The sequence below is a fragment of the Tursiops truncatus genome, chromosome 15, assembly GCF_011762595.2.
Source record: "Tursiops truncatus isolate mTurTru1 chromosome 15, mTurTru1.mat.Y, whole genome shotgun sequence".
In the NCBI taxonomy this organism is placed as follows: domain Eukaryota; kingdom Metazoa; phylum Chordata; class Mammalia; order Artiodactyla; family Delphinidae; genus Tursiops; species Tursiops truncatus.
In genome coordinates this window covers 34910465-35197639 of record NC_047048.1, presented here as the reverse complement: position 1 = coordinate 35197639, position 287175 = coordinate 34910465, and the positions used below count along the sequence as shown (strand labels likewise).

Genomic DNA, 287175 nt, shown 5'->3' with positions numbered 1-287175 from the left:
AGGATGCATATTTATTTTTCTGATTTATGATTTGTGCTTATATTTTAATGCCCTTTTCCTCTTTTTCAAAGTGGAAATGCAGAAAATCTATTACTATCACAGTTCTGATTAGCTGGATGCTACTTAAGTCAGTTTTTTGTTTTTATTTTTTTTAAGTATTTATTTACTTGTTTTATGTATTTGGCTGTGCCGGGTCTTAGTTGCAGCACGTGGGATCATCGTTGCCTCGTATGGGATCTTTATTTGTGGCATGCAGGATCTTTAGTTTTGGCATGCATGTGGGATCTAGTTCCCTGACCAGGGATTGAACCCAGGCCCCCTGCACTGGGAGCGTGGAACCTTAACCACTGGACCACCAGGAAAGTACCTACTTAAGTCCGTTTTTTTTTTTTTTTTCTTAAGTCAGTTTTTTAATGTGATTCTTCTTTTTCCCAGTTTTCTAAAGGAAAGCAAATCTTGAAGGCCGTTTCCTGTCCTGTATCCTACAAGGTTTTCATACTCTCTTCATGCTTTTGTTCTCCTCAGGCCGACCCAGCAAACGCGTTGTGGGCACAATGCAAGGTGGAGACTCGGACGACGATGTGAGTCCCGACCAGCTCCCTGAGCTGTCCTGGTCTTGGCCGTCTTGGGCCAGCCTCGTAGGCTAGTTTGGCCGAGAATCTAAGTGTATCTGACCAGTTTAGCGCGAGGTGCTGCTTCTCAGCCCGGCCCTTTGTTGGGTTTGTGGCAGAGTTCGACCTCCCAAGGAGCTAGACTCTCTTCTTTGCTAGTTGTTGGCTCATTTCTTTTCTTTTCAAATGAACGTGCTTGCCCTACTTTTTTTTTTTCTTCTCATTGTTCTTTCCATTCTTGCTTTCCAAAGATGGAAGCAGCACCAGCTCTCTTAGGTAAATGCAAGACTTCCAGCTCCAAGAAACAGGTTGGTTTTCTTTTTCACCTCCATTTGTGTGTGTGTGAGCCACTTACGGTCAGCAGAGAGCCTTCCCCAAGAGTGATGCCTTGTGTCTGGGGCAAGAAGCCACTCACATGGGTTCCACAGTGAGTGGTGAAGTTACCTAGAGGTCCCTGTGCTAATGAGGAGGCGGGGTGAACACTGAGCCAAGAGACAAGGAAGGTTATCAGGCCCCTGAACTGTAACCTAGAAGAGAAGGGATTCTGCTGAGGGCTGGGATCAAGACCAGGCTTTTCTTCAGCTCCATTCTGGGGAGGGAACCTGAAAGGCAGGCTCTCTTGAGACCAGGGCCCGGAGTGTGACATCACGTTGCTGATGCCTTGAGCACTGTTGAGTGGATAAGTAACTGGGAAACCAATGGAATGGGGAACCAAGGCATCCTTGCTGGGGTCCAGTTATTGGGGCCGCACTGTCCATCGATCTGGGCTTGCCTTCTTTGTTGAGTCCCTGGCAGGGCTGTGAGGCCCAAGAGGCAAAGGTGACTGGACTGATGGAGATCACAGACTTCCCATCAGGCTGAATGCCATGTGTGTTTGGAGCACGGCACTAGTGCATGCACATAGCGTGGGCTGATATTCTTGTACAAACAGTTCCATTTATTAGGTACCAATGGTGAATACTTTTAGAGAAATTCACAGGAGGGGAGAGGTCACTCAGATTTGCTGGGCAAGATGCACAGAGAAGATAGGGCCTTGAATTCATAGAAGACAGTCTGTAGAGAAGCAGAGAGACTACCTCCAAAATTTTTTTAACAAAGTAGGGGATGGATGGCTAAATAGCTTCTATCCATCCATCTTACCCATCTGAGACAGAATTAGGGAAAGTCTGGTGTGGAAACTCATGACACTGGCCTCTTTTCTTATGATTTGCTTGATCATTTGTATAGCTTTCTACTTTTCTGAGTAAATGCCTTATTTGTAGCTTAAAATCTCCTCTGTGCCTGTTGCCCCTTATTTATCTCAAGGAGGCTGTTTCCACACATCCCCCTGGGCTTGTCCTTCACCTGTTCACTCATTCACTTGCCAGGTCCTTGTTGAGTGCCTGTTACGTACCAAGCACTGTTAGGGGTTAGGGGAATACAGCAGTGAACAGAACAAAGCCCCTGCCTTCTTGAGGCTTACATTCCAACGGTCATCAAGCAGATACATCAGGGGTCATGGTGATAAGAAAAATAAAGCAGGTTTAGGGGACAGAGTGACAGGGATGAGGGAGGAGGTCGATGTCTTCTGATTGGTCAGGGGAGGTCTCTGATTAGGTGACATTGGGCAGGGGGCTGAGTGGCAGGAGGAAGGTGATGCTGCAGTAGGGCAGTGAGGCCTAGGAAACATGGTTCCTGAATTCGAGGGCCGGAGGCGACAGCGTGACTGGGAGTGAGTGAACTGGGGCAGGAGCAGCAGGAGAGGCAGCAGGAGCAGCAGGAGAGGCAGCAGGGGCCACGCACAGCTTTGCAGTATGTGAGGAGGGCTTGTGCTCTCTGAGTGCAGCGGGGAGGTGCTGGAGACCCAGGAGAGCTGACCTGAGTTTCAGAGGAACCAGGTTGGGGGCATTTGCAGGGGTCTAGTTCAGAGTGAGGGTGGCGGTAGCAGCAGACTGGTGAGAAGTGGTCAGGTTTTGGATGTTTCTAAGGTGAGAACCATTAGGTTTTGTTAATTGGACATGAGGTGTTAGAGAAAGAGAGAAATGCCCTGGTTGTGGCTTAATTGGCTGAAAGCATAGTTTTCATTTCCTGAGGGGGGCAGACCTGAGGCAGGGACTTGAGAGCAGATCAAGAGTCTGGTTTTGGACATTCTCAGTGCGAGCTGCCTGCTAGATGTCCACATCCTGGTGTTGAGGACTTCAAGGGTCAGGTCTGAGCTGGAGGTTGAATTTGGGGGAGCCACCCAAAGACCACCATGAGGATAGATGTGATTGCTTGGGGAGAGAGAGTAGAAAGGGAAGAGAGGAGGCCCAAGGCCGACCCTGTATTGCAGAGGTCAGGGCGAGGAAGCAGGTCAGGCAAGCTCTGCGGAGAAGACAAGGAAGTGAGGTGGGGCGAGCACCTGAGAGGAGGGGGCCTGGAGCACAGGAAGGGGGTTCCGGGGGAGGAGGAGCAGTCCTGTGTCAGATGCAGCCATGGGTCAAACAGGAGGACGGAGAATTACCCATAGGATCTGAGTCCATTGAACGTTTCAGTCTTGGGGGACTTGGGGGGAGGGGTGAGAGCCTGGCTAGTGGGTGCTTAGAGGGCAGCGAGAGGGGAGCCAGCAGGGATAGCGTGAGTGCAAGCTCGTTCTGGGGGTTTGCTGTGAGGCCACAGGAGAACAGGGCAGAGTAGCTGCAGAGGAAGGTGGGGTTACATTTTAGGGTTTTTTATTTTGTGTTTTTAAGAAGAAGGAGATTGCAGCATGTATGTGTGCAGGTGGGAATGGTCTATATAGAGTGACTGACCATCCTGGTTTACTGGGGATACAGGACTTGAAGTATGAAAAAGCTGGTTGAGTTGGTCACCCTCATCTAGATGATGAAAGAGAGAATGTCTTTTATTTTGCTCCTTACACCCATTTCCTGAGTGGCTTTCCATCCAAAAGCCCAAATAAGCAACCCCCACCAAGCCCCTGCCCTTCTTGCTGTCCACAGGTGGGTCTCTGGGCCTCCAGTGAGCTTCCGTGCACATCCAGTGGTGCTCCTGAGACGGCGGCGGGAAAGCCACCTTGCAGCTCCAGCCTTGGCTTGCCCGTTGGTGTTTGAGGGTTACTGGTTGGAAGACACATTTATATATGTATTTCAGCCGGCAATATATAGACACTGGCCCCATTCTTATGCCCCCACAGCCTGACTGCTACTCTGGCAAGCTCTTCCTTCATGTGGGTGTTGCTGGTTATTGAGCAACTAGTAAAAAAGCAAGGTAGGGTCTCTGCTGACATGATATCAGTAGCAGGATGGGACTCTCAGCTGTATTTGCTGTCTTTTCCTGTAGGAAGACTCAGAGGACAGTGAGATTGACATGGAGGATGATGAAGACGATGACGATTTGGAGGACGAGAGCATTGCTCTCTCACCAGCTAAGCCCAGTCAAAGAGTCCGGAAACCTGAGCCCCTGGATGAGAGTGACAATGACTTCTGACCTTCTTGCCAAGGGACCCAGGCAGGCTAAAACCCTCAGATTTGTAGGTAAAGGGGAAATTAAAGGGTCAGAAGGAAATAGGCATTTTGTTGGATAAGCCAGCAGGACTCATTGTTAATGAAGTAAAACCTGTTTCCGCTTTAGCCTCCTGTGTGTTACTCTACACACTCCAAAGCTTAAGAACCGGAGCAAACCCCAAAGATGATTTTTTTTCCCTTATCTATCTCCTAAAACTTGGGAAATGCATGTGTTCTTAGTGATTCACATCCACAGGACAAAACCTTGAGAAATAACAGCCAACGCTGTGTAAGTCTTGCCCGTTATTTTTGTCATACTTTTCCTCTAAAAGTCAGCCGGACCTTCGAGTCCAGACCTGGGGCTAGAACTGGGCACAGGACTCATTTCAGGAGTTGTGGGGGAGTGTCTGACTATTCATCGCATACAGTTTAGAATGTTTATTTTAGATCAGCTTTTGATTCTAGCCTTTATTTTCTTTCTTCTGCATGCTCACGATACCAAGCTTTAAATGTATTTTACTAAAATTGTCTGAAGGAAAGTCAGCTGACTCAGACGAAAACTAGCTTTCCTTGAAAATCAGGCAACAGATCGATGCTCCAGATCATACACACTCCATTTTCTCTCAGAAGGCTGACATTCCTCCTTAGGAAGGAGCAAATTAAGGACAAAGTTTTGGTACGGATTCATGTTTCTGACCTAAAAAAATAAACCAGAATTAAATTTGATAGAATAGCACTAGAATTTCCCTTCTGTGAAAGGAGAAGTGACAGGTGAAGTTTGGTTTTGTCTTGTTAATATGGAAAGCACAGAGGAGTTTTCATTGATTTCACTTATAAAGTCAGACGACTTCTGAAGTTCTCGCTTAATAAATTTATTTAATACCATATTTTTATATTATTGTTTTATTTGAAAGTATAATTATTTATTTGTACCATAACATATAGATACTTATTTAAGAAGAGTTCATGGGTTATTATATTACATGTGAATTTCAGGAGACTATGTGACAGTTATTTCTATGTTTGCTTTTTTCTCTGTCTTTCCCTCAATTTTACATAAGAGATTACCCCCTTTTTATAAAAAAACATTCAGCATTCAGTTAATTCACCAGTAATTTGAGATGTGCCATCTTTGAAACGATAAGCTAACGGGGAAGAGGTGTATCGGGTGCCACATTACCTCCTCAGATGCCGTGGCTTTTAAGGCACAAGAGAGTCATTGCATCTCCTTGGATGACATAGCTTTGGTTTACCTGAGTCTGACCTGACTTTTATTTTAAAAAACAAAAATTGTATTTCTGTTTCCCTTATGTGATGCTTTCTTCTAATGGGCATTAACATGGGAGCCCAACCCAAACCACAGATAACACGTCCACAGGTGGAGGCAAGAGCTGCAGCGGCTAGTCATTGTCTCACCTGCTTCTTGTCATCCCTCATCCCTTGATTAACTGACTTTGTGCAGAGTCTTGCGTGGTCTGATGTTTCCTTACTTGAGCAGCATCTTTCAACAAAGGAGCTTCAAGTATGGATCCTAATTATTAATGTACTTCTGTTGCTCTGACAGATCCGGGAGTCAGATGTGTGCAGGGGCCTTACGATTTGGTGTCATTTGGTTTTGGTCAAGCAGCAGAGCAGACTCAGGCCCCAGAGAAGATTGTGTGATTAGGTCAATGAAAAACTAGCTTTTAGATCATTGCTGACGGCTTTTTTTGTTTTTTTGCTGTGTAATCAAAGGACCTCTTAAAATGCTTTAAAATACATGTATTGGCAGAAAATGTAAAGGAACTTTTTAAGTCCTCAGTTTTTATTGGTGGGGATAACCATCGAGGATGTCCATTGGGAATTCTGAAGAACTGTTTCCCTTTTATCTGGGGCAGGAAGAAGAAATACAAGATCTCTCACTAGCATTTTAAACTGTAACATCAGTGTCAAATGTCTGAAAGGAAGGTGTGTCCCTTTAGGTTAGCAGCATACTGTGTAAATATCACAACTGTTAGATTGGCCCAGGGGACTCATGTGTGCTAGAACACAGGACTGGCTGAATTGGAAGTGAACTAAAAGCTTCTGCCTCCTACCCAGAACAGAAGTCCTTTCTATAAGGATGCGACTGGAGCAGGAAGACAAAGGGCTCAAGAAGTAATGTCATTAGGGGAAAATGGAACTGACAGGATAACCGATATGTCTGTAGGAAACAGTATTCAGATTTTACTTTTCTATTAGATCGTTTGGAAAAATTAAGCAGTAGTGACATAGAAAGTTTAAAATGATGCAACTTTTAATTCTAGAAAGAACAATAAATTATATAGGAAGAAAATGGCTCAGCAGTGATCATCAGTACTAATAAAATCATAAAATAAACACTAAATAATGATTTACCGAAGAATCATGCTGTAACTGTATTGGAAGGATGGAGAAGCAAAGTGGGGACATACGGTGATATACGTACAAGTGCCATTTCCCATAATAGAAAGTTAATAGATAATCTCTAAAATGATGAAACAAGAACTAGTGTATGTATGACATTTAGCTTTGGGGTGGAGAGGTATTCGGGAAGGGGAGGAATAGGACAGGAGATTGTTCTTTCCCATTATAAGCCTAGTACTCTAACTTTTTAAACTGTGTATTACTACACATTTTGTCCTGATGAAAATGAATTTTTTAAAAAGATAAATGTACAGGCAGGAAAGGGGTAGGGCTGGAGATTCAGGTTTGAGAATCATTTGTGTATAAGATTCCTCAGGGGAGAACACGTGGGATGAGAAGAGAGCTAAGGGTGGAAGCCTGTGTCTAAGGGGAGAGTCCACGAGGAGCCAGGAGAGACTGGGAAAGTATTTTCTAGATTTTCTAAAGTGAATGTATTTTTCCTTTAATAATCAGGAGAAATATGTTTAGTTTTTCAAAGAGTGGTAATGAGAAGGTGGAAGGATTGGAAGATGGTAATGTTATGGAATCCAGGGCAGGGGAGAATTTCCCAAGAAGGGAGAGGTGAACAATGTGAGGTCCTTGCTGTAAGTGAGCTTGAGTCAGAGAAGTCACTGAAATGGACAGTTAGGAAATCTCTGGTGACCTCAACAAGGAAAAGCAAGATAGCAGGTGAGGGTTGAAGAGAGGTTGGGATTTGAAGTGAGTATTGATGACTATTTGGAAAGTGGTTGGTCATAAGTGAAAATGGAAGGCAGAGCCAGGGAAGAGTGGGATCAAAGAACATTTTGGAGGGGCAGAGGGCCTTTTTTTTTTTTTTTTTTAAGAGGAACATGAACATGGCTTTTTAACTGAAGGGAACTAGCTTGTGGAATGAGAGGGGTTGAGTCTGTGGGAGAGAGAGAGGGAGGGAGTGACTGTGTGTGTAATGATGAAGCAAAGTTTGCATTAGGAGCCATTCTGCTTAAATATGTGTTGTATATTGAAAACATACACACCAGATAACCATTTGGGTTGATGCTGCTATTTGGGGTAAGAAGGCTAAGGCTGATTTCATGGTCTTTTACACCTGGATTTCTATAGTGTCTATTGTAGATACGGCCCAAAACAGTTCTCTTGACTTGGGCATCAGGTAGAGTACCCAGAACACTGAGACATTGCCTTAGAAGTTGAGTCAAAGTAGCCCTAGACTAAAGGATGGCTGATCCTGACTAGCAAATCTTCAAAGCAAGTTTTGAAAGGATCCAACTGTTTCTAGGTAATTGTGTCCCAGAATAAAGCTCAAGAATATTTTAAGGAATATGAAAATAGTCAATACCCAACAAGATAAAATTTTCAATGTCTGGGATCAAATCAAAAATTACCAGGTATAATAAGAAAAGTCAAGAAACAGACCAAGAAATGACGCAAAAATGACAGTTGATAGAATTAGTAGAAAGGGACATTCAGACAGTTATAACTATATTCCATATATTCAGACGGTAGAGGAACGCATGAGCAGGTTGTGAGATACGGAAGATGGAAGGAAAGTCTCACACAGTACTGCTAGAGATTTGAAAAAATGAGAGGACAACTGTGCAAGCTGAGATTAAGATCAGATTAGACACTGCAGAAGAAAACATTACTGATCCTGAAGACACAGGGCATGTTTGTCTAAAATGGAATACAAAAAAGACCCCCAAAATCCCATTGTGCTGATTATCAATTTATTGCCTCAGCTCCAAATTCACCTTTTGGCCTGCTCTGTGATAGTGGAGCTATTCGTTGTAAATATCTCTCCTTTGCTAGCCAGCAAGATGTTAAGCCTCATCAGTAGGGTGCTAGAGAGACTTTGAAGGAGAGAAGAGGGGCCTTTACTTCCAATTCCCAGTGTGGCTGCTTTCGAAGTTCCTGGAGAGCACACTTTTTTCTCCACTGCTTTGGCCCCTGAGTTTTCTCCAGTGCTAGGTTCCTGCAAAGGCACAGCTTTCTCTAGCATTTGACTACTGCAACTACTGTCTGTCACATTCTCAACTTAGCCAGAAACAGTGCAAACCAGAAGACAGTATAGCAACATCTTGAAAGTGCTGAAAGAAAAAACTGTCACCCTGGAATTCTATACCCAGCAAAAATATCTTTCAAAACCAGTAATCCAGTAAAGACTATAACTAGACCTATGTTCAAATGTCCCCAACTTCCAAATAATGTTCTTTATAGCTGATTTTTTCCCTCTAGTCTAGGATCCAATCAAAGATCTTAAGTTGTTATGACTCTTTAATAATATCCTTTCGTTTAAAATAGTCCCCAGCCTTTTGTATTTTTCATGATGTTGACGTTTTTTAAGAGGTCAGGCTAGTTTTTCCTTTTTTTTCCCCAGAATGCCCCTCCATTTGGATTTTGTCTGACTGTTCATTCATGATTAGATTCAAGTAGACATTTTTGGCAAGAATAAAATACATCAGTGATGTGTCCTTTTTTATGAATTTATTTATTTTTGGCTGTGTTGGGTCTTCATTGCTGCGTGCAGGCTTTCTCTAGTTATGGCGAGCAGGGGCTACTCTTTGTTGCGGTGCACGGGCTTCTCATTGCAGTGGCTTCTCTTGTTGCGGAGCACAGGCTCTAGGCATGTGGGCTTTAGTAGTTGTGGCACGTGGGCTCAGTAGTTGTGGCTCGCGGGCTCTAGAGCTCAGGCTCAGTAGTTGTGGCACACGGGCTTAGTTGCTCCGTGGCATGTGGGATCTTCCCCGGCCAGGGGAAGGGACACAGGGGAACCTGTGTCCCTTGCATTGGCAGGCAGATTCTTAACCACTGTGCCACCAGGGAAGTCCCAAAATGTCTCCATTTTTAAGGAACCTTTATAAATACCCCTCTGTGGGGTGATACTTTGAGACTGTGTGATTTTCTTCCCTAATAGGCTTTCATCCATGGTTTTATCATCCAATGATGATTCTTGCCCAAATACTTTTTTTTTTGTTGTTGTTTTTTGCAGTACACGGGCCTCTCACCGTTGTGGCCTCTCCCGTTGTGGAGCACAGGCTCTGGACGCGCAGGCTCAGCGGCCATGGCTCACGGGCCTAGCCACTCCACAGCATGTGGGATCTTCCCGGACCGGGGCACGAACCCCTGTCCCCTGCATCGGCAGGTGGACTCTCAACCACTGCGCCACCAGGGAAGCCCCCAAATATTCATTTTTAAAGGAACATTTGGAACATAGTTCCGATTCAAATTTAAAAGTGATAATTACTTTATAATTTTCATAAGCATTTTCCTTGGTTATTTAGTTGATGAGAGCTGTGATGTCCGTTTGGAATATTTTTCCTTTCAACATGGACAGATGTCTGAGGGAATTTATGCCACATGGAAACTCGCCTTTCTTGCCCTTACAGGGAAGCTGTAGCCACAGTAGTGCTTTGGGAAGCCAAATATATATTATGGCATTGACATTTAATGTACCATTGATAACCACTATGCCAGATTCCAAATGACATATAGCAGACAAAATCAGAGATTTTGTAATGGATAAAAGATGGCAAAAACCTTGGAGAACTTTTTTTGTCTGTCTCCAGAATCCTATAATTGAAGGCTTCATTTCTCTTTAAAATTTTTTCATAATTTTTCCGTATGACTCTAAGGATCATACTCCTAAATCCTGTTTTTCATCTTGAGAAAAGAAAGAGAGGTCCCCTCTGTCACGGATGCCAAATTGATACTCTTCATGGGCTTGAAGATGGCAACTCATTTCAGAGTGAGGGGGATGATTTTAGCCAGGTCAGTGGAAAAGGGCAGTAATGATAAGAAAAAGTAGGGGCGCATGAAGACCTCAGGATATAAATGGCTCCAACTGGCTTCTTACTTGCTGAGTTCTGAGGCCTGTCCCTGATCCCCTTGGAGGAAGACCCTCCTTTCCTTGTGCTGTAGCACAGTGTTCATCACTCCCCTGCCTGGACTGACCCTGGACCAGGAGAGGTGCTTGTGTCCTCCTTTGGCAGCACCACTCCTGCCTCCTAGTAGAAGACCAGCTCTCCTGCAGGTCAGCATCATTCCCAGAGCACAGGAAGGCACCTTGGAAAGTGGTCTTTTTGTTGGAAAGCTTCCAGCTGTGTCTCTGCTGTTCTTCTGCCTGGTCCACCAAGAACTTGTTTTGCTCACATTTCAACAGTGCATGAGGAGGCATTTGTCTTGATAGCCTCTGAGATCATCCTGGCACCAGATTCTCCAATGTGATTTCCCTGGAGACTAGAAGAGAAGGATTAGGACAGGGCTTGAGAAATTGACTGAAGGGCTGGAGGCCTGAAGATTCTCATTAGTAAAGCACAGATGGTCACTACATAAAATGCAGAACCCAGTGTGAAACCTTTGTGCTTCCAGGATTCCTCCTGTGGACAAGGCTCAGCATGGCTCCTTCTTATACTGAGTTCCCTTGCAGAGCTGCTAAGGGGCCTGGGAGTCAGCTGGCTCCGAGACTCAGGCGGAAGGTAGGGTCTGCCCTGGGAGCAGTTCTAAGGGTGAGCAAGGATGGCAGGAACGGGCAGATGCTGCCGAGCCCCACTCACTTGATGTGCCGTAGCCCATGGTTTCCAGACAGTGCGGTGGCAACACATATCGCCCCGTCCATTCCCAAGGAATTCTCTTGGAGACTAGGCAGAGAAAAGATGGAGACACCACAGTGAGCCATTCAGGACAGAAGAACACTCCCCAGGAAGCAGCACTGCACTATCTTGGGACAAGTCTGAGACTGATTTATCCACAGGCGCCATAGCAACAGCGAAGTGGCATTTAACCCTGAGACCTGTGTCTGCAGGCCGCCAGTTGTCTCGTCCAGGTGCCGTGGAGGACATAAGACCAAAAATGCAGAAGTGAACAAACCCATCCACAATATGGACTATAGTAATCAGAATAGTGTCAGCTATTTGTACTCGGAAGGAAGCAGCTACAGAGGAAATCAAGTGTGTCTTATGCCACAGGAGAGGTTCCAGAAGAGAAGTCTGCTGTTTTAAGGCGCAGGTAGGTCTATACAACCACTCACTTGAGTCTTCGGAGACTTGAGTTGACCCTCAGAGCATTCGCGAGGGCTTTGGCTCCGGCCACCCCAATGGCATTTCCTCTTAAGCTGTTGGGAAAGATGGGAACCCTAAGGCACAGTGACAGCTGAGAGGTGAACATGGTACCTCTTCAGGTGAGCATGAGTTACTTAGGAACCACGGGCGGGTGGCGGTACAGTAAGGTTGCTCCTTCCTCACTCCTGGGCACAGAACAGAAATTGGCTCTGGGGAGCAGGATGCAGGGAGGGGTGAGGCCAACCCAACCTGGTGGTTTGTTGGAACTCTTATCCTCCGTTTTCATTCCAAAGAAAGAACTGGGCCCAGACCAGAGCAGCAACCCTCCATCCAGAGGGGTCCATGTGCTCGGAGCCACAGAACTGCAGGAGCAGGGATGACCCAGACATCCTGAGAGCCCCACAGAGGTTGGGGCCCCAGGTTTGATCTTCTCACAGACCGGGTCAGTGGCCACTGGCCACCCCAGGCCTGGGGACATGTTTAGCCTGGGCAAGGCCAAGGAGAGGACCAACAAGTGACTCCCAGGAAAAGGGGTGACATGGGGTTGGGGAAGCTGGGGCCTGCCCAATCTACGTGAGGATATTTAAATGATTTGGGAGTTTCCGTGTACATTTCCCCCTTCCATATCTGTTCATTTTGAGTCAACATCTTGGTTTCTTTGGGCAAGAGGCTGTAGCCAGAGGCTGGAATACTTACTCAAGAATCTCCAAGGTTCTGTTCACAGCCAGGGCCTCCCCGAGTGCCTGGGCCCCAGGGGCAGCAATGGAGGCCACCTGGAGACTGTAAAAGGAGATGCAGTCAACACAGACAGGCAGCCTCTCTGGCCCTCACACCCACCCGGGTCCAACTGCATCCATACTCGCCCTTTATTTCCACTACCTCTTGACTTAGGGCTGAAAGTGGTGAAATAGCACTGAAAGTTGTTGGCCCTGGTCTGTCCAAAGAACGCTGCATCTCCTGTCTGCACTGATGCTAGACAGAGATCTGGATGCTATGGAGATAGGAAGTAGAGGTGGTCTCCCGGAGAGTTTGGGGGGTAATACTCCCTGCACCCCTAGTTCTTTCTAGATGTCCGGTGACCCAGTTGCTAATATTAGGAAAATCAAACCCACCTTCCTTGACTAGGAAACAAAAATGACAGTTAATGTGAAAGGATGGTTAAAGGCCAGCTTCCTGGGCTGCTGTGCATATCAGGACTTACTAGAGAGCAGTGAGGGCTGTGTTCGCCTTTAGCGCACTGGCCACTGCAGAAGCGCCTTCGTCCCCGATGGCGTTTTCCTGTAAACTGAACATAGAGCCTGAACTCTGGGTGCACGGAACAGAGGCCAACGCTGTGGCAGGACATGCTGAGCATGGACCTTCTAGATTTAAATCAGACCACACACACCATAGCAGACCATCTTCCCAGGGTCACCCTGGGGATCACTGTACCTCCTGTGTGGCCACTGCAGCCCCGTGGCCACCTAATGCATGTGCTCAGGGGTCTGGGGTCTGCATGAGTCTGGACCGTCAGAGCCAAACCAGAAAAGGGACACGTGGACATACTGTCAATGAGAGCTTGGTGTGCTTTGCAAAGCCATCCAGAAAATCAAAGCGTTCAATCCTCGGGCCATTCTTGCTGGTCAGTGTTTTACATCTTTTTTCCCCCCTTTCCTTCCACATTGGAGGAAAGTGGCAGGCCCTGGAGCAATAAATGTTTAAGAGTTTAGTTCAAGTGGACGTTGGTATGTTTGAGGGAGCAATTTGCAGTGATAATTTTAACAGACATTTGAGTATATTGGGTGCCAGCAAGCCCAGTTCCAGCTTCTTGGAACTCAGGTGGGGAGACAGATGAGAGTTACCAACTGCAGGGTGCTAGAAGGGCCCTGTGGAGTCTCCTTCCCCAGTGTGGTCACAGAGGCTGCCCAGCAGAAATAGGTCTAAACCAAACCTGCAGGTGAGAGAGGGGGGAGGGCTTGGCACATCTAAGGAAACCAAAGAAATCGAGTTGAGTTGTTGGAGTGTGTAATGAGGCTGAGGGGGTGCAAAAGAAGCAGATCTTTAGGGGCCTTGGAAGCCACGCTAAGGGTTGGACTTCACTCTGCAGGCACCAGGCAGCCATTTAAACATCTTGTCTAGGATGGGAACAGATTTACGTTTGGGAAAGATCTTTGGCCAGCAGTATGAAGATGGACGGATGTGGAGGCTGTGACAGTGATGCAGGTGAGTGCTGCTGGCGGCCTGGACAGCGGCCGTGAGGGTAGAGGGTGGGTGGGTGGAACATTGGGGCAAGAATTGACAGGATTTGGAGATGGGGTGCAGGTGGGAAGTGAGAAGGCAATGTTTCTAGCTTGCACAGTTGGTTGCTGGATCCCCTCACAAGGTGAGGAGCCAAGAAGCAGACTTGTGGGGGAGATAAGTCAGTGGGAAGTGGAGTGGGCAGTGGACACGTGGGTCTGGAGCTCAGGAGAGAGGTCTGAGCTGTAGATGTGGGGGCCACCAGGACTTTGAAGGGAATTGGAGCCCTGGGTTAGGAGGAGCTTCTAGAAAGAGACATCATTCAAGGGAAGATGACCCAGGACAGAACCTTGAGGAGTACCGTATTTAGAGTCAAACGGAAGGACCAGCCAGACAAGGAATATCTTGGAAGTTGAGGGAGAAGTATTCGGCATGAAAAGCAGATGAGGCTCAAAGGTTAAACACGGAGTGACCATCTGACCCAGCAGTTCTGCTCCCAGGTGTACACACGAGAGAATTAAAAGCATGTGTCCACACGGAAACTTCTGTATGAATGCTCACGGCAGCATTATTCATAATAGCCAAAAAGTGGAAACAACCCAAGTGTCCATCAGTGGGTGAGTGGATAAACATGTCTATCCATGCAGTGGAATATTATTTACTCATAAAAAGGAATGAAGTACTGATACATGCTGCAATGCAGATGAACCTTGAAAACATACTAAATGAAAGACGTGAGTCACGAAAGACTTCATTTACATGAAATGTCCAAAACAGGTAAATCCATAGAGACAGTAGATTAGGGAACTGGGGGACTTGGTTGGGGGCAGGGGAATGGGGAGTGACTGCTAATGAGTATGAAGTTTCTTTTGGGGGGATTGAAAGGTCCTAAAATTGATTGCAGTGATATTGCACAACTCTGTGAATATACTAGAAACCAGCGACATATACACCTTAAATGGGTGTATTATATCTCAACAAAGCTGTTGTTTTTTGGGTTTTTTTGCAGTTTGCGGGCCTCTCACTGTTGCGGCCCCTCCCGCTGTGGAGCACAGGCTCCAGACACGCAGGCTCAGCGGCCATGGCTCACGGGCCCAGCCGCTCCGCGGCATGTGGGATCCTCCCAGACCGGGGCACAAACCCATGTCCCCTGCATCGGCAGGCGGACTCTCAACCACTGCACCACCAGGGAAGCCCTCAACAAAGCTGCTTTTTTTTAAATAGCAGATGAGATGGAAACCTGCCCGCTAGCCTTAGAGCAGAGGAGGCTGTGTGCTGAGGGTGTGAGCTCTGCACCTGGTGGGCACCGAGGTTGCAGATTTCCCTGCCCCCTCTCCCCCCCTGCGGAGGCCCCACTTACTCAAGGCTGGTGAGGCTCGTGTTGAGCTGTAGTGCTTGTCCCAGGGCCTTGGCGGCGCCGGCCTGGATAAAGTTCCACTGCAGGCTGGGCAGACACACACACATGACTGCGTGGCCCATGGCAGAGCCCAGGAGGTCCTAGGGGCTCCAGAAAGAAGGGGCTTCTCCTGGGAGAGTGACCACAGGGAATGGGGTCCCTGAAGGACGAGGTCCTGACCAAGGTGGGCAGAATGCCTGCAGCCCCCCTCAGGCTAGTCCCAAGGGGCCTACGTGCACTCTGGTTAGTGGAGGGCACAGGGACAGGCTCAAATAGACTCCAGGTGGCCCTGCATGAAGCATGTGACAGAAGCACAGCGTGGGCACACACCTCCCACCATTGGCCTCTCTCCGGTGAACGGCCCCAGGGAGCAGAGCAGGGGGCAGGGCACAGCCTAAAGGCCCTGAGGCCATGTTGCTGGCGGGGGTGGGGCTGGGGCCCTAAGCCGAACTTGGCCTTCTGCCTCCCCTGGTTTGAGTGGTCCTGCAGCTCTGTGAGCGGACAAATGGACAGGGCAGGGAGGGTGCGTCGAAGACTCACTGAAGGGATGTGAGGGCACAGTTTTCTCTCACTGCCACTGCGATGGCCTGGGCGCCCTGGTCGTGGAGCAGGTTGGCTGTCAGGCTGGGAGGAGGGGAACAGGGGCAAGTGAGTGGGAGCTGGCAGTGCAGCCCCCGTTCTTGCTCACTGGGGGATCCAGACCTCTGCTGTGTTGTCCCCAACCCCCCCACCCCAGGACTTCATCATGTCTCCTGGGATTGCCTGGCTCACGCTCTTGGGGTACTTGAATGTACCAGGTGCTGTGTCCAGCATGTGTCCTGGACCATTGAACTGCATCCTGGCAAGCCCATGGGGGGTGGGGGGCAGGGGGCAGGCTCTGTTCAGTGAGCTTCCACGACAGGTCACCTGCCAGGAGGTGGCCAGAGCCGCCTGGGGACTCACTCATTCCTGATCCCTGTTCTGGGAGCCCCTCCCACTTGCTCATATATTGTTGCCAGGGAGTGGGGGTCGGGGGGTCAGGGCAGGGAGAGTGTTGCCACTCACTTCATCCTCCTGTAATTTACGACATAGAGCGGGGGACTTGTGTCAGGGTTGCCACCGGGCAGCAGGTCTCCCAGTCCCCCCACCAACCAGGTCCTTCTCGCACAATGGCGGGGGCGCCAAGGGTCTGCCATCGACTCCCAGCTCTGGGTGAGTGAGGCCCTAGGTGGCATAAAGAGCCTTAGGAAGCACAGCCTGCCCCCCTCACGTACTCCAGGCTCTTCAGGGTGCTGTTGGTGCGGAGAGCGCGAGCCAGATCCTGGGCTCCCTCCGGGCTGATGGAGTTTTCTCGCAGGCTGAGGAAAGAGAGGACCGTGAACTGCTGACTGACAGGGGAGGCCTGCCACGTGCTCAGGCTGTGAGAAGTTGAGAGCCCCAGGTGGAACCTGGGCCAAGGTGGGAAGAGCCTGCTCTAGGAAGTCCCCCTCCGACTGCTCACCAGCCAGATGTCCCCACACCCCCCCAGGACTGTCAGCAGTAGGACAGACAGTCAAGGAGGAAGAGGATAAGATGACAGGACCTCAGAGGTGTGAAGGGAGGGGAAAGCCAGCATGCTTGGGGGCCTGCAGGCTTGCCCGTAGGAAGGGAGCTGCAGATACGGCCAGCTGAGGGCCAGAGCTGCCCCTGCCTCCCCAGTGAACAGGGGGAGCGCAGGCTGCCAGGCTCCAGAACCAAGCTGCCCAACCATAGATCTTCCCCATCACAGGCCCCTGGCGGTGTGGGTGTGGGCTTCTCAGCACCAGCCTTTCCTTCCATGCCCCAAAGTCCCTTCAGACACCCTGGCCAAAGGGACGCCCTCAGATGGAGAGGGAGGCAGGGACTTACTTGAGGCTGAGGAGCATCTGGTTGGTGCAGAGGGCTTCCATCAGCGCTGCCACTCCCAGGTCACTGATGGAATTGCTTTGCAGGCTGCAGACAGAGGACAGGGCGCACTTTGACGTGGCTGTCTCAGGATGCGGAGGGAGTCCAGCCTGGGGCTGCAGGCACTGAGTTCAGCAGGGAGTTGGGGGAACCCTGTGCTGCCCCCACGGCCCTTCTCATCCCGTTCCCCGCATTCCAGCTCCTGCTAGGTCAGGGCAGGTGGGTCTAGCACAACCAGTGCCTTGATTTGAGTGGCTCCACAAGGCTTCTGGGGGGGGGGGAATGTGTCTGCAGCCCCCAGAGAAAGTGGTGCAGCTGAGTGTCCCCATTATGGGGATAGCACTGAACTCCCCAATCCCCACCAAGGCCCTTGGAGCCAGCCCCCTCTGCAACCACCTGTGCCAGCTTCTAAAGTACACTCAGTGCTTGTTACTGAAAATTCCAGAACCAGCGCCGACCCTGACTGTCCACTGGGGTGGGCTGGAGGGAGACACTAAGATCACAGTATGCCCAGGGTTGGTGGTTGATTGGGTTCTGACAAGGAACTGGTCCTGACTGACAGCCCTCCTCCAGGACCCACCCACCTGCTGGATGGGGAACCCAGGTGGGGAGTCACCCTCTGCCCACAGCCACCCCTGGAGACTCACTCCAGGCTCTTCAGGCCCTGGTTCACCTTCAGGGTCTCCGCCAGGGCCTTGGCACCTCCATCGCCAATGCTGTTACTGGAGAACCTGCAAGAGATGGGACATGGGTGGAGCAGCCTGGTAGGGCGAAGCTGGGGGATCAGAGTCCAGGAAGCCCTCCAGGGAAGGGCTGTCTCTGTTGTCTCAAGGGTGCCCAGGGCACAGTTTCTTCTGCCTGAGGCTGGTTGGTGGGTAGCCTCCGTAAGAGATCAAGGTAGCAAAGTCTTTCTTGACTCCTTGACAGGGTTGGCAGGGCCAACTCTTTAGTGAGGGGTATTTGTGATAACTTTATGTGAAGGTGGCTGGGATGGTATTTTCTTCTACCAGCTGGGAAGGCAGTAAATGTGAGTCTGAGACAGTTGGGGCTCACTCATTCCTGGGAATCTGGATCTCCATTCTCCTGGTCCAGGGCTTTGGAGTCCAAAGCCAGCTATCTTGTGCCCACACATTCATTCATCCATCCACTCACCCACTCACTCACTCACTCATCCATTCATCCATCCATGCACTCACCCACCCACTCATCTGCCCACTCATCCATCCATCCACCCATCCATCCAACCCCTTGTTCACAAATATTTGTGATGGGCTGGGCATTGTGCCAGGCATGGAGGATACCAGTTTGGCCCTTCTGCATTTCTCACATGAGCTCCTTCAGACTCCTGTTCTGCTTCAGGGCATCTGCCATCTGCTGGGTTCCCGCTGGCCCGATGCTGTTCTTCTGCAGGCTGTAGGAGAGGGGTCCTTCAACAAAGCTGGTCACAGCCATTCCCAGGCTAAGGACAGTCTGGTTCAAGGTGAGAGGTCAGAGACTACTCAAGTGCCTCTCTGTTTACCACAGCATGGGGGGAGGGGTCTCCAGGAAAGGTCTGTGGATTGTTGCCAAAGTGTTGCTAATAGACTGATGTGAAGAGTTGAGGCAAGAACCGTTGGGCCTTCCCTTCAGGGGCCAGAAAGCAGTGACCAGCGGACACTGTTAATATCCAGCAACCTCCAAACTGGAGATTTCCATGTAGAAGTCCCACTGGCCCCTCACCTGACCAGCCTTCTCAACACTCAGCAGTCTGCCTCCAACCAGACCAGCCAGCAGCCTGCCCTGCAACCCTACAGTCCTCCCAAGGGCAGACCCTCCCTTAGGCGCCTCGCCTTCAAAAGCTTCTTCCTTTTATACTAAATGTGGAGGAGGGAGATGTTACAGGAGAACCCCTGTGCTCATCCTAGAAGGAGAGGCAGGGCAGGACCTCTTCTGTGTGAGGCTAAATACACTCTATAAACAAAATGGAATTTTCCCTGGTTACAAAGGGAAAAAACCCCTCCCCTCCCCTCCCTTAGGGTATTTCCTTGAGCAAATTTGGGATTGTAAATCCTTTCCCTGTCCCTTTGAGAGTGTGTAAATCTTTTTAAGAGCTAGAAGTAAACCTCTTGGCAAGTTTATAGCCTCGGAATATCTTTTGTAAGGGCCTTGGAGCCATCTCTTTGAACTGTGCACATCAAGTAAGAGCACCTGCTCCAAGCTGTAAGTACCTGCTGGTCATAAAGATGTGAGAAGTTTTCTTTTCCTTGTGATAAATGCAGTTAGCAAACACAGATGGCTTCCCCCAAATAACAGGCAAATTTAGTATAAGGTAAGTGTGACAAATGGTTCTGTCCAGTCCTCTTATTTGAGGGCAAGTTGTGGTTTTTCTTGAAGACACTTATGTAATGGGTTGTATCTGCTCGACTGTAGGAAAGGGTGAGATTCTTTTCTGTCTTTGCCATCCCATTGGTGGATTGCCTTTGATGCTCATTGCAGGCTAGCTGAATGCTTATTCAAGTAATTAAGCTGTTTCATACTTTTCTACATTTGTGGAGAGGATTTTCTGGGTTGGCAGGAGGCTTTGTTTTTAATTATTTCCCCCACACCTGTTCTCTGGAAAAGCAGTGGACATCAGATTTTCCAGGGGCCATCCAGATGGATCAGAAAGCCTCAGGGCTTTGTCCCATCCATCCCTCCATGCAGAAAACAGACAGGCCCTTGGAGGAGAAGGGAGAAGAGAGAAGAGAAAACGTTCTCTGCCAGCCAGCATGCCCACTCACTGTAGCACGGAGAGGGTCCGGTTGGCAGCCAAGGCCTCAGCCATGGACCTGGCACCGTCATCCCTGATCTTGTTGCTCTGGAGGCTGTGGAAGCAAAGAGGTGCATCACTGATGGAACATAGGACGGTGCCTGGCATGCCCTCACCCCCACTACCCAGGAAGTGGGAAAACAACTGGCCCTTCCCACTGCTGCTTTGGCCTTAGGTTTTCCTCTGGATCTCTAAGTACTTGCCTGCTGACTGGGGACAAGGTGCCCATGGTATGTGGATCACAATGACAAGGTCATTGATAGTCCCAATTACAGCTAAAAGCCACAGCACCCAGGTGTTGGTGAGGATGTGGAGAAATTGGAACCCTCATCCGCTGCTGGTGGGAATGTCAAATGGTATGGCCTTTGAGGAAAGCAGTCTGACAGTTACTCAAAAGGTTAAATATAGGGTTACCGTGTGACCCAGCAAATTCCACTCCTACGTATATCTACCCAAAAGGATTGAAAAAAAGTCCTCAAATACTTGTACAGAGATGTGTACAGCACAATAGCCACAAGGTGGAAACAACCCAAGTGTCCATCAGCTGATGAATGGATAAACAAATTGTGGTCTGTTCATGTAATGGAATATTATTCAGCCATGAAATGGAATGAAATACTGGCGCATGCTACAACGTGGATGAACCTTGAAAATATTATACTAAGTGAAAGAAGAAAGACACAAAAAGTCTTATTTTTTGATTCCATGTATATGAAATATCCAGAATAGGTAAACATACAGAAAGCAGATTGGTGGTTGCCAGGGGCTGAGGGGAAGGGAGAATGGGAAGTGATTGCTAATGGGTATAGTGTCTCCCTTTAGGGTGATGCAAATATTTTGGAACTAGATAGAGGTGTTGGTTGCACAACTGTGAATATACTAAATGCCATTGAATTGTACACTTTAAAATGATGAATTTTATGTGAATTTCGCTTCAATAAAAATAAATATATAAATGAACAAGACAAAACAAAATGACAGGACACACTCCGCTAAGGATGGATACAACCGCTGACCCCTAAAAGGAGCCCAGCAAACCACACCACACCATAGGAACCATCTGGAAGATGGGATTTCAGTGTCTTGGAAAACACCGCAGGGGATCATTCTGATACCATGGCCTTGGGGATTTCCTACTCAATGTAGGACAAGAGCTTTCCCTCGTAGATTATTTTGTCCTTCAAACCTCCATATACCTCCACCCCTCTTCTCCTCCATCCCCTGTTCAGGCCATAAGCACAGGCATAATGACTAGGGAAGAGCTGAACTTAGAAACTTGCTTAGGATACAAGATCCCCTGGCATCCACTGGGTGGGAGCCACTATCTCATGGTCGCCGTTTTGAATTACCTCCCACTCCATGGGTGGCACCTGATGAGAGGGTTCTCTGGGCCACCTCCTGGGGGCAGAGAGACAGGGAGCGGGTGACACGTACCACAGAGAGGCCAGAGTGCGGTTGATCTTCAGAGCATCTGCCAGTGCCTTGGCCCCTAGAGGTCCAATGGAGTTACTGCGGAGGCTGGCAGAGGAAGAGAGAGGAAGAACCATTCTCTTTTAGCCAATTCCCAGGGAGGGAAGGAGGAACAGAAGTTACATGGACCTTTAAATCCATGCTCCTCGAAAAGAATGCATCAGGGTTTAGGATTTCACGTTCTGTAGAACTGGGGCAGAGATCCTTATTTAGGCAATCGAGGAAGGAGTTCCCCAAGATGGCCCCATGTGATGGGGAGAAGAAAGCAGGATCTGATGGACTAGTGGGCTTGGGCCAAGTGTGAAGAAGAGATGATAACACCAGATTCAAGGCCAAAATTCTGGCGCTTCACTGGGTGAGTCCCAGCAGCTGAGCAGGAGTCAAGACTTTGCTTGCTCAGCTGTCCTTCCAACCCATCCTGGGAAGAGTGTGGTCTAGGGGACTTCACAAGATGGCTCAACACTCTCTCCCTGTCCCAGGGGTGAAGGGTCCTACTTACTCCAGAGTGGTCAAACTTCTGTTGACGAGGAGGGATCTGGCCAGAGCTTTCGCCCCTTTGTTACTGATCTGGTTCTCAGCCAAGCTGCCCAAAGAGAGGGAGAGGAGTGGTTAATGAAGGTCTGTAAATCTTGCCGCCTATCCTGCAACGCGAGGCCTGGGATCCAAACCCGTCAGCCACCATAACATCATCAGGGCCTGGACTCAGGTGGAGATCAGGTAAGTCAGGCCCAGGAAAGCCTCTGAGATGGGCAAGGTAGGGCCAGAGTGGGTGGACAGACCCTCACACCAGCAGAGGGTCCCAGTATGACCAGAATCCAGCACAACACCTTCTACCCCAACAGCGCAGCAGAGGGTACGGGCAATTACTGAAGACTACCATGGGATTCCCAGCCAGGGGTGTGCTGGAAAACCAGCTGTCAGGAAGAAACAAAATACAAAAATCATGATTTGTTGGGTTGGCTAATTTCCATGGTGTAAATACTCCCATCATGGCCAATTTCAAGCACTCTCAGCTTGTAAAAATTCCGAAAATGTAACAATCAGCTCTCATGAACTTGTGGCTGAAGTCGGTTCCAGCACACCCCTGACCCCCAGCCCTTTCTCTAATCCAAGAAAGGAAAATGGTAGAGTTATTATAAAATTAACTTTGAAGTAACAAAATGTACGTCTGTATCTGCCTTGAAAGGGCATTCCAGGGAATTCCCCAGTGGTCCAGTGGTTAAGACTCTGTGCTTTCATTGACAAGGGCATGGGTTTGATCCCTGGTCAAGGAACTAAGATCCCACAAGACACGTGGTGTGGCCAAAAAAAGGCATTCCAGGAACACAATGGGGATCCACTTAATGTTCCTCATACACCCAGTTTCAGAAATGATATCTGTTGAGGTTCTTTACAGTTTCTTAGGCATTTTAAAATGTGAGACAGCCCCATGGGATGCAATTGGAATCCCCAGTGCTTTTCAAGCTATGTTTCAACGGACCCTAAGTTTCTTCAGAAAAGCTTCAGGAGGCTGAGGGGAAACCAAGTGCCTAGGCTCTGCCTCCCACTTCTTTGAATCCCAGCAGCCCCCCTTTTGTTTGCCTGTCTAATTGGGATTCTGCCTCATATGCCACTTATTTATTTATTTATTTATATTTGACGGCGTTGGGTCTTCGTTGCTGCGCATGGGCTTTCTCTAGTTGAAGCGAGTGGGGGCTACTCTTCGTTGCAGTGCACGGGTTTCTCATTGCAGTGGCTTCTCATTGTGGAGCAGGGGCTCTAGGCATGCAGGCTTCAGTAGTTGTGGCACGTGGGCTCAGTAGTTGTGGCTTGTGGGCTCTAGAGGGCAGGCCCAGTAGTTGTGGTGCCTGGACTTAGCTTCTCCGCGGCATGTGAGATCTTCCTAGACCAGGGCTTGAACCCGTGTCCCCTGCATTGGCAGGAGGATTCTTAACCACTGTGCCACCAGGGAAGTCCCTCATATGCCACTTTTAAAAAGCGTTCTATCACTTAAAAAAAGTTTGAAGACTGTTCATCCAGACCACCACCTTCTATATAACTGTTCTCAGCTTCTAGAGAGCCTCTGTCCCCATCCCCTACCCCCAGGACTTTTGTAACATTTTATAAACAATATTTCATGAAGGATACCTTGGATGTTTCAAACAGGGTTGTGGCACTGAGGACCAACTATAGGGAGGTGAAGGAGAGAGTGTGGCCAGAGAAGGAGTTTTTGGCTTTGTTCAGAAAAATCTCTGAGTACTATCTAGATTCCTTTAAGCAAAACACTGAAAGTTGGCTATTTTGCTGAAGGTTCTCATGAAGGAAACTATATTCATAATGAGAAATTGTCATTATTTTGCTTCCTTCAAAGAGATTGCATTTAAATTTCTGGCTAACAAGAGGATCCTGCTAGTTAACAGCTGGCTCTTACACGGTGCTTCCTCTGTGGCTGTCCTGTCCTGAGCACTTTCCGTGAATGAACTCATGTAGCCTCGTGGCAACCCTAAGAGGCAGTGTGCAGTAAAGGATTAACCTTGGCCCCTGCTCCTGAGAGGTGACCTCTAAGCCCTTGGAATGTCCTGCCTGGTAGGAATGTCTCTGTTTACCTGGGGGCCTTGGGCCTTGATGGATAGTCTATCTCACAATGGGATTTATGGTCATGCAGTGTCAGCTTGACCTCTGGAGGGGCTGGAGACTAAGGTCAGCATGCAGTGGGCAGGTGTGTCTTCACGACCAACCCCCAGTAATAACCCTGGACACCAAGGCTTGGGTGAGCTTCCCTGGTTGGAATGCTCTGTGTGTGTTGTCACACATGGTCTCTGGGAGTAGGAAGCGCTCTCTGTTCAGCTCCGCTGGGAGAGAGCGGCTGGAAGCTTGGCCTGGTCTCTGGGACCCTGCCCCAAGGGCTGTTCCCTTTGCAGATTTTAATGTGTATCCTTTCAGTGTAATGAACCGTAATTGTGGGTATAATTGGTTTTCTGAGTTCTGTGAGTTCACTGAACCTGAGAGTGGTCATGGGGACCCTTGAACCCATACCGTTTACCCTTCTTAGGCACAGAGGTGTCTGTTCAAGGTCACATGGAGATCACCACTACTCTAACCACTATCCTCAAAGACTTACTTTTGCTCTGGACTCATTCTATATTCTTGTCTCCTCAGAAAAAGATTATTTCAAAAGCTGGAGGCTTGTGTGAGGATGAAAAATTACTCTCTGGGTCCTGTTCTCTAAACTCACCTCCCTAGTTCTCCTAAAGCCACCCTCAGGTCATCACATCGATTCAACTACAAATCAGGGTGTTAACTCACACTTGGATGTTATTGGGTTGGCCAAAAAGTTTGTTCGGGTTCTCATAAGATGATGTAGAAAAACACAAACGAATTTTTTGGCCAACCCAATGTAGGAGTGATTTCATTAGCACATAGATCAGTTCTGCAATCAGCATATAAACTCTCATCTAATTATGTCATTAAAGATGCAATGTTTAAATTTAAAATTGTTTTAATTGATCTTAATTTAAAAATTTGTGTGTTATTTAAAGATGCAGTCCTGTGCTCAAAATACCATTTGAGGGCAAACTTTGTGAGGCATTTAGAGTAAATCAGACTTGGCGGTATGTCTGCACAGACAGCATCTGGAGAAATGGTTCTGTATCCACGATAGTATCTGACCCATACCGTATCCTTTCCCTCTTCTTACAGATGAGGTACCTGAGCCTCTGGAACTTTCTGGAATGAGCAGAAACAAGCAGCCTGCATCCTGAGCCACACGCCTCAATGACAGTTCACTTTGAAAGCACCCCTGGCCATTTGAGCAGAGAGGAGGATGTGAAAAGAGCCCCGGACACCTAGACAGGTAGGCAGCCTGGGCAGGGTCTCCTGGGTCGGCGTTACCTGATCCTCTGAATGCGACAGTCCTTCCCACTCAGCACACTGCCCAGCAGTTCCATCATGGGGTCCTGGAACTGGTTGGTGTCCAGCCTGGTCAGGAGGAACAGCAATAATGAACAGTCTCACTGCCCATGGGCAGGTGGGATGAGGCCCCTGGCAGAGGGCTGGCATTAGGCAGCGGAGGGGGCGCTACACAGACACCCAGGCTGAGATCCTTTCCCTCCCCCTCCTCTCCATCCCAGTGCAGCCCCCACTGTGAGGTTCAGAGATCCGTGCCAGCACACCCACATGCTCAGAGTTTTCCTACAAGAGTGACTTGGGAGGCTCAGTGGTGTAAACCCTAGGCTTCCTACCCACAGGGATGTCTTCCCAGCAGCCCCGCAGTCTGTATGCGTGTGCAGGACACCAGTTGCTAGCTCTCCTCCTTCTGAGGATGTAGAAGCTACTCTGAGGTCCTGAATGACCCTTGTCCTAAGCCTTCCCTTCCCCCCACCAGGGTCCAGAGAATGGACAGAGGGTGATGGGCTGAGAGTGGAGTGAATGGGTATGGCCTGTCAGCATTGGGATGGTTTACAGGGTGTTGTAGGTTGAATTGTATACCCCTATAAGATATGTTGGTGTCATAACCCCCCAGTGCCTCAAGAATGTGACCTTATTTGGAAATAGGGTCATTGCAGGGTAATGAGTTAAGATGGGGTGGGGTGGCCTGTAACACAGTGTGACTGGTGTCCTCACAAGAGAGGAGAGCTCTACATGAAGACAGACACGGAGAAGGTGGCCGTGTGACCTCGGAGGGCAGAGACTGTGGTGATGCGTCTACAAGCCAAGTATTGCCAGCAAACACTGAAGGCTGGAGAGGCCAAGAATGACCCAAGGATCCTCCCCTACAGGTTTCAGAGGGAACACAGCCCTGCTGACACCTTGATCTTAGACTCTAGCCTCCAGAACTGGGAGAAAATAACATGTCATTTTAAGCTACCCAGGCTGTGGTCCTTTGTTACAGCAGCCCTAGGACATGGACACAGAGGGGCGTGGTGGAGGGGAGGAGCCCTCCAGGTCCCCGCTCTCTCCTCTGCCCACACGCCCCACACAGCCCCACCCTGGCGCCCACCTCAGACTCCGGCAGTAGAGCAGCTGGGGCAGCAGGCTCTGGAGGACCCCCTGGCTGAGGTACAGGGGCAGGTTGGCCTCCTGGGTGCAGACATCGGACACCTGCAGGAGGTAGGCCAGGGCAGCGCGGTGTTGGGGGCTGGTCAGCCCGGCCAGGCCCCCGCTTGCCATGGCCTCTTCCACGCTGTGGGCCAGCTCCGTGTGCTGCAACTCGCGCAGGCAGTGCAGGATGTTGATGGCCCGGGCGCAGACCACCGTGTTGGGGCGCAGGCAGCTCTTCAGGAGCTCGGCCACCTGGGCCCGGTAGCCCTGGTGCTCGCCCTGGGTCAGCAGGGAGCCGGCCAGCAGCGCGTTGACCCTCGGAGACAAGAGGCCTGAGAGGAAGCGCAGGAAGACGTCGAGCCGCCCATCCTCGGCCTGCATGGCCCTCTGGGCCGCACTCCTGAAGTGCGTGAGGAAGCCAAGCTGGGGCCAGGACATGCCACCCTCGGTGAAGAGATCGAAGATGGCCCTCTTGGATGCACTGTAGTAGTAGGCAGCTGCCACAAACTCCTGCAGGGACAGGTGGGTGAAGTAGTAGGCTGCTGAGGAGGCCAGGGTCTCCTCCCGCTGCAGGAAGCAGCTGCATGGGGCGGTCTGCAGCAGAGCAAGGTCCACGCCGAACACCTTGAGGTCTGGCTCGTAGAACACGTACTTCTTCCTGACCAGCCCGTGGAAGGCCAGCCGGCCCAGTGTCCCCACCATCTTGCGGCAGCCGTGGGCCAGCTGCTCAATGCGGGGGCTCACCTTGCCCTTCTCCTGCCCCTCCCTGCTGAGGGCCATTCTGAAGTACCATGAATAGAGTTCACACAGGGTCCTTGGAGGCCACGGCTCTGCATCCTGGAGCCCTGGCCTGTTGCGGTGCAGGTGGCCCAGCACCGACCCCACCAGCTGGCAGAAGGCTGGGACGGCGCACATCAGATACAGGGGTCTGTCAGCCTGCATCTGGCTCAGGACCCAACCCGAGAGGACCTGGTCCTCAGGGAACATCTGCCCCAGACACATCTTGATCTCCTCCTCGTTGAAGCCCCGGATCTCGGTCATCCGGTCCACCAGGCCTCCCGGGATCTGGCCAGCCGCGCTGGGGCGGGAGGTGACCCAGACAGAAACACCTGGGAAGAGGTTGCCCCGGATGATGTTGGTGATCAGATGGTCCACTTGGATCTCCTTCTTGGGGTCTCTGCAGGCCACAGTGTTGGAGAAGTCCAGGGGCATCTTACACTCATCCAGGCCGTCCAGGACGAGGAGGACTTTGGTTAGGGCTGCTGACGCCAGGCCAGTCTCCCCCGCGTGTGGGAAGACAGAGCGGACAAGTCTGTCTGCAGACAGCTTCTCATGGGTGTTGAGATCCCGGAAGGTCAAAGGCAGCACCAGCGAGAAGTCCTTGCCCATCTGCCCCCGGGCCCAGAGGTAGACAAAGTTCCTCACCAGGGTGGTCTTGCCCACGCCAGCCACCCCAATGGTGATGGAGATGCGGGGCGGGATGGACACCCGCGACAGAGGCAGGAAAAGCCTGTCCAGGGCGATGGTCCTGTCGGAGCACCAGCCCCCACGTGTGGCCTCCACCTGCGTGAAGTCGTGTTCCCTCAGCTGCAGGTCCATCAGGTCCTCCACCAGCAGGAGGCTGGTCAACCTGGAGGAGGGGCTTCCCAGCTCAGGGCTGCCTCCCATCCTGTTCAGAAGGGCCTCTCGGTGCCTCTGTATCCTCAAATCTGGACAGAAGCCAGAGGGGAGGGATGGGGGAGGGTGGAGGAAGAGGGCCCTCCCTCCGGTGGGTGAGGGGAAGAGGGCCCAGGGATCCCTATCTGTCTGCTTACCATTGCCATGGGGCCTCAGCAGGGACTCTGGTGTCCTGTCAGGGGGCTGCAGGATCTGGGAGCCCTGACTGCCCTTCCCAGCCAGCAGGTCCACTAGGGCTTTCACCTGCTCGGCTGGGGAGCCAGCACCGTGGCCCTGGCCAGCCTCCCTGCCCGTGTGCACCTCTTGCTTCCTCATGGAGTCTGGGATTGCTGCCAGGAGCTGTGGAGAGAGGACCTGAATCTGCTTTCTTCTGTCGCCCCATCAGTGGCCTGGGGACAGGTTAAACAAGCCTCAAGGGATGGGTGGATGGGGACCCACCCTTTCTCCTGCCCTGAACTACGGGTGGCTCTTGATCTGGCCTCTGGGACAGGGTTGGAAGGACTGTTTGTTGCTGGATGGTGACAGTAGTCCCTGCTGCCAGGAGCATTGCTCAGGTGCAGGGGCCCTGGGCTCGAATCTGAGCTCTGTCACTTACTGGCTCTGCAACACTGGACAGGCCACCTGAGTGCTCTGTGCCGTGGTATCCTCATTTGTAACCTGAAAATGGGGATGAGATTGTGAACAGTTCCACTCATGAGAGGGGAAGGATGAAAGAGACCAATCTGGAAAAGCTGCGTGTGGTATGATTCCAATCCTATGGCCTCCTGGAAAAGGCAAAGCTATGGAGACAGTAAAAGGATCAGTGTTCGTCTGGGGTTTGGGGCGAGGAGGGAGGATGAACTGGCAGAGCACAGAGGATTTTTAGGGCACTGAAACTACTCTGTATGATACTGCAGTGGTAGATTCATGTCATTGTACATTTGTTCAAACCCATAGAATGTATGGCACCACGAGTGACACTAATGTCAGCTCTGGACTCTGGGTGATAGTGACGTGTCAGTGTAAGTCAACCGATTGTAACCAATGTGCCCCTCTGGTTGGGGAAGGGTGCGTGTAGGTGTGCTGGGGGTAGAGGGAAATCTCTATATTTCCCACTTGATTTTTCTGTGAACCTAAAACTGCTCTAAAAACTAACGTCTATTAACTTAAGAAGAAAAAAAAGAAAGAAAGGAGGAGCCAAAAGGGAAGAGAGAGCTGGTTCAGCTACTCAGCTACTTTTCTTTTGTGTTCCTGGGGCCTCTGGGAAGCGCAGAGGCTCCTGACCCTCAGGCAGCACTGTTTTCTGCTGGGAACAGTGATGCCAAGGCGCTGAGAGGCAGAGCCCCACCTGCTCACGTTCCTCTCCCTCCCTGGGGACTGGAGTGGATCCTGTTGCCAAGGCTGGCCGCCCCCATGTGTCCCTCCATCAGCTAAGGTGGACACTTGAGGACCCTGAGCCCGCCCCCAGCTGCTCCTCACCTGCAGCAGGCATGATGTCCAGCCCTAGGCAACCCCTCCAGCAGGGCCCCAGGAACTCAGGGGGCGGGGGTCAGCCATCCTTTGTCCACGGGTCTAGGAGAAAACAGGACGTGGGGCTGGGCAGAGGTCATGCCTGCTGCTTCAGATGGCAGCAGCTCATTGAAACAGATCGACCCGCACCCTCCAGCCCTAAAGCTCTCTGGGTCCCAATGTGATTCATTTACGAGGGGGCCACTGAATACAGCCCCCAGGATCCAACACACTCGCTGACCTTGGATTTGAATTGGGCTTCCCAGGCATTTTAACTTGAGATGAACCTTTCTACGTGGAAAATGCTAAAAGAAGCTTGGCAACAAGTAAAATAGCATTTTCTAACCATTCAGTTCACGGTGATATTGAAGAGTTAGTGCAATGAATTTGAGGTAGGTGGTGCCCAACCGAGCTGACTAAACTATTCTGGGAACTTCAGAAATAGGCCGGGGTGAGGCCATGCTCCTTACACTTTTTCAGGACCCTTCTGGCTGTTTTATTTTATTTTTCTGAATGTCAAAACCAAGGGGGAAAAAACTGGATGGGGTGTTGGTTTAAGTCATATTAATGTGCACAGATTAATGGAGGCATTATTGAGGGTTTTCTTTAGATCCTTTGCTAAAACTATATTTTTCCTTATCTAGATCTTGCCAATTTCTTCTTTGTGTCTAAGTATTTTTAAGTAGTTCTTGTTGTTATTATGAATTTTGTTGGTGTCAAAGAAGGCAATTTTTGTGTATTTTATCTTGTATCCCACCAACATGTTAAGTAGTCACAGTAGTTCTCATTTTTCAGTTAACTCTCTTCAGGCTTTTGAATTACTGCAATGCAAATAATTTCATCTCTTATTTTGAACAATTTCTCTGCATGGTCCAGCCCCACCGCTGCCCCCAGCAATGTTGAAGGACAGTGGTTGTAACAGCCATCGTTTTCTTACTCCTGACTCTCCCAGGAGTGGTTCTAGCCCAAACCATTAGACCTGATGTTTGTGACCGGTATATAATTAGTTCTCTTCTCCTCTTGGAAAATTCCTCCTTTCTTATTGCCATTCAAGTAACATTATATAATCCTTGTTGAAGGCTTACTGTGTTTCAGACATTCTGTTAAGCACTGTACTTACATCATTTCATTTACGCCTTGTAACAACTCTCATTACCATTCCTTCTCGCATTTTATAGATGAGGACACTGAGGCTCAGAGAGTTTAAATGACTTTCTCAAGGATACGCGAGTGGGAAGCAGTTGTGTTGGAATAGAAACCAAGGCTTCACTGACAGCAGTACTTGTGCTGTATAATCTACCTGCCTCTTAAGGTATGTTGACACATTTTATAAAAGTTTTAGGCATGTCTGTTAAATGAGCAAATAACTTTTTAGCAATATTGATATAATCGCATGATTTACTTCCAATCATTCATCCAGCTAGCAGATATTTATAGGGGGCTGCTGTGTGTTCCAGGCACTGGTGATGTAAAGGTGAACAATTAGACAAAGTCCTTACCTTGTGAGTGTGGTGGGGGTGGAGGATAATGATAGTAAAGAAGAAAACAAGTGAATAAACAAGGCAGTTCTGATGGTGATTAGTGCCTGAATAAAATAAACCGTGTGAGTGATGGAGAGGGTCAGGGTCCGGGGGAGGGGGTCCTTTAGTCTCAGTGTCCAGGGAAGGACTCTGTGAGAAAGCTACATATGAGCAGAGATCTGAAAGGTGAGAAGGAGAGAGTCATGCAGAGAGCCAGGGGAACAGCAAGTGTAAATACCCTGCGTGTTAGAGAAGGAGGAAAAGGCCAGAGTTGCTGGAATGCAGTGAATGAGCACGTGGGCTCACAAAGGGGGTTGGGAGGCCACCTCAGAGGGGCTTGAGACCTGGTCACTCCCCTAAGGAGTTTGGATGCGTTTGAGTGTGGTGCGAAGCCACTGGAGGGAGCAACGGGACTGATGTATATCAGATCTTTATTTTATTTTATTCTGTTTTTATTAATTAATTTATTTTGGCTGCGCCGGGTCTTAGTTGCGGCATGTGGGCTTCTTAGTTGAGGCATGCATGCAGGATCTAGTTCCCCAGCCAGAGATCGAACCCAGGTCCCGTGCATTGGGAGCGTGGAGTCCTACCCACTGGACCACCAGGGCAGTCCCTCAGATCTCTCCTTTAAACCGTGAACTACACTGGCACTTCCCTGGCAGTCCAGTGGTTAAGACTCTGTGCTTCCACTGCAAGGAGCACGGGCCTAATCCCTGGTCAGGGAATTTTATGCTGTGTGGCACAGCCAAAAACAAAAAAACAAAACAAAACAAAAACTGTGAGCTATGCTAATAGATTTTCTAACATCAAACCAAACTTGCATTCTTGAATATAATCTTCCATTAGTATTAAGCTATGTATAACAGGGTGGGATAGCACAAAAATAGAAATATAAGTCAATAGAACATAATAAAGGGTCCAGGAACAAATATATATTTATATTATTTACATATGAAGGAATTTGGTAATATGACAAAAATAACATTTCAAGTCAGTGGTATTGGCCAGCCTATGAAAACAAATTTTTTTGAACTTTACTTCACATTAAGTGCAAAATTTAACTTCAGTTCGGATTAAATACAAAACCATAAAAGCACAATAAGAAAATACGAGAGAATATTTTAAAATATTCTTTCGGTAAGGGAGGCTTTTTTTTTAAGCAAGACATAAAATCCAGGAGTCATAAAAGGGAAGACTAACAGATTTGCCTTAATTGAATATTTCTCAATAATAATAGTGCCACAAATAAAATTGGAGGAAAACCTCAAGCCAAGAGTCAACATTTGCAAATATATGAAAGAGCATTAATATCTTTAATGTATAAGGAACTCTTAAAATCAATAAGAAAGAAATAGAAATGAATAGAAATAGAAATGAATAGAAATAGAATGATGGACACAGACAGGTAATTGTGGACCCAGACAGAAATAGAAAAAAGGACATAGATAATTCATAGAAGTATAAGTGACCATGATGTTGAAAAGATGCTCAATCCTACTAATGATCAAGAAAAAACAAAACAAGGAGCTATCATAATGACATAACAGGCTGCATTGGTGAGAACGTGGGATTAATAGGAATCTTAGCTGGTGGGAGGGTAAATTAGTATGATTCTGGATCATAATGTATCATTATCTATTGTCATTAAATATCTTTGATCCAGAAGTTCCACTTCTGGGAATTTATGCTAAAGAAATAATTGGGTAAGTGCACAGAGATGTGACTATAAGGATGATCCTGAAACATTGTTTACAACAACAAGAAATTGAAGGGGAAAAAAACTAAATTTCTATCCAGAGAGAATTGGTAAAATTATTTTGGCGCAGTTAAACAGTGGAAACCTACGTGGCCATAAAAAATAATAAGGTCAAACTGGAAATGTCCACAGTGTATTTTTTTTGTCTCTTAATGTTATAAAGGTTTTTTTTAAAAATTCATTTATTTATTATTTATTTATTTTTGGCTGCGTTGGGTCTTTGTTGCTGCGCATGGGCTTTCTCTAGTTGTGGTGAGCAAGGGCTACTCTTCGTTGCGGTGCATGGGCTTCTCTTGTTGTGGAGCACGGGCTCTAGGCGCGCGGGCTTCAGTAGTTGTGGCGCACGGGCTCAGTAGTTGTGGCGCATGGGCTTAGTTACTCCGCAGCATGTGGGATCTTCCTGGACCATGGCTCGAACCCGTGTCTCCTGCATTGGCAGGCGGATTCTTAAGCACTGCGCCACCAGGGAAGCCCTGGTATAAAGGTTTTAATCACTTTTCTGAGGTATAATTTTTTTTAAAATGAGAATCCTATATATATATATTTTTTTAAATTATTTATTTATTTTATCATTTATTTGGTTGCACCAGGTCTTAGTTGCGGCCGGCAGGTTCCTTAGTTGTGGCATGCGAACTTTTAGTTGCGGCATGCATGTGAGATCTAGTTCCCTGACCAGGGATCGAACCCGGGCTCCCTGCATTGGGAGCATGGAGTCTTAACCACTGTGCCACCAGGGAAGTCCTGAATTATAATTTATATAAAATAAAATGCACGCATTTCAAATAGAGTTATATGAGTTCTGACAAATGTATACACCTCTGTAACATCTACCACAATCAAGTCACTGAACATTTCTTTCTCCCAAAAAGTGATCCCTCATGCCCCTTTGCTGTCTACCCCAACCACACCCCTCTGGCCCTGAGCCATCCATCTGCTTTTTTCACTATAGTTTTACCTTTTCTAGAATTCCAATGTTTTTTTTTCCACTTTTTAAAAATTGTGGTAAAATTCATATAACATAATTACTATCTTAACCATTTTTAAGTGTACAGGTCAGTGGTATTAAATGTATTCACACTGTTGTGCAACCATCACCACGATCATCCCCTTAACTCTCTTTATCTTGTAAAACTGAAACTCTATACCCATTAAACAACAACTCCCTATGCTCCCCTCCTCCCTAGCCCCGGGCAACCACCCCTGTACTTTCTGTCTTTATGATTTTGATGACTCTAAGTGCCTCATATAAGTAGAATCATACAATATTGGTCTTTTTGCATCTGGCCTCTTTCACTGAGCATAATGTTTTCCAGGTTCATCCATATTGCAACATGTATCAGAATTTTGTTCCCTTTTATGATTGAATAATATTCCATTGTATGTAGGTACCGTATTTTTCTTATCCATTCACCTGTCAGTGAGTACTTGGGCTGCTTTTATGTTTTAACTTCGGTAAATAATGCTGCTACAAACATGGATGTACAAAGGTGAACTCTTTAAGACCGCGCTTGCAATTCTTTAGGGTTTATACCCAGAAGTGGAATTGCTGGATCATATGGTAACTCTATTTTTAATTTTTTGAGGAGCTGCCACACTGTTTTCCAAAGCAGCTTTAACATCTTACTTTCCCACCAACAGTGAGTGCACAGGGTTCCAATTTCTCCACATTCTCACCAGTACTTGTTGTTTTCTGGTTTTTTGATAGCAGCCATCCTAATGGGTGTGAGGTGGTATTTCATTGTAGTCTTGATTTGTGTTTCCCCAATGATTAGTAATGTTGAGCATCTTTTCGTGTGCTTATCGGCCATTTATATGTCTTCTTTGGAGAAATATCTATTCAAATCCTTTGCCCATTTTTCAATCAGGTTGTTTGGGTTTTTTGTTGTTGTTGAGTTTTAGGAGTTCTCTATATATTCTGGATATTAAATCCTTATCAGATACATGATTTGCAAATATTTTCTTCCATCCTGTTTTTTGTACTCTGGATAGTGTCTTTTGATATACAAAATTGTTTAATTTTCATGAAGTCCAATTTGTCTAATTTTTCTTTTGTTACCTGTGCTTTTGGTGTCATATCCAAGAAATAATTGACAAATCCAATGTTGTGAAGCTTTGTCCTCTGTTTTCTTCTAAGAGTTTTATTGGTTTAGGTCTTACATTTATCCATTGTGAGTTAATTTTTGTGTATGGTATTAGGTAAGGATCCAACTTTATTCTTTTGTATGTGGATATCCAGTTTTCATAGCACCATTTGTTGAAAAGACTGTCCTTTTCTCATTGAATGGTCATGGCACCCTTGTCAAAAATCATTTTACCACATACATGAGGGTTTATTTCTGGGCTCTCTATTCTATTCCATTGGTTTACATGTCTGTCTTTATGCTAATACCATACTCTTTTGATTACTGCCACTTTGTGGTAAATTTTGAAATTAAGAAGTGTGGGTCCTTAGGGCTTCCCTGGTGGTGCAGTGGTTGAGAATCCGCCTGCCGATGCAGGGGACACGGGTTCGTGCCCCGGTCCAGGAAGATCCCACATGCCGCGGAGCGGCTAGTCCCGTGAGCCATGGCCACTGAGCCTGCATGTCCGGAGCCTGTGCTCCACAACGGGAGAGGCCACAACAGTGAGAGGCCTGCGTACCGCAAAAAAAAAAAAAAAAAAAAAAAGGAGTGTGGGTCCTCTAGTTTTGTTCTTTTTTTTTTTTTTTTTTTTTAATACGGCAGGTTCTTATTTAGTTTTGTTCTTTTTCAAGATTGTTTTGGCTATTTGAGGTGCCTTGAAATTCCATGTGAATTTTAAGTTGGGTTTTTATATTTCTGCAAAAAAAAAATGTTATTGAGATTTTGATAGGGATTGCACTGAGTCTGTAGCTAGCTTTCAGTAGTATTGACATTTTAACAATATTAAGTCTTCAAGTTCATGAACATGGGATGTGTTTCCATTAATTTATGTCTTCTTTAATTCAGCAGTGTTTTGTAGCTTTCATTGTACAGGTCTTTTACCTCCTTGGTTAAGTTAATTCCTAAGCATTTTATTCTTTTTGATGTTATTGTGAATGGAATCGTTTTTGTGATGTCCTTTTCAGGTTGTTCATTGTTCATGTATAGAAATGAAGGTGAATTTTGTGTGTTGACTTTGTATCCTGCTACTTTGATGAATTCACTTATTAGTTCTAACAATTGTTTTGTGGAACCTTTAGGATTTTCTGCATAAAAAATCATATCTGCAAACAGATGATTTTACTTCTTCCTTTCCAATTTGGATGACTTTTCTGTGTGGCCTTTTATGGCCACATAATTTTCCACTGTATAACTTGGCCATAATAATTTTACCAATCTTCTTTGGATAGAAATTTCATTTTTTCCCCTTCAGTTTCTTTTTCTTACCTAATTGCTCTGGCTAGAACTTCCAGTACTATATTGAATAGAAGTGGTGAAAGCAGGCATCCTTACCTGGTTCCCAATGTTAGAGGAATCACTATCAGTCTTTCATCATTGAGTATGATGTTTGCTGCAGGTTTTTATTATGTGGAGATAAATTCCTTCTATTCCTAGCTTACTGTTTTTTTGTTTGTTTGTTTGTTTTGTGGTACGCGGGCCTCTCACTGTTGTGGCCCCTCCCGTTGTGGAGCACAGGCCCCGGATGCGCAGGCTCAGCAGCCACGGCTCACGGGCCCAGCCGCTCCACGGCATGTGGGATCTTCCTGGACCGGGGCACGAACCCGTGTCCCCTGCATCGGCAGGCGGACTCTCAACCACTGCGCCACCAGAGAAGCCCACTGAGTGTTTTTATAATGAAGGGATGTTCAATTTTGTCAAATGCTTTTTCTGTGTCAGTTGAGATGTTCATGTGGGTTTTTTCCTTCCTTTTGTTTACGTGGCATATTACATTGGTTGATTTTCCTATGTCGAACCATCCTTGTATTCCGTGAATAAATTCCATTTGGTTTTTGTTGAAGATTTTTGCATCAGTGCTCATAAGGGACATCTATATTTTTCTTTTCTTATAGTGTCTTTGTTTGGCTCTGGTATCAGGGTAATGCTGGCCTCATAGAATGGGTTGGGAAATGTTCTCTCCTTTTCAACTTTTCAGAAAATTTTGAGAAGGATTGGTATTACTTCTTTAAATGTTTGGTAGAATTCACTAGTGAATATATATATATATATTTTTGGCTGCACCACATGACATGTGGAATCTTAGGTCCTTGACCAGGGATCAAACCCACGCTCCCTGCATTGGAAGCACAGAGTCTTAATCACTGGACTGCCAGAGAAGTCCCTCTTTTCTAGTTTTAGTAATTTAAGTCGTCTCTCTTTTTCCTTAGTCCATCTAGCAAAAGATTTGTCAATTTTATTAATCTTTTTGAAGAACCAGCTTTTGGTGTCATTGATTTTTCTCTATCATTTTTCTATTTTCTGTTTTATTTTTATTATTTCCTTCCTTATGCTAGTTTTGGGTTTAGTTTGTTCTTTTTTTTCTAGTTTTCTTAAGTTGTAAAGTTAGGTTGTTGATTTGAGATCTTTCCCATTTTTTAATATAAATACTTATAGCTATCAGTTTCCTCCCTTAGCACCACTTTCACTGTGTCCCATAAGTTTGGCATGTTATGTTTTCATTTTTATTCATCTCTGAGTATTTTTAAATTTTCCTTGTGAATTCTCCCTTAATACATTAGTGATTTAAAAGTGTGTTGTTTGGGCTTCCCTGGTGGCACAGTGGTTGGGAGTACGCCTGCCAATGCGGGGGACCTGGGTTTGGGCCCTGGTCTGGGAGGCTCCCACGTGCCACGGAGTGACTGGACCTGTGTGCCACAGCTGCTAAGCCTATGCTCTGGGGCCTGTGAACCATGGCTGCTGAGCCCACGCGCTGCAATTATTGAAGCCCGAGTGCCTGGAGCCTGTGTTCTGTGACAGGAGAGGCCACTGTGGTGAGAGGCCCGTGCACTTCAGTGAAGAGTGGCCCCCGCTTGCCGGAACTGGAGGGAGCCTGCGCTCTGCAGCAAGGACCCAACGCAGCCAAAAATAAATAAAAATAAAATAAATTTTAAAAAAATAGTCTGTTGTTTAATTTCTGCAATTTCATGCATTTTCCAGGTTTTCTTCTGTTATTTATTTCTAACTTCATCCCACTGTGGTTAGAGAAGATACTTTGTATAATATCTATATTTTAAAATCTCTAAAGACTTAACTTGTAGCCTAACATATGGTCAGCTCTGTTAAAATCCCATGTGCATTTGAAAAGAATATTCTCTTGTTGGGTAGTGTATTCTGTATGTGTCTGTTAGATCTAATTGTGTTAAGACTTCTATTTCATTATTTGTCTTCTGTCTGGTTGTTCTATGCATTATTGTGAGTGGGTTATTAAAGTATCCAACTATTATTGTGGAACTATTTCTCCCTTCAGTCCTGTCAGTTTTTGCTTCATATGTTTTAATGGTCTTTCATTAGGTATATAATGTTTATAATTGTTATATCTTCTTGCTGTTTCAAATCTTTTATTAATATAAAGTGTCCTTCTTTGTCTCTTGTAACCTTTTTTGATTTAAAGCCTTTTTTGTCTGATATCAGTATAGCTTCCCCTGCTCTCTTTTGGTTACTATTGTCATGGAATGTAGTTTTTAGGTTTTTTGGGTGGGGCCATGCTGCACGGCTTGTGGGATCTCAGTTCCCCAACTAGGGATTGAACCCGAGCCACAGCAGTGAAAGCCCGGAATCCTAACCACTAGGCAACCAGGGAACTCCCCATGGAATATCTTTTTTTGTCCTTTCATTTTCAACCTATTTGTGTCTTTGGATCTAAAGTTAGTCTCTCATAGACATCCTGTAGTTGGATCACGCAGTTTTCTCCATTCTGCCAATCTCTGTCTTTTGATTAGAGAGTTTAACCCATTTACGTTTAAAGTAATTGCTGATAAGAAGGGCCTTACTTCTGTCATTGTGCTATTTGTTTTTATTCTGCCTTTTCCCCCCCTCATTTCTTGCATTACCGTCTTCTTTTGTATTTAGTTGATTTTTTGTACTGAAATGTTAAAATTCCTTTTTCATTTCCTTTTGTGTATATATTTTAGTTATTTTCTTTGTGGTTACCATGGGTTACATTTAATATCCTAAAGTTATAATACTCTAATTTAAATTTATACCAGCTTAACTTCAATAACAAACAAAAACTTTGCTCCTTTACAGCTCTGTCCCCACCCCTTTTGGTTGTTGATGTCACAGTATTACACCTTTATACATTGTGTGCCCCCCAAACATAAACTAATAATTAAAAAAATTCTTTAGTCTCATATTATGTAGAAAACAAAATTTGAAGTTACAAACCAAAGATATAGTAATATTAGCTTGTACACTAATAATTGGTTTTTTTCTTTAAATATAATAGTATCTTAAATCATGTAGAAAACAAAAAGTGCAGTTATAAACCATTGTTACTAGCGTTTATAATTGCCCATGTGTTGACTTTTGTTGAGATCTTTATTTCTCCATATGACTTTGAGTTACTACTGTCTAGTGCTCAGGACTCCCCTGAGCATTCTTGCAGGGAAGGTCATGGTCATGAACTCCCTCAGCTTTTGTTTATCTGGGAATGTCTTAATTTCTCCCTTAATTTTTTAAAAATAAATTTATTAATTTTATTATTTTATTTTATTTATTGTTTCTGACTGCATTGGGTCTTTGTTGCTGTGCGTGGGCTTTTCTCTTGTTGTGGCGAGTGGGGGCTACTCTTCTTTGCAGTTTGCAGGCTTCTCATTGTGGTGGCTTCTCTAGTTGAGGAGCATGAGCTCTAGATGCACGGGCTTCAGTAGTTGTGGCTCATGGGCTCTAGAGCGCAGGCTCAGTAGTTGTGGCTCACGGGCCTAGCTGCTCCGTGGCATGTGGGATCTTCCTGGACCAGGGATCAAACCCGTGTCCCCTGCACTGGCAGGCGGATTCTCAACCACTGTGCTACCAGGGAAGCCCCTCCCTTAATTTTGAAGGGCAGTTTTGCTGGATGTAAGACTCCTGGTTGATAGGTTTTTTTCTTTGAGCAATTTGAATATGTCAGCCTACTCTTTCCTGGCCTCCAAAGTTTCTGATGAGAAGTCTGTTGATAATCTTATTGAGGATCCCTTGTGTGTGATGATTTTCTTCCTCTCTTGCTGATTTCAAGATTGTTTTTTGAAGGTTTGATTATAATGTGTGTCTTAGTTGCTCTGCAGCCTGTGGGATCTTCCCAGACCAGGGCTCGAACCCGTGTCCCCTGCATTGGCAGGCAGATTCTTAACCACTATGCCACCAGGGAAGCCCTACAATGTATTTTTGTGTGGGGAAAAAACTCAATGTGCAGAGGAGAATTATGATGGGATACCTTTATGTTTTAAAAAGAAAATAGGATACTGTTTTTGTCTGGCTAGAGATTAGCTGGAAATATTTGACAGTGGGATTGAGGAATTATTTCTTATTTTGTGAATTTTGATTGCTTAGATTTTGGTAACTAATGTGTATTGCTTCCCCTCATTTAAATAGATTACTTATAGAATTATAAAAGTAAAACATTAAAATCATTTAAATAATACAAAAGTAAGTAAAGTATATACCTCATTTCCACTCCCCAGGGGTGACCTCTTCTAGTTGATGGTTTTGTTTTTTTTTTAAGTAGGTGCTAGTGCAATAGGGCAAATAAAAGAAATAAAAGACATCAAGATTGGAAAAGGAAAGAATAAAACTGTCACTATTCACAGTTGACATGACTGTATACTTTGAAAATCCAAAAGAATCTACAATAGAACTATTAGAACTAATACATGAACTTAACAAGGTTTCTGGACACAAGATCAACACACAAAAAGATCAGTTATATTTCTACGTACTAGCAACACTCAAGTCAAAAGTAAAAATTTTAAATACCATTTAAAAAATCAAATATATAAGAATAAATCTAGGGACTTCCCTGGTGGTCCAGTGGCTAAGACTCCACGCTCCCAATGCAGGGGGCCTGGGTTTGATCCCTGGTCAGGGAACTAGATCCCACGTGCTGCAACTAAGAGTTCACATGCCGCAAATAAAGATCCCACGTGCTGCAACAAAGATTCTGCGTGCTGCACCTACGACCCAGCATAGCCAAATAAATAAATAAATATTAAAAAAAGAATAAATCTAGCAAAAAAATTTGCATGACCTCCACATTGAAAACTATGAAACAATACTAAGAGAAATTAAAGAAGACCTAAAGTAGGGATTTGCCATATTCGTGGATTGAAAGACTCAGTATTATTAAGATGATCTATAGATTGACATACCAATCAAAATCCCAGCAGGCTTTTTGGAGGGCAGTGGGGAGGGTGGAAATTGGTAAGCTGATTCTAAAACATAAACAAAAGACCCTGAAATAGACAAAATAATCTTGAAGAAGAAGAACAAAGCCTGAGGACTTACACTACACAATATCAAGACTTAGTATAGAGCTATAGGTATTGGTACAAGGGCAGACAAATAGACCAGTGCACTAGAATAGACGGTCCAGAAACAGACCCACACATATATGGGCACCTGATTTATAACAAGGCCTCCAATGCAATTCAGTGGGCATTAAATTGTGCTGGCTAATGGGATATTCATATGGGAAAAGTGAACCCTGACCTCTACTTCACACCATACACAAAACATTAATTCAAGCTGGATCATAGATCTATCTAAATGTGAATGCTAACACAGTCAAGCCTTAGAAAAAATACAGGATAAAATATCTTTTTAGGGCTTCCCTGGTGGCGCAGTGATTGAGAGTCCGCCTGCTGATGCAGGGGACACGGGTTCGTGCCCTGGTCCGGGAAGATCCCACATGCCGCAGAGTGGCTGGGCCCATGAGCCATGGCCGCTGGGCCTGCACATCCAGAGCCTGTGCTCCGCAACAGGAGAGGCCACAACAGTGAGAGGCCCACATACCGCAAAAAAAAATATATATATATATCTTTTTGAACTTGGTCTACGTAAAGATTAAACAGAACACAAAAAGCACTAACCATGAAAGAAAAGAACAATATATTGAGATTCATTAAAATTAGGAATATCTGTTCATTAGAAGACAGCATTAAAAGGTGAAAAAGCAAACCATTGACTAGGAGACAACATCCCCAACACCTTAATCAGTAAGAAACAGACATCTGATGATAAACTGAGCCAAAACTTGAAAGAATGTCACTGCAGAGAATATCATTAGTAATCAGAAAATGAAAATTAAGATCACTCTGGAAAAATGTTTGGTAATGATAAGACTAAATATGCATATTTCTGTGACCCAGTAATTTCCCTCCTGGGTATATACCCAACAGAAACGAGTGTTTATGTCCACCAAAACCCAGATCAGAATATTTATAGCAGCTTTATTCATAAACTCCAGAAGAGTGGAAACAACCAATGTCCATCAACAAAAGATTGAGATTTTTTTTGGAATGTTCATACAATCAAATCCTACATTATAAAGAAACAGAATAAGCTACTGATATCCTCGACACTATGGCTGAGTCTCGCAGACATTGTGAGTGAAAGAAGTCTGATGCAAAAGAGATACACTCTTGTGATTCCATTTGTAGGAAGTTTAAAGTCAGGCCAAACCAATCTGAAAAGATAGAAGTCAAAGTAGTAGTTACACTTGGAGGCGGTTCTGACTGGACGGGGCATGAGGGAGCCTTCTAGGGTGCTGTAAACTTCTATCTAATTTAATCTGGATGGTGTACACACAGGCATACACATATATAAAAATCCATTGAGCTCACTTTACTGTCTAAGTTATACCTCAATTTAGAGAACGTTATGCTAGCAGCTATCTAAAAGTTCAAATGTATGTAAACCAAAATGAAGCACTGTTACTGCAGCCTCTTAGTGCATGAGCTGGGACACTCAGGCCTCTGTCCTGCTCTCAGGGCAATGTCAGGGTGTGGCCCAGGGCTGGACACAGCCTCCTGCATAGGATGTCCAGGTACACCCACCAAGTAACAGACTATGCTTTGGTGGGGGTGGGGTGGTGGCCAGGAGTATGCAGGACCATGTTGAAGAAGGGCCAGGCTCAGTGCCTCTCAGCTCTGGCAGGACATTGTCTGGAGCACTAAATATTTTTTTAATTTAAAATTTTTATTGTGGTAAAATATACCTAACAAAATTTACTATTTTAACTATTTTTTAAGCATTCAATTCAGTGACATTAAGTACATTTACAATGTTGTGCAACCATCACCACCATCCACCTCTAGAACTTTTTCATCCTCCCAAATGGAAACTCTGTACTCATTAAGCACTGACTCCCCAGCCCCTGGTAACCACTTTCTGTTTATATGAATCTGACAACTCTAGGTACCTCATGTAAGTGGGATCACACAGTATTTGTCCCTTTGCATCTGGCCTCTTTGAGCATAATGTTTTCCAGGCTCATCCAAGTTGTAACAGGTACTAGAATTTCATTCCTTTTTAAGGCTGAATCATATTCCAGTTTATGGATGGACCACATTTTGTTTATTCATCCATTCGTCAATAGATATTGTACTTAGGTTGTTTCCACCTTTTGGCTCTTGTGAATAATGCTGCTGTGAACGTGGGAGTACAAATAGCAGTTCAAGGTTCTGCTTTCAACTCTTTTGGGTGTATACCCAGAAGTGGAATTGCTGGATTTTATGGTCATTCTATGGAGCGCTATTTTAAAAAAGCCACCGCTTAGCCCAACTGCGCAGAGATTTCACTGGTCTGGGGTAGAGCCCCTACATGGATGCATTTTAAAGCTACCCAGGTGATTCTAATGAGCAGCCAGAGTTGAGAACCACTGGGCCAGAGAGAGGCTAGGAAAGTGACAAAGAAGCGACTGCAGAAGGCGAGAGTGAGCAGGAGGAAGAGGCCGGCCTGAGTGTGCCTGGGAAGGTGGGAGGGCGAGCTCCTTGCCTCTGGGTCCTAGCAGCCACTCAGCAGTGGGGCCAACATTCCCTCCTGATCAGACACCCATCTTTCTTGCCCCACTGACCTCGCCTAGGGTTGCCAGATTTAGCAAATTAAGATACAGGACAGCCAGTGAAATTTGAATTTCAGACAAACAACAAATAATTCTTCTAGTATATCTTATGTACTACTTGGGACATACTTATACTTAAAAAAAACAAAACTCATTCTTTATCTGAGATTAAATATTAACAGGGTGTTCTGTTATCTGGCACCCCTACTCAGGCCCCACTCAGATAAGAGCCCCCCCAGCCTGGCCTTCACCTTTGGACACCTTGTCCCAACAAGAACAGAAGAGGAGACCCCAGCAGTTGGCCCAGGAGCCACACCATTCCCATGACCTCCCAGGGCCAGCAGTGGCTGAGGGTGGCTACCTGGCCACCTGTGTGGACAGCCCTGCTTACAGCCCCAGATGCCACCCTCACAGGGTGGAACCTACCACAGACTTCTGAGCAGGATGACATCCGGTGGCCACACATGCCACCAGGGACAGCCAGGTAGACCCTGCCCAGTGTAGACAGTCTCCGGTGAGCAGCAGGAAGCCTGAGAGCCCAGCTTAAAGGGAAGAAGACTGAGAGCGGGTGGGCCTTGGATTGCCTTGGGGGCTTTTAGGGCCAGAGGGCGGTCAGTCTGCAGAGGGTCTGTGCTGTAGCGGGCAGGGCAAGGCCAGACACAGGACCGGGGTTCCACGGCCACCTCCCTGGAGTAGGGCTTCCCCGCTCCCATGCATCCTCCAGTGCTTCATCCATGGGGCAGGACACAGCTAAGGACCTGCGTGCCCTTGTGCTGGAATCACTCAGACCCTGTCCCTCAGGCTCCACAGCTGGGCTTCTGTCTCATCCCTGAGGCCCAGGCCCCGATTTCCTCATTGTCTCTGCCAACAAGGTCCAGCTTGTCCTATGCTATCCTTCCAGGGGCCCCAGTCCCGTCTGCCAGGCCTGTGTGAGAGCAACCGGCCTCTGCTCTGCCCACCTGCACTTGGTGACTGTGGGGCCTGCAGTGCTGCCCTCCCTCCTGGGCTGCCCGTGTCCCAGGCCACAGCTTCTCAGATGTTCCTGTCTCCTGACTCCCACCCCTGCCCCCCAGGGCCCGAGACTTCAGTTCTCAGCCCTTTTAGGTGGCCCCCCCAACCATGACCGCTGACCACCTGAGACCAAACAGCCTTTCCCAGAGGGAGGAAGCAGTGCCTTCACCGTGAGACACAGCTCTCCTAACTTCACTGCCCTGGAACCCTCTTGGGGACCGGGACAGGCTCAACCCTGGGGATCCTGGCACACCTGGGACAGAGGAGGAGGTGCCCAGCCTGCACCCCCACCTGGGAGCCAGCTGCAGGTTTCCCTGTAATGGCCAAGGGTGAGCCCTAGGGCTCAGGGAAAGCATGTGCGTCCTTTGAGGGGACAGGGAAAAACCCTGGGACCCAGGAGCCTGGCCACAGGGGAGGGCCCTATGACCAATAGCCACCCTGAACCAGCTCTATGGTGCCTCTTCTGAGAAAGCCTCTGTGATTACCGTCCCTCTCAGAATGATGAACCTCACCTCCATCCGAGGGTGCAGCTGGGAGAGGACCCTGGGGACTGCTCACCCAACATGAGGGTGACATTTATGGAGCAGGCACTGGGTGATAGACCCAACCCCACCTGCACCACCTCCCTTGGTCCTCAGGACCCTGGGCAGGTCTGGTATTGTCCCCTCCATCTTAAGGGAGGAAAGGGGATGCTAGGATAGTGCCCAGGTCTGCTGATTCCAAGTTTAACCACTGGGCTGCACTGCTCAACCTCACCTCTGCCTGCCTGCAGCACTTTCCAGCTACTTCCTGCTCCTCCTGTCCCATCATTGGTACCTGGGGTGCTGGGCTTTGTCGCCTTAGCCCATTGTGGGCTGTCCTTAGGCACCTGTTTGCTTATTTCACACCGTTATCTAGTCCTTCCCAGCAGCTCCTGGCACCCATGGGGACACCTTCCTGGAGTTGCCCCAGCCACCACTCCACAGAGTGGCTCAGGCCTTCAAAGTCATGGTCCTTTCTGCCAGCTGTCTCCTCTTTCTCCCCCATCCTGTACTGAGACAGTCTGGACTCAACTTACCTCCCGGGCCTCATTGCTCCAGGGATGCCAATGCTGGGGGGCCGAGGGCGTCCATCCCAGCGCTCCTGGGCTCAGCCCTGCTCCAGTGGACAGAGGCAGCTGGGTGGGTGTGAGGATGTCCTGGGAATCTCTGTGGCTGGTCAGCTGGTCCCCGAGCCGTCAGGATCTGTCCAGGGCAGGAGTGAAGCCCTGTCTGGAGGGATCAGGAGGTGATTACCGTGCAGGGCAGCAGGGCCGCGGCCTGCCAGCTCCCGCACTCCCCCGAGCCCACCGGCTGTCACGGCAGCCGGGGCTCCTCACCTCTTCCTGTGCTGGGCTCCACCTCAACCCTCCTTCCTGTCTGATTTCAAAAGCCAACAGCCTTACAGACAAATCAGTGAGCTGTAGCTGCCTCGGGCCAGCTCTCTGGCTTTGTCACCACCCTGTAAGTCAGAGGCAAGGGTGATGCCAGGGTCTTGTTTCAAGGACTGAGTGCCCCTGCAGACCTGATGCTCAGGGGAAAGTGGTCCAACCGAGGCCACAAAGGAAAACAGACTCACCATCAGCAGACCTTTGCTTTTTGGGGGGTGGTAGGGAAACCAGGCAAGCGTGGGGGCATTCAGTGACTTCCTTAAGGCCACACAGCAGGCAGCTGACCTCGCTGGGGCTGGAACTGCGTCCTGCCACTCTAGGCTGGCATGCTCTGATACGGTGTGTGGCCCTCCTCACCCCTTCTTCTAACCGCCCTTGCTTTCCTTCTCTCTAGCACCCAACAGGCACCTTTGCCCCAGCTGTACTCCACAGTGTCTTCCCAACTCAAGGGCCCCCAAGGCAGGTCAGCTGCACCTGAAACAGCAGAATGTGGCAGTTCACTCAGGCCCCTGGAGGTGGACCTCAGCACATGCGCTGCATTGATGGGGAAGGACACAGCCCAGAGTGAACAACATGAGAAAAGTTACAATAGAGGAAAAATACAGGACAGACTCTGGTGACAGGGAGCAAACCACCTCATGTGAAGCCACTGAGAGAAGCAGATGACGAGGTGGGAGCAAAGTGATGGGGCCTCAGATTTTCTCAGTGAGCAGGTGGGAGCCAGCAATGGTTGTAGAGCAGGAGAGTAGTAGGTTCAAGTGCATGTAGCAGCTTGTGTGTGAGGGGAGTTGGGAGGGGGCGGGGCATGTGCTTGTATTAGCCTGTCCTCAAGAGCCGCATGGGTGATGGAGGGGAGGGTACCAAGGCGGCAGATCAGAAGTGCTTCATAGAATGCCATGCTCCCATTCCCCCCTCACTCCCTCTGTCCTTCCATCAGCGCTCGCCAGGTGCTGGGGGGACACACGGTGGCTACCCTGGAGAAGCCTGCTGAGGCTTCAGGCCGGCAGAGTGCAGACTGGCGGCTGCAGCCCTGGCCAGAGGTGCAGCGAAGGCATTTGAGAGCAGGCCGCCCACAGGATGTTGGAAACCACAGGGGCCAGGTGGGTATCTGTCACATGACAGAGGCCAGGAGGCCCCTCTGCTCCTCCCTCCACGGCTCAGGGTCGATGGATCCTGAGCACAAAAGGAAACAGCATCCTCTGTGGGGAATCTCAGGGCACCCCTGAGTCAGCACTGCCCCCCACCTTTCCTCCCCACCTAGAAGGGATGTCCCATGGCTGGGTAGGGCTGGGCCCCAGGCTCCCTCTGCTGGCTCCTCTAAGAAGTTCGGGGCCTTCTCCTGACTCTCCCGGGGGTTTTCATACGTTTGGGGTGAGGTCTCCCATGCTCGTTCTCACTCTGGGGCTTTCTATCCACCCAGAGTTGTGGTCAGCTGGGCAGGCCCTTCCCAGCTCAGCGAAAACCTGAGGCTTCCTGCCTGCATGGGCCTCTCTGGGGTTGTGCAGACTGCAAGGCCCCCTTGCTGGGGCCCTGCTCAAGCTGGGCTGTGGCTGTCCTTTGATTGCCTTGAGTGACCATGTCCAGGCCGAGGCCAAGCCACAGGAAGCGGGACCGGCCCAGGAGGTCACATCACAGTGAAGCGTGGGTGTCTCTTCGTTTTCGCTGATGGGTGAATGTTCCGCTGCCCTGGAGCTCAGCGCATGTTCTTCCTATGCTGAGTCCCTGTGGCGACTGTCAGAGCTTCTGCACAGGAACGCCTGTGCCTGCTGCCCACCACGAGGCCATGGCCGCTGGCTCCTCCAGGCTCCCTGTGGGTGCTGGGAGAGGGCAGCTCATCATTAGCTCCTTTTCAACCAGTTAGCTGGACCTAATTCTCTAGTTCCTGAGTCAGGTTTAAACCCTCTGTAAAGGTCATGCTTTCCCGGGTGCCGCCTTCTCTGGCTGTGGTGGTTTCTTTTCTTAGTGGCTGGTTTAACCCTCTTTCCTTGCTTTTGCACTGGCCGAGCCATGGCCAAGCCAACTGCTGACCCCTGCTGGCCTCTGGGGACACGCTGCACAGACCTGACGGGCCAAGGTCTTCAGTCCCCAGGCCCACCTTCCCTCCCTTTACCTGCTGGTGGCTTTTTATCAACTTTAACCCCTCCCCCAAAACCTCCTTTTCCACCTGGAGTTGGTAGCGTTCTCCGAGTCAGGACACTGTCCGAGGAGTGAGGCTCCCAGGCCTCCCCCGAGGGAGTGCACCCGAAGCTGCATGGTCTCCCCTGCGAGCCAGTGAGCAGGGTAAGGACCCTGGGTCGGCTCCCTCCTTCCTAACTCCACTTCATTTCCCTGACACAGCCCATACTCAGGAGGGGGCATCAAGCCCTTCATACAAGAAATGCATGGTAGCTTCTAGAACAGGCCAGGCTCCATCTTCAGTCTGATCAAAGTGGTGTGATCTGAGCCGAGCTTCCCTCTAGCCGTCTGCCCTTGGGCAGCAGACACGGGGAAGGCTGGGTCCCCTCCGCCTGGTCACAAATCAGGAAACACAGTATGTGTTCAAGAAGCCCCATTTCGCCTCCCTGAATGCTGCACGCTGCTGAGGCCCAGTTCACAAACCCCCTCTTCCAGGAAGCTGTCCCTTTGGGCCATCTGAGCACTGACCCTCGCAGCTGGCACAGAGGAGAGGCCAGTCTGTCTTCTCCACTAGATGACCGGAAGTGCCGGCCTGTTCCCTTTTCTCCACAGGGCCCAGCACACAGGCCAGAGCAGGCTTCATAAACTCATCCTGTTAAAATGCAGATTCTGACTCAGTGGGTATGGGCGGCCCAAGCCTGCATGTAACAAACCCCGGGCAATGCTGCTGGGCCTCGGCCTCTCCTGGATCATCGAGGGTGGGAGCTCAGCGCCTGCTGAGGGCTCTTAACTGTAGGCGTGTGGGGTTTGGGGTGGGGGCGCAAATGTGTAGATGAATGAGTACCTAAGAACCAGAGGAATGAGCAGCAGCAGGCCTGGGCTCCGCCTTGAGATGGAGAACAGGCACAGGCCTTCGGCAGACACGGGTGTGGGGGCAGCAGGGGCACTGTGGGTCCCCTCCCCACGGCCCGTTTCCCTCGTTATTTTCTAGAGTACAGTATCCAGAAGGTTTCTATAAAGGCTTTTTGTTTTTATTGCACGATATAAAACGAACTGCACTGTATTTAAAACAGACAAGACGTTCACAAGGACATAGAGACCCAAACTTTTCTTCTTTTCCAGCCCTCACCTGCACTCCACAGGCGGCTACAACACATACTGGTGGAACCAGTTAACAAAGAACATGCTTATTTGGGGGGCTTCAGAGCTGTACTGGGCCTTCTGTACTGTCCAATTCAAAGACTGCTGGTGACAATGACAGGTGTCTGGGCAGGACAGCTGGGCCAGCAGAGCACCTGGGGCCTGGCAGTTTAGGGCCTGTGGACAGCTGGTCTGCTGGTGGAGGCTGGGATTACAGCCCAAGTGCTGAGAAGGAAGACATGGGCAGGGGCAGCCTGGACCCAGACATCCACCTCAGGACACGGACACCTGTGACTGGTGGGCAAAGAGAGTGGAAAACGCAGCTGAATCAGGCCTTGCCCTGGCCAGCTGGCAGTGGCCCACCCCCTTCTGAAACACATGGGGCCCAAGGGGGTTAAAGGGAGACAAACTGTGGGCACCAATGGAGGGAGGGGCCAGGGCCCCTAAATCTAGCAGATGACACACTCCAAAGGCCACTCTAGGATATGAGGTCAAGAGGAAGCCGATCTGGGTTGGTGCTGCCGTTATTCACAGGGGGAGCGGTGTGGTCAGAAAGCTCAGAAACACTGTGGGGGCCTGGCTGGCTGACGGGGGCTGCAGACCCTCACAGGCTGCTGATGGCCTGGGGTTGGGGGCGGGGGACAGGCCCGCGGGTTCTGACCCCCGTCTTCTTGCTCATGGGCTGCCGTCTCTTCCTCACAGGCTTCGCCTTGCGGGCGGCAGCTGTGGTGAAGGTGATGCACTGGGTGTCCAGGAAGTCCAGCAGCTTCCCCGTGGCCACATGGATGCCTTGATGTTTCAGCTCGGCCTGTAGCTCTGCCAGCTCCAAGGGCTGGTACAGCAGGACCTTGCGGTAGAGGGCTGGCTTGGAGCAGATATAATGCCTCACGGCCTCCTCTGTGGCCGCTACCTGGATGGCCGCCTGTGAAGCACTGACACCCTCCTCGTCCTCCTCATCTTCTCCTGCAGACTCCAAGGCTGCTCCAAAGTCACAGGAAGAACTGAAAAGAACCAGACAGTAACACCTAGCAACACCCCTTCTTTCTGGCCTCCACCCCGAGACCAGGAGCCTCTTTGAGGGAAGGAGTGTGTTTCTTTGTCCCCTGCGGAGCCCGGCACATGGACGACCCCCAGGGCAGTAGGAAGCCCCAGGCTGCTGTGTCCCTGGCACTCTAGCTGCAGGCCTGAGCGGGATCGCACCCTCAGCCAGAATCTAATGCCGAGGGCAGCTGTGCTAGGCTGGCCCTGCTTGTGAGAGAGGATGTGGCCCTGTCCTTCCATCTGGTTACCTTTGTGAGCTGCAGGAGCTGTCACTGCTGTCTACAGAGGTGGCCATGGATTCCTGGGAGGCTGGTAGCTGGGTGTCACCATCAGGGCCTGGAGGGCCCTCCTTGGCTGGTGACGTGCTCAGGGCAGGGACCCTTCCACCAGGCTGTGTCTTTTGATGTTGGGGGCCCTTGGTCTTAGCAGGTCCCTTGGACCTTTGGGGAACGGAGCCAGAAGTGGCCTCCAGCTGGGTGCGGCCAGCTGCCCTTGAAGCCTTAGAGGTCTTGGTGGTGTAAGTCTGGCTGCAAGGAGCCTCCAAGGGCACCTGTGAGGACTGGCTCTCTTCCTCAGAGTCTGACTCCAGTATCTGGTGAGTGTACTGGAATATCTCCTTCAGTTTCAGGACCATTTGGCGTTTGGGCAGAGGGCGGACCCCAAACCTGAATGGGAAAACAGATGAACGTCAGCGAAGAGCAAACAGGTATTAACTAATTAAACTAGTGGCTTTATGTAACTGAATCTTAAATGCCTGACTTAAGAGCATTCAGAGGTCGGTATCTATCCCGCATACCCACTGAGCTGACTCAGGAATATTCCAGAAAGGCCATTCCCCCTGAGTTCTGAGTGGTGGTGGTAGCAGTGACCTCCCCAGTGTCCAAGGCAAACAGCAGAATTCATTGGAGTGTGAGTTTTGATGTTCTTTTAAAAAATCAGCTCTCCCTCCTCAAACTGTTAAGGCAAGGGTACCATTCCCATCCACATGGCACATGGAGACCTGCCACCTGATGGGTGACCTGGAGGAGTGTCATTTCTTGGCCCTAAGTCACCTGGGGAACAGTATGTGGAGAGCTGGGAGTCACGCACGCCCCCCCACCAGCCAGAGGCTCTTGCCACCAGAGCCCAGGGTGCTGTTCTGCTCCCCACTTCACTAAGCCTGGACATAGGTGCAGGAGGGAGGGTCTGCTCAGAGCAAGCTTTCCAGAACAACACCAACCTGTCCAGTTCTTTCTTCAGCACCGGGGTCTCCATGATGGAATACCTTGGCATTGGGGTTATGGGCACTTTGGGGGGCAAGTTCTTCTTCCGGTTAGCACCTTCTGGGTAGAACAAAAGAAACATACGTTTCAGCACGAGGGCCCTGGATTTGCCTCTTCTGACCCTGATAGTGTCACTTAGAGAAGTGCTGCCCTCGCTCCAGGACAGCAGGGATGTCCACCCTTCACTGTTTGACTCTGGAGTCACATCTTCCCATTGGAAAGCATCACACAGCACGCGGTGAGGGCCACGGGCTTATGTGGTGCTGATGCTGTGAAGAGCTCGAAAGCAGGTAGGCAGTTGCCAGGGGCTGGGGTGAAGGGGCAGTGGGGCGACTGCTAATGGGATGGGATTTATTTTGGGGTGATGAAAACCTCCTGGAATTAGACAGTTGTAGAATACTGTACTAAAAAGCCATTGAATAGTACATTTGAAAGGGTGAATTTTATGATATGTGAATAACATCTCAATAATGCTGTTATTAAAAAAAATCAGTATTTTAAAGACAACTTAGGGACAACTTAAGTACATCTGGACTTTGGTTCTTATCCTGTTTATGAGCATGGAGTCCTTTGAGATGCCAATGAAAACAACAGGATCTGTCTTGTGAAAAATGCACAAGATTCTTTATATCATTTCAGAGAGTTTGTGACCCTCATGAATCTCCCCTCAGATTCTGACTAAGGTCCCCTGGTCTCAGGTCTCCTGCAGCGGTTCTCACGCACCACCTCGGAACCTGTTAGAAATGCAAAATCTTGGTTACACAGCAGACCTCCTGAAGCAGCAGCTCTGGGGTAGAGACCGGCCACGTGTGTTTTAAGAAGCTCTGCAGGCAATTCTGACGCCCACTCAAGGCTGAAAGCACTGGTTAGTGATGCCCAGCTGGTCTAAGATTTTAGGGGGACATGAAATGGCAGGACACAGGCAGATGCTCTGCCCATAGGCTCTGCTTCCCTGTCACCAGTCACGGCTCAGTGTCGCCTGGTCCCTTCCCAGACTCTCCCTGGATCAGTCCAGCTGGAGGGGATAGCGGTGGGGCAGCAGCACCTCAAGGGGCCGACACCAACACCGGGGGCCTTGATTTTCCCCTGTGACTGAAATGAGCTGGGAAGTGGGGTCCCTCCACCAGTGGGGCCGATAAGGCTCACAGCAGACCTCCCACACTCACCCCATCTGGTCTTTTAATTGAGATGAAATTCACGTAACAAAATTTTAAAGTGAACAGTAGCACTTAGCACATTCAGTGTTGTGCAACCACCACATCTTTCTAGTTCTAAAACATTTCATCCCCCAAAGAAAGTTCCATGCTCGTCACTCCCTGTTCTCCTCCCCCCAAGCCCCTGGTGATCACTCATCTACTTTCTGTCTCTATGGCTTTGTCCATCTGAATGTTTCATATAAAAGGAATCATATAATACGTGGTGGCCTTTTGTGTCTGGCTTCTTTCACTGAGCAGCATGTTTTCAAGGTTTATTCTGCTGTATCTGTGTCAGTGCTTTATTCCTTCATATGGCTGAATAATATTCCACTGTATGTATGTATGGACCACATTTCTTTATCCACTTATCAGCTGATGGACATTTGGGTTGTTTCCACCTTTTGGCTGTTGTGAATATTGCTGCTGTGAACATTTGTGTACAGGAGTCCTGACCTCAAATCCTTTGAATGTATACGTAGGAGTGGAATTGCCTGGTGGTAATGGCAATTCTGTGTTTGACTACTTGAGGAACCACACGTTTGCTCTTAAGGTGCACCTGAGGTGCCTATCACAGCCTCTCGGGAGGTGCTGGTCCACTATTCTGGAGCGGAGCCACAGACAGGGATCTTGAACAAGTACCCAGGCGAGCCACAGGATCCAGGCAGGTTTAGGAAGCCCTGACTTACTGGCTAAGGAGTATATGTTTGACAGCAGGCCGATCCTCCCCAACCGTGGAGTGGGGTCAGGCAGGCAAGGGGAGGGCTGGCCACGGGTCAGCAGGCCCTTTAGCATCACTGCCCCGCGCTGTCGTTACGACCCTCCACGCCCCTTAGTGTAAAACAGTGTAAAAGACAACACCCTCCCATTACTCACTTGGCGTCTGTAACTCTTGCAGTTTCTGGGCTCCATCCGCGCTCGGTGTCTGGGGCAGAGGAGGAGCCTCTGGGGGCTTCTGTTCTTCTCCATCCCAATCCTCCCACAGAGCTGAGTTCAGAAAGCTCAGCCTGCTGCTCCCAGGGGAGCTGGCCCCAGGGGATTTCTCTTGAGGCTTCCTCTGGCCAGTGCAGCTTCCTCGGATGGGGGTGGTGCCCAGCAGTGCTGGGGAGCGGCAGTCACCGCTGTCCGGGGCTCCCTCCACCCTACTGCCAGGGCTACTGGTGCTCAGGGGGCCGGTCCACTCGAGGTTCAGGTGGTCGATCGGAATTGGTGAGAGGGGCTCCACGTGCCAACACCAATTGTCGGCTGGAATCGGGGGGTCACTATCCGGCAGGGGGATGTTGCTCGCCTTCCGGGAGGCTACCTCCTGCTCCTCCTCACTGTCCTCAACCTCCACCACTTCACTCGCAGTGGCCTGAACCCCTGGGCTCGGCGCAGGCGGCGGGTGCCTCTGGAACTGCCCAGTGAGGTCAGCGAGGCCTCCTGAGCCGGGACGGGGAGCCAGAGGAGAAAAGTACTGGTGGCATCTGGGGTGGGGACTGGACGGGCTTCTGCAGACCTGCCTTCTGCTGTTAGGGCTTCCGGGAGCGATGGGGCCCAGGAGTGAGGATGATGTCTGAGGCACGATGACCGAAAACTTACTCATGGCTTCCAGTTCACCCCTGTTCTCTAACAGGGCCCTGGGCTTGGGCTGAGCCAGTGGGTCTGCTGAAGGCCTGGACCTGAGGCCTGTGATTTGGGTCTGCGATGAACAGTCGCGGCTTCTGCTAGCCAGTGGGGTGGCAGGCACCAGCCACGAGGTATCTGTTGTGCTGTCCTCGTCGCCACTGATCTTGGGGTCGCAGAACAGTTGGGGGGTCCCTCTGCCCCCGACAGAGCCCCGGTTCCCCAGCGGTCCCTCCACCTCCTGCTGTAGCGTGGGCTCTCTTCCTGGTGGGCTTTGGGAAGGTTCCTGCTCTGCATCGAGGTCGATGATGGAAAACAGCTCAGAGGACTTGGTGCTAACTTCAAGAACTTTCCTTTCTTCCGAGGGACCATTCAAACCTGACTTTATTTTGATTTGTTCCAGCTCCAGCTCTTCATCTGAATCCAATAAAAGGATAACCTCATCTTCTCTGTTCACGCTGGATGGAGAGTTCTGAGACCTGGCACTCAAGCAGCCAGGTTCTGACTGGGTTAGATCCATGGGTGGTGACTTTTCTGGGGAGATCAGGACCCCTTTATCTCTGTGTTCCAGCACAGAACTACACTCCTTGTCTTTCTGGCCTGGATCCTTATGTGACATGGGAAGGCTTCTGGCCCTCTTTGGCTTCAGTGATGAGTTCTGGGAGGCCACCCTGGAAGCTGTGCCCTGCAACTGGGGTGTTGGCAGGGACAGGTCACTGGTGTGACGAGAACGAAGATGTGGCCCGCAGGGACTCCTGCCTTGATGGGGCTGTGATGGGAAGAAGGGTGAGTGTGAGGGAGGTGCCTGCTGGCGAGCAGGGGGATGGGAACTCTCTATCTCCCTTTCCCATACGGTGCAGTTTCCTTCCTTGCGATCACTTGTCATCTGGGAGGGTTCAGGGTATCCGGCTTGAGGCGATGAAAAGGACTGTTCATCATCATCAACATCAACTGAGCACAAAAAGGTGCTTTCCTGCTTCTCTCCCTGACCCCGGGCAGGGCTGGAAGAGTAGGGAAGAGCCAGTGCTTCCTCTGGGGACTCTGCGTTCTCCTCCCTGTCCAAACCCCGGTCCCCGGGGGACAGGAGCGTGGACTGTCTCATGTTTTTCCATTTGTCTGGGGCCTCATCTCTTCCTTGCCCAGATGATTCCATCTGCTCTGCATTTTCTGACTGTTCTTTATTGTGAACGCTTGTGAGGATTCCCTCAGAAACTGGACCGTCCTCCCTGAGCTGGTCAGCTTCTTCCTCCATCGCTGGAGCTTTCTCCCACTGGAGCAGCTTTCGCTGAGTAGCTGCAAATTCATAAATTTCTTCCATCTCTGCCTCATTCACCTTTTCTCTGTCTTCTTCTCGGCCCTCGGATTTCAGCAGAGCCTCTGCTTCCTCCTCCTCACCCCGCCACACCGACCGCAGGAGTTCTTGGAAAGTCTCCACTCTGCTTTCACAATCCTCGTCTTCCTGCTCCTTCTGCTGTCCACCCTCTGCATCCATCAGGACGGGCACCTGTTCGCACAGGTGAACAAGCTCAGTCACGCCAAACCTGCAATGGGAAAGCCATGCGTCACCCCACCCTGCGCAGAGGCGGCAGCTGGGTGTCCAGGTGCGGGAGGCTTGGGGCAGGAGCCCTCACGGGGAGGACGACCATGACTCACCCTGGCCTTTCCCCTGCTCCCCTACGGAGACGGTTCCCGTGCTCATGCCCAGCTATGCCCCAGGCTGCTCAGTTCTAGAAACAGAGCCTTCAAGGAGGGCCACTAACCCTGCTGTGCAGGCCCAAGTGCAGGCTGAGGGGCGATGGCAGGGATGGGTGGTGCTGTGACCGGGAGAGCACCCAAAGCGCTGTGACTGATGCAAACCGGGACACCCAAACCTGTCACGGGTCAGCCAGGCCTAGGGCCACACCAGCCTGCCACCTGCTTGACGGCTCTGTGGTCTAATTGGTACCTTTGAAACTCCAGAGGCTGAGCCCATCCTTCCCAATAATGCACCTGAGAAATGAACAAGGTTTCATCCCAGAGGCCGTCGAGGCTTATCAGGAAGTAAAACACCTATTTTTGCTGAGCTACCTGCCACCTCTCCTGAGATACTGGTGTGGACAAACCAGGTAGGTGCAAATTCATGGGAGTTAGATCAAGCATCCTACTCACTTCCATTTTCTGGGACTTGGGAAAGGACAGCTGTTGTTCAGCTTTGGTGGCAGAACCACCAAGGAGTGGCAGTGTTTGGGGGCTGAGGTTGGGACCACCCTCTCATCACGCCCAGGGATCGAAAGCCACGAGGCCCTCCTCAGCCGGCACTTGGCTCTCCTGCAAGTGTTCATTCTGGCCAGACTTCCAGTCAATACACCCTGTTCAAGGTCACCACCGGGTATAAACGGGGGATTAAAAGGTACAGGAAGGACTCAGCCCTGACCTTCCCACGGGCCACCAACCAGATAATCCTTGTCAGTTAATGTCAAAAGCTGTGAAGTAAATGGGAAGAACAATCCGGACCTGTGGGCCAGAGAGCTCAGGTCAGGGGCCAGGTGGGGAGTAAGGGCAGTGTCCGCAGCATAGAGGTAACGCAGGAACACCCGGGTGGCCTCAGCGCTGACGTCACTCAGCAGAACGCGCTGGGTCCTCATGTCACCATCTTCTATTGCAAAGAAGCCTTCACTGTTTACCTGAGGGAGAAACGCATGCAGAAGAGTTACCGATCGGACAGTCGTGACTTGGGGCAAAACAGACCTCAGGGAGGTTCTGGGAGCCTCTGAGCTTGTCCCAGGACAGGTATTAGCCAGTGTCGCTCCATTTAGTTGGCCAGGAATTCTGCAGGTTAGGCCACAAAACTTGTCTGTTTCCAAAATCAAGTCAGTGATAGATGCTCAAGAACCCAGTCAGTCCCCTCTTGACAGGCATATCAAAGGCACTAGAACTTTCTGACGAGACTGACAGCAGTTTCTGGGATTCCTGCAATGCGATGTTCAAGTCAAATGCACAATGGCACAGAAATGTCGCAGTAGCTCGAGCTTAACAAGGTTGATTATAACACTTTACAATTATGCAAATAGAGGAAAAGGAAACAATTCTGGGGAGAAAAGGATATTTATTCAACAGAACAAGAAATCTGATATTTCCCAAAGCTCATCTCCTCATAGAGCTTCCTGACCTCAAACCTGTCTTCTCCATGGAAGCATAACCTTGATGGCAACAGAGGAAGAACATTCCAGGGCAGTGGGAGGAGAGCCGGGGTTGGGGGAGGAAAGGGGGCAGGAAGACAGAGGGAGAGGCAGGGCACAGAGGGAAGAAGAGGGGAGGAGGGAGAGGAGGGGGAGGGAAGGGGGTGGGGAGGCAGCTTGACCGCACACTTACGTGCTGCATGAGAAGTGGGCATCGGGCATAGAGCACAAACTTGTGGGCATAAAGCACCTCCCCACCGTCCATCTGAAACTGGACGTCGCTGAGGTGTGGGTTGTTGACCATGGCACCGAAGTCGGCCACCAGCAAACCGAGGGCGAGCTGAAATGAGAGGGGGAGAGCGGCCACTGCCACCTGTCACCCACCTAACTGTGCAGGCCCAACTGACGGGGTGCAGGTGGCCAGTCAGGGCCTCGTGCTGCTCCCCACAAGGTCCAATGTTGGGCTCCACCTTTAAGTTACCTTTAGGCCCTCAGGGACACAGAACAGCAAAACCCAGTCCTTTCTAAAAATCTCCATCACACCTAATTCCCTGGCCTAAATGGGAGCCCCAGCCCATGGAGAGGTGTGCTTGACGGCAGCATCAGCACCTGCTGAGGGCTCCATGGGCCAGGCGGTGTGCGGCCCCACAGGAAGCTACCAGCCTAGCCTGCCGTGACAGATGGGACCTGAGCCCAAGCAGTTACAGGGCAGGCCGAGGAGCTCTGTGTCCCTCTCTGACACGTGCCACGTCTCTAGGGAGACCTTGGTGAGAAGTGCTTGGCTGATACCAATGCACTCACGGGATGACACCCACCCTAAGGAAAACCCAGCTTCTAACCCAATTCGTCACCAACACAGAACACAAACTATTAGCTGGAGGCCTCCAGGACTCACACATGAGGGCACAGCAAGTCCTGAACGAGTGAATGGAACTTTGAGAGATGGATGCACAGAGCCGTCGGCTGAAGTGAGGCACCCTCACCGAGCAGGGGTGCTCCCCAGGCCCCAGGACAGAGCAGGCTCCCAGGGCCAGGCTACTGAGGTGCCCCAGGGTTCAGCAACAAAAGGGACAACTGCCTCATGGCAAAGACCCGCTCAGTTCAAAGCCCGTCAAGGGGATCAGTGGACTCAAGCAGGGGCCTGGAGGCTGGCAGTGAGCTGGCAGCACTGAACACACAACAAGCCCTTCGGCCAAGACCATGGATGGAGCCGGGACAGGGCCAGACATTCTTACCGAAGCCTGGCTGCTCCTCTCCGGGCACTTCTCCTTGTCTGGCAGGACAAACCCAGTCAGTGGAAGGCTGCTGGGCGACAAGTCCATTCCTGAGAGGAGGATTCGCAGGTTAAAAGAACAGCACCTCCTGGCAACATCAACCACCAGGGAAAGAGCATCACCTGGGCTGACCCGAGGACGTCTTTATGGAAAACGAACTGCCCACAGACCACCTGCACCACCACCCCCTCCCAACAGAGAGGGACTCGGGAGAGAAAGAGCTGAAATCAGCCCTCATGACCACTCGTTCTGGCAAAAGGCTCTGTCCTTGGTCAAAGTTGAAGGAAGACTGTGACAAACTCACCTAAATCACATTTACCTTTGAGGAAAAATGAAAGCACCTAGTGAGACTACATTCTCCCTGTCACATGGGGATAAGCCTGGCAACATCGGATCTGAGCAGCTCTCACTGCCCTGGTCCCAGGGAGAATAGGCCCCAGTGGCCAGTGTCTCACCTGTGGCCCCTCCTGAGCCGGCCGGGCCCCCACTGCAGGGCCACGGGCTGGCGCTCAGCCCCTCTCCTGCCAAGTCCAGGAGGTCCTGCAGGGCCTGATGCTCCCTCTGGCTGGCGGAGGGCGCTGGGCTCAGGGGGCTATGGCCCACAGGGCAGGTGCCATGGACGGCAAGGGGTGTTTGCATGCCAGGCTCTGGCTTCTCAGGCAGCTCCAGTGGCAGTGTGGGCTCCTGTGTGAGGCCCTGAAAGAAGTGGGAGAGCCAGAGTGAGCGTGCGGCCACCACAGCAGGCTCCCCAAGGGTGTGAGCCCCAGCCCAGAGCGACCCTGGGAAGCTTGTCACCATTGCCACCTGTCAGCAGGCTCATCTGTCACGGCAGAGGCCATGCCCGTGGCCTCCACATCTGCAGAAGGGTTCCCAGGGCCCCCGCCCTCCTAGTATCGTCTGAATTGCTTCAAGCGGGTGAGTACCAATTCCAGACACCTGCATAGGCCAGTCTGGTTCCTGCCCCCCATCACAAGCAGGTCATACGCGGTCCGGGAGAAGGCCCTGGGACTCTGCATTTTAAACTCTCCAGGAACATAACACACTTGGGAGCCAGTGGTCTCCCTGTTCCTACCAGGGGAACCATCTGGTTGCTGCAAAGAAAACACGCTAGACCACACACGATGCTCCTTGGCTTCCCCCCCCCATCTTCCTCCAACTTTCTGCCGCCACCCTCTCTCCTGAGCCCACCCGTGCCAGCTCGGAAGGGAGCACACCTCGGCGGGCCACTGGGGCACCAGGGGAGGGACCAGGCTGGCCGTGTAGAAGGATTCCAGAGCCCAGGCCCCGGTCAGGGCGCTGCCCTCCCACAGAAAGTTCTGCTTTCCTCCAGGTGATCGAAGACCCCGCCTGCTCTTTTCCAGCTCTTCCTTAAAAATTCTGCTCGCAGGAAGCGGTGGCGTGCCAGACAGCTCCAGCTCCTCTGCCAAGAGCTGGGCCACGCGATCCTCCATCTGTCTCCCTGTGGTCTCCACGTCCTGGACTAACAACTGCGGGGGCGTAACGGGGGCTTTCTTCTTGCGACTTTTCTTCTTTAGAGCTAAACAGAAGCAACACGGAGTCATCCTCCCCCCCCCCCGAGACCTCCAGCTGCTCCTTTAGCGGCTGCCGTGCCGCGAGGCTCCCCCGGCACCACCCTTGACCACACGTACCTGCTCCTGGTCTCGTCCTCTCAGAAAAAGCGTTTCCCAGCCTGAGTGCCGCCGGCACAGCTTTCTGCTCCATCTCGGACCGGGACAGAGCCATGGCCACCAGCAGGTCCTCGGACGGCGCCTCGGGCTTGGCGACCTTCCGCCTCTTCTGCGGCTCCTTCTTGGCAGTGGCTCCCTTCCGCTTCAGACCTCCAGCGTGATCCCTGAGGCTTAAAAGGCAGCCACACCGAAAGGTTAGTGAGGCTAGAGATGCGAGCACTTCCTGTTCTGAGGTGGTCCCCACTGGACCCGAGAAGGCTCACCCTTTCTCCTTGGTAGGGGGCGCGAGAGAAAAGGGATAAATGTGCAAACAGAAGCATCAACGGCTTCTGTACTCAGTCACTGCGCTCACTCTGTGCCTCACGTGAGCTCGCCTGATCCTGGGCCATGAGTTCAGCACAGTCCAGACACGGGAGGGTCTGGGTCCTTCCAGGTGATGCTGCCCAGCAGGGTTCTTGGCAGACACACAAAGCCGACAGCAGCACCCGCATACCCCAGCCATGGCCAAACCCTTCTGGTGGAGTCAGCTCCCCGGATTCCACCCACTTCTACCCATCCATACCTCAGATGCCCTGAGGCGGACCCGGCCACATTGGCCGTGAAAAGATTCCTTCCCTCCTGCAGGGGCCCTAGGGTGGCACCTCTGCCCAAGACCTGAAAGGCCTCCCAGGTTAGGCCACCAATGTGGTCAGCTGACTCAGAGGTCAACGTGCAACATGTCATTTGGGTTGGAGGATATTTATTTAAAGGACTTTCTGGCTGGAGAGAACCTACACTGCCTGGTGAATTCCAACAGTCTGGGCGAGAGGTGGGAGGTAAAGGTGAGACAGATGGAGATTACAGACCCAGGACCACCTTCCCTGCACCTCAGGGCAGTGTGCAGGAAGCACCTCTGATTTGGGTAAAAGCTCGTGCTCTCCGCCGGGCCAGGGATGGCTCCGGAATCGCAGGTATCACCTCAGAGATCTCAGCGAGCCCTAATTCAGTTCCAAACTCCTGGGAACCCTGCACGATAACCACAGCCTCCAAGAGGGGAAGAAGCCACCCTAACCTCCAGGCCCTGCTGGCAGCTGCTGCAGACTGTACCTCGGCCCAGCGGGCAGGGCCTGGGCTGAGGTGAAAGCACGCGAGGGGTGCAGGAGCAAGTGGGGTGCTCTCACCAGCATGTGTGCCCTGGCTGGGGAGCTCTGACTACCCCAGAGTCAAAACGCTCTGGGCTGGGCCGTATGGCAGGCAAGGCTCTTCATTTGCTGTGGTTTTCTACTCTAACAACCTTCCAGAAGGACCCACACACTTCTTGGAGGTATTTAAAAAGCAGATATATTTTATCTGAGTAGGTAGCTTCAGTCTAGTCCTGCCAAAAGGCAAGCAATAGCTTAGATGACATCTATTCTAAGGACTTAAGGCTTCTGAATCTGTGATGCTAGTGTTGATGTGCTAAAATATGGACAGGCTTGCAGCTAAGAATAGACCACCCAGTCTCAGCACTGGCCCCCTTCAGAGGCCCATCACCTGCGTGCAAGGCAATGGCTGGAACAAACAGAGCCACTGCCCTCAGCCTTCCCTTTGCCCTCAAGAGCTGCCGAGAGAAAGAAGTCCCGAACCTATAGAAGTCCAGGGCCCGTGCTACTCTGTTCCCTATAACACTGGGACCTACCCAGGCATCCACAGCGGCAGAGGCGATGTGGAGGGAAGCAACCCTCTGCCACTTGTTTGCCTGTGGTTTGCATGCCAAGCACTTGTTTCTGGGTATCAGCAAGGCCTCCTATTCAAACACTTAAGCATTTAATTCATGCAAAAAAATCGGCCTATGGTTCTGTCTTATCAACTTGTTGAGCTATGCTGAGTAATCTTACATTAATAGTATGAAAATCGGACTACACTGAGCTGGAAGCCATGCTGTACCCCACACGAAATGGATGAGGTGAAGAGAATTATTGAATTCTTAGCTGCTCAGGATGGTGGGGATGGGAAAATCTCAGGAAGGCCCTCGTGGAAACCAGTCCAATCCAACTGGTCCATTTCAAAGCCTCCGACGATAGAGATCTGTCCCCTCCTCAGTCCCTGTGGAGACTATGCCCAATTTCCTCCCAAAATATTTAATCTCCAGAATCAGAGAGGGCTCTGTTGTCCTCCAACACTACAAAAGGCCTTTTCTCTTTTTTTTTTTAAACAAATCAGAGTACTTTGATTTTTCTTCCTTTTCATCTGACTCACCTTGATGCCAGTTTGCCAGAGGCCCCCTCGGGCTGAGCTGTCTGCAGCCGCACGGCCTGGAGCAGGAGCTGCGGGCCAACCTCCATCTTCACTGCACACTGTTTCAAGTGACTGATTCTGCTCTTTGGGGTGAGAAATGGCTTGCCGCAAATTGGGCATTCAGGGATCTGAGGCACAGAAGGTCTCAGTGCCTTTTCAGCCTCGTCCAAGCACCTGGAGGAAGACAGCAAAGGTAGAAGAACCACCCTCCCTGGTAATATGATCGTAGATAGGGATTCATGTCAGCGTGGACGTGCTGTGGGACAAAGCCTGTTCCCCCTGAGCTGATCCCTCCACACAGCCTACAGTCAGCCTCCAGACATTGAATTCAGGTTTCTGTTAGCAAAGGTGTCTGAAGAAAGCAAGGATACACTAAACATAGAGTCATGGGAGTAACCATATGGCACAGTGATTCTACTCCTAAGTATATGCCCCAAAGAGCTGAAAGCAGATACTCAAGGGACTTCCCTGGTGGTCCCAATGCAGGGGGCCTGGGTTCCATCCCTGGCTGGGGAACTAAGATCCCACATGCCGCAACTAGGCCCACGTGCTGCAACTAGAGAAGCCCAAGTGCCACAACGAAGAGCCCACACAGCCAAAATAAATAAATACATTAAAAAAAACAAAAAAACAACAGATACTTAAGCAAATACATGGAAAGCATGTTCACAGCAGCTCTATTCATAAAACCCAAAAGGTGGAGACAGATGTCCACCAATGGATGAATGAATAAACGAGATGTGGTCCATCCATACAGTGGAATATTATCTAACCTTAAAAAGGAGAAAAGCACTGACACAGCTACAACATGGATGACCCTTGCCAACACTCTGCTGAGTGAAGGAAGCCAGACACAAAAGGCCATATATTGTGTGAGTCCACTAATGTCCTGAACGGGCAAATCCACAGAGACATAAGGCAGATCAGTGGTTGCCAGGGGCTGAAGAAAAGAGGGAAATGGGGGTGCCTGCTTAATGGGTCTGGGGTTTCTTTTGGGGGTGACGAGATATTATAAAATTGACTGTGGGGACTTCCCTGGTGGCACAGTGGTTAAGAATCCGCCTGCCAATGCAGGGGACACGGGTTCGAGCCCTGGTCTGGGAAGATCCCACATGCCGCGGAGCAACTAAGCCCGTGTGCCGCAACTACTGAGCCTGCACTCTAGAGCCCGCAAGCCACAACTACTGAGCCCATGTGCCACAACCACTGAAGCCCGCATGTCCAGAGCTCATGCTCTGCAACGAGAAGCCACCGCAATGAGAAGCCCGTGCACCACAACGAAGAGTAGCCCCTGCTCACTGCAACTGGAGAAAGCCCGTGCACAGCAACAATGACCCAACGCAGCCAAAAATAAATAAATAAATAAATCTACAGGAAAAAAAAATTGTGGTGATGGCTGCACAACTCTGTCAATATATTAAGTAAACACGATTTTATTGTTCACTTTAAATGGGTGAATTGTATGGTATACGAATTATATCTCAATAAAGCTGTTTAAAAAGAAAAGCAAGGACAGATTGACACTGATACTGAGGTACTATCTCAAGATTCCCACCATGGCCACAGGAGCCCCGGAGCTGGTCACACCCATGGGAGAGGTGACCGCAGACAGGTGACGGCCGAGCTGCTCCTACCGGTTCACGTGCTGCTCCCTCCGTGTCACGGTCATAGCCGAGAGGTTCTTTTGACAGATCTGGCAAAAGAACAACCCCTTCTCCTCCAGGCTGTCGTTGTGTGCGGATGCCCGTTCTAGCCCAAACTCATGCTGGAGGGCCAAGGCCACTGCAGCGTCGCTTTCTGTGGCAGGGAGCCTGGGCCCAGACCCTGTGGAGGCACAAGGACCCATGAGGACCAGCTTATCCTCAGATGTCGAGGAGCACGGACACTGGGCGTATCGTGAGGAATCCAGACCTGGGCACCACTTGGCTCATGCGTGGCCCCATCCAGGGAGACTGGACACCTAGTGGGTCCCTGAGAAGGGTACTCCTTAAACTTTAACAGGTACAGGGACCCCCAGAAAGCTGGTTAAAATGCAGGTCCGGAGGCTGGCACTCTGGGGGCCCAGGTGGAGCCTGAGATTCTGCATTTCTGACAACTCCAAGGCGAGGCTGATGCTGCTGGTCCAGGACCATTCTCTGAGCATCAAGGTACTAAAGAACTTGCCTTTCTTTTCCCATCTCTGCTAAAGTCAGCAACCCTGGGCATTCCAGGTTTATAAGGCTTCTATTCCAAAAAATCTAAGTTTTCTCTTCAAAGCTCAACCTTTCCTACTACTCTGACTTTTTCTTGCCCATCCCAGAAGAACCAGGTCAGAGTGAAATGCCATTCTCGGTTTTTGTCTGCATCAGACCAGAGGATGGACTGACTCTAATCTTGAGATGGCTCTCAAGGTGGTCATGCCCACTGCTGTGGCCCTCTGTCACATCTGACGTTGCTGGAGCAGACCCTCGGCACTCATGAGGGATATGCCCTGAGAACAAAGCCAGAAAAGCATCATACTTCATTTTGGTCCTATGTTTTTTTTAAACAAAGAAATGGTTTATCTCTCCTGAGTATTCCTGGGTATGATGTGATGATTTATGGAAACAACTGAGTCGCATGTACGGCAGGTGCTGGGCTTACGCACTGGCTGAGTGACTCCTCTGCACCCCTTGGTGCCACGTGGACCAAGGACCAACGCCACAGCAGATGTCACATCGCTATGTCACCTGCATGGACCTTTGGGGTAGCCTGAGAATCCTCAGTAATCCTGAGGTGAAATCTGCAGGTACAGTACCAGGAGACTATGTATTCACTAGCCGTAAGTCTGTTAATACAGTTTCTTTCTATTTCTTTTCCTTTTGTATATTTTCACCAGGGATGAAAATTCCTATTGTTTAGGGGATAAAGTGTAGTACCACCTGACATTACAAGCCTCAAGAGGTGGTGTAACATGCAGTGCATGGCACTTCCCTGCAGGAAAAGGTTAAATGACAGCAGGAGGAAACAAGCAAATCCAGAAAAGGGGGAATTTTCAAAGACAATTGTCCTGGACTTTTCAAGAAGTTAGTATTGTGAAAAAACAAGGACAAGACAAGGGGACTGGTCTACAGTCTAGACCAGAGAGACTACTGAGCCACAGCCACATGTGTGTGACAAATCCTCATTCAGAAAGAGAAGGAGTCCAGCTACAGAAGCTATCCTTGGGACAACCAGGGAAATCTGAATGTGAACTGATACCAGGCAGTGTTATGGAATCACTTGTGTTTATGGTATTGTGATTATATAGGAGAATCTAGGAGTGAAGCGTCATGATGTCTATAACTTGCTTTCATATGGTACAGAAGAAACGTATATTTATAGAGACATAAAAAAATGTATGGCAAAATGTTGACAATTGTTAAATATAGGTTGAGGGCATAGGGACTTCATTGTAATATATTTTTCTGACTTTTATGAATGGGAAAATTTTGTAATAAAAAGTCAAAATAAAAAAAAGAGGAAGTGGTACCTTGTCAAAGAAGCTAAGTGAGAAATGACCCAAGGGACCCTCTGTTCTCTGGCGAGACAGAGTGGCAAAGGTAGAGCGCCACCCCCAGCAGAGACGCAATGAACACGGGCTCCTTCCTGACTCCCCTCCCCGAAAGTCAACCCTGTTGGGAAGACAGAGGACTCCCATCATACCGTTCCCTGCCATCATCTCTTGAGGGCCCTTTGGGACGTTTTCTTCAAGTGCAGCCTCTAGGGAGCACCCTTCTGAACCATGTTTCAAACGCTCAGGGTCTGCTCTCTTGAACTGCTGCATTCGCTGTAGCACCAGCTCTGCCGCCCGGGGTTTGGAGGGACTGGGCACCATCGCAGTCAGACAGGAAGGAGGAGGCTGGGAGCGGCTGTCAGGAGCGGCCTCTGGCAAGGAGGAAAACATTCATATGCATCAGTTCTAGCCGGAGGAACCAAAGACTCTTCCAAAGTTTCAAACACCTCAAGTTTCAAAGGGGTGCTTTACTGACTAGTTTAGGTTTAAGTCTTTTTTTTTTTTTTTCCCCCGGTATGCGGGCCTCTTACTGTTGTGGCCTCTCCCGTTGCGGAGCACAGGCTCCGGATGCGCAGGCTCAGTGGCCATGGCTCACAGGCCCAGCCGCTAGACCGAGGCACGAACCCGTGTCCCCTGCATCAGCAGGCGGACTCTCAACCACTGCGCCACCAGGGAAGCCCTAGGTTTAACTCTTAAGTGTGAATAGTACTGATTGTTTTTTGGTAACCTCACTGTTTGTGGTAATATAAATACCCCTGTCATAAATATCTATGACAGGAGGAGGCATGGGGAGTGACTGCTATTGAACATGGGGTTTATTTCTGAGGTGGTGAACATGTTCTAAAATTAAGTAGGGGGGATGGTTGCACAACTCTGTGAATATACTAAAATCACTGAGCCGTACACTTTAAAAGGGTAAATTTTATAGAATGTGAATTGTATCCCTATAAATCTGTTATTAAAGAAATATTAATGACAAACACTTATATCTTTCTAGGTCAGAAGTTTTCCTTTAACTTGGTGTCTGTAGATGACCTCCGGGGGGGATCCACGAAGCCCCTGAAGTTATATGTCAATTTTGCAGGTGTGTTCGGGGGTGCAGTGTTCTGGGGGAAATCAAGCATAGCTTTAACTAGACTCTCAAAGGGAGCATGAAGGACCAGTAATGTTTCAGCAACATTAACGAAGCCTTACAACAGTTTCTTTACCACCACTGCACTGGGAGGTCATGCTGACCACATATTATTTAAGATCAGGAAGTGAAGGTGAGAAAAATTTAGAAACAGAACTCAGGAGCCCAAAGATCTTGTGCTGTATTATATATGCAAGGCTGGTTTTCAGTTCTGCATGAAGAATGTATGCTAAGCATATGGTTTAGTACACCAAGGGCAGCAGGATAAGACAGCTGCTTTAAACCAACAAACCAAAAAAAAAGAAGAAGAAAAAGCAAAGAACAAAAGGTGCTTGGAGGAGAAAGGAAGGACGAGAATATTCTCCTGGGACTCAAACCCACACGGCACCCTCGTTCTACCTTTCAGCAGCCTAACCAAACTGGCTGGCCCACTGCAACTTAACCACTTTGGAATGAACTCAAGAAAGTGAGAGAAAAAAAAAAAAAAGGAAGTGAGAGAAGCAGCATTATTTTCATGTTCATGTAACTCATGTCAACTGCGTGATGTAAACATTAATAGGAAACTGAAAGAGAAGAGGGTCCCAAATATATCATGTAGAAAATTCACACGGGTTATATTTTTTATGACTATTGTTTAAAACAGGAGTTGGCAAACTACAGTCCTCGGGCTGGCTGCCTGTTTTTGTTAAGTGAAGTTTTGCTGGAACACAGCCCATTCTATTACATACTGTCATAGGGAGTTGAGTAGTTTGCGACAGAGACTGTACAGCCTGCAAAGCCAAAAAAATTTACTAGCTGGCCCTTTTCAGAAAGTTTTCCGACCCCTGGTTTAAAATAGTACAAATCACCTCTGGTTTCCTCTCTGGAAAAGTTTTGGCAGCTGTTTCAGCTGGTTACCTGTCTGGGTGCTCCATGCACTGTCCTGGAGCACAGCAGAAGCATGCACGCCTCCCTCCCCATTTTCAGGGGGAGCCGGTTCACTCTCTGGCCACTTGGGTGCCCCTTGCTTTTGAGTCCGCAGGACCTGGCTGCCAGAGCGAGTTTTCCTCTCAGCGGGGCCTTGAAGGGTTTTGCTCTTGGAAGCAGGTGGTTTGGCCCTTTTCAGTTTGCTTCTTATCTGGATGCGGTCTGAGGCCTTTTGTGTCTTCCTTTCCCCCGACACTTCCTTGGGGCCATTCTTTTTCACCCTTTGGAAAAAGCTGGCACAGAGTTCCTTAAAGTCATCGTCTGACTCATCCATCATCTGACGGGTTTGAAGGCTTTCAGGCTGGTCTTCGGAGGAGTGAGGGTCAATCTGGGGGCATGTGGACAGATGAGAAAGTGAACCCGAGTGTGAGCCTAGCCAGGCCTCGTTCGTACTCGCAGCTTCATTATGGCTCCTCTCTACTTCTCACTGAGGTACCTGGAGAGTCTGCACAATTGAGCAGGAAGTACTGCTCCCCACTGCCATAATGATTTAAAATGTCTTTCTTCAAATTGAACCTATGTTAAACAGCACGTTTAAAGCTTACCTTTATTAAAGTTCACAGCTGAGAGCTTCTGTTGTCCAGTAGATGCCTCTGAGAGAGAGTACATGTGACCTTGGTGCTCAGGTGATTCTCCAAGATCTCCATGGTGATAAAGCACATTTGATTCATTTAATTTTTCACTCGTGGAAAACCAAAAGCATCCAAGTGTAACTAGACAGATATTGTCATTTTATGCCATTTCTTCCAGGACGGTACAAGAGCATGTGGGGTATGAGAAAAGTCTCCAGAGGAACAATACCCCTGTCAAATAATCAGCTATAGCCTGGTTAGCACAAACTAACTGTCCTACAGGCTACCACAATACAACAGGGGAGAGGGATCTAAAAACCTGTCAAAGCATGTTCTTCCACAGGCAGAAAAATGTGTGCATCTTGGAAGAGTATAGTTTTATTGAAGCCTAGGGAATAAATCCCATGAAGAGCAGTCACCACAGAAACAAGATGGCCCCGGAATCCAGAAAAACTATCTCTTAGGCCTGTGCTGGTCCAAGGCCTCCAGCTCTCAGAGGCTCTATCAGCAAGCAATGTAATGAGAGAGAAAAAGAGAGAATATGCACTTGAACGCTCACGAAGAAACAAAAGATAGGAACATAGCAGGCTCTCTTTCACTGATACAACCAATTTTTCTAAATCAGAAATAGGTCACTTTTCATCCATTCTCGCACCCCAGCAACTCTTCTAACCCAGGTGACTAGAATGCTCCTCATATGCAAAGGTTGGGCCTTATGGGCATGATTATTTATATTGGTGCAGTTTAGTGGAGTTCAGAAATCAAAACTGAATAACCCAGTGGTAGAAAGTTCATTTCAAATACCATAATGAAATCTCCACTGTCCAAGTAATCCAATTAATCACCTGGTTTTCCAAAGCTGGGCAGACATACATACCTAAAATCTACTTTTCATGGCTGGCTCATTCTCATCTTACATCTCCTTAGAGAAGCTTGCTCTCTGTCTTTATCTAAGCGAACCCTCTCCACTCCCATTATTTTCTGTCATTACACACTGTTTTCACAATGGTACTTATCACAAGTTATAATCACATGTAATAGATTTATTGAATGCTTACTGTATGCAGGCAGTGGTCCCAAGTGCTTTACAAGTCTAACTCGTTTGATACTTACAACTTTACTGGGTACAATCTATTGATGCCCTTTCTTTACAGCAAGGAACCAGGCACAAGAATGAGGAACTGACTCAAGTTGACACAGCTTTTCAAGTGGCAGGGCTGGGATCAAATCCAGGCAGTGTGGTTCCAGGGCATCAGCTCTTATATTTTTATTCATTTACTTGTTATCTGTTCCCTACTAAGCTCAAAACTTCAGGAGGGCACACACTCATCTCTATTTTGTATTCTCTTTGGCTGACAAGGTGCATGACTTGTAATAAGTGCTCGATAGTTATCTGTTGAATTAATTAACTGCAAATAGTTTGGTACAATAGGGAGCGAAGAGGAAAGTGGTGAGAGAGAAGACTGCAGGGAGAATCCGTGTCCGAGCGCCTGGGACGTTAGGCCAAGCAAACTGTTGGATGTCGGAGCTAGAACAAACTCCACTCTCCACACTGCCCTGAGTCGCCACATCTCTGCCAATACTACTTTAAAACGGTGCATCTCCTATAGGTGCTCAATCAGTATCTGCTGAAGGAAGTAATGGATCCTACGAGACGGCAAGTTTCCAGAGGGCTGGGGACTGTGTACCTACCGCGGCCGGGCTCACCGCAGACGCTGAAAAAAAGAATGGGCAGGTGCGGGGCTGACCCCCCGCCTCGCCCAACACACGGGTTGTCACCTGGGGAAGGGCTGCCAAGGACTCTGGCAGCTATAAAGACAGACGGCGAATTCCGATCGCTAGTCAGACCCCCGGGCTATGCCCCGTAGGTATCCGGACCCCCCCAAACCCCTCTTCCGTTCAGACAGCCCTGGGCTCCTCCACCCAAGCCCGGGTCCTGCCTCTAACCGCGGCTGGCGGCGGGCGAGAAAGCCTCTTTGCCCTCAGAACAGCGAGAAAGGCCCGAGGTGGCTGTACCGCCTCTCCCGGGTGCAGACTCCCGGCCCCAAAGCCCGGCTCCTCCTACCTCCGGCACCGCCGCAGCACCTTCTCAACGGAGACCAATGCGCCTGCGCATGCGCCGCTTGGCGCCCCGGCGGCGAATTGCGTCTGCGCAGGCGCAGAGCGATCTACAAGGCTCGTTTCCCATACTCCTCCGGGGCCGGGGCGAGCGGCAGGGCGGGACTAGGCGGAGCGCTACGCCCGTGGGCCAAGTGGCTGCGTTTCTAGACGGCGCCCGGCAAAGTCTACTAAGTGTTGAGGAAGAGTTGGGGTGAGTTTAGGGCTCCGCCGCAGTTTTAAGTTGAAATTTGGGTGCACCACGGTTCACACAGGAAATGTATGCGGATTCATTGGCGGCCCCTCAGAGCGTACCGGTCTGAGGAGCCGACGGGTAAACGGAGGCGCCAGAGCTGGGGGCGGGGGGTGGCGGGTGAGGGAAAATCTTCCTTCCCGAGACGCTTGCGAGCAGGTTGAGGCCTGGAGGGCGGGTCGCCCAATGCGGGCCGGGGCCTAGGCGATACCCACCCTCTCCAGGCTGCCAGGTGCAGGCTGTCCGGGCGTGAGGGGAACGTGAAGCCGGAGAGGTTCGCCGCGGGCTGAAGTCTGAGACACTTTATAAATCTACTAAAGGTTCTAACTTCAACCTGGGGTCATTGGGAGCCGGTAAAGATTTTGTTTGTAAAGGAGGTTCTAGTTGCAATGTAAAAATTGATCTGGAGAGGCAAGCCCGGAGGCCGGGAGGCCCATTAGGAAGCTGCTGTAATGAAGGCGAGAAATGAGCGCGGCCTGAATTAGGAGTTGGAGTGGGGGAAGGGAGAGATATTAAGACGTTTGAATTGCCGTGACCTAATTAGTTGTTAACATTTGTAGGTTTTTGGGAAAAAAAAGTTATAGGTTTCTGGCCCGAGCATCTGAGTAGAACGTGGTCCTAGTTACTGAAATAATGAACATAGGAGAGAGAGTAGTTTTGGAAGGGAGATAATACATTTAGTTTTTTTTCCTTAAGATAAAATTTACATATTTTAAAATTCACTCTCTTAAAGTGTTGGTTATTAGTATATTCACAAGGTTTTGCAACCATCATCACAATCTAATTCCAGAACATTTTATAACCCCAAATAGAAATCTCTGTACCCCTGAGCAGTTACTCCTCATTCCCCCTTACTCCCTCTGGCAACCACCAATCTACTTTCTGTTTCTATGGATTTGCCTATTCTGTATATTTTATATAAATGGTATCGTGTAAGGTCGGATCTTAACAAACGGCACCGCGAAACAGAGGAAAGCTTCAAGGGAGCTTTATTAGGGAGCGCTCTGGGGCGAGGTTCACTGGTCCGAGAGAAAGGGGCCAGAGAAGTCGCGCCCAGTCCTGGGCGTGGGAGATTTTTATTGGGGTGTAAGGGAAGGGTGGTTTGCGGGTGGGGGGGTTACTATACAGGGTAATTCCTTATTTGGTGAGAATACAGCAGGGCCAGGTGTTGGTTGGTCTGTTGTGGGGCGTAAGCCCATTTTCCCTTACCGTCAGCCCCATTGTTTTCTGGGCAGAAAGTTATAGAGTCTCTTGTTGATTCCCAGAACAGGTGAGGTCGTTATGTCCCAATGCCTCTCCTTCCTCATACTGGTCGATGTTTTCTCTTACCCCCCGGGCCTCCTTTCACCCGGGCCAACGGACCTTACAGTATCGTACAATATATGTCGCCTTCTGTCTGGCTTTTACTTAATGTAATGTTTTTATGTAACGTAATGTTTTTAAATGTCATCCATGTAGCATGAATCAATTCTTCAGTTCTATTAATGATAGGATAATATTCCCCTTTATGGATATACAACATTTTATTTATCCATTTATCAGTTGATGGACATTTGGACTGTTTCCGCGTTTTGACTATCACAGCTAATGGTCATGTGAACATTCGTGTATGAGTGTTTGTGTTTTTGTTCTCTTGGGTATATACCTAAGACTGATTGCTGGGTCATACAGCATTTAGTTCTGAGTGTTGAGTTTCAAATGCTAATAGGACTTCGAAGAACTTTCTGTGTATGAAGGTGCTAAGAGGTGTTACTTGCTCTCTGGTTTTGGAAACCTAAGTTAGTTTGTAATATGGTTTCCAACTGGATTAGCTAAGTAGGCAGCAGAAGAGTGGTAGCGGTGGAGTGTCTCATCGGTACCAGTGGGATATTAATTTATAAGAAGTGACTGGGTGAGAACACGGAGAAGCCAGTGCCATTGAAAGAAAAATGTATTACATTTCCAGAGAGAAGAGGGCATGCCATGCCACACAGGGAAGGTTTTGGTCAGGAGGCAGAAGCAGGAATGAGGGGAAAGCCTAGGTTGGAGTCTTATTCACTGAAAAAGGCAAGGCAGGGCAAGGTAAACAGTTTAGAACTAGCTAGTTTGAGTAATTAGGGTGGGCTTTGGGCTACAGGGATGGTCCCTAGATGCCTGGTACCTGGCCTGGGGTGATTCAGGGCAGGGGCAATATTGACTTCATCTGTGGGAGATAAAGGAATTGATGAGTGTGCATGTGAGAGGCTGCTCCCAAGTAAATTGATTACTATCTTTGGGAATTAGTTAGTCCTGGGAAGGTTAGTCTCTCCACACCAGCGAGATTTTTAAGATGTCAAAACATCATACAGTACAGTACAAAAAATTGATTAATGCATGGGGACATGGCTGCGATGATGTGAAGGACAGTTGTGAAGGTGATGCATATTTTTCTCTAATTTAGGATTTAAATCTCTTAGAAGCCTGGGGAAGAAAACTGCTCCCTTTCTCCCCTCTGTCACCTGCTCAATCTGGCCATTTTAAGCAAAATGAGTTATTGAAGTGTAGTTTAGAGAGGGGAGTGTTCCTTAAACCTTAGCTTCTCAACTGATTTACCTGTGGAACATTTTAAACTGGAATACTTGGACACCACCCTTAGACCTGCTAAATAAATCTTGGGTAGGGTTCCCAGCCTGTGTCTTTTGAAAGTTTCACAGATGATTCTGATGGTCTCTAAGTTAGAGACTGATGGTCACTACATTTAGCCAATACCTACTGAGCAAATCCTATAGGCTAAATGTAAAAGAGATGCCAAAAGCTGAGTGAGGGCTGATTGGAATTTAGAGTTAGACATGATTCCTCCCTTCAAGGAACAAAGTTCTGGGGCAGCTTTCTCTTTGACCCAAGGTGAACCATGGGAGCCCCCTTGACCTGGACCCAATTGTGACTTAGCTCCAGCAGAAGCTCTGAGGTTCACACTCTTCCACTGGAATTACAGGAGTCACCCAGTGTGACTAAGCTGAGGGACAATATCCAAAAACAATGTTATCGAGTCCATGTTATTTCAGTGGGAATACTGCATGTTTGCTCCCCGCCGGCATTTGTGGCAGAACTTCCCTGCCAAAACACTAAAGCCAGGGACATGAAGGAACATTTAATATATTAAAAGGTCAGAATTGTCCTTATGTTTGATAAACTTTACATAGTTTTTCAGAAAGAGAATAGATGCAGAAGTGTGTGGAAAAATTTAGACACAATGTAAAGAGTGTTATTCCAAGTGGAGGCTCTGATTTTCAAGCCCATAGAAGCCCACAGGAGTAGATTTGGGGTCCAGGGGAAACAGGCAAAGGTTGAATATGCTATGATTATCACTTCATTACCCTCCTGGAATATTTCCTTTTTGGAAACTTCTGGCATCTTCCACAGAGTTAATGTTTTAAACAGTTCTGTGGAAGAAGTGAAAGGCCCTTTTCCCAGGTCTGTGGTTTGGTTATAAATTACAAAACCAAAACCTGCCCAGCTGCCTCTCATTTATCTTGGCAGGGGCTAGGGAGAGGGCAGATTGAACAAGGGAAGAGTTGTCTATATTCTCAGTTCTTTGGTCATATAAGCTTTTATTTACTGTTGTGTAATCCTGTTTCCTACACTGCCAAAATTGTTGAAATCCAGAGGGGAAATGACTGCTTCACATGTCAAAGTGTACAAAAGTCATTCTAGGTTATGCTGCATTTCTGTCTACCACTGCTGCCATTGTGGGATATATACTTCTGTTAATTTTGCTAGGTGAGTTTGAGGGGAGGTTGCATGCAGACGTACTGACCTCAACTGCAGAACAGCATTCTCCTTAATAAAGTTGATAATGCCACTCATAATTTTGATGTTAAAATTAAGTCATCTTCCACTTAATATTGTTAAGATAGCAATACTCCCCCCAAGCAATCTACAGATCAGTGTAATACCTGCCAAAATCCCAATAGACTTTTTGCAGAAATGGAAAAACTTGAAGTTCATATGAAATTGCAGGGGGTCCTAAATAGCCAATCTTGAAAAAGAACAAAGTTGGAGGATGCACACTTCTGATTTCAAAACTTACTTACAGAGCTACAGTAATCTAGACTGTGCTACTGGCATAAGAATAGACATTCAAATCAGTGGAATAGAATTAAGTGCCCAGAAATAAACCCATACATTCATGGGCAATTGATTTTTCACAAGAATGCCAAGACCATTCGATGGGGAAACAGTAATTTCTTGAACGAATGATGCTGGGACAACAGAATATACACATGCAAAAGAATGAAGTTGGATTCTTACCTCATACCATACATATAGAAAAATTAACTCAAAATGGATCAAAGACCTAAATGTAAGAGTAAAACCATAAAACTCATAGAAGAAAACAGGTAAATCTTCATGACCTTGGATTTGACAATGGTTTCTAGATAGAGCACCAGAAGCACAAGCAAGCAACAAAAGAATTCAGTAGATAAACTGGACTTCATCAAAATTTAAAGCTTTGGTGCATCAAAGAGGACTATCAAGAGAGGGGAAAGAAAACCCACAGAATGGGAGGAAACATTTTAAAATCATATATCTTATAAGGGTCTGTTATCCACAGTATACAAAGAGCTCTTACCACTTAACGACAGAAAGGAAAAACCCAATTAGAAAATGGGCAAAGGGACTTCCCTGGTGGTGCAGTGGTTAAGAATCTGCCTACCGATGCAGGGGACACGGGTTCGATCCCTGGCCCAGGAAGATCCCACATGCCGTGGAGCAACTAAGCCCATGCACCACAACTACTGAGCCTGTGCTCTAGAGCCCATGAGCCCTAGAGCCTGTGCGCCACAACTGCCGAAGTCCGCACGCCTAGAGCCTGTGCTCTGCAACGAGAAGCCACCTCAATGAGAAGCCCACCCACCACAACAAAGAGTAGCCCCCGCTCGCAGCAACTAGAGAAAGCCCGTGTGCAGCAGTGAAGACCCAACATAGCCAAAAAATAAAATTTTTAAAAATGATAATCTTAAAAAAAAAAAAGAAAATGGGCAAAGAACTTGAATAGACATTTCTCCAAAGAAGATATATAAATGGCTAACAAGCGCGTAAAAAGATGCTTAACATCATTAGTCATTAGAGAAATACAAATCAAAACCACCATGAGATACCATCTCTCACCCATTAGGACAGCCATTAAAAAAGAAGCCAAAACCCCCAAAACAGCAAATAAGTGTTGGTGAGGATGTGGAGAAATTGGAACCCTCATACATTCCTAGAGGTGCAAAATGGTGCAGCTGCTGTGGAAACCAGTTTGGTGGTTCCTTAACAGGATAAACATAGAATTACCATATGACCCAGTAATTCTCTTCCTAGGTATTTGCTCAGAAGAGTTGAAAAAAAGGTGTTCAGGACAGAGTGGTGACTTCCAGCCTCCTCACATGTGGAACTAGAAACCAGAAGTCCTGTTGCTGGTAGATAAGAAAGCAACTGACCCTTGTATATTAATCTTTTTTTAAATAAATTTATTTATTTATTTATTTTTGGCTGCGTTGGGTCTTCGTTGCTGCGTGCGGGCTTTCTCTAGTTGTGGCAAGTGGGAGCTACTCTGTTGCGATGCACGGGCATCTCATTGCAGTGGCTTCTCTTGTTGCGGAGCACAGGCTCTAGGTGCGCAGGCTTCAGTAGTTGTGGCTTGTGGGCTCTAGAGTGCAGGCTCAGTAGTTGTGGCGCATGGGTTCCAGAGTGCAGGCTCAGTAGTTACTCCGCGGCATGTGGGATCTTCCCGGATCAGGGCTTGAACCTGTGTCCCCTGCATTGGCAGGTGGATTCTTAACCACTGTGCCACCAGGGAAGCCCCTTGTGTATAAATCTTGTATTGTCCAACTTTGACATAGTCATTTATTAGTCCTAGGAGGGTTTTTTTTAATTGATTTGTTGGGATTTTCTACATAGAGAATCATGTCATCTATGTACAAAGACTATTTTATTTCTTCCCTCTCAGTCTGTATAACTGTTATCTCCTTTTCTTGTCGTATTACCTAGGACGTCCAGTAATGGGAGTGATAAAAATAAGGCATTCTTAGTAAGAAAGCATTCTGATCTTAGTAAGAAAGCATCTAATTTCTCAGTGTTAAGTGTGCTGTTAGCTGAATGGTGTTTCATCGTGATAAAATCTATGTAACATAAAATTTACAATTTTAACTATTTTTAAGTATACAACTCAGTGGCATTAAATGCTTTCACACTGTTGTACAACCATCACCACTATCCACACACTATCCATCTCCAGAACTTTTTCATCATTCCATTCTTTTGGATACCTAGAAGTGAAGTTGCTAGATCATGGTAATTCTATGTTTAATTTTTTGAGGAATCTCATACTGTTTTCCGCTGTGGCTGCACCATTTTACATCCCTATCAGCAGTGCACAAGGATTCCAATTTCTCCATATACTCATAAAAACTTGTAATTTTTTTTTAATGATAGCCATTCTAATGGGTGGATAGTGATAGTTCATCACGGTTTTGATTTGCATTTCCCTGCTAATTAATGATAATGAGCATTTTTCATGTGCTTATTGGCCATTTGCATATCTTCTTTGGAGAAATGTCTATTCAAGTCCTTTATCCATTTTTTTTTTCTTTGCTCATTTTTAAATTTGGTTGTTTGGTTTTTGTTTAGTTGTTGGAGTTCTCTATATATTCTCAATACGAGACTGTAATAAGATAAATGATTTCCAGATATTTTCTCCCACTTCATGGTTGTCTTTTCACTTTCCTGGTAGTGTCCTTTGATGCACAAAAGTTTTTAATTTTAACGAAGTCCAGTTTACCTATATTTTCTTTTGTTGGTGATTTTGGTGTAATATCCAAGAAATCACTGCCAAATCCAATATTGTGCAGTTTTACACTATGTTTGCTTCTAAGAGTTTTATAGTTTTAGCTCTTACATTTAGGCCTTTGTCCATTTTGAGTTATTTTTTGTTATAAAATGAGGCACGGGGCTAAGTTCGTTCTTTTGTATGTGGACATCCAGTTTTCCCAGTACCATTTGTTGAAAAGACTGTTCTTTCCCTGTTGAATAGTCTTGGCACTGTTGTTGAAAAATCACTTGACCTTATGCAAGTGTTTATTTTGGGCTCTTTATTATATTGGTTTATATGTCATTATGCTAGTATCACACTGTTTTGATTACTGTAGCTTTGTACTAAGTTTCGAAATCAGGAAGTTAGACACACCTCCAACTTTGTCCTACTTTTTCAAGGTAGTTTTGGACATTTGGGGGTCCCTTGAGATTCCATATGAATTTTAAGACAGGTTTTTCTATTTCTGTGAAAAAAAAAGTCATTGAGGTTTTGATAGGGATTGCTTAAATAGGTAGATAATTTCAGGTAGTACTAACATCTTATTAACAATATTAAGGACTTCCCTGGTGGTGCAGTGGTTAAGAATCTGCCTGCCAATGCAGGGGACACGGGTTCGAGCCCTGGTCCGGGAAGATCCCACATGCCACGGAGCAACTAATCCCATGCGCCACAACTACTGAGCCTGTGCTCTAGAGCCCACAAGCCACAACTACTGAGCCCATGCACCTACAGCCTGTGCTCCACAAGAGAAGCCACCACAATGAGAAGCCTGCGCACTACAACAAAGGGTAGCCCCTGCTTGCCGCAACTAGAGAAAGCCTGTGCACAGCAATGAAGACCCAATGCAGCCAAAATAAATAAATAAATTTATTTTTTAAAAAAAATTAAGTCTTCCAATCTGTGAATATGAGATGTCTTTCCATGTATTTATATCTTTTTTAAATTCCTTTCAGCAATGATTTGTATTTTTCAGTTTATAAGTCTTTTACCTCCTTGATTAAGTTTATTCCCAAGTATTTTTTAAAAATTATTTATTTTATTTACTTGTTTTTGGCTGCGTTGGGTCTTCGTTGCTGTGTGTGGGCTTTCTCTAGTTGTGGCGAGTGGGGGCTACTCTTCGTTGTGGTGCGTGGGCTTCTCATTGTGGTGGCTTCTCTTGTTGCGGAACACAGGCTCTAGGTGCGTGGGCTTCAGTAGTTGTGGCACGTGTGCTCAGTAGTTGTGGCTTGTGGGCTCTAGAGCATGGGCTCAGTAGTTGTGGCGCACGGGCTCAGTTGCTCCGCGGCATGTGGAATCTTCCTGGACCAGGGACCGAACCCATATCTCCTGCATCAGCAGGCAGATTCTTAACCACTGTGCCATCAGGGAAGTCCCCATATTCCCAAGTATTTTAAATCTTTTTGATGCTATTGTAAATGGGATTGTTTTCTTAATTTCATTTTAGGATTGTTCATTGTTAGTGTATAGAAGTGCAACTGGTCTCTGTTGTTTTGTTTTTCTCTATTACCACTGTATTCTTTATTTCCTTCCTCCAGCTAGCTTTGGGTTTAGTTTGCCTTTCTCATTTCCTTAAGGTGTAAAGTTAGTCTATTGCTTTGATATCTTTCTTTTTTTTAATGAACTTATTTATTTTGGGCTGCGTTGGGTTTTCATTGCTGCGCACGGGCTTTCTCTAGTTGTGGCGAGCAAGGGACACTCTGTTGCAGTGCATGGGATTCTCATTGCAGTGGCTTCTCTTGTTGCAGAGCACGGGCTCTAGGCGCATGGGCTTCAGTAGTTGCGGCATGCGGGCCCTAGAGTGCGTGGGGCTTCAGTAGTTGCAAGCATGGGCTCAGCAGTTGCAGTGCGCAGTCTCTAGCGTGCTCGGGCGTCAGTAGTTGTGGTTCACAGGCTGTAGAGCGCGGGCTCAGTAGTTGTGGTGCACGGGCTTAGTTGCTCCGTGGCATGTGGGATCTTCCCAGACTAGGGATCGAACCCATGTCCCCTTCATTGGCAGGCGGATTCTTAACCACTGCACCACTAGGGAAGTCCATCTGTTCACTTTCCTTCATTCTTTTTTCTTTCTGATCCTCAGACTCAATAATTTCATGTGTCTTCAAGTTCTCTGATTCTTTCGTCAGCCTGCTCAAATCTGCTGTTGAACCTCTCTATGAATTTTCTCATTCATTTATTATATTTTTCAGCTCCAGAATTTTGTTTGATTCTTCCTTATAATTTCTCTCTTTGTAGATATTCTCATTTTGTTCATAATATCATTTTCCAGATTTGCTTTCCCTCTTTGTGTTTTCCTTTAGCTCTTTGAGCATATTTAAGACAGCTGTTAGAAAGTCTTTATCTGGTAAATCTGATGTTTGTGCTTCCTCAGGGATAGTTTTTGCCAGTTTATATTGTTCTTTGGATGAACCATGTTATCCTATTTCTTTGTTTGCCTTTTATTGTTTTTGTTGAAAATTAGGTATTTGAAAAAAAACAACCACCTTTCCCTGTCCTTGCAGACTGGCTCTGTTGTGCCTGGGCACTCCTTCACTGATTGACTGGACTTGCTTTGAGCGTAGGGATCAGCCCAGGTGAAAGCTTAAGGTCATCTCTGAGGATTTGTTTTGCCTGGGTCTGTGTGTGGCTTTTTTCATTTCCTCTTTATACACAGCTGTTTTTGAATGTCTTATCTTCCCAAGAGTCTCATCTCCAGCTTCCGTTTGTGGCCTTAGGTTATCTATTATATGTCTTCACTCATAATGCTCAAGGTATCTCAGAGTCTGAAATCCTTGTAGCCTTCATGATTAGTGCCTGTTGATTTTCTCTGCCTGAGATTCAAGTTAGGTGGACAGAGATCAGTCCTTCAATAGTCCCAAGACTGGTTAGATCATTGCAAATAAGGTCAGCTCTGCTCCCTCTGATTTGAGGGAGGGAACTGGGAACTGGTCTGCTGCCTCCTCTAGACCAAGACACTGCCATGCCAAGGCGGGTAGGCATTGATTGCACATTCATTTGGCTGCTATAGACGTTTGACTGTTCTCCAGATCTCCTGTAAAGTTAGTTCAGCCAATTTTGGATTGTTTTTTGTTGTCTCTGTGGGAACAAGGGCTTAGAGCTTCCTAGTCCTCCATTTTGCTGATGTCACTCCTTACCTGTACGTTTTTTGTTTTTGTTTGTTTTTGCAGTGCGCAGGCCGCTCACCATTGTGGCCTCTCCCGCTGCAGAGCACAGGCTCCGGACGCGCAGACTCAGCGGCCATTGCTCACAGGCCCAGCCGCTCTGCGGGATGTGGGATCTTCTCAGACCGGGCCACGATCCCATGTCCTCTGCATTGGCAGGCGGACTCTCAACCACTGAGCCACCAGGGAAGCCCCTGTTTCTGTTTTTTTAATATTTATTTATTTGGCTGCTCCGGGTCTTCGTTGTGGCATGCAGGATCTTTAGTTGCGGCATGCAAACTCTTGGTTGTGGCATGTGGGATCTAGTTCCCTGACCAGGGATCGAACCCGGGCCCCCTGCATTGGGAGCACGGAGTCTTAGCCCCTGGACCACCAGGGAAGTCCCAACCTGTAGGTTTTTTTGTGCATAATCTTTATCATATTAAGGAAGTTCCTCTCTATTCTTAGTTTGCTGAGTTTTTATGGTTTTTTAAAAAGTATAGAATTTTGTGAAATGCTTTTTTTTAATGTGTGTTGTTATGATCATGTGATTTTTCTTCTTTGGCCTGTCAGTGTGAGAATTTATCTTACTTGATTATTGAATGTTGAGCGAGCCTTTCATACCTGGAGTAAATTCCACTTGGTCATGATATGTAATTCTTTTTATACAGTGTTTGGATTTTATTTTATTTTACTTTTTAAAATTTATTTTTGGCTGCGTTGGGTCTTTGTTGCTGCGCGTGGTCTTTTCTCTAGTTGTGGCGAGTGGGGGCTATTCTTCGTTGCGGTGTGCAGGCTTCTCATTGAGGTGGCTTCTCTTGTTGTGGAGCACAGGCTCTAGGTGCACGGGCTTCGGTAGTTGTGGCACGCAGGCTCTAGAGCGCAAGCTCAGTAGTTGTGGTGCACGGGCTTAGTTGCTCCGTGGCATGTGGGATCTTCCCTGACCAGGGATTGAACACGTGTCCCCTGCATTGGCAGGTGGATTTTTAACTACTGTGCCACCAAGAAAGTCCCTGGATTTTAATTGTTTATATTTTGTTGAACGTTTTTGTATCTATGTTCATGAGAGAGATTAATTTGTACTTTCTTTTCTTGTAATATGTTTTGGTATTAGAGTGATGCTGATGTCACAGAATAAGTTAGCAAGTATTCCCTCTGCTTCTACCTTCTGAAAGAGACGAAAATTGGTGTAATTTCTTGTTAAATATTTGGTAGAATTTACCAGTGAACGCATCTGGGACTGATGCTTTCTGTTTTGGAAGGTTATTTGTTCATTTCTTCGGTAGATCTAGGCCTACTCAGATTGTCTCTTTCTGTTTGTGTGAGTTTTGGCAGATTGTGCTTTCAAGGATTGGTTCATTTCCTGTTAAGTCAGCGGTCCCCAACCTTTTTGGCACCAGGGACCAGTTTCGTGGAAGACAGTTTTTCCACGGATGGGGTGGGGAGGGAGGGTTGGTTCAGGTGGTAATGCTAGCGATGGGGAGCGATGCAGAGCGGCAGATGAAGCTTCGCTTGCTCGCTAGCCCACCCGCCTGCCTGCCCACCTGCCTGCCCGCCGCTCACCTCCTACTGTGCAGCCCGGTTCCTAACAGGCTGCAGACTGGTACCGGTCCGTGGCCTGGGGGTTGGGGACCCCTGCTCTAAGTTATTACATTTGTGGGCATAGAGTTGTTCATAGTATTCCTTTATTATCTTTTTAATGCCCATGGGATCCGCAGTCATGTCCCCTTTTCATTTTGGATATTAGTAATAATGTGTCCTCTCTCTTTTTTTTCTTAGCTCGGCTAGTGGTTTACTGATGATCTTTTCAAAGAACTATCTTTTGGTTCCTTGATTTTCTCTATTTCTTGTTTTCAACTTCATTGATTTCTCCTCTAATTTTCATTATTTCTTTTCTTCTGCTTACTTTGGAACTAATATGCTCTTCTTTTTTTAGTTTCCTGAAGTGAATGCTTAGATTATTGAGTTCAGATATTTTTTCTTTTCTAATACATGCATTCAATGCCATTAATTTCCTTCTAAGCACTGTTTTCGCTGCATCTCACAAATTTTGATAAATTGTATTTTCATTTTCATTTAGTTCAAAACATTTCTTAATTTCTCCTTTGATCTATGTGTTATTTGGGAATGTGTTATGTAATCTCCAGGTGTTTGGGGATTTTCCAGCTCCTTTTCTGTTACTGATTTCTTATTTAATTCTGTTGTGGACTGAGAGCATACATTGTATGATGTCTGTTCTTTTAAATGTGTTAACGTATGTTTTATCGCCCAGAATGTTGTCTGTCTTGGTGAATATTCCATGTGAACTTGAGAAGAGTGAATATTCTTCTGCATGAAGTAGTCTATAGATGTCTATTATATCCGGTTGATTGATGGTTTTGTTGAGTTCAGCTATGTCCTTTTCTGCCTTTTGGATGTGTCCATTTCTGTCATAGGGGTGTTGAAGTCTGCAGCTATAATAGTGGATTCATCTGTCTCTTTTTGCAGTTCTATCAGTTTTTCCTTCATGTATTTTGAAGCTCTGTTATTAGGTACATACACATTAAGGATTATTATGTCTTCTTGAAGAGTTGGCCCATTTATTATTATGTAATGCCCCTCTTTTTTAAAAAATAAATTTATTTATTTATTTTTGGCTGTTAGGTCTTCTTCGTTGCTGTGTGCAGGCTTTCTCTAGTTGCGGCAAGCGGGGGCTACTCTTCGTTGCGGTGCACAGGCTTCTCACTGCAGTGGCTTCTCTTGTTGCGGAGCACGGGCTCTAGGCACGTGGGCTTCAGTAGTTGTGGCACATGGGCTTAGTTGCTCCACGGCATGTGGCATCTTCCCAGACCCGGGCTTGAACCTGTATTCCCTCCATTGGTAGGCGGATTCTTAACCACTGCACCACCATGGAAGTCCTGAGTTGTGTGATCTTTTTCAGTGTTGATCTGATGTTCATCCCATACTGTGTGTTTTTGCATTTCAGATATTTATACCATCTCTAGAGGTTCCATTTAGGTCTTTTCATAGCTTCCATTTCTCATTATGCTCACGTTTCCCTCTACTTTCCTGAATTTATGAAGCATGTTTATAATATCTGTTTTATTGTCCTTGTCCGATAATTCCTTTATATCTGTCACTTCTAGGTCAGTTGCTATTGATTGCTTTTTCTTATGGTCATAAGTCATATTTTCTTCTGTTTTCACATGCCTGGTATAGCAGTTGTCAATCCACCCTTCATTGCCGGCTTGTGATGCTGGAACATTCCTCCCTTGCCAGCTAGCCTGATACTAACCTTTGTCAGTGGAGGGCGCTGGAGGAGAAAGGGCCTGTCATTCTGGTTCTTTGTGCTTTGCTCATTCCTGTTTTGTGACATTAGCTCACCCCCGGTGAATTTCTGTGGCACCTTCTCAGGCAGCTTCCTAGCTGCAAATTCAGCAGCACTGGCCTGGGTGCCAGCGATGAGGCTCTTTATATATTTGGAAGGGGGTAGGCACTTGCATGGAACCCAGGCAAGTTCCATGGGTACCCCAGCTGGCCTCCTGGCAGCTCTCTAGTGAGTTCATCAGCACCTCCACCCTGGTGACTTCCTAGCACTCTCTGCAGACAGCTTCCCAGCTAATTCTGTTGGCACCCTCTCAGATGGCTTTCAGTTCCCAGCCTTGGCCTGGGACAGCCCAGTAAACTTCACCATCCAGTGAGCTGTGATCTCGCAGCTCTGAGTCGTTCTCTTGTATACTTCCCTTCACCCTAGGGTATTCTGTAGGGTTCTCTTTTGGTTCCTTTTAGTTAATTCCCTCTAAATAGTTAATTCTTTATAATAAACTTCCCTTGTTTAAAATACCATGTGGTATCTGTCCCCTGGCTGTACCCTGATCGATAGACCTGGCAATTTCCTTATTGGCTACTAGACATTGTAAATTTATGTTGTTGGTTGCTGGGTTTTGTTGTATTCCTTCAAATAGTATTAATCTTGGTATGGCACCCAGTTAAGTTCCTTGGCATCAGTTGATCCTTTAGAGGATTGCTCCCGAGCTGAGTTAGGGTAGTCCAGAGCTGCCTTTGGTCTACAGCTAATTTAGCCTCATTACTAGGGGTGATGCCCGTCTGAGGATTCTACCCAATACCCTGTGAATGAGGAAGTCTTTCCATGGTGGCTTGTGGGAACACAGTTTATTCCCTTCCTGTGTGAGCTCTGGGGATTGTTCTGTCTGCTCCTTTCCAGGGGTTCTTGCCCCAGCCTCCTCACATAGTTTTTCTTACACAGGTACAGACTTGTCCTTAGCTGAAGACATGAGGGAATCCTCTTTGGATCCTGGAGCTCTGCTTTCTGTACAGCCCCCTGCTCCCCAACATTTTGCTGTACACATTCTAGCCACCTGGGCCTCCCTGGCCTCCTCAGTGTCTCGTGCACTCAGGAGACAGCCAGGTCTGAGTTTCCCTTCCCTGCACTGTAGCCTAGAAACTGCTTCAGCTATGGCTGGTCAGTCATAGGGCCCAGAGTTCCCTGGCGGTCCAGTGGTTAGGACTTGGCGCTGTCATTGCTGTGGGCCCAGGTTCAGTCCTGGTCGGGGAACTAAGATCCCACAAGCTGCACGATACAACACCGCCCCCCTCCCCCCTGCCACAAACACACAAAAATCATAGGGCCTAGTGTGTTGGTGTCCCTTCTCCCTGGGATCACTGTCCTGTACTTATCCAGTGACTGAAAACCATCACATCATCTCTTGTCCAGCTTTCTTGTTGTTTAGGGCCCCTGTTACTCCATCTTGAATGAGTGAATAAACACACAAACAAATGAAACAGCCTGATGAAATTTCAGGACAAGTTGGTGCCCTGTAGCTAAGTTGACTGACATTATTAACGCTCCCTTTTTTCTTCTTTTTAAACCAGTCACGTGTGAATGGGAGCAGCAAGATGGCACAGGCTGTGAGGGAATGACATGGTGGCAGTCTGGAGTTGGCTCCCCAGCAAATTTGCATTTTACCAGCTTTCCGCACTGTGTCATTTGTGGGCTGAGGCACCTGCGAAGATCACTGCCTCCTCACAGGAGCCCAAGTGAGGAAACAGCCAATCACCAATGCATTTGTGTAGGCCTCCTCTATGGCCTGCTACAACTTCAGCAGTCTTTGGACGATGGGGAGCCAGACCGACAAGGCACCTGCCTCAGGCCACTCTGGCCTTGGCCAGAGGACCAGGTGGGAGGGCGCTGGACTGGGCTCATTCCTGGCATCCTGAGGTCATCGCTGCTCCTGCCTGAGGCCCTGTCCCTTGACTGGTGGCTGTGCTTTTATGCAGGCCCTGGGGAAGAGAATCTGGAAAGCCAGCCTCACAGGTAAGTGGACATGTTTTCTAAGCTGGTATAGAAGTGGGGTGAGATCCAGTGCCATTCCCCAGAGCCCAACGATTCCTGAGGAGGCAGAGGTCTCTGCAGCTGCCTTTCCTATTCTCCTGGGGGCACATTCTCTTTTAGTAGCTGGGAATCTACATGCCTCAGGCCCCCTCACTGGGGCAGTGTCTGGACCTTTGGGTAGAGAAGTGGGGGCAGGGCCCTATGTCTGCCCACATTTGGCAGGCCCTTTGGGGAGCCCTCACTCTTGGGGGGGGGGGCCTGGGCAGGACAAGCACAGCACCCTTCCCTCACAGCAGGCCCGATGAGGTGACTGCCCTGGAGGCTGGGTAGGGGGAAGCTGAGGTGTGGGGGAAGAATGGTTCAGTGGGAGCCTTTCTCCTCACATGACTGAGCCCCCCCCACAGGCTCTCACTGCACGTGTCCCCACCCCCAAGAGAAACTGAGTTATAGGAACATTACAGCTCACAGCTTCCCATGGTAGTGGGGGGCAGGGAGAAGTACCCAGGGGAGCTCAGGGACTGTGGTCTTCTCCTCACTGGTGGGGCCACATTGCACAATGTCCTATACTCTGAGGTCCAGAGATGCTTAGATAATGGAGGGTGAGCAGAGGCTGATGACTAGTAGGCACGGTGACCAGGGGAGGTGGGGAAGACATGGTACCAGCCTTCCCTAGCTACTCATCCAGGAAGGAGTAGGCAGAGTTGGAAAGACACACTGCACTTGGGACTCAGGTCTGAGGGTCTGTGGTGAGAGCTGTGGTGGCTACTGCATCATGGGGCTGTACCACACACGGGCATCGGCCCCTGGGGCCATAGATCCTTGTGAGAGTCCTGCTGGGCTCCGGCTCAGGCATGGGCAGCCCCCTCCTCTCCATGGAGATGGGCCCGTACCACTTCCTCTCTAGAGTCAATCCTCAGCCTTTGCCTGGGACTTCCATGACAGGGCAGAGTTGTTCTGAGCTCTCTGCTATCTGGCTGCGCTTTACCTGAGTATCGTTCTGACGGCCACTTACCCCACGGGAAGCCTCCTTCCCTTTGCTCCCCTCCTGTTAGGAGCTGTAACTTTGGTGCTCCCTTATCACTCTTGGTTACGTGTCTCCATCCCACCAGGATTTGGGATGTGGAGGCTGAGGAGCCTGGGCCAGTGGCAGAAGCCTGTTCCTTTACTTAGTCATCAGGGAGGACCAAGTCGGGCTCCTCTTGTGTGAGATGCTCACACTTAAATGGGCACAACCAGAGCAGCTGAAGAGGTTGGAGCATCTAAAGACATTGTTCTGCCAAGAAAGTCCCTGCCTGACATTCATCTTTTCATTCAGCAAGTAGTTGGTGAGCACCTGCTATGGGTCAGGCCTTGTTTAGGTGCTGCTACATAAGCCCCAGCTCTTGTGGGACTTAACGTCCAGTGGGATGAGACTGACCATACATTGTATGTTAGATGTGATTGTTGGGCAAGAAAAAATAAGCAGGGTAAAGGAGATAGAACAGTGGGACAAAACCTGCTACTAAGTAGGATGCTATGGTAGGGTGACATCTGGGCAGAGGCTCAAGTCAAGGGAGGGACAAACCATGTAGCCATCTGGAGGCAGAGTGCTCAGGTAGAACAGTGCAAAGGCCCTGAGGCAGGATCCCCTTTGGGAAACATTGTTGAAACTGTCAATGTGAAATAAACTATAGTGTCTATAGATAAGCCACGTGGCGGGTCCTGGGCAGGAAGCACAGCAGGTACTTACAGTTCTCAGAAACCAGCATTGCCCATCTGGCTAAGGGTGCAGAGTCCCCAGAAAGGAAACAGGCCTGGAGCTGGCAGTCTGCAGGCCCCAAGGCTTCTTCTCTAGGATTGAGATAGTAAACCTGAGCTGAGGACAGATGCTCCATTCTCTGAGGAGCTGTAGAACAATTTGTGGAATATAGAATTGCTATGTCCTGGCACTACGCCATCTTCACTTTTAGGAGTGGGCTGATGAGAACAAATGCTGTGGGTTTCAGACAGGATATGGAGATCTTCAGTCCCAGAGACTCTTGGTCGGGCAGGAAGGGATTGTCTGTTTCCCTTCTGGCCGCCTCTTATTGGGTGGAATACCTCTGCACAGGACATTTATAGCTCAGAGATGTCCACACGGCCTGCTAGTTGGACCAGCTTGCCTAGTTATCAACCATATCCTCTCCAGCGTTCTGCTTCAGTGACTCATTCCAGGTAATGAAAACAGACTGCTTCTGGCAATGGAGTAGCTTACAGCAGACCAGTGCCTGATGAGGACTCAAGGAACTGACCATAATTCAGAAAGCATCTGCTTGTAGGACTGGAGCACTACCCCAGCACCTGCAACTCAGAGGGGAGCTTGAAGAGGTGAGTCCTATTTCCTCCACTGGCTTCTCCCTTTGGGGCTGGGCAGGAGCAGCTGCTCAGAGGCAGAGAAGCCAGAGGAGCTCTGCGTAACCTTGCGGGACTGGGGAGACTGAGCTGGGGGTTTGGGCCTGCTGAGGCAGTGGAACCTGAGGGCCAAGATCCCTGAGAGGAAGGAGGCCAGAGAAGCAGAAAGTGGCTAAAAAAGCACAGCTGGCTTTTTGGCAGTTTCATGATGCTAGGGAAGAGTTCAGAGCCTGCCAAGGAGGAATGGCCCTAAGAAATACCAGGCTCTCAGCTTGGACCTTTGGGGACCACAGGTAGATTGGACTTTACAAGGACTGTGGAATGAGTTTAGCGTTAGCTGAGCCCTGGAGTGGCTTGAGGTGGCCTTCCCCTCTGCTGCCCACCCTGGAGGGAGACACCATCCTGATCCTCAACCATCTGTCACACACAGTGCCTGACACTCTGTCAAGTTACTAGGTACACTGAGAAACAGGATGGGGGGAGTGGGGGGGAAGAGTGACAGACCCACAGGAGATAAGATATTGGAGTTAGCAGACATGGACTTTAAAATAACTGACTAACATATTGAAATAGGTGAGGTGGGGAGTTTCACAGAGAATTAGAATTCATAAAAGATTAAATGAAAATTCAAAGTGCAATAACTGAAATTTAAAATTCAGTAGGTGGATTTAAAAGTAGATGAGAGACAGCTGAAGAAAGGACTAGTGAACTGGAAGATAGATCAATAGAAAATATCTCTGCAAACCCCACCATGACCAGCTCGCACTATCCTGTGAGCTTCCTTGTCCTGGGCCCTCTGAGCCCTTCTGTAAACCCGTTGGGCAGTGGCGGGGGGGCCTGCTGAGGAGGCTCTTTGTACTTGGGAGAGACTGAGGGGGCTTGGGAATTTGGGGATCGCTCTCCATTGCAGCCTTGTTGGAAACATTACCAGCACATTGACAGTCTAGTCATTGAGCTCCATGACTCTAGTGAAATCTTCAAGGGTCTCAGGCAACAGGAACTTTGTGCTCATGGGCTCAGGCTAAAGGTATGCTAATCTCTCCAACATAAACCTTAGAAAATGCCTTTGGTGGGACGGGGAACCAAGGGAGGCTTGCCTGTGATTTGCAAGGGGCGTGCACATTGCTGCTCAGGCTCGTGGACCATGGAACCCGAGTGCTGCCTGTTTCACTGACATGATGGGCACTGGCGTAACTGGGGGTGAGGGAGCAGGGTCGGGGCTGTGCTGAGCTTGACCTTGAAACTGTTGTGGATTGTAGCAGTTCACAGGCATGTTCTGAGAAATTTTCCATCCTGGGTTAATGAGTTCCTTATAATGAACAGAAATAAATTCAAGAGGGATGGTGAGCTAAGGTGGGGTCATGGGCCAAGGCCAGTGGCTGTGCTGAGAGATGACTGCTGACCTGCACAGGCTGTCTAACATGGATTAAAGCAATGTCACAGCAAAGACATTGGCCTTTTATCTCAAGTAAAAGATGGAAGCCCCTTTGTCCTCTAAAATGCTCTGTTTTGGGGCCAGCAAAAACCGCTTTTGAGGGGAGAGGAGGAATCCAGGTCAAATCTGGGTGAGGGAGGACACAACAGCCACTGGCTCCTGGGAGCTTCTGGTCAGCTCAGGCCAAGTGTCCAGAAGCAACTTGGACACCCTGCAGTGTCTCCTGTGCTTCAGGAGAGGAAACCATGCTGGGTTCTCTCTGGAGGGTCCATGAGGAAGGGACGTTCTCTCACATGGGAGGTTGCAGGACAGGAGGTGAGGAACAGGTGAGCACAGAGCCTTCTACCTTCCAGGCATTGTTTTAGGCCTGGTCAGTTTCATGGACGAGATAGACAAGGTCCCTGCTCCTGTGCAGATTGTGTTCTAGTCCAGAGGCTGCTTTCAACCGGTGTAAGCAAGTAAGAGCAAACACTAAAACAAGGAAAACAAGTGATAAGGGTCATGGAAAAGATGACATTGGGACCACGCTGGTGGGAGGTTGGGTTGGGGAGAGGGCAGCCTCCCTGAAGAGGTGATGGTGAGCTGAACTGGAATGACAGGGCGGGTAGCTCTGCATGCAGAGCAGCGCCCTCAGCTGGCATTGCACAAGCCCTGGTAGGCCCTGGCTTTCCTCATAAGGACAATGAGAAACCGATGATAAGATTTTTTTAAAAAATTATTTGTTTGTTTGGCTGCATTGGGTCTTAGCTGCGGCACACAGGAACTTAATTGCGGCATGTGGGATCTAGCTCCCTGACCAGGGATCGAACCCAGGCCCCTTGCATTGAGAGCATGGAGTCTTAGCCACTGGACCACCAGGGAAGTCCCCCGATGACAGATTTTAAGCAGGAGAAAAAGGTGATCTGATTGCACATTTACAAGATGTGCTGCATGCTGTGTGGATACTGGGATTGTGGGGAGAGTTTCTGGGAGCAGGGAGACCAATGGGCAGATTTGCTTGTGTTCAGCAAAGGACAGGTGTCGCAGCTGCAAAACCAGAGGGGACTGTAGACTCAGGATGCATTTGGGGTGGGGCTGAGAGAAAACAGGGACCCAAATGAGCCTCAGGTATCTGAGCATCTGGGTGGAGGCAGGGCCATAGTGGGAGGGGGGCATACCCACTGTGTATGTCAGACCTAGAGGTTCCCAAACTCGCAGTTCAGAGCACTTCTAGTTAAGGTTCAGTAATTATTTTGGGGACTTATAGGCCAAAAGAAGTACCTAACAGTTCCATTTTTAAATACATAAGTCCAAACAAGTTAAGTATTGACATCCTAGCAACTTACAGTAGATATTTGGAATATAATGTAAACTTAAATTTTTTTTCATTTCATTTTTAAGTAACTGTAATTATTTATGGGTGGAACGTGTGCCTATCGGCTCTTCTTGAATCTTGGAATCAGATTGGACACTGCCACCCTTGTTGCTTTTTTCACATTGATTCTTACACAGTAATTGCTTTTTCAATAACTGCCAGAAACCTAGCTTTGCAGACATGAAATAGTGGAAAGGAGTGTAGCAAGATATGATGTTGAAACCATGAAGTGTTCAGAGATGTTTAGTATCACCATTTTCCTCAAAAGTAAAAGGCATCCTGCTGTGCCTGCAAGTTCACTGTGGGCTGGGGGTTATTCAGTGCATTGTTTAGAAACTGCAGCTCTGTGCCCTTTTCCCTCTGGGTCTGTGGACATCCTCTGTCCTGGGCCACATGTTGGTGTGCAAGTCCCCCCCCCCCCCAGCAATTCTTTGGGATGGCTCACTGGGTCTTGTGGCACTCACTGTTGCCCTCACAGCCCAACAGCCTGCACATGGCAAATGTCCCTTTGAAGCTATCGTGCTCCCAGCTTCAGTGCTTAGAGGATTTTCTCTTTATCCTTTGATTTTATTTATTTTTTATAAATTTATTTATGGCTGAGTTGGGTCTTTGTTGCTGTGCGCAGGCTTTCTCTAGTTGCAGCTAATGGGGGATACTCTTTGTTGTGGTGTGCGGACTTCTCATTGTGGTGGCTTCTCTTGTTGCGGAGCATGGGCTCTAGGCGTGAGCTTCAGTAGTTGTGGCTCGCGGGCCCTAGAGCACAGGCTCAGTAGTTGTGGCGCACGGGCTTAGTTGCTCCGTGGCATGTGGAATCTTCCTGAACCAGGGCTCAAACTCGTGTCGCCTGCATTGGCAGGCGGATTCTTAACCACTGTGCCATCAGGGAAGCCCTATTCTTTGATTTAAAATGCCTCAGAACTCAAGACCTGACCCCGACTTAATTACTTCGGTGTGATGCGTCGTTTCCCCTTCCTGTATCTGAACAGGTTTAGTTTAACTAAAGAGTGTGGCAGACTTTCGGGGTTGATGTAAAAATAGCTCACCCTGATCAGAGAAAGTGGTCTGCCATCTGCACCCATTTCCCTGCTAATGTGATATTGAAAAATGCCAGCAACACTGGGCTTCCTCCCTTCCCTGGCACCCATTCTGTCTCCACTGTGGAGCCTGGCGCGGGAGGAGTGTACCCCTGACTCTGCCATTGGTGTTGGGTTTGGCCCTGTCACTTGCTAAGACCAAAAGAATATGGGCAGAAGTGGCATCATGCAGATTTTGAGCCTAGGCTTCTGGAGCCATCATGTATTTCTGTTCACCTCTCTGGAAGTTTCCACCTTCCACCATGTTAGAAGAGCATATATGCTAGCTGCAGCCCCTTCAGCCCAGTGCCTAACCCCCACCCAGAGGGAGGCCCAGGGAGCAGAGCCCTCCCAGCTAACCTACAGACCTGTGAGCATGAGAAAAAAAATGCATACTGCCATACATATTGAATCCTGGGGTTGCTTGTTACACAGCAACAGCTGACTGATACAAATGGAAAAGAGGTCCATGAGGGAAAGTTAAAAGGGTGATGGAAATATAACAGCTGAGAAGGTTACTAGTCTTAGGGATAAGATGAATTTTTAAGATGTGAAATGATTCTTCTGTAGAATAATGTTATGTCTGTTGATCCTTAAGACAAACCTAGGAGGAAAGCAGTGACAGTTTTATCCAGTTTTATCCCCATTTTATAGATGAAGATATTGAGGTTCAAAGTGGTTGAAGGTGCAGTGGGTGAGCCTGGTCTGGGCCCCAAATCCCTGACTCCTGGGCCAGGGTCTTCCCGGCTGTGCTGCCTGCCTCTCTTGTGGGCCCGACTTAGAGCAGCCAATATGGCAGTAGAGCTTGGCACTTTGTGCAAATGAGGCCACCGTTGGGACCTTTCTTCTGACAGGTTGGGGAGGGAGGGCACCTCCCAGAGAAGGGGCAGCATTTGGTTGAGAGGGGGACAGGGGTGCCAACAAACAGGTGCCCGTGTCCCACATGCTGAAAACTGGGGGGTCTGGGTGTCTTCTGTGTGAGCCATGGCTCTGCTGCCTACTGGTTTGCTCTCATGCTCCCCTCAAAAGGTCTGGCAACTGTGTGTCCAGAAAAGATACCTATGGAAGAAAAGTGTCAAGGCACCTACACTGAATACATTGATGGTCTTGCCTGGTGGTTGGGGTCTGGATTTTGACACACTTGAAGCCTCGGGGATTTTAAACAGGAGAGTCAGCAATCAAACCTTTGCAAAAGGCTGCAGTGGGGCTTCTGGCAGCTTGAGGGCCAGGCCACATGACCCCATGTTGTAGATGCCATATCAGGGTACACACGAGCTGACTGGCATTCCTACTGACTGCTGGAGTTGTCCGTCAGCATGTTCTCATTACTTCAGGGGGTTCTGGTCTTGTTGAAGTTGGTTTACTTTCTGAGTTGTTTTTAATCCCTCTGTGTCCTCCTACTTCATGATCAGCTGACCACATCCATGGCACTTTGATTTTGACCTTGGCTCCTGCTGACTTTTCCCCTAAGGCCCCCTCCTGCTCCCTGACCCCCAGGCCCCCGTAGCCCTACACTCCCCTTTATACTTCAAGACCCTTCCTTTCCAGGAAGGGACCCAGCCTTCCCAGTTGCAGGGCTGTCCTTGGAGACCACAACCTCCAACCCCGAAATGGGGCAGAGCCCCCATGGATAGGTTGATGGGCTGAATAATACCCCCCAAAATATCTCCATGTCTTAATCCCTGCAAACTATTAACTTCACACGGCAAAAAAGGATCTCAAGATGGGGAGACAGGCCTGGATTATCCGGGAGGACCCTAAACTCAATAACCTATATCTTTGAGGGGAGAGAACCGACACAGAAGAGAAGGCAATATAATGATGGAGGCAGAGACTGAAGTGATGCAGCCATAAGCGAAGGAACACCCGGAGCCTCCAGAAGCTGAAGAGGCAGGAAGGGTCTCCCCCAGCACCTCCAGAGCGTGTGCAGCCCTGCCACACCTTGTTTCAGCTCAGTGAAATGGATTTTGGACTCTGGACTCTAAGATTATTAGATAATAAGTTTCTGTAGTTTCAAGCCACCAAGTTTGTGCTGACTTGTTACAGCAGCCACAGGTAATGAACACAAATGGGAAAGCCAAGGATTCCAAATGAAATGACTGGACCCATGGCCTGGCATGGACCCTCAGCTGCTGCCTGACAGTGTCCTTATGACCCAGCCACTCCTGTCACCTGTGCGTGAAATGCACAGGCTCTCCACAGGAAGGTTTCCTGCTGCCTTGCTGGCAAGTGAGGTGGACTCTGCAGCCCCTGCCCCTCCCTGGTGCCTGCAGCCCTGCAGCCCGCAATGCTGCATCTCATGTGCGCCCTGTTGAGAGCCCCAACTCCTGGCCAGGGTGCTTGCAGCCGTCACAACTGAAGGATTAGGAAGCAGGGGTTGGAGTTGGTGAGAGATGGGGTCCTGGGAGAGCAGCCACCATGGGCTCCATTTGCAACATGGAATGTCTGGCTTTGGCTGCTAGCTCCAAGGTCACCTCAAGTCCTGCAGCCAGGAGTAGCCAGGACCCTGCCCTCCAGTGCATCTGCTCCCCACCCCTGGGAGAGCAACTTGTGCAAAGGACACAGAGCCTTTGGCTGTTTTTTTTGTTTTGTTTTGTTTTACTTTTTAAAACCAAGGGCAAACATCAGGTGCTCTTTACAGCAGGAAGGACCTGTACCTTTTGAAATAAACACATGCCAGCTACCCACCTGCTAGGAAAGCCCCACAGGCAGCACTATTGTTCTGTGTCCTCCAGGTGATGCCCTGGGAAAGGTCACAGCTGCCTAAACCTTTAAAACCCCAGGTGGGACAAACATTTCCTGTGTGAGGATTTGGAGCTGCAGCAGCTCACAGTTGTGTTTCTTAACACTTTGTGAATTTTTTTCTTAAAGCAGTGAAAGGAGAAAATTGGTACCGAAGAGTATCAATTCTTGATTCTTGGCAGAATTCCTGTTGTCTTTGTGAAAGTCAAGTTTCAGGTGAGTGTGCCTGGTGCCCCAAGGGCTGTGTGACCCGTGGCCTGTGGAAGGTGGGTACCAGGCCCATAAGCCCCGTGGAGTCCCTCTTGGTGACCGTGGCCACCCTGGGAAGAGCCCTGGCCAATCCCAGAGGGGAGGGCGGCTGGAGCGGGGAGGGCGGTGAGCTGGTGCCCCACCCACAGTGTCAGGGGCTTCCTAGGCTGGCGACCCTCACAGGGGCTCATCTGCTGGCAGGTGAGGAGTGAGAAGATCCAGCGCCTGTTACTTGGCGCTTGGTGTCTGGCTCTCTGCATGCTGGTGAGAGGGCTCAGAGGCTCACCCTGGCCTGCTCGGCATAGCCCACAAAGACAGGGTTTACTCAGCCTTGGGCTCTACCAGTTCTGCGCAGCTGGACTCAGGGAGGCCAGAGTGCTGAGTCTGCCAACCTCAGGCCCACATGTGAACATTTCTCCTCATCCAGAATGAGGGGTGCCAGGCTGATGGGGGTGCTACTCACCCTGGCTGGCCTGCTGCAGCAGACCCTGTCCCTGAGAATAGCAGCCTTCAACATCCAGACTTTCGGGGAGACCAAGATGTCCAATGCTACCCTCTCCAACTACATTGTACAGGTAAATCCAGGCTGGCCTGTCCTCAGGGGACTCAGGGTGGGGGAAGGGGAGGGCCCTCTAACAGGCCCTGGGAACCCTGGGCCAGTGGTCAGTCCTGAGGGTGATCGGCAGTGGTGGTGATCGGGGGAGGGGATTGAAAGCCTCTGGTCTCAGCCCACCTGTCTGTCAAGGGGACAGGTCCTTGTCACTGCTGTGCCGTCCACCACGGCTGGAGGTGGTGGGATGTCTGGCACGTCCCAGGCAAGTCCCAGGCCAAGCTGTGACAGGAAGGTGTCTGGGAGGAGCAGGTCGGCCCTGTGATTCACAGCAGGCAGGCTCGGATGCCTCAGTCTCCACCCAGCCTGCCCCGCTTAGCAGTACTGTGGCCTTGTCCCCAGATCCTGAGTCGCTATGATATCGCCCTCATCCAGGAGGTCAGAGACAACCACCTGACGGCCGTAGGGAGGCTGCTGGACAAACTCAACCAGTGGGTGACAGTGCGGTCCCGGGAGGCGTGGATGGGAGAGGGTATGCCACTTCAGCCAGGCCCCAGAGATAGGGATGTGGGCAGGAACCCTGCTATAGATGTATATAGGTGGCAGGAGGGTCCCCACGGACTGCCCCCCACCCTGACCGCGACATTTGTTTCCTCAATCCAGGGATGACCCAAACACCTATCACTTTGTGGTCAGTGAGCCGCTGGGACGCAACAGCTATAAGGAGCGCTACCTCTTCCTGTTCAGGTAGATTGGGTCACCTCCTCAGAGGGTGCCGACAGGAGGCTGGGGTGTGGTCTAGAGAGCCTGTGAGCCCCTCCCCTCCGGGTGTGGGGGCGAGAACTGGGGCCACAGAGCAGGGCTCTGAGCTGGCCTCACAGCCTGTGCAGAGGCAGGGGGACATGGCAGGAGCTCCAGGCCAGTGGGTCTATGCGGTGCTAAGGCCAGGCCCCCTGCCCACCTGGACGTGGCAGAAAGTGACTTTACCAAGACAAGCTGGCACCCTGGCCCAAGGCTAACTGCCCTCTGGCCCGGCCTTTTGCAGACCCGACCAGGTTTCCGTGCTGGACAGCTACCAGTACGATGATGGCTGTGAGCCCTGTGGGAATGACAGCTTCAGCCGAGAGCCAGCTGTGGTCAAGTTCTCCTCCCCCTTCACACGTGAGTGCCCCGCCCAGCCCTTCCCAAGACACCTGGAAAGCTGTCTCGTGCTGCAGCCCACACCCTTTGTGCTTCGGTCTTACATTGGAGTTACTTAGGAAAACGTCCACCCTCGAAGACTGGCTCATGTGTCCTCCACCACAGCCCAACTCCTGGCTGAGCCCAGCCCACACCGGCTCAGTATGACTCCTGTTTCCACAGAGATCAAGGAGTTTGCCATTGTTCCCCTGCATGCGGCCCCATCGGATGCGGTGGCTGAGATCGACTCTCTCTATGATGTCTACCTGGATGTCTGGCAGAAGTGGGACTTGGAGGTGAGGCAACCCCCAACCCCAGCCTTGGGCTCTGGGGCCCCCCTTCTGCCCCAGGCCAACCAGTGTGTGTCTCCTGGTAGGACATCATGTTGATGGGTGATTTCAATGCTGGCTGCAGCTACGTGACCCCCTCGCAGTGGTCATCCATCCGCCTGCGCAGGAGCCCCCCCTTCCAGTGGCTGATTCCTGACACTGCCGACACCACCGTTACATCCACGCACTGTGCCTACGACAGGTGAGCGGGGCCTGGGCCCACACTGAGCCCCCAGGCAGGGATGAGGGAGCCTCCATGACCAGCTTCAGAAATGGTTCCCAAGCCCTGTGACATGCACCCTCCTGAGCTTCACTCAGTCCACTTAGGAAATGGAATGAAAGGAGCAGCATTTCTTAGTTTGGGGGTGAAGCACATTTAGGGATAACACTCACTGGGGGGTATGTAGGTTGGTCAGTGGTGTGCAGTTTGGGGCCCAGGTTGCTCAGCTCAGTGTTGGGGTGACAGTGAGCCAGGACCCGACTGGCCCCATGGGAACATTTGAGAGCAGTTGGGGAACAGTGGAACTGTGTGACATTTACCATACCAAGAGGAGCTGGGGGGACATGCTGGGATCTGAGGTGTAAGTGCACAGAGCTAGACAGTGGGCTGAAGGGGACCTTCTCTTGTGTCTGATGCTGCAGGATCGTGGTTGCAGGACCTCTGCTCCAAGATGCTGTGGTTCCCAACTCAGCTGCTCCCTTTGACTTCCAAGCTGCATACGGATTGAGTGACCAGATGGTAAGTGTCCTGGTTACGTAGCTCTAATAGGGGCCTGGGACACAGGAACATAGGCCTGGACCCACTGCTTTTTTCATTGACTTGAAGGAGCCACTTGTCTGTGGCCCTGGGTGCCTCTTGGTCTCCTTTTCCCAGGCCCAAATCCCGACTGGCCTCAGGAGCATGAGTGCAGAGTACTAGATGTCTGGGTGTCCCTGTGCTCATGGCTGTCTCCCCACAGGCCCTAGCCATCAGCGACCATTACCCGGTGGAGGTGATGCTGAAGAGAGCCTGACGTGAGTGGGGCCTGGCCAGCGACCTCCGCTCTGCAGCCTGTCGCCAAGAACTGAGACGACACAGCCAAAGGCTAGGGACAGAGTTTAGGAAACCAGTGCCTGGTCCTGAGTGCTCCTGCCCCTCCCCACCACCGTGGCAGCTGGAATTAGAGGAAGGTAGGCTTTTCCTCACTGTACCCGCTTCCATTGTAAGCTTGGAGGTTGTGTCACCAGAGCACCCCAGTCTGGACAAAAACTCTAAGAATACATTTTAAGTGAATAAAGCTCAAAAGTAGGTGTAAGAATACATTTTAAGTGAATAAAGCTCAAAAGTAGGTGTTCTCATTGGCAGCATCCAGTCCTTTGTCATTGTCCCCATCCACCCCCCCCCCACCCTAACCCTGGGCAGGAGGACCTGGGGCTTTCACAGCTGTCAGTGTCGGTCCAGGGCCTTGATGAGCAGGTGGTTCAGGCGGCTGACCATGGGTCGGGGGTCGTCGACCAGCCCCGCTGTGATCATGGCATTCTCGTAGATCTGAAAGGCAAGGCAGCACCTCGTTGTTAGTTGGAGGGTGAGTGAGGCCTGATCCCAACCCAGGGACCTCAAAGAGAGAGAAGAAAGGAAGAGAGAGCCTCCTGAAGCTGACAGCCCCATGCCTCAGTTTACTGTTCGCATTCCTCCAGCAGACTCACCTGATCCACCAGCAGCTGGGCCAGGTCAGGCTCGCTATCTCTCAGCTGACTGAGCTTCTTGATGAGTGTGTGCCTGAACACAGAAACCACCAGAAGTTATTAGCTCAGGGCTGGGGATGCACACACAGCCTCTAACTTTGTGCTCCAGTGACTTTTCTGAAATGTTGGGGTTATCAGGACATGCAAAAAAGGGTAATAGGTCCAGTATAAAAAATAAAGCCCATAATGATCAATTACAGATTATATACCCAGAAAACCCAGCAAAAATTTTGATACTAAAATTGATATAAAGGAAACACTACTAAGGTAAAGAAAGATGAGTTTAATATATGAAAAGACATATGTTATAGTTCTTGGATAAGTGGACCATAAATAGAAGTGAAACTTTCCTTATTTAATAGGATTCCTTTAATCTAAAAAATCTAGTATAAAATTTATAAAGTAAACATGGAAGAGCAGTTAGAGGAGGAAGTCCCAGTTAAAACATAAAGCTCCAGTAATTAAACAGTTCTGGAAAATGAAAAGGTAACAGCTCAGTGCAACAAAGTGGACAATGTATAAATGGCCCAATTCATATAGGAATTTCGTTAGTACCTCATAAAGACAGGATAACTGGGCCGCACCCAGGAAACAAGTTGGATTCCGATGTGATTAATTTCCAGAGGGATCAAAGATTAAATGTAAAAATTAAAAGCAAAGAAGTATAATACTCGAAGAAAACAGGGAAGAAGTATTTTATAATCTCGGAAGGGGAAAGCCTTTTTAAACAAAATACAAACCCAGAAGTCAGAAGAAAAGAATAACTGACTACAAAAAAACATTTTCTGCACAGGGAAAAATACAGTGGGAAACATACATCAAAATTATAAGGTATAATTTTAAGAGAACGGCAAAAATTGATGTTGGATAAAACTGAAGGCACTGGGGAAAGGTTAGAGGACAGCAGGAGTGTCTTTGGTCCCTGTCTGAGACGACATGATTCCCTCCCCTCACAGGGCTGTTCAGAGTAGCAAACACTTTACAAAGCAAGGTGAGCACACTGCACAGCAAGTGTACCAGAGGAGGCCCCACACAGTGTCTCCAAAGATACGTGAGGAAACTGGGGATGGGGGGGGCGGGGAGTTCACCGTGAACTCCCTTAGTTCTTTAGAATTCTCAACCGAAAGAATATATTAACAAATTTTAAAGCAAATCTGTAAAATAAGAGTCTTTTGGCAACAGAAACGAGCACTCTGCACAGCTATCTTACAAAACTGCTTCTGTGTCAGAACTAGTTAAGGCAACGGGGTGTCCAGTCAGCGTCCATCTCTATTGGGGACTCACAGCTGGGAACTGTGCACCCATTACACAGGCCTGCACCCATTATGCCAACCAGGACAGCTCCTTTGAGAGGCGTCCAACGCTCTTTGTGGCCAGCCATGAGCCAATTCAGATCTTTTCACCCAGTAATTGTGTTACTAGTAATTTGGCTCAGAAACTGGAAAAGGCACTTCCCCCTACTCCCCAGTAGTTTTAAGTAAATTAATGGTTCTAAAGCAACATGGAAAAATATTTATAGGTGATGAATAAAAAAATTAGGCATGTACTACATAAAAAAACCAAAACCCACAATAAGACGAAAGTCCAAAAGAAAATATACCAAATAGGGTACAGTGACTGTGGTGGGGGTGAGACTATGGATTTTCTAGCGTTTTTGGTAACTTGTTCATGTAACTTCATGTAAAAAACTACTGCTGTATACAGTCAATTTCCAAAAAAGAAACTGTCTCCATATACAACAGTTAGAAAATGAAATTTCAAAATATCCAATAAAGACACATCAAATAACTATAAAAAATGTACAAGAACTCTAAAGAAAACATAAGTTTCCAAGAGATACTCATCTGAGAAGGCAGCACAGTTAACGGTGTGGGCAACAGGGTGTTCACATGGAATAAGATGAAACTAGAACCCCCCTTAGCCCCCAGTCCCAGACAGGCCAGTTAGAGATGGGCTCAACCAACATGAAAGGGCAGAACTATACAGCTTTTAGAAGGACATGCAGGAGAAGAAACTCATGTCTGGAATAGATGCTTTTTGGGGTCTTAAGAAATCTCTAACAAATGTATATACATTTGACTACATTAAAATTAAGAAATTCTCTTTAAAAGACAGGTGAAAAGACAGAAAAGATATTTGCAACTGTTAAAGTATATATAAAGAACTACCAATCAATTTTTTTTTTTAAAGCCCAACAGAAAAAAGAACAGTAGCCTTGTAACTTGCAGGGACCTGGGTTCCCATGCTCTGCCCTCTGGAAGCAGTGGGCCTTACTCAGCCCAGCTGAGGATAAGGTGCTTTCACGCCTGGGCACCCATCCCGGAGAAACACATGTGCAGCACCAGACGGGGGACAAGAATGTTCAGAGCAATGTGTTCCCAACAGCCTCCAAATGGAAACTACCCAAATGTCTATCAAAATAGAATAAATAATTGTGCTGAGTAGATTCATACCCTGTGATTCAGCTGTGAACAAGAACAAACTATAGTCACCCCCACAGATGAATACATCTGATCACACGCCAAGAGAAGAAAGGAAGGCTTCAAAGGGAACCTGTGCACAGGGGTCCATTCACGTGAAGTTCAGAAACAGGCAGAACTGAGCTTGTGTGTAATGACGCACAAGTAGCTGAAAAACCATAAAGCACAGTGAGGAAGTGACTGACACAGAAATCAGGACTGTGGTTCTCCCTGGAGAGCAGGACAGAATTCAAGTAGGAGGAAAACAGGAGTGTCTGGGTGTCGGCAAGGTTCAGTTTTTTTAAATGTCACATAGGTATAGTTTAATACAGTTCAATTACACGAGTGTTTATATAAACATTTATCAAACTGTCCAAAAGTTTTATGCACTTTCTATGTGTTATAAATAAAAGAACACACACTCACATACAATTTTAAAAGATTACCTGGCAGGTTAGAAATGAGCATGCCCATTCCCTGGGCATCAAGGGCCCTGGGCCCAAGAGGCCTGGAGCCAGCAGCCTTACCTGGGGTTGATCTCCAGCGTGGGCTGCAGCAGCTGAGCACGCTCCTCCTGGGTCTTGGCCAGCTGCTGCATGCGCAGGAAGTGCCGGGCGGCCCCCATCTCCAGCACCGTGATCATAGCAGGGTGGGTGTCCAGCCGAGGAGTCACCTGCAAGCAAGGCCGGGGGTGACAGGGGCCCTGGCAGGGTCTTGACCAGGTATAAAGCTTCCCCAAATGACAAGACAGGAGAACGCAGGTCTCCAGGGACATACCCTCAACCAGCAGTGCTCCTCCCTCCCTCTCTCCCTCCCAATCACCTGCTATCGTAACCCTGCTTGGGAACTCCCTCCTCTTCTACACTCCAAAGCTACCAATTTCTAACCTATCAGTTACCATCCAAGGTCCATCTTGCCTGGTGTTATCTGCACTTCTCTGCTTCACAGGGTCCACTTCCAGGTCCTACAGCAACTGTCTGAAGACCCGCCAGGACTGGCCACCCCATTTCCCCTGGCCCAGCCTCTTCCTCAATCTTGTGTCCGTCTTTACTGCAGACGGTGCTCTCACCCACCGCTCCCTGTGGCTCCCTCTGGCCTTTACTTCATCAAATACACCTTTTCTCACCGAGCCCCACAGGCTTCAGGCCTCCTGACTTACGCCAGAGACTCTCCTGGGCCTGCTGGGCCCATGGCTGCCCCCTTCCCGGCAGCACAGTAAGGATCCTGCTCCACGACTTCCTGACCTGCGGAAGCGCTCTGCCTGTTTCCTTCATAGGATACGGACGAGAATTCTACCTACCTCCTAGGCCACCTTAAATGAGTCACTGCTGTAAAGCATGGACACGATATGTGTGTTACATAGAGAAACCCCAGCCACACACCTTGCTCCCTGCCAGGAAGCCCTCGCCTCCCTCAGAGACCCACTGCTACCTCCCATGGAGCCCCCAGGTCTGCCCTCCTCTGCTCTCAGCCTTCCCTACCCTGCACACCTGCCTGTCCCTTTGGGGCCACTCCTGAACATGTCCCTCAGCCAGTGACACCTGTTCCCTGGTGACTCTCTTTTCTCTTGCAGCTCAGAGCTGGATCAGTGGGTTCCTAGCTCATTAAAGCCTACCCAGAACCCCCACTGAGAACCCAAGCTGGACCGTACGCCCTTGTGTCCTCAGCCACTGCAGCTCCTCTAGGCCTGGACGAGGATGGCCCTGGGGAGGCCAACTGGGGACACCTCCTCTCTGCTTCTGCCTGCCCACCAGGCCCTCAGCAGCTCACCTTCCACTTTCTTCATTCCAACTGCTCTACAAAGTGGAGGCGAAGCCAAGCTTGCCCGCCCGACCTCAGTAACTCCCCGGGCACATGTGGCTACGTGCTCACGAGCGCACACATGCAGGAGCAGCAGCAACCAGAGCCGGCAGGCTGGCCAGCTGTGCAGTCACCAAGGGCCATGGTGGTTGGGTGGTGGCCCATCTTTGGGAGGCCTCACCTTCACGTTGGTGACACGGGACCCTAGCGCGTTTCTCATCCAGGCCATCAGGTCCTCTGTCTCCTTCTCTGACAGACGGTCGCCAGCTACAGGAGAGCAGAAGGGTGAGCTTGGAGGCCGTCTCCACAACTCCCTCCCCATAGGCTCCCATCGGCAGGCTCCCCCCACCCTGCCAGCCACTGGCACAACGACAGAAGCTACCAGAACACTCTTCATCTAAAATTAAGCAGATAAATTTGGACCCCAGAAAGGATACTTTTGATTGCCTGAGGCCCATATAATTTTGTTAGGGCTTTAAAATGTCTGATTCTCTTAAGCTTTATCAATCTTAGGAAGGCAAGCTGTGAAAAGAAAACCCCATATAGACCCACTGTTGCAGAACGAAGAGGCCGTGTAGCAAACAGTGCCAGCTCCCTGGGCCTGCCTGGCCTCACCTGCACCCCAGGCCACCATCCACACCTGTGCCCAGAAAGAAGGGAAGCAAGCCGACCTGGGGAGCCGTCCTCAAACTTCTCCTCCTTGTAGTGGTCAACAACGATGTCCGTTTCCACAGACATCAGCTTCTTCTTGTCAAACTCACGAAGGTGGAGCAAGGTCAGCTCATCAAACTGCTCGTAGCAGAAGAGAACCTGTGAGGACCCGAAATGGCTTCCATCAGGCCCGGGGAACCCTCTGCCCGTGACAAGAGAGGGACACGGAGCAGGGGCTGCGGGCTGGGCCCAGCATCTGAGGGCCATGCAGGGGGTGCTGGGGTTCCTGGGCCTTGTGGACGCAGTGGTTTACAGACGGCTCTCAGGGAGGCTCTGGCTCTATCTTAGAAGCAGTGATGCTATTTATAGAGAAATCCCTGTGTCACCTCCTAGAAAGACCCAAACTAGTAGGCAGGCTTCAGCCTGGCCTCTGTGACCCTGGATGCTGACTCTCACTGCTCCGCTCTCCTGAATCGTGGGCACATTCAGCCATTCCCCAGTGAGCATGGGGACCCTCCTTCAGTGGTCAGACCCCCTCGCCCTCTGACCTGGCCCCAAGGGAAGGACAAGTGCAGGGAGGCCCGGTAGGGGCCAAGCCTGCCCCTTGGCTCACCCACCTCTGTGTTTTTCCACTTCATGGCCTCATAGTAGGGCGAGTGCTCCGCCAGGTGCCGGTTGGGGGCGCACAGGTAGTAGATACTGCGGGTGCCGGCCTGCATGCGGCTGGCGTAGTCTGGGAGGCTGGTCAGCTGCCCAGCAGGCAGTGCTGACGACTCGTACCGCAGCAGCTTTGCAATATCCTCCTGTAGACAGACAGAGGCCAGGTCATTGCTCATTCCAGGTCCTGGCTCTGAAAGCCTCCCGACAGCGGGGCACAGACTTCGGGAGCCTTCAGCTAAGGGAGGAAAGGCTCTGGCTGGCCTCACACCCACCTGGTGACCGTGTCCTGCAGCCAAGGCAGCTCCTTTGGGAGCCTGGTCCAGGGACGGCGCCCTGGGCTGGCTCGGGCCCTGGGGAGCTCTGAGGGACTCCAGTGCTGTCCATTGGGCCCCATGTCAGAAGTTCAGGGGACCTCGGAAAGCACGTTCCACCACAGGTGGCCCAGGGCCTTGCTGAGAGGGCCTTTCCGGGTGAGCTGCAAAAACGGTCCCAGGAGTGGCTAGGCCCTGTCCGTGGCAGAGCCCACTCTGGACCCAGCATCCTCCCTCTGTCTTGAGTCACAGACCCTGGCTCTCGCCAAGCAGGGGACACGGGTGTGAAGTCCACACTTCCCAGCCTTCCTCACAGCCAGGGGACGAGTCCTGGCCCAGGGGGTACAAGCCTAAGTGGGGTGTGTGACTCAGAGAACAGGCCCTGAAAGGAGGGGCTTGTCCATCTGCTCCTGTCGGCTGAGATGCTGGTGGCATCTAGACTCCATGAGGGAGTCGCCTGTAAGGACAGAAGCAGCAACAGGCTGGGGTCCAGCTCCCTGACGCACCAGCCTGGACATGACCTGACAGTAAACTGCCTCGTCTATGCCACCGACTCATCTCCAACAACCCATGGTGCCCAGAGGGGAGGTCCAGATGAGAGAGTGATGTGGTGGGGATGAAAGGGGGACGAACAGGCAAAACCAGGGATCTGGGAGCCCACCCGGCGAGCCAGGCTCTAGGTTCATAGGTTAAGCTCATGCTCTTGTGCATGTTACGGATCCTCATTAACTGAGTAAGGGGCCTTCCCTGGTGATGCAGTGTTTAAGAATCCGCCTGCCAATGCAGGGGACACAGGTTCGAGCCCTGGTCCGGGAACATCCCACGTGCCGCGGAGCAACTAAGCCCGTGCACCACAACTACTGAGCCTACTTTCTACAGCCCGCGTGCCACAACTACTAAAGCCCGTGTGCCTAGAGCCTGTGACCTGCAACGAGGAGCCACCACAACGAGAAGCCGGTCCACCACAACGAAGAGTAGCTCCCGCTCGCCACAACTAGAGAAAAGTCCGCGTGCAGCAACGAAGACCCAAATCAGCCAAAAAATAAATAACTTTATTTATTTATTTATTTAAAAAAACCCTGAGTCAGTCAGTGTTTATAAAGCACTCAGAAAAGCCTCTGGCACCACCTGGGTCCCGCTACCTACAAACACAGAGAGGAATGAGTGGAGAGTCCGAGCAGGCAGCACTTGGAGCCACTGGAGTCCTTGTGCCAACAACCGGGGTTAGGAGGACCCAGGGTGATGAGGGCCTGGGGGGAGCAGGCTGGTAGCCGCAGTGCCCAGGCCCCATCCCACCCTCCCTCATGGCCTGCAGAACAAACCCTGGGACCCCAGACGGTTGGTCACCCTCCTTCCCTGCTGCTGTTCTGGAGCAAAAGACAAAACGCCGGCGCTAAGAGTGACAAAAGACTGTCTTTTGGGAGTGATGGAAATGTTCCAGAACCAGATGGTGGTGGACGTACAACCTGTGAAGGTACTAAATGAACTGTTCACTTTAAGAGAGTGAATTTTATTGTATGGGAACTGTATCACAACTTAAAAGTGGCCAATAAATGTTTATGGAACAATCTCATCATTTTTAAGTAATTGCGCAATTAACCCAGTGGCACAGTGTTGATGGATTTCTACCGATCACATGATGAACTGCCCTGACTACATATACCTCACCTGCCCTCCCCACCCCAGGCACCTCTCCTGTCCTGACTTCTGTGACCTCCCCAAGCCCCCCAGGCCCTTGGGGGAAGAGACACTAAATGCCCGCTCCCCTCAAATGAGGGCACTGGAGGAGCTGGACATGTGCAAGTGCACGCCGGGCCTGCTGGGACCACCTGCGGAGTCCAGAGGCCAAAGGCTGCACTTTCTGACCCCTGGGAGTGGTGACTGGGGTGCCTGGCTATGCCATCATCACGTCCTGGGAAGCTCAGGTTTCTGATCTCCAGCAGCTTCCTCCACAGCCCAAGGCAGCCCAGAGAAAGGCCCAGAAACCCAGACCCTACCTTGACCTCCTGTTCAGCCGTGGTCACGATGCCCTCCCTCATGAACAAGCCGTAATCTTCAAAAAACTTGGCATATTTCTCAGCATGTTTTTTACTCTGGTCAATGAAGAATTTTATTAGCCTCTGCTGTAGAACGCCCCGGAGTTTCCTATGAACAGAAAAGCATTTATCACAAAAGAGCAACTTTCACGAAATACAAACAGCCAGAAGGATATGAAAAAACGTTCAATCCCACTAATAATCAGAGAAGTGAAGACAACATACCAAAAAGTTACCCTTGGCCAACACCAGTTAAGGAGACATGCGCCCCCCAGAGTCAGGGATGCTAGCTGACACCCCCCCGCCCCGCAACCTTGTGGAGAGTGACAAAACTATGGTTCTGAGATTACACCTTCATGAGTCACCAAGATTTATGGACCAGGAATTTCACTGTAGCACATAAAACAGAAAACAATTATGGGACTTTGCTGGTGGCGCAGTGGTTAAGAATCCGCCTGCCAATGCAGAGGACACGGGTCCGAGCCCTGGTCCGGGAAGATCCCACGTGCCCTGGAACAACTAAGCCTGTGTGCCACAATTACCGAGCCTGTGCTCTAGAGCCCGCAAGCCACAACTACTGAGCCCACATGCCACAACTACTGAAGCCCACGTGCCCAGAGCCTGGGCTCTGCAACGAGAGAAGCCACTGCAATAAGAAGCCCGCGCACCGCAACTAAGAGCAGCCCCCACTCACCACAACTAGAGAAAGCCCGCGCACAGCCAAAAATAAATAAATAAGCTCTGATGCAAGTTTAATTACAGAAAAGAAAAAAAGAAAACAATTATGAACAAGCTCAGTGTTCAACTGCAGAGAACAGGTTGAAATGAATGATGGAAAGCTACACGGCCATTAAAGATCAACATCCTCTAATGATATGATCCTTAAAAACATGAGAAAGTGCCTGGGTTGAAAGAAAAACTAGAAAAATCCCAATATGGATAAATTACAGGGTACATATAGTATATAAGTATGCAAAGACTATACATACTACTTGCTGTGCATTATATTTTTCATAATTAGGATCAATGCTGTATAAACTTGGGTTTATACTGGATATACTATATGTGCTCTACAGTTTTACAAAATTGGGATCTTGTGTATTAGGGTGTTTACCAGAGCACTACATAAAATCGTGAGCAACACTATTAGTGGTATTAGGGAGTATTTTTTTTAATTTCCTTAATATTCTGCCTTTCCTAAAGGTGAAATTACCATTTGTTTCCTTAATAATCCAGGGTAGGGGAACAATAATGTTTAACGTTCATTTAAGCTTATCCTCTTCCACTCCCATCCTGAATAACTCAGTCCTTCAGCCAAGGGGCTGCACCCGCATCTGTGGTGGGGCAGCCACAGCAGCCAGGATGAAACGAAGAGGGTGTCCATGCAGGGTGAGGGTTGGAGGAGCCTGGTGTGGAGTGTCAGAGCCCAAGGACCCCAGAAGAGGACATCCAGACTGGGGACAGCGAGCAGCTGGCAGAATGGCTGACAGACACCCCCTTAGCCCACCGTGTGGCATCAGAGCCCAAGCAGGTGAAGGAGCAGGGAGCTGGTGGGGCAGGGGGGCAGCAGCGATGGCAGACTGGTAACATGAAGGGGACTGGTCAGAGGTAAACACATTAGGGATAATCAGAGGCAAATTCCTCACTGTCAAGGGAAGCAAAGACCAAGACCACGGCAGTGCTGGTTGGTATTGAGTGAACTCAATACAGAAGTGCTCAAAGCACAATGGGAATAGGTCAAAGGGCAAAGAGTCAGCCTGAGTAGGTTCCTGCTAAATCAGGGACAGTTTGGGCATCAAACAATGACAGTAACAGATTATAGCCCTTGAATAAAACAGGAAATCAAGTCATGCAAATCAGTTATACAGATATTAAGAAAAGCACATGCATATTGTAAGAAATGAACACACAGCTGCCAAATACCACCCCATTACATAACATCATTACTAATTACAGAGGAAAAAAGAGTAACCACGTGAGCAGGCTGGCAGACACCCCCTTAATCAAGTGTCAACATGAACATCACCAGTAAGGGGACAACTCAAAGTCGTGCACCACCTGACAGGATGCATCACTTTGTGCTACTCCTGCACCTAAGCATGAGGGAGCATCACAATCCGTGCAGAGGGCCATTCTATATAATCACTGGCCTGAAATCTTCAGAAGCATCCAGGTCTTGAAAGTCGGGGAGACTGTGGAATTCGGCCAACCTCCAGGAGACTGGAGAAACATGACAACTAAAGGCTTGTGTGACTCTGGACTGGACCCTCCTACTCTAGAGGATGTGACGGGCACAAGTGTGCAACGTGGATTGGTCTGAGGATGAGGCGTGGCAGCTGCACCACGTCAACTCCAACTGACGGCTGTGCTGGCTAGGAGGAGACTGTCCTTATTCTCTGGAAACACACCCTGAGATAACTGGGGACGATGGGCATAGAGTGGACAACTTACTCTCTCAGGATTCAGGGGAAAAATGTACTTTGCATCAAGTTTCTACTTTTTCTTTCAGTTTCTTTAAAAAATTTCATTTAAGTCTGACTCTGCTGGTCAAGATGAGTGCTCAGACTGACAACCTAGCCCTGGAAAACCACCAGCAGTGACCAAGTGGCCGGACACACCCCCGCCTGCAGCCTTGCGTCCTGCCAGCGTCTGGGTCAGCCCAGTCCCAGCTGCTGGGGGCAGAGCACATGCCTGAGATCAGAAAACGTGGGTTCAAATACAGGTTCACTCACTGTCGGGTGAGACCTCCCTGTAACTCAGTTTCCACAACTATGACGTGGAGACCTAGTGGCTCCCACCTGCAAGGATGACACAGGCTGCACAGGAAGGGCTTGGTACAGTCTGGGTGAGAATAAATGCTCAGTAAATAGCAGCTACTGCTATGATCAGGATGGGGGAGGAGAAATTCGGCCAACCCAGCTCACGAGGATTCCAAGAGCAACGTCTCCAAAAGAAAGTTCAGTGCCCAGCCCTTGTCTCCTTCACACCATTAGTGACCTTCCTGGACCGAGGTCAGACGTTCTCCTGGCTCTGGGGCCGTCCTTTGCCTCGTCCACCCAGAAACAGCCCTGCATGGAACTTCCCCTGCCACGGCTGCCCCAGGATTGAGTGACAGGGATTGGCCAAGGGAGGGAACATCTCCTGGAACTGGCAGCAATTCTCCTCAATGTCAGTCTCCAAACCCTTTACAAAAGCGTGAAGTAAAAGATGGGGCAAAGCACACGTGACCTGTTCATATTCTCCAGGCCCATAGCTCCCTTGGGCACCTTCAGCTCCACCCTCTGCTCTCAGCAGCTTCAAGGCCGCCTGGGCCTTCCGTGGCAAAGGCGAACCCGGTGAGGTGCCCACTGTGTCCTGCGGCTGCTCACCTGATCAGCGCACTCTCCTGGAGGAGCTCCCGGCTGAGGTTCAGGGGGATGTCCTCGCTGTCCACCACACCTGTGAGACACAGGCCGAGTGTGGGTGAGAAGGGAGGACACTCGGGGGCTTCTCCTCCCAAGTCCCTTGTCTTCCTAGAATTCAGGCAGAGCCCAGGTCACAACCATGGGGTCGGAAGGAAAGCAAGCAAGGCCGGTGAGCCTTTGCCGGGACAGTTTCTACGATTTCAGCATCAGTTGGACCCTCTTTCAAAACTACCACCTGGGTTTTCTGTTCAAAATCATAACATATCATGGATAAATCAACCAAGACTAGTGTTTGAAGACAGGAAGCTCCCTGGGAGGCGCCACGCTGTGAGGACTCGGCTCACCAGCCAGCAACTGTGGTGACTCGCCCTGACCCCGCACTCATCAAAGATGAGCCCTTTCTGATGGTGTTGGCATCTGGAGCAGGCAGCTGCTCCTGGGCCTCAGCCCACACGGCTGGGCACAGACACTGGCACCGAACCTCGAATGAAGCGCAGCCACGTGGGCAGGATGTTGGTGGCCTTGGTCTGGATGAGGACCTTGCGGCTGTACAGCGAGACACTGGAGCCCAGCTCCCGGCTCATGTCAAACATGGTTGGTTTCTGGAGGCAAGGAAAGGGCAGCGTCAGGTGGCAAAAGCAGAAATCCGTGGCAGTCCTGCCAGGAGGCAGAGCCTGCATGGTCACGGGGAACCCCTTCCTAAGGCTACCTGGGCTGGGAGATTTGAGGCAGATGTGCGGTGTCCTGCCTGTGTCTGTCTGTTCAAAAGCCCAGAGGGGCCGGGGGAGGCCCCTCCCACCATGGCTCTAGGTGGGGTGGGGGGGCCCTCTCTGGGCAGCTGCCGCCCTCCCCATAAAAACAATGACTTACATGTCCCTGCGAACAGAGCCAAGCCTGCTAGGGATCAGGGGTCAGCAAACTAGAGCGCACAGGCCAAATCACCTGTTTGTATAGCTTAGAATGGCTTTTCCATTTTTAAATGGTTGAGGAAAAAGGCAAAAAAGGACATTTCATGATATGTGAAAAATACATGAAATCCAAATTCCCGTGTCTACAGTTTTTGGAACCCAGCCACACACGCCCATCTCAGCGTGGCCCGTGAGCCTCCGCCACAGGGGCAGAGTCCTTGGTGGTACGAGGCTGCAAAACCCAAAGTGGCCGCTGTCTGCCAACCCTGCTCTAAACCAGCGCCTCCCACGCTGCCGTTTGCACACACATCATGTTGGGATCTTGTTAAGGTGGGAACTGACTTGGGGGGTCCTGGGCCCAAGGCTCTGCACTCCTAATGGGCCCAGGGGAGGCTGGGGCTGCTGGTCTGCAGAGCACACTCAGCGGGAGGGTAGAAGAGCTCTTTCCAAGATGGGTAACAGGCGCGGGGCTCTAGTCAGTTAAAGCCAGGAAAGCTGGGTTCAACCCAAGCAGGTTTCCCGGCTGCAGGATTTGGTGGGGCCTTCACGGTGCTGCCCGAAGCCATGCGGAAGTAGGGAGAGCGCACTGCATGGAGACAGGACGCCCGCACCCGTCCACAAAGCCCAGGCCTGCCGGGCCAAACATCTCTCTGTTCAGCACCCCTCACTTCAACTTCTGTTCACCCGTCCAGACGTATAGGATTTTCTTTCATCCTGATGCTGCTAAGGCAATTTTTGTGATGTCTGTGCTGAGCTGTCACCGTTCAGGGGAAGTGCTGCTGGTATGTAAACCCAGGGAGCAGTGGACAAACCCCTGGCAGCTCGCATGGCAGGCCTGCGCCCAGCTCACCGTTTCTGGCACGTAGAAGAGGCTGCGGATGTTGAGAGGTGCGTCCGTCTTGTAGTGCAGGGTGTAGCGGGGCTTGTCATGGGCCTGAGCGATGTAGCGGTAGAATTCCTCATGCTGACCCTCGCCCACATCCTTGGGGTCCATCATCCAGATGGCCTGGAAATGGAATGAACAGGGACGTTATGTTTCAGACGCAACCTCCCAACAATGTGCAGACCTGACCTGGTGGAGCTCGCGGGGCCCGGGTGCTGGCAAAGGAGCCCTCAGCTCCTGAGGGTTGGCCTCCCGGGCCCTCTGTCTCCAGCCCCACCCTCTCCAGTGCTGGACAGAGAGACACACAAAAGGCTCTGGGAACAAGTGCCCTGTCCCCTGCACAGTGTCAGGAAGAGCAAAGCAGGAGGCAAGGTCTGGACGAGCCTGCACGACGTCATGACACTAGCCACCAACAGGTGAGCAGCTCGAGTAACACGGTTGAGCCACGCGCTGGACAGTTACTGAGCCGTGAAAAGGAACAGAGCACTGATACACCCTACAACCAGCACAAGCCCTGAAAACACAGTAAGAAGCTGGACACAAAAGGCCACACAGTAGTCGACTCCATTTTTATGAAACGCCCAGAATAAGCCAATCCAGAAAGTGGACTGGATGCCAGGGGCCAGGGGCAGGGAGTGAGAGTGACTGTTGATGGACGTGGGGTCTCTTTCTGGGGGTGAAATGTTCTGGAACCGACCATGGTGACGGCAGCATGACTGAATACACTCAGGAGCACGAAGTGTATGCTGTGAAGGGTGACCCCCTGGTGCACATGGACCTGCCTGCACCCACAGATCTCGCCTCCCCCAGAACACCCAGTCCTGGGGCTCTGACGCAACGCCCAGTCCCACCTCTGACCCGCCAGCCTGACGTGGAGTGGCTTATCTCCAGAGCCACCTGAGCCTGCAGGTAGCCAGGCCTCACCTGCAGGGTATTAAGGCGCCTTCCATTCATGTACAAGGGGAAGCTGACAAATTTGCTGTACTTTGTCACCACATCTGGAAGAGACAGAAAAAAGCAATGAACACGGGAAGCTTCTGTAGATGAAAGCTCTGGAAGGTGCTGCAGGGGTCACACAGCACTGGGAGGCCTCGTCCCTGTCCTCCCCGCACACAGGGAGCAGAACTCACTCCCAAACCGGATCTCGAGGCCCAGGCCACCATGATACATGATGCCTTCTTGGCGGCATAAGCAGGGTTTCACGGGCTAATGTGACCCCTTGAAGAGCACTGGGCACCTTCAGTAGCATCCAGTGAGACCTGGACAGAGAGGAGCGCCTCGCAGCTGCACCCGCTCTGGTTGTCTGGGAGCCTGGACTCAGGCTGGGTGGGCAGGCTGGTGACATCTTACAGCACAGGCAGAACGAGCACAGGACCCTGTGCTACCAGCAAGCACACAGGCAGTGCTGCTCGAAAGGAGGAAGGCAAACCTGACCCTGCCCCAACCTACGGCCAGCCCTGCGCCTGCGACCCCCGCCCCAAAATGTCCTAAAACGCAGTGGCAGGAGGTACTGCACTGACCCGCACGCACGTCCCCAGAGGCCCAGGCTCCTGCTCACCTCGAACCCGAGCCTCGCTGGTGAACTCTCTGCTGTCTGCCCTGAGGTGGATGACGATTTTGGTCCCGGTTCTAACTCCTGAGGCTTCGGCGATTTCAAACACCCCAGAGCTAAGACACGCGGGAGAAGGAAGGCGAGTTCTGCCTGTCAGTGCTGAGAAGTCCCACGTGGCAGGCAGGACTTGCATAGAAAGGAAGCTGGAGTGTGCCCCAGGCCATCACACCTCCGCCAGGGACAGTGGCCGCTGGGGCGCAGGGCTCCCCGCTCCTGAACACAACCTCTCAGTCTCACATTCCCCTGAAGTGGCCAGGTAAGCACCAGACTCCGGGAAGAGACCCCCGTCCTGTGCTAACTCCAAGCGCTCCGGACCCCTGGCCAGGTGCCTCCTCCCAAGAGCAGAAGTACACGAGGGGCACCTTGTCGATCCCTCGGCCCTGGTGACTGTGGGCCCCACTTTCACTTTTCCTGCGGGAAAGCAGGATTCAGAAATGAAGTTTGGGGGCTTGTGAGATAAACACTTAACCTTGGCTGTGGTGGGTGCCATCCTCCACGAACAGCTGAGATATTCCTGGACTTCGCAGGCCCAGCACACGGTGGAGACGGCGGGAGGTGGGGCAGCTAGGGAGCCAAACCCTGACCCCCATGAGGAGTCAGGGACGCGCCCTCAGAACAAAGGCACCAGCCCCGGAGCACAGAGCGGGGACCCACCCAGCAAAAAAGAGTAACGGCTCCCTGAGTGTGGGGCTCAGGCCTCCCATGAAAAGCCCAGGATGGCGCACTGGCGCTTTCCAAGGAGCCTGGCTTCCCAGACCAGGCTGCGAGCTCCAGCTGAGTCCCACTCTGCGTGGCAGGTGACACTTGCCTCGATGGCCCCAGGGCCTGGGGACACTCCGTGTGTGACGTGGGACCTGCTCACTTACCCGTCTGAAAGCCACTGGTACCCAGGGCTGCCTGCGTCCACTGAACGAGAATAGACCTCGACTCTGTCAGCCACCATGAAGGCCGAGTAGAAACCCACTCCAAACTGGCCGATGATCTTGCTGCTGGCCTCCGCCTGGCTCTGGAGCGCATCCAGAAAGGCCTGTGGGGTGATACTCATCAGAGGGAGGCGGCCCTGCCCCGGAGACCTGCCGACACAGTGAAATCCTGTGATAAAGGGTCCCCAATGCCAACAAGCTCGTGCCTGAGGACATTCCTCTGAAGCTGGTGTCCAGAGCGTCTGGGACCTACCCTCTCTGGTCAGAACTGCCCTTTGAGGGGAGACCCTCGAACCTGAGAGGGGGAACAGCTGCAGCACCTGATGAAAGGGCAGCGGGGGGCTTACCTTCGACCCCGACCTGGCAATGGTTCCCAGGTTGGACACCAGCTCCTCCTGTGTCATCCCGATGCCAGTGTCCTGAGGAGAGAGACAAGCTAAGCACCCAAGCGAATGCACCAGGGAGCCAGGATGGACGTGTGGGGACACCCAGCAGGAGCACATCAGTTACACTTGCCAGGATGGATGTGTGGGGACACCCAGCAGGAGCACATCAGTTACACTTGCCAGGCGGGCCCAGCAAAGTAAGAACACTGTCACCAGAAAAGGCGAATTCCAGCCACATCAGCCAGGCCTCACTGGAGAAAACCTCACTAGAGGATAGACACATAGATGAAAGGGACAAAACAGAGTCCAGGAAGAGCTGCACAGACAGTGTCACGTTATTTTTGACAAAGGTTCCAAGACAAATCACTGGGGAAAGGAAAAACAAATGGTGCAGAAACAATGGGACAGCCACAGGCGAAAAACAACTCTTAGCCTTCCCTTACATAAAAACAAAATGATCACAGATCTAAGTGTAAGAGCCAAGGCTGTAAAACTAGTAGAAGAAAAGATAGGAGAAAATCTTTATCACTTTGGAATAGGCAGACTTTTTCGATAGGTCACTAAAAGCATAAAGCATAAAAGGAAAAAGTGATAAACTGGATTTCATTAAAAACTTCTGCTTTTCAAAAGCCACTACTAAGAAAATAAAAAGGCAAGCCACAGACTAGGGGAAAATATTTGCAAAAGTATATCTGATACAGGACTCGTATCTAGAATATACAAAGAACTCTTACAACGCAATAAAAAGACAAACAACCTGATTAAAAATGAGCAAAAATCTGAAAGACATTTCACAAGGAAGATATACGAATGGCAAACACATGAAAAGACACTCAACACCACTAATCATTAGGGAAATGAAAATTAAAACCACAATGAAATACACTGCTCACTCACCAGAATGGCTAAAATTAAAAAGACTGACAGTGACAAGTGCTGACAAGGATGTGCAGCCACTGGCATCCCAAATGCTGCCAGGAGTTACACAGAATGGGACACCTGCTGTGGGAACATTTGGCAGTTTCTCATAAAGTTAAACACTTTGCTTACAACCCAGCAATCCTATTCCTAGGTATTTACCCAAGAGAAATGAAAATATATGCCCACTCGAAGACTTAAATGTTCACAGTGGCTTTATTCCTAACATCCCCAAGTGCTCACCAACTTGTGAATGGATACATAAAACTGTGATGCCTCTACACAGCAGAGCACTTCTCAGTGACAGAAAGGAACAAACTACTGATACATGCAACAGCGTAGAAAAATCTCAAAAGCACTGTGACAAGTGAAAGAAGTCAGACTCAAAAGACTACCTCCTGTGTAATTCTGTTTATATGAAATTTCAGAAAACAGAAAACCATAGTGCCAGAAAGCAGATCAGTGCCTGACAAGGGCTGGGAAAGGCAGGGAATACTGGGGTGATGACATCAGTGGTGTGGGTGGTCCCATGACTGTGTATGTTGGTCCAAACACACTGTACACTTGAACTTGGGGAACTTGATTATATGTAAAAATCATATCTCAATAAAGCTTCTCAAAACAACAGCAGCAGCAAGCAAGGCACACACATGCACAGAGCAGAGCAAAGGAGTGAACAAGAGAGCACCAGACACCAGCAGCAATTCTGAGACACGAAACCAGGCCTGCTGGGAAGAGGCAGAGTCCATGGAGGCAGGCCCTCCACTCCATAGGATACGCGCCCCACAACCACCACCACCCCGCCGCCCCATAATCCCAGCCAGCAGGTCCTAGAGCAGCTGTCTCGGGAACGTGGTGGCCCTCAGGCCCACTGCCTGATGAACCCCATTTCTGCCTTTCTAACTCTTTGACTTTAAACTGCTCAAAGGTTACAACAGCCGCCAAAACTATTGCTGCGTCTAAAGTAAGACTGTTAATCCAAATACCGGGCTGTGATTAAAATATAGTACCACAGAATATTCAATAACATGGGGAAATATGCATCACAAGAGTATAAGTATGGTTAAAAGTGTGGGGCTAAAAAAAACAAAACAAAACAAAACAAAAAAAAAGTGTGGGGCTTCCCTGGTGGCGCAGTGGTTGAGAATCCACCTACTAATGCAGGGGACACGGGTTCAAGCCCTGGTCTGGGAAGATCCCACATGCCGCAGAGCAACTAAGCCCATGTGCCACAGCTACTAAGCCTGCGCTCTAGAGCCCACAAGGCACAACTACTGAGCCCACATGCCACAACTACTGAGCCTGCACACTGCAACTACTGAAGCCTGCATGCCTAGAGCCCGTGCTCCGCAATGAGAGAAGCCACCACAATGAGAAGCCCGCGCATCGCATCAAAGAGTAGCCCCTACTCGCCTCAACTAGAGAAAGCCTGTGTGCAGTGACGAAGATCCAACACAGCCAAAAATAAATAAATTTAAAAAAAAATATGAAGAGTTACAGCTGACTCTTGAATAACACAGATCGGAACTATGCGGGTCCACCTATTCACAGATTTTTTTTCCAATAGCAAGTACTACCTACAGTACCACACGACCCGCAGTTGGTTGAATCCGTGGATGTGGAACAGTGGGTACAGAGGAACTGCGTAGGGAGACCTGCAAATGTGGAGGAACTGGGTATACAGAGGACAGACTAGAAGTTATATGTGGATTTCTGACTATGGGGAGGGTCTGTCCCCGCCTCCCCAGTGTTATTCAGGGTCACCTGTATATTAAAAAATAATATATCATTTAAAAATCTGTTTAGGGAATTCCCTGGCAGTCCAGTGGTTAGGACTCCGTGCTCTCACTGCCAAGGGCGTGGGTTCAATCCCTGGTCAGGGAACTAAGATCCCACAAGCCTTGTGGCGTGGCCAAAAAAATTTTTAAAAATCTGTTTAGGGCTTCCCTGGTGGCGCAGTGGTTGAGAGTCCGCCTGCTGATGCAGGGGATATGGGTTCATGCCCCGGTCCGGGAAGATCCCACATGCCGCGGAGCGGCTAGGCCCGTGAGCCATGGCCGCTGAGCCTGCGCGTCTGGAGCCTGTGCTCCGCAACAGGAGAGGCCACAACAGGGAGAGGCTGCGTACCATAAAAAAAAAAAGAAAAAAAAAAAACCTGTTTAGATATGTAGACAAATGCATAGATCAAAACCCTAAATAGACACATACTAAAATGTCAACAGTAATTATCTTTGAATGATGGGGTGATTTTAAGTTTTCTCCTCTTCGAAAAGGGAACCCCTCTTACACTATGGTGGGAATGTAAACTGGTGCAGCCACTATGAAAAACAGTATGGAGGTCCCTCAGAAAACTAGAGTTGCCATGTGATCCATCAAACCCACTCCTGGGCACATACCCAGACAAAACTATAATTCGAAAAGATACATGTGCCCCTATGTTCACAGCAGCACTATTTACAATAGCCAAGACATGGAGACAACCTAAATGTCCGTTGACAGATGAATGGATAAAGATGTGGTGTATATATATATATATATATATATATATATAAAATACATACATTATGTGTATATATATTATATATATAATATATATATAATATATATAATTATGTAATAATTATATATATTATATTACGAGTAATATAATATATAGTAATATATTATATTACTCGGCCATAAAAAAATAATGAAATAAAGCCATCGGTAGCAACATGGATGGACCTAGAGATTATCATACTAAGTGAAGTTAAATCAGAAAGAGAAAGACAAATACTATATGATATCACTTACATGTGGAATGTAAAATACAACACAAATGAACCTATCTACAACAGAATCACGGACACAGGGAACAGACCTGTGGTTGCGGGGCAGATTGTGGGGAGCAATGGATAGGAGTTTGGGATTAGCAGATGAAAACTATTATACATAGGATGGATAAACAACAAGGTCCTGCTGTAGAGCACAGGAACGATATTTAATATCCTGTGATAAACCAGAACGGAAAAAAATATGAAAAAGAATATATATGTATAACAGTCACTTCATTGTACAGCAGAAATTAACACAACATTGTAAATCAACTATACTTCAATAAAATTTAAAAATAAATAAATAAAACGTCTCTTCTGCTTATCTGTATTTTCTAAATTTTCTATGTTGAATGAGTGGGGTTTTTGGTTTTTTTTTTGCAGTATGCGGGCCTCTCACTGCCGTGGCCTCTCCCATTGCGGAGCACAGGTTCCGGATGCGCAGGCTCAGTGGCCATGGCTCACGGGCCTAGCCGCTCTGCGGCATGTGGGATCTTCCCAGACCGGGGCACAAACCCGTGTCCCCTGCATCGGCAGGTGGACTCTCAACCACTGCGCCACCAGGGAAGCCCTGAATGAGTGTTTTTATAGTAAATTAACAGTAACGGTGGTCAGCAGGTTACTAGGAGCCTACAGCCATGACGAAAAGGCAGCCTGTCCCCCATCCCAGAGGGTGAAGAGGCACTGGCGGTCACCAGCATGGGAGGCAAGGTGGCGTGCCCCGCGTCGAGACACTTGGATGAAGTACCTGGATCGTGATGGTGCCTTTCTCGGCATCAGTCTGCAAGTGAATCTCCATTTCCGGCAGCGCCTGGCCTTCAGACAACAGCTTATGACGCAGCTTTTCCAAGGCGTCGCTAGCATTGGAGATCAGCTCCCGTATGAACACCTACGGAAATGGAAAGAAGATGCCAACGCTGCAGGACCTATTTGGTTAGCAGCATCTGCAGCAACTGGTACAGGCTGGGGGAGAAATGCCACAGAACTGTTTAACCAGAAAGACGTCCTGCTTTCCTCAAAGGCAGTTTCTCCAGGGCAGCTCACAGAATGATTGAAGTTAGATCACATTGCCGTGACCCAACTTTATGTCGACTCTGACTCTACTGCTCCTTCCTCAACATCAAACCTGGAGTTAGGTGTCAATCTGTTAAGTTAATTCCAAACAGGACCCTGTGAGACAACTTCTTTCTCAACTCTTGCCCAGGGATGTCAAAATATCCTCAAAACATAGTTTTTCTACTCCACAAAGGACTCATTGACTTCATTTAATCTAATCACAAACCAGACCTACCATGTTCAGGAGAAAAAAGGGCCACAGACCCAACTACCAACCCGTGTTTGTAAAGCCCTTTACCAGCGACAGACCTTCCACTTACAGTCATGGGGAGAGGGAAGGTGGTGTGACCTGACCCCAAGAGAACAGAAGCTGGATGTCACGGGGACACTTGAATATAGAATTTAACAGGACAAGACCTGGAAATATTCCCTGGAAAGTCCTTTCATTTTGGAAAGTTGTGCTTTACCCTTCTCAAATTCTTTGCATTTTAGCAAAAATGAGCATGGAAACGATGGTTCACCATGGCCTGTCACCCTTGAGCTTCATCATTTTGAGCTTCATCTCCTCAAAAAGGTCCTTGGCAGCTCCTCCCTGCTCTACTCCACCCTGGGCCGGGGTCTTCCTCCTTCAGCCCCAACACCCCCACAGACCACAGGTGGCGATGCCAGGTGATGAGGGGCGTGAACCCAGGGCCTCAGCACACATCAACAACACCACAGAGATGGACCTCAGCAGGACCCCACGGCAACACCCGAGGGACTTCTAAATTATCAGCACAATTCATTAATTCCCAGGTTCAATCTGGCTCAAAGAATCACCTGCATATAGTTATCCATGAAACCCAACAGATTTTGGTAAAAATACTCTCACTGGTAGCCAAGATCAGGACCTGTCCAAATTTAATGCATTTTCACAGCTAATGTACTAGCTGGCACCTCCCCAGAATAGCATAGAAACAGTCTCGCCAAAAGAAACCTTGCGAGTGCCGGGAGTGATTAGCGGGTACTGCACCTCTTTTTCTGAGTACAAGGAACGGGCAACGATGTCCAGAAGCTTCTTTGTCTCAGCCTGGAACTCATGTTTGGAAACAGAACCTAGTAATGAATTGCGGACACAACCAATAAAGTTTAATGTCTTTTTTCGTGGAAGAAAATGCTATGTAAAACATTCAAAAAAATCTTTAAGGTGAGGAGTTTTAAACATGTTTCAAAACAGCGAACAAAAAAGAAAGAAAGAAACCAAGTGTCTGGGCCTCAGGCAGGAGGTCTTGGGAGTGGAACAAACCAGTGGTTCCCTCTCCCTGTAGAAAGGGGCGTAGGGGCACAAGTCCTCACCTGCCTCCCTCCCCGCAGCCCGCAGGCCTCAGGTCGGGCTACCTCCAGGGGCTGTCGAGGCTGGCACCTTACCCAGTCCTGAGGCGAGCTGGCTCTAACAACCAGACCCTGGATTCTATTCTGAATACAGTTGTTTCCGAATTGATCATTTAGAGAGCAAAGTAACAAGAAAACCTCACTTCTCCTCTTAACCCAAACATCAAATATTCTGTTGTTGTCTCATTTGAAAGCCAGAAATGGACCCACTGCAGGACTGGCTCTGGAGATTGCCTTCCACACTTGCCAGGAATGAAGGACAAGTCGGACTGCAGTCCTTCACCGGCGGGGCCAACACTGAGTTTGCATCCTGCTTCCATGATTATTAGCAGATGTGCCGTGAATCACTACTTTAAAGGGGCCCCGTGCGAACTCACGGGTGACCACCAGAGGGGGCAAGATACGCCAGGATGGAAGTCAGAAGTTCCTGAGAAGCCGGAAACGCAGGAGGCATTGTTTTGGGGAACCCTCCCTCCAACCAAGACCTTCCTTCGTCTGAAGCGAGTGGGTGGCTCTATCAATCATTGCTTCTGCCTCAAAATCTTCCCCTCATGAGCCAGCAACAAGCCAACAAAGACTTCCTGGACCCAAACGCAGCTACATACAGTACCCTGCACGGTCTCCGAGCTGCTGATGATGGAGTGCAGGGGCTCCTCCTTCCGGTCCTCAGCAGCCTGGGAGCTGAACAGCCGTCCAACGTGGGAGCTTGAAGCCAGGTTTTGCCTGGGACTCCAGGACTGGGCTGGGGGCCTCCAAGGACACAGAACTGGTTTTCCTGAAAAGACAAATGTGAGAAAGAATGAGAGTTAGTAAGACTTCAGAAACAGAAAATCCTAATTTGTTCACGTCTGGCAGATGCTAACATGGAATTCTTTAAGGCAGGCTTTTGCTCGAAAGACCCAGTGTCACCCAGGAGAAATCAGAAGTGACAAATGCTGTGCAGCTAGCTGGTATTTTGGCAGGTAGTTCTGGTAACATATCCTCACACGTGGCAAATACCAAGAACACATGAGAACTTGGGGCAGAACCGCAGGAACGGGCAGGGGCCTTTTGACACCACTTCCCACTTATGTCCCCCAGTGAGATCGTGCACAAACCCACCAAACCCACACACGCCTCAGTGCTCACAGCCCCTCCAGGAGCCGGAAATAATGACAGGCTGGCCAGTCTTCTTACGGTGTAACTAACATGGAAAAAGGGAGAAAAAATACCCCTAAGAGGGAGCCAAATATTAAAATGTTGATGTTCTCAAACAGTCTCATCATCTTCTAAAGAATCTTTGCTGATTCTTTTCCTTTCCCTTTTTGTCCAAAACTGTCAAAGAGTTTTTAAAATTAGTGTATTTAAAAACTGCAAACCAGGGGATGATCTCCTCTACTTCGCAATCAGGAAGGGGATTCACAATGTCTCTTGAGTTGCTTTTCTGTAACTTCCTGCTCAGCACAGCGGACCAAGAAACCACTGCAAGGGAAGAAGGAAAACCCTTCCATTTGACACTGCTGTCCCCAGCCTGGTATGGTTGACAGACGCTACAGAAATACATGCAAAGGGTTGTCCCTGGTGGCGCAGTGGTTAAGACTCGGCGTTCCCAATGCAGGGGGCCCAGGGTTTGATCCCTGCTCAGGGAACTAGATCCCACATGCATGCTGCAACTAAGAGTTCACATGCTACAACTAAGAGTTGACATGCTACAACTAAGGAGGCCGCCTGCCACAACTAAAACCCGGCACAACCAAATAAATTTAAATAAATATTTAAAAAAAAAAAGAAACACGTGCAGATACCTCCACTCTAACCGGCAGGATGGAGCCAGTCCTCACCAGCAGCCCCTGAAGACACTCGCTGGGGACTGGCATTGTTCAGTAGGCACTTAAGGCCCGACCTTTTCAAGGATACAGGTCAGACATACAAGACACTCCATGTGAAAGTCTAGGCCATAACAAACTGCAGCTGCCTGTTATGTAACTACATACATGTGACAGTCAGAAAGGAATGATTTAGAATGTCCAGAAATAACTTGTAGGTTTAAAAATCAACATATTGACTTCCACATTCCTACAAGGCATAAAAATCTGCATTTTCTTTAAGCTTACTCTTGGATTTATAAATAACACGATGTTAGCCTTTACCTCTACGCAGAGTACCTTTAAAACTACCCCATTTCAGAAAATATTCAATTTCCAATCTGAATATTGATATTTAATTCTCTGGCCTAACTGTATTGTTCACCTTATCCATACAGCTTAAAAAAAACCCAAAAACCCAAAACCCAAAAACAAAAAACCCACAACTGGAGTATTTCTTCTGGAATTAAATGGTATTTGGTTAGAGGGTTTAACAAACAGTCTGCACCAGGCCAGGAGGGGGTGCTGGGGTCCCTGTGATTCGCCCTGATGCAGGGCGAATGATGCCAGTGGACTATGGGCAACCACACGCTGCCTCCCCTCCCAGGGACAGCGCTCCTGGCCACATTTGGAGACATAAACAGGTTCCCCACAAAAGCTGGGAACCCTCTGCTTTAAAGTACAGTAGAACTTCAGGATGAAATCAGTGAGACTAGGATAAAGGAGAGATGTTTGAGGGATGCAAGACCCGGGTTGGGCCTCAGGATGGATTCTGGATTCTAGTTCTCCATTGAGCACTACTCTGGACGTGAAAGTGTTTGGGCCACCAGAAGTCGGAGTGATGGGGGAGGTCCCCCAGAAGAAGAGGGGCAGAAAGCTCGGTAAGCACAGATTGGTGGTGTTCCTGACCATGCCTCCACATAAGCCCAAAGATGCTGAAAGCATTTTAGAAATTCTTACATCTAATACTCCTCTTACCACATTTCATCGGCAACCACTCCCTATCATGTGGCCTCAGGAAAGGACACAGTGGGGAGGAGGGGATCATACTGAGTCTTCTTCCAACAGTGATATGCACGAAGCACTTATCCTTGTCCCCCCAGACCTCCCCCAGTTCTCCCGGTCCAAGGCCTTTGAGCAGGTTTTCCTGCCTACAGCATTGTTCCCTGCAACCCATCCCTTAAATTTCAACATGTTATTCTTCTGACACCAATTCCATCTTGTTATTTCTGATTTCTGAGGACTTATTCCTGAACGCAACCTCATCAATTCCAAATGCTTCAGGTTGGTCTTCCAGGCCCTCCACTAAGCAACACCCCAAACCTCCGGAACTCACCTCCTTCCTCCCCAGTCCAGCAGGCCTGCTGACACCCCATGCCCTGGAAGAAGGACTCCTGACCCGCTCCACTTGCATACATTTGTTGAACTGACCCCTATCCCCACTTCCTGTCCTGCCCTTCTGCTCATGGTCCTTTCCTCGCCATCTGCCTTTCAGTCCCATCAGGAAAGAACAGGTTGCATTTCCTCATGGTTAGCTGTAAACCATCCCTACCCCAAAGGAAACCAGAAATCACACAAAATAGAACAATTCAGAGGCTAAGGGCTCCTCTCATTTTCAGACTCCTTGAACTAACTGTTCTAAACCTGCTCTCATATGGGGGGAAGGGGCTACTGGATTATGGCTGGCACACTTTTATTTCCAGTCTTCTGTGTATAAATATTTTAATCAACAACACATCTTAGGGACTTCGCTGGCAGTCCAGCAGTTAAGACTCCGCACTCCCAGGGGCTTCTCTGGTGGCGCAGTGGTTGAGAGTCTGCCTGCCGATGCAGGGGACGCGGGTTCGTGCCCAGGTCCACATGCCGCGGAGCGGCTGGGCCCATGAGCCATGGTCGCTGAGCCTGTGCTCCGCAACAGGAGAGGCCGCAACAGGAGAGGCCACAGCAGTGAGAGGCCCGCGAACGGCAAAAAAAAAAAAGACTCCGCACTCCCAATGCAGGGGGCCTGGGTTCGATCCCTGGTCAGGGAACTATATCCGTCATACTGCAACTAAAAAAGAACCTGCATGCCACAACTAAGACCCAGCATGGCCAAATAAATAAATATTTTAAAAAAAAAAAAAAAACACATCTTAGAGATCACTCTGTTTTAGTACATATAAAGCTGCTTATTCTTCTTAGTGAGCAAATAATATTCCACTGTAATGGATAAGTATTTAACTAGCGCTCAACTGATGGATGTTTAAACTGTTTCCAGTCTTGTGCTGTTAAACATAATGCTCCAAAGTGATAAAGAGTTATCTATTGATTGCATGCTTACCCTTCATGGAAGAAAGGAGATACAGGAAAATATCCATGTTTCCACTCTTTTGTGCAAAAGAAACAGGAAGGATAAATGAGAAACTAATGAGATTGTGTATTCGTTTGCTAAGGCTGCCGTAACAAAGTACCACAGACAAGGTGGTTTACAACACAGAAACTTAATCTCTCACGGTTCTGGAGGCCAGAAGTGGAAAACCGAGGTGTTGGCAGGGCTGATTCCTTCTGAAGGCTCTGAGGGACAGTCTGTCCACGCCTCTCTCCTGGCTTTTGGTATTGCCAGCAGCCCTGGGCTTGGGGCTGCCTCACTCCACTCTCTGCCTCTGTCATCACATGGTCCTCTCTTCCCCATGTGTGTCTCCTCTGTGTCCAAATTTCGCTCTTCTTAAGGTCAGTTATACCGGATTTGGGGCTCACTCTAATCAAATATGACCTCATCTTATTATACCTGCAAAGACCCTACTTCCAAATAAGGTCACATTCACAGGTAAGGGCTTGAACGTATCTTTTGGGGGCACACAATTTAAGCCATAAGAAACTGATTACAAGGGCTGTTAATTTCCTGGGACTGCTGTGACAAAGCACCACAGGCTGGGCAGCTTAAACAACAGAAACTTATCATCTCACAGTTGTGAAGGCTAGAAGTGTAAAATCAAAGTGTTGGCAGGGCTGGTTCCTTCTGAGGCTGTGAAGGAGAATCTGTTCTATTACTCTCTCCCAGCTTTGGGAGCCCCAGGCACTCTTTGGCTTAGAGATGACCACCTTCTCCCTGTGTCTTCACATCGTCTCCCCTCTGCTCGTGTCTGCCTCTGCATCCAGATTTCCCCTTTTTATAAGGACACAGTCATATCGGATTAGGGCCCACCCTAACGACCTCATCTTAACCTGATCTTCTGCAAAGACCTTATTTCCAAATAAGATTGCATTCACAGGTCCTGAGGGTTAGAATTTCAGCATCTTTTGGGGGACACACGATTCGACCCATAACAGATGTGTGGGAACAGAATGGAGAAAGGAGGTTGGGAATGGCGTAGCAGAGCTGAGGGGAACGTGCATTTCTGAGTATCCCTTTTCCCTCTGATTCTTAGAACCATGGTAATGTTTCACATACCCAAAAAGTAAATAGTTAAGAGCAACCAGGGTGTGTGGAGAACAAAAAACTAAATACAAACAGTAACAAATGTGCACAACTATACTATGAATAACATAACTGCCCTGAAAGAACCTAAGTGACTTTAGAAAACAGCATTTGGGGAAAAAGAAAAAAACCAGTACTTTGCACAGGTGACCCTTGAACAACGGGGGTGTTGGGGCACAGAACCCTCCACCCCACCCCCCGTGAAGTTGAAAATCCAAGTATAACTCTGTAGTTGGCCCTCCAACACAAGCATATCCACATCCGTGGATTCCAACCAACTGCAAATTGTGTAGTACTGCAGTACCTACTTAGTGAAAAAAATCTGCAAATAAGCGGACCCTCACAGTTCAGAGGTCAACTGTTCAAGGGTCAACTGTATATTGTAAAGCTGGGCTCAAAAAGGACAGCATACGATTACTGTAGCAGAAGCGGTAGCAATTCTCAAACTGCTCTGTGTATATACTAAGCTCAAGCAAGTGAGTACATTGTGACTCAAGTCAGGAGAAAGGAGTCAGGAAAGGGCAGGGGGAGGCCAGAGTGAACCTTGCTGTGCTGCAAATGGAGGCATCAGTGTCAGTGTAGAAATAAACACCAAAGTGCGTACATGTGGGTGACAGTGCACACACACGCATACTTCCTGGCTGTGTCTGGGGACACCCAAGCAGCAGTGAGCACACCTGGCACCAGGAAGAGCACCCGTCTCGGACCTGCCACCCCAAAGTCCCACATCCCAGGAAATGCCTTCATCCTGGGCAAATTGGGGTGTGTGGTCACCCTCCCTGGCACCCAGATCTTTGGTTTGTAAATACCATTCTCCAATAAAAGGAATCGAGACCACTGGAAAACACACCAGATGAGCCCAGAATACCTGTGGTGCTAGAAAGTGAAGGACTCACAGATGACGGGACGTGCTGAGAGGGCACAGGCTCTGAGCGGAAGGCGCTCCCGGTGGCAAAATCTAGGACAACCTAAGCAACAACATAATGACAGTGGGGGACTGTCAGCTGGTGAACAAAATAAATATAAGTCCACACCTACATAAATAATAAATAAATGGAGAAGAAAGGACCTCTTCCTTATAGAATTACAATTAGTAAATGTATAAGGAATGATGGAAATAGACAATCACCATCAGACAAGCACAGTAACAGCTGTGACAGGTACAGATTGTTGATTTGATGTTCACCAGAAACAGAACATCTTCAGAATCTCAAAGAATCCCCCCTCTTGGTTTCAAAGAGAGAAACAGTACTTTACGGTGAAATAAGTGGCAGATAACCTTTAACTAAGCGACTGCAGTGACCATCATCAGGAATGAGATGTGTCCATATCCTGCAACTCCTGGTGGGGTGAGAGGGCACAGCCTGTTTTCTGTTGTGTTCTCACCAAAACCACATCTCGATCTAATCATAAGAAAACACCAGACGAACCCAAATATATATACACAAAAGTGTCAAGGTGCTGAAAGACGAACACAAACTGAAGAGACACAAGTACAGGATGGAGGATCCTGGTCCAGCAAAGGACATGGATGGGAAACCCAGCTAAAGTCAGGTAAGACCGGCATATTACTGAGTAGTACTGTGTCACTGTTATTTCAGTTTTCAATAATTATACCATGGCCACGAAAGATAGTAATATTAGGGGAAATTAAGGAAAGGGGAAGGGAAGACTGAGTACTATTTTTATAACATCTCTGTAAAGTAAAAAATATTTCAAAATAAAAAATAAGACTCTAAGGAATATTCCTATACATGTGTCATTTCATTTATGCACAAGTATACATTTGAGTACACATCGAGAAGTGGAATCATCAGGTCCAAGGTTATGTCCAATTTAAACTGTGGTCAATGCTGCCAACTCACCCTCCAGAAACTTATCAGTTTACATTCCCACCAGCAATATTATGAGAGTGTGTATCACCCCACACTCTTGCTAAGATGGTAATGTTATAAAACTTTTGGATCTTAGCTTATCAGTTAGGTAAAAATTTTACTGTAGTTTTCATTTATATTTCTCTTATTATAAGCAAGATGGAGCATCTATCCACATTTTAAAATATTTTCTATTTCCTTTTATGTTAATGGACTGTTGATATCCTCTGATCATTTTCTACAGAATTTTTTCTTATTGATTTGTAAGAACTCTATATATTAAGGAAATTAGTCCTCTGTTTGTAAAGGACTTCCTTGCTCCAAGATTAAACACAATTTTCCCATGTCTTATTTTTCCTATTCCTTTTGCTTTTTTCGCCACTTAATACTCACAATACTTTTGAAAGGATTTAATATGTTGTTTATGATGGGAATAATATAAGTCCTCAGAGTTAGGAAAAGGGAAAAAAATAAGCAATCCATATTTTCAACCACAATTTTAAGAATTTCCATTATATTCCAAGATTATATTAATCAACAGCTATCAAGAACAGATTTGATTTCAGGTTAACTGAACTTTCTACAGTAATTTTAAGAATAAACCAGGGCTTCCCTGGTAGCACAGTGGTTGAGAGTCTGCCTGCCGATGCAGGGGACACGGGTTCGTGCCCCGGTCCAGGAAGATCCCACATGCTGCGGAGCGGCTGGGCCCATGAGCCATGGCCGCTGAGCCTGCGCGTCCGGAGCCTGTGCTCCACAACGGGAGAGGCCACAACAGTGAGAGGCCCGTGTGACGAAAAAAAAAAAAAAAGAATAAGCGAATAGTGCAGTAAGTCTGCCTGAACCAGATACAAACACACTATCTGCACAGTATCGGTCCTCATGTTCCCCCTACACCCTAAAGGAAAAACCACAAACCTCAGTGTCAAACTACAATGTCTTAGTATTAATCTGTTTGGTGGTTTGGGGTCACAAAATGGGAAGCACCGATAGTTTGAATCTGACAACACACACACCTGCCAGTGCTCATGCTGCTTCCTCTACCTCCAACTTCTTTCCATTTGAACTGCTTCAGGATCCAGCATAAGGCCCGCTCTCCCACCAGGCCTTCCCACCCCCCACCACAGTACACAATAATCTCTCCCTACTATGAATTCAGAGCACTTGTTTTCCATGCTACTAAATTAAAACTGCTATTACAAGCCAGCTTGTGGCATTTCTGCTACTATTAACTTTTTCTTAATATATAACATCTCACCAAAGTAGGGCAGGAACAAGCTTATATTTCTTAGCATCAAATTCTCTGAAAGCAAGAACAAACATATTTCTCTGTATGCCAAAGCATCTGATGCAGAAGCAGCCTTTTTTTTTTAACAATCATGAAACTTTTTATCAGCATAAACATCACTATACTCAATCAGAACCCCATTCAATCAGCCAACAGATGGCAGTAGTGATCCACAAGGCCATTTTAACTAGTAAGCATAAATTAAAAATGCAACTGCCAACAGGGGCCTGCTAAGGCAGGCACATGAGTCAAAACACAATGGGTATGTTCTTTTTTTTTTTTTTTTTTTTTTTTGCGGTATGCGGGCCTCTCACTGTTTGTGGCCTCTCCCGTTGCGGAGCACAGGCTCCGGACGCGCAGGCTCAGTGGCCATGGCTCACGGGCCCAGCCGCTCCGCGGCATGTGGGATCCTCCCGGACCGGGGTACGAACCCGCGTCCCCTGCATCGGCAGGCGGACTCTCAACCACTGCGCCACCAGGGAAGCCCGGTATGTTCTTTTGCTTTGTTTTCTTAAGGAAAAAAAAAAAATCTTTCTTATATATCAGCCATAGTTCTTACTATGGTTTTGCTTCATAATGGCATCCTAAGTTATGTACCTTAAATACAGACACATTATTTTAAGCTATGAGAAATATGCTGATTGTTTCTCTGGAATTACATATTCCAAATGGACAATCTCCCATTTTCTCAAGTGTGATATGGATAACAGCAATTTCACTTTTCGTCTTTATTACACAAAGTGCCACTTCCTGTATGGCTGAGGTGTATCCTACCAACCAAACCTGACAACAACCATGAACACAGGAACAACAACAAAAAGACTACCTGAAGGCTCTGGAGAACCAACAAAAGCAGGCAGATTCTGGAGAGAAGATATTTGGAAGAAGCGAACAGCACAGAATGACGGTGGGTTCAATGAGGGGTGCCTAAAACTCTAAGAGAAAACACACACAATGTGTACTCTTCTGGCCTGAAGAACCAGAGGAGAGATTTGGAAAACCACAGAATATGAAAAGTGAAGGGAGGAAATCCCAGAAAGGCGAGTCAGAGATAGGGAGCCCCCAATTTGGGGAATAAATTCTTCTAAGTCTCTGGCTGACCTCCTGAACCATGCATATGTGGGGCAAACTGCAAGCAGCCCAGTTAAGGAAAAAAGTCAAGCTGCTGCCTAAGAGAAAGTGTTTGCAGTGGCGGGCCAACCAGGTCAATACCCACCTTTAAAACAACAACTACTCGTCAGAGGAATATAACAAGAGTCCAGAGATTCCACAAGGCAACATCCACAATGTCCAGGATGCAATAAAAAGTTACTCAATATACAGAGAATCAGGAAAATGCAACCCCTGCTAAAGAGAAGTGTCAGTCAATGGAGACTGGTGCCAAGAAGATCCAGATGTTGGTATCAGAAGACAAGGGCTTTAAAACAGCCATTATAACAATACTATATGACATAAAGTAAAATATGCTCAAAATAAAAGATGAGAAATCTCAGAGACAAACTATAATAGAAGAACCAAGTGGAAATCCTACATACAGAAAATACCATGTCTGTACTGGGCATATACCCTCAGAAAACCATAATTCAAAAAGAGTCATGTACCACAATGTTCATTGCAGCTCTATTTACAATAGCCAGGACATGGAAGCAACCTAAGTGTCCACTGACAGATGAATGGATAAAGAAGATGTGGCACATATATACAATGGACTATTACTCAGCCATAAAAAGAAATGAAACTGAGTTATTTGTAGTGAGGTGGATGGACCTAGAGACTGTCATACAGAGTGAAGTAAGTCAGAAAGAGAAAAACAAATATTGTATCCTAACTCATATATATGGAATCTTAAAAAAAAAAAGAAAAAAAAATGGTTCCAAAGAACCTATGGGCAGGACAGGAATAAAGACACAGACTTAGAGAATGGACTTGAGGAAACAGGGAGGGGGAAGGATAAGCTGGGACGAGTGAGAAAGTGGCATGGACATTATACACTACCAAATATAAAATACGTAGCTAGCAGGAAGCAGCCGCATAGCACAGGGAGAACAGCTAGGTGCTTTGTGTCCACCTAGAGGGGTGGGATAGGGAGAGTAGGAGGAAGATGCAAGAGGGAGGAGATATTGGGGTATATGTACACATATAGCTGATTGACTTTGTTATACAGCAGAAACTAACACACCACTGTAAAGCAATTATACTCCAATAAAGAAGTAAAAAAAAAAAAAAACAAAAAACCATGTCTGAAACTTACAAATTAACTAGAAGGCTTAAAAACCAAATGGAGACAACAGAGGAGTCTATGGACTTCAAAATAAATTGACAGAAATTATTCAATGTGAAACAGATTAAAAACAAATGAACAGGGCTTCCCTGGTGGCGCAGTGGTTAAGAGTCTAACTGCCGATGCAGGGGACTCGGGTTCGTGCCCCAGTCCGGGAGGATCCCACATGCCGCGGAGCAGCTGGGCCCGTGAGCCATGGCCGCTGAGCCTGTGCGTCCGGAGCCTGTGCTCCACAATGGGAGAGGCCACAACAGTGAGAGGCCTGCGTACCGCAAAAAAAAAAAAAAAAAAAAGAACAGGGTCTCAGATATATGTGGGACAACAGAAATAAGTTTAACATACATGTAACTGGAGTCCCAGAAGGAGCAGAGAAAGAGAATAGGGCAGAAAAAACCTTTGAAGAAATAATAACTGGAAAATTCCCCCAAAGCTGGTCAAAGACATATATTTACAGATTCAAAAGTTCGATGAACCACTAGCAAGGTAATATCAAAGAAAAACACCTAGGCACATCATAATCAAACTGCTGAAAACCAAATAAAAAGAGAAAATCTTGGAAGCAACCAGAGAAAAACAACACATTACATGAGCGAACAGTAAGTTGAATGACAGCTAACTTTTCATCAGAAATATGGAGGCTGAAAGACAATGGTATTTAATGCTGTTTAAGTATTAAACAGCAGACCTGCACTAAAAGAAATACTACAGTTCTTCAGGCTGAAAGTAAATGACATGAAAAGGAAACTTGTATCTTCAAAAAGGAATGCAGAGCATCAGAAATGATAACCTATGTAAACACAAAAGAATTTTTCTCTAATTTCCTTAAAATATATACAGCAATTTAAACCAAAAATTAAAACATTATCTTGTGGGGTTTACAACGTATGTACAGGCAATACATAAGACAAATGTAACATAAAGGATGGGGTGGAGGGAATAAATGCACCTATATAGTTGCAAGGCTTTTACAGTTTATATGGTATATTACAATACTAATTCTAAACAGACTATGAAAAGTTAAGGATGAACATTACACTCTCCAGAGTAACCAATAAAAAATGATGCAAAGAGGTATAGCTAAAAAAGCATTAGTAAACTAAAATGGAATTCTAAAAAATATTTACTTGATCCAAAAGAATACAAGAAAGCTAGAAGACAGGAGAAAATGAGAGGGGACAAATAACATAATGGTAGAGATAAATCTGACTACATCAATAATTACATTTTAGGTCAATGGACTAAACACTTTGATTATAAAGGCAAAGACTGTCAGAATTGATAAAGCAAGACCTAATTATACGCTGTCTACAAAACAATCACTTTAAATATAAAAGCACAGATACACTGAAAGTAAATGAATGGAAAAAGATATGCCACGTAAAAAGTAAGCATAAAAAGGCTGGTAGGACCAAATTAGATCAGACAAAGTACATTGCAAAAGAAAAAGTATTACCAGAGAGGACTTCCCTGGTGGCACAGTGGTTAAGAATCCGCCTGCTAATGCAGGGGACACGGGTTCCATCCCTGGCCCGCGAAGATCCCACATGCTGCAGAGCAACTAAGCCCATGTGCCACAACTACTGAGCCTGCACTCTAGAGCCCGCAAGCCACAACTACTGAGCCCATGAGCCACAACTACTGAAGCCCGTGCGTCTACAGCCCGTGCTCTGAAACAAGAGGCCACTACACTGAGAAGCCCATGCACTGCAATGAAGAGTGGCCTCCGCTCACCGCAACTAGAGAAAGGCTGTGCGCCACAACAAAGAGCAAACGCAGCCAAAAATAAATAAATAATAGGGAAACATTATGAACAAATTTATGCCAAGAAATTTGACAACTTATATGAAATAGACAAATTCCTTGAAAAAATTATCCAAAGTGACAAATGAAACAGAAATTTTGAATTGCTTTATATGTAATAAAGAAATTGAATTTATTTGCAAAAGTATTTCTGTAAATAAAATTCCAGGCCCAGAATTTCTACTGAATTCTATCAATCACATGAGGAAGAAGTAACATCAATCTTACACAGTTTCGGAAAATAGCAAAAGAAGGAATTATTTCCATTCAAGTTTTATGATGACAGCACAACCCTAACATCAAAAGCTGACAAAGACATCATGCACACACAATAAAAATACTACACCAATATCAATCATGGACACAGACATGGAGGTCCTTAATAAAATATTAGCAAGTAAAATCCATTAATATATAAAAATGATACTACATCACAACCAAGCAGGTTTATCTGAAGGATGTAAGGCTAGTTTAGCACTAGGCAGACCTTGGCGATATTGCAGGTTCAGTTCCAGACCACTACAATAAAGCGAGTACCACAATAATAAAGTCACACAAATTTTTTGGTTTCCCAGTGCATATAAAAGTTATATAATTAATCTAGATATTGCAGAACGCTAAAAGTGACCCAGAAGCCCTTCAGAAGAGGAGTAGCTGAGTCCTTTGCCATTGTAAATCTGGGGAGGGAGAGTGATGGGTATTTAAGATGGAAGATAAGTTTGAGAATCGTTAAATAAAAAGTCAGGATGGAGAACAGAAATGATAATTAGATCCTTTTTAGAGGTAAAAAGATATATATTGGGCTTCCCGGGTGGCGCAGTGGTTGAGAGTCCGCCTGCCGATGCAGGGGACACGGGTTCGTGCCCCGGTCCGGGAAGATCCCACATGCCGTGGAGCAGCTGGGCCCGTGAGCCATGGCCGCTGAGCCTGCGTGTCCAGAGCCTGTGCTTCGCAACAGGAGAGGCCACTACAGTGAGAGGCCCACATACCGGAAAAAAAAAAAAAAAGTACTAAAAGAAATTATAAGAGATATTTTAAAAACAGCTTTGAGATATAATTCACCCAGTTAAAATGTACCATTCAATGGCTTTTAGTGTATTTACAAAACCAACCTCATTATCTAATTGAGAATATTTTTAACACTCCAGAAAGAAACTCCATACCCATCAGTAGTCACTCCCCATTCCTCCTGCCCCCAGCTCCTGGTAACCACTTTCTGTCTCTACAGATTTGCCTATTCTGGACATTTGCCTATTCTGGACATACTACACATGGTCTTTTGTCTATGGCTTCTTTCACTTAACGTAATGTTTTCAAGGTTCATCCACATTGTAGCACATAACATACCTCATTCCTTGTTATGGCTGAATAACATCAATTATATGGATAGGCCACATGATGTTTATCCACTTATCAGTTGATGGACAATTGGGTTGTTTCTGCTTTTTGGCTAATATTACGAATAATGCTGCTATAAACATTGTCGTACAAGTTTCTGTGTTTTAAATTCTCTTGGGCATAAACCTAGGAGTGGAATTGCTGGGTCAAATGGTAAGTCTATGCCATTTGTCTATATCAAAGTCTGTACCATTTGAGGAACTGCCAGACTGTTTTCCAAAGTGCTGCACCATTTTATATTCCTGCCAGCAGTGGGTGAAGGTTTCTCCACATCGTCACAGATGTTTGTTATTGCCTGTGTTTTTTTTTATTATAGCCACCCTGGTGGGTGTGAAGTGCTATCTCATCATGGTTTTGATGTGCATTTCCCTACCTAACGTCTAATAACATTGATCACTTGAGATCTTTTTCCTTAATGACTTAAAAGGGAACTCTGCCCAAACAAGACACCATAGCCCAAGAACCATAAATTTATGGACCACATAAAAATTAAAGTCAATAAAGTAGACCCTTAAACAAAAAAAAAAATTGTAACTATGTGATGTGATGGATGTTAACTAAACTTACTGTGGTGATCATTTTGCAATAAAGTCAATAAAGTAGACCCTTAAAGTCAATAAAGTAGACCTTAAACAATAAAGTAGACCCTTAAACAAAAAAAAAAATTGTAACTATGTGATGTGATGGATGTTAACTAAACTTACTGTGGTGATCATTTTGCAATATATACAAATATTGAATCATTATGTTGCCCAGCTAAAACTATTATAATGTTATATGCCAATTATATCTCAATAAAAAATTAAAATTAAAAAAATTTAATGAATAAATAAAGACAATGAGGGATTTCCCTGGTGGTCCAGTGGTTAAGACTCCATGTTTCCACTGCAGGGGGCACAGGTTTGATCCCTGGTCGGGGAACTAAGATCCCGCATGTCACAGGGCACAGCCAAAAAAAACAAAACAAAAAGAACCCACATGTCACAGGGCATAGCCAAACAAAACAAAACAAAATAAAGAGGTAAAAAAAATAAAAATAAAAACAAGAGGACCTCCCTGGTGGCGCAGTGGTTAAGAATCCGCCTGCCAATGCAGGGAACATGGGTTCGATCCCTGGTCCGGGAAGATCCCACATGCCACGGAGCAACTAAGCCTATGCGCCACTACTGAGCCTGCGCTCTAGAGCCCGCGAGTCACAGCTACTGAAGCCTGCACGCCTAGAGCCCGTGCTCCGCAACAAGAGAAGCCACCACAATGAGAAGCCTACACACCGCAACGAAGAGTAGCCCTCACTTACTGCAACTAGAGAAAGCGCGTGCGCAGCAACGAAGACCCAATGGAGCCAAAAATAAAATAAATTTATTTTTTTTTAAATAAAACAATGAGCAATAACCACACTTAAAAAAATGAAAGTCAATGGGCAAACACACTAGAGTTAAAAAAAGTCTGAAACATGTGGCAGAAGGCTAGTTTCCTTAATACAGCAAGATCACTCACAGATCTACAAGAAAAAGACCAACAGTGCAAGAGGAAAATGGCACTTCACAAAAAAGAGAAACATCAATGGCTTTGAATCATAGAAAAAGATGCATTACCACATTCATAGCTAAAGAATTGCATTTTAAAACAAGATAGCATTTTCACTGTCAGACTGACAAACATTTATAAAATAGTTATGCTAGCACTGGTGAAGGTGTAAAAAACTGTTGGTGGCACTGCCTGTGATTTTAAAAAGAACGAAGACTGCAAACAACCTAAAGGTCCCTCAGGAGAAGGTTAAGTGAAGGAAGGGGCACCACACTGTGGCTCCAGGGCTCTGGGTGTCTAGATACAGCATGTGCAAAGTGTGAGGGGCAGACTGCGCACAGCCCATGACCGGGGTAGCCCTTCTTCATTCCCAAGGGAAGGACGGTGTGGACACCCGTCGCTGCAGAGGCTTTTTCTGGAGCCACTGGGCAGTGAGCTGAGACAGGGTAGAAGTTTTTTTCACTGTACCAGTCTGTTCGGGAAAACACCACTACCTTCTCACTAATAAAAATGTAGAAATAATTTTTCTCAGGAAACTCCTATGAAGTTAGCTTTAACTCTAACTCCCCATCTTATCACCAGCTGCCCATATCTCCCCATGAAGTCACACGTAGAGGAAAGCAGCGCGACTCTAACCCGACTCCACTCAAGAGCGTCCCCAGCGCGGCCCCCACCTCCTTACTGTCCCTCCAATATGCCAGCCCATTCCTGCCTCAGGACCCTGGCACCTACCACTCCCTCTGCTTGAAACGTCCTGCCTCGGACACCTTCACCTCCTTCCAGGCTTTGCTTAAACGCCACCCTGCACGTGAGGCCTCCCCTGACCGCCCCACTTCTACTGCGATCCTCTTCCTGCTTTGGTTTCTTCACATGACATCCATACAGCACGTACTTGTCTGCATAGACTCCACTCCACATCAGAGCCACAGAGGGCCAGGACTCCTGTCCGTCTCATCCCACAGCAGGCACTGCAGATGTTCGTTTAAGGAACTGCTGCTGCCACACTATGGAGCTCCAGTGGCCTTGACCGTCTCATGTCTTTATTTTTCCCACGATCACCCTAGAGTTGGAGCAGGCCCTTGATAAACACATGGTCATTTTCTCAGAAGGTACAGCCACAGGACACAGTGTTTCTCAGAATGCAGGTCAAGATTGCTGATTATGAAAGCAATTCAGTGAACTAAGCAATTCAGTGAGCTAAGTCAGAATTTTTTCTTTTTTAATGAAACGGAAAGTAAAAGAATGCATAGCATGGAACTTCCCTGGTGGCGCAGTGGTTAAGACTCCGTGCTCTCAACGCAGAGGGCCAGGGTTCAATCCCTGGTCAGGGAACTAAATCCCACATGCATACTGCAACTAAGAGTTCACATGTCAAAACTAAGGAGCCCGTGAGCCGCAACTAAGAAGCCCACCTGCCGCAACTAAGACCTGGTGCAACCAAATAAATAAATATTTAAAAAAACAACCAACACATAGCATAATACATGTAAGTATTTACAAAACTCTTTCAGCTAAGTATGTACACATATTTGTACAGTATATGCATACTTGTATAGCAGGTCACAATGTGAATGCATTTCTTACCAGAGTACATGACAAAAAATGCTTGAAATTCACTCATCTAATATCAACCTAAACATTTCTAAGTTAAAGCTTCAGGTTCTATAAAAAGTAAAATTTTTAATAAGTTTACTTATAAAGTTTAAAATTCTGTAAAGGTACTTTCAGATCAATGAAAAGGAGAATTAAGCCTCTCCCCAAAAGGGAAAATACAATACTGGAAAAACCGTCATCCTTTGGAATGTAGCCTCTAGCTTTCTTTCCAGAACACCTCCAACTATGTTACCATAGTTTTATGCTTGTAAGCATGAAATTCTCTGCTTTTCAGTATAAGTCAACTCGGATGGTTTCATTATCTCTCAAATTTCACCAGATACCACAGGTTAGCTATTCGCATCTGAAATTTCTCCAAACATTTTGTTTCTTAAGTTCTGTAATCATTTGAGGTAAGATTTATGTATATCAATATTCTAGACAGAAAGTTCTTCACTTTCTATTTATATATCAAATAAAGATTTGGGGACTTCCCTGGTGGTCCAGTGGCTAAGACTCTGCACTCCCAATGCCGGGGGCCTGGGTTTGATCCCTGGTCAGGGAACTAGATCCCACATGCCACAACTAAGAGTTCGCATGCCACAACTAAAGATCCCACATGCCGCAAAGAAGACCAGGCTCAGCCAAATAAATAAATATTAAAAAAAAAAAAGACCTGTATTCCCTCAAAATTTTCTACGTGCGTTCCTCTGGAATTCCTGAACATTTTCACTATTTCTTAAACCTTACTGTGTTTCACAGCCTGTTTTGGGTTTTTTTTTTAATTTATTTACTTTTGGCTGTTTGGTCTTTGTTGCTGCACAAGGGCTTTCTCTAGTTGTGGCGAGCGGGGGCTACTCTTCGTTGCGGTGCGTGGGCTTCTCATTGCAGTGGCTTCTCTTGTTGCAGAGCAAGGGCTCTAGGCACGTGGGTTTCAGTAGTTGCGGCTCACGGGCTCAGTAGTTGTGGCTCACAGGCTCTAGAGCACAGGCTCAGCAGTTGTGGTACATGGGCTTAGTTGCTCCACAGCATGTGGGATCTTCCCAGACCACGGCTCGAACCTGTGTGCCCTGCATTGGTAGGTGGATTCTTAATCAGTGTGCCACCTGGGAAGTGCCTTCACAGTCTGTTTTAATCGTTCTCTACTAAGCAATACTGACACTCTATCAAGAAACATCAACTCCCTGAATACAGAGAAACACAGCAAAACCAAAAGGGAGGGGCATCTCTGAAAAGTCAAAATACAGGACACAAAATCCACATGCAGAGCTTCAGTTAAACAAGAATATTCTGTCCCCATCCAGAATTCTCCTCTCCTTTAAAAAAAGTTGCTAACAAGTTTTATGATCCAGTTTCCCAACCCTCAACTGAAAACAGAGAGGAGGAGGGAACCTGGCGTCAGAGGCCTGGTAAGTTAAAATGAGAGTAATAGAGGCTAAAAACACAGAAATACTCAGGATGCAGTTTCAGTTTGGGACATTTTATAGACAAAGGAGCCGTCACATCCTAGTGGTCCTGCAGAGGCCTGTGTATTACAACAGAAGACCATAAGTTAACATTCATAATGACCCTGAAAAAAATCAAAGAAAGGTTCTATCATGTTTCATCTGATGATTAAGTCTTTTAGAAAGACTTCTAATCATAATGGTTGAAATGAAATGTTTTACTACTTTGCAAGTAAGTTTCATGGAAAATCCTTCCAGGCACTCCATTTCCTAAAAATGCTGGAATATCGGTATATGTGAACTTCAGTGCTTTGCTCACTCCTTCACAGCACACATCGGTTCCCTCACTGTCCCGGTCCTTTCGGAAGACTTGTACCCTTCTATTTTGTTCTTAACGGTATTGCTATATAGATTTTTCTTTTAAAATATGGCATTCATTTTGCCTATCTCAAAATTAATTTCTAATATTCTAATCACATTTCTTGATTATACAGCTGCTAAATAACAGCCATTCTTTCAAAATTAGTTACATCCATGACTCAGCTACACCTGTATTCAATTTACCTATACTTTGGGCATCAAAAAGCAGATGGAAATAATGCCCCCAAGTAGACATTGGTTCTCCAAGCTACAACTTTCATCATTTGTAATTCCTAGTGGTTTTAGCAGAAATAACCAGCCATTCCAGAAATATCCTGGAATTTACCTTTACTAAAAGCTACGAAACTATAGGTAAGTCTCCACGTGGACGAAGCAAACAGCAGTTTCCTAGTAAAAAAGGCTAGTGTTCTGTATCAAGGCTGAGCAGAATGGTATTTAAGAAAAATTCTAGCTGCTGCAATGAAGGCACCAAGAACCCAAACCAAGAAAATCCTCTGGCAACTTAAAGTATCTCACTTGAGAGTGAAGTGGATACATTTTCATTGATCCTGAGTCAGTACTTTGGTTTGAGACAGACAAGCAAACACCACCACTGGCCTCTTTAATAGTCTCCTTTGTCCTGTTACAACCTGGTATTTGACATCTGGGAGTGAGAACTGTCATTTTCCTTCAGTGTTTACTCATCAGCCGTTTTCCCTCCCTCCCTTGAAGCTGCATGCCAGAGGGGAGCAAAACACCTGGGGATCTTTCTTCTGTCTTAGTTCTGATCAATTACTCAGCCAGTAACTAATAAGGTCTTTACTAACCTATTACATTTGGGTTGATCTTTTGCAGACAGCACAGATAACTCAGGCCCCTCATCCTAACCAAGTGTCCCATTGCCTCCTGGACAGCTGGCCACACATCCCTCCTCTGTCCACATGCTTCTCTGGCGCTAGCCCTAAGCCCCAGGACCATGGTTTACATAGACGGCACTGCCATTCAGGGTCTAAGCAGTTAACCATTGAAACCTTTGTCCTCATGTTAAATTAGCAACACCCACAGCTGCTTTACTGAGAGAGTGAAATCTGACCAGCAAGTGCTACTCCTTGCATCCCCCAAAACAGCCCGAGAACACCAGAAATTTGCCTGAATTCTTGTGAAGGTTGCAGCACAAGAGGTGGAAGGGCAGAAATTAAATAGTATGGGCACCACACTGAGAGCAGAGGGAGGAAGCAAAATAAATCAACAAAATAATTAGTACTAAATGGGTGTTTGCAGTTGACAGGGTTCAGGTGGGGCTCGTTTTGAAGGATGACACAAACCTGCAATGATTTAGCCCTACAACAGAGAAAGCTCACTCTTGTGAACTTTCTTTGGAGCAGACTGCCCACCCCTTACAACTCCCCAAGGCAGAAAATTCCAGCAAAGGCTCCAGCTTATAGAGAACAGAAAAGTCATAAGATGTTAACTTAAGCACCAAACAGTCCTACTGTGGCTGCCGCATGCTCTCGTTCTTGCAATGCCAACCGTGAAAATTAGAATGGTACAAAGAATGAATTACAAACACACATGGTCAGAACATCTCAGAACATGGGAAAAGAATCTTAACCTGCAGAGAGCAGGGAAAAAAACAAGTTGGCTACAAAAAAACACAAGAATCAAACTGATATGACTGCTCACCTTTAACGAAGTTGCTGGAAGACAACATAGCAATATCAATCTTTGAAGGAAAATTATTTTGACCTGGAATGCAACACCCAGCCAAACTACTTTACAAGTATGAGGTCAAAATAAAAATCTTTTTAAACACGGTGGGGCTTAGAAAATTTACAACCCATTGACTTTTTCTGCAAAACAAACACAAGGGTATATATATACTCTGCTAACACAGGAAATAAATCCCAAAAGGAAGGAAGATGTTGAATACAAGAAACGGTAATAAAACCTACAGTTGTCTTATCTGCTAATGCATGATATTTTTAAAAATCATTGTTTAAAAAGAGACTACACCAAAATTTAAAACTCAGGTAACAGAAAAAGCCGTAAAAGACATGAAGAGGAAATTCACAGAAGATATACAAATGGCCATTAAACAAATGAAAACATTCTCACTGGTAATGAGAATTCCCTGTGAGAATTCCCATTCCCTGCTAATGAGAATATAAGTTGATAAAGCCTTTTTGTACAGCAATTTGGCAATATCAGCTAACATTTCAAATACGCACAGGCTCTGAACCATCAATTCTAAACCTCTCTGTAATTCTAAAGAAATGCCACACATGGACACAAGGATTAAATACTCGCCCATTCTATACAGCACTGTAATGACCCCTCCCCCCAAAAAATCTGGAAATAACCTTTATTACGTCCACTAATAGGGCAATGTTAAGTAAATGATGATACGTCCTAACACAGAATACTACTATGCGTCCATTGTAAAGCCGTAAACCCGTGCATACTGACAGGAAAACATATGTAAGCCATTCTAGAGCTTAAAAAAAAAATCTGTAGCACAATGTATATACGGTTTAGGCCTTTTTACGTAAAAACAGACGTGTGTATTTATATGTGTGTAACTAAGTGTACAGAGCCTGGAAGCAACGCCAAGACGTTCACCCGTGGTTACTGCGGAGTGGGGAGTGAGAGCAGAGACTGCGGTCATTCTTTTTTTTCCAACACTGATTTGAGCACCTACCTACCAATTCCAGGCCCTAGGGATACGGCGGGCAACAACCCAGGGTCCACGGGCTGCACGAGAGCCCAGCGTGCCGGTTCTCTGGTTTGCTGCCGCGCGCCGGGCCGAGTGGGCACTCAGGTGTGTGTCGAATGAACGAGTGACCAAGTGGCTTATGAGTTATTCGTGTATAAATCAACTTGGGGGGGGGGGAGAATAAAAACACAACTAAGGGACTTAAGTAATCACCCTGGTGAAGCCCCTTCCCAGCGCACACGCGCCCTTCGATTTCAACTTCCCGAAAGTGCCTTCGGCTCCAGGAACGAGGAGCCCGCGACCCCTCCGCCTCAACCCGGCCCGAGGAGCTCGTTGGAGAGAAGCCTCTGCTGCAGTCACGCGGGCCCGGGCTCAACCCCGTCACCTCCGGGGAAACCCGGCAGCCTGGCGCGGAGCCGAGCCAGGTGACACCAGAACGTACCGAGGGCTCAGCGTTCGCCGCTCGCAGCGCGTTGGACGCGTAAACCTCACAAAAATCTCCCAAGCCGAGCACGGAAGAGCCGTCACCGCGCCTCCCACGTAGAAAAGGGGCTCGGGACCCCGAAGGCTCCGCGCGTGCCCGTCCCCACTCGCTTTCCACCCGTCTTGCCCGGCCGCCCTCACCTCCCCGGGCGACCGCCAGCGCCGGGGCCCGCAGGCGGCAGCCCCACAGCAGCAGCGTCCGCAGCTCGCGAGCCATGTGTGTCCTCCTCGGCGCCCACAGAAGCCAAGCGTGCCGGGGGCGAGGCCGGGGCGGGGCCTTATTCGGGCGCGGCGTGGTGACGTCACAGCGCGCGCCCGGCTGCCCGGCCCGCTGCCTGCGCCGGCGGGTGGGCGGGGCCCTCTGTGGCTCGGGCTCGGGCGCGGTCCGGGCGCGGTCTGGCCGCGCGGGGGCAGCCGGACCTGGGGGCGGGACCTCCGTGACCTTGTGCCGCGTTGTCAAGGGCGACGGCCGTGTGCGCCGAGCCGCCGGGGCACTTGTCCGCCGCCAGCTGGTCCTCGGTTTGTGCATCCCAGAAATGGGGCAGATGTTAACATCCACCTCGCAGCGTGTGAAAAGGCGACGCCGGGGCAGAAGCAGTTAACATCTCCAGGGTCTTTATATAAGTCTCGGGCCAACGGTCCAGACCAATGGAAGTCAGTCTCTCCAAACCAAGACAAGCCAAATAGCTAAAAAGAGTACAAGGGAGAATTTCAGGCTTGACTTGTCTACACCAAAACTTGGGAGCCAACTCCCACCAGCAAGACTGGGCTTATTCATCATTCCAATTCTCTCGCCTTCCTGGAGGTAAGAGTCTGGTTGGAGATTCGGACTATCAACTTCCTTTCTCACAGAGTTCCAAACCATGTAAAATGCAGATTCTCCGGTACCGCCTGAAGTGAGGCTCAGGCAGCCCCCTAGATGATTATGAGGCACACTGAAGACTTGCTGCCACGATCAAATAATTGCACACAAATGGGTTACTCGAGATTGTGACAGGATCTGCTAAGAACAGGAGCCAGGAGAGTGTCCCCCAGTGGGACCTGGACATAGCTGGGGCCACGGGAGGGGGTGTGACAGGGAACACTTGCAGGTCGAAAGTGGTATGGATGATCCCCAAGTTCCAGGCTTAAGTAATGTAAAAGAGGTGGGCAGATTTGGATGGAAGAGCAGGAGTTCTCTCACCTGGAAGACTCCATCAGCCTCCTAACTGGCTCCCCATTCTCTGCACAGCAGCTGATCATACACACTCCTCAGTCAGGGTCCTCCAGTGGTTTCCCTGCACATAATCAATTCCAAACCCCTTCTGCCTCGGCCTCCAAACCCTGCATAACCTTACCCCCACATCACTCCCTCCTTCACGATACTCCAGACACATGAGCTAGTCCCAGGTATAGTGTTCCCAGGATACCGCTGAATTGAGGGGTCTCAGCCTCACATTTCATGTGGTGTTCACTCCACTCAGGAAATCATCTCTTTTGTAAGAGCTGACACATTGGTCTATGGGGCAATAGATCTAGCTTGGGGAGCCCTCTTATTACAGGAAGAGGAAATAGTATTTGGCAAAGGGAGGAGGGAAACCTAGGCTTCAGTGAAGGATGGCGGTGGGTGGGGGCTACTAGGACCCTTCTGTCCTCTCTCAGTCTGTGGCCTTCAGAGACATAACCTCAGCCACAGATCTTTGTGATATTGGGTCCCCTGGTAGCCCAAGGAACTGTGGCTTTTTAAAGTGCCCAGGGATCCAAGCGAATCTTGAGGGGGTCATGAGAAGATTTCAGGCCCTATGCAGACAAGGAAAATGGAAGAAGGGAAAGAATGAATAGAGTACTTGAGTTGAATTAATCGAGACTGGCAGGGAGTTGCTTGGGGAGAGCAGAGAGAGAAACAGAGGAGGGGAAGGGAGGGGGAGACCCCCTGGATCTCCCAGCCACCACTGTGGCCACTATGAAGCTGCCCATTCCTTTTGCAGAAGTCACTGCCTTCCCCTGGGGGTAAGCTGACAGCCATGAAAAATGCCTGCTGCATTATTCACAATAGCCAGAAGGTAGAAGCAACCCAAGTGTCCATTGATGGATGAATGGATAAACAAAACATGGTATATACATGCAATGGAATATTATTCAGACTTAGAAAGGAAGGAAATTCTGACACATGCTACAACGTGGATGAACCTTGAGGACATCATGCTAAGTAAAATAAGCCAGTCACAAAAAGACAGATAGTGTATGATTCCACTGACATCAGGTAGTTAGAGTAGTCAAATTCATGGTAGGTGCCAGGGGCTGAGGGAGGGGGACTGAGAAGTTAGTATTTAATGGGGACAGAGTTTCAGTTTTGCAAAATGAATAGAGTTCTGGAGAGGATGATGGTGATGGCTGCACAACAGTATGAATGTATTTGATACCCTTAAAAATGATTGAGGAACTTCCCTGGTGGCACAGTGGTAAAGAATCCACCTGCCAATGCAGGGGACACGGGTTAGATCCCTGGCCCGGGAAGATCCCACATGCCGCGGAGCAACAAAGCCTGTGCGCCACAACTACTGAGCCTGCGCTCTAGAGCCTGAGAGCCACAACTACTGAGCCTGCGCGCCTAGAGCCTGTGCTCCACAACAAGAGAAGCCACCACAATGAGAAGCCCGCGCACCGCAGTGAAGTACAGCCGCCGCTCGCCGCAACTAGAGAAAGCCAGAAAGCCCATGTACAGCAATGAAGACCTAACGCAGCCCCCCAAAAAAGGAAAGATTGAAATTTTGTGTATATTTTACCACAATTTAAAAAAAATGCCTACTGCAAAGAAAAATCTAATTTGACTGCCTCCCTTTTTCTTCATTTCTTTGTTCAAAGCACCAACTTCTGGGCAAGCTTCTCCCTTCATCAGGCAACATCCTGGGAGTTCCCAGAGGAGGAAAGGCTCATGGCTGTCGGTTACTTCTTGGCCCAGAAAGGTCCCAGTGATGATGAAATTTTTTTCTCAATTTCATGGATCCTTTTATAAGGCAGATTCCTTTTTGAAGCTAGAATATGGGAGTGGGAGGTGAGGAGAGGAACTCCCAGACAGTCCTGCAGACCCCGGGTGTAGTCTGAAAGCTATTCTATAATTGTCTTAGTGTTCGGGCCTTAGGGGCAAGGATTTCCTCCAGCAGGCACAGACCTGTACAGCCCCGTCTGGGACAAGGGCAGCTGCAGCTTGGAGGCCTCTGACCGGAACCTCAGAAAGAGTACCTCTCCCTGGGTTTCTGAGGCATCAAAACGTTCAAATTCAGAGAAGCACTAATGGCCCGGTGGTACCTGCACAGGGATTTGTGCATTCCTTAAAGTCCTTTTCATCATTTGCAGTACTTTCATGCCAACTCAGCATGGATTGGAACTCAGAAACCTAGTATTTTGCTGATTCGCTTGACAGCTATCTCAGTATGTTTGACAAAGGTCAATCCTCCCAACTTGAGAGACCTGCCCAAGGCAGCACGGCTCCATTTGACCCCCACTGGCGCACATGCTGATGGTGGGATTCCGCCAGAAGCAAGACCTGTGGTCCTTCATGGAGGCAGGTGCAGCCACTTAGCAGGACCTGGCCTGGAACTCACTAGGACATTTCTAATTTCACTAAATGACTGAGGCTTCTTCTCCAAAGGGCTCATTCTACTTTGCCAGTGGCCACTTTTAATTTTACCATCAAGGACACTGGGAATGTCACAGGCTGATTCCACAAACCCCCACAACTTTGAGGGGTGAATGGACCCGAGGTCTCCTTTTTCTTCCCCTACAGCATCAGCAGTCAGTCCAGCCCCCTCTATGGGGCTCCGTGGCCACCCACTAAGTGGGTGGCCCTTGGCAATCCCCTGTTCTATGGGGCCCTTCCACCGTGAACACTGCCTGTGCCCCTGCAGGAGGGGCCATCCTGGTGGGCTCCCAGTCTCCCTGTCCAGCGTGATGAACCTAAGACAGTTGAATCTGGACAACCACGAAGTATCTCTGGTGGGGCCTCCTCTGAGTGACTGGCTCTGGGGAAGGCAGCAACCTCCACTCTTGCATTTCTTCCTGGAAACTTCCGCTGGGAGATACCACTGGGCGAACTAGCCCTGAGGGCATGTGTTCAAAGGTGCATTCTGTCCTGGCAAAGAGCTGAGATCACAATTTTTTCCCAGCTTGTGGATGACATCATTTTAGGAATAAAAAATGTCCACCAAACCTCAAGTCTACCGCGTCTATTGCTTACGAGAAAGACAAGTGAGAATGAGTTTGCCCGAGAGACTCCACAGGGTGAAAGGCAGCTCTGTTCTATGCGTGCTGGCATGCACGTGCACGCGTGTGCCTGGGCCAAGCTGATGGCCCTGTACTTCCTAGAGCTGCCATTCTCATGCGACGCTTGGAGGAAACGGAGTGGCTGTGTGGGAGGCTTTGCCTGCTGGGAGGCCTCTTTCCCTGCTTGGCATGGCTTCCTGGTGGCTGCAGGGTCCCCTCCTTCAATGCCTGCTCTGTGCTGACAAGGCCCTGCCTCCCTGAAGGACTGGCCCTTTGCCTGGGCACCCTGGGCCTCTACTCCAGACAAAGCCCTGCCTAGATGGTGTCCTGAGCAACACCTGGTATCAGGCCCCACCTGGTAGGTGAGCAGCTTTTGCAAAATTCTCCTCGCAGAGACTGCATCTCCTCAGGTGTGAAGAGGGTTCCCTCAGTCAGGATTCTCTGGTCCAACGGGGGATCAGAGGACAGGTGGAGATGCAGACCATTGGCCATTTTCCCTGACTCCTAGGGCAGCCTCTCTTGGCACAGGCACAGGGCGGAGGAGGTTGTTGTCCATCAGCATCACTGGGGCTCGTCTGAGTGGCGAGTGCTGTGCCTGCAGTTCAGGAAACAGGAGGGACAGACTGACCCTGGCACTCACTCCCCAGGAGCCAAAGAACAGGCCGCAGTGTGATCACATGGCCTGGAAACTGGCTGGGGGGCAAGGCGCCCCTCCTGCTTCTTTGTTTGCTTCACAATCCGCATTTTTTTACAAATGCACTTCACAGCCAGGATGCCTCCCTGCATCAGACAAAACGGTGGGGATGCCCTTTCCAGGTAACTCAGGGCTTTCAGCCCACTGGGGCTGCCCACAGCCTCCGTTCTGCCTGGACTCCTGTCCTGTCTAGGGGACCCCAGGCGAGAACCACTCTCCCAAACCCCCTCTCCCCACACCCATGTTTTATCATGAACATTAAGACTGAGGCAGTTTTCCGGTCAAGATGGTCTGCTCTTGGTCCCATGCAGCCTGGCTACTCAAAGCAGATGAGGGCCGGCAGCAGCAGCCTCGCCTGGGAGCTTGTTAGAAACACGGAATCTCGGCACATCACCCCTGCCCTCACCCCCACTGGCCTCAATTCTACAGAATCAGGATGTTGGCAAGATCCCAGCTAATCAATCCGCATGCACGTTAACCTTGAGAAGGAAGCACAGTCCTGAGGGCACATGGCGGTGGAGGATCGTGTGCTTCCTGAACCGTGGAGCAGCCTGCGATCCTCGATCCTCGGCCTGACGAAGAGATGCTTCGTTTCCTGCACCAACAGGGCACAGTGCCCCGGCTTTGAGCCCCAGCACCTTCCTCCAGGACGTGCCTCTGTTGATTGAGTTCTCCCAGGGCTGCATGTCACCGCCCAGGAGCTGATCGATAAACACTTGCTGAGGGGACAGGCTCCGTGCTTCTCTGAACATCAGCTGGAAGCAGCAGGTGTGCATCAGGAGACCTGAAGCTGCTCGTTCCAGACGGAAAGGGGCCTCAGCTTGGTGCCACTCACGTCTTTCCTGCCACTTCTGACATTCAATGCCCTCTTCCCACACGAGGACCCCTGCTCCTCACCCAGGAAACCACAGCTCAGAACTTAAGTGTCCGGAGGGTGGGGAACCCAAGGGTCCCCTCTGCTCTTGCCTGCGGAGGCCTCGCTCTCACTGGTGACCCCAATTCTGGCTGCTGAGCTCCTGTTAGCTCTGAGTGCCTCCTGCATGGCCCCTGGGACCCCTTGCTTCCCTGGCCCTCTCTACATCTGACTTTGGGAGCACAGCTGCGATGCCAGCATTTGGTCCCCAAGGCTCTCCCTCTGTCAGTAGACACCCCTCCCCATGCAGCAGCACAGGAAGCCACCCTCCCTCTTCTGTGGGCCTCGACCCTGTGCCAAGATGTGAGGGGCCCAGGGTGGGCTCAGAGAGGACAAGGAAGGGTCCAGGCACAGGGACCCCGGCACACCCCTTGCCATCCTTTCCAAGGGTGTCCTTTCTGGACATTTTCCTGAGGGACTTGTGGATGCAGGGTCCTCACCCTCACTTGCAACATTCCCTAAACATCACCATCTCCCTTGAGGATCAGTTATTGGATCCATATCATTGTTATGCCTATATATCATTTAAAAAAATTTAGTGAATTCCCTGGCAGTCCAGTGGTTAGAAATCTGTGCTCTCACTGCTGAGGGCCCGGGGTTCAATCCCTGGTTGGGGGAACTAAGATCCCACCAGCCATGCGGTGTGGCCAAAAAAAGAAAAACGTTAATAAGAGGATTTATTGTTGCTGGTCCAGAGCCGTGGGACCCATGATCAGACGATAAACCCCATTTCCATCACTAAGCGCTCTCTAGGAGTTGGGTGGGAGGTGGGTTAGGGTCATCTACACTAGGAGCTGGGAGCTGTGGCCACTACAGTTGACCAACACTGTCAACATTTCTTCTCTGACGCCGAAGTGAGCCAGTGGGCACCAGACACAGGCAAGCTCAGGCCCACACAGTCCTTTGTGAGGACCTGGTTACCACATACCACTGTCTGCCGTGTTCAAGGGGCTACAATGTACTGCAACACCCCTGCTTTGCCAGGGTACCCCAAAGTGGGCTCAAGGGGAACCTGTGGAATAGGAGGGGAGGCAGGCGTGTGGGAGGGTTTTCAGGGCTGGAGGAAAAGCTCCTCTCGAACGAAAGGGGAGAGTGTGGTTGGGGCCAGCGGCCCATGTCAGCCCTTGGTGCTCATGAATTCAGGTAAGTCGGTCCCTCTGTTCTCCCACCTCATGGCTGGGCAGAGGGGTGGACATGTGTTTAAACAGCACTTGTTACCTGGTATCACTACCTTTCACGAGGCCAGGAAGGCAGAAGAGCTTGCTCACAGCCACGGCCAAGGCCCTGGTGCCGTCACTGACCCCACCTCACAGGCACCTCTGGCCCACACTTGCTATGACCTGGTCTCTCACTCCAAGGTCTCTTCCTGACCCCCTGACTTTTATACCACTTCCTAAGGTGTTCTAAGCTGTCAACGCCCTTTGAATCTTTCAGTTTAGTGAAGTAACTTCAGTCATATCACAGTCAGTGGATCTGAGTCCATCCTCTATGGAAAGGCACGAGCTCGTTGGAAGCACCATTTGCATCCTCAGCTTCTCATCAGGGTCCCTCAGCCTTGTCATTGTCAGCCTGGGTGCTACATTCACTTATGTTAGTATCTCATGACTGACCCGTTTCCCTGCTCTTGATTTTGCAGTGAACACGGGATGCCCTGGGAAGGTGCCGTGTGGCTTTATGATCCCAGGTGGACACTGGCCCCAGCCCCACGCGCTCCTGCACCATCCACCTGCTGAGGTGGCACCACCACAGTGTCTACTTCCCAGCACTGGCCTTGTGTCAAGGACTTCCTGGCTTCTCCCTGTCTGCCACCCATATTCAGCTTCTTTCCTTTTTCAGAGTAGCTTATTTTCTCATGCAGTTCTAAAAGCACATTTTGGCTCAAATGAAATCTTTTGGTTCCACTTTACAGCAATCAAAAGTTGCATGTCTTCAGCCTGAGATCTTAGAAGCCTCTTCACCTCGTGTTACGCAGCCATTGCAGCCGACTCCTGTTTTTTTGTTTTTTGTTTTTTTTGCAGCACACGGGCCTCTCACTGTTGTGGCCTCTCCCATTGCAGAGTACAGACTCCGGACGCGCAGGCTTAGCGGCCATGGCTCACGGGCACAGCCGCTCCGCGGCATGTGGGATCTTCCCGGACCGGGGCACGAACCCGTGTCCCCTACATCGGCAGGTGGACTCTCAACCACTGTGCCACCAGGGAAGCCCCGACTCATGTTTTTAACACACTGAATTCTCAAAAACATAATCAAACACGTGCACCAGACAAAATCAGCTGAACCCCTTTATCTTATGACTGGCTGCTAGGCTAATTCAATGGGTTGTTAGCCAACTGGAACCATCTTTGAATCCAAGCAGTTTTACCAGCTTTTATTATAAACACCAGCATATTTCAAGTTTCCTCTTTTTTGTCCCCCAGAATTTCAGGCAACTTTATTCATGGCAGAAGTTGCCTTTTTTTAAATGTTTATTTTTTTATTTTTGGCTGCGTTGGGTCTTCGTTGCTGCACGTGGGCTTTCTCTAGCTGTGGTGAGCGGGAGCTACTCTTCGTTGTGGTGCGCAGGCTTCTCACTGTGGTGGCTTCTTTTTGTTGTGGAGCATGGGCTCTAGGCACGTGGGCTCAGTAGTTGTGGCTCGCGGGCTCTAGAGCGCAGGCTCAGTAGTTGCGGCACCTGGGCTTAGCTGCTTCGCAGCATGTGGGATCTTCCCGGACCAGGGCTTGAAACTGTGTCCCCTGCGTTGGCAGGCGGATCCTTTTTTTTTTAATTTTTAAAAAAATATTTAAATTTTATTTATTTTTGGCTGCATTGGGTCTTCGTTGCTGCACACAGGCTTTCTCTAGTTGTGGTGAGTGGGGGCTACTCTTTGTTGCAGTGTGTGGGCTTCTCATTGTGGTGGCTTCTCTTGTTGTGGAGCACAGGCTCTAGGTGTGTGGGCTTCAGTAGTTGTAGCACGTGGGCTCAGTAGTTGTGGCACACGGGCTTAGCTGCTCTGCGGCATGTAGGATCTTCCGAGACCAGGGCTTGAACCCGTGTCCCCTGCATTGGCAGGTGGATTCTCAACCACTGCACCACGAGGGAAGCCCCAGAAGTTTCCTCTTTTTAATCACAAATATAGGACTTTTTTCTCCTCCTAAGTAGACAGCATGTGAGACACCGCGTCGGGGCTTTCCAGCTCTCACAGAAACTTCCTTACGTCAAGTGCCAGGTTAGCATCCAGCCCACACCCTTGGCTGCATCCTTTGGCAACAAGATTGCATGGCTCCAAGAGGATGAGGTTGGCACACTTTTGGATTCTGGGATGACCTGAAAGAGACTCCCCATTGGCCAGGTTAAAAGGGCTGCACATCCGAAGTGTGGACCTGGAGCTGCTTCTCCAGGGCCCAGACAGCTCACACTTCTTGTCTGAACAGACTCAGTCCAGGGCTTTCCCATCAGTGCAGAAGGCGACCGGGAAAAGGGTCACGGACGTGGGACTTGAGCACGTTAAGTGAGGATGGCATGTGGCCATGGAAGGCCTGACCCCGCTTCCCTTTGGGGATGGGTAGGGATGGGGGTTGGTTGGTGGTGAGACGGTGGTCTTAGTCTTACCTGGCTAAATCTACAACATTAGAACAAGATTCGAAGCCCTGTGTTACAACTAATTTCTTAGAGTTTCCTCAAATTTAAATTCCCAGTTCAAGTGTTTTGAAAAGATTTCTGTGAATACAGGGTCAAAAGGAAAGCTATTTGGGCTGTCATTTCTAAGCCTGACATCACAACCCCTCGGTTGAGACCACCCTTGGTTGGGGGACAGGGGAATGAAACAGGACTCCACTTGCCTGTGCCCTGGGAGGGGGTGCACAGACCAAAGAATGAATGTCAGCTCTCCTGGCGGTGGTCTTCCTCATAGATGTCATTGTTATAGCATTCAGGACCTCGAGTGTCACCCCCTCAGTTAAGGGCCCCTGGAATTGGACTCAGAGAGGAGGGGTGGACCAGGTGGCCGAGTACAGGTGTTGCTCGAAGCTGGAGGCCTCTTCTCATCCCAGCAGGGCTGGTGGCCAGTGTTCCACATCGTTCCCCCAGCGGCCCCCAGGGCAGCACCTCGCTGTTTCTAGAGAAAGTTGGAGAAGGCAGGGCTGGAGCTGCATCTGCCCAGCCCAGCGTCAGAGGCTGTGGCAGCATCCTCCCTCACTGAACCAGGATTTGGGGGCAGGCCAGGAACCCCCTCTAGTCCCCGGAACACCCTTTGCATCAATTCTGGGATTGGCATGTAGGAGCAGGGATGGGGTGGGGGTGGCTAAGATGGGGAGTGTGGACAGGCGACAAAGTGCTGTTTCAGGGCCACTTGTGTCCCCGGCTCTGGGTGAGGTTCTTCCATGAGCACCAAAGGAGGGCCCTCCAGGCCTTGGCTGAGCTCAGCTGCCACCCCCACCCCCCGCCCCGGCCAACAGGACCGCGGCCCCCACCTCTCCTCTGTGAGCAAACAATCAGAATCATGTCTTACAAAGAACAGACTCCAAAAATATATATAAATAAATAAAAACCTTAAACATTCTTACAGGGATCTTAAAGAACAGAATACATGTTAAAAACTTCAGTAATTTATATCAATTTTAAGCGGTACTTTATATACAATGGGGGAAAAAAACACATGCATAGTCCAAATACAATGTTGAAAACAGCATTTTCATAACAAAAGAGCTGGAACACGAAGTGTTAACACCATGTACATGAATTCAAGGACCACCCTTTTTGTCTGTTGCACACAGTTTATTTAACAATATGATATAAGAAATGAGTTGGTACTTTACCATTCTATACAGTGATTGAATCTTCTTGAATTTTCTTATTTATAGTAATTATAGCGCTTGCATGATTTACACTAGAATTGCTTTTCCTCATTTCAAGTTTCACATAGAAGAAAGAAAAGAATGCTTCTTCTCTATTAACATTAGCATGGTCTAAGAGAGTGATCATCCCTATTTTTTGTCTAAAACCAGTTTTATCAGAGAAACAAAGCAACAATTTCTACATCTGCAAGACAAGAGTCTGGCTTAAGCCAGTATGTATAGATAGATGTGTGTGTGGGTGTGTACGTGTGTGCGCTCAGGAGCCAATTCCTATCATCCAGGGGTAATACTTGGAGACGCCCACAGAGTTCACTATAGAAAAAATCTTCCCGCAACGTCAGAAAGTTATCGGGATACATTATAAGCTTGCATTATTTCAGGAATCAGTTTCTGAATATTATTTTTCTTCTCACTTTTAAACATAAATGTTTAAAGTCTTGAAAATACAAATAAAAAATATGAATATAATGAACTTGTTTTTCCCGTTAAAAAAAGGCATGAGTCACCAGCAATGACGACAAAAAGAATCCAAACAAAACCCCCCTCCCCCCAAAACAAAAAACAAAAAACGAAAAAAAAAAGAGAGAGAGAGACCAGATATTTAAATCAACTGGTTTTTAACAAAAAAATATATTCTTTGTATTGTTTCTTTAAACAGCAATCTACCCTTCCACGGCTTGGAAGTAGCAGTTCCATCTAGGAATAAAAAGAGCCCAGATGCCTGGATTTCAGTACAAAAGGTCCAAGAACATGAAAGGGAAAAAAAAACAAGTGATGCTCTCACAATGCTACAAACCCTCCACAAACTTTTCTAGGGTGTCTCCCGTGGTGTCGCCGACCAGGGACAGCTCATTGGACAACGCACTCCTGTTGGGGGTGTTCAGCTGGGGGAGCATTGCACTCTGTTCGGGGTTCCCCAAGTGTCCCTGATCTATGGAGCTGGCCATGGTGACTGCGAGTCCTGGGTGGGGGGAACCAGTCTGGGGCGAGACGTGGTGTGGTGAAGGCTGGGGCTGTATCCGTGGCGACGGGCTGGAATGTGGAGGCTGGGACTGGGGCCGTGGAGACTGGACAGGGGCCGGAGACCGCACCTGGCTACTGAGGGACGTGGCCATCTGCTGGCCGGGGAGGTGCGAGGCCTGCGGCTGTCCTGAGAGCATGTGCTGCTGGGGGCTCATGGGGTTCGGCTGGCCCGGGGACCCAATCTGCTGCTTCATCTGCTGCTGCTGCAGAATCCGCTGTTGCAGGGCCTGCTGGATGTTGGGCGTGCTGTCTGAGCCCAGCCCAGGCTGCCCCATCTGGCTGAGCTGTCCCATCTGGGCTGCCATCTGGCCCATGGAGCTGCCCTGGATGGGGAGGTGCTGCTGCATCCGCTGCTGTTGCATGGCCGCGGGGTAGCCTCCGGGTCCCTGAGGCTGCTGGAACTGGCCATGCCCCGCCATGCCCCCAGCCATGCCGGCACTGCCCTGCTGCTGCTGCTGCTGCTGCTGTTGCTGCTGCTGCTGCTGCTGCTGCTGCAGGAGCTGCCTTCGCAGCATCTCTCTGTACTGTGGGTTCATACTTGCCATGCTGGGGTTGTGCCCCGGGTTCATGATGTTCAGGGCCTGGCCCTGGGGGTTCAGGCCGCCCATCGCCGGCTGCTGAGGAGGCACACCGGGCCGTGGGCCGCCGGCTTGCATGGCATTCAGGTTCTGCAGGCTGGGCTGCTGGTGCAGGCCGGGCTGGGGCTGCAGGCCGGGCTGAGGCTGCAGGCCAGGTTGGGGCTGCAGGCCGGGCTGACTGGCCACGTACTTGGCCGTGCGTTGTTTAATGAAAGCTGCCATCAGCTGAGGATTGGACTTGAGGATGTTGAGCACCTGCTGCTGCTGCTGTGGGGAGCTGGGGGACTTCAGGGTCCGAAGCAGGTCCTGCAGGGCGCCGGGCGAGATGCTCCGGGGCGGTTGCACGCTGGGCATCCGTGGCCCGGCCACGGCCGGCTGGGCCTGCATGGACATCACGGGTCTCGGCATGCCTGGCATCGGCTGCTGCTGGGGGATGGGCGCCTGCTGCCACTGCCCAGGTGGCAGGTTGGGCACAACAGGCCCGCTGACCTGGTTGGGTCGGGGCACATTCAGGCCCACAGGGGCCATCTGGCTCACCGGGGTCACCATGCCCGTGCGCCCTGGGGGCATGCCGTTGTTGATGTTCACCCGGTACAGGTGCTGCTGCTGCTGGGCCTCCCGCTCGATCTGCCGGGCCGCCTCCACTGCCGCGGGTGGGGGCTGGGCGGGGGGCGGTGGGGCTGGCACCTGGTTGGTGGGCTTCCCGGTGGATACCGTTGTGGGGGGCTGAGTCCGGGCCACACTGGGGAAGCCGGCTGGTGACATGTTCACGGGCGAGGGCTGCGGCTGGGCGGGGGGCTGTGGCGTCTGGGGCGTGCTGGGCTGCTGCGTGGGGGTCCCGGGTGGTGCTGAGGTAGGGGAAGGCAGGCTCTGCTGAGGCACGTTGCGGGTGTTCATGGTGGCCATCCGCCGGCGCATGAGCTGGGCCTGCTGCAGGCGGTGCTGGATCTGCTGCTGGCGGAGCTTGTGTTTGATGTTGAGGCAGAAGGGCACGGGGCACTTGTTTTCTTGGCAGTGTTTGGCGTGGTAGCAGCAGAGGGCAATGAGCTGCTTGCACACTGGGCAGCCGCCGTTGGTCTTGCGTTTGCAACCCTTGGTGTGCTGCACCACCCGCTTCATCTTCTGGCAGGACGGCAGTGAGCAGTTGGCGTTGCGGCACTGACAGGCGTGCACCAGGGACTGGATGCAGCGCTGGATGCTCAGGCGCCGTGACTCCTGGGGGCTCTTGGACTGTGGTTCACCCTGGCTGCTGCCCTCGTCGTCCAGGCCCAGCCCCCACTTCACCATCTTGTGGGTGTGGCTCTTCGTGTTGTAGCAGTTGATGCAGAGGTCGTAGTCCTGCGGGTGAGGACAAGGGACAAGCCAGCATCAGCATGCGGCCCTGACCACCAGCTCCCCCCCCATCCCCACGAGGCTCACGGATGCCAAACATGTCTGCTCCCCAGAACCTTCACTCCCAGGAACACTCCACAGCCCAGAAATTCCAGAGACCACCGGTCCACCTACTTGCCCTCTTCTGGGGGCCCCTCTGCCTTCTCCCAACCTGCTAGCTCACAGCGTGTGTGGCTTCGTGAGCACCCCGAGGCTGGGGCCCCTACGCTCTGGGGCTGCTGTGGGTGCCCTCGGTGCATCCCCAGAGCTCTGCTGGGCAGCCGGTGGGCGGGCACTGGGGCTGAGAGGCCTTCACCAGGAGGAAGGCCCTGGGCTCGCACCATGGCAACATAATGCCCCCTCCCCAGGTTTCTAAAAGCTGCACCTGGAGACAGAGACCACAAAGCACTAGATCTGGAGGATGAGCCCTGTGACCAGGACTGCTAACCTTCTCACAGCAAGGATGTGAAAATCCCCACAGTGGGAAATAAGAGAGAGGACAAAAGAAAGCTGGAGAGAGTGGCAGAGAGATGAGGGCATTATAGAGGCCCCCTCTGCCCCCAGAGAGCACAGAGCTGCTGTTGTGGAGCACTCAACTATGGGGACTATCTAGGCGTTGACACCAGCAAGGTGAGGACTGGGCAGGAGAGGAGTCTGACTATCTGCGGGGGGAGGCAGAGCATGTGACACCCCGTGCAAGTGACCCGTCTGTGCCAGGGACAGGCCGAGACCCCTGCAGAGGGGGTGCCAGTGTGGTTTGACCACGGGATCCACCAGGACAAGAGAGGAGGGGCTTAAGACCCCTGACCAAAGGGACCCAGCCTGACAACAGCAGGAAATCCCAACCTCTTGGCAAGTAGACTGGGAACACCAGAAGAGGAACCAGTCAGAATCCCAATGGACCAAAGCACTGCCGTGCTCTCTTCTCTCTGCACTCCCACCCTGCACCGAGAGGCCTATGCGTGTGCCTGACACAGAGCTGGTGTTAACGAAACACAACAAATAAAATAACAAAGTGCCTTGTGATCATCTCCGCATCCTGGAAAGGCCAGCACAAATGTTGTCTCCCAGGGAAGCTCACTGGCTTCCCTCCATCCCCTGAAGACCAGCTCCCCCCAACACCCCAGACACATGCCACTGGGACCAGGTTGGGACCAGGCTGCCTCGTGAGCAGACACTGGCTGCTTCTTGCCCTGGATCGCTGGCGCTAAGCCCCATAACAGGCACAGGGCAGGAACCCCACCAACATCGAGAGAAACCCTCTCATTCGTGAACCCCAAAACACAATCTCAAAACCAACAGTGGACTAGTGGAGTGGACAGATGAGCATTCATCGGTCATTTTCTCCCCAGAAAACGCCAATTGTTTAACAGTTGCCCTGAAATACACACGCACAGCCCGAGAGCGCCGTGGGCCTCGCCAGCTCTACCGGCAGCCCTGCGCGGGCAGGTGCCCCGCGCTCACCTCGCACACGGTGCAGTGCCAGCGCGTCTCCACATGGTGCTTGCACTCATTGCAGGTGTAGACGAAGCGGTCCTGGCCCTGGGTGTGCAGCTCCACCAGCATGCACAGCGTGGACCACTTGGAGCGCCGCAGGGAGGAGAACTCCCAATGCTTGTCCCGGGCCAGCGTGAGGAAGGCGTCCCGCCCGTCCATGAGGTCACAGCTGAGCAGGGGGTCGGGGTCGACGATGGGGGGCAGCGTGTTGATGACAGGCCCAGCGTGGAGGTGGATCACAAAGAAGACCTGGGGGACGGCAGGGAGGAGCAGCGTCAGCCCCGCAGAGAGAAGGACCGAGCCGACTCCTGCTGTCCCCAGGGCTGAACTGCGTTGGTGACAAGCAGTGGTGACAAGCAGTGTGGTGTTGCCAGGCCAGGCCTCCTCCCCCTGCACTTGGTCCGCCCCCACCCCACCCCACCCACCCCCACCTCTTTGTGCTTCTCCATCGTGGCATAGAGCTTCTGGGACAAGTCGTTGGACACGTTGGGCATGCTGGGCTTTTTCTTGTTGGCTCGGCTGATGCTGCTTTTATTCTTGTTGGTTTTCTTGTTGTTCTTTTTCTTGGCGTTCTTGCTGTCGCCCTGGCTGCCCTGCAATAAGACTCAGAGCTGTCGGCCCTGCCTAGCATCCTGCTCCAATGTCCAGCAGGGAGGCCACCAGTTCCTGCTGCGGGGGCTCCAGGGAGCTGGGGCTGAGGCAGGCGACCACCGAGCAGACCCCTACCTGCCTGCGCAGGCCGTGTGAGTGGCTGTCAACACTGCTGCCTTCAGAGGAAACCGCTAAGGGGAAGGAGATGAGTATGGAAGCAGGGCCCGGACTTGGCCAGGACCGAATGGGTACAGTGGTGACAAACATAAAGCAAGCACTGCCTGTGCCACAACAGCCGCACATCACGTGGAGGCTGGAGGGAAGAATACACCTGGGATGCTAGTTGGATCTAACCACGGAGGGGGTGGAGGCCGTTTCTCCTGGTCCTATGTTTTCTACTGGCTGGAGGCAGGCACTCCTCCTCGACGGGCACACAGCCAGGGCTGTGTTCCCCTCAGAGCCCCTCTGTGGCAGCTCGGCCGGCAGTACAGACTCTCCTCCCAGCACCCCCTGAGCCTTGGATGCCAGTGCTGACTCAGGCCACCTCCTGTGCCTGGGTGTCCGTCCGGCAGAGGCAGAGGAATCTGGGTTCATTAATCGGCTGTGGTCTTCCTCCCACAGGCACTCCAAGTTCCCACTGAAATCCAGCCCACCCTTCCAGGTCAGCTTGAGGGAGGGACCTGCCGGCATCTCTCCAGTCCCTGAGGAGCAGCATCTCCACCCCTAAATCACCCAATGTTCCAGGGGATGCCTCCAGGGAGGTCCAGCAAAAGGCAGGCAGAGAACGATGACCACAGCCCTCGACCTCTCCTCGGGACCCACCTGTGACATGAGTACTTGTCACATTCTCACCCACACTTTCTCCATTTTGGAAGGGGCTAGGGATGCTGTCTTACAAAAAGGACACACCCTAAAAAGCACATGCTGCCTGGCACGAAGTAGCCCATGCAGGCGTTCCACCCTAGACCCCTGGCTCTGGATGCTGGCTCCACATGCAGCCCCAAGCCCTCCTGGGGGCCCCAGGCCTGCACGGGTGGTAACAGGCATCTCGAGATTAACACATCTGCAGCCAATTCTTGACTTCTTCCCCCAAGTGTGCTCTCCCTTCCTTCTCCCCTTCAGGGAGACGCAGCAACACTGACTCAATTCTAAGGCCCCAGACCCAGCAGGCAGCCTCGATCCAGGATCTTCCTCATACACCACAAAGATGCGCCCTAAGTTCTGAGGTTGTTACTCTCAAAACACATCATACGCTGCTCACTGCCGACAGCTACGCATCCAACTAAACCACCATCATCTCTTACTTGAACATGTGAAACACAGCACACTCGCTCCCGACTCGGACTCTGACACCCTCCTCCTTCTGCTGGAGGCTCCTCCGCCGGGATCTTCTGGGTTCCTCTCACCAGTCAGTCTCTGCTCAGATGCCACCTCCCCAGACAGGCCCTCCCAAAGGTGCTGCATCTGCCCTCTTCCCTTGTGTCTGTTCTACACCATCTCAGCATGCACCACACACTAGGACACACACCCCTTGAGGGCAGGGATGGAGACCTCTTTAGTTCCCACTGCACCCCTCAGGATGGTGCCCGCACATGGCGGGGGCTCAGTGACCAGAGTGAGTGCACAGACGCATGAACACCCAGTGAAGAGTGGGGGGCAGTTTACAACAAGGAGAGTGAATGTGGCCTGGCAAACAAGAGTCTCCTCCTCAAGTCATTTCTAAAGTGAACTGACTGGTTCCTGATCATGACACCCGTCTCCATCTCTATCTCCGGCACCTCTTCTGGGCTCCCTGGCAGGGTGCCCTCCTCTCTCATCTTGCTGTGTCTCGGCCCCGCTGTCCTGCCCAGAGATGCCAGAGCAAGCCCCTCTGTCCACCTAGTAGGTGATGTGTCTCCAGTTCGCCCAGCACCCAGTGTGGGCTGTGCCCCCAGGCCCAGGCCTGCCCTGTGGTGGGCGGTAACACAGTGAGGTTATGTATGAAAACACCACCACAGACAAAGGAGGCCATGTCTTGAGAAACGAGCAGCCCACACTCACTCCCTGACCTGCTGGAGCGCAGCCTTTAGCACATGCACTGGGGCCCTTGGGCTTTACCTCCGGGGTCTCACTGGCCGCGGTGCTCTCCTCCTTCTTCCTCTCTTCTTCCTCCTGTTCCAGCTCCTTAATGCTCTCCTCCAACACGTTAGGCCAGAAGTCACCCTCGAAATAGGGCAGTTCCTTGGCACTGGTGAGCCTGTCTTCAGTTGCTTGTTTGAAAATGTCCTGGAAAGTGAACAAGCACAGCGGTGAGACGAGGGGGGCTGGGTGACACTCTGGGGAGGGGGCTTGGGGCCACGACATGGAGAGGGGACCGCACACTCCTGAGGCGCATGGTTTCACAAGATCTATCACCACTCCTCTTGGACTGCCGACTGCAAATCTTGACAGACAGCGGAGAAGTTGCTTCTTAGTTTATGATTTTAAAAAATTTAAATTTTTGCTTTCCAATAATCATAAGTAGATATAATTCTAACACATGTGAGCACAGAGGGAGACACGTGAAGATGTGGGAGTCAGTGGTGAGGAGCCCCCCCGCCTGCCCCCGCAGTGTGGGCACCTTATAGTCATGGATGATGCGCTCGGCAAAGGCCTTGTCCAGCATCTTCTTGTACCACTCCTGCAGGCGCTTTGGCTTGGGGATTTTTTGATCTGGGGGGTGGCAATGGAAGATGTAGTCGTCTCCTTCACTTGGGGGACAGGCCCAGATGTGTCCTGTTACATACCTGCAGGACATACACACAATTCAGACGGAAGCAGTGAGCGAAATCATCCCTGCCTTTGAGGAGTAACAGCTGAGGAACACGGACCAAAGCAAGGACAGAAATAACTATGAAGAAAAACAACAAAAAAGAAATTACAAAATGCTTCTGGCAGAACATGTGAGAGGCCTAAGAGAGGTTCCAAACCATTGTGCTGGGGAAGGGGGTTAGGGTAAAGCCAAATCTCTACAGAGTGCAAACGCAGGCTGGAAATTGGCCCAACGGTACCTCCCTCTTCGGTGTGCATGTCAGGCAGGGGCTAAGGCTGCAAGGGAACCTGTGACACAGGAGAGAGCCTGGGAAGACGGCAACGCGTGAGGCGTATCAGACGGCTTGTCCCCAGGGTGGATGCACTGAATTTCCTATCTACTTTCTCCTGCACATTGGAAAGGAAGTTGAGTATTTCTTTCTAAGGGGTTAAAGACAAAATAGATCTCATTCATTCTGCTCAAGACACTTCAATCAAACATCTCTTTTCCAAATTTGGGAAAGAAATGTGATCTAGAACGTAAGAAGAGAGACAGGAAAGGAAGTCAGACACAAGAGACCACATCTGGTAGGATTCCGCTTCTATGAACCGTCCAGAAAAGGCACAGTTATGGAGACAAAAAGGAGATTAGTAGTCACTGGGGGCAGGGGTCCAAAAGGGATGAACAGCAAATGGGTGCAGGGATCTTAACGGGGGTTGGGGGGATGAGAATGTTCTGAAACTGATTTACCGTGACAGCTGCATTACTTGATAAAGTTACTAAAAATCACTGAATGTACACCTGAAGTAGGTGAATTGTATGATACATAAAATATGCCTCAATAAAGTTTTAAAAAAACAGACTAGAATGTGAGAAAAACACAGGAGGCAGGGAAAGCACATGAGCTGTGCTGGGAGCCCCAGACCCAAGTGGCCCAACAGAACATCTGGCTGGAAGGGTGCTCTGGAGACCCCTGAATCCATTTAAGGACATCAAAATAGAAACACAAAAAACCTTAAGAAATACTTGTGCTATTTCACAAAATACACAGTGAAAATTAAAAATGGAGTTTTTATTAGTTCTGAATAATTTGAATTAAACTCACCCCAATTTCTTCACGTACTCTAAATATCCAATAAGGATCTCATGGTAAACAGCTGTTCGGAGGCATCTCGGTCGGAAGAAATGAATACTGTCCAGATAAGATATGTACACACGCCTGGGGGGCAGGGTGAGAAAGAAATTAATTGAAAGTTCAGGTTATCTCCCAAACTTGAAACCAAACACCAGCATCTAAAAAAAGCTCCAGAAATAAATTCTGTTTTGATAGCATTTACACTGGCCACAAACAGGACATAAGAAATCTGCCATCACCAAGCTCTGCTACCAATCAATAAAATAGAATTCAATTTCATCACTGAACTAAGAAGCAATGCCATCACTCACCATGGGGAACCGTGGAGAGATCAGGGCAAATTAGGAAAAGCCACTTCTAATTCCTTCTCACCCAGATTCTTGACTGAACATGAAATAACTCTCAGGAGAGGTGTGACATTTTCATAGGTGAAGAGAAGCCTGGCCTGTGCAGCAGTCCCCACCCCCTTCTCCATAGGTTTACCTGCCCCAGGTAAGACAGGGGCAACAGCAAGACCAGGATCAAAACCCATGTGTGCTTACAACACAAAGCACTCTACAATCATCAAAACTCTTCACTTCCCACACTGGCTTAGCAGAAAACGAACTAACGAAACTAACTAGTAGTTCTCTAAGATGTTTAGAGCCTTGGTCGCTAGCACAACACGTGACACGCACCCCAAAGGAGCTAGAGGATTACCTTGTGTTTGGAGGGGGGCAATCAGAGCCATACTCTTGGACGTGCATCCCAAAGAAGCACACGTCCACTCCATCAATTTCCTCAAAGGCAAAGAGTGCTTTGGTTCGATACGGGAAAGATTCAGACATTTCCCCAGAATCCACAAACCTGAAATAAAAGAGCCTGATGTTTGCATGCATCACTACCATTTACAAAGTGCTTTACAGACGAGACCTGCTGCCGTAAACCCGCTCAGTGCAGAGAAGCTGGAGGCGAGGTCGCCCCTTCTGACCACTGGCCCAGGCAGCTCGGAGTCTTGGCCCCATTCTTTGTGACACTGCTTCACTCAAAAAGGAATTCCACCTCCCCTGATGAATGTGGGATACTGACAGAAGGGTGGCTACATGCTAACTGATGAAAAGCTTTCAAATTATGCAAACTCTAAAGCTTTGCCAGAAAGCTAGGCTCTGGTTAACCACATGGGGTGCCCACTGGAACGTCTGCACACAAACCGTGACTTCATCCCGGGCTTGACTTCCACCGTCTTGTCTGAGCTGGCCACTACGCGGACAAACACCTCCCCGGCTTCAGGATGATTCTGTCGCCGCAAAAACTTGTTGACTCGGTCTTCCAAGTGGTTTCCCAACCGTGTGGTCTGCAGTCCTGCAAAGTCCAGCACAAGCAGATGAGAGGACTTCGGGAGGGTTGAGGTCACAGAATCCACCTCTTTCAGTGTAGTCTGGTATTTTAAGGAGTAACATTCTCCAAATACAGAAGGGATCTAATGTGTCCTATGAGGTAATAAGCATTTTATAAAAGAAAGGTGGACCCTGGAATCTCAGGCATTCCACGCACTGAAAACTGCTGTCAAATGCCCAATATTTCCATCTTTTTCTAACTGTAAGGGGCAGAAGAGACACAAAGGTGGACCCAAATCTGAAGGAAGATGGGCTCTGGGGTGAAGCAGGGGAGCAGGCACGAGGGAGCCGCACTGGGTCCATCCTGCCTCCTGCCCCACATGCCCAGCCCCTAGTGAGACAGAGATCTGGCCCTGGCTGCGCCCACACACCTGTGCCCCAAGGCTGGAAGAACTTGAAGAACTCTTAACAGAAATGGGGACACTGCCACTGCTTTCCATGGAAGGCAGGGCTGGCACAGCCTCAGAGACAGGATGGCACAAATGCCCCTTCCTGCCCAGCTCTGATGAGAGTCCTGGTGCAGAGTCTGAGACAGCTAAGCTAGCAGGCAGCCAAGGGCTACCTCACTCTGTGAGCATTCCAATACTGGGCGGCAAGGGACACTGTTCCACGACGCAGACCTGCCCAGCACCACTGCTGGTGGGCTCCTCCGCCCTGCCCCTCTGTACCCTCCCTCTCCCAGGGATGGGCCAGGAGTTACACAGCATATAAATACAATACAGTCACAGCACAGAAAAACTCTGTGCATATGGGGATGAAAGACTAGACAGGAAAGCTGCAAAAGGTTAACAGTGACTACAGATGATAGGATTTTAGAAGATTCCTTACTGAGGTTAAGAAATATCTGCAAAATTTAGGCTTTTAAAATTTAGTTTCTCTGCAATAAACATACCAATGGCGGAGTTTTTTTGGTATATAAATTATACCTCAATAAAAGTGATTAAAAAAAAACAATGGCAATGAAATAAAGACCCCATTAAAAAATAAAAACTTTAAAAGCTATAAAAATGAGAAGTAGAATTGTTTCACACTCTGATACACGTGCACACTTTCCACAGCTGTTTAGTTATGCTCTGGATCCCCTTATTTCAACCTCCCACAGCTGAGATAACCATCCTGAGAAAAAGAGAATTATGTGCAAAGGACTTACGACCATCTCATCTATTCTTTGTGAAGCCCAGAAGAAAATTCTCATGTTCTCGCCCCCCTGTACTCCCGCCCATGCCGCTGCTGAGCAAGTTTTGTCCCCTTATGAGGTGGCTTCCAATCCAGAAAGAGAGGACACAGCTAAGAAGGGCCACCCTGCACTGGTGCAGGGAGCTCCCCCTTCCCTTGTGACTATGATTACACACACTATGATTTTCACATAATGAATAGGAGTAAACCTTCAAAATTAGGTCTTTACATTTTCCCCCAAAATTACCTGTACTAAAAATAGTTTATGAATTTTATTTTTTTATATAGCAGGTTCTTATTAGTTATCTATTTTACACATATTAGTGTGTATATGTCAATCCCAATCTCCCAATTCATCCCCCCACCCCCCCCACCGCTTTCCCCCCTTGATGTCCATACGTTTGTTCTCTACATCTGTGTCTCTAATTCTGCACTGCAAACCTGTTCATCTGTACCATTTTTCTAGGTTCCACATATATGCGTTAATATACGGTATTTGTTTTTCTGACTTATCACTCTGAAAATAGTTATTTTTTAAAATACATTTATTTATTTTTGGCTGAGTTTTCATTGCTGCATGCAGGCTTTCTCTACTTGTGGCGAGCAGAGGCTACTCATCGTTGCGGTGTGTGGGCTTCTTACTGTTGTGGCTTCTCTTGTTGCAGAGCACAGGCTCTAGGCGCACAGGCTTTGGTAGTTGTGGCTCGCAGGCTCTAGGGCGCAGGCTCAGTAGTTGTGGCGCATGGGCTTAGTTGCTCCGCGGCATGTGGGATCTTCCCAGACCAGGGCTCGATCCCGTGTCCCCTGCATTGGCAGGTGGATCCTTAACCACTGTGCCACCAGGGAAGCCCAAAATACAGTTTTTAAATGAGACAATTATGACGGTCTGGTCACAAGCACCAAACTGAACGCCGTGAAGAGGGCTGGAGAGGTGCTCCGCTATGTCCCCTGAGAGAAGAGCCATGGGCTTTACACACGGGACGGCACAGTGAAAAACCTGGAGAGCAGCCAGCACGTGCTCAGAGACTCAGCACTGGGGAAAGAAGGGCTGTTCTCATGCTGCGGTGCCATGTGGAGGTGTCCTCCAGACCAGCAAGTTCAGGCACTGAGGGCAGGCATTTCTGCAACAGCCCCTCCCACTGGACAGGAGGGCCCAGGCCACCCTCACTGTGATGGTGCCTCAGGCTTCCCACAGGGTGGCCACGTGCTTTGGTTTAGGTTCCCGTTTCCACTCCCCACAGCCCATCGTGCTGCAGCGGACGGCCCTGTACATGCCTTTAGGCACACGAGCAAATATCTTTGTAGGAGACATGCGTCAAGGTGGAACTGCTGAGTCTAAAAATGGACATTTTAAATTGTACCCCACCATGTATATTTTTGGCCACGGTGCATGATGGGAGCCTTATATTTCCCTTTATGTGATCAAATCCTTCAGCCTTTTGCTTTCTGACCTCTGGGCTATATCTTTTTTAGGAAGGTTTTTCATAACTGAACACAGTAAAAACACTCTCTTTCTCTGACCTCCAAAGCATTTGTAGTTGTTACTTTTCGCCCCTTTAGCCACCCGAGTTGCGTTGTGCATGTGGCGTATAATGGGGAGGTGGTTTTGGGTGGATAGTCAGTTGTTTAGTATCACTCTCTGACCAGCAGCTGGAAGATATTTTCAATGCAGTCGTCCCTCCATACCCACAAGGGACTGGTTCCAGGAACCCCTCAGACACCAGAATCCAAGGATGCTGAAGTTCCTGACATACAGTGGTGCAGTACAGAAGGCCCTCTGTACCTACAGGTCCCACATGCGTGGACACGGAGGGCCCACTGCACTAAGTCTTGGCAAACTTAGTGGCAACCTCTCTTTTGTGACCGACAGACACTTCCAGAGATGATGCAAATCAAAAACCCAGGGGAGACACACCACTTCTAAGGTCCTTTTCTGTAAGTGAGGGTTCTACATCTTTGAAGCTCATTTGCCGAAGGTCCACATATCCCTCTGCACCATTCTCTGGACACTAGGGGAGGGTGGGGGCTGGGCCAGCTCTCAGGTTCTCCTACCCACCCCCCCCCACCTCTACCCCTCTCTCTTCTGGCCGCAACTGCTCTTCTCTTGAAGCCTAACTCTCCTGGCAATTTCTGTTTTGGTCACCAAAGCTCTGGCCCAGGAGATTGATTCTAAGTAGCTGACTGCTTTAGTGACATCACTCAGAATGGATCCTTTAAAGTAGGGGTTCTCACCTGCACGCCCCCAACCCAGGACACCTGGTAATGTATGAAGACATTTCTGACAGCCACCATTCATGGGGGTGGGGTGGGGCAGGGAGTGTTACCAGCATTTAGTGGGCAGCAGCCTGCTGCTAAAATTCTAATTAAGCACAAGACAGCCCCCATAACAAAGACGTTTCTGGCCCAAATGTCAGTATGCATCAGAAACCCTGATCTAAAGAGAAATATTATAATAGCTGGTGAATTCATCAATATTTCAAAAGATTTTATAAGAGTGGGTTTAAGTGATAGGAAAACTGTGGATTTTGGTAATGACACAGTTTGAACGTGAATTAACGCTGACTTGGAAGGCTTCAGAGGGGCTTCTTCCTTGCCTGCCACCCTTCCCTCCTGCCCACGGACCTCCCCCTCCATCCCATCTCTCTTCTACTCCAGCTCCTCAGGCGGCCCGGCTCTTTCTGGGGAGTCCTAAGCGGTGTGCTAGTTGTTGCCTATCCTACTGGAGAGAAGTGAGAGCAGCGGCCGAGTTGACAAAGACGACACACTGTACACTTCTGAAAAGTGTCATCTCTAAAAAAGTGAAGACTACCTATGAAAAGTTACTCCTATAGCAACAGGGCGCTCTCTCTGCTCCTCGCAGACACCAGCAGCCGCTCCTAATGCGGCAGTGACACACCCAACCAGCCCTCGTGCAGACCAGGCTCCTGCCAGTCCTGGTGATGTTGGCTGATTCCCAGAGGGCCCCAGAGGGTCACTCTTCACAACAGCAGGGCCCACACCTACTGATGGGCAAACAGCCGCCCCCGCAGGTGCCCAGGGCTGAGCGTGCCCAGGATGTGTGTGTGTTATTTCTAAGCTACTTGAGAAGGATCTGCTGACAGATTTTCTCTCTCAGAATTCACAAAGTTTACTGTATGTGTTTTAGATGAAAGTTTCTAAACTTTCATCTAAAACACAGACTGATCATAAAGTTGACTTTCATATAAAGATCAAGGCAAATGATTCTCTTCAAGGGTAAGACAAAAAAATACAAAAACCCTTCCACAACTTACTCTTAGCACTGAATTTGTTTTCTTTACGAGTTCTGCCCGTTTTCTTCAAGCAGTTGTCACACACAAAGCTGCAAAAAAAATAATGGGTGTGATCAGATTATATAAAACAGTATATGTTGCCAAACCAGTGAAATGCAGCATTAAAATACTTCGCTGGCAATTAAAATCGCATCATTATACAAAAGTGAAGAGGCAGACTGCTTTGATTCTACAATTCCCAAAGCGGGCAAACACTTAAGACTTAAATTTAGAACAAACTGCCATCCATCTAATTGCCGGATTCTTGCTGACAACAATGAATGAAATGCAGTAGCAGCCAGCATCCTCCCCTCTACTCTGTGCATAACTGCTTTCCCTTTCCCGAGATCACAGGAAATCACCAGGAAATTACTCACCCTGAAGGCCAAATGATATCATAGTGGAGAACACAAATCTGATGCATCTTCCGGCCACACTCCTTGCAATCAACGAAACTAGAAGACAAAGAAACTGCACTGTGACACACGGAGCCACATACATAATGGAGCTTCTACAGAGCCTGTGTGGTGTGCTCACACCTCATCCCCTTGATGACTTCAAGAATCTGCAGCATTAATGCATCTCTTGACTAATTGAGCCGTATTTTAAAAAATGCATCAGTACGATATTTTCTATAGGAAAGACTGACTTTCGCCCTTTCTTTGTACAAATGCCTCTTTCCTCTCTTCTCCCAATCTGCTTTGCAACTGTAAGTGAACATTTATTTCTAAAAATTGTTATGACGAAGGCCTATTTTACAGGTCAGTATTTCTGATATTACTACAGATTTTCAAAACCAGTGCTTGCTCTAGATGACTGCACATACCTAAATGGACTTAAATAAAAGAGAACAATACTGTCAGTGTTACAAACCCTTGTTCTTAAGCCCAGGTGCAGGAAACGTCTGCTGAGTCAGTTACAAGAGTGGGAAATGACGGCCTTTCTTAAAGTAAACACTAGAGAAGTTGGGATGCACCATGCCACCTGCCCCCTGCACAGCTTCCGCCATAGCTCACCTGGGCCCTGTCACCTCACCTAGGAAACTTAATCGCCAACATGCTTGAAGGTCAAAACCTATTTTTTCACCCACGCCCTTAAAGCCACCACAACTTATACCCTGTGGAAGGCTGAGGGGCTAGAAAGTACCACATTTCTCCAAACGGTCCTGGGTCCCGGCTCTTCCTATCATATTAGATGCCAGTCCCCATAACCTGACGCCTGCTCTCACTACTGCTGCTCGAGTCCCCGGCCCCTGACCACCCTAACTGCCCTTGCTGAGCAAGCCTTCCACCACAGATCGAGCCCAATCCAGCTTCTCTGTCCCTGCTCTGTCGGAGGAGAAAAGGACACACACAGGCAGACTGTGCAGAATGGCAGTGACCCTCATCGGCCATCCTCAGTACTCTCTGCTGTCCTGCCCCAGCTGCTGCCCTTCCCAGCACACACAGGAGGGAATCCAGCACCCTCTGCCCCCTTGTCCTACGGGGCTCCATCCATACTCCCTACATGCCCTGCACTTGACCTCACCTGCAGTGCTGCTGAACATCCCATGTCCTTTCATGTCTTTGTGTCTAGAATGCTCTGCCCACCACCCCCAACACCTGCTTCCAAATGAGTGTCACCTTCTCCACTGGGCCAGGGTCCCCCACTCTGGACTACCTTACTGCCTCCTGCTGCCTATGCTACGATCCGTCTGTCCTACTGGAAGACAAATGGCTGGAGGACAGACCCCCTTTATCCATCTGTGTCTTCCCCACTGCCTGGCAACTACTGCTTCAATGTAACGTATTCTGAAATTGAAAAGTGAGTATAGCAACTAACATAACATTGTAAATACTCCAGTATAAAACAAAACTTTGGGGGGACTTCCCTGATTGCTCAGTGGTTAAGACTCTGCACTCCCAATGCAGGGGGCCTGGGTTCAATCCCTGGTCAGGAAACTAGATCCCACACGCATGCCGCAACTAAGAGTTTGCATGCCACAAATAAGGAGCCCACGAGCTGCAACTAAGGAGCCCACCTGCTGCAACTAAGGAGTCTGTGAGCCACAAACTAAGGAGACCACCTGCCACAACTAAGACCCAGCATGACTAAATAAATAAATATTTAAAAAATAAATAAATAAAATTAAAAAATTTAAAAAACTGAATATAAATCACAGGGAAACAGGAAAACTGTCAGGGAGGACACAATGTGAACAGGGAGACGGCTAGTCAGGACCAACAATCCACTGACACTAGAGACTAAAGAGACAGGGAGCAGCCTCCTCATGCACCAGGCACTTTGCTAAGTAATCAACGTGCTCCCCCCGCAACCTGGGCACAGCCGGCAGGAGAGACTAAGTCAGCTCTCAATGGGAAGTGGAGTCTGTGTCTTCCGTTGGAAGCTCGGAAGTTGAGCCAAGGGAGGGGAGAACCTGTTTCTCAGCTCTGGATGCACCACAGCCACATTTACCAAACTCCCAACAGTGCTGGAGCCTGTGCTCACCAAGCAACCCTGGACGGGCGTTCACCACAGTGACAGAACAAAATGGGCATCTCCACACACTGGGGTGCCTTCAGAACTCAGCTTTGGGTACCGGGGAGGAGCCACCACATGGAAGGAGCTCTGAGGCCTCTTTAAGGGGTTATTACAAAGCAAAATTTACATACTGAGTATTCTCACTGATCACTGGAAGAAAGGAAATTATCTGACAACGACCTTTGAAAATATACCATACCAAAGATGGTGACAAGAACATACAACACTGGGCTTCTCATTATTTATTTTTAAAAAGTGGTTTCTAAGAGTTTTTCTTTCTGAAATTTCCCTTTAAATGATACTAGCACCCCTCCACCAAATATTCCTACCTTTAGTCTCTAAAGATTCACACTAAATGGCTTCTTAAAGACAACGATGATGAAGTTATTACAGAGATTCTAACAGAGCCAAAACATCCATCTAATCTTACATTAAAGGGTGTTAAAATTCAGTAGCTGGACAGCATGCTACAGAGACATACATCTTTTGTGTGAGTTAAAACAGAATCCACATCTGAAATAACTTCACACAAAAAATTCCGCCCATGGTAATATATTTATTTCCAGTGTCTTCTCCCACAGCCCAACAATAAGGAGGAAATTTCCTCATCTGAAACTAAAACCTAAAAGTCAGAAAGAAAATAGCTGTATACTCACGGTTCAGGATCTAAGGTATCATTTTTCTTCTTTTCAAACTGATCCTTTGAAATTGTCCTTGTTTTTTTGGGGAGGGGGGAAAGGAAAAATGTTAATTAACTAAATTTATCTGTTGAGTATAAACTATAGGGTCTCTGGGATATTATTTTGTAACTAGTTCTTCACATAAAAAGTAAAATGATGGTCAGCTGAAATCTCAAGTAGATGTAATAATGGCATGAACATACAACATTTAATTCTATAGAAAGCACTACCTTTTATTTTTCTCTGCCTTACTTGGAATATTTCCTCCAAACTATCATCAGCACTTATTACAAGATTTAATTTAAGGCTAGTCAAAATACACTGGCAAAATTATGTTGAGATTCAAACCTGTTAATTTCCAATCAAATCTGTATGGTGAATGACTGCTGAATTTGACCAACACTGGTATTTTCAATTCTTCTAATTACAATATTCCTTCATTGACACAAGTCAGCATGTACTTGGGGATATTTTACTTATTCTTAAAGGGCTGAGTATTTCATTTTTGTGGTACTTTTATTAGTGTATATGTGAATTACTTGATTCACAGAATTATACAATCCAATTATTAATCACATAATTGGACTAAAGAATTAAATTGACAAGGGACAGAAAAATTGAATATGTAGAATTTCTGTCATTTTCGTTTATGTATCTTACAGGCAGGTATGGTTTGTTGTGCGATTGAATAAAGTAAACTTGAGTTGCAGAGTAAGTGTCCAACAGTGCTGGAAACTGCTTCAGTGGGAAGCCTTTTTGCCTTTGGGGGGACAGTCACACAGTAGACTCCCCAGAGTGGCAGGAATCATGGCAGAGTAGGGAGAAAAGAAAGACCACAAAACGCTGGCAGTCCTAGGTAGCTATGGTGGCTGGCAGGTTTTTAGGTATCTCAAGCATGTAAATGAGTTGACCATCCAATCTGTGGATTTGCTTTTGCTTTTTTTTTTTTTTTTTTTTTTGTGGTACGTGGGCCTCTCACCGTTGTGGCCTCTCCCGCTGTGGAGCACAGGCTCCGGACGCGCAGGCTCAGCGGCCATGGCTCACGGGCACAGCCACTCTGTGGCATGTGGGATCTTCCTGGACTGGGGCACGAACCCGTGTCCCCTGCATTGGCAGGCAGACTCTCAACCACTGCGCCACCAGGGAAGCCCTGCTTTTGCTTTTTTCTCACCACATTCTGGCCATTTGCCTACTCAAAAGTAACTCCATCAGAGGATAAGCATCAGGGAGGAAATGGTGAACTCAGTGAGGGAATGAACGAACTAACTCATGCCTGTCCATGCTGGAGCTGTGAGCAAGAGTCCAACCTCCAGAGAGGAAGGAGATACAGGTACTCGCTGGGGTCTCACCACCTGGGTTCTGTTACCTCTGCAACTTAAAGGACAGAGGTTTCAGTGGAAGATCAACTAAATGCTACAGACGGGGTATACACACAAGACTCATTTTTGCTACTGCCAGTTAGTTCTGTGACAAGGGTTACCTGGTTTCTTAGGTGTAACTGAAAATTTATAACCTTCCCAAATGGAAGTTGACAGCCACTAGGAAAAAGCAAGTGTTTTAGAAGAAGAGATAGAGCAAGGTCAAGAGAGACCACTGCACTGCAGTGGGGGCTACAGCATCACGGTCTCAAGCAGAGGGAAGAATGTGCAAGGGGCGCTGGGATTCAGCTACAACAGCTACATTGTAAAATATGAATGTGGGTATAAGTAATATGAAAAATACACTATAAAAAAGTCACAGTGGGTGGCAGTGGTGCTTCCCTTTTAATCACATATGAGAACAAAACAACAATTCAGAGTCACCCCCGGGAGAAATGACAGGATGGTACTTACGTCTGGGGTTGTGAAGGGTCGTCACCCAGGGTAACATTCTCCCCCTGGATCTCTGTGAAACACTTCTCACAGAAATGATACCTGTCAGCAAGAAGGCCATACTTGGGTGAACTGGTCCATCATAACACACAGCCACCCAAGCAACGAAGCCACCAATCAGAGCAGGGCAGATCACCACGACGAAGGGGGGGCGTTGTTGGTTGATTGATGGGTCAGTGAGGACAATGAAAGGAACAGGGGCAGGTGGGGAAGGGCAGGATTAGAGAACAGGGAAGGGAACAAATAGCACAGACATAAAGGTAAGACACAAACACCAAGACAACACAGAGCAGAAAGCCAAGGCAAAGCATTGATTAGCATTCGGTCTCATTGCACACATCCCAGGCCATCATCACTAACAACGGGTTCGTCCAGCTCCAAGATGCAAATGTTTTCAAGGAGTTGTTAATACTAGAATTGCAAGGAGCCTAATTTTAGGAGTTTGGATTTTGTTATTACTTAGAGAAAACCAGATATAACTACAGGTTTTGAGATGGAAAAAATTTACTTTGAATAAAACAGTCTGACAAAAGGCCTTAAAAAAGCAATTTAAACTGAAATAGCTTTTTTTCAAAATGGAAAATTTATGCTTGACAGCAATTCATAGATTTTATTTCCGGTATTAAGCCAGATCTTTAAAGGTATGAAAATGTTGAGCACTCAGAACTGGTTTTAATTTTCTCCTGTTACTTTTCACATGTTAATCACTCAGTTAATTGGGTTACAATAGAAATGAAACCAAATCCATATTCTAGACAAACATTTAACAGAAATGCAATCAGGGTCAAAGACTTTCCAGCCATTTATCAGTAAGACTATACAGAGAAAAACTGTGATATATTGTATAAACAATACAATATATGTAAATCCATGAACAGTCTTAAAATTCAATTCTAAGCTTCAATTTAAACTTTTTGGTATTGGAACCAATCATTCATCAATCTGAGATACTCAGTGATTTCTCTAACTTGGGGACAATCCAAGTTAAGCAAATTTAGAGACTTAATCTTTAAAGCACAATCTGCATTTGAGAAATTATCCATCACCCCAATTTCTTATAGTATAGAGCCTGGGCTCAAGCTATCAAATAAGAACAGTTAAAATAAAAACTATTAAATGTTTGGAAAGGACACAAATGAGAAATCAACAAAAATGCAGGCTGATGCTGCATAAACAAGATGGGCACAAAGGAATACTGTAGAAGTAAACAAGCCGAATGAGGTGAATTACACAAGCAAAAGGGATGAGTATAAGGTACGACGGCAGCACAATAAAATGCGGTTTTAGTGCTCAAAACTACATCTACAAGATGCCAAGAGGATTAGTGTTGAAGACACTGTGACGAAACTTGGAGCGCCACACTGAACCACATGGGCAGAAGGAGATGCGGCAGCTTGCAGCTACACACAGACACAGACACACACGCACACAAACACACATGCGCGCACGGCTACAAACAACTGAGATTCAGGCCACTGCCTGGCCAGTTTATTCTTCATTACCACTAAAATAGGTCCCCACAAGTTCTAATTCTAATCTTAATTAAACACATTGAGCATTCTGTCTGCTATATTTCACTGACTAAACACACATAGTGAATTAAAAGTATAAAACTTTAGAGCATGCACACATCTCAAGATTATTCAATTTTTCATATTTGTTGATGAGGAACATGACAGATTCACTGTGTGTAGCAACTGGATTAATAAGAGTTTCTTGCTGGGACCAGTTTATTTAGAATTAATTCAATCAACAAAGTCTGCCAAGATTAAAAACTGACCAGGAACAAACAGGTTAACACTGCTGTTTTTAAAAATACTTATCTCTTTCTCTGAATGAACTACAGTAATATTCTGGCTATTCACTATTTTGTAAATATTTTTATGGAGGCTTGAAATCATGTAGTAAAAGGAATCTCCATGTGTAGAAGGGCATGATCATCACTGGCAAGAAAGAATTACACTATAGAAACTATAAACCAATTAAGCAGCAATCAGAACAATATGCAAAAAAAAAGATACCCCTTCAACGCCAAATTGCTTCCTTTTAAAAAATGAATGAAAGTGTTCCAATTTATTATGATCAAACTCAGCCACTGTGCGCTAGCTCAAAGAGGACTACGGAACACACTGTGAAATGAAATTGCCACGGTAATTACATGTGAGTCTAAACGGTTTTAAAATCCTGGACAAACTAAACTCTTAGCTTTTATGCAAGCAGGACATCAAGCCTAGCAACATCTGGGGAACAAGGATCATAAACCCATCATTTTCCACTGGAGGAAACTGGCCCAGAGTGAAGCACTGATGGCTGAATGGCAGCCCCTGGGGTGGCTGCAGAAACCTACGCCCTCTGTGTATAACTAACTTCCATTCCCAAGAACCTCAGGGTCAGAAACTGGGAGGGACAGAGTGTCTGTCCCAGAGCAAGGCCAGAGATGTCAGAGAATCGAATCTGTTCAGGTGTAAGGGGAAAGGGAGGGGCCCTGGCCTCCCTTTAGCTCCCTTCTGATATGATGATAGCCCACCCATCTAGTCAAGTAGGCTGAAACCACTCTGGTAATCAGTGGGTGACAGATGTTAATGTCAGACTTGCCCCTATCGTATACCTAGTCCAAACTTTATTCATCCTGGAAATACATAATGGTTCAGAGATTCACTTTTCAACCGTAAGAGCCTAGATGACCTTCTGCCTTACGTGAAGGAAGCAGTCTGATGAATATGGAATTATAAAGGAGAAACACTTTACATAATCTGATGATGATGTACATCTGGGTACCTAAAGTTAGCACAATGTAACTGCAGAGTTCATCTGTAAGGGTAATCTAATGTATGGAGTAAATTTTCAAATGCAGATTGTTGTAAGTACCATATCAGTATATAAAAATAACTTGGATAATAGATAATATCTATTCTTATCTATCAATAATAAACTGTTAAAGTTATAGAACAGTTTTCCCAACATGACTTACTTTCAAAATTTCAAAGTGTGGAAACAAGTGAAAATGTAACCATATACTAGCTTATCTATTAGTTTCACTTGTTTAAACGGTCTGTAGAATTTCCTACTCTAAGTGCCCAGTTTAGGACTATAAGTACCAAAACAATTATTCAAAAGAACACCATGGTGTTCATCAACAGTCAAGGTTGAGAATGAAAATGTAAGTAGTTGAAATGTCTATCGCAGAATTAGACCACTGCTTTCACAGACTCACAACGTGGTATCTCTTCCAGTTCTGTATTCCAGGAAGCACACCTTGTAAGATTCAGCTGAGGAGCAGTATATGCTCACACTCATTTAAAATGTATTATGCGTAAAAGAGAACTCCTTTATTTATGCTTCTACTCTTAAGGAAAATATATTACTTTTGCTCAATAAAAATTAAGTCCTATATAGAAGTAATATTGGACATTTCAGAACTTTCAAAACAATCCTTTGTTTGCACCCCATCAACAACCTCCTCTGAGGAGGCAGTAGTGCACACTGATGCCATCCATTCTATCGAACTTGAATTGCTCTCAAGTGAAATACGGCCGAAATCTATGCAAGTCAGCCGAGGCAGGGTCCAAAGAACCCAGGAACAGTGAAAAGCAACAATGAAAAGGCCCCCAAACTTAAGAGATGATGGTAAGCAATCTGCTGTCTGCTCTTCCTTCTAGACCCAAACTGTGTTGGGTACTTAGCAGTGGGGGCATTTTTCAGGGTATAGTTAATTTTAACCTGTTCTCTTAAAATTTCATAGCTGTATTTTGCACCTAACAGTTTCCAAAGCATTGTCTCATTGGAGACTGACAACTAAGGGTGTCAGGAAAGGTGTTACTATGCCCATGTCATGGACAAGAAGGTTAAGCTTGATACATTACAGAATGTGCAAAAGATCATGGGGCTAAAACTGTAAATGGAGGGGCCAGAACCTCCAGAACAACACTTGTCACTATAGGAAAGATTCCATTTGGGCCACAGTATCATTTCAAACTTTTAGTTTTAAAATGCCTCTATCAATAGAAGAGCATGCGAAGACAGAAAATGAATTCCAAATGTTAAAATATTTTTAGCAGGACAGTTGTGCCGGCTGCACTTCCAGTAGAGGTGCCTGTCCAGGGACACCCATCTTTCCCCTCAAACCAGCACTTCACTAAGATAAGTGAGCTGGACAAGGCTTAGAAATCTTGTCTTAAGATATTTTTAGGTCAACAGTTCTTTTTTTTTAAAAATAGGATTTTGATGAGAGTCGTTAATTACCTTGAATATGTTTTTTTTTAATTTTATTATTTTTTTTAATTTTAATTTTTTTGGCCGCACTGCATGGCTTGCAGGATTTTAGTTCCCCAACCAGGGATTGAACCCAGGCCATCGCAGTGAAAGTGCTGAGTCCTAACCACTGGACTGCCAGGGAATTCCCTAGATATTTTTTAAAAATTAAAATAATTAAAAAAAACATAATTGGAAGAAAAGTAACTGCAACATTCCAAATTATTCAGGCCTCTGCATGTACCTTTGAAAAAATAAAAACTTATTTTCCTCAAAGTATTAGAACATATGTAATTACTATAAGCAAACAAGATAAAAATAATCAAAACATCAAACCCTAAAGCTGACATTTAATACTTGAACCTAAAAACAAAGAACAGGCATGAAGCCTCATCTTGGTCACGTAAAGAATTTAGTTGCCAATTCATAGAATGAAGGCAATGTAATTGAATTTGACAAAGAATTACAACCTATGTTTCAAGGCAGGATGCCCTCATGCTATGGCAACACGCAGTCACTTAAAGCAATGGATACAAAGTAGCTTAATTTTCAAAACAACCCTCCAAACCAGGAAGTTGTAATTAGGTAAGGGAATCAACAACAAAAATTATTTTCATTCTTCCTCTACTTAAGATAGGAGATCTATTCTTTAGCCATCTCCACATTTCAAGAGAATAGAAAATACTTCAAAAGCATACCTACCACTCACTAACCCCAAAAAGGCCACCTCATGAAGGGAGTCATTCTTAAACTCAATGAAAACACCGATCTCATTCTTACTGTGCTACTGATTAAAAAGAAAAAGTCTATGGTTTAAAATTTTTAAATGAATTAGAGCAAACACAAGTCTTTCCATCAGACTGTACAGGCCAAATTAGCTAGGCAAATATTTACACACAGATTGGTAAAATACAATGTTTCAACTTTATTATCTTAAAAAAGGCAGTCAACCTTTGTTAGAGTTACTCTCCACTTCAGACTCTTTCTCATATGGTTACATTTTGGCTTAACACATGTACTTGATCCAACTAGTGCAGCAAGCAGTTTTGAGCTTAAAATTTTATACTATACAAGCATGCTTTTAAGTTAAGAGACCATGGGCCTATCTGAGTGACTGAGAAACAATGAAATTTTGGCCCTTTTTACTGAAACTTCAGGAGAGAAATAATGAAATGTACCCAAGCTACAATCAGACGAGCATGCCTCGTCCTAAGACCTTCTTTTTGTCCCATGATTCAAGAAACTGCTCAAGGCTTACCTATTCTGATAGCTGTAGTAGGCAGCATCACGAGGAATTGTACACAGCTGCTTCCCGTAGCAGCACAAAGTCTGTGGGGAAAACTCATACTGCAAAAACAAAGGAGAAAATACTAAAAATATATCCCATTTACTGTCATGCAATGTTCTGTCCAATATGGAGTTAGATTTAGCTAGTAAATTATTTGTTAGTATACTGGATAGTTTTCTAACGATTCTCACATCTATTTAAAGACATTTCTGGATACAATAGGATAGAATTAGTGTCTAAGAGACTTTTTTTTTTTTTTTTATGGCTGCCTTGGGTTTTTCGTTGTTGCGTGTGGGCTTTTTCTCCGGTTGCGGCGAGCGGGGCCTACTCTTCATTGAGGTGCGCGGGCTTCTCATTGCGGTGGCCTCTCTTGTTATGGAGCACGAGTTCTAGGCGCGCAGGCTTCAGTAGTTGTGGCACACGGGCTCAGTAGTTGTGGTTCACGGGCTCTAGAGAGCAGGCTCAGTAGTTGTGGTGCACGAGCATAATTGCTCTGCAGCATGTGGGATCTTCCCAGACCAGGGCTCGAACCTGTGTTCCCTGCACTGACAGGCGGACTCTTAACCGCTGCGCCACCAGGGGAGTCCCTAGTGTCTGAGAGACATTTGTTACAGATAGATGAATGGACACTGGGGCAGCCAGGAATGCTTAATCCAAGGCCTTCCCCCATAAGCACCTCTAGCTTCAGACAATCAACTGTTTTACAAGAGACCAGAATCCATCTGGGTCCTTCTCAGTACACAGGTGTTGCCAAAATACTGAGTTTATCATATCATCATAATACCCTTTTTGACTGTATTAACAAGGGTAGTTCATTTTCCAGAAAAAGTTTCAACTGTACCTTGCGTCCACAGCAATATCCAAGGGATTGCATAACAGGGTCAATTTCTTGCTCAAAGACCTCTGCGAGCTTACTGCAGAACTTATAGACCCGGGATGTCTTCCGATTGTAGAGCCAGGCATTGTTGAACATGAGCCAGACGTCATCCACATACTGCCAGGGTTCCTGGTACTGCCCTGTATCCAGCTTCCGCTTGATGGTGGAAAGGTCCATGGGATTCTTCACAATGTCAAAATAATCCTGAAAGACAAAACGGTCTCAGTCTAGCATATCCCCCCCAAATTCCAAATGCCCATCTTATTTGGCAGCTTTATCTTAAAATAAAATTGAAGAAAGTACCAGTATAACTTCCATTTCTAATAGTGAAAAATGGGACTTGAAAAGAAAACAACTTCTGATCTTCCTCTGATTTTATTATCTAAAATTGTAATTAGTATTTTCAAGTGTGATCAAATTATTTCAAAAGCAAAGTTAAAGAAAAAATAATATTAAAAAACTTATTTAATAAAACATGTCTTATAATGTCAGATTTTAAAAATAAGATTTTGATCCACCAAATTAAAATGGTGAACATATTTATCAGACAATATGTTTTTCTAGAGATTCATTCTTGGTCCTAGCAACCAAAATGAAATTCCAAGACAAACACAAACACAAAAGCAAAAATAGTAATACTGCTAAACAGAATCTGTTGGGTCACCATGGCCTTTGCAAGAGCACCCAGGGTTTCAAAGTGAGAGGCCCATGTGTTTTATAAGTGATGTTCACCAATTATTTAAATCCATTCCTGAATACAAAGTCTTACCCAAATATAAAGCAAGGCTACAGAGGCTGTGCGCCCCAGGGTGTGCTCCCCCCATCTCACTGCACCCCTTCCATGGACCCTGGGGCTTAACGGAACAGGGGGGAAACACACATTTCAGTCAGTAAGACAAAGGTGTATTATTGTTTTGACAGAAAATATTTTTTTACATTAGGGAAAAAATTCTTATTTTACCCAATTTTAAGAGATAAAATGAGTATCATGGATACTCATGAATTACAGTGGTAAAGTTATAATGTTTTTATGATATCAACTTACTGGAATTCCTAGGAGCTGGGGATCTACAGGCTGCCGAAAAGGTAGGGACTCTGGATCCTGTCGATATAGCGCTTCTAGGGTTGGCATCAGAGCCTGGCGCAACTCCTCCGGCTTAAAGACTGCAGTTAAAAAGCACAGGAAACGATGCTATTGACAAGGCACCCAGACTCTTCCTCTGTCACTTTTCAAATGGAAGCCTGGCTACTTCTGAGAAGGCCTGAATCATTTCCCTCCCAGCCGTGAAGCTTCCAGGAGTCCACGGACATTCTAAAGCTACGATTCAGGGATTCTGAAAACACAGTCACACTAGTTTTTAAAAACTGCATCCACATCACGAGGCAAAAATACCACACAAGAAGTTTGCTTGTTCAACAAAAAGATTTCCAGTGCCAAAACTTGGTTGGAACAGAAAAAACGAAGCTAACTTTCTAATCTGCCTCATTGATCAAATGGGTGGGTACAGAGTCATTTTCACAGGAAGGGGCTTTTCCTCGCCTGAGGAAACGTTTGTGTCCTTGGCTGAAGTAAACTCAAACCACCTGAGAGGAATGGTTTTGTATTACAACCTCACAAATAAATGTATACAGTAAGAGAGCCACAAAAATAAGTAGCTCTCTTATTTTCCCCAGAAGTTCTGTACTGTGTACTGTCCCCTTGCACATGTACTAGTGCCCATGTCTCCAACCTCTTGGCCCACCCATTTCCTACGATGCCTTCTGTTGTCACCAGTGTAAGAACAAGCACTGGCTGCCAAATACATTCAGGACAGTCACTCATACAAACCCCTCGTGAGTTCTAAGGACATGGGAAACATGCCTGTGAAGGTGACACTGAGTGTCACACACCCCCTCGCTCACATACGCTCCTGCCCACAGAAAAATTAGCAGAGGCAAACACTGCAAAGATGTTCTGATGACTTAGGTTCTAAGTGATGTGACGTTTCCACTTTGTGGTTTTTTGAATTTTGAAAAAATTTTCTACAACAGATACATAACAAATTGTAATTTATAAATCAGACTAAAATACCATAAAAACCTAAAGTTCCCGTTGGGAAGTGGTATGCATTGAGTATATCGAGAGATGAAAACACTGGCTGAGAAGTTTCCAGAAACTTTATTGACATCAGAGCCAGGGAATACCCAGGTATCCTGACTGACCTCCTGAGGAAACGGCCTCCTGCGCTCCAGGACACATGGCGGTCAGCAAGCATGGGAGACAGCCAGTGTAGACACTCCCATGCAGGTGCAAAGGCCTGGTCTAGGGAGCAGATGTGCCCTGTGGAGCCTTGTGAAACACAAACAAATCCTGCCTTCAGCTAACCCCTTTTCTTCCAGTCTGTTTTTACAGAGATGAAGCAGTGTTTGGTTTTCTTTGAATAACTCTTTATAAGAAGACAATTTGTTAATCAATAGCTTTTTTATTCTTCTAGACCAGGGGTCGCAAACCACGACCCACAGGCCAAATCTGGCCAGCTGCCTGCCTTTGTATGGGCCTGGGAGCTAACAATGGTTTTTAAGGTTTTTAATGGTTAGGGAAAAAAAGAATGCTATTTTATGATACGTGAATTACACAAAATCACTTTTTAGTCTGACAAAATAAAGCTTTTTTAGAACACAACCGTCCTTGTTGTGCAGGTGTCCATGGCTGCTTTCGCACCACAAGGCAGGGCTCAGCAGCTGCAACAGAAACCTTATGACACACAAAGCCTAAAAGATGCACTACCTGGTGGCCCTAGACAGTCTTCTGATGCCCTGCTCCAGACCATCTCGTCTCCCAGTGCTGATCAAAACTAACATGACCTTACGTGTATCTCACTCTGGATGACCGTTCACTCATTCACTAAACATTTAATACCTATGCCAAGGAGAAGTCATTTTCAAACTCCTGTCTTTAACAACCACACTGATGTAGTAAGACTCCAAATGAGTGGAAGTAGCAGCCAGAAGCTGTATTTGAAACAAGTTCTCTGCCACTGATTAGTGTGGTGTGCTATGAGCAAGTCACTCCACTTCTCTGGCTCAAAACCTTCTCAGGACAATCAGGTGGGGACCACATCAGCAGTCCCCAAACCATGGCCCATGGATACCTTAGGGACCCTCATGCAGTCTAATATGGTAGCCACCAGCCATATGTGGCTACTTGAATCAAAATGAATTAATATTAAATAAAATTAAAAATTCACTTCCTCAGGCACACTTGTCACATGTCAAGTACTTAGGAGCCACATGTGGCTGGTGACTGCCATAACAAGAGAGTGCAGATATACAACATTTCCATCTAGCACTGCCCTAGGCCTTTTCTAGGGGTCTGTGAAATCCATTTCCATAATATAAAACAATTTTCATGATAACACTAAGTTATCATTTGCCTTTTGCACTGTGTGCTGACATTCACACAGACTGGGCAAAAACAACAGTGAATAAAATCACTAGCATTGCAGCATGACCAGGCTGCAGCTCCAAACTCGACTTCGTGGTCGCCCCGTTCTTTGCTGCTGCTGTGCATACACAGGAAAAAACGTCATCTGCACTTACAAGTGTCCTTGATGAACGAGTCAAAATTCTTACTTATATTAAATCTCGGCCCTTGGCTACACGTCTTTTATTCTGTACAACAAATTGGGAAGCTGTCATAAAGCACTTCTGCTGCATGCAGTGGTTGTCTTGAGAGAAAGCACTTGTATAAGTGTTGAGTTGAGAGCTGAAGTAACTGCTTTTCTTCATGAAACACACAAAACTAGAAAGAATGGCTGATAGACAAGCTACAGTTACTCAGATCTGGGTATGTGACAGACATTTGCTCAAAAATGAACGAAGTATGCCAGTTATAGTTACTCCCAGGACAACTGACGCTATTTGTTACCAATGATAAAATTTTGACTTGCATCAAAAATTAGAATTTTGAAAAACCTGTATCATGACACGTGAGCTCGACAGCTTGTCAAAGTTTACACGACTTTCTGAAGAGACTCACAGTGATATTAATAAATGTGATTTTAAAAAATATCACATAATAAAGCATGTCAACATTTGGAAGATGAGCAAAACTCAGTGAGCCAAAGTCCCAGATGACCAGAGGATAGTGTTACAAAAAAAATCATGCAATGGCAAAAGATCCATTCAAAGTACAAGATGGACGATGGATTCTAACACCACAGAGTATGAGAAATTCAGGGCTATGGATTCAGATTTCCCACTGCAACTAGCCTTTAAGAAACTTCTACTTGTTGAGTTTTGGTATAGTATCAAAAAAGAATATTCACAATGACCTGAAAAGGCTACTAAAATACTCTTCTCTTTATTAACTACTAACCTGAGTGGGTCTGGATTCTCTTCATGTACTTCAACCAAACAACAGAATACAACAGCAAAGGCAGAGGCAGATATGAAAATCCAGCTGTGTTCACTTAACTCTCCGAGTAACAAAATTGTAAAACACAATGTCATCACTCCAACTATTTCTGTTTTGGAAGTTATTTTTAATTAAAATGTGTTATTTATGGGTGCCATGTAACAGATTTATTTTTTAAATAAATATTAAAAAAGACATCTAATAGAGTAAATAGTGATAGATGATCCATACAAACAAAAAATTCTCTGGGATCCTCGACTTTTAGGAGTATAAAGAGGTCTGAGACCAAAAACTTAAGGCCTGCTGTCCTCTATGATCTCCAGGGTCTCTTCCAGCAGCAAAACTATACAGTATCAGCCTTTCTAACACTTTTCTGCCATCTTTCCTAACTGGATCACCTGCAGCCCTCAACTACCTGAGCCCCATCTCACATTCCTAACGGTCACCTGACAATTTGCTGACACCCTTACCTCCGTACTTTGGACACATCTCAAATACATTCTATCCAACTTCCACCGTGAGCCTGGCTCATCCTGCTTATTTCAGAACCCAAAGTATCTTCACTTACCTGCCGCCCTCCCTCTTCCTGCTGCACTAGTCAGTGGGTTCTACTCTCCCACCCCCTGACTTCGGGCACTTAGTTTCCTATCTGTATCAGCAGAAACCTATGAACTTCAGTGCACAGGGTTGCCATAGTGATAATTTCCCTAACATCAAGCTTCCGGTCATCTTCCTGCTGGAGTCCATCAGTGGTTGTCCACGGCATGCCGAGTAAAGCCAGCACCACCCCAGACAGGCGGCTCATGGGCTGCTCCTCAGAGCCCTGGTCGTTTCTCGTTCCTACCACAGACCCCTGTGGGCTCACATCCTGGAGTTCAGCTCACTGTCACCATTTCTAAAACTTGCAGAATGGCAGGCAAGAAGGATAAAAGAAGAGATGGAATTCTTCTTCTGCTTTAGCTTTTAATCCACAGAATGCAATCCCAACACAATGGAAAAGCAGCACCATCCGGTAAGTTTACGAGAACATGACCTACTTTTTTTGCGAGGCTGAGAAGGAGAAGTGGACTGTGAGGCTGTCCCGTTGGTGCTACTCTCTTCTTCCTCTTTAGCTTCGACTTTCACTTCAGGTTTCTTTTCATCCACTTCCATTGGTTCCGACTTCTGCTCTGTTGTGTCTGTTTCTTCTTTAACTTGAGAAGATCCTTGTAAGTCCTCCTCCATGATCTTGAGAAAAACAAAATTACAGACAATGATATATGAATATGAAAGACCTTTATTCTAACTCAGCCTTATTGGAAGGCTCTTAAAAATCTCTATGGGCTTGTTAAAACCTTTCCCAAGTCAGAGCTGCATTGATCATTCCTTTTCTCTCCCACAAGAAGGGGTGGAGTGCCTGTTGAGTCACTTCAGTACAGCACCAGTGCATTACAGTCCTAAAAATTTTTAAATTTTTACATGCTAGAGTGCTTAAAAAACTTGTATACACATTGTATACACCAATTAACTGCCCAATAGTTTTACATATATTTCTAGTTTGGAACAAGAAGTGCCTTGAAAATTGTGGGAAGGATCAGAAATTCAACTGCTCAGAGGGCCAGGCAGGCGAAGCTAATGACAGCAGCAGGAGCTGTTGTGTGAGGCCGCGGGGAGCAGTGGACACTCTGGCAAACTAGAGAGCTCACGACCCATCTAAGAGCCACAGCTGGTGCTCCTACCTAGACTGCTGCCCTACAGGAACAGAAGCACAGTGCTGGCAGAGCTTCTCATTTTTCAAGAAAAGCCAGAAATCTAGAGTTTTATTTGTAATTTCCCATTTTAAAAATAATTGTGTGGGCCAAACAAAACACATTTATAGGCTGGATTCAGCCCACGGTCTGTCAGTTTCCAACTTCTGCTACAGGTTAATTAGTGAAAGAACACATCTCTTGTGCAGTCTAACTCTGCAGAATTATAAATGAATGAAGGATGGCAATGAAAAAGTTGCTGGATGATTTAAACATTTAAAATACAAGCCAGTGCTCTTCACTTCTGGCAAAATAAAATAAACCCATATCTCATATCTAAAAATAAATAACCAATCTGTTTTTAATCTCTTTCCAACTTGAACCACAATCGAATAGGATACTGAAACAGAGCAGGGACATCCACGGTGGACGCCTTGTGCCTCCCACGAGGACACCTCAGTGATGCCTCTGTGCGCAGTACATCTATTCACTCCCAGGAATGGCACCTACCGCAGCCCCAGGCTCTGCCTTGGGTTCACTGGCATCGGGCTCAGTGTCCTCAGTCTTGACCTCAGCCTTCATTTCCAGCATTGGTACATCGGGTCCTGGCTGCTGGGAGTTGGTTTCGGCGCTGGCCACTGAGGATGGAGTGGGGACCCTGTTATCAATGCTGGCTGCTGCCTGGGAAAGCTGTGGAGAAACCAAAATCATTTATCTCTGTAAACAATATAAATGATCTTAAACCCTGATGCTCACTCAACACACAGTTTCGCGTTAATCCTTCTCAATACTAATCTAATAGGCACCTCTATTTGAGAGAACTGAAGAATAAGCGTTAAAATAGGAGTTCCAGAGAAATCAAAATCAGGCAGAAACACAACTGACTTCTTGCCAACAATGCAGAGATGGAAGAACAGAGCTTCCTACCTTTTGACAGAAAATTATTTTCTGGGAATTTTCTACCTAAGTCACAGAACCTCCTATTTTAAATTTAATTCCTTCCAATGACATTAATGGTTATGGTAAACGCTGAATAATAAATATATAAGTATATATGCTGTAGAAAGGGGAATAAAGTACCTATATGGAATAAGAATGTATAACTAGCCTGTTAATTATAGGAACAGTGGTGGAGGAGTAAACAAACATTAAGAGAAGGAATCCCAGGGCTTCCCTGGTGGCGCAGTGGTTGGGAATCTGCCTGCTGATGCAGGAGACACGAGTTCTTGCCCTGGTCCGGGAAGATCCCATATGCCACAGAGTGGCTGGGCCCGTGAGCCATGGCCGCTGAGCCTGCGCGTCCGGAGCCTGTGCTCCGCAACGGGAGAGGCCACAACGGTGAGAGGCCCATGTACAGCTAAAAAAAAAAAAAAAAAAAAAAAAAAGGAATCCCAGAAAGAATTGTAAATTTTCATAGATTTACCCAATGGAGTTTTAAGTAAACAAACAAAAGAAAACATAAAATTACAAAGGGATCTTAACTTAGAGATAAGAAATATAAAGTAAGGATCAATAAGCACACTCCCTTTGGAGAAATACAAACAGTAATGTCATCTTGGGGTTTATGTTGGGGTTAATTTTGACATTTTATAAATAAATACCCTCAGTCCCCACAAATAAAAGATAATGTATTTTAGGGGGAAGAAGGTTTTTAAGTTAGACTGATAAGAAAACAGACACTAAGATTCTGGTGAGAACTGGGAGAAGAATGTGGAGGTGAGCAGAAGCAGCCTCAGGCCCCTGTGTCAGTGGGGACAGCCCAGTCTAGGAGAGCAGGACTGGGTGCTGCCAGCAGACCATGGGACATGGGACACAGGACGTGGTGTGACCCTGCCACCTTCACCTCCCAGGAAGAATGGGTAAATCTAAGCCACAGAAGTGTTAACCTGAGCATGCCATTTTGTCATGAAAAAGAAAGGGCTTCCAGCTGGAAAACAAGGCTGATAGGTAAGGTCAAAGTACATACAACTAGGAACTTGACTTGTTTACCAAATCCTCATCACTACTAAAACTCAGAAGACGTCATTCTAGGACAGATAATGGGGGACGTACTGCTCCTATGGACAGACAGCTAAAAAATTTTACGGAGGGGCTTCCCTGGTGGCGCAGTGGTTGACAGTCCACCTGCCGATGCAGGGGACACAGGTTCGTGCCCTGGTCTGGGACGATCCCACATGCCGCGGAGCTGCTGGGCCCGTGAGCCATGGATGCTGAGACTGTGCGTCTGAAGCCTGGGCACCACAACGGGAGAGGCCACAACAGTGAGAGGCCCGCGTACCGCAAAAAAAAAAAAAAATTCTACGGAGGACCCATGTATGAGTTCTTTTAGTTGTTGATTTCTAAAATCTGATTTAATTGGGGAAGATAATCATAAGTCATGTCCTGCCTAACAGCCTTTGGAGCCAATGCTGGAAACAAAACAGATACTTTTTGCAACCGCACCAAGACTTGCAGTGACTTCATGACAGATTTTTTTTTTATGGGCAAGTTCTCATCTAAGAGTCTTGGCCAGAAGACGACAGGCCGAGGGGCTCACCGGTGTGCCAGGAGGCTGGGTGTGCACAGGTGTCGGCTGCTGCTGTGACGACTGAGGGGTGGCCACGGACGGAGGCTGGACTGGGGTCTGAGGCTGTGGGGTCACCTGGGCCTGGGCTGCCGCCTGGACTGTAGGGGTGCTCTGGGTTTGGCTGGCACTGGGCACTGAGCCGGGAGTCGGGGTGGGAGTCTGCCCGGAAGACGACACAGGAGTTGATGGCTGGGTGGGAGCTGCTGGCTGGGGAGGAGTCATCCCAGGTGCCGCCGGATGCTGAAGAGACGGCATGCCTGCGGCCGTGGAAGCAGGAGGTGGAGTCTGGTGTAACGGTGACTGTGTCACTGGTGGGCAAGGCAGCTGGCTGGCCTGGGGCCCAAGCATGTTCAGAGGGTTAGGAAGAGCAGCACCAGGCACCTGTCCCTAACAGATGGAACAGAGTATGTTAAAATTATTTCCCCCATTTGAAAATGTGGCAATAGACTTCAAAGACTTAAATGTATGAAAATCTAATCATGGTTTCTTGATGAGGTCTGCTGACTGCACGGGAAGGTTCCATTTGTAAAACGTCATCGATCTGCACACTTATAGTAATGTGTACTTGTTTCTCATGCTTTGATTTACAAAAGTGTGGAAATCTCTGGCTTAAACAAACACATATACACTCCACTTACTAGCTTCGTGCTCCATAATATCCACCCACAGCTTAGACCACTGGAAAAGGTATTTGTCTTTTTTTTAAAAATGAATTATGGAAACACTGAAATGTTTCAGTACAGTGGTTCTCAACTAGGGACATGTTTCAGAATTATGTGTGGACCAATTAAAAATCTATTCTGAATCACTGGTCTAGAGCAGGGATCTGCAAACTATGTAGAGTCCATGGCCAAATCCAGCTAGCTACTGGTTTCTGTCAATAAAGTTTTACTGGCAGGCAGCTTCGCCCATTCACTCATATGTGAATGCGCATGTCTACCGTTGCCTTTGCGCCACAACAGTGGAGCAGAGCAGTTCAAACAAAGAGCCCATGGCCCACCAAGCTGAAAATATTTACAGGACAAACCTGATAGCCCCTGTCTGGAGCAACAAAATTTATGGAAATTAAGAATTAATTAATAAGTATTTAGTGAGTGAATCTAATGTAGTCACTGCCTTTTATTCAATGTTACTTCATGTTAAAAAATTAAATAATGTATTTTATCTTTTGGGGGAAGACTTGGCCTGTTTTAAAAACACATGTACATTTGTATACAGCAGCAATCTGGTGTACTCTAGCAATTAACAAAAGGGGAGAAAGGCAGTAAAATGAATGGAAAATAGTTCTCACCAGCATTAGACTGAATAATTAAAAACACATTCAATAAGAAGAGAACTACTCAAATGATCCAGTTAGTCGGACTTCACCTGGGCAGTTCAGACAGACAGACAACAAGATACAAAGACCAAATCATTAAGAGTGAACTCATGGGACCTTTCCTCACTCCTTCTTTAAAATCCAGTGTCTCTCAGGATCACACGTGAAACTCAGAATTTACAATGCACAAACAAAAACCAAGAAAATGACAACTAAAACCCCTAAAACCAAAACAAAAGCACACAGACCAAAAAACCATAATCCATTCCACTTTTGTATGAAGTTCACCCCAAGATGGTATGACTAATTCCAAACAAGGTAAAAATAACAGAACAGAACAGGGGAAAAAAAAAATCAAGAGATGCTAGCACATGAAATGTTTTGTCTAGAATTCTAATTTCTGTGAACTAGGACATGCTGAGGTCAGTGGGAAGCTGGGGCTACATCACTGTAGGTGGCTCACAGCCCCAACATGAACAGTACCTGTGACACGCTGGCCTGGGCCGCTGGCTGCCCCATGCCCACGCTGTTCACGTTCAGCGCCCCGCTGGAGGACGGGAACTGGTTCTGTGGCAGGAACTGGTTCTGGGCAGGCGCCTGGGCCATCATGTTGTTGGCGTGTGTACCCATCATGTTCGGAGGCTGAGGCATTCGGGAAGGAGAAATGGCCATCTAAAAGACAATAAGCGTTACTGAGAGTTCAGAGGGCTTCAAGGGCCTGAGTCTTCAAGATAAACTAGAAGAGACAGAAATCTTCAAATCCTCCTCCCTTGCAGGAAGGGACCCACCACTCACTAAGACCTTCTGGCTCCCAGGCACTCTGCATGCTTTTCAGGCAAGGTCTCTAATAAGCCAGCTTCACACTGCCCTCTGAACAGAAACCAATAGTATGCTATAGTTTAAAGTTCAAAATATGCCTTTTATGAGTTCTCTGAAGCGTTTAGAAGGCAGCCGCAGGAGAGGAAGTTCTGACAGTCAACAGACACTGACAAGTCCCTCTCAGCCACATATCTGAGGCTGCCAACCCCATCTTCCAACAAAGTCACAGGTGCCTATGATTTGTCATTTCAATAAAAATAAGTAAGGTCAAATAATTCTTGTAGTAATAAGGACAGAGGGAGAGAGAAAGAGAGAGAGAGAAATATGAAGGAAATAAAGCATAAGCCAAATCCAAAGGAACAAGTACCACAGGATTTCCAGACGACCTACAAGTTTCCTGCTGAGAGAATTTTCCTTATTCGAGCAAGGCCTTCTCAGCACAGCTGAGGCAAATAGAAAAAGCACTTACCCCTGGAACGGAGCCCATGCTGTTCATCGGGACAGAGTGGTTCATGGGGGACGACGAGCGAGGTCCCATGGGAGCTTGTGGCAACTGTACATTCCCCAAGGATATTGGGTTAAATGAATTCATCCCTGTAAATGTACCCACAACGGTTCATTAGGAAAATCACTCACAGGAAAACAGAATGACAACTCACCAAATAAAACTCTAAGCCAAATAAGATGGAACACACACACAACATATACAACTGAAAGGAAAGCACTCAGTTAATCAGAAAAGATGGCTAAATAATAGACTGTTCATATCCAGAGAAGATGGCACCAAGGTAGTGGTGGTGAGGGTGATAGGATGGGGTGGGTGGCAGGGCAGCATGAGCACAGGAAGGCAGAAAGTCAGGTAAGCCATGAGTACGCAAGGCCGGGGCAGCGCTCGGCACCGAAGCGTCCAAGCGACAAAGTAGATGGGGGGAGCGTGGGAAGGCGCTCCCACCATCTATGGAGGAGGTCAGCTAAGGCCAGGGCACCTGTCTGAGCCAACCCCTCAGAGCCTTCTGGAGCACCTGACTCCCATCTCCTCTCCTGCAGGACGCCTGTTCCCATCACTCCAGGCCTCCCAGCCCTTTGGCTGGGTTTACATTTATTGTTGGAATCTGGGGTAAGACTCAAAACATGGTTTTAGTTTTGCAAGCACATTATGCATTTAGAAAGTGCCCAAGGGTTGGCAGTTCTCAACCTCAGCCTCCTCTCCATAGACTGGAAAGATCTCACTTTCACAGCTACCTTGGCCTTTCCAGAGGTGCCACAGAATGAATGACACCTCACTAGCTGCCATGCAGCTCCAGACCACGAGTCTCTCTCTTTGTAATTTCCCACAATACTCCGTAAACTCTGAGCTCAACATAAATGCTGGTTCAATAAGTCTTAGGCCCGACGCTGGCGTTTAACAGAATCCTTGAGGCGCTGCCTTAACACTGTGTAGTATGAGAGGCCGTCAAACAACATGTGCCTCCTTCAGCACCACCAAGAAATGTCACCCTAAGTAACCAGCACAGGTCCAGGACTTTCCAGGAAGCTTATAATACAAAAGTGTCCCACTCTCCTTGAGGGTTTTATTAACAAGAGAAGATTTTATTAAATAAAAGATGTACGAAGAAATGGCACCATAAAAAGTCCCTCTTTACAGACCCAGACAGGTCGGTAAGCGGGGCATGTGAGCACGTCCCTAGAAAATGCCTTCCACTCTGCTCAACAGCCACCTCCTCAGATCCCAAAGCAGCAGAGTCTTCCAAGTCATCCCCGACACAGCACTCAGCCACTTTCCTAAGGCTCCATTTCTCTGACTTTGTGATTTCTTTCACCCTTCATATCTAGTCCACCTAAACAAGTCCCTGAAAAGTTTCCTCCACATCAGTTTATCTACCAGGTCTTTTTCAGTACGCAGTACGATCACCACGGCTTTTAAAATGACCTCTTCTCCCCTCTTGAACTACTCTACACACAGCAGCAAGGCCTTGCTTTGGAATCTTCTGGATAGTGTCACCACCTTATTTCACAACCTGTAAAAACATCCTACTGTTCAAGTCTCAATTTGACAAGAGCCATAAAAGCTTTGAAATGACCCTCACCCCCAAACTCCCAAACTAAAATCACTGCTTCAACAACCACCAATAAAAAGACTGCCAGTAGCGCAGCTTGATGAGGGTTCTCTGAGCACAAACCCTCCTCGGCCAGCTGCAAGCAGGCATGGCACCTGTGCTCACAGGGCCCAGAGCAGTCCCCACTTTCCTCACCTCACACCCCCCACCCACAGTGCTTCTGCCCCAGGATGGGCTTGATGCTCAGAAATGTTCTGAAAAGTTTCTTTCCCCCACCTCCAATACAATGCTTTTTTTGGGAGACTTCCTAAGAATAATGTCTTCTCTTGCCCATCAAAAAAAAAAAAAAAAAAGGGCTTCCCTGGTGGCGCAGTGGTTGAGAGTCTGTCTGCCAATGCAGGGGACACAGGTTCGTGCCCTGGTCCGGGAAGATCCCACATGCCGCGGAGCAGCCGGGCCCGTGAGCCATGGCAGCTGAGCCTGCGTGTCCGGAGCCTGTGCTCCGCGACGGGAGAGGCCACAATGATGAGAGGCCCACATACCGCAAAAAAAAAAAAAAAAAAAAAAGTTAACTCCTACTTCTGATCTCCTTGGAGAGCTTTCCTATGACCTCCAAACTTTCAAATGCAACAGATATTCATACTACCTGTGGACATGAACTCTGCTCATCAGCAAAAAGGAATGGAAGGAATAAGAGGAGGAGCTACAAAGAAATACAGAGGGAAGAGGACAAACCAATGAACTTTGTGGATGTAGAATGTTAAACCAAAATATGATTCACAACAATAGTTAAATACCTTGAGAAACCTGCATGCGATTCACTGGCAGAGGCATGGGCCCATCTATAATGGCAGGAAAAAAAAATGGGTTATTTAAAATAATCCTTGGGACTTCCCTGGTGGTCCAGTGGTTAAGAATCCACCTTCCAACGCAGGGGACGGGATGCAGGTTCGATCCTCGGTTGGGGAACTAAGTTTCCACACGCCGGAGGGCAACTAAGCCCGCACGCTGCAACTACTGAACACGCGGGCCACAACCAGAGAGCCCACGCACCACAACTAGAGAGAAGCTCGCGCGCTGCAACAAGGAGCCCACACACTACAGCAGAGGATCCCGCATGCTACAATGAAGATCCCAACGAAGATTCCGTGTGCCGCAACTATGCAGCCAAAAATAAAATAATTTTTAAAAAATTTTAACTTAATAAAATAATCTTTTAAACTTAAAGAGAAAACCAGGTCCAAAAGTGCTGTGCATTCTGATGCCAGCACACCCGCCTTTCCACGAGAGAGACTCAATGTCTAAACACAGGCCACTGCAGAAGGTCACAGCCACTACCACACAGGTTTCACAGCATAGGCTTCCAGAGAATATAATTCTCTATGCTTAGAAATACACACCAAACGCAGAAGGAAAAACAAGGCAACAGACTAAGGGCTGGAAATGAAGTCCTTACTTGGAGGTCTCACAGGCTGTGCCTGTGGTATCCCAGGAGGCTGTGTCCCGGGGGCTGGTAAGGCTGGCTGGTTACCCAAGATGCCTTGTTTGTGTAAACGCGATCTCCGTTTTTCTTCTAGTTCTTTTTGTATCTTGTAGATTTTCTCTGCTAGTAAGTGATAGTACTCATCCTAAAAAGCAGTAATATTCAATACTAGTTATTTGTAAAAAAAACAAATGATCTGGTTTTGTATGTTCTAACAAACTAATGAACTTTAAATTAAGTACATTGGCACAGGTAAGCATTCAGCACTTCTGATAAACCAGTGCCCAGTGATGTTACAGGAGTTATCAGATAGGAGGTACTGAGTGCTCATTACATTCATTCCACAGCTGAACCTCTTCTTGGACACTCACTGACACTGGCAATAACATGGACAAGCGCTGTGAACACTGCCGCTATAAAGTACACCCACGGATTAAAAAAATTTTATATACCTCATTTACTGCTGTAGCGGAGACATCTGTACTCTGTAGTTACAGAACAAGAGAGTTGTACAGGGACCTCATGTCTTAACTGGGAAGTCTCCCTGGTCAGTGCCCTCAAGTGATGAGTCTACCAGACTAACAGATGTCCCCACTTCCAGACAATAAGGCAGACAGATGCAGTTACAGCTCCCATAGGTGCTGTGCGTGGCTAGAACACAAATGGCAACCTACCCTGCTGTTGGCAGACTCATACATGTCCCCTTCCACTTTCTTAGCATAGGCCACCAGGTTCTCCATGCGGCGATCCTTCAGGGCTGCAGGGTCAGGTGTTGGGAAGATGGCTTGGACACTGAAAAGACAACACACACTCTCAATCTATTTTCAATACAATGTCTGTCTATGTGACACGGAAAGAGAAGAAACAATTGTCTACCTATGGGCGCAATACACTGCTGATAGAAACCCCCAATCTCTCTCGCCTAGTTCATGAATACACAAATGAAGTCGCTCTCTGGAGACAATACTGACCTGTCAATTTATCTACAAGTCAAACACACCCATATTTTGCTATTAACGATAAGTGCTGGACCATTCAAAATTCTCATTTTGAATTGCTAATTTTTAAACTACTTATTATAAAAACTTTTGATTAAAATAATGAAGGAGAAAACAAATCTCCAAGGGAATCAAGTTAACCTCACCTTCAATTTAACTTAAATAGCTGGAGAAAGTTAACTATTAATTTCCTGTATGTTAAACTGTATGATGGTAGTGTCATGCCATCTGTATTTACTAGGCCCAAATTCCTCCAATTCTCAGGGGTCTCCACAAGTATAACCTTGAGCCACAAAATAAGGCTAAGCTTCTGAGCTGATCCCAGGTCCCTGGTGCATCCCAGAGCTTAGAAAACAGGTCTGGCCCCCTGCAACATGGGTCACAGTTCATGTCCCTCTGTAGGACCCACTGGGGATGCAGCATCTGGGTCACAAGCATGTGACCCCCTTCAGCTGCTAGGGTACAATCACCTGGGGCGCAAGAGAACACTTAGGAATTAAATCAGACATCGATGAAACTGCAAAACTGTCACATCGCCATCAGTCACAAAATGTTTCCATCACATGTGAATAATGGGCGAGGTGGCCACGTACAGTTTATGCACTAGATGGCTCCGCAGGTCCTGAGTGACATGTTCGTGCCAGCCTTTCCGAACGCCAGTGCTGGAAGGAGGTGCTGCTGTGGGTATAGTGCTGAGGGTTCCAATGTTTCCAGAGTTTGAGCCGTCATTGATCAGTGGGCTAAGGAAAGAGTAAGATTTATCTAACTAAGGTTCGTCAACCATATGGAACTTTAAACTGTATTGGATGGAGGGAAGGAGGGAGGGAGGGAGGGAGGGAGGAAGGAAGGGAGGAAGGAGGGAAGGAGGGAAGGAGGGAAGGAGGGAAGGAGGGAAGGAGGGAAGGAGGGAAGGAGGGAAGGAGGGAAGGAGGGAAGGAGGGAAGGAGGGAAGGAGGGAAGGAGGGAAGGAGGGAAGGGCGAGCATCACACATTTAGAAAGAATCAAGAGCTTCCCGTGGTTACCAGCCCACTTTCACATGCAACTGTCACTCAGATCGGAGCCAAATGAAACACGGGTCTTACTTTGTGGCCCCAAGGGAAGTTGGAAGAGCTGATTCTGAAATCAAGTTTGGTGGCTGCTGATCTGTTGTTATTCCTCCTGCTGGAATGTTCATTGGGTTATTTCCTTGAAAGAAAGAAAGAAAAGAAATCAACCAACTCCTGAACTATAATATACACTTTAAAGTCCTGATAACAGATAAAAAAAAAATCACATATAAATAAATGATTCTTATAAGTTATAATAATAAACGCTATGGCAGGAACTCTGGGAGTTATATTTTCAACAACGGTGATCAAGTTGTATAAATTCAGTTGCAGTCTCCTTCCCACTGCACTTTATAACTAAAGAAAGGCATTTCTATGGAGGCTGACTGGCATCATGAGTGCTCTGTGGCTGCAGAAAAAAACCAGAAATGATCCATCTGCAGATTCAGATTTTGATTCTGGCTTCATTAATATCATGACCTAAACAAGTAAGCTAACCTGTCACATACATGCTCATCATCTTTTTTTTTTTTTTGCATATCAGAAGGTAAAAATCATAGAAATTTAAGTGCAGGTGAAGAAGATAAAAGGTCAACTTATCTACAGTATCCATTCTAAAGTAAGAAAAAGGTGAGAGACAGAGAAGTTAATAGTCTTGTTCCAGATTATATCACCAATAGGAGTAGAGTTAGATTATAATGCAGGTTTCAGGGCTCCAACCCAGTCTCCTAGCCAGCAGGAGTTAGAGGTGCATTAGGGTGATTATTTCCCAAAACGCAACAGATGAGATGTCTTTAACTGGACATTTTTAAGGTTAAAATATTTTATTAGGAAAAGAAAAAAACTAGCACAACAACCTTGATTTAACTTACTGACATAACTGTTTGGCTTAAGTCTGAGTTTAAAAGGACTATGCCAATTTGAAGAGAAACATTAAGGAGACACTATGCAGAGATGGCAAAAACTGTGGAGAGATGTGACTGAATGATGAAACACTGGCAATTAATGGGTTGAGATGACACTAGGAAACACTAATCCATGGAGAAGTCTGAGACAGAAGAGATTTTCTGAGATTCCTGTTAACCTCCTCATGTCCAGGCTGGTCACCTCCAGCCATGAGGTAGCCCATAACCAAGACGTGCTAAGAGCTGTACCCACCTTCAGGTTCTTTGTCAAATAAATGGTCTACTCAGAGTCAGTGCAAGTGGTACAACCCTAATTCTAACTTGTGAGATTCTGTATTCTGAGCCATATGAAATGCCCTTATGAAAACTGTCCAGACAGAAGCAACAAAAATATTGGTTCATTTGCAAATGCTATTCATTTTACAAGCCTGTAGCATCTTCTGTGCACCCTACACTTTAGCCTTTTCCTGGAAGTTTTTTATTTCAATCATTTAAAAGATACCATCACCATAATATATATACATATATTAACTTGAATTTAAAGTAAAAACAGTAACTGAAAACAGCCTTGGGTTCCAGGAAGACTTGTCATTCCCAATGCTGCATGTGGACAAAGAAATTCTTGAGAGTTCTTTCACCTACCCAGGGTGTTGAGAGTCCTCATCTGCTGGTGAGTTTGAGGCTGTGCTGGTTGCTGGCCAGGAACCTGAGGCTGCAGCTGCGTCTGGGGCTGATTCAGGTAGGGGAGTCCAAGAGCAGCATACGCTCTTTGCATGGAGCTGGGGTCTATGGGATTTGGGTTACTTAAAGAAGTGGCATTCTGTTGGCCTGTGCCAACAGAACCAATTGTGTTTTGAATTCCACTAGCTGGAGACCCCAGGATGGCTATAACAACAAACAGACAAACAAAAAAGATAAGTAAAAGGGAGAAGTCCACAAATGATTTAAAAACTACTGAAAAGCAAGTAAAATTTTATCAGAAGACCACCTATGTATGTCACGAAACACTGGAACAAGGCTACCAAGAAAGGAACTGTGCAGACAGAAGGATCCCATTCTATTCATCTATTCTGCACAGCAGTAGTTGAAGAGCAAAAAGCTGAAGAAAAATTCAAGTTTCTATGTTAGAAAACAACAGACCACAAAGTCAGTGATTACCTAATCAAAGTCCTCATGTATTAAATCTAGAGACTCATAAGAAGTCGGTTCTGGGGAAATAGAAAACGTGTAACAACAGAAAGTTTCGGATTCTTTGGGGGTCATCAGCCACCACTGAGATGACCTAAGGAGCCCCCCGCTGCTGCCGCTCTCCCAAGTCCTTTACTCCTCACCTGCATAGGTACAGAAGGATTAACAGAAGGAGCAGAGGTGATACCTAGTTGGTCAGTTTTGTTACTTATTAATAACTTGAGATCTATGACATGACCTTCCAAAAAACAAAAGTGCACTTCCTTGAAACTGCAGCGTACAGTGACCAGGTAACACCACACCTTTCTCTCCTACGAGTTTCCTATGCAGGAGGACACCATGCTGAGCTCTCTGCTATGTGAAGCTGTTCGAGAAATGCTGTACTTGACAGAGTGACTATCTAGCTGAAATGAGTGATGGACCGAGGCTTGGTGTCCCCTCAGCACCGCTGATACTCAGAACTGAGTGTCAAGATGCTCAGCCTCGGCAGCCAACCTCGGCTCCCATGGCCTGGCCTGGCCTGAGGCTGGCTCGCAGGGTGTTCTTTCCAGCTACCCTTCTTCCTGCCTGATCCCCGGAGACTAAAGGAAAAATCTGTGGCAATATAAAGAGTCCCATTCCCAAGGGCTTCAAAGCTAACAGAGATGGCCCCAAACATCCATCCGTCCGTCTGTCCATCCATCCATCCATCCAAATGTCCTCCTTTGCTGAGCACTCAATATATGGCAGAAGTTTTATGTCATACCATTTATTCTTATTCTTAAGATCTCCTTTCTTTCCAACTTCCCAAAGCTTTATAGTCATGTCATAAACAGCAGCTTATAAAACTGATACTATAACATATGCTCTCTGATACATTAAAAAACACTATCACAAAGCCTTTCTTTAAAATTCAATTACCTTATGTGTAATAACAATATTCTCACATTACCATCAGTGCAACTATAACATAAACAACTCAAATACTTAACAGAGTAACTTAATTAAACCAAAATGTGTTAAAAAAAAACCCCAAAACTTGATAATTACACATTCCATACTATTAATTTTTCTAATAAGGATATTCAGATCTCAAACTTATTAATGCTCATTGGACACAATTACACACACCAAGCACCTCGTTATTATAAATGAAAATCAGTTCCCAAGGTACACTTTATGACAAGCATGTAGCTGAAATAAGTCATGTATAATACCTTATAAAAGTGTTTTTTTCCTAATAGCTAATACTCCACAAAACTTTAAACACATGACACTGTACTCTTGAAACTGACATGCTAAATTTTCTAAAAGAACTATGATGTAAAAAGGAAAGTGATAATGGTAGGATGACTTATTTTTCTATCACCTTGTGGTATAAGAAAGAACAGACACAGACTACGTTGATACACATATTGATCAATTGTGGAGGGAGAGGAATTTAAAGAAACAAGGTGTACGTGGCCTTCCGTTTCTGGGTGAAGCTGCATTAGCGACCACTTCTTCCTGCTATTATCCATTCGCGTCCACACTTCCCCAAATGCCATCCTTTTAGCCAAAATTCCACATCCTAGGACAAATGCCATTCCCAAGCTCAAGGCCACTTATGGGGCAGCCAGCATGTCTCGTGGAAGCTGCTGACAAGGTCAATGCATTTTTTGTTTGTGTTACATTTATGTCCTAAATGTAAACATTACTATATTTTTTATTTTAAAAGAAAACACATCTATCTGAAGACAAGCAAGCATTTGGTAATTGACATTTCTAACAATTTAGAGACAAAGGAAAACAAAATACAAACAAAAAGCGTCTCTAACATACACGCATGGCCCAATTTGAGTCCAAATGCTGCTATGAGATAACACAAATTATCTCATAAGGGTAAGGGAACACAGGCATTTCCTATGGGGGTGACAGCTGATGGAAAGGGGTAAAAGCGCTAGATGCTCTAGCTCTCCGTGAACATCCTGCTGGTGTCTTGGGCAGCAGTTAAGTCTTCCCTGAATTCCCCCAGTGTCTCCTGGGCCTCTGCTTCTCTTTGGGCATCTGAGCTTCCTGCACTCTCTCGCTCACTCATTCACTCAACTTGCTGCACAGACTGCGTACAGACTGGATGTTGGGGACTCTGCGAGGCTCCGGGATATGCACTCACAGAGCAGAGGGTCTGATGGGAGAGCAACAAATTTATCTGATAATACTGACAAATGTAAGGCCGCAGCTCTGGACCCCATATCAGATTCAATGGTGCTCATCTCCTCTTCCCTGCACGTTCCCTAAAGGGTGGACCAGTGTGCGACGCATCTGGATTCCTCCCATGTTGTGGCGCCCAGCACAGGGAAACGAGGTGCAGGTGAGCTGCGGCAGTATAACAGGTGCCCTCCCAGCACTGAGGGCTTTAGGGCCGAACAAAAATGAAAGGAGTGCTAAAACAGCAAGGCTTCATTCATCTGGTATCATTGAGAATACAGCCTGCTGTACTGACGTTTGCCCCCCCCCCCCTTTTTTTTTTTTGGCCATGCTGCAAGGCTTGTGCAATATCAGTTCCCTGACCGGGGGTGATCGAACCTGGGCCCCCACAGTGAAAGTGCAGACTCCTAACCACTGGACCACCAGGGAATTCCCATTTACCTCTTTAAATGTCAAAACCTCTTGTTCTTTTTACGATTTTTACATCATTTTCTTTCTTAGAGCTCAATGCTATGTTTCATACACAATCAATCCTTAGAATATCACATCACACAATGTCTCAATACATCTCAATACAGTGTGGGTTCCTCTCCCTTGAGTATCAGTCGGCATTCCTGCTACATCAAAACACCCCCAACCCCTCCAATGACCCACCGTTCCCCTTCTGTTGCAGCTATACCAGGAGCCCACGACTTAGGAAATAAAAGGCCAAGTTTCATAGTTGGCTCTGCCCAGGACTCACCCACCACTTTTCAAGGCAGTCCTTCCCCAGTGAGCACAAAGCCTCACGGAGAGGGTCCATGTACGCTATACACTGCTGCTTTGCAACATTCAATTCACCAGATGTTCCAGTCCCCCCAGTCATTCTCAATAAAACTGTGCTCAATTTGTAAATCCAATGAAAACGGACACACTGAACTCCAAAGCTTTGTGAGGTTGGTGGGGGACATGCCACGGAGCAGGCAAAGCATCTACTACCTGGTCATCACTTAGATTTCCACTGAAAAAGCCAAGCTGAAATTTACTCAGACCTGCAGACGTCTCTGCAGAGCTGCTCCCACAGCACAGGGCTTCACATGCACTGTGCACCAGGACCCCCCCTTCCTCTCCAGCATCTTCATGTGTACAGCACAGGGCACAATGACAAAGGGGAACACCTGAGCCCCAGGGCCAGGCCTCCCATCACAGCCACCAACAAGCAAGAATGCACGCCCTGCAGCAGGTTTTCCTCAGAAGCCAAAGACTCAGAAGTGGCAACCCTGTGTCTCCCAGAAGAGCAAGGACAAAGCTATTCCGATGAAGTCTATCACCAGCGAAGGTTTGGTACTTAAATCAGGGCAAACAAGCCCAATGCTCTGTCCCTACAGCCAGAGGCTACCGTGCCCGCTTCTGCTCCCCGCCCCTACCCGAGTGAGGGCTGTCAGAGGTGGCTGAGGGTCTCTGGGGAGCCCTCAGGTGGAACAGGCGGCCATCCCACAAGTGCTCGCTGACCACCAGGCAGGCGTCATGAGGGCACGTTTTAAGGAAGACTCAACACCCTGAAGGAATGCATTTCACACAGAGGGGTCTAAAGTTGGAACACACAGCAGGGCCAGATAGTGAGCATCAAGCCAGTAGAGGTATTCAAGTCACAGGTCTGGGGACTGCCGACTGAGACCCTGTGGAGGCTCACGTCGAGGTGCAGCCCAGGGCCCAGGCAGCCCTGGGCAGTGAGTGGGCTGGTGTGGCTCTGGGGCTGACCCTGGGGCACCCATTCTGACAGTCCTTCTGGTCTGAGTTGGGAAACCCATGGTTTCCCCCAGAGAACAACTCACACCTTCTCAAAAGTTCCAGAACAGACACTCTGCCCTTCAACGCATTCAGAGCAGCATGTCCCGATCACCTGGGAATTTGTTAAAATGTAGTCTAGTAACACAGAAGGTCTGGGATGAGGTCCAATTTTCTGCATTTCTAACACACAACCTGGGGGTGCCCGTGCAGTTGGTCTGAGGACCACATGCTGAGTACCAATAACCCCACTGATGAGGCAACATGAATTCAAATAGAGAATTCGGTCATGTGTTCCCACAGCCCCTGTCCCCGTTGCCACCCTGTACAGTACTGGAATTTACTGGGAGTCAGATGCCAGGACTGACATTAGGTATATACCTTGCAAAGTCCTAATTATTCAATAAAATCTGATTATCTCTATAAGGGATGGATAACTCAAGATCAGTGATTGCAGAATCTCTTGAAAACAACTCAAGGAAAAATTAAACAAAATCTCAACACAGGCCAAAGAGGTCTGAGTTTCCTTTCAATGACCACTGTGTAGGCTCCACAGGTGATTCTGGCAGGTTCTCTCAATAGAGACATCAGTGAGAGAAGTTAGATAAGTAGGATGTGTGCACCAGGTAGGGTGAGCATCTGTGGGAAAACCTGCCTGGAAAGCACAGCCTTGGTGGACACAGGTGTGTCTCAGTCCCCAGGGGTCCTTACCACCCATTACAAACCTTACTATAGCATAGGAACCTCTGAATCCAGTCAGATCTGTGCCCTTGCAGGCATATCAGCTGTGCTATCTAGAATGCTCTTCCATTGTTATTTTATTGAAATTGGGCTTTGCCCAGCCCCACCCTCCAGCACACTCTGATCCTCCCTGCCAGGACTGCTTATAATACTGACTTGCCTCTACCTCACTCCTCTGACTGATGCCATCGTCACATCATTTTCAATGTACAGCTGACCCTTAAACAATATGGGTCTGAAGAGCATAGGTCCACGTACACACAGATGTTCTTCAACAGCAAATATGACACCCACACACTGTCATCTGCAGATGCAGAACCAAAGACACGGAGGAACCAAACTGCCAATGCAGTGGGAAGGCCGTGGTTTGACTGACTGATTTATGCTGCGCTGGGTATTACCTGTGACGCGTGGGATCTTTTAGTTACGGCATGCGGACTTCTTAGTCTTGGCATGTGAACTCTTAGTCGCTGCATGCATGTGGGATCTACTTCCCTGACCAGGAATCGAACCCAGGCCCCCTTCACTGAGAGCGCAGAGTCTTACCCACTGGACCACCAGGGAAGTCCCGGGCTGTGGATATCTGACTGTGCAGAGGTTTGGTGCCCCTAACCCCTGAGCTGTTCAAGGGTCAACTGGATATATTCTAACAGTGGAGCTGACTCTCAGCTGCTAGAGGGTCAGATCCACAGTTCCTCTCTATTGCCTAAACCCCATTTCACACATGATAAGCACAACTTGCTTCAGGAGAGGAGGAACAGCAACAAACATTTACAGAAAAGATATTGCTGCAACTTTCTCACTCAGCCTATCAAAGTCCTTTGTACTCACAAAACTATAGTGCTAGAGCCAAAGGAATAGACTCAGAGCAGAAACGTAATTTGAGAAGCATGTAAAAAACCAAAAACAAACAAAAAAAAGAAAGCACTTTCATTTCTTTCATGAAAATTTGCCAAAACCTTGCACAAAGTTAGTCTACACCTTCTCTGTGACTTTATATTATAAAATCACTCTGGTAACACCTTACATTATGACTAGGAGAAACACTGTGGTTTACCACTTCTGAGAGCACGCACTGGATCAATTGTCACAACAGTCAGGCAGTTATAAGGAGTCTATAAAAAAAAAAATCCCACATTCATTTTTCTTTTTTTTTTAAAACAAAAACCACACAAAGTGTTTCTTAAAAAGAGAAATCTTTACAATTGTCATGGCAATACATATTAAAAACCAGAAGAGCTCAGAAAATCCACAGCCCCAAATTGAAAGTTAAGAACAATGTCTTAATTCATTACTCACGGAATTAATACTGTACAACCACAAACTCGACAAATGAATATTCTGGCACTTAAAACGCCTACTGGGCTTCCCTGGTGGCGCAGTGGTTGAGAGTCTGCCTGCCAATGCAGGGGACACGGGTTTGAGCCCTGGTCTGGGAGGATCCCACATGCTGTGGAGCAACTGGGCCCGTGAGCCACAACTACTGAGCCTGCGCTCCGCAACGAGAGGCCGCAACAGTGAGAGGCCCATGCACCGCGATGAAGAGTGGCCCCCGCTCGTCCCAACTGGAGAAAGCTCTCGTACAGAAACGAAGACCCAACACAGCCAAAAATAATAAATTAATTAAAAAAAACAAAACAAAACACGCCTATTACTGAAATACATCCTAAAACACAAGAAACTAACCATCACAACATACTAGTTAAAAAAAATGTTTTACACCAACTTGAAGGAAAACCAGACTGCATTCCACTAGAACTACTGTCCCAAATATCTGGTTCTAGAAGACCCAGACTCCTAGATCTTTACTTTATATAAGAGATGTCCTGGAAAATTGTGTATTAATTCAATTTTTGGTTAATCAAAGTATAATTTAACTGATTTAGGAAAGTGACTTTTAAAGGAAGCTTAGTATGACCCCTTCTGCAGGGAGGGAGGGAGGATGACAGGCCTGTGGCCCTGGACCATCTCTCCTGTGCCGTGGACACCCAGCCACGTGGGGCAGGCTCGTGAGGGACCCTTTTGGAAGGAAGGAGCTGGGCTTGTTGAGAGGAAAGCATGTGGCCTGCACAGTGCTCTGAGGAACAGTGTGCTTGTCCATCTTTCCTTGTGCCACATGGAAACAACCAGAAAGAAAAGCAGCACATGTTCTGCAGGCAGCAGTGGGGTCTGAGGCAGGTGATCAAGAAGAATGAGAGTAATGAACACATAACGACAAACAGGGGAGGCTGGCAAGACAGCACAGATGAGGTGGAGGAAGATGAAGACGACGGTGCTGGAGTCACGGGGAGCAGCTCCAGCCCAAGGGGTGACACAAGATTCAAGGGCACGGCCTATCTGCCCAAACTGAGGGACACACCCAAAGACCACAGTTTCACCTTGGAAATGACAGGAAGGGACTTAAAATTCGGGAGAGATGCTCATCCTTTCCCTGCTCTGATGCCTACAGGGAGCCCCTGGGAGCCACACACAGGCCTCCTAAGCAGGGCGCTGCTTAGCCGATCAGCTAAAGGCTACAAAGATCGACTGGAAAGATGACAAAACGATGGGAATGATCAGGATGCAGCCAGTCCTGGTGCAGAGACTCTCGATTTGTGCTGAATAAACTGTTAGTTATGCAACTAGATCTGGGAACTGCATCTCCAAGGAGGAAAACTTCCTAAACATCTACACGTGGGATTTTACCCTGACCCCCTGACTCTTCTAGAAAACGGAGTCCTCAAAACTTACTTTAGAGTAATTCCAAAAGAAGTGTCCAGTCTACTCCACCCCTCACCCCGAAGTCGCCGCCATTATAGTGACATGACACTCAAATCCTCAGATACTGAGTATCTGTCAAGAAACATGAAGAGTCATCATGTTGGCTCTTGGCTCTCTAAACAAAGTGACGCCCCTCTTTTGCACTAACTGCTCTGCTGTGACCAATTCTAGTGCTGGAGGTGGAGGGTGGGGGGGATTCCAAAGCGACCATGTCACTGAGCACATGGAGGACCTGCCTACTCGCTAAGCTGAGCTTCACCCTCAGGTCTCCATCTTGGTACCTCTGCTCCCACTATACTTTGCGGTTAGTAGTTTCTGCCCTGCTTCCTACCTACTCCTCTGTATTCTCTTTAGAAATAGCTTATCATCTCATCGCCAAGCTTCTCTACCCCCAATGCTCACTTACTTTGTTGGTTTCGCTTGTCACTGGCATTTTTCAAAGGGAGGCAAACAGGACAGTCATGTCGTGTGCAGTTCTTCCAATGAGAGATGATTTGTCGTGAAGATGCACAATGGGCAACTATGACCAGAAAAACAACGAGATGTTATTTTTCTATCCAAATTGTCACGCTTTCAATTACACCTAAATTATAATGCCAGCTTCCATAAAAAAATGGTAACAAGTGTAACCACAGCACAGTGCAGGCAGTCCTCAACTTACAAACAGGCTATTTTCCAAAAAGTTTGTAAGTCAACTACTGAGAGTTCCAAACAAAAACTTCCCATAGAAGCAATGTTATGAATGATGGTGAATAAGGTTCAGCCCACAAATCAAAAACAAAACAAAAACTACTCGCCCTGAAATACTGCACAACTGGAATGAAAGGCAGAACAAATAATAATTCTGCGATGTCACTATTTACAATAAAAATTTTACATTATGTTTAAGCATGAAACCATCTAAATACTATAGCTGAAGAAATACAGACAGAAGCAAATGAGAGGTCTGTGGAGACTCTGAAGGGGACGCTGGGCAGTTCTCAAAGTACTTGAGAGGGCAGCTGTGCCTGGTCCCTCTTTCTTTATTTTTGCTTCCATGTGAAGGTGCTGTCACTTCTTTCTAAAGGTCTAGCATGACCCTCCTCTGCTTTTCCATCAGGATCAGGGTTACACCTGGGACTCACAAATGTCACAAGGGAAAGAGGGAGATCAGGGACAGACTCTCCCCAAGGTTTAGGAGCACAAGTTTGAAGAGAAGAGAATAAAGAGTAAAGGGAAGTAGAGTTGTTAGTAAGAAGCAGTCTCTTCGGGAGAACTGGGGTGTCTGCTATAGAAGAGCAGGCGGCGGGGGTGGGGCACGTGACTCGCCTGAGTCCTCCTCCTGGAGGGGAAGGAAGGAGAGGCAGGGATGATACGGTGCATAGTTCCCCACGTCACAGACAGTCACCCAGGACAACTTCACCAGTATCCCAATGAGTCTCAAGACGAAAAGGTGGAGGAGCAAGGCAGTGGGCCCCTGGCAGTGTGGGCACACAAAACGACTGCAAGACAGATGCTCTAGGTTCTGGGAAGGGCGTGTGCATGCGTGTCTGTGTGTGAGCTACACTGTCCAAAAGAAAACCGTGATCTAAACAGTTATGACAAAGACAGTGTCAAGAAGGGACAAAGGTCTTCCATGACACAGGAAGGCAGAAAAGAACAAATGCAGGGCACAGCCCCAGCCAGCAGAAGTTCACAGAATATCATAAAACCAAATCGCCTTTCTCCTCAGCAGGTAAGTGTCCAGAGGCATCTGACTGGTCGGTGTGTGGGGACGTTGGTGGTGGGAACCTTATTAACAAGAGAGGTGCCTGAGAATAATAGGCAAATTTCATCCTAAACTCTGCCCCCAGGACTTCAGAAAATGGCACTTACCTTGACAGGCTTTCCCAGCCTGACAATGTGTCATGTGATTCAAAACATTTTTCATGGTTCGACAATGTGGGAGAGAGCAGGCCCGAACCTCTCCATTTGCTTGTTCTCGCCTCTGACATTTATGAGCGTGAAGCAGTAGAACCAGCTGCTGCTGTATCAGTTTGCGTTTTTCAGGATCTGCAGTAGGGCCCGTTGCAATTGCCTGTGTGGGTCCAATTCCCACTGATGTTTGCATCTGAGACTAAAATAAAACAAATAAAAATATTTTAATAAGCTTTCAGAGTTCCAATTCACGTTCATTAATTATTTTTCAAACTAATGTTAAAGCTGATGGATAGTATCAGCCACAGAGAGAAGGCAGCTGGTGAGGTTCTCTTTAGCTCATTGGCAACTTTAAGGAAGATCCAGAGGCACAGAAATAAACCAACTCAGAAGCAAGGCTGGTTAAAGTTCACTTTTGTATGATCATCTGAGAGCAAGAAAGCGATGCTTATTCTAAACTGTAGTAACAAAAACCCAATTCACTCTACAATACACACAAGTGCACGAAAAGCTGTTACTATATTAGGTTTAACCATATGAAACTGTTGTTTCTCTAGGCCCAAATGACCAAACATTGGCAATTTCATATGATTCAACCTAATTAAAAAGATTGTCAAGGCCTGACCAATCACAACCCACTGCGAATATCTGATGGAGCATAAGAATCAGAGCCACCCTTTGGATTTCATAATCTTGTGACCAGAGGGACAATACTTGCAGCATTCCTAAAAGAATAAGACAGGAATTCCTGGGTGGCACAGTGGTTGAGAATCTGCCTGCTAATGCAGGGGACACAGGTTCGATCCCTGGTCCGGGAAGATTCCATGTGCCATGGAGCAACTAAGCCTGTACGCCACAACTACTGAGCCTGCACTCTACAGCCTGCAAGCCACAACTACTGAGCCTGTATGCCACAACTACTGAAGCCCCTGCGCCCTAGAGCCTGTGCGCTGCAACTACTGAGCCCATGTGCCGCAACTACTGAAGCCCGAGCACCCAGAGCCCGTGCTCCACAACAAAAGAAGCCACCACAATGAGAAGCCTGCACACCGCAATGAAGAGTAGCCCCCACTCGCCACAACTAGAGAAAGCCCATGCGCAGCAATGAAGACCCAACGCAGCCAAAAAATAAATAAATAAAATAAAAAGTTTTTTTTTTAAAAAAGAGAATAAGACAGCACTTATCTTGAATACAACCACCCAGTACAATTGTTAATGCTTATCAAATGCTTTGCCTTCCATTAAAATTTCTACGCAGACATCTGACAATATTTTTTCTAAAAGTATTAGATGATCTGCTAAAGTTTCAAAAATAGAGTTTAGCTGCTCTCAGCCTTTCAAAGTAATAGGCCAGACCAACCATATCTCTTAACTGCAAAGAAAATGGAAAAGGTGACCTGTGGAGACCACCTTCTTACTCTTTACTAACTACCAACATTCTTCACACAAATTTACTAAAGAAACTTGTGAAATCAGAGAAATGTAATGTTCCTAATATGCAACAATATAATCCATAGTTCAGGGATTTCTATCTTCTGCTCTGACATTCACACTCCTCGCCTGATTTCACAACACTCAGTGCCTCCCATGAAGTACACCACCACTCTGATTTTCCAAATTAAGAATCAAAACTATACACCTGCAATTAGGGGAAAACCAAGTATAAAATTATTTCTTAATGAACCAAAGCTCATTTTTAAAAAGTTACAGGGTTTTGTGCTTTGGTTTTATCGTGATGAGAACTCAGAAAATAAGTGTGTAGAAAAACCGCCTGGCTTTGCTCAGGAGCACAACCCCTGGAAGCCTAACCAGGATCCAAAGCAAAAACAAAGTTCAAGCTGAGAGGTCGAGCTTCCTGACTGGTAGAGAAAACAGCCTCTTTTCCTTATGTCTGTTTTTTCCCTGATTATATAAACAATATATGCACCCGGTAGAAAATGTGGAAAGCAAAAGAACTAAGGAAATAATTAACATGTGAAATCCTGACAGCCAGGAGTCCACTACTGAAGCACAGACAGGTTTTTCTTCTTCCAGTCTTTTTTCCTATGCACATGTGTATGCATGAACCATCTGGCTTCGTATTTACTCCAGGTTCTGTCCCATACCATTAAGTTGTAGTATGATGTGTAGTGAACATGTGACTATACACTTGTTTATACAATCTCCCATGATTGGGCATAAACTGTACCCTCTCCTTTTTTTCTGGTACTTTAAAATAAAGCTCCAATAGCCTGTGACTATGCCCCCAGCAGCATTCAGTATCAATGTTAAATGTTTCAGAACTGATCAACTTATTCCCATGGACTAGAAAGTCCAAGCGGAAATCAATAGGAATAGAAGAATATGAGAAATATAAGATGATCCTTGTTTAGGTCTCTTCTGCATTTATAAAAATTTCAAACGTATGGAAAAATAGAGAGGAAAGGATACCATTATCACATCTAACAAAAGAAGGATTTTTTTAAAAAATAAATTTATATATTTATTTGTTTTTATTTTTGGCTGTGTTGGGTCTTCATTGCTGCGCCTGGGCTTTCTCTAGTTGCAGCGAGCAGGGTCTACTCTTCATTGTGGTGCGCGGGCTCCTCATTGCTGTGGCTTCTCTAGTTGCGGAGCATGGGCTCTAGGCGCGTGGGCTTCAGTAGTTGTGGCACTCAGGCTCAGCAGTTGTGGTTTGCGGGCTCTAGAGCACAGGCTCAGTAGTTGTGGCACATGGGCTTAGTTGCTCTGTGTCACGTAGCATCTTCCCGGACCAGGGCTCGAACCCATGTCCCCTGCATTGGCAGGCGGATTCTTAACCACTGTGCCAGCAGGGAAGCCCAAAATGAAGGATTCTTTAATATCTGTTAATATCTAGTCCCTATATAAATTTCTCTACTTGCCCCCAAAATGTCTTTTAGAGCTGGTCTGCACAAATCAAGACCCAATTCAGACCCAAACCCTACATCTGGTTATTGTCTTTAAAGTTCTTCATCTCCTGCCCCCTCCCCCATTTTCTCATGGCACTGACTTGAAGAATCCAGCCAGTTGTCCTCCTCCCATTTCTTAAAATACAGAAATGCTACATACAAAAAAATATGTATCATACAAAAATCTGGTAAAAATCTCAACCTTATGATTAAATTATGAAAGACTTTTTAGGGGCTTCCCTGGTGGTGCAGTGGTTGAGAGTCCGCCTGCCGATGCAGGGGACACGGGTTCGTGCCCCGGTCCGGGAAGATCCCACATGCTGCGGAGCAGCTAGGCCCGTGAGCCACGGGCGCTGAGCCTGTGCGTCCAGAGCCTGTACTCCGCAACGGGAGAGGCCACAACAGTGAGAATCTCGCGTAGCACAAAAAAAAAAAAAAAAAAAAGACTTTTTAAAGTTATTAAAGATTAACACATTGCTTCTCATCTGGGATGTTCTTAATATAGCATATTTTGAGCTATACGTGACAGTATATTGAAACCTCAACATGTAGAAATAGCATGGCTGGAAACTATACAGCACATTCAAACCTTGGTCTTTACTTTGTCTATCTGTAGATGCTTAATAAGCTCTACACACTGCTTACATGTGTCTCAAAAAACATAATGGATGGTGAAGATGAGTCTGCAGCAAAATGGAAAAGAAGACATGTCTCGTGTCCCTGTGTTTGGCCTTCCCCATATAACTCCACGTACTTGCTCAAGGCTATTCCAGTTTGCAAAGTGCTTACAAACTTAGGGTGCATTTAAGTTCCTCCTCTCTCAGACTGGTGTTCAACAAGACAGAAGAGGTGTATGAACTCCTGCAGAAATCTGTCAGAAGCAGCCTTCAGACTCTACCAACTTCCCTGCTCAGTCCCCACTGTCCAGGCGGGCATGGAGAATGGAAAAAAAGCGCTTAGACAAGAACCTCCCTTTAAACATATAGAACAAAACCTGCATATTCCCCCCAAAGTAATTTATAATTTTATGCAAATTTATTTTTGCAATAGCCAAGAAAATTTTGAAAAACAGTAAGAATGAAGGAGAAATCTATCCTGCCAGATACCAAAATTATAAAGCTATAGATTTCTTTACATAAGTCTAGAAAAAGATACATGTACATATAAAATTAGTGTATTATACAGGTGGTATTTTAAACTGGACGGCTGTGGCGGCAATCTTTGATCCTTGTATCATCTTAAAATATAAAATAAATTCCAGGTGAATTAAAGTGAATAAAGTAGATTAAAATGGATAAAAATACTAGGAAAAAATACTTTTAGCAGGACAATAAGAAAAACTTAACATAAAGAAAAACAGCAAAATTTAAAAAGTGAAAAACAGGGAAAATGGTTGTTTTTGGGAAGTGGAAACAGTGAGTCAAAAGATAGGGCCATTATTAAAGCTCCTTATATATGTTGCTAAATTGTTTTCCAGAAAGGTTGTGGCACTTTTTATTATATAAAGAACTCGGGGGGGGGGGGGGAAGATACTACTCCATTAAAAAGTTGGGCAAAAAAAAAATGTACAGATACCTCACAAAACAAATAAACAACAAACATACAAAACGTTCTACACCTCGGAGCCAAGACAACTAAATGGAGAGAAGAATAGTCTTTCCAACCAACAGGGATAAAAAGGATAGGACAACTGGATATCCACATGCTAAAGAATGAAGGTGGACCCCTTCTTCACATCATACTCAAAAATTAACTCAAAATGGGGCTTCCCTGGTGGCGCAGTGGTTGACAGTCCGCCTGCCAATGCAGGGGACACAGGTTTGTGCCCCGGTCCGGGGAGATCCCACATGCCGTGGAGCGGCTAGGCCCGTGAGCCATGGCCGCTGGGCCTGTGCGTCCGGAGCCTGTGCTCCGCAACGGGAGAGGCTACAACAGTAAGACGCCTGCGTACCACCAAAAAAAAAAAAAAAAAAAAAAAAAAACTCAAAATGAATCAAAGGCCTAAATATGAGAGCTAAAACCATAAAACTTTTAGAAAAAAAATCATAGGAGTAAACCTTCATGACCTTGGATTAGGTAATGGATTCTTAGGTATGTCACCAAAAGCACAAACCACATCAATGAGAAAAATAAATTGGACCTCATTAAAATAAAAAGCTGTTATGCTTTGAAAGATACCATCAAGAAAGTGAAAGACAACCCAGAGAATGGGAGAAAACATCTGCAAATCATAGATGTGATAAGGCACTTGTATTAAAAAAACACTTACAACTAATGATTAAAAAATAAAAAGAACCTAATTTTTTTAAATGGACAAAGGATATGAACAGACATTTTCCCAAAGAAGATATACAAATGGTCAATAAGCACATGAAAAGACGCTCAGCACTATTAGCCATCATCAGAACCACACTGAGGTACCATTTTACACCCACTAGGTAGCTACAATTAAAAAAACGAGACAGTAACAAGTGTTGGTGAGCATGTGGAAAAACTGGACTCTCACACACTCTACTGGTGAGAACGTCAAATGGAACAGCAACTTTGGAAAACACTCTGGCAGTTCCTCAAAAGGTTAAACCTGGAGTTACCATATGGCCCAGCAATTCCCCTCCTAAGCATATACACCCAAGAGAATTGAAAACATATGTTCACATAAAAACATGTACACAAATGTTTGTAGCAGCACTATTCCTAACAGCCAAAAAAGTGGAACGAACTTAAACGCCCATCAACTGATGAATGGAAAAAAGTGATATATCCAAAATGCAATATAATCCAACCACAAAAAAGGAAGTACCAGTACATGCTACAACATGAATGAACTTCAAAAACATCGTGCTAAGTGAAAACAGCCAGTCACAAATGACCACATATTGTATAATTCCATTTCTATGAAATGTCCAGAATAGGTAAATCCATAGGGGCAGAAAATAGATTAGTGGTTGCATCTGGCTGAAGGTCTGGGGGAAATGGAAGGAACTTGCTAAAAGTACAGAGTTTCTTTCTGGGATATGAAAATGCTCTAAAATTGTGGTTGGCGGACTTCCCCGGTAGCACAGTGGTTAACAATCTGCCTGCCAACGCAGGGGACACGGGTTCGAGCCCTGGTCCGGGAGATCCCACATGCCGTGGAGCAACTAAGCCCGTGTGCCACGACTACTGAGCCTGCAGCGGCTCCAGAGACTGAGAGCCACAACTACTGAGCCCATGTGCCTCGACTACTGAAGTCCGTGCGTCTAGAGCCCGTGCTCCGCAACAAGAGAAACCACTGCAATGAGAAGCCCACTCACTGCAACGAAGAGTAGCGTCCACTCATTGCAACTAGAGAAAGCCCGTGTGCAGCAATGAAGACCCAACTCAGCCAAAAAATAAATTAATTAATCAAAAAAGAAAAAAATTTAAAAATAAAAAATTGTGGTTGGTGATGGTCACACAATACACTGAATGCCACTGAATTGTGCACTTTAAAAGGGGGAAGGAACACTGTATGGGACATGAATTATATCTCAGTAAAGCTGTTTTAAAATGAGTTCTATCTCACTAAGCATCAAAGAAATGAAATGAGAACAAAGAGACATCTTTCACCTATCAATATGACCAAGATAAAAAAAAATGGTATCAATGAGGGTACAGAGACAGCAATTTTCAGAGATTTTGGTGATAATGCAATTTAGTACAACTCTGGAAAGCAACATGTATCAAAAAGAAAAATGTGCATTTCTTTTGATCCAGTAGTTCTACTTCTTATAACTTATTATTAGGGAAGTAACCGGACTAGTGTGCTAAAATGTATGTACAAAGACAGCCACCACGCCTTGATTAAATCACCGAATACTGGAAAACTCCTAAATGCCTATCAAAGGTGGACTAATTAAAAAAAATTATGGCTACAGACCTCATGAAATCATATGCAGTCATGAAAAGTAAGGTGGACCTCAAGTGACCCCAGTCAAAGCCACATGGTACATAAGGGCCCAAAGCCAAGCCCTAACCAAATCCTTGACCCACCCAAAATTGTGAGATATAGCAAAATGATTGAGGCAAACGAAATTAGTAACAATAATAATGTAGACCTTCATGCTCTCATGAAAAGCTGTCTATAACATATTAAGCTACAAAGGAAAGTTATAAAATAGTACCATAAAGTCATTTGGTTTTTCTTTATTAACTTTATATTTTGTACCTGTTCTTAGAAAAACTTTGTTAAGATTATTTGGTGGTTAGCTCTGGGCAGGGGTGCGATCGTGTTTATAATTATGTATTGTTTGAATGTTTTACAAGTGTCCACTATTTTTATAAACAAAAAACATTCCACTTTGGGAGGGATCAGAAGAATCAGTAGAAAACAATGAACAATTAAATATAAAAAATAAAATTGTAGGGCTTCCCTGGTGGCACAGTGGTTGAGAGTCTGCCTGCCGATGCAGTGGACACAGGTTCGTGCCCCGGTCCAGGAAGATCCCACATGCCGCGGAGCGGCTGGGCCCGTGAGCCGTGGCCGCTGAGCCTGCGCGTCCGGAGCCTGTGCTCTGCAACAGGAGAGGCCACAACAGTGAGAGGCCCACGTACCACAAAAAAAAAAATAAAATTGTAAAGGTACTAGAAAGTATTAAATGAATATTTTGTAATGCAAAAGTGGTAAAGGCCTTCATAAAAATATGTAAATAAAGCAGTGGTTCCTAACCAATCCCTAGTAAAACCTCTTCAAATACAGATTTCCCATTTGTCCCTCCCAGGGACTATGATTCACAAATCTGGGGCGGAGCCAGAGGCATTTCTATTTGTTAAAGTTCCACAGGGAGTGCTTTATTATATTTAGCTTTCTACTTTTTAAAGATTTTCCAAAATGAACATGTATGTACTTTTACAGTTAGAATAAAACAAAACATTTAAGAGCAAAAGGGCCACAGGTGATTCTGATGCAGCGGCAGCCATGCATAATGGAAAAGCGCCAGGGCCAGGCCACTGTAATAGCAACCAACAAACTAGGAAAAATATCTGAAACACACAAGACAAAGCAAATAACACTGCAGGTATTATTCTTTTTCCTCTCCTTGGCCAGTCTTTATTTCTCAAGGACTTTGTGCCAGGCTCTGTGTTCAGTGCCCAACAGCATCAGCTCATTTAATACCCACCCACCCACCCCCAAGGGAGGACTAACTCAGGGTCCAAAGTGGCACTGGGCAGTGGTGGAGAGGGGGATCTAGCAGTAGACTGCCCACCTTTTAACCCTCCTGCTGCCCACCTTGTCAGAGGGTTGCCCACCTTGCTTTATAAAGCATTCTAAGAGAATCTAACAGAAAAACTGGCCAAGGACAGGAACTAGGCAACTCAAAAAATAAAAGCATACTAAACGTAAGTACTTTAATTCTTACCAGTAATCAAGAAATGCAAATCAAAATAATAAGACACCATTTCCTCCTATCAAAGGACAGAGTGATAATCCCCAGCCTTGGGAGCACTGTGCGATACTAGTGACCTGGTTCGTGGCTTTTCTTGGAAGGCAGTATAACAGTATCATTAAAGGCCTTAAAATGTATGAAATTTGCATTTCAGTAATTCCCATCAGATCACATGCAATTCCTAATCATGGAAGGGGGAGGTTACCACGGCGTGGGAGTCACACTGGTGCAATCGTGACCCCCCCACCCATGCCTGTCAGCATTTTGAACGATGAGAAACAGCAGATGAACACAAAGCACATGATCTAAGGGCTGTGGAGGGTACAGCCCACTCACCCCTTTTCAGTCTTTGCTAGATCTTTGCTCTTTGCATGTGTCACTTGTCACCATAACTCAACCGTCATTTACACCCCTGTCCATCACACGACCTTGAAACGCAAACATTTTATATTTATTGTGGTGTATTCCTTAATTTTTAAAGGAGTTTGATGTATTTTTATTAGGGTTGCGCTATTGTTACATAGGTTTGAGTAATCAGCACCAACCCCATTTTTTAAAATGCCCTTTATTCTATCCTAAGGATAGAATCACAGATATGCACAAGGAGTATGTATAATAAAGTTTATTCTGGCATTCTTTCTAGAAAAGGAAGTTATTTTCCATGAAGCGTCCAAGAACAGATTATAATGTCTGCAAAGGACTCTGTAATGCAAACAGTAAGAAGCAGACACTGACCAAGACAGAAGAGGGAATGAAAGTGCTTCCTCCTGCCACATAACCACTGCCCCCAATTCATGTCGGGCTGGATTCCTAGATATGGCCCTTCAGGATCAACCTGGCCCAGACATTCTACATTACTGATGGACTCCAGACCCACACTCCTCTGACATACTCCCCTGGCCCACCTGGAAACTTTACTTCTTCCCAACCTCCACTTAAAAGTCAGAAAATGACAAGAAAGCAAATACCAGGTGGGACAAAGCGTTGTTCTGCAATATTTGCTTGTTCTGATTCCCCCAGAAGGACCCTAGAACAGCTGGGTACACAAAGCTTTGCAGTCATAAAATAAAGAATATGCTCATTAAATGCAGAGCTATCAAACTAGGAAGAAGTGATAATCACCTGAGATGATAAAGATCAATTGGTAAGAAACCGAACATAGTTGTTTAGATAGAAGGAATAATGTTTCTGTGTTTTCTCCTTCTTGCTTGGTGTTTGTTGATTAAAAAAAATAAGATTACCTTCCAATTTAAGATTTAAATTCAATAGGGAAATAATTTAAAATGAGCAAGCTGGACCAGAATGATTTCTAAGCAATCTTCCAAATCAGAAATGCTGTGATTTCACAGCAGAAAACAAATGGCTAAGTCAAGAAAGAAAACTCGATGGGTGAGCCAGAGGGCCAAGGCACAGGACTGACAACTGGACAGACCCACTCTCTCCCCTGCCCTAAGGTCACTCCTTCCGACCCAGAGAGTCGGTCTGCCATGGAGGGCTGAGTGGTCAAATGCACCGGTGCAAAGAAACCCTAAAAGGTAAAAGCTGCTGAATCTATTCCAACAGCCAAGGTGACAGGCCAACCAGACCAGCAGGTCTTAACTGAGTTAAGGGGTCTTCACAGCATCAGGCCCATTCACCGAATGAGAATTACCAATCTACTAAAAACTTTTAAGGAATAATCTTCTTGACCATCAATATATACGAACATATTCTTCAAGAACATTTATTACAGTAAGTTTTTGATAACTTGGCAAATTAATCATTTGACTGAAAAATTCGTTTTTGGTGACTTGAGCCTTAGGGCCATTTCAGATAATTGTGGAAAAAAGTAAAAAGAAGTTAGGGTAATTAGGGCTGCGAAAAGACTGTTGTGGTTCCTGGCTCTTCAGACACAGTATTGCACTTACATTTTTGGTAGCTACGACTATCTCCTTCCAGATCCATTAAATGTGCTATCTACTGAGTTCTTCTTCCTTTTAAAAAATATATTTTTCATTAAAAATTTTTTTTAATTTTTAATTCTTTTAATACAGTCTTTTAAGGTGTCTACTGAGGTCTTCTTAAAATGGTCACTTCATTTTCCAGAAACACCTGTATTTGCTGCTATCGAGCAGGCAGAAATTCCATCACTAGTATGTGGTGGGCGCAGCTTGTTTAGACATGAAGAACCTTCCTACTGAGTCTCTACTTTACATGAAGTGAGAGGGCTGAATGTCTCTGGAGATAATTTATGTTGTTTTACCCAGAAAGTTTCATTGAAGAAAAGGCTACGCTAATTAGACCCTAGAAAAGACACTGTTGGTTAATGGAAACTCATCTTGGAAAGAAGTTAAATGATCTTGATTGAGTACTTGCAATACGTACAGTTGGTTCCTAATATCAAAGAATACTGTTAATTTTTCTCCATTTATAGTTTCCTGATATTCGCAACACATCATATTTTGTGCTTAGTCTATGTTTCCCAGCTGATATTTATTACCAAAACAAAAGGGGATGAGTTAAAACAGTAGAAAGGATTTATACAGGTACTAATAAGAATTTTAGAACTAAAAGTTATTCTTCAAAGGCCTCACATACACATTTTCTCAGAGATCTTCAAGTTACAGGTGAAGGCAATAAGTTGAGAATACGAAAGGTAAACTCCTAAAATTACAAAAACACTTGGATGGCTAATAATTACAGGCAAGCGCTCACTTCCCAACCTTGTCCCCTGTTTTCCAATTCAATTACTGAGGCATAATTCATAGCCACAGAGTGATTTTATACAGAAACTGTTCTCACGGTGAAGAGCTGACAAGAGTCTTCACTCGTCGTTTCCAGAGAAGGACGAGAGTGCCGGGAAGCACTCTCCCCAGTCCTAGGGTAGAGGGAAATACTAGACCACCAGTGATTTTAAATTCATGCTTGTGAAGTACAAGGAGCTAGTGGACAATGGTATGCGAACATCAGCATCTCCGCAGGGCAACTAAAACTGTGAGATGAGCCAATCAAAGACAACAACAAAGAGGAGACCCTTGGGTTCACAAAGTTCAATCAGTTCAAGTCTTGCTCCCTCAGTGATCAGAAACTGGACATGGAGGACAGAAAATCATAAGAGAATAAGACAGAAAAGGTGGAGGGAGACAGGGAAGCCTTCTGAAGTACTGAAGTGGACTCAAGACTAACAAAGTAGCCCACTCCACAGTGGGGCTGCCGGGCATCAGGTCACTGACACTGCAGGGGACAGTGGCTCTCAAAGACTAATCTACATCAAAATCACCGGAGGAGCTTATTTAAAGCTGCAGTTCCAGTGCAAAAGAAAGAACAAGTCCATCTATTTGGCAATTATCCTGAACCGCCTTACAGGGAAGTAGGTGGCATACACTGGAAAACTGAGAAAAAAACTAAAGTTTCACAAATAACAGTGACAGACAAGAACACAGATTCCTCACCCTCTTCTAAGGCATTCTGAACCAGGAGGGCAGGGTGGGGCCCAAGAATCAGTCCCACTGATGCAGTGGGTCCACTGACATGCTGAGAAACAGAGAGGACTAACCCCAAAACACACAGCTTGCCCTGGAAGAGCCGTAGCTAATGGCACCATCCCACATCTTTGTTATTCTGGCAGGACACAGAACACAGTTCTACAACCCTCCTCTGCATGGATAGTCAGTACTAGCGACACTTTCCTTCATTTTAGAGACATGAATCAGCAGCTGCCTGGGGGCCTCGTCCAAAGCCTCCAAGTTCAAATTCTCTGACACACGACCAAAATCCTAACACCATTCTCATGAGCTATTTTATTTTATTCTTCTGTGAGCAATTTTAATAAGCAGCACTACTGATGATTTTCCTCCATTACAACTTTAAGAATGGCAAAGTCTCCATAATACAGTTCTTAGTTTTTCTCAAAACAACAACATAACAAAAAACCCCAACACGTATGAACTTTCTATTAGAAATAACCCTTGTAAAATAAGCTCAAAATGGACTAAAGACCTAAATGCAAGGCGAGACACTATAAAACTCTTAGAGGAAAACATAGGCAGAACACTCTATGACATAAATAACAGCAAGATCCTTTTTGACCCACCTCCTAGAGAAATGGAAATAAAACCAAAAATAAACAAATGGGACCTAATGAAACTTAAAAGCTTTCGCACAGCAAAGGAAACCATAAACAAGATGAAAAGACAACCCTCAGAACGGGAGAAATTATTTGCAAACGAAGCAACTGACAAAGGATTAATCTCCAAAATTTACAAGCAGCTCATGCTGCTCAATATCAAAAAAACAAACAACCCAATCCAAAAATGGGCAGAAGACCTAAATAGACATTTCTCCAAAGAAGATATACAGATTGCCAACAAACACACGAAAGGATGCTCAACATCACTAATCATTAGCGAAATGCAAATCAAAACTACAATGAGGTATCACCTCACACCGGTCAGAACGGCCATCATCAAAACATCTACAAACAATAAATGCTGGAGAGGGTGTGGAGAAAAGCGAACCCTCTTGTACTGTTGGTGGGAATGTAAATTGATACAGCCACTGTGGAGACCAGTACGGAGGTTCCTTAAAAAACTAAAAATAGAACTACCGTATGACCCAGCAACCCCACTACTGGGCATATATCCTGAGAAAACCATAACTCAAAAAGATTCATGTACCACAGTCTTCACTGTAGCTCTATTTACAACAGCCAGGACATGGAAGCAACTTAAGTGTCTATCGACAGATGAATAGATAAAGATGATGTGGCACATATATACAATGGAGTATTAGCCATAAAAAGAAACGAAAATGAGTTATTTGTAGTGAGGTGGATGGACCTAGAGTCTGTCATACAGAGTGAAGTAAGTCAGAAAGAGAAAAACAAATACTGCATGCTAACACATATATATGGAATCTAAAAAACAGAAAAAAAGGTTCTGAAGAACCTAGAGGCAGGACAGGAATAAAGACACAGACGTAGAGAATGGACTTGAGAACACGGAGAGGGGGAAGGGTAAGCTGGGACGAACTGAGAGAGTGACATGATATATACACTACCAAATGTAAAATCGATAGCTAGTGGGAAGCAGCCACATAGCACAGGGAGATCAGCTCGGTGCTTTGTGACCACCTAGAGGGATGGGATAGGGAGGGTGCGAGGGAGACGCAAGAGGGAGGAGATCTGAGGATATATGTGTATGTATGGCTGATTCACTTTGTTATAAAGCAGAAACTAACACACCATTGTAGAGCAATTATATTCCAATAAAGATGTTAAAAAAGAAAGAAAGAAAGAAAGAAAGAACCCTTGTAGGAGACCGCACTGGGGAGCCCCACAGGAGACTCTGTGAGAGAAACTGATGATGAGGCCCCTTTGGTCACCAAACTTTCTTAGATTAGATAAGCCCAAGATGTGTCCCACTTCGAAACAGTGCTCCTTTAAAACAATCCCAGACCCATCATGAAGGTCAGCAATGACCTAACTGACAAATCCAGTGCCAAATGATGTATTTCCCTCCTTCCTGCAAATGCTCCCTTGCTCTCCGTGTTATGACTTTTTCAGGTGAAAATGGCAAGAAGGGTAATGTCACCAAGGAATCAGGTGGCCTCCTCTTCCAGAGGACTGCCCTGAACAACTCTCCCCCACCCCACGCACTCTCATGCAAATCTCTCCTTCGAGAAGGCCCACATGGACCTTGAAGTCAGGCCACAAAAGACAACCCAACCTATACCCCTGCCCAAACCTGTTCTTGTCAGTAAAATTTACATAATTTTGAAATTTTTATATCCATGTGAGCTATCCTAGAAAACTGGATAGTGAATATATATTTAATAGTTGTCACTCTTATTAATTACAATTATGAACAAGTAACGTAGTTAGTACACATACTGCGTCTTGTTAGACCTAAAACTTGTTTGTTTCTAAAATACATCCTGATTTCAAAGATGCTACAAATGTGAAAAAAATTTGCATCTTAGAATCATGAAATACAATGTAATAATATGGTAAAAGTTCTAAGAAGCTTCAAAAATCTGTAGAAAGTTAAGAAATTACAAATAAAATGGCCAAAGACACAGCTGCAACGAAATCCATGTGAAAATTTAGGGAGATGTGGTATTTGCTTTTGAATATTGTCCTGGGGATATATATGTCCTCAAAAGGACCCCATTTGCCATAGGGTCTCTGAACCTTTTGGAGCTCCAGGCAGCACATAGACCTTGGTGATCAACAGGTCTCCATGACTACGGGCCACACTTAAGTCTCACGGAAGATGTTCCGTGCTTCCTGACCGTCCCACAGATCCCCTGAATATTCCAGCGATGCTCTTTGGTCTTCAACTCACTCACCATCTCAGCAGCCACCATCTCTGCCTGTCCAAACGATCTCCTCTCTCAGCTTCAGTGACATCAGTCCCTTGCTGTCCCCTTTGCCAGTTCCTCCTCTGCCTGGTCTCTCTTCCTGTGCTCCCCTCTGAGCCACGGCATCCACTCCACAGCCCTTCTACCATAGCATGCTTACTGCCAGCTCCCGATGGATAGTGGTTGCCCTACTTGTATGTCTACCCATCTGCCTGGCCTCTTCACCTACACATCTCGCAATCATCTCAAGAGGAGCATGTCTAAAGTGGAATTACGAATGCCCTCCCCTTCATCTGCCTTCTCCCAGTCTGTTCCTCCGCTAGCTCTGTAAATGGTCCTGCCTCCCACCAAGTCATCTCACATGGTGACCCCACATATCCACTCTAGTGGCAAACCTCATCTGGTCTCCCGTCCCCTCTGTAATCAATGGCCTCCAGGCCCCCATCTCCGCTAGCCTAGAGCACTGCAGTGGCCACTGCCACCCATGGCCCTCCTTGAGACGGCTCCTGCCCAGCCCCCAATATCCACTTCACACCGCTTTCCTCTCACCCTTCCCACTGGACTGCTGCTGGCTCCTACACAAGCCAATGCTCTCCCAGTGCCCTGGGGTCTCCGCGGCTCCTGCTCATCCTTCCAATCTTGCCCTTAAAACCCCCTACTTGGTGCGGCCTTCTCTCTGATGGCTCCACCTAAGGAGGTCCCTGTGTCAACCTCAACCTCTCCGTGCTACTCAGACCTGTTAGGGCAGTTGGCATTTGTAATTATTTGTTTTCCATCACCACCACCCCCAATTTCACGAAAGAGGGGTGAGCTCTATGTAACTCACACCAGCACTCCAGATGCACCTGGGCTCAGATAAGGTGCTCAACAAATGAGACGAGTTAAAGGAATGGCCACATCCCCTCGCTTCCTGAGCACCACCAGTGCTGCGGGAATCCTCTAGGAGAGGAAACAAGCATGAGTCCCTCGGCCAGTGACCAAGTGTCAATCGTCCCACAGAGAGCTCAACCAGGGCACCAGGTGATTCGGTATCAGAGTCCTGAGCTCAACTGTTTGGCACACTGAACCTAGCTGGGCTTTAAAAGACCACTCCCCAAAGCATGACAAAAAACACAAATATGTTCAAGGCTCCAAATTTTTCTCCTTTATTAATTAAAGAAATCTAGATCTTTGGTAACTGCTCTCCCTCACTGTACAAAAACCTCTGGGCTCCAAGGGGCCAGAAACAATTTACAAAACTCAAGGAAGACAACAAAACATGTTTGAGGAACTGCAAATAAGCAATGTAAACACACCCCAAAGGGCTCGGAGCCACTAAAACATGACACCAGGACATACTGAAGGAGCTTTGGGCCTTGCAGACAAGAAGTTACATAGCCCTGAATGAACCGAAAGCCCTCAGACCCTCAGCCTCTTCATCTGTAAAATGGGAGGTGTAGTGATGTCTTTCAAGAGGCTGTCAAAAGAATAAGGTAAAACACAGGGTGAGAAAGCACTTAGAAAGATACTAGGCAAATTATGTGCACTTGCTGCCCTGCTTCTCTGTCAGTTCCCTCTGGTTCCTGTGCGCCCAATAGCGTGAAGGCCGTGGCTGGGTCACCTGGCCTGGTGAAGCCTGCCCCGAGCCCCGCGGTAAACGTCTGAGGACTTCACTCCAAAGGCACCAGCTGCGGATCTCTCCGAGAGTCCACCCGTGCCCCTGTGGAAAAGTGGTGGCTAGGCTCCCATACACCAAGATACTTCCCCAGTTCACCATGCGGGTAGCCTGATAAGGCCAAAGCGAGGGGAGAGGGGGAGAGAACTGGTTTTATCTATTAGATGTCACAGACAGAAGGATGAAATGTTACTGCTACTGCCTCCCCCAACCATTCCCCGGAGCAGGGGCTTTCAACTGGGGCCAACTATAGGGGGGTCGGGGTAGAGGGCTGTGAGCATCGAGTGGGTGAAGGCCAGGGATATTGCTAAACATCCCACAATACACAGGATGGCCCCCACAACAGAGAAAGATCGCACCCCAAACGTCAACAGCGCCAAGGGAGAGAGAATCCTTCCCTAGCCCAAAGGGCTCCAGCCCAGGCACAGGTGGAGGCAACCAGAAGCCTCTTTCCAGTCTGGTCCGAACCTGCCCTTGACAAGCACACCACTCTCAGGAATTCAGTCCCCTGGAGCCGCAGAGGCAGGCAGAGGAACCTGCAGTGAAAGGATTCTGCCACTAAGTTGGGGGTAAAGGAGAAAGGATGAAAAAGTGGGCCTGGAGAAGATTTAAAAAAAGAAAAGGGAAGAAAATGTTAGGTCAGGGTTTCTCAGACTACAAAACACAGAATGTCTGTGAAAAGCAAACACTCTTACTCTGAAGCCAAAATGTGCTCCAGGTCACTGACCAAACCCAGGTGACAATCAACAGTACTGAAGTGCACGCTACTGCCCTCCCAGTGAGGACTGGAAAAGGAAAGGCAGGCGAGAACAGAAGAGCAGGGCTGGGGATCCTGGCCTGCTGCCCCCAGGGCTGACAGGAGCCACGTGAAGGGAGCAGTGGGCTTTGTTGTAAGTTCTGGGTCTGTATGGCCGGGAACAGGGCAATCCTGGCAACAAAATGTTACTGGAAGAAGAGAAGCAGATCCAGGCAAGTTACAGGGGGATGATCAGAAGAAGAAATAAAGAAGTAAAAACTGGAAGCAGCTTGAAAACAGATCTCATTGCTTGTACCCTTTCTTTTTAAAGAAGGAAGAATGTAGCAAACTGAGAGCGAATCTGATTAGGATACCTCAGTATCACTCCCTTTTCTGATTTTTTTTTTTTTTTTTTGCTGCGTTGGGTCTTCGATGCTGTGCACAGGCCTTCTCTTGTTGTGGTGCACGGGCTTCTCATTGCAGTGACTTCTCTTGTTGCAGAGCACAGGCTCTAGGTGCATGGGCTTCAGTAGTTGTGGCTTGCGGGCTCTAGAGCGCAGGCTCAGCAGTTGTGGCGCACGGGCTTTGTTGCTCCGCGGCATGTGGGATCTTCTTGGACTAGGGCTCGAACCCGTGTCCCCTGCACTGGCAGGCAGATTCTTAACCACTGAGCCACCAGGGAAGCCCCTTTTTCTGATTTTTAACAAAAACAAAGAAAAAGAGATCCAACTCTTCCTGCTTCCAACAGCCGCAAAACTTCTAAGTACTGTAAGCAGTCAATTCCTTAGTTTTGGCAAATATACCAAGGTTATAGAAGATGTTAACATCAAGAGAAGCGGGTGATGGAGATACAGGAATTCTTGTCTGTATCTTTACAACAAATACTTCAAATTAAAGTTTTTTAAAAATCGAAAGACAAAAAGCAACTTTTTCTGAACATAATCCCCCAGCTTTCTTCTGAGTCTTCCCAAATCACTCTGCACAACTATGTGGATGGCAGCCCTGGCAGCGCAAGCCTAGGGGAGAGGACAGTGGCTGCTCCAGGCCCTGACCCATCGCTAAAGGCACATCAGAGACGCAGAAGCCATATATGCACGGTGAGGTCCGACAAAAGAACACATTTACCCTTAGTGGCCGGAATTAAAAGAGATGCCATTTTGTGGCACAAAAGGAACCATTTTCCCATTAATAATCTGGGTTAGTTAGGTTGAGAGTTCCAAGGGTAGTTTCTATTTTACAGGTAGGAAATCTCAGGGAGAATGAAGACATGTGAAACCATCTGTCAAGTCAGACAGGACACACACATCTCACAGACAAGGTACAGTTCTCTGAAGATAAATGTCCTTCGTAACAGAAATGGATGGACTTCTACTGACAGCTTCAACCACTAACAGACAGGAAGTGTAAAAAAGCCCATCTCTCCAATTCTCTTGGCTCTACTGCTGAATCAAGAGGGTGACCTCTGGAGGAAAATCAAAATGACGCATGGACATGAACCCTCTCCCTCCACATAGGGACCTCGGGAAGACTAGCTGAATCATCTAAACTAGCCCCTTACGGGCAGCTCATCACAGAAAATTAAACTCACTGAGAGAGCGTATGCATGAGAAATACAGGTTATTTTCCTTTTACCCATGACGCACTTTTAGTTGCAGATCTTCACTGTCAGCACGATAAAATCCACACACCAAAGCACCCACTGGAGACCCACAGCTCTAAGATCAAGGGCAACTTACCATGTTTGGCACGTTGGTGACTGAAGCATTCTTGATGTCTGTAGCGAAGGGAGGCAAGCTATTGACCATGCTCTGCTTGCTGGGCAGCTGAGGGTTCACTCCAGGGGCTCCCATCTGCTGCCCTCCAGTTTGACTAAAGGGTTGTCCAAATGGACTTGTGTTACCAGTCATTCCCATCTGAAACAAAAAGAGCAACATCAGCCATCCTGACGCGACCACATATGAAAGGAAGAGCCTCAGAAATGCTCACTTTGACCCACTGAAGCAAAAATCATTATTTCCTGTAAAATCTTCATTTCAATTATAAATTAAAGGCTCATTCTCAGGGTTCACAATTAGGATTATGAACAGAGCAACTTGCTCAAACAGCTACAGACTAAAGGCAGGAGACTAGTGAAGCTGCTCCCAACAACCCCATCTGTCCCCTCCTCCTAAATATCATCCCAAGAGCCAGCACTTTTCCACCTTTACCCCTCAGCCATACTCCTCACGCCAAGTCCCCTACCCTGAGAGTGGCACTGACCCATTAAGATCATATGGAAAACAAAACCTTCCAGAATAACTGACAAAGGGGAGCTCCTTCAGTTTAATCCTTAATTACTCTATAAGTAATTCGTTTCTTTCAGCTACCACCCCCCAATCAGATTTAAGTTTCCATTATTTCAAAATGCACAGCAGAAATACTGACAAAGAAATGATATAATGTCTGGGATCTGCTTTAAAACCTAGTGAGGCAAGGGGTAGTGTCAATGAAAAACGACTGGACAAACGTCGGTGACTCCTCACCAGGGGACAGGTGTGTGTGGGTGTTATACTAGCCCCTCTAATATTATACGTATTTGAAGTTTTCCATAATAAAGTCCTATTTTAATTACAGAGAAATAAAAGAAACTGTAGAGTAGATAAAGCCAAGAATGGAAAGGAGGAACCCCACCTATGCCGCGGGGTGGGGCAGCAACCAACCACAGGAGTCAGAGATCCACTCCAGTCAAGAGACCCCGGCCAGGTTCCCGCCAGACCCCTCAGCTCTAATCTCCACATGCATGAATCCGGGAATCCCCACAGTGATGTCCTGCTGCTCAGCCACCCCCTCTGGAGAAGCAGAGTCTCATTACTAAGAGAGTGGCTTTTCTAGTCTGCCTGCTTTGCTCTCTCACGAAGTTGCAACAATCCATCTGCTCCTACTGCCTGCTCTAGTTTTCTGGTGTCCTGGTGCATTTGATGTTTAGAAACTGGGAGGAAGGAGTCTCCTGAAGGGAAGAGCCCCCTTCCCTAGGGGAGAGAGTTTCCATTCAAGAAATCACAGCTCAGTTCTCTCCACCAACCTCACATGGTGACTGCACCAGCCCATTCATGCTGGTTAACTCACGTTCCTTCTACGGACCTTTATCTCACCTGAAAGATGAGCGTCTTGCACAAGACAACTGCATTACTTCTTTCAGCTCTAAAATTCTAGGCTGCAAACAAACAGATGCTCAACACAATCGACCCCTTCCTGCTGAAATGTCCGCATAAAAACACAAATAAAACCAAACTACTGTAACCAAAAAGATCTTGTTCTGGCATTTTCATATGTACTGGTGGTTTCCACATATAGCCCTCACAGCGGTACTTCTCAAGTTTTTGAAAGTGAACACATTCTAGCTGCCACTTTTGCCTTATTTGCTTTACTCGAGTAAACTGAAACAAATTTAAATTCAACTGAAATTCAAAGTGAACTTGAGAAAACTGAAACAAAAACAAACTCTTTACGAAGCCCACTAAGTAGGCTCAACTCTGAATTCAGATGATTTAATCAAGGTGAGACTTAATCAGCAAACTTTTAACATAAAGGACATTTCTGATTCTCAACTAGGTTCCTTCAGTTGTTATCTGAAACTCAGAAGAACCGAAGCAAAAACCTATATTTTCAGGAAGTGTTACACTAAATTAACTCCACGTAATGATTACTTTTTGTAGAATTCTGCATAAACTCAAACACTGCTCTCAGAGCCCCAAGAATCTGGGGAAAAAACATGGTTATAATTTCCATTTCCTAAATTTCATTTAAAATTTCTCTACTTAGGACCAAACATGTCAGAAGACACATGCATCAATTGACCCTCCATGAATCCGTGCTCACAGTCAGCCAGCGTTTACCTAGCGCCTGCTATGAACCAAGCCCGGTTCAGAACACATTCAGATGCAATTTTCCTACTTGTCATAGAGCTTGCTCCATGTAACCACCAATCTGATAAACAAGAAAAATCAATGTTGTTATGGAAGTTTCTAGTACTGATGAATCAAAGTGGATGGCAGCTGGGGGGTGGGAAAAGAGAGGCAACTGTCCTTCCACTGATGCCAACTGTCCAAGGCAGTCAGCTCTTTGGTGTAGAGAGGGACATAAATACCAAGAGGTCAAAGAGCTTCCAAAGGGGACCTGTGCAGCTCAAAGTTCATCAGCCCTGTTAAAAACGTCTAAGGCTCTGCGAATATTGGGACGGTGTTCACATGATCACCTTGCCAGGGTGAAAACTGGGTGGGTGTGTGGCCTGGTCAGTTGGCTACTACTTGCCTGGTAAGCCTCTGGGACAAAGCACCGAAGTGCTGTGGACACTGACAGATTTCATCAGGAAATCTGTTCTCACCTTTTCTTCTTGGCCATTCCAGAGTGAAGGAAACCTCTCAACATGGTTTCAATTCTCATGGGACAAGAACCAAGGTAAAGTCAAAGATCACAGACAGCAGGTAAGGAATGGCCAGCTCACAGGAGGCTATGTGTCTAAAAAAAAAATTGGGGAAAATCCCAACCTCAGCCTATGACAACACATTCCAAGGATGAACCAAAGCAAGCCACAGCCACCTTCGGGATCAGGCTCCAAGGTCACGGACCAGCTCCCTGGTCCAGGGCCAGTCCCTCCTTAACATCAGAGCTAACAGAGGCCTAGGTAAGGACAGTCCTCTAACAGGCCACCCAGCCACATCAGCCAACTAGGCCCCGTGGTTCCAACTACCCCCTGGCAGAGCTTGGTAGAACCGGAAGGCTGCTCCAGTCCTAGCCTGCAGTTTTGAGTAAAAGCCCTTCACTTCTAGAGATTTCTAGATTTCTGATTTCCTGTCTGTATCTCTTCTCCTTTGATCAGATCAAACATTCCCAAGTCTAGCTAACACGTTTTTTTTTAGCACCAACGTGTTCTTTAGCTCATGATGAAATAGTATAAATCGAGATGTTTCTCTAACTCCAATTAATAAAATCAACGTATTTAATTTCCCAACAGTTACTTGATAGCAATATAGTAAACTTTATTTTCTTTTGTCTTTTCTTTTTTTTTTTGCGGCACGCGGGCCTCTCACTGCTGTGGCCTCTCCCGCTGCAGAGCGCAGGTCCCGGACACGCAGGCTCAGCGGCCATGGCTCATGGGCCCAGCCGCTCCGCGGCATATGGGATCCTCCCGGACCGGGGCTCGAAGCCCCAGTAAACTTTATTTTCAACTGAAGTTTATCAGATTTTGGTTTAAGGCTGCTACAGAACCAGCACACAATCTTTTCAATAATATTCAAAAAGTAGAACAGCAGGGCTTCCCTGGTGGCCCAGTGGTTGGGAGTCCGCTTGCCGATGCAGGGGACACGGGTTAGTGCCCCAGTCTGGGAAGATCCCACATGCCGTGGAGTGGCTGGGCCCGTGAGCCATGGCCGCTGAGCCTGCGCTTCCGGAGCCTGTGCTCCGCGATGGGAGAGGCCACAGCAGTGAGAGGCCCGCGTACCGCAAAAAAAAAAAAAAAAAAAGTAGAACAGCAGAAATAGGCAACTGTTCAGTTAATGGTGCAGTTTATATAAGAACAAATTAAAGCCTACAGAATAAATATTTATATTCTGCCTCATTCAGCAACAGCCCATACATGTTAAAATATCCTTTCACTCTATTCTTCCAGAGCCCTTTTAAGCATTTAATTCAAGTTCAACCTTAGAAAATAGGAAAAGTTAAGTATGGTAAGTACTGAAAAAAAGGCAAGCTCCCCCATAAGAAAATCTAAATTAAACAATGCGTTATAGGTCTACCAAGTATCCCCATGAAAATGCATTCTTGTAACCAAGTGTATCAATCAATCATTTGAGAACCTACTTACTCTGTTGTTTGTCTATCACTTCAATGAGACAATAAAGACATGTAAACTACAGTCCCTGTGTACCAGGGAAGAACAAACTAGATAAGAAGGTAAAAAAGACAACCTCCCCCAAACCCCCCAAAACTAGTGCCAGATCCTGAGGCCTACCCCCTGCCCCAGGATGGGATTAGGTATTAGTCTTGGCATGACTCTAAAGCATGAGACCAGATGAGGAAACCTGTCTTTAGGGTTTAGTCCAAACAAACCTGAACAATGCCTACACAAGCCTCATTATGAAACAAAGGTAGTGTCCGCAGCAAATTCTGTTGATAGCACCTGGCCCATCAGTCAAAAACTGCTGAAGTTCTGAGCTGTTAGGCAAGAAGGTGAATGACAGACATCACAGAAGAGGGACAGAGTAGACGATGCTTCTCTACTCTGACAGACACATACTACAGATATGCTATGGAAGGTTCAAAACAGGACACGACTCTGTGGCAGTATCTGTCATAATAATATTTATGACAACCCATCCTAAATCTATCTTTGGCACAAAACCAGGATGAAACTTCTTGCCTTCCTGGAACATACATCTCCTCTGTGTCCTTGGGCCCCAGTACATAGTGGGTATCAATTAGTATTTGGGGAAAGAACCAAATAAATGAACACTCCAAGAGACCCACTGCATCATGCAGCCCACCCCTCGGAACAACAGAAACCCCAACATCAGCCCTGAGGGCAGGGGGGGGAAATCAAAGAACCGTGCCCCAGTCACAGAAGCCAAGCACAGATAAGGGTCACCACTGGGTGAAGCGGGCACTGGGAGTGGCAGCAGAACAGGCTCCTTTCTGTTTTCTAAACAGTCACCACGAGGATCTCAGCTACTAGCTGCAATGGACAGGCTGTCAGTCGACTGGCCTGTGCTCAAAGGTTGAGCACAAAGAGCATATGCACTCGGAGTTGGTTTTACAGGACAAATACGATTTTGTGCCCCATGACAGCACAGACGGGAGCCCGGCCTGGCTGTACAACAGGCACTCTGTGCTTACGTGCACTAGGCCAGCAAACCTTTGGCTTTGGTGCAAGGCCTCAGCCAGGCCCAAGCCCAGAGCTTCCCACTGGTGCACTGCGATAATGGTCCATCAGCCTCCATGGTCACCTGTGGCTGCAAACGGCCTCCTCTGCTGAGCTCAGTGTGGGACAAATATTTCACTTTCTACTTGTGTCATGATATGACAACTATCAACATAATAAGAGAACAAGTCGTGGGCTGCAAAAGAGCAGGAAGATTCTCTCCACCACACTGCACTAACCCGGAGAAGATCTCTACTACTTACCTAACTCATCTAATCAAATAAGGTAGTAACTGAAAACCCAAAGTACTAAGAAGGGGTGTTAAGGAGAAGTAACAATGATCATGTAAGTTTCTCCCCAGAATAGGTTTCTACAATAGTAGCAAGCCAAGTATTCCTTTTCTTGCTCTTTCTTAGGAAAATGGGACAGAGAAACACTTTCTTTGCAGTTAGGGCCACCACAGGTTGTAGCTCCTCTACCATCATCAGCAGCCCAAACTCCCTTGAGAGACAGTGGGCCTGGGCCTGCCTGGGCAGTCCGTGGCAGGCAGGGGTGCCTGGGCAGAAACGTCTGTACACATTTTGTGTGATGTGCATTTTTGAGAGAAAAGGTCCATTATTAGATTCTCAAAAGGGGTCCTAAGATCCCCTAAAGATTAAGGATGCCTGCCCTTGGGGAAGGCAACTCCCTCTTCCTAGACCTCACACACCCCTGCCACATACGGGCCTTTTCCAGTAGCAGACTCCCATCCAGAGATGTCAACCACTAACGTAACAACGACCCTCACAAATGAAATCTCCCCAATTTCCATCTCCAAACATCCTCTTGAAATGCACACTCACAGGAAGGATCAGATCATAACTATTTTTGAGCTAAAAGCTTGATGGGGGACACACTGTGTGACCATTTGAAAATATAGGGAAAAGGAGGTAAGAGGGAAGATGCTCAGGACTGGAGCAGGACAGCCAGAAACACGCTTCCACTTCATGATTTTACTTAGAGTCCACCAGGGCTTCAGAAATGCTTCAAGTGGCAACAAATGTTGAGTTTGATGTGGTTTCAATGAGCCCACTAAACACGCTTTTTCAAAAGCTGAATTCTTCAGCAGTTTCCTCACACCTTGATATACACTTAAAACCACACTACACAGCAGAGCAATCAGAGGAAGTACCGCTGTGTGTGTGTGTGTGTGCGTGTGTGCGTGTGTGTAACTGGTGTGACGCTGGTCAGGAAACAGAAAGAAAACAAAATACGGCCTTCAGCGATAAGCTTAGTAGGGACAATAAGACAGGTTAGAATTGTCAGCTGGAAGGCCTCAGAGAGTTATCTAGTTAAAATTTACACTCCGTTGGGCTTCCCTGGTGGCGCAGGGGTTGAGAGTCTGCCTGCCGACACAGGGGACACGGGTTCGTGCCCCGGTCCGGGAAGATCCCACGTGCCGTGGAGCAGCTGGGCCCGTGAGCCATGGCCGCTGAGCCTGCGCGTCCGGAGCCTGTGCTCCGCAACGGGAGAGGCCACAACAGTGAGAGGCCCGCGTACCACAAAAAAAAAAAAAAAAAAAAAATTTACACTCCGTAGATGAGGAAAGGGTGGCCCAGAAAGCTGAGGAACACAACAAACCAGCTGGTGAACCTGCCGTGATGCTGGCCCTGCCCTGCCCCTCCTAGAGGCGCCACCGCCGCTGCAGGCTCGTTGCCCCCTCGCTTATTTAGGCAGAGCCTCAGCTCCTCCAGGAGCACCTGGAATTGCACTGCCCAGACTTGCACCGCCAAAAGGGACAGGCTCAGTCCACCAAGACCAGGTGTCAGCAAACTATGCCCCCAGGGCCAAAGCAGCCCAATGCCTGTTTTTGAAAAAACAAAACAAACAAAAGTTTTATTGGAACATAGCCACAAATAAGATTTCATTCTAAGAGACAGCAGAACGTTATGGTTAAGTATGGAGGACCTGGTCTGCAGGTGGCTCTGCCACTTGCCAGCTGTGTGACCTTCGGCAATTTACTTAAACTTCTCTGTGCCTGAGCTTTATCACCTGTAAAGTGGAGATGATAGCACCTGCTCTCTTTGGGTTGTGTTAGAATTAAGTGGATTCACGAACATGAAGCACCAAGAAGAGTGACTGACATGTAGCAGGTGCTACAGGTGCTGGCTAGTATGTTATTATTTGGCTTTGGGGGGGGATTCATTTTACACTAGATGTAGTTTCTTTCCTAAGTATGCTTAGGGTACTAATTTAAAAACTGAACATTTTTCAGAGACTGTGTGATGGTGGAGTGGTTCAAACAGGTAGGATCAGAGGGAGAAGCCAGCTGGGATTACTGGCATTTGATTATGAGACATTTGCAGAGAAACATGAAATAAACTTGTGACAAAAACAATCTTGTGCATTCACCAGCTGTAGAAATACTTTTAACAGACAACTATGTTCAAATTGTCCTAGTAAATCACAAAGTTTCCAGTTTCACGCTAGATTGTTTTCCAGCTTAAAAAATAATTAATACTCAGAATGTTTACTTGGAACTTAAAATAGATCATAAGCTGTAAAAATATATGATCAAAATACCCTAGCCTAACCTTCCTGGGTTGAAAGTTAAATCAAAACATCGAAGAATTGAAGAAAGAACATTTTCACAAAAAAAGACATTGATGTGACTCCCACTTGCAAGCCGGCCACGACAAAGCAACAAATGTTCCATCTGATGTGGCTTCGACCTAACATAACAGCTTTATTAACCTGAAGTTTTTAGCATCTTTCTTCACATGCTGGTACACACATAAAACCACAAATTCATATAAAGTATGTAAAAACGACACAATTTAGGATGCCATGAGCAAAAAGCTGCCAAATAATTTAAGAGTCACAAGTATTCACTCTTTTCAATGACTAAGAAAAACAAACCAAAAAACAAAGCCAAAAAAAAAAAAAAAAAAAAACCCCAAAAACCAGAACTACCCCAGAGTATGGCCATATCATTTGTAAAGCCAAAAGCATTTTCTCCTGGCAACCTAACATTGTTGGGAGAAAGCCAAGAAAAGCAGTTTTCATGGAAAGACATGGCTGTGTTCAGCTGTCTGCTATCACCCACTTGCTCTTGGAATCCTTCCAGTACCTCAACTTGGCAGATAAAGAGTAAGTAGAAATATGCAACAAATCACAATGCCAAAGCCATCGCCTGGCTGTCCAGTGTCACCTGGAGTAAGAGAACTGGGAATGAGGACCCTGGACATGTGAGCAGCCCCCCTCGCTGAACTCAACTCTCAGAAGGACGCCAGCTTTGAAAGCATTCAGGGAAATACACAGCCCCCAAGTCTGAACACTCTCCTTAGACTAATAAATTGCAACTGGAAGATGGGCAGAAGTATTTACTGACTTTCATGGTACTGCCCTTGGATGATATGTGGGCAGAATGTGACTTAGAAAGAACGGTGGAAACTCCTAAAAGGAAGGTGACAGGACAGCAGATCACTGCCAAGGCCTCAGGCCTCATTTGTAGTTGCCCAATTGTTCTAGAAACTTCTAGCAACAAAGGCAGTGCCCTAACACTGTTGGTATCCCTCACAAGTCACAAAAGTTGGACACACCAGCTCTCCAGGGTACAGTCTACATTAATTCACAAGCAAAAGCACCAGGCCAAGGTCAGTGGGGTAACTAATCCTGACTCTGCGGCTAATCAGCCGCGTGACTGAGACAAACCTCTTGCTCCCTCTAAGTTTTAGTTCTCCTCAGCCGTGAGACACGAAGCATTTAGATGACCACTAGGTGATCTTTAAAGTTCCCTGTGACCCTGGACTTCCCTGGTGACTCAGTGTTAAGAATTCACCTGCCAATGCCAGGGTCATAGGTTCGAGCCCTGGTCCAGGAAGACTCTACATGCCACAGAGCAACTAAGCCCGCGTGCCACAACTATTGAACCTGCGCTCTAGAGCCTACGAGCCACAACTTCTGAGCCCACGTGCCACAACCACTGAAGCCCGTGCGTTTAGAGCCCGTGCTCCACAAGAGAAGCCACCGCAATGAGAAGTCCACTTGCCGCAACTAGAGAAAGCCCGCGTGCAGCAACGAAGACCCAACACAGCCAAAAATAAATTAAAAAATTTATTTTAAAAAAGTTCTTTGTGATCCGAAAAGCCAGTGACTTTCTTGGTTTTAAACAATCAGCCCTTGAATTGTATGATGTCTGTACTCCTGGAAGGCCCAGCTACCCGTAATGAGAGGCAGATGGGGACTCGGATTCGTGTGGCCAAGTGCCGGCCCCTGGACTGTGAGGACCTCATTAAGTGTAGGCTCCCTGTGGGGTGGCCAGCGGCCCGTCCAGGAGACTGGGATTTTGTAGGGCGCTCCCTGCCACCCGCACTGCACAGGCCCCCACGCTTTCTACAGTTTCACATCTTCCACGCCATTTCCCAGATCGTGTTACAGGAAGTATCGCCAAGCCAAGGTGAGGGTGATAAAACTTAAATTGATTGCCTTCCCTAATTCTTCAAGTCCTAACATTTTTTAGGTGGGAAAGCAGCCTCTTTAGGATTGCATCAAAGCCAAGTCAAGGCAAGCCCACAGTGGCTATGGAGAAAGAGGAAAAGATGATAAAAGAGTAGGAGAGAAAAGGGAAAAAGATAAGAAAAAAGCACTTTATAAGGAATGAATCTGTAGAAAGATGAATTTTAATTTACACTGCAGCTCAGCTAAAGCACAATGGAACAGAAAGCCAAGTTGTTGTTTTTTTTTTTTTTTGCAGTACGCAGGCCTCTCACTGTTGTGGCCTCTCCCGTTGCGGAACACAGGGTCTGGACGTGCAGGCTCAGTGGCCATGGCTCACGGGCCCAGCCGCTCTGCGGCATGTGGGATCTTCCCGGACCAGGGCACAAACCCGTGTCCCCTGCATCGGCAGGCGGACTCTCAACCACTGCGCCACCAGGGAAGCCCCGAAAGCCAAGTTTTTAATAAACCTTACCACGACCCTCTACAGGGCAGCTCTCTCCTGTTAGGCCAAGAATTACCCTACTCCATGGATTTACAATCCACTTGAAAAATGATGAAACAGATCAGGCAGAGGAGACAACAGAGGAACAAGGCGACGTCCACACAGATAATGCGTGAATTCAGGGGAAGGAGAGGTAAAGATGGGACCGAACAGGCAAAGAAGGTTGTAGGGAAGAGAGCCCATGATTATTTCTAGCAAAATTTAGAAGAGAAAGAAAGCTGACATTTAAGAGAATTTTTTTCTTCCTCTCCATTGGGGCAGGAAAACTAAACAAGTTCTTGTAACAGACAGGCGATCAGCTTCACTGCTGGGGCAGGAGGTGAGTCCCAGGACGCAGGGTGAGGACAGAAGCCCAGTGTTTTCTGGGGCCTCCTCGGCTGCAAGAAAAGGAATGGAGAGGATAAAGTAAAGTCCCACCCAGCTTATTAAATGCCATAAATCTCAAACCATAAAACATACTCAAAGACATATCACTGTTTCAAATACATGTGGCTCTACTTCTAACCAAAAATTGAGTTGTGTAAAGTCCTAACAAAAATATACTTGGTATAGTAAAGTGTTCTTAGTCATGTCCACTGGTGCAGAGACATGGCTTTGAGGACACACAGAGGTACCTTAACACTCTACAGATGTTGCACCTCACTCCTGAAGATAATGTAAGTGAAAGCACTTGGAAAATGAAAGTGCAAAATCAATGTAAGGCAGTAGCGCTGGCATTAAAACAGTTCTTTTACTATAAAAACTCACCTATTACTGACAAGGGGAAAATGTTCCTTGTAAAACATTAACTTCTAAAAAAAAGGATTAAAAAATATAATCCCCGTAACACATGCACACGTGTGCACACACATACACACAGAGCAAGGAAGACAGAACACCAAAATATTTAATAAAGGGTTTAGAGGTGTTTTTTATCTTTTAAACATTTTCTGTATTATTCAAATTCTCTGCATGAAACATTATTTTATCTAAGGAGGAAAAGTTATTATTTTTTTTTGAATTTTATTTATTTATTTATTCTTGGCTGCGTTGGGTCTTTGTTGCTGCACGCAGGCTTTCTCTAGGTGCAGAGGGCAGGGGCTACTCTTCGTTGCAGTGCATGGGGTTCTCGTTGCGGTGGCTTCTCTTGTTGCAGAGCACCGGCTCTAGGCACGCAGGCTTCAGTAGCTGTGGCTTGCGGGCTCTAGAGTACAGGCTCACTAGTTGTGGTGCACGGGCTTACTAGTTGTGGTGCACGGGCTTAGCTGCTCCATAGCATGTGGGATCTTCCCGGACCAGGACTCGAACCCGTGTCCCATGCATTGGCAGGCGGATTCTTAACCACTGTGTCACCAGGGAAGTCCCTATTATTTTTTTTAAAAATAAATTTATTTATTTATTTTTGGCTGCGTTGCATCTTCGTTGCTAAGCACAGGCTTTCTCTAGTTGCGGCGAGTGGGGGCTAGTCTTCATTGCAGTGCCTGTGCTTCTCCTGTTGCAGAGCATGGGCTCTAGGAGCACAGGCTCAGTAGTTGTGGTGCACGGGTTTAGTTGCTCTGCGGCATGTGGGATCTTCCTGGACCAGGGCTTGAACCCGTGTCCCCCTACATTGGCAGGTGGATTCTTAACCACTTCGCCACCAGGGAAGTCCCAAAAAGTTATTTTTAAAAGCCATTCTCTGCTCAAACATTATGACTGCCCACAATGACAAGATGACACACTGTTGGGCTGCACACCTGTACTTAAAATATTAACTTTTTCTTTTTTAAAAATTAAATTTAATTAATTAATTTATTTTTTTGGCTGTATTGGGTCTTCGTTGCTGTGCGCAGCTTTCTCTAGTTCCGGTGAGCAGGGGATACTCTTCATTGTGGTACGCAGGCTTCTCATTGCAGTGGCTTCTCTTGTTGCAGAGCATGGGCTCTAGGTGCGCGGGTTTCAGTAGTTGCAGCATGCAGGCTCAGTAGTTACGGCACGCAGGCCCTAGAGCGCGCAGGCTTCAGCAGTTGCAGCACGTGGGCTCAGTAGTTGTGGCACGCAGGCTCTAGGGTGCGCAGGATTCAGTAGTGTGGTGCACAGGCTCAGTAGTTATGGCACACAGGCTCAGTAGTTGTGGCTCGTGGGCTCTAGAGTGAAGGCTCAGTAGTTGTGGCGCACGGGCTTAGTTGCTCCGTGGCATGTGGGATCTTCCTGGATCAGGGCTCAAACCTGTGTCCCCTGCATTGGCAGGCGGATTCTTAACCACTGCACCTCCAGGGAAATCCTTAAAATATTAATTTTAACCTGTCATCAGACACTGAATAAAACTAGGTAGATCAAACTGAGTATGACTGTCAAGAGATTACTCTTGGGTGGTAATTTAAATCAAATTCACCCCGGTTATAACATGGTTGTAAGTTGTTACTAATGTATTATACATGTGACCAGAAAAAAAAGCCTGAATGAGGCTCAGCCACTCAGACATCTACCACTACTATTGGCAAAGAAGGCTGGAAGGAAGGAAAAGAGAAGCAAAACATAGTCAACAGCCAATCAGGATATAAAAAGCTGTATGTTGCTTTAGTAGCTTATGTTTATCAACTTGGAAATTTCGTGAGTGCCTCCTGATACAACAAAGGCACAATTATCCTGCTACCTTAATCTTGGTTCATATTTCAGGCAGCAGGGATACCATTTCATCTGAATCTATCTGGTACCTGAGCTTTGGAGAGCAACAGGCAAGAGACTGGATCATGAGGGATTTACCAGAATGTGTTTGGCTCCCATGTTTCGATAGTGAGGTACTTTTACAGTTGGAAAGTACCTATTTCAGGAGTAGCACCTATTCCAGCAAGGAGATGATCCAGCTGCTATCACATCTGCCCAACTCTCACTAAAGCCCACTTGCCTCCCAGCTCTCAGCTGTTAGCAATGATGCTCTGATCTTTGGCACAGTGGAAGCTGAAAAGGCAGTGGTAAAATACACGTTATCAATTATTAGAATGATGTCTATTAAGCATCTTCCAGAAGGGAGATACTACGGGGTGGTGGAGGTGTATAGCATGCAGGGCCACGTCCTCTCGAGCCCAAGGCAAGAGACACAAGCTACAAGGAAAGCACATGTGCGCTGTCAGCAGGTGGCACCAACACTGACTGCTAAATGGAGTCTGAAGGGGGAGAGGGGGGCCCTGGCCCTGTGGGCAGACAAACAGCTCAGGTGGTCTAACTTGAGGCGGGTCTTGAGAAGTGGGCTAAATAGTAACTGTAATATTTATCAGTGACGGGTGCTGTTGGGCATCATCACCATGAATGAGAATACGGTAAGACATCTCAAAAGGGGCCTGGGTATCCACTAGGCCTAGAGAAGTTACTCTTGCAGTTTCAAAGTCTCTCTCTACTCAGTTACCCACAAAAATCGGACTAGATGACCAGCCATTTGGCTGGGAGTTGACTGATAGATCGAAGGTATTAATTAAAATGAACATCAATACTGGGAACAGCAGGAGTAAGCTGGTTATTAATGTTGATAATTACTTACAAGAGGTAAGCTCTGTCTCTGAAGAGCATCACTTGCAAAATCAACAGACAGGAATGAAAGCTGCTATGATGTCTCCAATCAGATTCTGACAGACTGAACTGAGAGTCACCACCTTCTGTCTTCCGGCCACACCCATCTCCACACACCTTTCCTTCAATGAATCCACATGTGGCAGTAGCACAGCTAGGTGCAACCACACCCTGACAACTTTAAAAGTACAACTGCCAAGCAGGCCAGCACCTCCCATTCTACAGCCAATCTCCAACCAACATGTGCCAAGTCCTCAGGGGAGAAAACAACGCTCCGAACCTCCCCTTGGTCTGTCCCTTATCTCCATGCCCCAGTGCTTTCCCCCATAGCCCTATCAGCATGGCTGCTCACCAATGAGACCATACACCTCTGTACACCATACACAGAGGGCTGCTCAGACTTCCTGTTTCCAACTTAAATGGAACAGCACATAGGAAAATGCTCTGAAAACCACAAAGCACTGTGCAATCTTGAGGTGCCTTTAAGATCTCTTTCTAAAAATAGAGCACAGAAAATCTCTAACATCAGACAGGATTCTCTAAAGTGAATAAATTTTCTACAATACTGAAAACAGACGGGCATGCATTGTAATTTGTAATTTACAAGGTCAGTAATTCCAATACGATGTATGAAGTTGGCATTTCCCAGTATTATCTATCTCTTGCCTTGTTCTAGGACTTAAGATGGCTTGTTTTCCAGTTCATCCTTCAAACACTGGGCAGAATAACAGAATTAAACAACTCATTATTGAGGGCATGAAGTTTCCACTTGGTAATAACAAAGCAACCACTGCAATCATGCCATTTTTCAAAAGCTACAAACCCAAGTGCCACATTCTTACCCTAAAATATACAATAATATGCACAGATGTAATTATACAGAACTATGGCTTTGGAATTACAATCCACTGATAATTACTTGCATCTCCTGAACAGAAAATGTCATCAACAACCAATTCATAGCTCTGATCTGGTGTTATTCAGAGCACTCTGGACACTTGTTCATTAGAACATTCAGGAAAGGTGCTCACTCCTCAGCAGACAACAAAAGGGGGGAAAAAAGGAATTTTTGCACAGAATGCATTTTACCAACTGTAGCAAAGATGATCAAAGAAAAATAAAAAATGTTTTGGGGAAACTCCATTTGTGAGTAATTTTTATTTTAACAATTATTAAGACAAAACCCTCTTGTTTCTGAGATTCAGCTACACCCACTGCTTTAAGTTCTTGTAAAAAGCAAAGTTTTCAGAGTGTTATGTGTATACTCAAAACTCTGCACAAATACAGAAAAATTTTAATACAAAAAAATTAAAGAAGAATTTTAAGTCATATGAATAGATGTTAAAAATAAATGAATCAGGGCTTCCCTGGTGGCACAGTGGTTGAGAGTCCACCTGCCGATGCAGGGGACACAGGTTCATGCCCCGGTCCGGGAAGATCCCACATACCACAGAGCGGCTAGGCCCGTGAGCCATGGCCACTAAGGCTGCGCGTCCGGAGCCAGTGCTCCGCAACGGGAGAGGCCACAACAGTGAGAGGCCCGCGTACCGCAAAAAAAAAAAAAAAAAAAAAAAAAAAAAAAAAAAAGAATCAAACCTATATGTATCAATTTAATAATACCAAGTTTTTTTAATGAGATGAATACATATAGCGTACCATGTATATCGTGTATAAGACACTTAGATTTTTAATCTGTTAGATTTGATTTCATTTATTTTAAGAAACTATGAAAAAGAGACAAATCTCCCATGCAGAAGCGCTCCAAATAAGTTACACAGACACCCCACCAAGAGGGAGATAGAGCCCAACCCCATTCTTTAAGTGTGGGCTGTGCATGGTGACTTCTTTCCAAGAGGACAGGCTAGAAGGGGGAGGGAATGGAACAGTACAGCAGAGACACGAACTCAGCCAGGTAAGCCACACAACCATGTGATCAGCCATGATGACAATATGCACACTTTGCCATGTGATAAAAATGGCACTTTAGGACTTCCCTGGTGGCGCAGTGGTTAAGCATCCACCTACCAATGCTGGGGACACAGGTTCGATCCCTGGTCCCGAAGATCCCACATGCCTTGGAGCAACTAAGCCCGTGCGCCACAACTGCTGATGCCCGTGTGCCTAAGAGCCCGTGCTCTGCAACAAGAGAAGCCACCGCAATGAGAAGTACGCAGCGCAACAAAGAGCAGCCCCTGCTCGCCGCAACTAGAGAGAGCCCGTGCACAACGAAGACCCAATGCAGCCAAAATAAATTAATTTTAAAAAATGGCACTTTATGATCTTCCTTCCATAACCCCGTAAGTCTAAAACCCTAGTCTTACCATAATAAAAACATAAGACAAATCCCAATAATGGGGCATCCTAAATACACCTGACCAGTCCTCCTCAAAACTGTCAAAGTCATCAAAAACAAGGAAAGTCTGAGAAAATGTCACAGCCAAGAAGAGCCTAAGAAAACATAACAAATGTAATGTGGTATCCTGGATGAAATTTTAAAAAAAGAAGAAGGACATTAGGGGGAAAATTAAGGAAATCTGTATGGATTTCAGTTAATAATAATGTATCAATATTGGCTCATTAATTGTGACAAATATACAAATATAATAATATGGGAAACAGTAATGGATGGAGGAAGAAATATAGGAATCCTCAATACTGTCTTCCAATTCTTCTATAAATCTAAAACTTTCCAAAAAAGTGTCTACTTTAAAAGTGAAAAGGGAATTCCCTTGGTGGTCCAGTGGTTAAGACTTGGCACTTTCACTGCCATGGGCCCAGGTTCGATCCCTGGTTGGGGAACTAAGATCCCACAAGCCATGTGGTGTGGCCAAAATAAAAATTAAGAAAAAAAAAAAAACTGTGAAGAAAATCTGAAAAGTATCAACATGTGTTAATTCTGACTAACAGAAACATAGATGTTGATTATATTGTTCTTTGGTGTGTTTTGAAAATTTAAAAAACCCAGAAAGTCACAAATGAAATCTTTCTTTGCTACAGTAATAGTATTGTTTAAAAAAAAATTTTTAAGAGACAAGATCACTTTAAAAAATCACATAAAAAGTAATTATAACTATGCTGGCCTCCCACATGGGAGGTAAACACTTTTTCCCTAGCCAGAAAAATCAACTTCTTTATGGGTCTTGCAAAACTTGCTTGGCTGAATTACTATTTCAGATTGAGAGCCACAGCCCAATGAGACCACAGGCAAGGCCCACAGTATACACGTGTGTTTCTAGAAGGGTGTAAGCAGCAAATCCTTCTGTACAACAAAAAATACTCCTGGGGAATTAGACTCACTCTCCAAGTTATCTATTCTATAAATTTTGTAAATGGGGGTAAAACCTGGTCCATACACAGAAAATTGGGTATTATGCAGTTCCCCATCTTATGTTGAATCCTGGTATATTACAGACAAAATGGTGTAGTAGAAAAAATACAGACCTTGGAGTCAGACATGGATGGGTTCTAAGTCAAGTCTGCCACTTTCTAACATGTGTCATCTTGAATAATTTCCTGGGAGACAGAAAAGTGGCTCAGAATATTTTATTCCATGTGCAAAACAGATATGCCATGTACCTCACAGGATTATTAAACATGAGACGAACTGAGATTGTGTTGCAAAGCACCCAGCACAGAGCCCAGTACAATCGGCACCCCAGCCCAGAAGTGTCATTCCTTGCTGCTCTTCTCTTACTATAATTCAGAAAGAGTAAATACAGTAATTGTTATCCTTGTTCATAAAAGGATCATACTGAAATTTTATGTTATAGTCATTATGTAATTCTGAAAAATGCCATAAGTATTATGCGGTAATCAACATAAAAACCCTAAATGTTTTAACTTGGTGACAGATGGACAGCAAATTACTGTCTACAGTAAACGTAACTCTTTCCAAAATATTGCAGAAACATTTTGGAGAAGTCGATCCTTGAAGTCATGCTTTGGACCCATTTACATAAAGAATGTTAGGTTTAGTACTTCCCAACTTTCTACACTGAACAAGGAAAGAAACAACAGATAACTTTTGAAGTGTGATATATCCAATCACCAATGGGCACCCATTACATACCCTAACTTACATTCACACCATCAAGATGGAGAGACCTCCCAGTGCCTGGAGGGCACAGCCACAACAACTGCCCCTCCTAGAGCTGGTGAGAAAAGCAGACTCAAAGCACCCCACTTCCCAAGACCTCCCAAAGCAGAATTTGCACCTTAACAAGATCCCCAGGTGATCTGCAAATCATTAAAGTTTAAGAAGCCCTGCCCAAGTCTGTGTTAAAGTCTGAGACAAGTTAATGGCTGGGCTTGAGAATGGTTCCTAAAATGTTTGCAGTGACGGAAAAACACCCAAGAGGAATACAAAGAGTGGAGTCAAATGTCTCTCAGAACAAATCCAACACTCCCTAAAGGAAGACAGCAAAACTTATTCAACAACATATCCACAATATCCACTACATAATCAAAAATTACTAAACATGCAAAGAGGCAGGAAAATGTGACCCGTAACTGGAATTATATATTTAAACAAACGAACAAAAGACTGCAAATGAAACAAACAGAGAGATGACAAAGATGTTGAAATCAGCCTTCAAAAGAAGGGCAGGGAAGGAACAAAGAGAAAAAAAAGAACAATATGCAGAAGGGACAAATCGAAAGCAAATGGCAAGATGTGGACCTAAGTCTAACTGTATCAACATTTCATGTAAATAAACTAAACCTTCTATTTAAAGACAAAGATTGTCAGAATAAATTAAAAATAAGTTCCAACTATATGTTCGTTCCAAGAGACACACTTTAGATATAAAGACATAGACAAAAGGGTAAAAAAAGATATCCTTTGCAAATATTAATAAGAGTGGGAGCAGCTATGTTAATGAGACAAAGAATATTAATAGAAATAAAGAGAAACATGTAGAATGATAAAAAGTTCAATTCATCAGGAAGACATAATAATCCAAAATGTATATTCACTTAATAAAAGGGCATCAAAATACATGAAATAAGTAATCAAATTTCATTCTAGTTGAAGTAAAAATAGAAAAATCTATAATTATAGTTGGATATTTTTAACATTCTCTCAGTAACTGATAGAAGAGACAGAAAAAACATCAGTAAGGGCGTTGCCAATTTGAATACAATCAACTTACTCTAACTGACATTTACAAATGCTACACCCTACAACTGTAGGAGGCACATTCTTTTCGAGCATATGCAGAACATTCATCAAGACAGACCATACACTGGGCCATAAAACAAGTCTCAGTAAATTTCAAACGACAAAAATCATATAGAGCATGTTCTCTGACCACAATGAAATCAGAAATCAATAACAAAATAATATCTGCAAAAATCCCCAATATTTGAAAATTAAGCAACACACTTCTACCTAGAAACATGAGTCAGGGCTTCCCTGGTGGCGCAGTGGTTAAGAATCTGCCTGCCAATACAGGGGACACAGGTTCAAGCCCTGGTCCGGGAAGATTCCACATGCCACAGAGCAACTAAGCCCGTGTGCCACAACTACTGGGTCTGTGCTCTAGAGCCCGCAAGCCACAACTACTGAGCCCATGTGCCACAACTACGGAAGCTCGCGCGCCTAGAGCCTGTGCTCCACAACAAGAGAAGCCACCGCAATGAGAAGCCTGTGCACCACAACCAAGAGTAGACCTGGCTCACCACAACTAGAGAAAGCCCACGTGCAGCAATGAAGACCCAACACAGCCAAAAATAAATAAATTAAAAAAAAAAGAAACATGAGCCAGAGAAGAAATCAAATATAAAAAATCAAATCAAAATATAAAAATATTCTGAACTAAATGATAACCTATCAAAATTTATGAAATGCAGTGCAGACCAATATTTATTGCTCAAGGGTGGGATAGGGAGGGTGGAAGGGAGGAAGACGCAAGAGGGAAGAGATATGGGAACATATGTATATGTATAACTGATTCAGGGAGGGTGGGAGGGGGAGAGACGCAAGAGGGAAGAGATATGGGAACAAATGTACATGTATAACTGATTCACTTTGTTATAAAGCAGAAACTAACACACCATTGTAAAGCAACTAAACCCCAATAAAGATGTTAAAAACAAATTATTGCTCAAATGTTAATATTGGAGAAGTCTAAAATCAATGATCTAATAAGCATTTACCCCAAGAGGTTAGAAAGAGCAAAGAAAACCCAAAATAGAAAAAAGAAAATAACAAAAAGAGAATCAATGATCTATAAAAATGAGAATATTAACAAGTCAAAAGTTGGTTGTCTGAAAATACCAATAAAATTAACAAGTCTCTACCCAGACTGATCAGGGAAAAAGGAGAGAAACATAAAATTATAAATATCAGATTGAAAGAGGGGCAATGGACATTATTACACAGTCTGTAGAAATTAAAAGGAAATTAGGGGAATATTATGAATCCTTTTATGCCAAATAAATTCAAGACCTTAGATGAAATGGATAAATTCCTTGAAAAACACAAATTATCAAAATTAACACAAGAAATGAAAAATATGAATAATCTGTACCTATTAAACTAATCAAATTATAGTTTAAAACCTCATCACAAGGAAAACTCCAGACCCAGATGGTCTCACTGGTGAATTTTATCAAACATTTTAAGAAAAAATACTGAACTCAGAAAAGAAAGGAAGAGGGAACAAACCAGTGTAGTCTTGATACCAAAACCATATCAGGACACTGCAAGAAAATTATAGACACATATCCCTCATGAATATAGACGCATAAATCCTAAACTATATTCTAATAAATCAGATCTGGGACTTGCCTGGTGGCCCAGTGGTTAAGACTCCTAGCTCCCAATACAGGGGGCCCGGGTTTGATCCCTAGTCAGGGAACTAGATCCCATGCGCCACAACTAAGACCCAGCGCAGCCAAATAAAAACAGGAGGGAGGGAGGAAGGGAGGAAGGAAGGAAAATCCTAACTCAGTTTAAAAAATAAATAAATAAAATAAATCAGATCCAGTAGTACGTAAAAAGCTTAATACATCACGATCGAGGGAGGTTATCCCAGGACTGTTAAGGTTGGTTCAACATTCAGAAAGATGTACTTTACCACATTAACAGAATAAAGAAAATCCACCTGATCCTCTCAATAGATACAGAAAAAGTATTTGATGAAATTCAGCAATCATCTATGATAAAAAGACGCAGCAGACTACGTAGAGTAGGGGCCTTCTTCATCCTGACAAAGGATACCTCTAAAAGCCTACAACTAACACCATGCTTAATAAATGACTGAATGGCTTCCTCCACAGATCCAGAATAAGACAGGGGATGTATGCTCTCAACACTTTTATTAAACACTGAAGGTCTCAGGCAGAGCAGTAAAGCCAGAAATATAAAAAGCATACCGATTAGAAAGGAAGAAGTAAAACTATTTTACAAGGACAACCATGACCTAGAAAATTCTAAGGCATCTACCAAATAAGTAGAACAAGTGAGTTTAGCAAAGTTACAGGATATAATGTTAATAAAGAAAAACCAATTACATTTCTCCATATTAGCAACAAACAAGTCAAACAATGACACAAAATCTAGAAATTAAACAGAAATGAAAATGAGAAATTAAGCAACCCGATTTTTTTTTTTTTTTTTTTGCGGTTACGCGGGGCTCTCACTGTTGTGGTCTCTCCCGTTGCGGAGCACAGGCTCCAGACGCGCAGGCTCAGTGACCATGGCTCACGGGCCTAGCTGCTCAGCGGCATGCGGGATCTTCCTGGACCAGGGCATGAACCCCTGTCCCCTGCATCAGCAGGCGGACCCTCAACCACTGCGCCACCAGGGAAGCCCAAGCAACCCGATTTTAATACTATAAAGCTAAAGAAATAAACAGATCAATGGAATGGACTAGAACAGGGGTGGGCAGACTTTCTGTAAAGGTCCAGCTAGTAAATATTTTAGTCTTAGCAGGTGACCTATGGTTTCCATCCCTCATTCTTTTTTTTTTTTTTTGCTGTACGCGGGGCTCTCACTGTCGTGGCCTCTCCCGTTGCGGAGCACAGGCCCCGGACGCACAGGCTCAGCCACCATGGCTCACGGGCCCAGCCGCTCCACAGCATGTGGGATCTTCCCGGACCAGGGCACGAACCTGTGTCCCCTGCATCGGCAGGCGGACTCTCAACCACTGCATCACCAGGGAAGCCCCCATCCCTCATCCTTTTATTTATTTGTTAGTTTGTTTTTTAACCAATTGTTTAAAAACATAAAAACCATTCTTAGGTTGTGGGCCAGATCTGGCCCATAGGCTATAGTTTGCTGACTCCCAGAGTAGAGTCCAGAAACAGACCCCTCCTTATCCAGTCAATTCCATTCCTAGTTATTTATCTAAGAGAAATGAAAATTTATATGTCCACACAAAGACTTATACAAAAATGTTCACAGAAGCTTTATTCTTAACAGCTCCAAACCGGAAACTACCACAACATCCATGAATAGGAGACTAGATAAGCAAATCATGGTATATTAATACAACAGAATACTAATTAGCAATAAAAATAACTACTAAATTCAGGCAACAACATGGATGAATCTCAAAAACACACCATGAGCAAAAGAAGCCTCACCAAAAACAAACCAAAAAACCCACATTACAGAATTCCATTTATATGAAGTTTGAGAACAGGTAAAACTCATCCATGGTGAAAGAAATCAGTAGTGACAGCAGACATGGGTGGAGAGAACAGGTAAAGTGAGGAATACAAAGGAACTTTCTGGGGTAATGAATATGCCCTGTATCTTAAGAAGGGTACGGGTTACATGGGCATGAGTTTTGACAAATCAAACTGTAACACTTAAGATCTGTGCATTTCACTCTACGTAAATTATACCTTTAAAAATATTAATAATGGGGGGCTTCCCTGGTGGCGCAGTGGTTGAGAGTCCGCCTGCCGATGCAGGGGACACGGGTTCGTGCCCCGGTCCGGGAAGATCCCACATGCCACAGAGTGGCTGGGCCCGTGAGCCATGGCCACTGAGCCTGCGCGTCCGGAGCCTGTGCTCCACAACGGGAGAGGCCACAACAGTGAGAGGCCCACGTACCGCAAAAAAAAATAAAAATTAAAAAAAAAATTAATAATGAAAGTAAAACAATAAAATATTTAAAAAATTAATACATGTAGGTCTTTAACCCCAGATCCTAACTGTTGACCTTTAGTTAGAAAGTAACAAAGCTGACTGGTTTTTCTTACAAGTATACTCTTCAAAGTAGTCACCCTGGAGACCTATCAAATCAAAGTACTCAATGCTGCTATTATGCAAAACATTCATTCAGTTTGTGCTACAGAAAATAATGAGTTACAAAGTTAACTGGAAAAAGAAAGAAATATAACTCCAACTTTGACTTTAAAAAGAGATACATAATTATAGATAAAAGATTGCTAGGGAAAACATCAAAAAGTTAACACCAATTATGAACTGGGTGATAAGATTATGGTTTCTTCTCTAAACTTTCAATTTTTGTACAATCAACTACTTTTATTACTAGAAAATAATTCTCTGAAAACAGTAGAAAAGCAGTCTTATCACTTCAAATGTGATTATCTCAAATCCTTTATGTAAGAAAGCATCTAGCCAGCTAACTAACCAATCTTCTCTCAAAGTTTTACAGTAAACCCAGACACTGTGGTTAAGAACTATATATACACCATCTCATTTAATCAGCACAATTCTATGAGGTAGATATTATTACTATCCCCTCTTAATCCATACAATTCTCAAAGGCAGATACTATTATTATCCTCATTTAAAAGACAAACAACTAAGACCCAGAGTGATTATATTATTTTCCCACAGCTAATAATTTAGTGGAGCCTGAACTTGAACTGAGGCAGCTTACTCCAGATCCCAACCTCTGCTCTTAAGCACTTGGCTGTACTGCATCTGGGGAAAGCAGTTTGAGCTGCTGAAGCTGCTGCTGCTGCTACTAACGATGATGATGATGACAACAACGACAGGAGTAGCAGCAGGTCAGTACAATCTGTGGGTAAAGCCATTAAATATACATATATAACCTCATTTAATTAAAAAATTAAAAAATAAATTCATGGATAATTATCATGGGAAGTTCAGTAAATCCTGAATCACATATTCTCCATTAAAATCATGATACAATTATTGAGCCAGTACAAGACTGCTTAATATTTCTACCAAAAACCTGTGCCTACAGGAGCTATATAATTATCACACAGCACACTGTATTAATTCAAAGCTTTCAACCTTTTAATTCTATAAACTGACCATTTACCTCCATTGTGATCTTTTTCAAAAAGGCCAAATTAGGATTTACTTAATAAAAAACTTCCTTGTTTCCTTTGCATTATTTCAAGGATCAGATGAGATGACATTACATGAGAAAGAGAAAAGGATCAGACAAATATACAGTATTATTTCTCTTGCTATTAAATGTTAGAAATGTCCAATTATCATTCCAAAATAGAGAAGGTGAGTCACTTATTCTGAACAGCCAATTTGGCCCTACTCCTCTCTTACTGACCATATGCCGCTAATCTATCCCTTCGGCACGCCAATTCTCGGAGTGTGGTCGCTGATCAGCACAACCACCGTCACCTGGGAGCTGGCAAGAAAAGCAGATTCTTAGGCCCCACCCCAAACCTACTGAATCAGGAACTCTGGGGAGGCCCCACTCTGGGTTAACAAGCCTGCAGTGCCTGTGCTGGACACCAAGTCTGAGAACGACCACTTTATCTTATCTGACCAAAATATTGGTTGACTGGATCCAGGGGGGTCTGGATCTAAAAATCAAAACCTTCACCCCAGAACTTCCCTGGTGGCGCAGTGGTTAAGAATCCGCCTGCCAATGCAGGAGACACGGGTTCGAGCCCTGGGCTGGGAAGATGCCACATGCCGTGGAGCAACTAAGCCCATGTGCCACAACTACTGAGCCCTCGTGCCACAACTACTGAAGCCCGCGTACTTAGAGCCCGTGCTCCGCAACAAGAGAAGCCACCGCAATATGAAGCCCACACACCACAACAAAGAGTAGTCCTTGCTCGCTGCAACTAGAAAAAGCCCACGCACAGCAACGAAGACCCAACACAGCCATAAATAAATAAATAAATAAATAAATTTATTTTTAAAAAAAAAACAAAAAAAAAACCACCCTTCACTCCTCAGGGAGAGCTCTACGGAAAGCTAGCTCCCCATTTTCTGACCACTTTCTAAAAAAAGAACAGGGCTTCCCTGGTGGCGCAGTGGTTGAGAGTCCACCTGCCGATGCATGGGACACGGGTTCATGCCCCTGTCTGGGAAGATCCCACATGCCACGGAGCAGCTGGGCCTGTGAGCCATGGCCGCTGAGCCTGCGCGTCCGGAGCCTGTGCTCCGCAACAGGAGAGGCCACAACAGCGAGAGGCCCGCGTACCGCAAAAAAAAAAAAAAAAAAGTAAAAACAAAAAAATAAAAAAAGAACAATATTCCAAAAACCTTATAAAAAAATAAGCCCTAATCTAACCCCCTGTGAAGAAGGCTTACCACACAAACTATTTTGGTCCCTTATTTCCAATACATTACTTAAAAGAAAGGACTGAGGGCTTCCCTGGTGGCGCAGTGGTTGAGAGTCCGCCTGCGGATGCAGGGGACACGGGTTCGTGCCCCGGTCCGGGAAGATCCCACATGCCGTGGAGCGGCTGGGCCCGTGAGCCATGGCCGCTGAGCCTGTGCGTCCGGAGCCTGTGGTCCGCAACGGGAAAGGCCACAACAGTGAGAGGCCCGCATACCGCAAAAAAAAAAGAGAAAGGACTGAAAGGATTTCTAAGGCTGTAAAAGCATTTATCAACCTCAAAACTATAAAGAGTCTGGACCCCTTGCCCAGATACATCAAAATACCTTCCTCTTTCAACCAGTGTCTGGCTTCCCTCTGCCACCTTCTCTGTGCAGAGCAATAACTCTCAATACCTCTAGCCAGGAGAAGAACTTGAGTGTATGGCTTCCAATTCCCACTTAAATTTATCTTTATTTTTTTAAGAGATTTATTTATTTATTTATTTAACTTCTTTTTGGCTGCACTGGGTCTTAGTTGTGGCACGTGGGATCTTCACTGAGGCATGCGGGATCTTTCACTGTGGTGTGCGGCTCCTCTCTAGTCGTGGTATGCAGGTTTTCTCTTCTCTAGTTGTGGCACGCGGGCTCCAGTTGAGGCGCACGAGTTCAGTGGTTGTGGCACGTGGGCTTAGTTACCCCGCGGCATGTGGGATCTTAGTTCTCTGACCAGGGACTGAACCCGAGTCCCCTGCATTGTAAGGCGGATTCTTTACCACTGGACCACCAGGGAAGTCCCCTTAAATTTATCTTTAAATATCTTTTTTGCTTTCCTCCTAAAAGACAAGTGTTTGGGTTATTTTCTGTAGAAAACAAGAGCATGCTACTGAAAAGATAACATATGAGGTTTCCTACTGTTGAAACGGAGGCACACAGAGTGAAGGGAATAGAGGGAAGCTGAGTAACTTTCCACGATCACACAGCACAGCCAGGATCGGATCCCATAAAGTCTGGCTAAGGGTCTCTTAAATCACTAACCCGTGCAGCCTGTTCTTGGATCAGTTTTACAATCTATATTTTAATAAAAATTCTTTTTATCCAGGCTTTACAATTAATTAAGAGTTATATAAAAATTCTTACAATTTTGGACTTTCCTGATGTTTTTGATTATTTCTACTTTCTCATTCCTAATTTTGTGTCTCTTAAAGAAAACATTTAAAATAGGAAACATAAGCCATTTCAACAACATGGCAATAATGTTAACATGGCATGATATATTTTTTTAATGAAATAATTTCTCCTCTCCATTCTGTGTGCCTCCATTTCTAATCTGTAACATGGGAATAGTACCCACTTTATATTTTTTAATGAGAGTAGAAGTTAAACATTTTGAGTTTTTCTTCAGAATAAAAATATATTTAGACTTTTCTAAAAGAAAAATATATTGACTTAAGAGACCAGTAGTCTAATGGAGTAATGTCAAAGATCTTAAGTCACCCTCGAGGAAAAAAGCTTCAAGCCCATACAGTTGTACAGATGGTTTCTCAATTCTTCAAGGAACAGATCATTCAAATTCGAAACTGTTCCAGAGAACAGATGTGACCAGCTTCCAAACTCTTTCCGACCAAATTAACACAACCCTGATATCAAATCCTGACAAAACACAAAAAAGAACTACAGAACTACAGATCAATCTCACTGTTGATTAGTGAGAACCAAAAATTCTAAATGAATGCTAGCCAATAAAATTCAGCAAAACGTTAACTTTCAATTTCACAATTACAGAGATGGTTCAGTTGGATAGTAGGAAACCTACTGAGATAATCTGTCACATAAATAAAACAAAGGAGAAAAAAAAATCACAGGGTAACCACTACAGATGTCAAAAGGGAATTGACAAAATCCAGCATCCAATAAATGAGTAATAGATTACACCCCAATTTTAAAAGACTGAAAACCAAAGCTCACATTATACTTAATAATAAAACACTACATACATCTCTATTTAAGTCAGATACAAGACAGGGATTCCCAAGAGCATAAACACTGGTAGAAATATTGCCAATAAGACAAAAGTATCAGTAATGCAAAAGATGACTGCCTACTAGGAAAACCCAAGAGAATCAACTGAAGAAGTATTAGAACAAACAAGAGAACTCCATTAAGTGGCCAGATTACCAAACTGACATGTATATATCAACATCTTTCCTATATTAAAACAATAGTCGATTAGGTAATGAAATAGAATAACTCATCTCTAATAGCAATGATAAACCCATTAATACATCCAGAAACAAACTTAATAAAAAGGGTGTATTACCTATATAAAGAAAACTATAGTATGCCTCTGAGCAACATAAGATTCCATGAAAAGACAAACCTTGTATGTACAGGATAAGACAACTTGGAAAGCCACAAAACTGTTAGAATGTCAAAATCCCCCTTAAATGGTTTATAAAATGCAATATAATCCCAATCAAATCCCAAGACTTTTGTTTGATTTTTAGGAATCTGAAAAACAGTCCTAAAGTTTATCTGAAACAGAGGTTCTCAACCCCGGCTGCCATGAAAATCATCTGAGGAACTATAAACTATATCAATGCTCATGCCATGCCCCAGAGATTCTAACTTAATTGGTCTGCAGTAGGGATGAGGCACCACATTAAAAAAAAAAAACCAGGTAATTTTGATGCACAGACAGGGTTGAGAACCATACATCTAGAAGAGTATCTTATAAGGACAGCAAAGAAAATACTGGATTCTTGAAAAGGAGTGAAAGGCAACTGGCTCCATCATATGTTAAAATTCATTACACAGGGCTTCCCTGGTGGCGCAGTGGTTGAGAGTCTGCCTACCGATGCAGGGGACACGGGTTTGTGCCCCGGTCTGGGAAGATCCCACATGCCGCGGAGCGGCTGGGCCCGTGAGCCATGGCCGCTAAGCCTGCGTGTCCGGAGCTTGTGCTCCGCAAGGGGAGAGGCCACAACAGTGAGAGGCCCGCGTACCACACACACACACAAAAAAAAAACTCAGAACTATCATATTGTAAACTTATGTGGCCATTCTCCTGGTAAAACAGACTTTAGCAAATAAAAAAGGGGGAGAAACTTTCACTCATTAAAAGACTTTAGCTGTTTCTTTTAATTATAATATTTTCAGTCAAAAAATTGAACCATTTCATATTTTTAAATTATTATGCTTGATTTTGCTTCTCCCATCCTGCTTTATGCTTTGTTTCTATTTTTTTGGTCTTTAGACTTTAGCTTTTAATATACAAAGAATATAAAGAATACAAACCAACAAGAATAAATGGGAAACCATGCAACAGAAAAGTTGACAGAGAATACAAGCAACAGCAAAATACAAATGCCCATGAATTTATGAAAAGACATTCTGCCTAAGAGACAATCTGCCTAAGAGAATGGCAAATCAGTAAAAGAATAGTATCAGTGTTGGTGAGAATTTGGGGCACAGGGACTTATTCACTTAGATGAGGGTGTAATTTGCATAATGTTTTTGGAGAGGATCTGGCAATATCTATGCTTATTAAAAATGTCAATATCCTTTAATCCAGAAACTTCACCCCCAAGAATTCATCCAGCTGTTACACTCAGCTGTACAAAGATATATATACAAGTCAAAAATTGTGATAGCAAAAAAAAAAAAAAAAAAAATTGTGATAGCAGCAAAACACTGGAAACAATCTAAATGTACAGATACTGGGGCACTAGTCCTATAAATTAAGATATAGCCAAATCAGGGACTTCCCTGGTGGTGCAGTGGTTAAGAATCCACCTGCCAATGCAAGGACACAGGTTTGAGCCCTGGTCCGGGAAGATCCCACATGCCACGGAGCAACTAAGCAAGCTGTGCACAACTACTGAGCCTGAGCTCTAGAGCCTGCGAGCCACAACTACTCAGCCCGCGTGCCTAGAGCCCATGCTCTGCAACAAGAGAAGCCACCGCAATGAGAAGCCCGTGCACTGCAATGAAGAGCAGCCCCTGCTCGCCGCAACTAGAGGAAGCCCATGCGCGGCAACGAAGACCCAATGCAGCCAAAAATAAATAAATAAATACATTTATTAGAAAGAAAAAAAAAGATATAGCCAAATCAGGGACTACTACCGTACCATAGCTAGTAAGAAGGACTGAGAGCTCTATCTAACATGGAACAACTTCCAACTTATGTTGTTCAGGGGTGGAAAGGAGGTGTATGTCTACATTTATACATGGTGGGGGTTGGGGGGGAGACAGAGAGAGAGACAGATGTTATACCATACTACTCTTCATGTTTAGAAGAGATAGCTACACACACACACGCATGCGCACACACACACACACCCTTTCTATACCTCTATATATACAGACCACCTCTGGCAGGATAGATAAGAAACAGTAGTTGCCTTTGGTGAGAGAATTTGGGAGAACGAAGGGTCAAAAATTAAGGGAGACTACCTTTTCAGTTCTTATCCTTAGTGCTATTTTTTAAAAATTTGGCTGTTAGCTGTTAAACCATGTGCATGATTTCTTCTAAAAACAAAACGTTTAACAAAGCCTTTGACCCAGTAACGTCACTTTTCAGAATTTATCCCATGATGCATGTGGATATGCCTACACAAGGATATATTCACTGCAGCACTGTTTGTACTAATGAAAAGTCAGAAACAATCCAAATGTTCATCATCAGAGGAGTACATAAATTATGGTGCATCACAAAATGCAATACCTTGCTATCAGTAGAAAAAAAGGAAAAATCTGCACACACAGCATGGAAAGGCATCCAGGGTATATAGTTACGTAGAACAGCAAGGTGCTTATGTACTGGGTTGGCCAAAAGGTTTGTTCAGTTTTTTCCTTTTTTTCCCTGTAAGATGGCTCTAGTAGTGCTTAATTGTCTTTAACTTCATTTGAAACAATTTTGTTAGATTGTATTGTAAAAGCTGTCATGTCAGCGTGCATTTAAAAAAAAAAACATTAAAATTGGTGAATTTTTGTGTAGCCATTTTAATACTGAGGATGAAAGGGAAAAAGCAAAATTTTTGGCATATTATGCTTTATTATTTCAAGAAAGGTAAAAGCGCAACTGAAACGCAAAAAAAGATTTGTGCATTGTATGGAGAAGGTGCTGTGACTTGATAGAATGTGTCAAACGTGGTTTGCAAAGTTTCATGCTGGAGATTTCTAACTGGATGATGCTCCAGAGTTGGGTAGACCAGCTGAAGTTGATAGCGATCAAATCGAGACTGAGAACAATCAACGTTATATACCACACGGGAGATAGCTGACACACTCAAAATATCCAAATCAAGTGCTGCAAATCATTTGCACCAGCTTGGTTACGTTAATCGCTTTGATGTTTGGGCTCCGCATAAGTTAAGCAAAAAAAACCTTCTTGATCATATTTCTGCATGTGATTCTCTACTGAGACATAACAAAAACGTTTCATTTTTAGAACAAATTGTGGCGGGCAATGAAAAGTGGATACTGTACAATGATATAGAACGGAAGAGATCATGGGGCAAGCGAAATGCACCACCACCAACCACACCAAAGACTGGTCTTCATCCAAAGAAGGTGATGTTGGGTATATCTCCCTTGGGATTGGGAGTCCTCTATTATGAGCTCCTCTGGAAAACGAAACGATTAATTCCAACAAGTGCTGCTCCCAATTAGACCAACTGAAAGCAGCACTCGACAAAAAGTGTCCAGAATTAGTCAACAGAAAACGCATAATCTTCCATCAAGATACCACAAGACCACATGTTTCTTTGATGACCAGGCAAAAACTATTACAGCTTGGCTGGGAAGTTCTGATTCATCTGCTGTATTCACCAGACATTGCACCTTTGGATTTCCATTTATTTCGGTCTTTACTAAGTTCTCTTAACGGAAAAAATTTCAATTCCCTGGAAGACTGTAAAAGGCACCTGGAACAGTTCTTTGCTCAAAAAAAAGTTTTTGAAGATGGAATTATGAAGTTCCCTGAAAAATGGCAGAAATGGCACAAAACGGTGAATATGTTGTTCAATAAAGTTCTTGGTGAAAATGAAAAACGTGCCTTTTATTTTTACTTTAACACTGAAGGAACTTTTTGGCCAACCCAATAGTTTGGTTCCATTTCATACTAAAAAAGAATCTGTGTTAATACATCTGTATAGACAGAAGTGGTTATCTGTAAGGAGAGAGGGGCTGCTCTTTTTTTACTATTTAAATTATTTTATAGGAAATCTGCATTTCCTTTGTAACTATAATTTTTAAAACAAAATTACCTTTGTAAAAATGTTTCTTTTTCCGAGTGCATTTTAAAATCTTATTCCGCTTAAAATGAACTTGTCTCTTACACCTACTATCTGTCCACCACTGTTAGTTCTTTTGTCCCAACCAAAGGCCATGACAATCTTTCAAAAATGCCAGTTCCCACTCCTCCTTCGCCATCAGCCTCTTTAGGGTACCTACAGGGGACAGAGATGGCTGCCCGCAAAGCACTAACGTGGCTCACTTTCCACATAGTGAATACTAGCTAAGTGTCATTTGAAAGAAAGATCACTCTGTACAAAGGAATGAAAAAGTTGGCAGAGGAACATGGAGTGAAGGAGACATTATCAGCAAAGCCCAGACTATAGGAAACCCCCAGAACAAAAAAATAAACGAGCAAAACAACTAGATTCTCCTACAGATACGTTGTAAGACTCCTAGAGATTAATAAATTCTTAAGAGCCATATCAACTGAATAAAATATAGGTTATTCAGAGCTGGGGGGAAAAAGTCTGTAATAACAAATCATGACATACGCAACCATTGGAAATTTGAATATTCAGTGGACATTGATGACATGAGGAAATCATTTATTTACATGTGAGAGTGGCACTGTGCTCAGGTATGCCAAGTCTAACTTCTAGGAATATATATATACATTCTATCAATGGCTCTCCAAGTGTGGTGGAGGGACTCAGTTCCTTCCAGGGGTCAAAACTATTTTCATATAATACTAAGACATTATTTGCCTTTTTTGCTCTCATTCCCTTACAAGAACACAGAAGAGTTTTCCAGAGGCTCTGTGACATGTGATATCACTATACTTAACGGCTAATGGAATGTGTGCTTGTGTTTTAAAATTCTGTTTTAGTATCTAATGTGGCTAATATGGACAGATATATCCACGTTTTATCCACTTGGGCCCCTCAATAATTTTTTTTTTTCCCTCAGTAATTTTTAAGATTACTTAAGAGTCCTATGTCTACTTTTGCATGTAACTTAAATTCTCCAAAATAGTTTTTCGTAACTGGGCAGCGTGGACAAGAGTGATGAGTCAATTAGGAAGGAACAAACATCAATCTATCCATGAACCCTAAGCCCACAGAAATCTTTTCTCAACCCAACTCCGAAAGGCACATTCACACACAGACCCCTCTTCAAATGCCAGGGACAACTAAAAATTAAGTTCATATTCCCCCTTAATAACATTTCAAAAGAGATAAATGCAATTTTAACGTTTGGAATTACTTCACCTTTACTTAAGTGAAAAAAAATTCCTTCTTACCTAAGCCAGTCACAGGGTTCACAGCTGTCACCTAATGCTCGCATCAACCTTGTGGGGAAACTGTGCTCTACTGTGATCTCTCCCTTTCCCTTATTTGGGACTAATCAAATCCAAAGAACAGCCCAAACTGTTTTACTGTTCTGGAATCTGCTGTACCAAATACTGCCTGAAACAGGTGCACTGGTGGCTGTAGCTGAGAAGACTTTTCTCAGTACATCTCGGTGTTTGGCGCTCCAGTGGGATCAGCCCGCCCTCTTTCCCTTGTCAGCTCTCGCTTTCCCAGTGGTCTCCTATCTACCCTGGCATCTGCCTTCCCTTTCTCCACATTCAGTTCCTACGCTACACACCAGTTGCAAGGCCTTTCCCTGGAGCAGAGCTCTCAACCCCGCACAGGCGTCACACCATCTGGAGTCGGTAGCTTTGCACTTCTAACAAGCTCCCAGGTGATGCTGATGCTGCTGGTTTGGGGACCCCACTTTGAAAACCTGAGTTTCCTCTGGGACCCGAGGCCCCATGCTGCCCCCTGGCTCTGCCATGTTATCTCTTCCCTGTTAACCACGGCAGGTAGCTGACCAGCTTGGAACCTAGCTTCTTTGTTGGTAAAACGGCGACTGTGACAAAAGACACTTCACCAGTTGGTTGTAAAAAGGGAAGGGCATGAAGAGTAACGACTTGTTCGGTTGCGTGAAGTGAAGGTAAAGAGCCTTTACCGGATTCACTGCTGCAACAAAAAGCTGATTCCCAGCAGAAGCTGCCTCTTTCAACCATGTGGTTCTACTTCCACACATTCTCCTCAGAGGCTGAAAACTGGTTATCAGTCCAAACTCATTCCCTAAGTTTCAACTGTCTGACATGCAAGCTAGCCTATCGCTGGCTTCTTCAACAATTCCCACTTTAAAGGCATGGGGCAGAGATCTGTATCCTGGAAAGAAGGGCACTAAATACCAAATCTGTCTCTTCCATGTGGGAGGGGCAGGAGGAAAGCCTAAAGGAGGACAGGAATGTGACCCTGGTTAATAGGAAGAATTCAAAGCACTGAAGCTCACTTACCTTGCTCATGCCTCCGGCTTGCGCTGTGTTCAGTCCTGCATGACCGGCCATTTGCGGTGAAACTTGAGTTAACGTCTCAGCCAGCACGCTGCTCGCGGCCCCCTGCATGGCCGGAGTAGCGTATGGCATTCCAGCTCCCCTTCCTCTGCCAGCAGCCCCAAGAGATCCATTCATGACTTGCGCCTGCCCTTGCTGGGCCGGGTTCATTAAACTATGGCCAGAGTTACTATTGAGGAGGCCTGGGTGGGTCTGGTTAAAATTAGCATTCATGCAGATACCAGGTCCTGTCTGTGACGTGGCAGGGCTGCTGGTCACCAGCCCCACTTGCTTTTGTGCTTGAGGATTCAGTGCTTGGGAAGCAGGGGGAGTGGGCCCAGAGGTGCTGGCTGCCTGTTTGGGAAGGCTGGGGGCTGAAGAATCTCCCTGGTTCAGAGGGCTCTTGCCCATGGCACCCAGACTGGCCATGTTTGCACTGTTCGGCTGCCCCTGGGCCTGGCCTCCAAGGCCTTGTTGCACGGGGCTGCTGGAGCTCACATTTCCTATTCCTGGGTTGATACTAGAGCTGCTGCCTCCTCGCAGAAGCTCTGACAGTTGTTTATGTTTGGAAGCAGCATCTGGAACAAGGTTCCCACTGTTTAAAAGGCCTAATTCTCCTCCATTGGGGATCAGCTCATCGGGAAGATCATTTTCCAAGTCAAACAATGATCCAAAATCTAGAAATTAAACAGAAACGGAAATGAGAAACTAAGCAACCATAAGAGCTCTCCAACTGTCATATGTTACTATGATCTTAACCTAAAGGAGCGTTTAACATGGAACACTAGCACGTCTTAACAGTAACATCAAAATGATCTGAAAGTTCATTTGGGAAAATAAAACAGGAAGAATATTTTTCAAATTCTGAAGAAGGGAAAGTTAAACAGAGGTAAGAGGAAGGCTATCTAAAATGATAGATTTTATCATATATTCTAAAACAATAATAGTGCAGTATATGGCAAATGCAGATATACAAATTAAAGGAAAACAATGGAAATTTAATTAGTTCACTGAATTATGATGTTAAAATGCTTTATAAGAACGTATGTGTGTAAAATAGTAATTGGGCATCAGGTAAGAAGAATAGTAATTTGAGGAAATTAAAGTCTAGCCTTAAGTGATTACATATTTAAAAGGTAAATTATCAAAAAACCCCAACCTTAACAGAAAATGAGATTTCTCAGAGTGCTGAAGCTACAGGAAATGAAAATAAAGACATATATAGAAACTAAAAATAATTGAAAGTAAAAGAAAATAGGAGCTTAAAAAATACTTGAATTATATAGAAAGGGTTAAGGGTCAATTTTACAGAAAGATTCTAAACACACTGAATCCCAAGAATAAATGCACAACGGATATAGCAGGTAAATATCACAAAGGAAGATAAAAAACAGTAAACAAAATAGACCATCCTTCCTAGTAATCAAGCATGAAAATGAAAGCAACTCCTTTTTTCCAGTCCCTCTCAAAGTAACACTTCTCTAATGTGGCCTATATATGTCATCTCTAGTTCCTCACTGACCAGGCACTGTCCAACCCACAACAACCTGGCTATACATGCAAGTATAAACGACAAAATATGTACAAGTACATTCATCATAGAATTACCTGTAACATCAAAACAAATGCAAACAATACCCAGAGGTAGTTTAACTTAGTGGTTATTACAACTCTAGACCCATACTGCCACCATTTGAATGCCAGCTCTGCTTCTTGCTCCCCACTTACTAGCTGTGTGACCTTGGTTAAGTTAGAGTTTCTGTGCCTCAGTTTCCCTATCTAGAAACTGGGAGTGATAATGGCTACTACACCTCATAGGGCTGTTGTGAGGACTAAATGAATTAATAAATGTAAAGCACTTAAACAGTGCCTGTGGATGCTAAGTGTTCAGAAAGTATTAGCTATTATTATTACTGTTATCCAATAACAGAGGTTTGATAAATTGCTGTATAATACTATAAACCACTATACATCTATTAAAATAATTATGAAGACTGTACAAATACAGGAAAATGTATGTTATGTAAAAACATGCAAATGGAAATTGTACACAAAATAGCACACAGAGTAAGATTAGAACTAAAGTACGTGCGTGTAGGCAGTAGCTGGAAAGTAATATGCCAAAAATAGAGTCGTAATGGTAAAATGGTGGGGTGATGTGCCCATGTGGCTTTTAAAAAAAATTTTAAAAGCCACTCCCCCTCCCACCACCCACTTTTAGAAAACTGAAGATCTTTTTCTCCATGGCGCAAACCCTTCTGACTGCTTCCCCCAACAACCTCCTCGGCTGGCTGGCCGGGATGTTCCTTTTAGGAAGGGCAACACCTTCTCAGGCAAGGAGCAAGAACCGCCACAATCACCTTCCCCTTCCAGGTGACACAATCCCAGCTAAGGGAACTGAAGGCAAGTCAGCCAAGACAGTTCTGGAAAAGGTTTTCCTTCCTACTGGTAAGGGATGCTCAGAAAAAGATCTCTCTTTTCCTCACTGGATTTCATCATGCGACTGTGGCAACCCTCTTCAACCAGGAGAGGAGACACTGTTCAAACACTAAGGATGGGGCTTCCCTGGTGGCGCAGTGGTTGAGAGTCCGCCTGCCGATGCAGGGGACACGGGTTCGTGCCCCGGTCTGGGAAGATCCCACATGCCGCGGAGCGGCTGGGCCCATGAGCCATGGCCACTGAGCCTGCGCGTCCAGAGCCTGTGCTCCGCAACGGGAGAGGCCACAACAGTGAGAGGCCCGCGTACCGCAAACAAAAACAAAAACAAACACTAAGGAGGGCTGCAGAAAAAATACAAGCACCTGGGTTCATGAAGCCATCTCTAGGCTAAATTATCCAACTCTGGAAGCCTCTTCATCTTCAGACTTCTCGTAATGAGAGAAAATACATTTCCTATCATTTAAGCCATTCTAGTTGGAGTTTAAAGGTAACTTGCAGCTGAAGGCATCTTATCTCCATCACTTCTGTGAAGTTCAAACTCCTTCACACAGCACATCAGTAGGTGGCCCCTGCCCACTTTCCAGCCCTTCTTTCCCAGGCACCTCCTACCTTCCAGCCACAATACCGTGAGCCAGCACATGTATTAGCAACCTTTCTTCTGGGTGCACTCTCTCTCAGTCTAGAAAACCCCACGTCCAGTCCTCCCTCAGATTAAACAGTGACTATGAAGACTTTCTGTAGGCTGCCCCTGCAGAACTGACCAGTTCCTTTTCAGCCTCCTGAGTTCTCTGTACCTACATGCCTCATAAACCACCTCGAACACATACTCATTTCTTCCTGCCTGACTGTAAGGGACTAGATACTCCTTGCAAGTGGATATACACATACTCTGTTTTGTAGAACCTGTGCGAGTAGCTGCAGACACCATGAGCCCTTCCTCCCAAGTACTTTATTTTGTGCCTCCTAAGAACACCCTTTACACAGCACAGTACATTTATAAAATTCAGGATATTTAACCTTGATACAACACTTAATATACTGATTGCCCTTACTCAGATCTGGCCAGTTGTTTTCCAAAACGCCCTTTATCACACTTATTTTTCCTGATCCAAAATCTGATTCTGGATCCCAGCGCACTTAGTTGTCATGTCTTGGTCTTCTCCTTTACTCTAGAAAGGTTCCTCACACTTTGTCTTTCGTAACTCTGAGATTTCTGAGGAGGGTAGGTCAGTTGTTTTGTAGAATGCCCCTCAATTTGGGGTTGCTTCCTCACGATTACAGGACACTCAACTATGAAGAGACAACAGGACTCGACTCCTGGATACAGCAGACACCTCTGAGAGAACCACTGACCAGGGCGTGCTGCTAGCAACAACCCAGCTCCTGTGTTTCCAGGTGGCTTTGTGGGTTCCATTCCACAGCTTTTATGCTATTGTACTGTCCTGAACCTGGAGATTCCCTAAGGTCTCCAGACACAAAGACCACATGAAATAAGGTAAGAACAAATGAAAACAACACTCCAACATAACTAACATTTCTGTTTGTTGCCTTCTAGGTTCTGTCCACATGTACACACATTTTTACTCAGTAATCTCATAAAAAAAAAGAAATCAGTGACCTCCCTGGTGGCGCAGCGGTTAAGAATCCACCTGCCAATGCAGAGGACGCGCATTTGAACCCTGGTCTGGTAAGATCCCACATGCCATGGAGCAACTGAGCCTGTGCGTCACAACTACTGAGCCTGCACTCTAGAGCCCACGTGCCACAACTACTGAAGCCCGTGTGCCTAGAGTCTGTGCTCTGCAACAAGAAAAGCCACCACAACGAGAAGCCCGCACACCACAATGAAGAGTAGTCTCCGCTCACTACAACTAGAGAAAAGCCCATGCGCAGCAACAAAGACCCAACACAGCCAAAAATTAATTAATTAAAAAAAAAAGAAATCAATGTATGTGTGTGTTTAATGTAATGCTTCTTAATCTATGAACGTGAAAATGAAACTCATTTAAACTAGAAAATGGAAGCCGTTATGATAGAGATCACGTTTCCTCCCTATCTGCTGGGGAGGAAATTAGGTGTCAAGCACTATAAACCAGAAGAAGGGAGTGGGCTACTAATATTGTACATGTAAAGCTTGGAACAACCTGCTGACGCTCCCCTGACTGACTCTCTTCCAAGACTGCCAAAGCACTTTTCCTAGGAGAGGGCAGACAGGCCAGGACAAGAGCAGGTAAATGCAGAAGAACATGGTCTCTAGTCCAGTGTAGGAATTGGAATTGGAAATGGAAATGCAAAAACAACACTTGCAAGTGGAACACAGGAGTTCAAATCCTGTCTGAATCAATTAGCCCTGTGTCTTTGGGCAAACTGCTTAATCTCCGTGCCTTAATTCCCTCAACTGTAAAACAGGGACAATGGTACCCCAGGGCTACACGACGAAAGCAGGAAAGGAGTGCTCTGTGCCACAGATACTGGTTATTTTATTCTATCCTGCACAAAAACTTTCTTACCTTTAAAAATGCACCCAGCGTGCTGCCATTCTCAAATTGACTGATTTTCTTTAATGGTTTAGTCTTGTTCTAGTCCAAATGCACATGCACCTTTTACGGCTGTAGCAGGCATTATGTCTGCTTGTGTTCACTTTTGGTTTTTATTGGTCTGCCACAATTTGTCCACCTTAACTACTTTTTCTCATCCTGCTTCAGTCCAAGCACATCTCACAGCTGTTTGGGCTCAGAAAGGGTTGACAAATTCTGCTATGTCCTCACCTGTGCAGTCCAAACACGTATGAACCTGTCTACAACCACATATATGACGTATAGCTTTTTTAACAGACAAAGCGGTTGTGTAGGGCTTGAGGAAGGCACATCCATACCATCACCATCACCATCATACCCACACCATCACCCTTTTCTCACCATTACTTTCTCCTGTTCTCTAGTTCAAAACAAAACATTGATAAAAGAGAGTGAAGCAGGAAAGCCAGGCTGTTGCAACATAACACAGCTGTGCTTTCTACACACCAAGTGTCCCAACACACAGGTTGGGTAATACCAATCTGAATCATCGGAAGTTCCTAAAATTCAAGATAGAGCGCCACCACTTCCAATCCCAGATAAATTCCTTTCTTTCCACCAAGTCACTGGGGGACGGACCAAGGAGAGAGCAAAGCTGAGGCTGAACGAGATTCGAGGACACCCCACTTTCCAGGGGTTCACCTTTAGCAGAAGACGAGCTCTGTCACACAGCGAACAGCAGACAGCCTGTCACACTGCCACCGCTGGGAACAGGAACTCTCTCTCTTCGGGGGCTTGCTGGTTGCATCCAGGAACTTGAGATAGAACATACACATTTGGGGGAGTCACCCTCCAGTCACCAGCTCCCTGAGGAACCACAAATGACTCTTCTTGGTTTGAAGGCACTTGGGGCGGGGGCGGGGCTGAACCTCTTCCCTCCCCTGGTCTCGGGCAGGTCTCACAGAGACCTGCCCGAGAGCCCCTTTCAATTAAGCTGACCTGAGAAAAGAAGTTACGAGCTCCCCAGTCTCTATCACACTGAGGTGAGGATGGGGTGCCCACAGCAGCAGCTTACGAAGGAGAAAGTCAACCAAACTTGGCCCGCCTCAGGAACGGAAGGTCTTCATCACGTGCGACCACGAGGGACCTTTCCCTCCTAGACCACACGCAGAGACCTTGGTCCAGGGGATGGTCACACCACACACTGACAGACATGCTTGCAAGACCCATTCTTATGCATCACGATCAGAAGTCAGCATTTCACCTTAAACAAGGAATGAACTACTATCAAGCAGGCTGAAAAAAGCTTTTCATTTTACAAAATCAAATACCAGGCAAGTGACTGACTCAATCTGTCCAGCCAATAACATCCGAAAACAGTTTTGTTTGAAAGACTTGTTTCAAATGCAACAGCTAAACAAACCATCTAGAAAACACATCTTCCCTCAGGTTTTCTAAATTCTCCTCTTTCTGTCATAATACCTTATTTTCTCTTTTGAATTGCATTTGGAGCCCCAAATTCTCTGTATTGGCAGAACTGATTTTTCTCCCAAAATGTGTACAAACCAGTTTATCACACCTGGTATTGGCCGGAAGTATGAACTTTCCACACTCTACAGACATAATGAATGAGTCTTAAAATCATATGATCAACTTCTTGTTACAACTCACAAGGCTGTAAGTACCTTGAAAGCAGGGATCCTGTCTACCCAGCACCTGCCATACAATGCTTAGCATATAGAAGGCCCTCAACAAACATCTGCATGCTGAATGAGAGAATGAATTACAGAGAAGAGTGCCAGTTACAGATGATACACAATATCAATTTTAACAAGTTACTTGTCTAGCCAAAGATATCAGTTAGTAATCTTAGCATCTATTACTAGTTTCCTAAAATAGAAACAAAGAACAAAATTCAACAATGAACTTTCTTGAAATGTTACATTGTTCTACTCATCCTTCTCCTTACACCTCTTTCCTGCTGCCTCTATCTTCCAGAAAACCAGCCAAGTCTATTTCACTCTCTGGCTACACCTCAGCATCAATGACCCTCTATCCTATGGTTGATGCAAGGATTAAATGGCATGATAGAGAACGAGAGATGGTAGTGTTAGAAATAAACTACCTAAGAGTTTTGATGCTGTTTTGTGTTCATGTTTCTCTACTTCTGAGCATGAAACTCCCCTCCCACAGATATCTTCTCTTCCCCACTCACCCCGATTTCTACGTGCAGTCCTTATTCCCTGTGAAAAAGGTCTGCTTTCTTTAAAGTTTTTTCAGAATTTCTCTACATTTTCTTTGGCATTACTTGTACTATAACCATGACTACCTAAATGCTTCTCTTAAATCTTTCAAAAGCTGAGCACTTTTACTTATCAACCCTGGAAAATTTTACAAGAAGAATTTTTAATTCCTGAGTCAAAACTGTATACAAAAAAACTTGACCCAAAAAGGGTAATGCATCCTGAAAAAGTTCACATCTAAAGATGAGGAATCCATAGAATGGTAGACATTTTCACAGGGTTATAAGTCTTAGATGACCTGGAGACCATTCTAGGTCTCTTCAGTGCATTTATTACTATATTACTAATTAGACACTGACAACACAGGAAGAACAGTCTGGGGTAGTGAGAAAATTACCCTGCCAGAGCTTAATTCAGGTCCATCTCTGTCACTCACTCCTCCCTCCTAATGTGTGCTTCCTCAGATCTAAACTGGAAATGAAAATAGTACCTGCCTCTAGGATCACCGATGAAGGAATTAAATCACACAATGTGTATACAGCACTTAGCCTGTCATGCAGTAAGGGCTCAATAAGTATTAGTCATTATTATCACTATCACTGTCCCATCTTCCGAAGTTGCTATGAGGACTGAACGATACACACACATCAAGGACTGGCACCCTACGCCTGGTACAGGGTTCGTGCCAACAATCATCTTTTCTGTAAGGTAAAGCCCTAATAATCTGATGATTCTACTAGAATTAAAGCTTACTTTGCTTTGAAAATTCTCGGAGACTATGCAAATAAATAATGGAACAACTCTCCAACAATGAAGAATTAAATTTTTTTAAAGGAAAAGAAAAGGCACTGTTTTATTGGCATTTATGCCATTACTAATAAACTTTATCTAGGCATTTAATCAAGTTCCTAAAAGACATCTTTTATTTTTTTTACAACAATTATTAGGAAACAATTAAAAGCAAATTCTTTCTAAAACCTTCTGTGATTAAGGCTTCTTTTATGTAGATACATAAATTAGTACAGAATGGGGTTTTACTTTATTCTGAACAATGATTTTACACTGAACAAAAAAATACGTCCTTCCTCAAGATCACTATCTGCTTCTTAAGAGTCAAAGTGGGGTTGGCTGGGCAACCCACCTCCTCCCAGGCCTTCCTCAGTGGGAGCAAGTGCCGGCTCTCAGGCCTTCGTTCTGTGCACGGCGGACTAGGCTCACTTGAAACTTGAATAAAAGGATTATAAGACAGTCCTGAGTGGAAGTTCTCTGTCACACTGGATCCTAAATCAGGAGAGTCCTGGAATTGCAGCCAGCCTCCTATCCTCATCTGACTCACTTAGAGGTTCCCAGGAGATGCCATTCTCAGACAGCTAGGACAATTTAAAGTTTCCTAAGTGTGGTTTGTACGCTGCCTCCCTCAGCCCTGAAGGGAGGAGAAAAGCCTTCCTGGGACAAAAGTGGGAAAGAAGGTACTGTCACAGCAGCAACCACCACTAAACCAACCATAAACCACCCAGCAGCCCCGAAACGCAACCAGGTGGTTTGGAGTAGAAAGGGGCTCACTGTTCTCCACCATCATGGCTGAGAAGGGCACTAGGACCAAGGGGAGGCGCTGCCTAGCCACCCTGCAACCCAATTAAAAGTCCTAGAGGAGGAGGAATGTGGGGGCTGAGCTAGGATTCAACCTCTGCACCCTAACCCCAGGTGCTGGGCCACCTCAGACTACCTGGCCACAATGTAAGTACAGGAAAGCAGACAGCCAGAGACCAGGTCCCCTGGCCCAAATGCTGGGAGCTGTAGCTGGCAGGCAGCAACACCAAGTCAGGAAGAAGGGGAAAGACCTTCTTCTGGACACAGAGGTGTCAGTGTACAACATATGGAAGTGTGTGGGCTATCAGAAAGCCCACAACAGAAAATGAATGCATGAAGTCCAGAAAGTACACCAACATCCAGACAATGGAATATTATTCAGCACTAGAAAAAAATGAGCATCAGGCCATGAAAAGACATGGAAGAACCTGAAATACACGTTACTACGTGAAAGAAGGCAATCTGAAAAGACTAAATACTACATGATTTCAATTATATGACATTCTGGAAAAGGCAAAACTGTGGAGACAGTAAAAATAATCAACGATTGCCAGGAGTGTGCTTTTTTGGGGGGGGGGGGCAGGAAGCTGGGGGAGATACAGGAGGAATACAGGGGATTTTTAGGGCAGTGAAAATATACTGTGTGATAATATTATGATGGATAAATGCCATTGTACATTTGTCCAAACACACAGAATGTACCAAACCAAGAGTGAACCCTAAGGTAAACTATGCACTCGGGATAATTACGATGCATCAATGTAGGTTTATCAATCGTATCAAATGTACCACTCTGGTGGGGGATGCTGATAATGGGGAGGCTGTGCATGTGTGGGGGCAAGGAGTATAGATGGGAAATCTCTGTACCTTCCCTTCAGTTTTGCTGTGAACCTGAAAGTGCTCTAAGAAAATTAAGTCTTAAAGGAAAAAAAAAAAAAGTATGCCATTAGATTACAGATAAATCACAAGCAGCTGAGAGGTACAAAATGACAGAGAATCACAAGCTGAAGAATAACTTGAGTATTTATCAACTATATTAATAACTAACATACAAAATATCCAGTGATGTCTATGCTGGGTTTAAGTGTGCTGCTTTTAAAGCTTTAAGGATCCACCAACACACAAGCTCTTGGAGGACAGTTTGACGATATGATCAAAATTACAAATGCATATTCCTTTTAATCATTAATTCCATTTTTAGGAATCTGTTCTATAGATATACACATAACTGTGCAGAGCTATTCATTAAAGCACTGCTTGTGACGGGTCAAGACTGGAAACAGATTAAATCAATCATGGCACATCTCACATAACAAAACTAGCAACTACATGGCTTCCCTGGTGGCACAGTGGTTCAGAGTCTGCCGTGTCCCCATGCAGGGGACACGGGTTCAGGCCCTGGTCTGGGAGGATCCCACATGCCGCGGAGCGGCTAGGCCCGTGGGCCACAAATGTTGAGCCTGCGCGTCTGGAGCCTGTGCTCCGCAATGGGAGAGGCCACGGTAGTGAGAGGCCCGTGCACCACGATGAAGAGTGGCCTGCTTGCCGCAACTGGAGAAAGTCCTCGCACAGAAACGAAGACCCAACACAGCCAAAAATAAATAAATAAATAAATACTAACTCCCAATTTCTGACATTAAAAAAAAAAACAAAAACTAGCAACTACAGAAAGAGATGATAAGGAAGCTCTCCATGTGCTGCTGTGTACATGTATGTAACCATGTGGACAGTATGCTGCCTCCAGTAAGAAGAAGGCAGGAAGGGGGCAAGGGAGCTAAGAATAGGCTGTCTGCTTGAAGAGATAAACCGTGGAGGAGAGCACAGGGAAGGAGGGGGGCTCTCACTCTACAGCTTTGTGTCCTCTGATTTTTGAACCATGTGAGTGAACTTCCTTTTAAAGAAATTGATTTTTAAAAGGCAGCCCCTGGGGTGTCCAGGCCCAGGTGATTAGCTTCAGCCTACGTGATAATATCTGAATTGCTTCCAGATGCTCCTGGTTCCAGTTGGAGTGTTTACGTTTGAGGATGAAATCTGAAATGGGTTCAATACTAGTTTAAAATATTTTTAGTATTCAAATGAGCTTAAAAGGCAGGAAAATAAAAAGCACTTTAAAGAAGGATTTTACAAAAATAATATTTTTTTCCTAAAGAAATGTGACAAATCTACATATCATTATTTTGTACCCAACACAGTAGTAAGGTACACGTTGCTCACGTCAGGAAAGCTGACATTATTTCAATGTACTTCAAAAAACATTAGTTGGCTGTCAGGTTTTGTAGCTTCCAGCACACCAATGAAGAAACCTCTAATAAAAGGATTCTGTTACCCACTACTGGGCATATACCCTGAGAAAACCATAATTCAAAAAGAGACATGTACCACAAAGTTCACTGCAGCACTATTTACAATAGCTAGGACATGGAACCCACCTAAATATCCATAAACAGATGAATGGATAAAGAAGATGTGGCACATATATACAATGGAATATTACTCAGCCATAAAAAGAAACGAAATTGAGTTATTTGTAGTGAGGTGGATGGACCTAGAGTCTGTTATACAGAGTGAAGTAAGTCAGAAAGAGAAAACAAGTACCATATGCTAACACATATATATGGAATCTAAAACAAAAATGGTTCTGATGAACCTAGGGGCAGGACAGGAATAAAGACGCAGATGTAGAGAATGGACTTGAGGACACAGGGAGGGGGAAGGGTAAGCTGGGACAAAGTGAGGGAGTAGCATTGACATATATACACTACCAAATGTAAATAGCTAGTGGGAAGCAGCCGCATAGCACAGGGAGATCAGCTTGGTGCTCTGTGACCACCTAGAGGCGCGGGATAGCGAGGAGGTGAGGGAGGTGCAAGTGGGAGGGGATAAGGTGATATATGTATACATATAGCTGATTCACTTTGTTATACAGCAGAAACTAACACAACATTGTAAAGCAATTATACTCCAATAAAGATGTTTCCAAAAAAAAAGATTGTTAAAAATCAGAGCTTGTGACAAAGGAAGTGATGATTGGACACCACACTAACACACAATCATATTTTCCCATCTTTGGACGACACCTCTAAGTTAATTTACACTTTGTTCAAATCATTCTTGATAGAGGTCTAAAGGTTTTGCAATAGGAATTAACCAAAACTCCAGTTCTCACCATTTAACAGATTCCTCTAACCACAAATAGTAAAGATGTTTTGCTTTGGATCTGATTTACTTTTAAACTAGTTTTTCTTTTAATTTTTAAATTTATTATTTATTTATAAATTTATTTATTTAATTTATTTTTGGCTGCATTGGGTCTTCATTGCTGCACTCAGGCCTTCCCTAGTTGTGGCAAGCGGGGGACACTCTTCATTGTGGAGTGTGGGCCCCTCACTGCGCTGGCCTCTCTTGTTGCGGAGCATGGGCTCCAGGCACGCGGGCCTCAGCAGTTGTGGTGCGCAGGCTCACTAGTTGTGGCACGTGGACTCAGCAGTTGTGGCACACAGGCCCAGCTGCTCCACGGCATGTGGGATCCTCCCGGACAAGGGCTCGAATCCACGTCCCCTGCATTGGCAGGCAGACACTCAACCGCTGTGCCGTCAGGGAAGCCCAGTTTTTTGTTTTAAAAATAATATATTTATGTTTTTTAAAAAAGCATTTGGAAGACTATAAAGTGAAAGCGGAGAGCCCCCAGCCCCCCACTCCCAAGGAAAACAATTTTCAGGGATTTCCTTCTGAAAATACCCTATGGACACATTAGTATATATCTTTTTTTTTTTTTTTTTTTTTTTTTGCTGTACGCGGGCCTCTCACTGTTGTGGCCTCTCCCATTGTGGAGCACAGGCTCCGGATGCGCAGGCTCAGCGGCCATGGCTCATGGGCCCAGCTGCTCCACGGCATCTGGGATCTTCCCGGACCGGAGCACGAACCCGTGTCCCCTGCATCGGCAGGCGGACTCTCAACCACTGCGCCACCAGGGAAGCCCAGTATATATCTTTTTACCTCTAAAAAGGATCTAATTATCATTTCTGTTCTCCATCCTGACTTTTTATTTAACGATTCTCAAACTTATCGTCCATCTTAAATACCCATCACTCTCCCTCCCCAGATTTACAATGGCAAAGGACTCAGCTACTCCTCTTCTGAAGGACTTCTGGGTCACCTTTAGTGTTCTGCAATATCTAGATTAATTAACTAAATTAATAAAAAGGTCTGGAATTAACATGTATATTCTTAGAAGTCCTACCAAGCAAGAGATTGATTTTTACCTTATCTATTGTACTTGGCATACAAGTAGGTTGTTAAGCTACAGACATTTGTATGTCAACTAATAACGTGGTTAATAAAAACCACAGGTTTAAAGCATCTTTTCCAGAAGCTGGGAAACCATAAATAGAACTTTGGTGTGAACCATGGTCCAATGACGTGCAACATGATGACAGTAACAAAACCTCTAATACGCTTCAAGATGAAATTACTTTTTAGAACTTCAATTCTTCCTATTTACAAACTGTTGAAAAAACACAAAAATCATTCTGTTTTATTTAAGTACAGCACCAAAACATTTTACCATTTAAAAAAAAAAGGATTTTTAGAATGAAGCCTGCTCTTCAAATATTAATACTTCCTACAGCTCTCAGATATTTATCAGTCTGAAATGCACCTATAGTGGAACAATATATATAACATGTCACTTTGGGAAGAAGGAGTAAAAAGAGACAGCCTGTGCTTACATACACAGCATATGTCTAGCATGATATACAAGAAACACTAGTTGCCTGTGGGGAGGGGAACTGGGTGACTCTGTAAACAGGAAAGGAAGGCTTTTCACTAAAGTCTTTTGTACTTTTTGGAACCCTATGAACACGTCATCCAGTCAAAAGAATTAAAAAAAAAAACTTTTTAAAGAAGAATTACCTGTTGATACAAAAATTTCCTAATATCTTAAATAAGAACACTACAGCTGACCCTTGAACAAGGGTTTGAACTGCACAGGTCCACTTATACATAGATTTTTTTTTTCAATAGTAAATAGGGAGGTCCCACGAATATGGAGAAACCGGTATACAGAGGGCAAGTTATATGTGGATTTTTGACTGCAGGGAGGGTTGGCGCCCCTAATCCCCACGTCGTTCAAGGGTCAACTGTAGTTCTGATTCTTAAGCTGCTTTTTGTGGGGTCTTTTCCCTCCCACAAATAGGGTTTGGGAAGAGAGAAAGCAGTTGTCAACTCTCCCTGCAGGTATGAACTTAGATGGAAAAATATACCTTGGAAAAAGATGATATAGCCTCTAGAGAACAAATCACAGTCACTTCCTCCAACTACCCTGGATGTGATGGGCTTCTAAAATTTTGTATTGTTTTTTAAGCTCTAAAAGGATGGTCTGGACTCCCTGGTCAGACACTGCAGGCTCTCCATGACTTTACCTTGCCTTCAGACACCCAGTCTGACTCCCCCTGCTAGTATGTCCTACAATGAGCTCCAGTGCCCTTCCTCTAAGAAGTTTCCCTGACCACCCAGCCTGAAGCACCTGGTTCCTTCCCATCACAACACTGATTTCAGTTCGCAAATAGACAGGCATTGGTGGAGCTGCTGGACTGCCTGCCCACACCACTGCACTCTGAGTTCCAAGAACACAGGGCCCCCACTGATATCACCACAGCCCAAGAGTGTCCCATACATAATAAGCACATATAAATAATTTGAATTATATAAGCGTTTTAATATTTGTTGAATAAAAGAATAGATAAATAGTGGTAGAGTTGAGACTAGAGCTCAGGCCCACCCAACTTCTCAGCACAGGACATCAGTAGTGTCCACATCTAAGAGGCAAGACCACACTGCCTCTAAATGGTAGCCTGTTGAATGTAAAACAAAAACAAAACTGACTTTTTGCAAAAAGTTTACACGCTCAAAAGTGTATACCTCCAGACCTCCACACTTGCTGTTTATGCTGTTCCCTATGCCTGGAATAGCACCTCACCCCGACTCCTGTTCATCCTCAGGTCTCAGTCACCTCCCCCAGAAGGCCTTCCAAGACCCTTAAGAAAAGACTCTGTCCTATGCCCCAATCATGGACCTCCTCTCCAAGGTACTCGGTCACAGCTCACTATAGCTGTCTCCCATGAAGGCAGACCCTGGACCTGCTGTGTCCCCACCACTAGATCTCCAGGACTGACATCACAGTGTAACAAATATTTTCTACATGACTGAAAAATCCTATATCTAAACCAATGAGTATTTTTGAAAATGCTTTCCATCTTTACAAGTTGGTCCCTTTAAAGGGACTTTGCCCTTTAGGTCATAAATATCTAAAAAGAACCCTCTAGACAAATGAGGTAAGTAAATATACTCAGGGCTGTGCTGTCCAACACAGCAGCCAATAGCCACATGTGGCTATTAACATTTACATTAATTACAATTAAATAAAATTTAAAATGTAGCTCCTGACTCACATTAGTAATAGTTCAAGTACTCACTAGCCACAAGAGCCTAGAGGATCCAGTACTGGGAGTGTGGGTCTAGAACATGGCCATCATCACAGAAAGTTCAGCTGGACTTAGTATCAGGAGAACACTAGCATTTCAAACAAAGAAAATGTCCAAACTCACTCTTACCATTGAGAAGGAACCCATTTTTCCTTAACTTTCAAAGATTAAGAAAGTCACCAGTGTGAGCTAAAACACTGAATTATCACTAAAATAAGTTTTAGCTCACCAGTGTGAGCTAAAAATCACTGAATATGATTTTCTCAGATCTTTAAAAGAGAAGTTCAACTCTGGGCAGGTTGTGCTCTTCAAACAAAAACCAATCCCAGAGTAGTACAGGCACAACCAAAATAACACAAAAATCTATCAATACTTTATGCCTTGTTGCTTTCAATAAAAATTACTGATTAAATAAAATGTAAATAAGATTTAATGTTAGGGGCAAAAATTCTTTGTCCGCCATGGGGTGATTTTTACTAGCAAAATCCATAAATCACCACACCTAAAATATCTAGGAGACTGGAAAAACAGTAAACTCCAACTGAAGCAACTTCCTATTGTAGAATCTGTAGAAACAGAAAATCCCCACAATACAGGGAGGAGCTGAATCCATTCCTTTCAAGGTCAGTGGTAGCTGAATCAAAGAGGAAATTAAATTTCACTGCTCTTTCTTTCAACCAATTAACCTGACTAAACTGGATAGTGATTCAAAGGCCATTTTCTCCCCTGTTTGCTAAAAAAGAAAGACCATTTTTATAGCTTCTCCATGTTCACTTTTCCTTTTTCACTAAGTCCTAACCTAAATCAAGTCCCTGTTTTGAAACAATACGGGAAACACAGTTCCGTTTAGACTTCAATTTTCCAATAAAGAACAGTTTTTAACTTCAAACACAGACTGAGTAAAGTGTGTCAAACTCCTACCCATTTTGTGGGATTCCTGAATCTCAGCCTCTAATTCATCCCTTTGCAAGCTGGTACTGAGACTGCACCAGCCCTGGTGCTCCACGTGGAACAGGAAGGGGAAACATCTTCCTGTGTACTCAGCAAGAAACGTCCATGGATCTGGTTCTGGGTCAGACCCCTCACCTACATCAGTCCCATCCTCACCAGCCCAAGGGTAGGTGATGTATAGTACTTTCCCACAATGATACAATAATAATAGCCGCTGCAACCGGCTATATGCCAGGAACCACAGAAGTCCAATATGCAAAGCTAACCAAAGTGAGAAGAAATGGAAAATTCTAGGGGGGGAAAAAATCCCTTTTAGAGATGAGACTCACCCTCCCCAACGAAGTTCTAATGTAAAGTCACTGGCCCAAGGCACAGAGCTGATGAGCTGGAAGCTGAAATCCAGTGTCCACTGAGTGGAGGCCAGGGCTCCTTCCTCACTACCTGTATCCCAGTATAAAAAGCTCTGACATTTCCTTCAACTCTGAGTCATGGTTAGAAGGTTCTACTTTTAATCAAGTGACAAACACTCAAAATATTTTAATCCAAAGGAACTGGGTCAAACGCATACAGTCCATAACTGTCAAAGAAAACCCCAATTATTTGATATATTTCTATAGTTCCTGAGTGTTATCATTCAGTTTGTTATCAAATACCAAAATCCACTTTATTCAAATATTGTTCAAGCCTCATTCTACAGGCTATCAGAAGAAACAGTAGCTTATTTTTCTTGCTATTTCATTGGTTATTCTAAGTACAAAATTAAAACACATATAGATGGTACAGTTTTTATAAGGAAAATTCAAAATATTTGGGGGCAGTGCAAAGGGAAGCTTTTGAAATATAAAAATATTTTGCAGGACTTCCCTGGTGGCGCAGTGGTTAAGAATCCACCTGTCAATGCAGGGGAGATGGGTTCGAGCCCTGGTCCAGGAAGATCCCACATGCCGTGGAGCAACTGAACCCAGACACCACAACTACTGAGCCTGCGAGCCACAACTACTGAAGCCCACGCGCCTAGAGCCCATGCTGCGCAACAGGAGAAGCTACCGCAATGAGAAGCCTGCATACCGCAACAAAGAGTAGCCCCCGCTTACCACAACTAGAGAAAGCCTGTGCACAGCAACAGTGACCCAATGCAGCCAAAAATAAATTAATTAAAATAAATCTAAAAAAAAAATTTTTGCTTTACAACAGAATTGTATAATCCCGTTAAACAGCTACAACTATTAAGAAACACCTACTATATACACAGGTGTATTAGAAAGACTGGCAAATTAAGAGATCTTCAAAGAGCAGCAGACGGGACATCTAGAAATAGGAAAGTCGGGTTTAACTGAGTGAAAATTTCTTCAGCATTAGATTTTACTATTCTTAGTGATGGTTCAACTAAACATTCTTTTGATTAATGGAAATGAAACATGGGGGAAAACGTTACACGGGATGATATCCAAGGTCTTTCTAAGGGTAAGGTTTTAAAAGAAAGGAATTTGACTTCTAGACATAGAGCTCAAAAATAGCCTCACTTCCCAAATTTAGAACAAGAAAACACCCTGAAGGCAGATTTTTCAAAGTCAGCAACATTCTGCATATTGTCTAAGAACTTGGGGGAAAAAAAAAAGCCACTTTTGCTTACTTCCATGCCTTTCATAAAGATACCCTCCCACCCCAATCTGTGATTCACATCTCTTCAAGTCAAAGCTCGAGGTGGGCAACCTTGCACATGGCTCTTTTCCGGCACTACTGTCAGCAAATCACAGCCCCCACAGAAAGGTGAACACGCAAAAGCCCCCAACAGACACTGGTGCAAGCGCTGACTTCCTGCATCAATGACTTGCTGCAATGTGACAATCCTGAAAGCTAAGCTTAGACTGAATTGGGAAAGTATGGCATCCCCTCCCCCAATTTATGCAAGAGCTGTGGATGCCACAGCAGGCCAGGGGAGCCCATCAGGCATGGGACAGTCTTCTGATAAGGGACGTGCCACTAAGGAAAGGCCTCAGAGTGGGCTCAGCGAACACTGGGCACACGTAATGGAAACCAGAGGGCATGGCCAGGAGCCTGAGAGCTTCTAAGAGACCATCTTGGACAACCTGAGAGGACTAGATGCAAGCCATGGGCTGAGATCACACCCACGGAGACGAAACTCTCTGAGTAGCCAGAGTGCTTTTCCCCACGCACAGAAGGCACAGAAGCCCAGCAGACTTCCCCAACTGCCTGGCTCCTTGCTCTGGCTCAGTGAGAGAAGACCAGGGGGCACCACAGAACAGGAGTACTAAGGCCCTGCCTCAGGTGCCACCTCCACTTGGACACCCAGCCCTGGGCTTATGCACATGGGGCATTCAGTAAACACTGGGTGAATAAATGAAGCCTTCTTCAATTGCCCTTTCTGACTCCTGCATTTGGGCACCTGACTGCATTTTATATTCTTTTCTCAAGTTTTGCCTCTATGTCTTATCTTTGTCAACATAGTTCTAAGCTACTTGAAGGCATCACCAGAATCCTTTGTACACTGCTACTGCATAAGGGGTACCTCAGACTGAACTGTAATATACACAGTAAAGAAACAGAATCACATATTTGTTTGCTGCTTAAACAGTCCATGAAATACACTTCAAAATTAGTAAGAATTTTCAGAACATACCATAGTGCCTAAGTTTTTGCAATTTTAAAATTTCATGGCCATCGTGTTCCTACAAAAAAATACAATTGAAAATGGAGGCAAAAATCAATAGTATTGGGCTTCCCTGGTGGCACAGTGGTTGAGAGTCCGCCTGCCGATGCAGGGGACACGGGTTCGTGCCCCGGTCCAGGAAGATCCCACATGCCGCGGAGTGGTTGGGCCCATAAGCCATGGCCGTTGAGCCTGTGCGTCCGGAGCCTGTGCTCTGCAACGGGAGAGGCCACAACAGTGAGAGGCCCGCGTACCGCAAAAAAATAAATAAATAAATTAATTAATTAAAAATAAAATAAAATAAACAGTATTGATTAAAGAACTCCTGGCTATATACTGAATGTGCTACACTACAAAAAGATCTGCCTGCTTGTGCGCCTTTGTGGACACGCATACATGGCTACTACTGTTTCCAGAACCATCAGCAAACGTGGCTACCAGGGTGCAGCCACTCTCCCCTGTCAGGACGGTGCTGGCACCAGGCACTGAGCACTCACTCCAGACCAGGCACTTCTCACACAGCATCTCATTCCACCTTCACCATCACCCTTGGAGATGGGGATGGTCATCCTCTCTTTTTCACAGATGAGGAAACTGAGGATCTTCAGAGCACCAGTCCCACATTACATCAGGGTCACAAACTGCAGCCTGAGGGCCAAACCACCTGGCTGCCGGTTTTTGTAATGAGAGTTTTTCTAGTTTTACTGGCACACAGCTGCACACATCCGTGTACATATTGTCCAGAGCTGCTTTCACACCAAAATGGCAGCACTGAGTTAGCTGCAGCAGAGACCTTGTGGCCTGCAATCTGAAATTATGTCCTCTGACCCTTTACAGAAAAAGCTTGCTGACCCATGTATTTGGGAATGGTGCAAACTGCAAGCCCCTCTCTCCAAGCCTCACAGCCCATCAGCAAACTAAGGCTGGGAGGGCCCGCAAGAAAGTGCCTCGGCTATGACCAATTTCTTGTGAGCACAAAACCTCTGTTGAGCAACATCTCTTCACGTGCCCTTGGAATATACTTGAAATGCTGGTCTGAATGAGATAAAGAGGTAGTGTCCTGACTAATGTTACCCCAAGAACTAAAATGGCTTAAAGCAAGCTTTTCTAATCTTCAAAACTCACAATAAGGAACATTTCATCTTAACACGGGAAGGTATACTTTGGCAAAATCATTTTAAACTATTTTGTTCTCAAACACATTAAGTAAAAACACAAAGCTGGCACTTATGTAGCCCCAAATAATCACTTTGTCACACAACTATCAATAGAATGGCACAAGTCAGAAGTTGTAAAAATACAGGCTAACAATGTAAGCATCAACTTCCAATAGTAGGATTAAGCCTAAGTCCCTTTACAAGCCATTCTCAATTATGTTTGAGAATTACAGAATCAAATTCAAGCTTTAAACAGCAGTGATTCTCAATCTTTTGCTCTACTGTGAAGGCTCCCTTGGTGGGATTCATACTTACCTGCCATCCCCAAGGAACTTCAAATGAGGCCACTGTTCTCACCGCTCTCACAGTTATTCAAAAATCCCTACTCTCCTACTAAGTAAAAGCTAAGCAAGTCATGAAAAGCCCTAGAAGTCTCTACAAAAACTCACATTTCCTAGTTAGCCAGAACTTAGTAACGAGATGAAATAACCTAACTGGTCCTCAATTACCCACTGCAATAAACAAGAACGTTAAGACCAGTATAGGCCTTGAATAACACCCTGCTGCACCAGAATGAGAGGGAGGGGGGAGCTCCTACCCCAGGCCCCTAATAGGAAGAACACTCTCCTGTTCCATAGCTGCTGACAAACCTTCCCTACAGGGACTTAATTCACTTGCTGGAGTTATGCTACTGAAACTTAGCTGCTGACAAACTTTCCCTACAGGGACTTAATTCACTTGCTGGAGTTATGCTACGGAAACTTGCTAAGTACTGTAGTCTCCCGGGTCCATGATTGAAGTAAATTCCAGGTTTATCGATGTAGATTTATAAGATGAATTTATCAATTTACTTTAACGATCTAGGTTTGATTCTGGTTTTTACCCTTTATGTTATTTTGGGCAGATCACCTCTCTTAAGTCTGGTTCCTCAACTGGAATTGGCAGGAACAGTATCTTCCCTTCCTGCCTCACAGGTTGCTGTGAGGACCAAACTGAGATGATGGGGAGAAAAGCACTCCGATATGTAAACCTAAAAGGTCATCATTTTGCCGTAAAAGGTATTTCGGTTGGTAACAGTATTTACACCAAGTTTCTTTAAATATAGTTTTCTCTTGCACTTAAAGGGATTCACAGTATAAAATGTAACCACAACTGCTTAGGGACATTTATACAGCACAGGATGAAACATACCTGTGTTCAACTTTCAAAAGGCAGTCCTACAAAACTTTTTTATAGTATATCTGTTGAACATAAATTTGGCTTCAATAAAGCTGACCAAAAAAGGTCTACTGCTTGCCTAGATATTTATTTGTTCCGCGCTGTTAAATCATGAATCCCTGCTGCTGAAAGACACTAATATGCTGGTTTAATTTGGATATATTAAATAAAAAAGTTTCCAAAACACACACTGGTAACACAAAATCCTACTTCTCATAAAGGGTGCCAAGTAAAGGAAGATGACATTTGTAAAAAAGCGTTTACACCTTCAATGTAAAACAAGAAAATGCTTCTTCAACAACATCTGATACCATCAAATTCTGTGCCACTCCAGAAGAAAGGTTGGGGTTGGGTGAAAAGTACTGCTTTTCCTTCTTCCTCTTGTTACCTTCCTTTGGGGTACATTCCCTATTTCTGCATCAGCTCTGCATGCTCTCCTCAGAAACCTTCCCTGACCTCCCCAGCCTGCACTGATCTCTCCCATCTGTCTCTGGTGGCAATGACATTTATCAGAGATGCCGCCTTACCTCACTCGAGTGCATGCACATACACACTCCCCCTGCAGGCAGCATCCTGGCTGGTAACTGCCTTACCTTACTGGAGTGTACACACATACAAGCGCCCTGCAGGCAGCATCCTGGCTGGTAAGCGCCCCAGCATCAGGTGTACTATTCTGCCCCTCCCGCACACCCGCCCCGGGACTCAGCTGACATTGATGGCTCCACAGGCCAGTCCCCAGAGAAATGCACTGCATCGTGACAGTCCAAGTCACTCTTGTTTCTCAGGCCACCAAGGCCGCCTCCTTCTCCTAACCCTTCAGCTCTTCCCATGCAGAGCTCCCCTCCCTCAAATTTTACCACATGAGCATGGAACATACCTTGCTCTGCCTGGCCCAATTTTATCCTAGAAGCCAAAAACACACCTCCCCTCACTAAAATGACGCTGTCTCTCTCAAGAATGTTATTCCCAGGTCTCTCCCCACTTTTCCACCTAACCAAAGGCTTTCACTCCTTTGACTAGTGTAATGTAATTGCTTTAGTTCTTTATTGGTTTTAATATACATCCTTAAGATCTCTGTTTTAGACTAGTAGTTATAGGAGACAAGGTTTTACCTTTTTTAATATGCTCAATGATGACCCCTTCTGTGGCCTACCACGCTAACAGACCCTCTCACAATAATGTGATGGTGATGATGTGCAACCAAGGACCCAACATAAATATGATGGTGAACTTATTCTTTGGATTATTTAAACAGAACTGTTAAAAACTGACTTTTTTGTTCCACATTTATAAAAGAGCCCCAATGTCTTACAAGGATCAAAATTGGAAAAGGGGAAAAAAGTGGTCAAGAATAGAAAATCCTTTCTGATAAACTTTGTTGTGATTAGCAGCACATTAAGTAAATATGTGACCGTCCAATAACAGAACTACCCAAAAGCCAATCCTTTGGGCACCATCTTGGAAACAGCTGAAAGTATATAGTGGGACAAGCCTTTTTGTTACGTGTCATGTTACTAATTTGTCCTTCTTCATAAAACAAAATCTACAATAACCTCATTCAACAACAGAAAAGCTGCAAAGCCATTCAAAAGTTACCAGTTTCAAAGCACAAGCTTCAAGGCTGAACTTGTCTGGTACGATCTATGTTTCATATGATTAACGATTTTTCACTCAAACATGCCGAGATTAATGAAGCAAAGGAGATCTATTCTGCAGTAAAATCATAAGTTTTTTTCAGGCAGTAAAATCAGAGTATTTAAATCTTGGTTGTTCCCACATTTCTCACTTCAGATAAGCCAATTTTACAAAATTAACATCAAACTCAACTCCTTATCAGTTTTTAGAAAGAGTATTATTAGTGACTTATATAGCGTGAGACTTACTGATTCCTCCCCACTGTTTAACAAATTTATTTCAACCAGACAAGAATCTTCTTATGACTGATTTGTTTTTAAAAAAAATTGTTTCCCTCACTTCTACTTTAACTAACAGTCTAGGAATTGTATTAAAACTGAAGCCACAAAATTCAAGTTTTGTTTCAACAGTAGAAATAGATTTTTAGACCACTAGTATAAAAACACTAGCGGTCAGTCCCAGAAATATTTGCACAAGCTGAACAGCTGTGTCTACTGCAAATCTGAAGGCATTGCTGCAGCAATATAATTCAATTTGGACCCATTCATTATAAACTGATTTTCAGATGCTGCTACTCAAGACCGTAGTGGAGAAACGCAAGCTGCGCTGGGAATCAAATCATTCACAGCAGCGCACAAGTTTTTATTTTACTGCAAAGGAGAGTTCTGAAAGAGGAAATACAACTAGTTCATAATGCTACCGTGAACCAGCCCAGAAGAAGCTAGCATTATTAAATGAACAGAAAACTAAAATACTTCTCTTAAGTAACTGACATGATTACCTAAGGAAGTTTCCAAGGAAGCTGCTTAAAAGAATGATTTATTCAGTACCCTGATAAAAAATTTTTTGGGAAAAAATGTAATTCCTACATTCCTGAACATAATTTTTTAATATATATCTACACGGTAAAAACAACACAAGCGCCCTTGGAGACTGCAGCTCAGATGAATCTGCTATTTAACTTTCTTCCGAAGTCATACAAGTGAAATTAAACACTCCACAGCAACTTTCATGACATCTTGCTAACGAAGTTTGGGGTTGTGAAAAATGTAATGACTTAGGTGACCAGCAACAAGAGTTTTCAAAATAACTACTAAGCATTTTCCCAATGAGCACATTCCAAGTAACTTCTAAGTCGTAACTCACAGGCTGGCTGCTGCTAGGAGTGTCTTCTGGTCGCAGCCTTGTGAATGTGTTACCAATTCAGAAAACACTTCGGGTCCCCTTTCGGCTGCACTATTTTCTTTTCTCACCAGCAAACCTACCCTCCGCTGACATCCCTCCAGACAGCCACGCGTGTGTCGACACACGGCGGCAGAGGGAGGGGTACGGAATCACCACGCAGAATAGACACGCTCCACTTTACTTTTTCTCGCTGGAAGTACCACTCGGTCTCCACGCGAGGAGGGTTCACCAACTCCGGGCGATCCGAGCGCACCCGGGCATGTGTTGCCCTACTCGGGCCCCATAACAGTCTTCCGACAAACTTCCCCCTCTGCGGCGCGGGTCCCGGGGAAGGGGCTGCGCGGTCCTCCGCTGAGTTCGGGTCCCCCAGGGGCACTCACCTCCAGGTGGGGCTGACAGCGACCCCCCAGGGCCCCTACCCCCGGCCCGGCCCCCTCCTCACCTGTGCTGTCATTCGCCGAGAAGCCTGGCGAGCTGAGTTTGGCTCGTTTGGGGTTGGGCGGTCCGTCCAGCAAGTTTTCGGCCATTTTCACCTGCTCGCGAAAACAGCCCCGAGCGCGGGCCGCGGGGTCGGAGAGGGCTCCGGGGCGGGGGTCGGCGCCAGCCCCGACCGGCTGCGAGGGGAGAGGAGCGAGCCGCGAGCCGCGCGAGCCGCGAGCCGCGAGCGAGCGCTGAGAGAGAGGGAGGGCGCAGGGCCGGGTGGGGGAGGCGGCGGCCAAATCTCAGCCACAGCAACAGCGCCCCGCAGCGCTCACCGCCCGCCCCCGGCCGCCGCCGCCGCCGCCGCCGCCGGCCGCGGCCCCCTCATCCCCTGCCCGCCTCCCGAGCGCGACACTCCGCGGCGGGGGCGCCCCGGCGGCCCGGCGGTGCCCCCGGGCCCGGCTGGCAGCGACGGCGCCCGGCCGGGCGGCTCAGGCAGTACCCGGGAACATGGTGCCGCCGCCGCGCCTCCGCCTCGCTCCCCCCCCCGCGCCCCACTTAATTAATTCGCTCGCGGCCCGACGACCGGGGGGCTCCGGGCTCCGCTCCCCGCCCGCGGCCCGCCGCCGCCGCCGCCGCCGCGAGGAAAAACAATGCGCGAAGCGGGGCCGCCGCCGCCGCCGCCGCCGCCGCGGCCCCCCACCCCCCGTTCCGCCGCCGCCGCCGCCGCCGCTGCCGCCGCCGCCGCCGCCGCCGCCGCCGCGGCTCCGGGAGGCCGAGCCGAGAGGCGAGCGGGGCCGCCGGACCGGGCGCCGAGGACCGGGCGGAGCGGGCCGGCCGGGCGGAGCGGGGTGCGCGGGCGGTTGTGGGGCCCGGGACCGGCGGGGCCGAGTAGATCGCGCTCGAAGCCCCGGTCGGGTCCGCGACAAGATGGCGGCTGTTGATTCCTCAATTAAAAAAAAAAGAAAGTTTTTTTTCTTCTCTTTCCAGAGCCTGAACGGGGAGGGGGAGGGGGCGGGGCACGCCGGTGCGTCACCCCCCCCGAGGCGTCACCACGCACGGCCCCCGCCCCGCCCCCTCCACCTGCGCCTGCCGCAGCGGAAAGAGCCGAGCACGCTCGGACGGAAAGGGCCGAAGATGCGGTCGCTGTGCGTCGTGCCGCCGGGCGGCGGGGCTGCTGGGCTGCCTGGCGGGGGCCGGGCCTGCGGGACGCCGAGCGCCGGGCATCGCCGCCACTTTTGTTCTGACGGTGACTGGGCGGCGAGGGCTCTGGCTACGACCTGGTCGCGAGCCGGGCCCCCAGGCG

General features: G+C 46.6%; 6 protein-coding genes and 1 long non-coding RNA gene across 24 annotated transcripts in view; 3 read left to right on the top strand and 4 right to left on the bottom strand.

Annotated features, from left to right (window-relative positions):
• Positions 1 to 4959, top strand: part of CLUAP1 (clusterin associated protein 1) — a 42118-nt gene extending 37159 nt beyond the window's left edge. For 5 of the 7 annotated variants that reach the window (XM_019933937.3, XM_019935211.3, XM_073793268.1 and 2 more), the window contains 3 exons: positions 526 to 581; positions 863 to 919; positions 3909 to 4959. In XM_019933937.3, the coding sequence (XP_019789496.1) occupies positions 526 to 581; positions 863 to 919; positions 3909 to 4055 (260 nt within the window). In that variant the 3' untranslated portion in view covers positions 4056 to 4959. The remainder of the gene's footprint in view (positions 1 to 525; positions 582 to 862; positions 920 to 3908) is intronic. The other 2 variants (XM_019934533.3, XM_019935876.3) reach the window with 1 other exon arrangement.
• Positions 4960 to 8846: 3887 nt separating this feature from the next.
• NLRC3 (NLR family CARD domain containing 3) lies at positions 8847 to 41510 on the bottom strand. The gene is made up of 20 exons (XM_033839515.2): positions 40339 to 41510; positions 29457 to 29549; positions 28594 to 28655; positions 28136 to 28337; positions 26281 to 28030; positions 25173 to 25259; positions 21802 to 21885; positions 21267 to 21350; positions 19804 to 19887; positions 18372 to 18455; positions 17692 to 17775; positions 17009 to 17092; positions 16396 to 16479; positions 15683 to 15766; positions 15107 to 15190; positions 12731 to 12814; positions 12226 to 12309; positions 11499 to 11582; positions 11026 to 11109; positions 8847 to 10708 (listed from the first exon to the last, which is right to left on the bottom strand). Exons 4-20 carry the CDS (start codon positions 28311 to 28313, stop codon positions 10618 to 10620), a joined length of 3198 nt encoding a protein of 1065 aa, XP_033695406.1. The 5' UTR covers positions 28314 to 28337; positions 28594 to 28655; positions 29457 to 29549; positions 40339 to 41510; the 3' UTR covers positions 8847 to 10617.
• Positions 13805 to 50231, top strand: LOC109549596 (uncharacterized). Its single transcript, XR_012326463.1, has 6 exons — positions 13805 to 22019; positions 24981 to 25134; positions 30665 to 30798; positions 46547 to 46822; positions 47090 to 47252; positions 50110 to 50231. It is a non-coding gene; the product is annotated as an uncharacterized lncRNA (long non-coding RNA).
• On the bottom strand, positions 49260 to 71152 carry SLX4 (SLX4 structure-specific endonuclease subunit). Of its 4 annotated transcripts, none has more exons than XM_073793267.1 (16): positions 71134 to 71152; positions 69042 to 69137; positions 68428 to 68824; positions 66548 to 66769; positions 64519 to 64708; positions 62846 to 63058; positions 60590 to 60798; positions 60155 to 60477; positions 59396 to 59636; positions 58902 to 58990; positions 57860 to 58006; positions 57002 to 57171; positions 53780 to 56049; positions 51668 to 51770; positions 50697 to 51113; positions 49260 to 50408 (listed from the first exon to the last, which is right to left on the bottom strand). In XM_073793267.1, the coding sequence occupies exons 3-16, from the start codon at positions 68771 to 68773 to the stop codon at positions 50012 to 50014; spliced, it is 5337 nt and encodes a 1778-aa protein (XP_073649368.1). In that variant the 5' UTR covers positions 68774 to 68824; positions 69042 to 69137; positions 71134 to 71152; the 3' UTR covers positions 49260 to 50011. The 4 variants fall into 4 exon arrangements, with proteins under 4 accessions (XP_073649368.1, XP_033695401.1, XP_033695404.1 ...); XM_033839510.2 differs by lacking the exon at positions 71134 to 71152 and adding an exon at positions 70761 to 71125; XM_033839513.2 differs by lacking the exons at positions 64519 to 64708; positions 68428 to 68824; positions 69042 to 69137; positions 71134 to 71152 and having other exon boundaries at positions 66548 to 66684.
• A 17842-nt stretch (positions 71153 to 88994) lies between these two features.
• DNASE1 (deoxyribonuclease 1) lies at positions 88995 to 107161 on the top strand. Of its 3 annotated transcripts, XR_004522157.2 has the most exons (11): positions 88995 to 89047; positions 95805 to 95891; positions 96352 to 96499; positions 96877 to 96965; positions 97138 to 97221; positions 97520 to 97635; positions 97837 to 97949; positions 98030 to 98184; positions 98625 to 98721; positions 98942 to 99152; positions 103740 to 107161. XR_004522157.2 is itself a non-coding variant. In XM_033840358.2 (10 exons), exons 3-10 carry the CDS (start codon positions 96353 to 96355, stop codon positions 98993 to 98995), a joined length of 855 nt encoding a protein of 284 aa, XP_033696249.1. In that variant the 5' UTR covers positions 88995 to 89047; positions 95805 to 95891; position 96352; the 3' UTR covers positions 98996 to 99320. The 3 variants fall into 3 exon arrangements, 2 of the variants coding, with proteins under 2 accessions (XP_033696249.1, XP_073649370.1); XM_033840358.2 differs by lacking the exon at positions 103740 to 107161 and having other exon boundaries at positions 98942 to 99320; XM_073793269.1 differs by lacking the exons at positions 88995 to 89047; positions 95805 to 95891; positions 96877 to 96965; positions 103740 to 107161 and having other exon boundaries at positions 96361 to 96499; positions 98942 to 99320.
• Positions 99269 to 144505, bottom strand: TRAP1 (TNF receptor associated protein 1). Its single transcript, XM_033840356.2, has 18 exons — positions 144103 to 144505; positions 122509 to 122673; positions 121540 to 121622; positions 120220 to 120360; positions 115702 to 115773; positions 115298 to 115458; positions 114378 to 114487; positions 113744 to 113817; positions 112787 to 112942; positions 111510 to 111630; positions 110993 to 111062; positions 107586 to 107733; positions 105235 to 105420; positions 104638 to 104776; positions 104148 to 104233; positions 102694 to 102839; positions 99669 to 99741; positions 99269 to 99510 (listed from the first exon to the last, which is right to left on the bottom strand). Exons 1-18 carry the CDS (start codon positions 144488 to 144490, stop codon positions 99409 to 99411), a joined length of 2421 nt encoding a protein of 806 aa, XP_033696247.2. The 5' UTR covers positions 144491 to 144505; the 3' UTR covers positions 99269 to 99408.
• A 9788-nt stretch (positions 144506 to 154293) lies between these two features.
• Positions 154294 to 286833, bottom strand: CREBBP (CREB binding protein). 7 transcript variants are annotated; one of them, XM_033840337.2, is made up of 31 exons: positions 285892 to 286832; positions 261327 to 262039; positions 227551 to 227727; positions 208730 to 208970; positions 207282 to 207395; positions 198896 to 199138; positions 197385 to 197487; positions 196895 to 197041; positions 195978 to 196095; positions 195277 to 195448; positions 194618 to 194662; positions 192233 to 192357; positions 191428 to 191616; positions 189702 to 190013; positions 187571 to 187750; positions 186371 to 186560; positions 181983 to 182101; positions 180902 to 181141; positions 180031 to 180119; positions 174483 to 174593; positions 172627 to 172683; positions 169828 to 169905; positions 169433 to 169500; positions 164799 to 164949; positions 164308 to 164454; positions 163579 to 163692; positions 162303 to 162468; positions 161801 to 161968; positions 159544 to 159705; positions 159080 to 159361; positions 154294 to 157582 (listed from the first exon to the last, which is right to left on the bottom strand). In XM_033840337.2, the coding sequence occupies exons 1-31, from the start codon at positions 285974 to 285976 to the stop codon at positions 155432 to 155434; spliced, it is 7257 nt and encodes a 2418-aa protein (XP_033696228.1). In that variant the 5' UTR covers positions 285977 to 286832; the 3' UTR covers positions 154294 to 155431. The 7 variants fall into 7 exon arrangements, with proteins under 7 accessions (XP_033696228.1, XP_033696225.1, XP_033696226.1 ...); XM_033840334.2 differs by having other exon boundaries at positions 189597 to 190013; positions 285892 to 286831; XM_033840335.2 differs by having other exon boundaries at positions 174483 to 174563; positions 189597 to 190013; positions 285892 to 286831.
• Between the last annotated feature and the right edge of the window lie 342 nt (positions 286834 to 287175).

Bases quoted from the DNA above. Each gene is read 5' to 3' on its own strand.
- NLRC3 (XM_033839515.2), bottom strand. From the start codon at position 28,313: ATGAGGAAGCAAGAGGTGCACACGGGCAGGGAGGCTGGCCAGGGCCAC. The intron at 19,888-21,266 runs GTACGTGTCACC...TTGCTTCCACAG, and splicing joins CGCACTCTGGCCTCTCTGTG to CCTCCAGAGCAACAAGATCA. The intron at 15,191-15,682 runs GTGAGTCTTCGA...GTGTCTGCCCAG, and splicing joins TGTGCCCTCACATCCCTTCA to CCTGCAGTGGAACTTTATCC.
- SLX4 (XM_073793267.1), bottom strand. From the start codon at position 68,773: ATGATGGATGAGTCAGACGATGACTTTAAGGAACTCTGTGCCAGCTTT. The intron at 63,059-64,518 runs GTAGGAGCAGCT...GTCTTCCTCCAG, and splicing joins AGGGAGCAGCACGTGAACCG to GTGCTTGGACGAGGCTGAAA. The intron at 58,991-59,395 runs GTGAGACACTGG...TCCTCCTCTCAG, and splicing joins CGGCTCAGGAGGGGCCACAG to GAATGGACTTGTCGCCCAGC.
- DNASE1 (XM_033840358.2), top strand. From the start codon at position 96,353: ATGAGGGGTGCCAGGCTGATGGGGGTGCTACTCACCCTGGCTGGCCTG. The intron at 97,950-98,029 runs GTGAGGCAACCC...GTCTCCTGGTAG, and splicing joins GGCAGAAGTGGGACTTGGAG to GACATCATGTTGATGGGTGA. The intron at 98,185-98,624 runs GTGAGCGGGGCC...CTGATGCTGCAG, and splicing joins ACGCACTGTGCCTACGACAG to GATCGTGGTTGCAGGACCTC.
- TRAP1 (XM_033840356.2), bottom strand. From the start codon at position 144,490: ATGCACAAACCGAGGACCAGCTGGCGGCGGACAAGTGCCCCGGCGGCT. The intron at 113,818-114,377 runs GTGAGCAGGAGC...TGTCTCTTCCAG, and splicing joins CAGCGAGGCTCGGGTTCGAG to ATGTGGTGACAAAGTACAGC. The intron at 107,734-110,992 runs GTGAGCAGCCGC...TTCTGTTCATAG, and splicing joins CAGGAGAGTGCGCTGATCAG to GAAACTCCGGGGCGTTCTAC.
- CREBBP (XM_033840334.2), bottom strand. From the start codon at position 285,976: ATGGCCGAAAACTTGCTGGACGGACCGCCCAACCCCAAACGAGCCAAA. The intron at 195,449-195,977 runs GTAGGTTGCCAT...ACTGCTTTTTAG, and splicing joins ATGAGTCTGCCAACAGCAGG to GATGAGTACTATCACTTACT. The intron at 164,455-164,798 runs GTTTGTGTGCAG...CTTTTATTTCAG, and splicing joins AAGCCCGGGATGAAGTCACG to GTTTGTGGATTCTGGGGAAA.